The sequence below is a fragment of the Siphateles boraxobius genome, unplaced genomic scaffold, assembly GCF_051911475.1.
Source record: "Siphateles boraxobius isolate OS27281-9 unplaced genomic scaffold, OSU_SipBor_1 1, whole genome shotgun sequence".
Lineage (NCBI taxonomy): Eukaryota > Metazoa > Chordata > Actinopteri > Cypriniformes > Leuciscidae > Siphateles > Siphateles boraxobius.
In genome coordinates this window covers 29507135-29742013 of record NW_027508699.1, presented here as the reverse complement: position 1 = coordinate 29742013, position 234879 = coordinate 29507135, and the positions used below count along the sequence as shown (strand labels likewise).

Sequence of the window (234879 nt, the reverse complement as noted above, 5' to 3'; positions counted from 1 at the left end):
AATAACAGCAATTCACTGTGTGTAGTAGTAGACAAATGTGTCACAAGTGTTTGGCTGGAAAAAAATATTTTGGATAATGTATGATTAGGAGTATAGAGTATATAAGTAGACTACCATTTTTCAACATTACATTTCTAATTATATTACCATTGACAATTTAATGCTCACTTAAAGTTAATCTTTAAAGATTAATTACTGTTAAAAGTAATCATATACTGAATATCCATTTTTGATTCCTAAATTTACTTAATTTTAAATTACTTATTTTAGCTTTTAGTACTTTATTATTAATACAATAATATAATTTATACAAAATATGACATTATTTTAATGTTAGCCATTATCTATCAGTTATTTACCATGACATGAAAATAATTATCGGCTTATGAGTCTCGGTCAAAAATATTGTGCATACTTCGTAATAATTTGTGTTGATATTTAATGTAAATCTATTTTTATCTTTAATATTTTACCCATTCTTTCATTCAATGCCAAATTTGCCCTCACTCCAACTGACACAGCTTGATCGAGGCTCCACAGCTCACAAACTCAAAGCCAGGGTAGACAGGTTGTATGAATGTGGTCTGAACTCTGTGAAGGAGGGTCATTGAGTCATCAATGCTGTAAAAGGCTATTGTCCCGGCCCCATGGTCTAGATAAACCCCTATCTTTGACGAGCCAGGCTCTGAAATCTTACTGACAATCCTGTTGTGCCGGAAAGCATAACCTCTCCTGCAGCAGAACAAACTCCAGGATTTGTCATTGTGACCGAAGTGAGCTTCATTGCTTTCCCCTTTCCTGGCAATGTTTTTGTATGCGATGGCAATGTTTACTCCCATCCCACTCCATTCCACCTCCCAGTAGCTGCAGCCTGTCAGGGCCTCAGTGCCCAGCACCTGGCACCAGTAATCAAAGCGCTCCGGGTGGTCGGGACAGGATTGCTCTTGGGTCTGAACAGCCGCTTCTCTGTTCCCATTGGACAAACTAAGGTCCTTGTGGGCTGTTAAAGGATTTAGTTGCAGCGGGCAAGAATCTGAGAAATGATAGAGCATAAGAGATCAAAAATGTTTATTCATGGTGTATTATATTCAAATCATATATAAATACATATCAGATGAGAAGTTGAAGAACACTATGGGGCTTTCGCACTGGAGGAACCTTTTCATAGTTCCTAGAACTATTAGCAGAAGTACCCGGATGTCACCGTCTTCGCACCGCAGGAAGTTGGAATGATTTTAGTTCTAGGAACTCTTTTGGAGGAACTAAGGGCCTGTCCCAAGTGGTGCACTTCATGAGGACTTTCTGTCTTGTGGACTTAAATTGCGCGTGCTCGCTGAGTCTACGAGTCCGTAGGCCTTCCCATTCATCATTTTAACACTCTGAAGTGTGCTCAGCAGCGCCCCCTTTGTACCCTTGAAGCGTTCTTCCACGAAGCCCACATGGATGCAGGCTCCACACACTTTAACTACCCAGGAATCCTTGCGAAACAGCCAATCAGACAACGGATGGGCGGAGACTTTGCTCATGGACAATTGTTAACATGGCTGAGAAGAATATATTTAAGTGTAAGTATCATTACGGTTTTTATGACCTAGGTGTACATTTTACCAGTTATTACCTACAGTTTATACAAACATTATGGTCATGAACCAGTGGTTGATGTCTCTAACACAGGCTAATAATAGCGCGCTGAATAATACGATCGCATAATGATTCATTAAATAAATAGAACCAAATGTCAGGGATTTACTGAGTCATATGTAACAAAGAGCAGCATATTTTCCCCCTAGACCTGCAGCTCCTGTCCACAACAACAACCAGACCGTCTTCTTATTTCCGTCGTGACAATCGAGTCTGTCCCAAAAATACCTCAAAAAATATGCGCCCTCGTGGAATCATGCCAAGGGCCCTATAGGTCTGCACTACATGACGTCACCAAAGTGTGGACTCTGAGGAAGTCTACAAGTCCGGAGTGTGCCATTTGGGACAGGGCCTAATTTAGCTCCTACTTCAGAGTAGGGTCACCCACCAGCACTATAGGAACTAACCGTGACGTGAGTGAACGCGGATTGGCCGAACGTACGCCAAACACCAGCATACACCATTTAAAAAAAAATCTGTGTAAACACAGAGATTATAGTCTATCCGTTTACTCCAGAAACTACCTCAACGAACATGGAAAACATACATGGGCTTCTTGACCCTTACGCTGAGGAGAAAATTCAACGCAACTTTGAGGGGACCAAGCTAAACATATGATCATCTATTTCTGCTGAGCTAGCCACACTGGACATCAACCACACGGCATAAGTTACGCTTTTAACTTTTAATATACTGTCTACTTTCTATGTATAACAGTTCTATCTAATTACGTGTTATACATATCGTAAACTAATGAACATCCGTAAACTCGAGAATGCGAGCACTGTTTGCTCAGACTCAGTCGTCCTTAGCCCCTCAAAATAAAAGTCATAACAACAAGCGCGGCTTACGTCACTTCAGAGTTCCTACTGGCGGTGCAAATGCAACCAGAAAACGTTCCTGGGGGAACCAGCCTGGTGGTTAGATTACTAGAACTAAGATCCTAGACTAGAACTATCCAGTGTGAAAGCCCCTGGCCATCTACACTACCGTTGAAAAGTTTGGGGTCAGTGAGATGTTGTTGTTTTTTTAAAGAAATTAATACTTTTATTCAGCAGGGATATATTAAATTGATAAGAAATGACAGTAAAGCCTGTCTGCATTGTTACAAAACAATGTACAATTGTTGTATTCTATTTCAAATAAATGCTTTCTATTCATCAAAGCTTCCTGACTAAATGTATTATGATTTCTACATAAAATATATTTAAGCAGTAGCCTAGCCTTCGACTGTTTTTGGTAATAATCAGAAATATTTCAGGAGCACCAAATCAGCATATCAGAATGATTTCTGAAGGATCGTGTGACACTGAAGACTGGAGTAATGATGCTGCTTTAAATTGTAATAATATTTTACAATAGGCTATTACAGTTTTTTGAGCAAATGAATGCAGCCTTGGTGAGCTTAAGACTGACTTACGGTACAGGAACTCTGATCTAATTCTGGGCACTGTGCAGTGAAGGATCTTCATTGATCTAGCTGGAGACAAAATGGAAAGCATGTGCGCATCACAAGGAAACGATTTAACCAAAAAGGCTGAATTACAATTTGCAAATCAGTTAAACAGAAACTGCTTAGGCAGAAAGATCAACTTGGGGTGTTTTCCCCTTACCTGCTTGATAAATCCTGAGCCATTCCCCTTTAAAGACAACTTCAAGTTTCTTCTTTAAAGCAGATATTGCATTGTTCACCTTGCTAAAATCTGAGAGTGAAGCAACTGTGAAGGGTGGGTTAGGAAGGCCAGAAGAGAAGGAATGACAGTTCTGTAAAGAGAGAGAGAGAGAGAGAAGTATTAGTCAAATGGCATCTGAGCAATTTTGTTGTATATTTTTTAGTCAGCACTGGGTTCAGGCTTGCCTGAAGAACATGAACGTGATCTTCAGACTTCAGAATCATCTCAAGCTCATGATCCTTCTGTTTGAGCTCAGTGATTTCTTGCTCCAGTGTTTGCAGCATGCTCTCCGCAGCTATCTCTTGATCCCGGATCAGATCTCTGAATTTACACCTTCTCCTTTCAATAGACTGCAGCAACTCATTGAAGATCTGTTCACCATTTTCCATAGCAGCTTGTGCAGAGCTCTTTTAGGGCGCAAAAACATTTATCAAGTGATTTTTATTATTAAAATATATATATTGTATTTAATAATATTTATTTTAAAATAAACTATGATTATTATTATTAATAATAATACAAAGTAAAGATTTAATTAATACATTTTCAGGTTAATTGTTTTTGATTTAAAACATTTGAGGATTCATCTATTTCAAGGTAAAGCAGTTTTGGACATGTCTTACTTTCAGGGCATCCACAGCTTGTTTAAGCTCCAGCAGGTCCTTTTCTTTAGTGTGGATTTTGAGCTTGTATTTCTGTCGTGTCATGCCCAATTCTTTCTGTGAAGAAACAAGTGTTTTTATTGTAATATTCATGCTTTTTAACTATAATCATCATTATAATTAGAATGGAGGAGTGATGTTACAGATATATTATATGGGAATTTGTTAACGTTGCATATGTATAACTTCATATTTTATTTGATCTTTTAATATGAGGTACTCTTATAAACATTTGTAACAAACAAAATAGTGAATACACTTTATATGTGAGGACATATATCTAGAATATTCAAAGTAGCTGACCAAGCCAACAGATCAACCTCTCTCTATAGGGATATGTTTGCATAGCAGGTTGAAATTTAAATGTGAAGCAGGAAGTTTTTTTGTTATATTATCCTAACCTTATAACATTACACTTATTCACAGGTACTTTCATTGTTTTTGGCTGGAAACCTGAACTCAAGGGATAGCCTCAAAAACATCAGTTCAATGCCTACTTTCTCTCACATTTTGTCCCTGTTACTCTGTTGCATTAACTTTCCTGTACAATGAAAGCTGTTCTTATTGAGCTGGAGTGCACTTTGGAAAATGTGCATTGCCTCAGTGGAAAATGATTTTGGCTTCTAAAGACTTCTGAGTAATTTACTGTGTCTTCCATAGAGTTAAGAACCATGAAAAAGTATCTCAAAGAAAAACAAGAATGATGATTGTTATTTTTCTTTACCTGTTTCTTTGTGCTTTCCACAACTGCTGGTACTGTATCATGACCTTTGTGGTCCTCCATCACACACAAAGGACATATGCACTGTTGATCAGTTCGACAGTATATCTCCAAATATTTGCCATGATGAGGACAGATCTTCTCCTCCAGGTTGAGGTTCACAGAGGCTTCAATCAGCTTGTGTTTCTTCAAGGCAGGAGATTTGTTGTGTGCTTGAAGGTGATTTTGGCAGTAAGATGCCAAACATACCAAACAAGACTTCACAGCCTTTTGTTTGATACTTGTACAGAAATCACAGGTTACATCACCCTGCATGTAATTGCTACAAATCTCAGAGTTGCCAGGAAGTTCCAGTTTTTTCGGCTTGTCCACCATATCTGCCAGTATGGTATGGTTCAGAATAGGCCTGGGGCTAAATGTCTGAGCGCACTGGGGACAGCTGAAGACCCCCAAATGATCTTTTTTGTTCCAAAAATCATTAATGCATTCTATGCAGTACCTGTGCTTACATGGTAAAGCCACTGGATCTTTCAGCACATCCAGGCATATTGAACAACGAAACTCTTCTGTATTCCGGAGCTCTTCCATTTTGTTGTCTACTGTAGGGAAATGTTTGAAATGAAAAAGGGTCCGTCACTGAGAAGCAGTTCGCAGTTTTGCATGGAAGTTCCTGGGCCACACCCCTCAGTTCTTCCTATTTAGATAACAGATAGGCAAATGTGTGTGCCTATTGCACTCTACTTGTAATAAAAATGGTGCTGTGGCGAGGGACGGCCGAGGGACGTGAGAGGACGGCGCGAGGCCGGTGGTGCGATTGCTAATGAGCAACACCTGTATAGCACACCGGTCTCGCATCTCTCACGGAGGAGCGGAAGCATAAAGGGGGAGCGACGACATTAATGATCGAGAGAGGAACAGGCCTGATTTTAGTTGTTCTGTTTTTTGTATTTGTGTTTTATTTTAGCCAGCAGTCGTCCGCGAGGGGCTGCTGGCCGTTATGTTTATTTTGAGTAAGCCAGCAGTCGTCCGCGAGGGGCTGCTGGCGGTATTTTAGTTTGTTTATTTTATTTTAAATAAAGTTTGTTAAATGTTCTCCGGTTCCCGCCTCCTTCTTCCCTGAACATTGTTACACTGGTGCCGAAACCCGGGAAGAGGGAGGAACGCGCTGTCAGAGAGTCATCGCCGCTGTGTGGAATCCGCGGTGCCATCGAGCATGGTGCACGAGTCGCCGCCGCTCGCCGTGGGCCGGAGCCTGCTGCCATCCGCCGGGCAGGGGAGGAGCAGGGAGCGGGGGAGGAGCGGCCATGGACGCTCGAGGCGGTACACTGGAGTGAGTTGCCGGGGGGACGGCCGAGCTCGCTGCCGGCCGCCTGGGAGTTGGAGGGGCGGCTGCCGTCCGGGAGGGAGCGGGGGAGTCGCCGCCGCTCGCCGTGGGCCGGAGCCTGCTGCCGTCCACCAGCAAAGGGGAGGAGCAGGGAGCGGGGGACTCCTGCCGTCTGCCCTAGATCCCAAGGAGCCGTCGCCGTCCACCGGGCGGCGGAGGAGTGTCGAGCCGTCCATCGAGGGCTACCCAGCGTCATCGCCAGGCACCGCGGAGGAGATCGCCCAGCTGGTGGAGGACCATGATGGCAGAGCGTTGTGGGAACCGGACCATGTTTTTATTTTGTTTGTTTTTTCCCTCTCTCCCCTCTCTCGATCTGTCGCTCCTCATGCTTCCGTCTCCGTTTCCCTCGGCTTGTCGGTCCATACACCCCAGAGATCGCCGCCGCCGGGGGGGGGGAGTAGGCACAGGCTCGTGGGTGCCCCCCCGGCCTGTGAGGGGCGATGGGGGTATGTGGCGAGGGACGGCCGAGGGACGTGAGAGGACGGCGCGAGGCCGGTGGTGCGATTGCTAATGAGCAACACCTGTATAGCACACCGGTCTCGCATCTCTCACGGAGGAGCGGAAGCATAAAGGGGGAGCGACGACATTAATGATCGAGAGAGGAACAGGCCTGATTTTAGTTGTTCTGGTTTTTGTATTTGTGTTTTATTTTAGCCAGCAGTCGTCCGCGAGGGGCTGCTGGCCGTTATGTTTATTTTGAGTAAGCCAGCAGTCGTCCGCGAGGGGCTGCTGGCGGTATTTTAGTTTGTTTATTTTATTTTAAATAAAGTTTGTTAAATGTTCGCCGGTTCCCGCCTCCTTCTTCCCTGAACATTGTTACAGGTGCACTGTAAACTTTAAAGAAAAATATAAAATAAAATAAAGATACTTGAAGCACCATTTAGGGTTCTTTAGATTGCCACACTGGATAACCCCCCTGAACAAACTCTAAATCAGTGTTTCTCCACCAGGAAGCCTCAAGAGGACTTAAAATTATTCAAAAGACAAAACGTCAAAATATCAAGATATTTCTTCTTTTAATTTACCCCCATAACATTTTTCTTCTTTGCATAGCAGGATTCCTATGGCCTTGGAAAACTGGGATGCCTAGACCTGGAGAAATCATGTAAATGAATCAAAAATTTAAAAAGAAATTTAACTTTCTTTTTTTACATAAAGAATTCAAATTTTTGTTTTTCCAAGCTTTCAAATACTGGGTATAGATACAGATTATATTATAAAAAAGTATTCAAGTAAAAAAAGTGTAATGGGTGAAGTTGCTGCAATAAAGTGCATGACAAAGGATTATACAACAAAAACAGTCTGGGGTCCTTCATTTCAGAATCACACTCAGGACCTTCGGGTCCAAATGGGCCGGAAGGGTGGGATTCATATTTATTAAAAGAAAATCATCATCATTTTTTTTTTAAATAATATTTTTTCTTTTCTTTTTTGGTGTTTTGAGAATTTTATGATTTATAATTAATATTTATGCAATAAATATGACTCATTCCCCCCCAGTTTTCCCCCCATTGAATATAATAGAAAATTATTAAAAAATATAATTTAAAAAAAAAAAATTTTTTTAAAGCTGTATTTCATTTTAGAATCAAGCCTAGACCTCATGAAAGCAATTTTTGAAATGAGATGGATGCCATCTGGTGGACAAACTGAGCGTTTTAAAAATGCAAAACACATGAAATCTGAATTTATTAGTTTGTTTATGTATAAAAGTGTGTTGTGTGTGTGTGTGTGTGTGTGTGTGTGTGTGTGTGTGTGTGTGTGTGTGTGTGTGTGTGTGTGTGTGTGTGTGTGTGTGTGTGGATGTGTCTGTTTTGCACTCTTGATGTTTTATAGATTCACCCCTTCACTGTTGTGTGCTTTTTTCTGGATCGTGGCTGATTTGTAGATTGTACGCACAAAAAAACTCGGTATTTTCACATTTTTGCCAATTTGCCATTCATTTCCTATGCGGGTCCATTTGGACCCGAAGGTCCTGAGTGTGACAAATTTTTTTACAACCACTTAGATTGTTCAAATCCTGTCCCCAATTTTTTGGGGTGTTCATATACCAAGTACCAAAAAAGTCACCAAATTTCAGACCATTCGGATGAAGCTATGATTTAAAAAAAAAAAAAATTAAAAGCATCGGGACCATTTGGGCCGAAGGACCCAAGAGGGTTAAAAATAATTTAATTAGAAAAAGCAGGAGATTTCAAATGCAATAGTATAACAACCACATGAGGACGTAAACAAGACCGAACAAAGAACTGAACGAACTGAAGGCTTCAATACACATACTGAGTAATCAATGGAAAACAGAGAAGGTGCGTAAATTAGGAACTATGGAAACTAATCTACATTCACGTTGTCAGTCCAAATCCGATTATTTGCGTATGGTTTGTAATCTGATCTAAAATTATTGACGAGCGACCACATTGTGTATCGCAACTGTTTAGATCCAGGCAATGGCAATGACGTTGCGTTGGTAGGCATAAGCCAAACAACAACAACCACAACATGGAGGGTTTGCAGTACAGATGTTTCTTATTTACAACATGACAATGTGTAGCCATTGCACTAGACTATTATACATCTTCTGAGTCAGCAGCAGAAATATAGGAGGCTGGTATGAGCGACTTTATTCTGTGCTGTCATCTCCGCTATAGTTTCAAAACATGTCTCTGTTATAGTGTCATTTTCTGCCCGTCCGGCACTTTGCAACGACACATCCTTGTTTCTGCAGAGACTTTCAGCATGTTTCCTAACAACGGCTGACGTTTACGTTTCACGTGGCGTGAGAAAGTCACATAGACCATGCAAAATCCGATCGGAGCAGACAGACTGAAACTGATTTCCATAAATGCGATTTGAATACGATTTCAAACCAGAAACCACATGAATGTAGCTTGAAATGTGTGTATTTCATGTGATTTTTTGCCGTTCAAACTTGTTAAATTTCTATCGGATATGCACAAAAATCAGATTGAATCATTAATTGATTTGATTCATTCAAAATAGCTCAAACATTTACGAACAAAATAAGTATTTATGAGTGAGTCACTGAATCATTTAGTCATCTGATTTGGTCCAAAAATGCTGATTCATTTAGGAACCTGAAAAAACCTCACTGGAGACAGTTCATGTGTGTCTGTTTGTTTTATCAAAATTCTCCCATTTGTGTTTTTTACAGAGACCTATGAAATTGATTTCAGATCAAATACAGCAAATGGAGATTTTTCAATTGAAAATTCTTTACTCTTTCTGTATATCAACAGTTGTTTGATCTTTATTTCTTAATTTTAGGAGAAACACATCTGGGAAAGGTGATTCATACATTCAGCATACTGAACAATCCAAGTCTCATGAGCTGAGAAAAGCGACCTCTGAGCAATTAAATGTTCCTCTAGGTGAATGCACTGCACGTGAATGTTCTAGAATGTGATTCATTTGTTCAGGGGTGGAGAGCCAACAAATGTTCTTTTCACACATGAGTAAATGTAAACTGAGATTACGCTTGTTTCTTTATTGTGGTTTTTATTCAGAGCTTGGTTACACATTCACACAACACTGCGTGTGTGCCGTTCTCCTCTCAGCACAGAGAGAGACAGTGCTGCATGTTGTCTTTCACTTTTTTATAATACAATGAAAACATTCTCATTCAAGCATCGAGGACTGTGTAACAGTCTGTGACAGGCACATGCAGATCCCAGAGACTTACAGCACAGCAAACAAAATTTCATTTTCTTTCATTATCGTGAGGTGTCTGTGTAACTGATACTGTCTGCTTGTGTACAAAAAAACAGCAATGGTTTCTATAGAGATTTGACAAGAAAAATATTTGTAGCATTTGCATACTTTGCAAACCAAATATGCACATATAGCAATAATATCCCCTACATATGAATCCAGTACAACATGTTAATCAGAATAACAATATATTCAAGGTGTCTTCAAAGTTTAATGATATGTCCAAATATACATGTATATTTCCCTTTATCGTCAATGTGTCGAAGTTACATTTTAGGAATTCATTTTGTACGGCTCATTACACCATATGGACTTGACACATATACAACAAAAAGCAGTGTAATGTACTGAAACATATCAAGTATTAGATAACAGACATTAAGTGCAAACACAGTTTTTAACTGATGCTGATTAACCTGCATGAGCTGAAGGCTGTTATATTGTGGTGATTGGTGATTTGACATTCACTCATACAAACTCACAAAGCTATAATAGCTAATAAAAGAATCCTTCATGCAAAGCAACTTAAAGCACAAAGAAACAAAATAATAATAATAATTATTAATAATAATAAAAATATTAAATGTAACAAGTGATATATATATATATATATATATATATATAAAATCATTAATTTGTCTATTTGTTAAATTTTAAAAAATAGTTTTAACAACTTTTTTTGCCTACTGTACACATGATTGCTAAACAGGCATGACACAAAATATAGCTAACAGTGAATATAGTTTATGACCTTTCAGTTCAACACCATTACTCTCCAACCCACTTCTCTCTTTGCCTTTTAACTCTTTGCCGTCTTCTTGTATTAATTCTAGCTAAACCCCTTAAACAGTAACAAAAACCAGCCTGGCTGAGTAGATGAGATCAGCCAGATAAAGAATGAAGTTGAGAGCGCTGAGCACCGAGATGGCCAGCAGCTTGTCCCACGAGCACAGGCCGCTGCTGGAGCCACAGCTGTTGGGTCTGTGGCTTTGGCCTCCATGCTTATTGTCAAACTTGTATATGGGCCAGATGATGGTGGCGGACAGATACAAGCCCACAGCCAGGAGGGCATATGAAGAAAGGAAGCGGGCGAAGGAGAAGGGCAGGCAACCTGTGCACTCTCCTACGCACATCACGATGATGGCTGCCGAAAAGATGAAGCAGATGCAGTACACAGCCAGGCACCACTTGGTCGCCGCATTCTGGTCATACGATATCGGCTCGCTGATAAAGACGAATATAATGCAGGCGACGAAGGTCTCGCACACCTTTAGCAGCCCTGGTGCTGTGGCCATGTAGCCAGCCACCTCTCCCGGACGAGCCTTACTGAGACTCACCTCGCTTAAGTACGCGATGGTGGCGAGGCAAGAGAATACGGTAGATGCAATGCGGCAGTTGGTCATCTCATTGCGACCAGCAAAGCCTTTCAGGAAGTAAAGGGGGAATATAATCGAAGCGGAGAGACAGAGGAGGGAGGCGTAGCAGGCGAACGTGATCGGAAAGTTCTTCCATGAGACAGGGGCGCGGGTCTGGAGGCCAAACATTTCCACTAAGATTATAAGAAGAGTTCCAACAAAACTGAAACTCCAGCAGAACACGCACCAGTCACCCGTGCCGTGGCTTAGACCCGCTCCATAAAGAGCTACACTGAATGCTACACAGGCGAAAACCATGGCAGCCACACGGGCCCACAGGAGAGGTGAGGAACGCAACACCACTGCCATGACGAGCTCACAAAAAGACGATTTACAGGCCAATTAATGTCAACTGTGAGTAACAGGAAACAGGATTCTGTCTCTTCTTGGTTGTCTAGGAGAAAGGAAGAAAAAGTAATCAGTCAGTCGTAAGAAAAAAACGCACAATATGAACAAAACATCTAATAGATTTCTCGCAGATTAAAAGGGGGAGTTCACACAAAAATTACAAGAAGAGTTCCAACGAAACTGAAACTTCAGCAGAATCCCGTCATCTCTGCAACTCATGTCGTGAGTTGCTTTTTGTTCTTTGCTTTTTGTTCTTTGGAACAGAAAAATCATAGATATTTTGACTAATTCTATCCAGTCGGAAGATATCAAACATATTTGATATGTTGAGCTGGTTCTTGAACATTTTTGCATTTAGCAGAAATGTTCCAAAACAAGCTCAAAATCTAAATATCAAACGTTTATTTAAAGCCAATTTTAGAAAGCACATTGTTTTCGTTTGTCATGCGTCTCCTAGCAATAACAACCAGGCGCATATTTCTGTGACTTTGTGTATGATGCCAAGTTTGATGCCAAGTTTTCTAAAATCTGTTCAGATTATAAAAATAATGTGTTGTGTTCCTCATTCGGGTTTGCAACAACATGAGTTTTAGTAAATGATTACTTGAATTTTTGGATAACTTATAATTTTAATATCAAAGTTGAGTGAGGTTGTTTACTGAGTATAATCATTAGTTAATCTGTAATTACAATCATTTAATTTTGGTCACATGTTAACATTCCCCACAATGTGAAACTTGTAGAATAATAAGCCATGTATTCATGCAAATTAAATGGTCACATACTGAATAAATTTGGTGCCCTACAACAAAACGTCTCTGAGACTCTTTCGGGATTCCAGACTGGGAGTCAGTGAAATTATCTCACTAATGTATTCAAGCTATTTAGACAAACTCGGCACAAGCGAGACCTTTACTCAACCCTACAGTCCATCTGTCATCGACCTTGTGGGAGGAGCCAGATAGGCTAACAATCGGAGCATTGAGGCCCCCTCCCAGCCCTCCTACACAGTTCTGTAACAGCCAGGAATACCTCCTTCATCTTGTCGGAGAGGTTCAAGTAAACAATAGAGGCATGCATGTTTACATTTTCAGGGTTAAGTGGACAGAGGAGAACATAGTTAGAAAATAAGGGACAAAAAGTGATAAAGACGTTGTAAAAAAAAGCATAATGCCATGCAGATGCATTCAGAGCCACATATGGACAAACACCCGAGAGGTTTGAAAAAGCATGCCCTTTCACCTTACAACGACTCATATTTTAAACACAGGCGGGAATAGCTTAGCTGTGAGTCATTTATCCCTCGCTCCCTCCTTTTTTTCCCTCTCTGCCTCTCTTACGCTCTTTCTCTGCCTACTGTCAAATTTTCCAACTTGCTGATCTATTCCAGATGTTCTGCATCCCATCAAACTGCAAAATGAGAGGGATGTGCCTGGTGTTTTCCACTCAATTCCCCCAACCTCTCTTTCCTTACTTGCAGTTCTACCACACCCACCCTTCAGACCTTTTTCTCTTTTTATACTCCTTTCGTTCCCTTTTAGAATTGGTTACTACAGAAATAGAATAGTGAAATGAGAGTTTCTCCTTGCTTTAAACCTTCTCCTCAAAACCTATTTAACATGATGATATGGAATATGCTGCTGAATTCAATGCAATACACAATTATTCATGTTCTCCATCAGCAGCAGAAATTGCCTATGTCAAGGAAAAAAATCTGTAAGTAGATCAAAGGAAACACATATGAGAAAACAGGACATGGCTTGGAGTGCTTGACACAGACCTAGACAAGGGCACGCGGATGTCTGAGACATGCCATATATAACTCAATTTTCTCTCTTAATCTGGTTACAGTGCTGTTATTTGTCTGTACAGAAAAAACAAGCTCTCTACAGCCGTATTGGTGCAGAAAGAAGGGAAAAAAATGAATGTGCCAGCTGCTAAAATGTTTTCCAGTGGGAAAATTTACTTTTTGTATTAGAAACCATTTGGTCTAATGTAAAAGACCAGAATGGAAGGAAAAGTATTAGACTAAGGTCAAATGGAAAACATAAAATTAAATTAATTTTATGTAGGCTACTATGGAAGCAGTAAATCAAAACAAATTCTATCAAATAAACGCATCAATTGAATAAAATGGCTAAAAGTGACAGGACATGAAAATGACATTTAGCTAGAAATGAGATCACCATCATGCCAGACACGACAAGTGGGCGCGCCTCATCCCCACGTGCCGCACCCATTACAGGATATATGAATTTTACTTTAAAACTTTTAAAGGTCAGAATGTCAAGTAAGTAGCCTAAATATAGAAAAGTACATTTCTGTCTCCGTCATCAATTCAGAAGCAAGATTGACATATGCGAGCTCAACACGTGACGGGTGCTCGAGGAAATAGCCTAAAGGATTTTACATTTTACTTATTTTTATCTGACCAATTGATCGCTACGGATGCACACTACGCCACAATCAAAGTCTGAAGGAATAAAATAATGTATAATATAAAGCATTTTTATCGCCATCATCAGAATCCAGAACGCAAGTCGCCTAAAACGTAAAGTAAAGAAGTAAAGAATGTGGAATGTCAGTAGGCAAAAAGTAAACATAACGGTCCTGGATGATCGAAACGTCTGCTTTTAAAAAGATGAAAGTAAACTATCCTCAGCCTCTTTCTTACCCTTGTCCCGTTATCGTTCTCTCGAAGTGCACAGTCTGAAACAAGTAGGCGCGGTCTTGTATCTGACTTTTCAATCAGTGAGGACACTTTAACCCATGTTTATGAGGGATACCCCTCAACCCACCCCGAATCCGCCCATTACGCCAAATTAGGTAATTCTGTTCTCTCTTTCTCGCTCTCTCTCTCTCTTCTGCTCTTTCTTCAATCCTTAAATAAACTGCAAATGCTCCTCACAAAATTTTCTGAGCATGAGCATACGATTTACTTTCTCATTCATGTAGTAACTCAACTGAATTCAGCCAAAGAAAAATACTGTATTATTTACAGAGTATCGTCTTTTCTTGTTTCATTGACTAAACTTAACCAAACTAAACTTCTCCATCTTTCATATTCTATCCCAGCCGCCTGGAGGATAACAAGAAATCTCATCCGTCTGCTTAGTTTGTCAGGCAAAATGTACTAACTCTATTGCAGAGGTCTTCAACCCTGCTCCGACCTGGAGACGTATTGTCCTTCAATGTTTATTTCCAACCTTCTTCCACACATCTATCACTTTTAAGCAATCCTGAAGACCATGATTAGCTGGTTCAGGTCAGGTCTGGCCAGGTCTGCAGCAGTGGGTCTCCAGCAGCTGGGATAACATGAATGTTGTCATGCATAGCTATTAGGATCTGCTGCCTCCAAGACTAGTATATTTTGTTGTGAGACAGGACTATCCCACATCACAAAACATTAAAACATAACATTAAAAGAATGTGTGTATATAGAGAGTGGATAAGGTAAACCTAGGAGTTAGGTCGGTAAAGCATCTTTTACCTCCCATAAATTAAACTACAGTGCAAACTGACATACTGGTAAAACGCCTAAAAAAAACCTCTAAATGGCCCATATCCGGCCACTTCGTTGTGTATCTATTGTTATTCTACATTATCAAGCACTACACATCTTAAGTGAATGCTGGTCAGGAGATTTTCACAGAAATGTTAGCATATTTTTCTTTTCTTTTCTTTTTTAGGTCCATACAAGCTGGATGTAAGTGTTGCAATGTCACTTAAAGGGAAAGTTCACCAACAAATTAAAATTCTGCCATTATTTACTCACCCTTAAGTTGTTTTAAACCTGAACCATGATGTTCTTTCTTCTGTTGAACACAAAAGAGATATCTTGAAGAATGTTGGTAACCAAACAGTTGCCGGTCCCCATTGACTTCTAAAGAATAGAAGAAGAAGAAAATACTATGGAGGTCAGTGCATGGGGACCAGAAACTGTTTGGTTACCATCAATCCAACATTCTTCAAAATATCTTCTTTTGTGTTCAACTCAAGGTAGAATTAAATATAGCTTTGGAACAACCAAACTCTTGAGGGTGAGTAAATGGTGACATCATTTTCATTTTTGGGTGAACTATTCCTTAAACTGCAAGTTATTGAACTATAGCCCCTGTATTTTATATTGTCTTTAATGCATGCCATTTGTCACCCATGTTAAATAAAGATTTGTCAAGACAAAAGTAATTTAGTGGGCTTATCATGGATATTGATGATGAATATCACATTCTCAATTACAAATACTTTACCAACAAATGTCATAAACTAAATAAATGTCCCAAAAGGGTTTATAAGGAGGGTGACAATAGTGAAAAGAAGGGGTGTATACCCATTTCTGCAAATGTTTCTACAAAATGACTGTACATGTTATAAGACTGGTATGGGGTGTGTTGTAACTTTAATTCACAATCCAAACCATCATTCACATCCATAACCTAAAAATCCACAACCTTTAAAACCAATAGAAATACGTTGCTCTGGTAAAAAGTTCACACTAGAAGTTATCATGATATAACATCTACCTCTTGGTATTTATTTCTGTTGCTAGGATGCAGAGAGCATGTTACTATGGAAACCAGATGTTTGTTTGTGCTGTAATGTGGTTAGAGTGATGTGTGATTCGGAGCGCATGTCCGCTCGCTGAGAACTGCTGCAAAAAGCAGAAACAGTGATTCCCGTCTCTCTTAACCACTCCCTTCCTCACAAGATGCTATGTTAAAACACAGAAATATAGAGTGAGAAAATGTATACAGAGTGAGGATAAGAGATTATGAGAAAGGAAGAGCGCAGCTGAGTATTAAGATAAAAATAAAATGACGATTTCACACTCTCTTCTGATTCGATAATCATATTTATTTATGAAATTCTATATAGTTAGTTAGTTAGTTATTGTTTATTTGAGTGTCAAACACCTTTTATGGTGCCCAGCCCTCATGGGCTTATTAGACACAACAGCTTCACACATATCACCAAAATAGCCACGTGATATAAGACAAAATCTCCAACATAGTATAACTAAACCACAAAGATAAATACACATACAAATAGAGATGACATACGGGATATCATACAGGATACAGAATACTTTGCCGTAAACACCAGGCTTTTTCTATAAATTTTGCCAAAGCAAAAACATGATTATCAAACAGCCAGCACAAAATCTCCCCTTCATATTTCCAAAATATATCAGGATTTTTTAACTGAACTAATTCAAAAAGATAGTTCCTTAAATCATAGTATAAAGGGCAATAAAAAACAAAGTGAAATTCATCTTCCACAACCTTGAGATCACAGAATTCACATAAACGTAAATGTTCAGGTATACCCTTAAATCGACCCACTTCCACTGCCAGAGGTAAGGTACTAGTTCTCAATTGCGCACAGAGAGACCTCTGCCTTCTCTTTAAATTAAGGAAAATATAAGGTTCTGTTACAAAATCATTCTTAAACTGAACATAATTTCTGAGTTTTGGCTTCTTCTAATATATCTTGTTTCCAGTGATTTTCATATTTACTTAACAGTCTTTGTCTGACATCCTTTATATTACATTGAAGCTTATTGTAGTACCTTATATGCAAGTCAGACACAGAAAATATTGACAAAACTTCTCCACACCAGGGGTGATGATTTGCTCTGTCCCAGTTAAAAATTTTCTTCGTTAGCCTTTCCTCTGGCAGACTAACAAGACGGTTCCACAATCGCACCATTTCACACCTTTGTTTTACAATACATGGATCCCATCCTGCATCTCCATTCACAGCTACCTTCGCTGCATATTTATGTACCCCAAGAAAACATCTCAAAGCACGATTTTGAACAGAATTACAATCATAAACCTCTTCAAATCCCCAAACTCCTGCAGCATAAAACAAAACTGAGTCAACCAAAGATTTATATAGTTGTGTAAATGTCAAAAAACCAAGATCTGTACATAGTTTCATTTTACTCAACACAGAACCCAATGCCCTTCCAGCAGACTCTGCTGGAAACTTATACTCTATATAAGTTTGTAATTAAAAACACTATATAAATGTATCAGCAAAGGTTGTGATAAAGCACACAAAGATGAAGACTCAGGCAAACAGCGTTTAATAAACTCCAAATTAAAATCCAAGTAGTTAAGAACAGGTAATCAAAGAAAACAGAACCTCAACACAAACGAGACCAGACAAATGAGAACTGAAAAGACTGCAACTTAAATACATGGTAAATAATGGTAAAATGACAAACACCTGTACAGATCAAATGAATCACCATGACAACTGATAAGTGGCGGGAAAACGTACTCGGTTACTAACGTAACCTCGGTTCCCTGAGAGTAGGGAATGAATATTGCATAGCTATACGCAGTGGGAAAACACCTTTTCTCGAGAATATTGAAGCCATTATTTTAAATCGACTGAAGTGACAGCACCTGGGCCAAGCTTAATAGCACGGCAGGCTATGCAATACTCGTTCTCGACTCTCAGGGAACCAAGGTTATGTTAGTAACCGAGTAAATTCCCTTTCGAGAACGTTCACTTTGTATTGCGTAGCTATACGCAGGGGGAGCCCATTTTAAAATGCCTTGCTATTAGCTAGCGACTTCGCACTGAATCATTACCTGGGGCTAAGTAGCCCGAGGTCAAAAGTAAAGTTTGAAAGTCACAATTCACCCTAGGACCAGATAAAGTTCGGCCCTTTATTAAGGTATAATGTTGCAGAGAATCGGGGCCGAGGCCTTTAAATAGAAAATACCCGTGCCTGCAGACCAGGGATCTCTAGGTTATAGAATCTCACAATTGTGGACGATGAGGACCAGCCTGCCGCCTCAAAGATGTCTTCGATTGGTACACAACTTTACCAAGCCCATGAGGAGGCCGTGCCTCTAATGGAATTTACTCTAACACCTATGGGGCATTAAAGGCCCATGGAGGTGTAGGCTAGAGAGATAGCATCTACTATCCATCTAGAAAGTCTCTGTTTTGTGACCGACAGACCTGTAGTGTGGCCACCGAAACAGAGCTGTTCCGACTGTCTGAATGTGGCGGAGCGCTCCAGATAAATTCTGAGAGCCCTGACAGGGCAGACCAGATTCAAATTATTATCATCTTCCGACGGGGGAAGAGGCGATATCCCCTGGGCTCTGAACAGTGTTGAGAGCACCTTAGGAAGATAGCCGTGCCTCGGTCTGAGCACGACTCTGGAGTTGCCAGGCCCGAACTCAAGGCATGCAGCGCTTATGGAAAGCACTTGCAGGTCGCTTACTCTTTTGACCGACGCCAGCGCTAGCAGGAATGCAGTTTAGAGGAAACTACCAGACGTGGTATCCCGCCAGATCTGGAAGGAAGGTTTTCAAGACTAAATGAACCGCTCTCAGTTGGCAGTTGATATGTAGGCACTTCTCCATGCTCGACCAAAGGCCGTAGATTGGCCTCACCTCGCACAGTGCCCCCCAACCCAGGTTGGAGGTATCTGTTGAAACCACTTTCCTTCTCGAGACCAACCCAATGTCTACACATGTCTGGTACCAGTCGGTTCGCTTCCATGGGGTCAGGACTTTGATGAGCTGGCATTCTGTATTTCAGCCATCGCTGCAGGGGACGCATGTGCAGTAGGCCTAGTTGGAGTAATGAAGACGCTGAGGCCATAAGGCCCAAAACCCTCTGAAACGTTCTGAGCGGCCTGTGAGAGCCCGCTTTGAACGACGTCACTAGCTGCTGAATAGTAAGGGCGCAGTCTGGCGAGAGCCACGCTTTCATTTGTCTCGAGTCTATAATTGTTCCCAGGAAGACTGTATGCTGGCTGGGAAAGAGCGTGCTCTTTGCAAGATTGATCCTGAGACCCAGGCATTCTAGATGGCTGAGGAGCCAGGATCTGTGGGTTAGCAACTCGCTCTCCGATTGGGCTTGGACGAGCCAATCATGAAGGTAGTTCAGGATGCGCATTCCTGATGTGCTTTGCAGGCTTTTGGCGTCGTTGAACTTCAGCCGCTGGGCTGGGCTGAGAAGCCGGTGGTGCGGGCTTGGCTGGCTGAAGGGGCTGTGCGTTCTTGAAACGCCCTGAAGCCGAACTTGAAAGTGGTTCTGTCCGTGTCCTTGATCTCCGTAAGGTTCAGCCAGAGATGGCGCTCCAGCACAACCAAACTGGTCATACCTCTGCCGATCGCCTGGGCGGTGGTCTTGGTGGTGCACAGGGCCAAGTCAGTGGTGTGCAGGGCCAAGTCAGTGGCGCTGCGCAAGTCCCCCAAGGCCTCAGGGTCAGGGCCAGTCTCATCCATAGAGCAGAGGAGCTTGGTCTGAAACACTTGGAGGTTCTCTTACGAGAGGTTCTCTCGGGAAAGATTCATCTTCTCGAGATATTGAAACACTTGAAGGTTCTCTTACGAGAGGTTCTCACGGGAAAGATTCATCTTCTCGAGATATTGAAGCCAAAAAATTATCCTTAATTTTGTATTCATTGTCAACGCAGTGCAGCAGCTAGCAGACCTAGATCAGGCCATCTCGCGTGCTCATTGGCTGCCCTGCGGGCAACTGCTGCAGCCTACCAGTGAGCCCGGCGTGACGTCACGCCCAATGAAGGGCGCCCGCGCCTTCATAGCGTCACAGCCCGCCAGAATGGGCGTGGCTTAGCGTATAGAAGTAGGGGCTGTAGGCTGACTTCTCTGATTTTTTGTCTCTTCAGCGAGCTCTTCGTATCGCTGGATCTGAGAGAAGCCACCGCCGCCGTCGAACAAGCCAAACAGCCAGCTTAGGACAGCGCTGAGGAAGCCTGCCGTCTTCGCCACCTTCAGCCATCCGTGCGAGCTACGCTATCCGGCGACATATCCTTTTATCTCTGTATTCTGTGTTCTACACTTCCTAAAAGACCAGCGTGACGTCTTTTTCAAGATGTCTCGCACTTCCTATGGCTCGTGCAGAGCCACTCAGCGTTGGAGACCGCCCATCTGCACTCTCTGCCTGGGCCAGGAACACGCAGCCTCGCCCTCTTGATGAAGGATGTGAGCACTGCGAGGAACTTCCGATGTCGACCCTGCGGGGTCAAATCGAAGTCTTTAACCACAGCACCGTGCGGCTAGCTCTCTTTACGTTACAAGGGAGTTTCCCCGTCCTCGCGCCCCCGTTTCGCGCGTCATGCAGAGCCCTCTCGAGCTCTCTGCATGAACCGGACGGGCATCATCTGTGTCACATGTAGGTCCCGTGCCCACTACTAGTGCACGCGCCCTCATACAAACACTGTTCCCAGTTCTGCTCGACCAACGAGCATGCGGCTAGCTCTCTCTTTACGTTACAAGAGAGCTACCCCGCCCTCGCGTCGCCGTTCGCGCGTCATGCAGAGCCCTCTCGAGCTCTCTGCATGACCCGGACGGGCATCAACATACGCGACGTACTGGATGCGTGGTAGGAGCAGAATTTTTTTTACAGTTATTCTCGACCAACGAGCACGCGGCTATCTTTCTTTACGTTACAAGAGAGCTATGCCGCCCTCATGTCCCCGTTCGCGCGTCATGCAGAGCCCTCTCGAGCTCTCTGCATGACCCGGACGGGCATCATCTGTGTCACATGTAGGTCCCATGCCCACTACTTGTGCGCGAGCCCTGATACAAACACTGTTCCCAGTTCTGCTCGACCAACGAGCACGCGGCTAGCTCTCTTTACGTTACAAGAGAGCTACCCCGCCCTCGTGTCGCCGTTATAGCGCTCTGCATGACCTGGACGGGCATCAACATACGCGACGTACTGGATGCGTGGTAAGAGCAGACATTTTTATACAGTTCTGCTCGACCAACGAGCACGCGGCTAGCTCTCTTTGCGTTACAAGAGAGCTACCCCGCCCTCGCTTCCCCGTTCGCGCGTCATGCAGAGCCCTCTCGAGCTCTCTGCATGACCCGGACGGGCTTGCGCGCCGCCGTCGAAATGTCTCGCCCTGTCAGTCCCCTTAGATAAGGCTACTGCAGCGGTGTATTTGGCAGCCAACGAGCCGGTAATGCAACCCACTCGTCTGCACACATCCGCCGTTCTCGCGGCGACCCAGAGAAATCTCAAGTGAGTATAAGTCATCCTCAGACCTAGACATGGCTATGTTCCTAAAGTGATGGGCACTCCATTTAGAGCGCAAGTTATTTCGCTGTCAGCTCTGCCAGCATCTGACAGCGAAAGTGAGATGAATCTCCTCTGCCCTGTCAGGGCGCTGAGATTTTACATTACGCGCTCCGCCTCCTTCAGGCGTTCAGAACAGCTTTTTGTTTCGTTTGGTGGGCGCACCAAGGGTTTCGCCTTCTCGAAACAGAGCCCGTCCAGATGGATAGTGGACGCTATAGCAGCTGCTTACGCGTCAAAAGGTCTGCAATGCCCTCTGGGCATCAGGGCTCATTCCCAGAGAGGCGTGGCCTCGTCGTGGGCGTGGTCCAGTGGGATTTCTATCCATGACATATGTGTAGCGGCGGGCTGGAGCTCTCCGTCTACCTTTGTCAGGTATTATAACCTAGAAGTTCCTGCCTTGCAGGCTAAACTTTTGTCAGTTTGAAGGAGAGGTGTATTCTGCCCAGATCTTCCTGCTCAGATCACTCTCACGTGACTCAGCTCTCCTGGTTGAGCTGCACTAGTAGGGTATGTGCCATGTGCCTATACAGACCGGCGCGCTGCTCTGTATTCCCTATGTGTGCTTATGTACAAGTGATGGCCGCGTGGCTGGCCACCTTATTTTTTCCACTTATGGGGTTCCCCTGAAAGTTCGGGGTCTCATGGTGGATGCTTGGCGCGCACGGCGTTGACAAAGTGTTCCCGTAGCGTAAGCCGGGGAACCTCTCGTAAGAACCTCTCGTAAGAGAACGATACGGTTCTCTCTAGAGAGGGAACGAGTAGTGCTTAACCGGCCGTGCTCGCGCTACGAGCGACTTCGCTTCAGTCAACGAAAAACCAGAGAAGTCAGCCTACAGCGCCTACTTCTATTCGCTAAGCCACGGCCATTCTGGCGGGCTGTGATGCTATGAAGGCCCGGGCGCCCTTCATTGGGCGTGACGTCACGCCGGGCTCACTGGTAGGCTGCAGCAGTTGCCCGCAGGGCAGCCAATGAGCACGCGAGATGGCCTGCTCTAGGTCTGCTAGCTGCTGCACTGCGTTGACAATGAATACAAAATTAAGGATAATTTTTTGGCTTCAATATCTCGAGAAGATGAATCTTTCCCGTAGCGTAAGCTAAACTTACGCAATACTCGTTCCCTCTCTAGAGAGAACCGAGGTTACGTTAGTAACCGAGTATCGATTGCCCTGGTGTGCAAAGCCGATGCAGCCTGGCCAGGACGGTGTAAGTGCAACCGGTGAGGGCTGATGTCATTCTGCAGCGCTTGGATGGGTGGACCGCCTTTGTTCTACATCCGCTAGAGGTGGGTGGAAAGAAATGCATGGCCACCTCTTCCTCTAGGGGGGGCAACGTATTGTAGCCCTTCTCCTCAGCGCCGTCAATAGTTGAGAGCGTTGCGGAGGCTGATGACTTTAAGTGAGCCGAGTAAGGGGCACACCATGATTTGGTCAGCCCATCGTGTACCTCGGGGAAGCAGGGTGCTGGTCTTTAACGAGGTGTCTGCTGACGCACTCGCTGTGTCCGTCAGGCTCTGCATGAAGTGCATCCGGAACACGGCATTTGAAACAACGCCGTAGAAATTTGTTCTTTCGGCTTCTAGAGTGTCGCAACGGCGAACGCACAGAAGTAGCAGAAAAAGGATATAAAGGCTTCAGGGGATATAAAGGCTTCAGAAAAAGGATTCAGGGAAAGGCGGTGCGGAGTTATAAGGTGTCCGCTGATTCAGGTCGCTCGTTCTGCTGCAGTGGCTCATCGGCGGCGAAGGCTCGGAGATCAGCGAAGAAGTTGATTGCTGAAGGAAATTAAATCTGATTCTATGGCAAAATGGTCTGCTTATATAAGCATAAGGCACGCCCATTCTGGTGGGTTCTGACGCGCTCTGGGCGCGAAGCGACTCGACTGGTCAGCCGCCTCTCCATAGGTTTGTGCATTTGCAGCACAGCCAATTAGCAAGCTAGACGCTCTGCTCTGTGCTCCCTGTGCAGCTGCACTACGTTTTAAAATAATGGCTGCAATATTCTCGAAAAAAGGAGTTTTCCCACTTCGTATAGCTACGCAATACGAAGTGAACGTTCTTGAAAGGGAACTAGACAAAGGACATCAAGAAACTAATGAAAACAAACCTAAAAGTCCATGAAAATGAAACTTAGACCAAAATAACTGAATGTCTGTGACAATATATTATATTATATATTATTTTGTGTTTTTAATATAATTTGTATATAATTAAACATATGAAGGCCTGGGTTTACAGACAGGGCTTAGATTAAGCCAGGGTTAGGCCTTAGTTCAATTAAAGCATTTAAGTAGCTTTTATAAATGTGCCTTTTAAAACATTACTGGTGTGCATCTTGAGACAAAACAATATACTGACATATTTTAAGATATGTCAGTGCAAGTTGCTTTCAGTTAAAACAGCTCAAACATGCATTTTAGTCTAGGGCTAAGCTTAAGCCTTGTCTGTGAAACCGGGATAGTGTTTTCAAAAATGTTCAGGATTAGAGTGTTTAATCAGACTAAAAGATTTGTAAATTTGGAACAGAACAACCGACACTAAATGACACACAATAGCATATTTTAAATAAAATAATTTATTGACGGGGTTTTTCTGCTAAGTTATCAAAAAGTCATGTATTCATTCTTAATTATTTTAATTATTAATTTATTATTGCAAATAAATTAAACTGTAATGTCATTGTTTGTTTACCAAATAAAATACAAAGTATAGTGTTATAAATATACATATTATATATGTATATTAATAATATATAAATATATATTTTACGATGCTGATGACCGTTAATACGCATCATCACAGTCTGTGAAAAGGATCCATATGGGACCCTTACAGACCTTGCTAAAGGGAAGGGATTTTGGTGTTGTATGCTACCGCCTACTGGTGAGAACCAAACACGCACGGTGAAGTACGGTAACTAACCCATGACGTTTTAAACACACACACACACACACACACACACACACACACACACACACACACACACACACATATATATACATTTCTTTACATTGACTTTTGAGAGGGGTACTGGATCTTGAATGGAAATATTTTTCTTAAATTTGCAGGTTTACCTTAGGTCAGGTGTTCACCTGCGTCCGCGCGTGATGACTGCAATGGCAGTTTGAATGCAGGCGAGGGCGGCGTGTCATCATCACACACATCAACTGCAATTAAATCACACTACAATGTCAGGAAGTAACAAGCCGCCAGTGTCGTCAACATTCTGGAGGCGAGATACTAGTCTTCCTTATTTTTCGTTGAAGATTTCTCTGTGTCAGTCACTTTTAGTGTTAACAGACTTTGTTTCACCTGTGCCGTGTATGTCGGTTTAGCTTGTCCGGTTATGCAGTAGCTAGCCTAATGCAGGTGGACGGCTTTTACTAGTAGGCTATTTGCCTGGAAAGCACGAAAGGATTTTTTTCCATGTTGGAAAGGACTCCGCTGTGCAACTCAACGAGGGTGTTTTGAAACAGGTAGATTTATTGTTGTTATTTTGATATAGGCTACTTTCATGTTTTTAATTGCCAATCTCTTAAAAGGCAAATAGTCCGATTTTCTTAAATGATGGTTTTAAAACGTGTCCTGACGTTTGTCTCGTGTTTGTTGATTATTGGATGCGTTTTTTATTGCGCTGTTTTATATATATTGAAATACATTTGCTATGCCAGGATGGATTTTGTATAGATTTTGTGGATGTATGTGTGTGTGTGTGTGTGTGTGTGTGTATATATATATATATATATATATATATATATATATATATATATATATATATATATATATATACAAAAATACAATACATATATAATATATATACCTGTGCCTTTCTATGTTCCGAACATTTAGGAAAATATATCACTTTTACTTAAATGCTAACACCTAGTCAGATGCAACAGAAGGAAATAATCAACCAAATATAGAAAAATAGTAAAAAATAAATAAAAATATAAACAACTACTTAAATGCTGAAATTGAAAATATTTTGTCTATTATTAAATTAAAACTGTTTACTTTTTTTTGTGTCACAGTTTATGCTTATTTATAAACTGCTTACAGTTCCCACATTAGACAAGTTTGTACATGTATACACTGGTGGTCTGACTGCTGTTTCTTGCTCAAACTTACATTCTTTCTTCTCCAGATCCTTATCATGCTGTACTGTGCACTGCGGTATGCTGATTCATGTTTGTGTGTTTAAAGAATGAATGTCACCAACTGCAAGGGTACAAGCTGCCATGATGAAACGGTCCACACTCTGCAGATTTACCCCAGGTTGTCCATCAAACCTGGGCAAGGATGCATCCTCAGGGTCCCAAAAGAGGCAACAGTTGCAACTGTCATCAAGATGGCTCTCACCAGACTTAGCTTGGACACATCCAAACCTTACATCCTTGTGGAGGTCCAAGAGTACGGTGGAGAGGAGTGGGTCCTTCAAGCAAGCGATCTGCCTGTTCAAAGAGTCCTGCTCTGGCCTAGAAAAGCCCAAGATAAGCACCCTCAAAGTGATGGATACTATTTCGCCCTTCAAGAGGGATGCAAGGATGGATCCGTCCAGTATGAGGTTATGACGTCTGTACGGCGAGAAAAAGTAGCTCAGGGACTTGTGACTCGGGGTTTCGTTGCGCAGCAGCCTCAGGAATATGATGATTTATGTAACCTCCCTGAGCTGACAGAGGAGAGCATCTTGGAAACCCTACGACATCGCTTCCACAAGCAGAATATCTACACATTTGCGAGCAACATTCTTATCGCCGTCAACCCCTTCAAGTTTCTCCCCATCTACAATCCCAGATATGTCAAGATGTATGAGAACCACACGCTGGGCAAGCTTGAACCTCACATCTTTGCCATTGCGGATGCAGCCTTCCACACAATGCTGAACAAACAGGTTAACCAGTGCATCGTCATCTCTGGAGAGAGTGGTTCTGGTAAAACCCAAAGCACCAACTTCCTTATCCACTGCCTGACTGCCCTCAGCCAGAAGGGATATACTAGTGGAGTAGAACGAACTATCCTGGGGGCAGGCCCTGTGCTTGAGGTGAGTTCAGCTGTAGGTTTGAGGTTTATCACTGTTCATTTTCTACTTTGAAGTTAGCTAGTTGTAATAGGAAACCAAGAAAGGATGTAAGATGGGAAGTTATTTTAAGACTCTGATGTAATTGCTGTTTTACGAGTATTATGTCCGTTGGATTAATGAATGGTGGCTATTGTAGCCTTGTTCAGGGTTTAGCAATAAATAGTGTTTCTTCAACTATGGGCTTTTTTGCACTTCAAGAGACTTTGTCATTTCCACCACATTTCAAATGATGCATTGGGTTTAATAGAGTTTCTGTTGTGGAAATAACGGACATAAGTTGAGATCAGCTTCAAGTTCAGGCTGAGACCTGAGTAGGTTGAGTCTAAATACACGGGACAACTTTCTAAGCTATGTTGCTGGGCAATGTTGCCGCAAACGGGCAACCAGGTGAGACACAGGGCCCACTACCGATCTAAAGAAATTTGTTGCCTATTCTCAATGGGAAGTGCCCAAGCATCATTGCTCAAAAAAGTTCCCCCGTGTATCATCACCTTGAGGCTGAGACCAATAGAAGGTTGAGTCAAAATCTTGACATAGTCTGAGTCCATAACAAGACCAAGACCATGGAAATATCGTCTTGAACTCAGACTTCAGATGCTCCCCTATGTCTCGCTAATGCTCATTTCACAGCTAGCATTTTTTGTATCCTTTATACGCAATATTGAATAACATTTTCAGTGTCCAGGTCAGTTTTATTTTCGGTATTATATATATACTTTTATAGTATTATTATTAATATTTAGCTTTATTTTTTCAATGTTCCGTTTATATTTTACTTTAATTTTAGTTTACATTTTCTTTTGCCATTTTATTCTTTTATTTTTATTTCATATTTTATTTAAAAAATATTTCTATATAGCTTTAATTTATTTTTATTTCAGCTTTAGTTTTTAGTAATTAACCTTATTTATTTCAGGTATTTGTCAAGACAACATTTCTAATTTCTAATACAATTTTTAATAAAAATCTACCCCCAGGACAAAAAAGTGCCTGAAGTTGAAGAAGCACCCGAACAAATGGAATTAGATCCGCTACTTAGTTTTTTTTTCTTGTACACTCTGTATCTTGTCTTTAACTGTGGTTTCATGATTTATTATTAGGTTGCTATAATTATCTCTATATCTTGATGTACTGATAAAGAGTCTCTTTTGGGCGGAAATGATGACCTCTGTTCAGGAAATGGCTTGCCCTCTCGTATTTTCACGCTTTTAGCTGTTCATGTTGATGACTGTTAACCAGTGCAACTCTGAAAAGTTTGATACTGTCCTTAAATCAAATGCATAAAATTGTGTAAGAATGGTTTCCCCTTTCCTCCCTTAAGCATGGTCAAATAAGGATCTAGAAACCATTCGGCCATGCCACAAGCAAGGGGACTTTCACATCGCTTTCTCTGCATCTCCCAGGGAAAAGGGGACTCCGAACAGACCTCTGTCTCCTTGAGCACTTTAAATAGACACTGTAGATCATGAAACACAATGAGTCGCAGTTTAAGGGTTTCAACACACTCTGATATTTTTAGGTGTTACCATTGTTAATACATAAACAATGAAGTGAATTAACAACACTCTCAGGAGTTTGAGTTTTTCCACTGTTGTGGAAATGTGTTGATTACAAGTTTGGTATATCTCTGAACAGTCCACTTCCTACATTTCCTGTTCAGAATTTAGTATAAAGTGCAACTAATTTGCTAATGAAGTTCTACTGAGGGAATTGCTCATAATTCATGTGTTTTCTTTACCGTGGCCTGAAGTCCCCCATTCAACTTAGCTGTCAGTCACCCTTTGTCATGCACATGCACTGACCAACTGGGATTCTCAATCTGATCCAAAACCAGTCAAACAAGTTCTCTGTTTTTCTTAAAAGCTTTCTTTTATCAGCACGTCCACGCCCCTCTCAGTTCTGCAGTTTTGCTTACAAAGAAAGTAAATGGAGGAACAAGCGAACTTGTGTTATGACTTGGAGGTTTAAAATAGAATTTCTTATCAAGAGGGATGAAAAAAACATTAGGTTATATTTTTGTATTATGGCTAAAGGAAGCAGATTGAGACTTAAAAACATGGTAATATGTTGAAGTTGTGACCATTAATATTTGATGAGAATTAATATTTAAACAAATAGATTAGATGATTATTGGATCTCATAAATTATAAATAAAAGATCCACTTGAAATGAGTCATCGAAGTCCTTTTCTTCCCAGATTAGGTAACTTGATACACGAACGTTCAAAAGATCGATACTTTTGTTCAGCAAGGTTAGGGTTAAACTGATCAAAAGTTACAGTAAAGACATTTACAATGTTACAAAAATGTCAATTTTTTAATTATCTTTTCATCAAAGAATCCTGAAAGATTGTATCACACTATTTACAAAAATATTAAGAAATACCTTGATACCATGATATTGTTCCTGGTTGAGCATAATGCTAGCAAAGCAAGTTACATTTTCAGGGAATGCACATACTGATATTAAAGGTATGGTTCACCCAAAAATAAAAATTCTGTCATGGTTTACTCGCCCCAAGTTGTTCCAAAACTGAGTTTCTCTCTACTGTTGAACACAAAAGAAGATATTTTAAAGATTGTTGGTAACCCGACAGTTGATGGCACTCGCTGACATCCATCCATAGTAGGAAAAAATACTATGGAACTCAATGGGTGCCGCCAACTGTCGGGTTACCAACCATCTCTAAAGTGTAGTTTGTGTACAACACAAGAAAGTAACTCATACAGGTTTGAAACAACTTGAGGATGAGCAAATGATGACACAATTTTCATTTTTGGGTAAATTTATCCCTTTAAGTCCCTTTATTGTATATTAAAGGTCTTCCAACTGAATAAATTTACATCTATTGTAAAGATAAAAATAAAATAAAAACTGTGGTTGTGCTATGATACTTTTTGGTACTTTTAAATAAGAGTAGCTTGCTTCATGATGGGTTCTATGGTCTCTGCTTTTGGTTTTGTTTAATAAAAAACACCTAACCTGTCCCTGTACTCCACTTCACCACTTCACTAATTCATAGAGACCTTTGTGTATTGCCTTCACGTGGTGTGCCCCTCTAACAATATGCACATTGTTTGGCTGGTAGTGTTATTTACACATGTACTACTTTTGAACTATTATGCATCACCGCTAGAGACTCCACCTCCTTGGTAATTGTGTTTTATGTTTTGATTCAGACAGCATAGCCCTTGTATGATAATGGAATTGTATATCTCAACTCCACTGTAGAGAGTTCATCATTAAAAATCCATTACCAGCACATTTATTCCATTTAGGCATTCATACTTATTCTAAAATTCTAAATGCTATGAAATTGATTTGGTAGTCCTGTTTTATCAGCCCGTTTGTAAGAAAATAAGAAGAGATATGTCTGAAATAGAGCCAGATATAGGCTGGTGGAAATTTTGGGCAAGCCAAGCATCATTTTATTTATATATATTAACACATACATATTTAGCATTAGAATGTATTCCCATCTTAAACTTACTGCTGCAAGTTTGATCTACACTCAGACATGAATTATGTCTCAAATCATCAGACTTATTGAGGTGAGATTTGCTTTAAACTTTCTATGTGATCAGACTTAGACAGATAATCTTTGTAGATGAAAATCCAATAGACTTGCATTGAAGGATTAACCCAAGCCTTATGTAGTAATCAGACTCGAGCAAAGTATTAACCATGTAGAACACTCTAGCAACTCTTTAACAACATTCTAAAAAAGACTTACCAACTGCATTTCAATGTGATAGAAACCATGTGCAACTCTTTTGTAGGGACAAACTCCATATTACTTTTACTTCTTAAAATGTAAAAATCTGGGCTATATAGTGGTGGAAACGTACTGAACAGATGTTTGAGAAACAAAAATGGGTCACAGAAAACTGGGCCATCATATCTTGAGAGTAAAATTTGTTGCACTTGCACTGAATTTTTACTCTCACTTTCACTGAACTTTGACTGAGAGTCTATTTTTGCATTTCAGTTTTCAGTTTCATTTGATAGTTGTAAGAGGTGCCAATGCTCTGTTATAACATCTGAGGAGTGCGGTTGTGACCTTTGTCCATTTACTTCTCCAGTGTGAAAGGAATAAGAGAGAGCTCTGGGGGAAGAGAACTCCTAACAGCTGTTAAATATGTACTGCAGTGAATCTAGGCCTTGTTGTTCAGCTCTTAAAGAGATAGTTTACCCCCCCAGCCCAGCCCCCCCCCCCCCCCCCCCCCAAAAGATAACTTTCTGTCATCAATTACTTGCTCTCATGTAATTCCAAACCCAGATTTTTGATCATCTTTGAAACATTAAGATATTTTTTTATTGAAATCTGAGTTATGTCCCTCCATTGAAAGTCTATTCACCCAAAACTCTGACAAACGTTCATAAAGAGATAAATAAATCCATATGAATCAAGCGGTTTAATCCAAGTCTTTTAAAGAGACATGATCACTTTATAAACATTTTGAATCATCAGAGTTTTTGTTGAATGGACTTTAAATTGAAAAACAGAAATCTCTCACATTTCATTAAAAATATCTTCATGTGTGTTCCAAAGATTAACGAAAGTTTTGTGGGTTGTGAACAACATAAGGGTGAGTAAATGATTATAGATTTTTCCTTTTTGGGTGAACTAACTTTTCTGTTTCATGTGTAGAAGCCCTGGGTGTTGACAGAATACCAGAAAGAGTCTGCGTACGTCAACATGTCAAGACAGGCTCTGTCAGGCCATCGTATAAAACATATCATTTGACAGAAGTAACATCTTTTTCTATTCTCTCTATTCTGGTGTTTTATGACCAACTTTCCTCAGTATTTGTCTTCCTATACAATTTGAACATGGAAGTGGGACAAGGAAACTATTTGTTTAAAAACATGTTTACTACAGGATAAAGTCCTGAATGATAGTAATGTCACAGATCGTGTTGAAAGTATGCACATATTGAGAATCAATAGAGAGCAGTGTGAAAGCCTGTTGGTACATGTACACATGTCAGAGTCCTTTTACAGAATGTTTAGTTTTAAAAACTGCAGTGTGTAATGTGTTCCACCTTTAGCTGCACAAATAACATTATTAAATATGATTTCTCAAAAACGGCAACTTTCTGCAACAGTTCTGGAAAAAGGAGAGAAACCAAGATGTTCACTGATTAATGAATTTTGGTCTGTTATTCACACACAGCTATCATATAACTTCACAAGATTTATAAGGAATTGTTATTAGTAATCTTGAGTGCTTTTATGTTTTTTTGTTTGTTTCTTTGGGTCAATTTTCAGAGGTTGGCAGCCAGTCCACAACATGTTTTCATTGTATCGAAAAGAGTGGTTAAGAGAGTATTCAAACAAATTTGTTTTGTTCTACTCATACAAGTTTGAAATGACATGGCTGAATAAATGATGGCAAATTTTTCATTTTTGGATGAACTCTTAATTTTAACTGGAACAGGAGGAAGTATTTCAGCATGGGTAAAATTACACGTATATTAGCATTAGCTACATCAACAAATAGATCAAACTATAGGCCAATGTCCTCATTTGTTTGTGGTTCCTGTGGGTGATTTAAAAAGGAGTTCTGTGCTACCCACTACATTTTTTTCTATTAAATTCTTGTCATAGACAGATTATCTATGTCAACGTACTGTGTAGTTGAGCAACCAATAATAATGATAATTTAATGTCAGTAATGGATCAAGAGTAATCTGTCAGCATTCTTGAAGACCAGATATCAGTGGGGCTTTTTTAAAGTCTGAAATATTTTTCTGTTTCCTCAAACTATTTGCCTATCTGATGTATTTCTCTTTTGTCTCCTCAGGCCTTTGGCAATGCTAAAACGGCACACAACAACAACTCGAGCCGCTTTGGAAAGTTCATTCAAGTGAATTATCTGGAAAGTGGCATTGTGAGAGGGTGAGTCATCTGTGTACTTCTGCCTATCTTCTTCACACACCAGAACACCCACAGCTGAACATTATGACAAATGCATTTTATCTAATGAGGAAATGTTTATTTATTAATGTAAAATAAATGTTGAGCTGTGTTGCTTATTCTGTTAATTCAGGTTAAGATCCACCATATGACATTTTCTGATATCATTCCCCCTTTTCTCTACTCTCTTAAAAAAATTGACAGAAAGACAAAAAATGACATGCCAGAATTGATCTGAAATTTTTAATACTGTTTGCTCAATGTTTCAGGGCTGTGGTTGAGAAGTATTTACTAGAGAAATGCCGTCTAGTATCCAGAGGAAAAACTGAAAGGTAAAAAAAAAGAAGGAAAATCGCTATATCCATTTTACATTTGAATTAAAGGTGTCGGAGATGTGAAGAAATGTATCGCAAAAACATGAATTCCATGCCTGTTTGTTATTTAATCTGCAGGAATTACCATGTTTTTTACTATCTTTTGATTGGGGCCTCAGAAGAGGAGAGAGATGAGTTCAAGCTTCTGCGGCCTGAAGACTACCACTATATCGAACAAGTAACTCAGAACAGTCATCACAAAGAATCAGTGTTTCTTAAAGGGGTCCTATTATACCCTTTTACGAAAACTTGATTTAGTTTTTTGGGTGTACTAGAATGTTTTCATGCTTGATTGTTAAAAAAAATTACGCCCCTCCTTCCGAAATACAAAATGTGCTGTACTTGGTTAGCTGGCCCAGTGTGTTGTGATTGGCACTGTGTAGTGCATGTTCGGGAAATATCCCGGACTTCCACAACTGTGAATTCTGCTCTAGTTTAAATATTAAGGATATGGCGTGAATTTCAAAAACTAATTCAAGCCCGATTTAGTTGTTAACGAACAAGAGGATCGTGCAGAACGTATTTCATTCAAGTTAACAGGACGTTTCAGAGTGTTATGTTTTTTGTAATTTTCTTTTACATTATAGATACAATGTTATCCACCATTTAATCAGGATATTTGTCGGAAAACTAAGGTAATACAAAGAGTATTCAGTAAAAAAAACATGGTTAATCTTCCTGAGGGGCGGTAAACCGTTTTACAAATGCAAGGTCGTATAAAAGCTACAGAAAATAAGGTGTTCTCCATAAAATGTGCAGCGGATTTATAAATGTTGGGGTTACAATGTTCAGCAGCAGTGTTAAAAATAAATTTTGGCCACAGTTTGTCCGTCTTAAGATGGCCAAACAATGGGGTTTTGGAACCAGGGTGGAAAATAAGCGTCTCTTTGACATAGCAGCAACACTCTTTATCTTCTCTAGCGCTGCTCAACCAGTCCTCAGCCCCCTTTTTTTGTGTATTTCGTAGGCGCGGATTATTTAAATGAGTAACATTGTGACTTCATAAGATCCGGAAAAATCGCGTTGTAGTCAAAACGAGCCGTTCATTGTAGTTCTTGAAAAGCGATTTTTTTGTTAAATAAAATACCTCCCTTTAGATTGAACTTTGAGCTTTGTAACCTTGCAGATATTTTTTATGCTCTAAGAGCAACATTACACAATAGCTGAAGTTGAAAAAGTGGAAAAGCATAATAGGATAGCTTTAATAAAGCTGTTTCAGTTTTCAGTTTCAATTTGCATTCATGATGCTCTCAATTGTCTTCGGGGCAACAATGATATTAAATTGAGAGGAAATGGAGACCTCTTCTTGAGCTTGTCAGATTTTTGTCCTGAGAAAAGGACCATTTCTTTTCCTGAGAATGATCATTCTTCCAAGACTAAATTTTCTGGGCTGTCCTGTCCATCTTAATTGTATAGTTGTTTATTCATAAACTGTATGTCAACAATTGTCTGATGTTTTGTTTTTGTTTTTCATTATTTGTTCACTCTTCTATGTTTACACCTCGCAGGAAATACCGATTTTGGAGGATCAAGCAGAAATGAAACATGAATTCAGGAGACTTCATCAGGCCATGGAGATGGTCGGTTTTCTGCCTCCGACCAAAAAACAGTAAGTGAAAAATGTTTTCAAGTAAAATTATATTTAAAAAAAATATAAATATATATATTGGCTATGATAATGCTGTTTGTTGCTATAATGCTAACTCAGTCTGCAGCTTAAAGTACTATTCTCTTTTAAATAATTTTGGTAAGTCTTCTTAGCGATTACATTATAATGAATTATTATGTTTAATTACAAACATAATAATGTTTATTAACAGACATTTTATTTTTGGATTATGTGTGATCTATAATGTTAATTTAGCCCTGCTAAAACCATTACATTTACAATGAGCTGTACTCCAATAATTATCCATAAAAAGTAGATATCTATATAAATACAGAATACTTCCATGTAAATAAGATTTATGGTCTTTAATTAGGTTTGTCCTGGAAGGATTAAGTCACACTGCTGAAAATTTACCATCTGTATGCATGACTAGCAAATGAAGAATTCTGCTCTGGAACAAATCTGTGCTTGTCATGGAGAGTGAAAATACATCAAGACTTTCAATTTGCACTGTGTGCCTCTTTTGGCCATGACGTACAGAGTGCAATAGTGTTAGACTTGACAGATTTAGATCATTATGAACTGTCTTCCATGGAACAGCAATGTTTCAGTGTTAAATGTTCTGGCAACTATTAATTATTTACACAATGTTAGAAATGTAATTATTTGTTTGAAAATTTAATTATTTGAACAAAATACTAACTTATTAAATTATATTTAAGATGCATTCCCATGTGCCATATGATTTACAATGTTAAATTACCTACAATTACCAAAACGTTTCATGGTTAGATCATGTAGCTTAGAAATGTATTATTTGAGGCACCATCCAAAGAAAATAAATATATTTTGGATTTATTGTTGTTCAACGGTTGATGCTCTTTTTCAGGATATTCTCTGTGCTCTCTGCCATTCTGTACCTGGGAAATGTGACGTATGAGCCAAAAGATGTTGGCGAGTGTCTTAAAGTTGGGCCAGATCATGTCCTTTCAGCTGTCTCTGACCTTCTCAAGGTACCACTGGCTACTTTAATGTTCAATATAAATTATTCATAGGAGGCTGAAATTCTGTCCCTCCTACTGGTTATTGTGGTAAACTACACAGAAATAGAAATACTTTAAATGGTATAATGCTCAACAGTAAACCTCACTTCTCACAACCCAATTCTTTGGAAATGCTGTGCAGTGTCATTTGTTGATTAACTACTTGGCCACCACCACTGCATGGTGAACAAATACATCATTCAACCAGTTGTATCATTACTTTTAGAGGACTCTTAGTGGATTGGTCCATTTGGATTCTTCTGGATTGTCTTTCCAATTTTCCAATAGGAATCCTTTTCCCATTTTGCACTTGTTGAGTTGTTATTTGGCTATCATTTGAAGGATTACACACTCTGTGACAGATCATGTGACAAATTTCTGTCACAAATGTGTTCAAATGTGTCTTTACCATAATGTTTTCTTGGTTACTCTTTCTTTTCGATGGTCCACTTTAGACACTCTACCAAGTAACCGCAACTACATGTCAACTAATTCTTTTTGTAGTATTAGTAGATTGTTAGGGTTCGGATTAATAGAATAAGCTTTACATTTTAGTTGCAAAGTTACTTCTAGTCAGTAGAACGTCTGTTGGGGGAGCATCCAAATAAAGTTTACTTTGCAGATATTAAGCAGACAGTCTACTAGAATTCTAGTAAGAGTTAGTTGACAGGTAGTTGCAAAGTTACTTATAGTTAGTAGATTGTCTAAAGTGGACCGTTGATATAAAGTGTTATCTTTTGATTTTATATAATTGCTCTTAAATTACAGGTTAAAGTGGAGCTCCTTGTGGAAGCACTGACTACAAGGAAAGCAATGACTGCTAATGACACACTAATTCTGCCTTACAGCCTCAATGAGGTAACTTCATCTATAATGTGTTGGGTGGTAAAAATGATGACATTTTCTACTCTGTACCATTCATTCATTGACTAGTCATGTGTTAAATGTGCATATCAATCATACCCTATGTGTGAAGTCAGCTGTTTGAAGAGATCCCTTGTTGCTCTATACTCTCCATTTGTCTTTATTCATTTCTGTTCTCTAAGAATCTGCTGACCTCATGTTCAAACATTGTCATGTCTTTAGGCCATCACTGCCAGAGACTCTATGGCCAAGTCTCTGTACAGTGCCCTGTTTGACTGGATTGTCCTGCGAATCAACCATTCTCTACTCAACAAGAAAGATTTGGTGGAGTCTGTCCCGGTATGAATTCTGTCAAGATAATTTATTTATTTGAATATATAAAATTTGATATATTTGACTAATTTTGGCTGTTTACTACCTATTATATATAATTGTGTATATAAAATATATATATATATATATATATATACAAACAAATCAAACACACACACACACAAAATTCAATAGTATTACTATTAAAATATATTTTCTAGATCAATGTTTGAAATAAAATTAATCCAATCTTTAAATTTATATCGTGATTATTCTATATAATATACACTACCAGTCAAAAGTTTTGGATCGGTAAGATTTTTTATGTTTTCAAAAGAAGTCTCTTCTGCTCACCAAGGCTGCATTTATTTGATGAAAAATAAAAAATAAACTGTATTATTGTGAAATATTATCTATATGAATATATAGTAAAGTGTAATTTATTCCTGTGATCAAAGCTGAATTTTCATTTCTCCAGTCACATGATTCTTTAGAAATCATTCTAATGTGATGATTTGATAGTCAAGAAACATTTCTCATTATTATCAATGTTGAAAACAGTTATTTACACTGTTCAAAAGTTTGGGGTCAGTAAAATTTTTTTATTTAATTAATTGTATTTTAATTTGGGGGAAAGAAATAAAAGAAATCAATACTTTTATTCATCAAGGATGAATTAAATTGATCAAAAGGTAAAGACATTTCTAATGTTACAAAAGATTCTATTTCAATAAATGATGTTCTTTTGAACTTTCTATTAATTAAAGAATCCTGAAAAAAAATGTACTTTGTTTTCAACATTGATAATAATAATTAATATTTTTTGAGCATCACATCTGCATATTAGAATGATTTCTGAAGGATCATGTGACACTGAAGACTGGAGTAATGATGGCAAAAAAAATACATTTTAAAATAGGAAAATAGAAAACAGTTATTTTAAATTTTCTTAATATTTAACAATATTACATTTTTTTTGTATTTTTAATCAAATAAATGCAGCCTTGGTGAGCAGAAGAGACTTTTTTTTAAAAACATAAAAAAATCTTACCAACCAAAACTTTTGACTGGTACTGTATATTCTCTAATAGAATACAATTTACATATTTTGCTTTTTAATATATGTATTATTCAATATTATTATCATCATTATTATAAAATCTATTCAAAATGCAAGTCTAAATATCTGATTTAAATTGATCTAATCTTTCCTTTTTTTAAAAAATGTTTTTTGTGTTTTTAGATATACTTGACTTGATTCATGCAGCTAAAGTGGCAAACTGAAAGCATCTACTTTAAATCCTTTGAAATTGTATTTTACTACTATTATTATCGTATTTTCATTTTATTCTATTCCTCACAGTGCTTATCCATTGGTGTACTGGACATATTTGGATTTGAGGATTTCAAGATAAACAGCTTTGAACAGTTCTGCATTAATTATGCTAATGAGCAACTACAGTATTACTGCAATCAGCGCATATTTACCCTCGAACAAGTGAGTTATGACATCTGAGTTATATTTTGATGTCTCGTGTATTCATGGTAGACAGGAATGTCTGTAGCTTAGTGTGCATCTGCTCATGCTTGCATTTTGTTTTAGGAGGAGTACATGGCAGAGGGAATCACATGGCACACTGTTGACTACCCTGACAACATTGGCTGCATCAGTCTCTTTAGCAAGAAGCCTACCGGGCTGTTTTACCTGCTTGACGAGGAGAGCAAGTGAGTTCCATCCCATAAAGCAGTTTTTCTCAACTCTAGTTCTGGGGACCAACCTATCAGAATGTTTAGATGTCTCATTAATGCAAACTGATTTCAACTCAGCAGCTTCTTAGGGCCAGATTTACTAAACAGGACAAATTAACATGAGAGCACAATCTCATTAAAGCACCGATAGGAATAGAAAGTTCTGCTCATGATTTACTGACGATGCGCAAACTAAGAACACAGATGCAGCCGGATCATTTCCAAAATGATCAACGCAATATACCAAGAGCAGTGCAAATTAGCGTCTTTTTTGGACAGTAGATAATGGCGCAAATACCTGTAAACTGACTAGCGCAAACCTAAGTAAATCACCTTTTGTGATTCATTTAAAATCTCTCCTCCCATAAATTTTGTGTCTGATAGGGAAACTTCTACAAATGAATATGATCAATAAGGTCAGTCACAAAAATAACCCTGTCCTCGCCTGTTCAGTGCTAATTTTTAGAAAGATGTTATTAAATCTGGCCCTTAGTGTGTTACATAGGGAAGAATCTGTCTCATTCTGGGAGGTGTGTCCCGAGGACTTGAATTGAGAAACACTGCCATAAAGCAATGCATATGCATTGTAATATTTTTACATAAAATGTGATTGCCTTTAGTGCAAAGACAGTAGATTTGACTTTTTTACTACTTATATTAAACATTTTCAATCTAATTTTCAGCAATGGCTTTGTTTAAAATCATGATTCCTCTTAATAGATAGAGATACAGAAATATTGTATATTGTTAAAAGCATACGCACACTGTTGGAATTCACTACTTTGAATTGAATCTGGCAAGCTATTTAGAATGTATAATACAGTATGTAGATTAGTATGCATCTAATCGCTAATTTGGTTTTTAGTAGTCCATTCGTTATTATTCAGTGTTATGGCCTCTCTCTAGTTTTCCTCAAGCCACAGATAGCACTCTTCTAGAGAAGTTTAAGCAGCAGCACCAGGACAACGCGTTCTTTGTACAGACCCCAGTGCGGGAACCAGCCTTTGTCATTCGCCATTTTGCTGGCAAGGTCAAATACCAGATAAAGGTAAAGAAACAGACCCTGAAACTAAACTTTCCCTTTGCACAAACATTTGGAGTGTAGTTGTGTTACAAATGATGTGTCTATGGTGGGAAAACAGTACTGAGAAGCATTTGTGATGTTCCTGCCCTTTAGGACTTCAGAGAGAAGAACACAGACCACATGAGGCCAGATATTGTTGCGTTGCTTCGTAGTAGTGAGTGCAGTTACCTGCGCCAGCTGATCGGGGCTAATCCAGTGGCTGTGTTCAGATGGGGCATCCTCAGGGCCACGATACGCACACTGGCTGTGTTTAACGAGGCAGGACGCAGCTGGGCGGAAAAACATCCAGGTTACGATCTACTAATTCGTTTTTACTTACAGCTTCAAGAAGTGGATTATCATTGATTTAACATGTTAGTTTACCTATCAGATCAGATCAGACGCTACTCCAGACGTTCTCTTGGGGAAATGAGAAGACCCAGCACTCTGATAGGGAGTCTAAAGAGGTAAATGGACTGGATCAGTTCCTGTAGACTCTTGATGGAACAAAGGATTTATTCCAAATGAACGTGTTTGTTTTAAGTTTGCTCCATACAAATGACAGTTCAACTGCTTATAATTGCAACTCGATCTCTACAGCCAGAAGTCTTTGATTGACTTTTCCTTTGATCGTTCTGAAGAGGGTCCACTTGAAGCATTTGAGGACATTTTTGCAACATTTGAAAATAAGAAGTAAGTTCACCATCACTCAAGGAACTTACTGAGCTTGGGTTCTTTTCTATTTGATGATGATTTCCTTCTGTTTAAGAATCTAACTGAGGTTACTGCATGCATTTTCTGTGAAATGGGTGATTGAACTGACTAATTTCGGCTGTTTACTCCCTTTTGTTTTTATTTTATTGTGTTTTTACTATTTATCTGCTTTCTAAACTTCTTCTGATTTGGGGTTGGGGCAAATCAGGGAATTGCATGCCAAAGTTCTCCACTCCGTAAAGCAGTTTGGTGGTGAAGTACCTCACAAGCTCCATCTGTCCACAATTTCTGTGAGGAAGTCTCGTCTCTTCTCTCAGTGAGTGGGACACATGTTTTGTGACCATCTGTCTGTGGCGGTACTACTGCTCTCTGTTTCCGCTTGTTTCTTATTTTGTGCAATTTAATTGGGAAAAAATCAAATGGGATATTCTGCTCTGTTTTTTTCCCCAAATCTTAATTGTAATAAAATCTTAATTATGTTACTACTTTCTAGGAGGAACAGGCCAAACAGACACAAGCAGCTAATTCCTAAGGTAAATTCATGAACCAGTCCTTGTTGTTGTGGTTTTTGCTAAGGCTATTTTATAGAGTTTAATACTTGAATTCAGCAGAAATGCTTTTAAAGGGATAGTTCACGCAAAAAGGAAAATTCTGTCATCTACTCACCCTCAAGTTGTTCCAAAACTGCATGAATGTCGTCTGAAGACACTGAACACAAAATACATTTTGAAGATTAGAAGATATTTTGGTAACCAAACAGTTGACGGTAGCCATTGACTTCCATAGTATTTTTTTCTTCATACTATGGGAGTCAACGGGGCATTGGGCCTGTTTGGTTGCCCATATACTTCAAAATAACTACTTTTGTGTTCAACAGAAGAAAGAAACTCATAAAGTGTTGGAACAACTTGTGGGTGAGTAAATGATGACAAAATTTTCATTTTTAAGTGAAGTATCCCTTTAGATTTGATCAAAAGTGACTGTTAATATGTATACATTGTTACTAAAGTTTCTATGTCAAATAAATGTAACTTGTGTATCATGGTTTCCACAAAAACTTTTCAGTAATTGATCATGTTGTTAACGTAATAAGAAGTGAAAATGTAATAATAAATGTTTCTTGAGCACCAAATCAGTATATTAGAATTATTACTGAAGGATCATGTGACACTGAAGACTGGAGGGATGGCTGCTGAAACTTCAGCGTTGTCATCACGGAAATAAATTACAGTTTTAAAATGTATTAAAATAGAAAACATTTGATCACAAGTTTTGTGAAATCGTAATAAACAAATTAACTTCAGGTATATCCACAATTTGACTGGTAGTATACATTACAAAGGCACCTAAAATGTGTTTAGTGAAAAGAATATCAGAGACTTGGTCCAATGAGTAACCAGCAAGCAATGCCCTAGCAACCACACAGCAACATGCTAGCAAACTAGGCAGCTTCATAGCAACGCCCTGGTAACTACCCAGCATCCTAGCATCAAGGTGCCAAGTTGTACATGGGCGAGACCCACTTCAGAAAATGTAAAAATAAAATAAAACATAATTATTGTTCATTATATCTGTATTAGTTTACTTTATTATATTTTAAGATGTGAGCGATTGCATCAAATGTTATTCTTTTCTTTTGTTACTATACAGAATCTCATAGATTCACACTCTCTGAAATTCATCATGGCCCTCACGCAGCACAACCGAGCAACTAGGTCCCTGCTCCATCTGCACACCAAGAAGAAACCTCCAAGCATCAGCGCTCAGTTCCAGGTTCAGTATTATTATTATCTAAGTGTGGAAAGCATACGCTCCTTCATCATAGGGCTCAGGATCGGTTCGTTCCATTTCTGTGTGAAAGCCTTTTGTGGTAGTTGTAAATTAGATAAAAGGTTCAGACCCCAGAAGCTGTGGGGAGGTTTTGATATGATTTGCACGGCTTTAATGGATGCTGATGGACAAACCAATGAGTCACATGATTTCATATATTATACTGTCCAGGCATCTCTAAACAAGCTGTTGGAAACCCTGAGGAAAGCAGAACCGTTCTTTGTCCGCTGCATCAGATCAAATGGTGATAAGGTATGGTGGAGAGCTAGTGTATGTTTTTGGGATTAATCTATTATGTGTATTACTTAGGTGATGGCTCATCCTTCTTTTATATGCTGGTGAATGTGTTTACAGAGGGAAATGCACTTTGATGATGCTCTAGTCCTTCAGCAGCTGAGGTACACAGGCATGCTACAAACGGTTCGGATTAGGAGATCTGGCTATGGAGCCAAATTTACCTTCAAGGTAGTGTAACATGACTTTTTTAAATTAATATTTATCAATTAGGACTGTAAATTTAATGCAGATGTCTATGGGTAAATAATGAGGTAAATAACCCATTTAATCATACCCCCTGACCCATACATACATTTCCTAATATATAATAAATAAAAAAGAAAACAGAGGAATCCAGGTAAGATTAACAGACTCCTACAAAATGGATTGCTGTGGACTGTAATACGCATAGATAGATTTTTTAAAATGTCTATATAATGCTTTACTGGTCTGCAAAAACAAGGCACTTAATGTCATCCTCATTTGAAGACTTCTCAGCAGATATTGATATTTTTAGAGATTAATTTGAATACTTAATAAGTATGTCATACTTAATGTTTTATTTGATAAAATACTAGTATACTACAAATCCATTCATATATTTACTGACATATCGCTTGAGACTTTCTGATATAATTATAATTAAACTTTATTTGGAGTACTTCTTTATTGCACATTTCTTGATATTAAGCCTTAAAATGTGTTTAATATCACTATTAGTAAGGATAGTATGATCTCTGTATAATATCAGTCTTTAAATGCAAGACATTTAAAGTGTACCTAAAGAATACTTGCAATAGTTCCACTTTAGCACAATCAAATATACTTTAGTTGTCTAGAAATAGTGCTGAGGTCCAACTAAAGATATATAATGACAATGTATTTCAAATACATTTATTTTTCAGTAGGATAACCCTGCTATTAATATTAGTTCATATGAAAAAATACATTTGGTGGAAAATGAATGCGAATTGCTTTTATTATTTGCTTTATACAGACATGTCTAAAGGTTTCATCTTACATTGTCACCGCAGGAGTTTACAGATCAGTTCAGAGTACTGCTGCCAAAAGAAATATCTACACCTCAGGAAGATATCACCAACCTGCTGATGAAAATGGGACTTCCCAGCTCCAGTTTTCAGATTGGCCGAACCAAGGTTTATTTCAGTTTCACACTTCACTGAAGAAATATCCACAACCTGCATTTTGTCATTCAAATAAGTTTCCAACTTTCCATAATTGACCGCTCATCTGTGTGCACAGGTGTTTTTGAAAGAATCAGAGAGACAAATACTTCAGGATGCCCTTCATAAAGAAGTGATGCGGCGCATCATCATCCTTCAGAGATGGTTCCGTGCCTGTCTGATGAGGAAACAATACCTACAAGAGAGGAAAGGAATTATAACTATACAGGTACCATTCATTTGGTTGTCTAGGGACTTTACATAATCTTACATCACCTTGTCTGAAAACGATCAGGGGCCGTATTCACAAAGAATTTTATTTTACCACTAGGAGTACTCCTAAATCACACTAAAATATTTTAGCTAGGAGTTTTCTCTTAAAAGTTATTCACAGCGCCTTTCAGACCTACTCTTAGTAAGAAAAAATGAAAACTCCTAAACTAAGAGTGAGTCTTCGTTGCTATGGATGACGTCAATTCTCATGCACGAGGTTCCTCGCAATGATCAAGGTGATTGGTTGTTAGATGAAAGGGCCATCATGCGGAACATAACACAGAAGCAACAAATCATGGAATTACGACATCTAAATATGTCTGTGTCCTACACAAAATAATAATAGTAATGTCATCGAAATGCATATATAATGACATGTTTGTGCAGGCCCCAGTGAAGTGTAATTCTAAAAAGGCAGAGAGAGAGAAAAGTGGTGAATTAAATTAAATTAAATCAAGGTAGCCTAATACCCTAATGAAACCGCCACTTGCCTAATAATGAAAAACGACATTTGCATTAACACTTGCTTGGTTAATTAACATCCTATTAGTATGGAAGCTTGTTTCTGCCACTGAATAAAAATAAAATAATAATTGTGACTTTTTATCTCACAATTGCGAGATATAAAGTCGCAATTGTGAGATAAAAAGTCGCAATTACTTTTTTTATTTTTCATTCTGTGGCGGAAACAAGCTTCCATAGCCTAAATAGACTACTTAAAGCAAGGAAATGTTGCTCCTATTGAAGTAATGTAATAGTTGAATGACGGTGGATTATGAAATCGCCAAAACGGAAAAGAAAGCCCAACTGGACGCAGGATCAGTTACAGTTGCTGGCCCAGTTGGTGCTGAAAAAAATTAAACCATAATAAAAGGGAAATTCAGCACTGGGATATCAAGCAAAACTAAGCGTGAGACATGGGAGAGGATTTGTTTGCAGATCAATGCAGCATTCCCGCTTGTGTCGCGGACCCCGGACGACTACGAGAGGCGGTGGTATGCGCTACAATCCTTTGTGAATAGGTCTTAGTGAGTTAGGAGTCCTCTCGACTTCTTTTAAGCTGTCCCAGACTTAGGTGCTACTTTTAGGGCTAAAATGCTTCATGAATTACTCTTAGTGAAAAAAATTAGAAGTCCTATAGTTAGGAGTGACACGCCCATTATTTTTAGGAGTTGCTCCTAAATTCACCAGTTAGGAGCTACTTTTAGCCTCAAAATTCTTTGTGAATAAGGCCCCAGATCAACAATGCGTCTCAACAATTTGACATATGCCTTTTATTGTCAGCTGAAACCCTGTGACCTAGATATATTTATTTACTTGCTTCCTTTCACAAGTTTCAATTGATGTTTTAATGTTTTTGTTTTTTTTAGATAAATGAATACTTTATTCAGGAAGGGCATTTAGATAGGTCAAAAAATCTCTTTCAAATAAACGCTGTTCTTTTGAACTTTATATTAATCAGAGAATCATGAAAAAAATGCCTCACGGTTTCCACAATCTATTAAGGAGTTTTCAACATTGATAATAATAATAAACATTTCTTGATCACAAAATCTGCATATTTAGGGCCAGAGTACCTATGGTGTGAGGACCCTCTTGGAATTGCTCCATTTATTTCTATTGACTTCTGAAGGATCATGTGACATTGAAGACTAAAGTAATGGCTGCTGATTTATGGAGTAATCAGTTTTGCCATCACCGGATTAAATTACATTTTAAAATATATTGAAATAGAAAACAGTTTATTTTAAATTGTAATCATATTTCACAATAATCCTGTTTTTAGTGTATTTTATATCAAATAAATATAGCCTTGGTGAGCTTAAGTCACCAGACCTCTTTAACAGTAGTGAATGCATTTATAATTTACTATCTTTCTCTTCCTTGTAAACAGACCAAACATTTTTAAGATTTATCCTGCACTATTACACGGATGTTCAAACAACATATTCTCATTTTATGCAATGCTATTATACATTGTGGCTTAATTTATTATTATTGTGAACCATCCTGACTCGCAAAGGGTTTGTGAACTTGGTTGTGAAACCCTGCAAAAAATGATAATGTACCTGAGCAGAGTTTTCCTGTTTCATCCCACAGCGATCGTGGCGTTTTTTGCGTAAGACATACAGAGGCAGAGCAGCTACTGTGATCCAGGCTGCATGGCGAATGTCCAAGCAAAGAGCAGCGTTTTTGAAGGAGAGAGAAAAACTCAAAGCACAGATGTAAGTCCAAGTTACCATTGGGTGTTTATTACTTTAAGGTAAAACAATATTAGTCATTTTGGATTGTTTTTTCAGATCTCAAACAGAACTGGGCTATTTGAACAAGCCATGTCAGCCAAAACCACAGCCTCCACTGCCTGACGAATCTCGCACCCCTGAACGAAAGAAGGCAGAGGATTCGAGCCTGCGGTTAAACACCGAGACCAAGTCTAAGTTTACAATAGAACCTACTCCTAGAATCACAAAGCAACTCAGCATCATGGAGGACCAACCTGCTCTAGATGATAAAGGCAAGATTGGCAATAAAGAAAGACAACCATCACCTTCAGGCCTCCCTCGGCCTGTGTCGCTTCCACTGAACATGAGCGAAAGTGGTTCTGATGAGACTCAAAATGCTGTACACCTACAACGCCGCACCAAGACATCCAGGTTGAAGGAGAAGCCTGATAAATGGAAGGAGAGGAGCAGTGAAGCAGCACATTTGGAGAGCATCAGTGCTGAGATAGTACGACTTCAAACCCAGAGGAAATTGGGTTTATGGTAAGAGTTATATTTTGGTCTTTTTTCTTTTTAAGTAAAGACTAATTTTTATGTTGTTTTTCTTTACTACGCAACTCTCTGGAGTACTTCATTCTGATTGGTCAGTCTGTGGTCAAATATTTTTGTATAATAAGCATTATTATGAGCACTATATTATATGTTTGACTGTTGTAACTGAAAATATTATCAATATTTGTCTGTTTATCTCTTTTTAAAGCAGCCATGTTATACTTTTCAGGCAGTTGGTCATTATCTCAAATTTTTTACCCTGCCTGAGTTTATTTTGCGGTAATGCCTGGCTGGTAGTACATTATCCTTTATTTATTTGTTACCGTTTCTTATATGTTAGGAAATCTGGCATTTCTCAGTCCCTGGATAATATGTCCAGAATGAGTTCTTCAGAGTCAGACAGTTCCTCCTCGCCATCCAAAAATGAGGTACTGTTTAAAAACTAGTTATGGTCTTTGTTAAATATAAAATGTTATGCTATATGTTGACGCAAAAAAATCATATTTTTGCCCCCCAAAACTGACATATAATATTACAGTATATGGATATACTACCTTTCAAACGTTTGGGGTCAGTAAGATTTTTTTGAACTAAGAAATTACTACTTTTATTTAGTGAGGACACATTCAATTGATTAAAAGCGACAATAAAAGACATTCTATTCATCAGAGAATCCAGAAAAAAAGTATCATGTTTTCCACATTAATATTGAGCAGTACAAAGTTTGATAATTATAAGAAATCTTTATTGAGCAGTGTGGCGAGCAGGACGAGGCCGTGGGCTGTGAGAGATACGAGACCGGTAGGTCACGCAGGTGTTGCTCATCAGCAATCACGCCACTCGTCCTGCTCGCCACAAGCAGCAAATCGGCATATTAGAATTATTTCTGAAGGATCATCTGACGCTGGAGTAATGATGCTAAAAATTCAGCTTCGCCATCATGGGAATAAATGAAAATATATTAAAATGGAAAACAGTTATTTTAAATTAATATAAGATTTCACAATATTACTATTTTTACCGTATTTTTAATTGAATAAATGCAGCCTTGGTGAATGTAAGAGATGTTGAACCTTTAAAAAAAAATCTTACAGATCCCAACCGTTTAAATTAAGAGAATTTCATAGATACAGTGTTTATGGATAACTGGATTAGTAGGCACAGGTTACTGTTTTTTTTTCTTCCCCCACCTAAACCGGTTCACGTATCATAGGTTATGGTTCAAAGCCGTAAGCACCTAAAACACAAGCGCCGACTAGCACGTCCCCGCAGTGGACTGAAGTTGGATTTTTTGGATCTAAGCGACATGGAGTACTGGAGTTTTCCCCTTCCTCCCATAAGCCCCTCCACTCCCAACCAGTCTGGTATCCGCATGGTCATGGAGACTGTGGTAAAAGTCTGACCCAGTTACAAAGGGACCATAAGAGCTGCTGTGGGCCTTGCTTTTGCACGCAACAGCTAACATAAGAATCAACATTAGATACTGTATATGGGAAGCGCTTCAGAGAGTCTTTAGAAACCAGACTGATCCTATACTTGGATGTTTCTGACTGCAAGCTGGTTTCTGACCTTTTTTGTATCATTTGACACCGTTAACAAACACTGAGGCCGTCGCTAGTTGTGCTAATGAGTATATGTAGTAAATAGATATAAGAATAATGTTGTGGTTGTTAGGTTTCAGATATGTTTTAAATGTATCATTATATACGGGATTTAAATGTCTTTTCTAATACTAATTGGGTTTTATATAATATTATATGCTAGGATGTAATTATCATAATCACATTTCTTTTTTGTAACATTCACTTCCTCAAAATTTTCTCCAAGCTACAACAGCCCCAGTATCTGGTTTTGTGAGGTTTTAGTTTCTTATTTACTTTTTTACCACAGAGCATGATCTCACAATGGTGGATACTGTGGCTCTGAGGAGCTTTGCTAACTAATTTAACAATAATTGTCAGGTTTTATGCAGGTTATACTAGACAATTTTTATCCAGCAATCTGAAATATATCTAAAATTCTATAAAGGTAGCAAAAAAGGTCAAAATGGATTTTGGAATGCAGTGTGGGAGATTTAATGCTGGTGGTGGCACAAATAGGAGGAAATAACCTCAATCAATCTGCATTATTAGTGAACATTATGATTACAAAACATTCTTTGCTAAATATTTATCAGCTAAACTTGTTTTGCATCCGCTTGAATGTGGTCTTGCTTTTTCTTGAGCTGTCTGTGGTTGTTTTGCTGAAATGAATGCATGATGGGACTATGGGTAACAAAGTGACATGTTGTAAAATCTCATCATTAGTATGTGTAGGTTTGATAAGAGTGATTTTCAAAAGTTCAGGGTTTGGCTGAATGAACCACCTCGTTTTTTTCTGCAGTCTCATGCTAATCATTTTCAATCTCTAACATGTTTTGGTCTTTCAGATCCAGTCGCCTGTAGAAGCCGATGGGTGCTTAAGTATCACAAGGAGATCAAGTGAGGAAGCAATTGTAATGCCCAGCACACCAGAAAGGTGATTAGTCCTTTCCCATCAGCATCTTACTTTACTGAACTTTACTGTTCTAGATTTTACCTGAAATATCATTAATGTGATTTGGGTTTTTATCTGTTTTTAAAAATATTTTTTCATACATAAAAGTGCTTTCATGTCAATTTAATAAACATTTTCTGTTTATACCCTGTAGGCGGGGATTCCTAAAATATTTTAGGAGGCGTCTGACACCCCAGGATGGTAATACTACAATGGCGAAGACATTGGCAGAAAAAGAGGAGCTAGGTTGTATTATTCACCCAGACCTACTTCATTCTTTCATTCATTTATTGATGTATCTATTATTTCTATAATTATGTTAATAAATAAATTAATAAAGAACAGATTGTTTAAATAAATATTTTAATTGTTTAAATAAATATGTAAATAAATATATAAAATAAAAACAAGAAATGTTGAGAAAAAATGAGTACGTAGTAGAACAATTTTGAGTAAATTTTTCACTAACTCACCTCTTTTTCTCTCATTTACCTCTGTTTCTTTGGTCCAAAAGCCAGTGGCTCTCACTCGTATTCTCCACGTGCCAAGACCTCAGCCACTTATCCTGGACCCCGTCGTAACCCCACCATTAAAATCAGCCGAGCTACTCGTGTCCAGGAGCAGTGGAATGCTTCTCTGGACAGAGAAATCACTGATACTAATGAACTTCGCCACCTGGATGAGTTCTTGGGAAATCAGGTTTGTGTTGGTGTTTATATTCATCCGCTTTTGTAAAGGCATTTTTTTTTTACATCCTAAATTTAGATTTTTTAGAAATGCTTTCAGAAGTTCCTTTTTGTTTATAGTCATATCTTATCAACTTTGTACTTTTAAGCACGTAATCTGTTGGTTTAATGTTGAATTCAGATGAACGATCTAAGCACCCGCACAAAGGAACTCTCAGAGACAGAAAAAATCTTCTTTTTAGCCACCACACAGTTCAGAGACACCATCAAAAGCATGTACTCCATCTCAGTAAGTTTATCTGTGCTCATATTTTACCTTCCCCTTATCATAGTTTTACAGATACAGTAGATAATAAGCACTAAAAGTCTTCTTTTTTTTAAGCAAATGTTTGAAATGATCTGTTTCCTATTCCCAAAAGAATCCCAATATCGGCTATAAGGCCCTGATGTCAGGTTACCAAGCAAGGGTAGCCAATCTCGCAGGGCTGAAGAAAGTGTCTGAGGTGCCGCTGGTAATAAATCTTTTCCAGTCAGTTCTGGATGGGTTTATCAGGGGGGAAGTCAAACGACTGGAGGCAGAGCCTTGTAAGGTAAGAAGGTGTAAAGATTTCTACAAACACTTAACTGTGCTCAAATATATATTTTAAATATAAGGCAAGTCACCAGACCCTCGAGGAATCTGGGCCTGCAGAATTTCAATGAAGACTGATTCCCACTGTTTACAAAATATACCCAGTTGTATTTAAACCCGTTTACCCTATTAAAACCCATTTCACATAATTCTGCTAAAGTTCTAATGTTTTTGGAAAAAAAAGGTTTCTAATGCTCACCAAGGCTACTTTTATTGGATCTAACATAGAGTAAAAATTTAAATATTATTACAGTTAAACTATTTTAAAATTTTATTCCTCTGATAGCAAAGTTGAATTTTCAGTGGCTTTTACTCCAGTCTTCAATAGTTAAACGGTAGTGTTATAAAATGTGGACCAATCTGGCAGATTCCCAGTGGACCTAGTTATCAGTTATCCTTGAATTTATCCTAATTGCATGCCCCTCTTTCTATTTTTCAGGTTAAGGAAAGGAACAGAAGAAAATCTAAAAGAGATGCATATGTAAGTTATTTTCATGATATAGAGACTTTATATAGCTATATTTATAATGCATGATGTAAAATTACAAAACAACACTAATATTTTACTCTCTCTGTAAGCCTGACAGCCCACTTGGTCACTTATTTAGCACATACCAGGTGACCATTATGCAATCATGTGACCAGTGCAGCTCATACATATGGGGAATGGAAAAAGCCTTCATGTGCAGCTGTAAGTATCCACCATCCTTTTCCCTGACCAATCCAAATTGACAAGGATTCAGAGGTACTTTATGCTGCGCTTTCTGTTTCAGCTTGTAAAATGGTGTGTCACAAGAAGTGTCTGAGCAAGATAACAATAAATTGCACAGGTCAATGTGCCAGGAAGGTGAGCAGTATTACTGTATCACATACTATATATTCACAGGGAAAATTCTGCCATCTACACAACCTCACTAACATGAGTGTAGATAATCACAGTTCATTTGTTTCCATTCTTCAGAAAGAGGGTGAGCATACCCTCCACTTTGGTGTACCTATCTGCACCTTGGCCAGAACAGCTGACTCGGTGCCCTTTGTCATGGAGAAGATGCTGGTACATGTTGAAATGAATGGACTGTACACGGAGGGCATCTACCGCAAGTCCGGCTCGGCCTGCCGAGCCAAAGAGCTTCACCACATACTAGAGAAAGGTAATAGTGTGATTTGAATGGTCTTTAACCCCTCATTATCAGAAATTAGACGGTGCTTTTTCAAAGTAAAGGTTTTATGACCCTTGTCATGTACTTTACTGTTGGCAAATCTATTTTCATTTAATATAACTGCTTGACTTTTTTGCATTGAAGGTTTTTGGTTTTTCCCCTCAGATCCGCAGACTGTCTGTCTTGACAATTACCCCATCCACACCATCACTGGCCTGGTCAAACAGTGGTTACGGGAACTACCCGACCCACTTATGACATACAGCCTCTACAATGACTTCCTGTATGCTGCGGGTAGGTTTTTTATCGCATGCAACTTAAGGTATAAAGGCTAAACATTTATGCCACATATGTTAGAAAGAAATGCTTGTTTTTTTCACCCGTCTAGATTTGCCAGAATCATCCGAGCGGTTGCGTGCCATCTACCGAAAGTTAGATGAACTACCTCGCTCAAACTTCTCTACTCTCGAAAGGCTTATTTTTCATCTTGTGAAGTAATGAACGATTGCATATGACTGGGATGAATATATGACATCCTGTGCACTGCTTCACCTCTTGCCTAATTTCTTTTTGTATCCAGAGTGGCTAAAGAGGAAGCTCACAATCGAATGTCAGCTAATTCTCTATCGATTGTGTTTGCGCCCTGCATTCTACGCTGCCCAGATTCTTCTGACCCTCTCCTGAGTATGAAGGATATAAACAAGACCACTCTGTGAGAATCATTTTGGTTTATTTGCCTCCCTTGTTTATGATATGCTTGTTTGTTTGACTTGATTTATTGATTGGTTGATGGTCAAGATAGGATAAGGTTTACAAAAAATACATAAATAATGTGATTATCTAAGCAGCTAAATCGTTAATGTTATTATTCAAGCCAAACAACTTTCTTTGACTACATTCATCATATATGAACCCTATGGTTAACATTTATGTGCAGTTGTGTGGAGCTTCTGATTAATGAGCAAACAAGGTGCTATAATCAGAAAATGGAAGAAATTCAGCAGTTGGAAAATGCAGAAGCTTTCGCCATTAAACAACTCAACCTCAGGAGACAGAACACGGTAAGAAAAGCTTCACATGCTAGTTTGCAATTCACTACAATCCTAAAGATAAAAAATAAAAAAAGTAATTAGTACTTTAATTAGCAAGGACACAATTGGTCAAAAATGACCAATCAATAAATTGATGAAAATGTTACGTTACAAAATATTATTTTACAAATAAGTGCTGTTCTTTTAAACTTTCTATTCATCAAAGAATCCTGAAAACTGCATCATGGTTTCTACGAAATTATTAGTCAACATTGACAATAATAAGAAATGTTTCTTGAGCAACAAATCAACATATTAGAATGATTTCTGAAGGATCATGTGACACTGAAGACTGGAGTAATGATGATGAAAATTCAGCTTTGCCATTACAGGAATAAATTATGTTAAGATATATTCAAATAGAAAACCTTATTTTAAATAGTAATACGATTTCACAATACTTCTGTCTTTACTGTATTTTTGATTAAATCATTGCAGCCTTGGTGAGCATAAACATTTAAAAATCTTCCCAAATGGTAATGTACATAAGATATCACACTTTAAGAACAGTTGTGAAATAAGCATTATGGCATCAGCTTGATGACATAGAAACAACACTAATAAATCCTTATGGGTTTTCCAATTATTCTGAAATATGGAATATAGCAACACATTACACCTGTTCACCAACATACTGTACATGCTGCACCCCTACCATTAACCTTTAACTGGCATCTACACTTGATGCCAGGGAATGTATTTTGTAGTGGAAAGATATTTAATATTCTGATTAATTAAAAATTTTCATGAAATATTGGGCAATTAATACTTTCAGTACGTGGTGACAATTTATAAAAGTAATAAACCACTCAAGGCTCTGTTATTCTATATATGGTCTTAGCTGTGGGTGTTTCAAACACCCCATCACACATCGTGCCTAACTGTACTCATAATGGAGCAAAGCCTCATGTACCTTATTGCTTAAATGTATCTGTCATTTCTGGTCTAATATTTAGCCCCTTTGGTATAGCTGTTTGCAAAGTGCTTTTTGTGGCTCTTATTTTACATGATTTCATGATCTCACTTTCCATTTAGATATTTGAGCGGCCAAAATTAGATTTAGATGCCCCCTCAATGGAAAGAGCTGAGCTTGAAATTGAAAAGAACCTGCTGGAGAAAATCAAGTCCATTAAGAAAGAAAAGTGAGTTGAAAATGCATGTCTGACTTTTTATTGTTTAGTCAACAAATTTATATTGTCTTCTAACACAGTTTTAAATGTGCTTCGATCACAGTGAAGTTGTATCATTTCACTTTTGCATTTTGATTCTATGCTTTCAAACTTCTGTAACTTTCGTCCAGGGGCACAGAAAAAAAAGTTTGTTGATGTTAAAGGAAAACCATGTAACTTTTGCTCTCGGGGTCCCCCTACAGTTGGGAAACAGTATTGTCTTCTACTACTGTCGTAAAATCTGTCATGGTTACACCAGGGGATACACGTGCATTTGTTGACAAGCTGATACCATCTTTAGTTCTCGCGAGTTCTCACGTCTTGGGCAGACTGCCTGCGTTGCATGTGAAATGTCTTCCTCCCAGGTACATTGGCATATATTTCAGCATGTCATATGAATATAATTTCATGAGTTTTATTTTTTTCAAATGCCAAAAGATAGCGTAACTCACGTAACGTTTACAAGCCAGCGTCATTATAGTAGCCTATTGGCTGCTGTTTTACATAATGGATATGCTAATTCAATTCAATGTTTGTGTGGTAGGTAATAGCGATAGCATGCTAACCATCGTAAACTAGCATGTTAGCATTTAACGTTACTAGCTACCAGATTGATAATTCGCTACTCTACTAGCATTATTTGATTCATGAAGATAAATGGAGGACCAGATAGATTCTGTAACATAATCAGGCAGACAACAAATTTGAAAAAATAGAGATAGTATGCAAGCAATATATTTACTAGTCCAACAGCATGACGGCCAGGTCAGCATCGGTCGGGCACCCCTCCTCCTCCTTTAGTTCTCGCCAGCGAGTGAACGCTTGACCAGTATTGATCCTCATCCAGCCTTTTATTTTGTCACTCTCCCTTTTTCTCTTTCTAGTCTCCTCCGACAAAACCTTTGCCGCCTTTGTTTTAGTTGCTGCTTCGGCCATGACAACAACATACAGACGGCAAACAAACGCTAGTTGGGCTCTCACGTCAGAATTTGAGGAAGTGGGGGGTGGTGTGGGAAGTGAGGAATGCAGTAAAGCAGTCGAATTTTGTAGTTCTTTTTGTGCTCGGGTTACTACCCGAACCCCGAAGTTACATAGTGCCAGTAAAAGCGATACAGACACTGTCAGGCTATGGCAGACGTGTCATTCAACCTATTGTAAGTCGATGTACCAGTTCAAGGGTCTTGGAAATATATTATGGAGGTTGAATAACTACATAGTGTTGCTTAAAGAATTATAAGTCCCTCTAATTGTACAGTTCAAAACTCATTCTGTTTGTGGTTTAGGAACAATTTGGCCTTCAGACTGCCTGAGTTTGACCAGGATAGCTCTGATGCTGAGAACATGGACTCCGAATCATTGGTCAGCTCTGAGAGTCTACTAGAAGATCATTTTGTGAGTTTGGACTTGGAAGGTCAGTACTGAGGTACAGAAAATTTTAAATACATTATGCTTTGGATTCCCCGCATGTTCTGCGTGCAAGAGGCCTTGGATTCGCTGTTCTTGTGGTGAGCTGGTTATTGTGCTTGTTATTTAACCTGCTGTTTCTCTAACCACGGGTTTGCTCTGCTGCTTTTATATTAAATATAAGAATGTTGGTATATTTGGATATTACATGATATTTGCATTTTAGTCCCTTGTGGCTAATCCAAGGCATCTATTTCAGCAAACACTGCTTTGAAGGGCTCCAAGCCAGAGAATTCTGCTAAACCACCTGATCCAACACATGATCCCAAACCAGGGAGCAAACAGCCTGCTGAGGACCGCAACCAAAACCATTCCGCCTCACACCGAGATGAAGTCCAGTCCATGTGTGTCATCCAGAGCCAAGATATTTCAGAATCCCTTACCACCTCCTTTCCTGCAAGTAATCAGGGCAAGAGACGATTTTCAGACCTTGACATTCCTTTTATAGATGAGGACGTTTGACATTAATTAACACCAAAAGATCTATGCAAATATTTGTCTTTCCTGCAACTGTTCAAGCAACAATCAATTTCCTATTTCTGATCCTAAATCAAATGCTGGATTCATGCATGCTGTCCTAGAACACCTGTTGTATTCATAGAATACATTTGTTAAACCTAATGATTTTTTTAACTTTAAAGCCATTATTACTTTGTATCATGTTTTGCTTGGATTATTTAAACATTCCTTATAATCTTGGCAACATTTGTAGTTGGTTTATAATATTTTTTAATAGCTTTTTCTTTTTTGTATAATGCTAGTTTTTCTATGGACCACATTGGAGTTGAATGGGCCTTATATTATCCACAATTCATAGTTCTTTATTTTTATTGCAAACAAGGAACTGTAGAGAACTGTTATATTCTTTATTGGATTGTTCCATTAATTGTTTCCTGTGAAATATCTGTATGTGGTGTAAATAGTTCTAAATAACAGTGCTTTCCCAATTAAAACAAATCTGATGAGTCCCCTAATATGTGAATATTTTTATATTGTTGAAACATTCTTCTGCTGGTGTGGCATTAAAAAATGAGAAAAACTGCAGTTATCAATACCAGATTTAAAGAGGTTGTATCAGCAGTCAATTGACATTTATTTGTGAGAAAATGGTAGTATCATGACTGCAGCTTTTTTATACTGTTGTTAGGAAAGTATGGATATATTCTGCTCTAGTGAGGAGAAATGGTTACAACAGGTGTGTTAAAGTAAGTGAATGCTGCATATTGTTTTGCCGTTGTCATTTTATAAATCCAATAAAAAGTTCCAGCAAAAAAAATATTCCCAGAGTTTTTTGCCAGACAAAACCACGTCTGTTCATGAAGTAACACAATACAAACAACACAACACAACAGCAGTTTACAAGACAGGGATTCTTATTTGTTTTTGGTTCACTCGCACGGACGATGTACTCGGCCAATGAAATTGCAAAGAAAACCACTCCCGTGTAAAAGTGACTAATCAGAAACCAGCGTTGAAAAATATGGGCGGAACTAGAGAGCTGAGGACAGGAAGTCGCGTATCTTAGCGTGGATGCTAACGGTAAACTGTAATATTTAGCCACACCTCGCAGGTCTATCTCCCACAAACAAGAATGGATATAAGTTAACAATGACTGGAGAGAAAAAGAAGAAAAAGCGGCTGAACCGCAGCATTCTTCTAGCTAAGAAAATCACCATTAAAGATGGAGTCACTGTGAGTAAAAAATTTCTTTGTGGTAGTTAGCCATATGCTAGTCAGGACTAGCAAGCTAAACCAGTGTTTTTACAGTAACGTTATGAGCTGTAACAACTCCACACTTAGTGTCTTTACGATTGGTAACCTGGCAGACACTTTCTGGAGATTTAATCTGTTTTCTGATGCAAACTAGTAACTGTTATATCTGTACTATAAGGAGAAATAAACAGTAATATTTGAGAGACAATAGTGAAAACAACAAGCCAGCTGGCGACTAAGCAAACAAGATTTTTCATGTTTCATGAATTTTGACATCGAGTTTGTTATCTTATGTTTAAAACCTGAAAATGAAACCGAAAGCTTGAAAATAGGACAATGAATTAAGATAAATAAAAAGTATTTGTGGTGAGCGTCAGTGACAGAATTGGGTGTCCCGTCAGGATAGAAATTAACATGCTTTTTATGACATATGTTCTGTCCGACAGTTCACCTGACGTGTTCTTTATAAGAATGACGTGTTTTTGGTTGACCATGTCGTTTTGGTTGTGAACTTTAGAAAATAGTCGATTCGCACTTAAATGTCAAGACAGCTCCTAATGGGCTGTCAAATTTTGACTTCATGAATCAAGTAGTAACTTAGCCTATGTATTCACACATGGTATAATTTATCTGTTGTCTTTGCCATCATTGTCCTTTTAGGAAACACTTGTCAAGACGATTTCTTCAAATTCCTTACACTCAAAAATGTATTAAAAAAGACAGTAAGGCCAATGCGTAAGTTGGCATCAATGTGTTTTAAACTTCTGTTCACAAACATGAATGTAAATATAAAACGAAACTCCTGACATTACGTTCCCAAATGCAACAAACTATACATCTTTAAATCACAGCCTTTGATTTTATAATCACAATTCGATAAGAGACATCACTATTTAGTAAGTAATTATGCAGCCCCATTTGTTTATTTTAATGTTACGTTTAATTAATGATTAGCATTTAATAAACTCATGTTTGGGAAACTCTGGACTAATATTTAAGTGCAAATGAATGGTCCATTTGTACCAGGCTAAATTATATGCTTGCTCTGCAAGTAAATATTTTTAGTTTGACCTGTCCTCTGTATGAAAACATGACGCGTTTTTAAATTACAGTGTAAGAGAGGTTTACACGGTGCCATAACCAGGTTGTACATTACCAGAGGTTTCTAATCATTGACTTATTGTACAAGTGATTAGCTTGAGACTCCTGGAAATGAACTGAAAAAGGTTTAACTCTATAGCTTTATGAATCAACAGCAGCTCCTCAATATCACTATTTATATCTTGCACGTCTCAAATTTAATAAGAGCTTTTATGAATACATTACAGACTGTACAAAGAGAGATGTGTATGTTGACATTGTGTTAAATGTCTATTAACCTGCATAGTCCTTTCAGGCTTTGTTTGCACTGTTAACTGCTTGGGCACAGACCACGACTCTTTTTCTCCCCTCTTTCTAATGATCCGTAGCATTGTGTTCAATCTGCAGGCTGTTAAACTTATTTAGTGCGGGCTTTCTTGCATGCCATTAAATGACTTCCGCTTTTCGGCATATACAATTTTTAATAAGGGTTTGGCAAGGTAGTTTTGGCCGTTTAAGGGTTGTATTAGGGCCAGGCATCCATCTAATATTTGTTTAAGTGAAAGTTTTTGCAGTACACCAGATAAAGAACAAATAAATGTGAGCTAATAAGTCTGTCATTGTATGACCGTTGGACCCTGTTATTGCACACTATGACTTTGTTTATTTAATGGTTATAAAGCATATGTATTTTTTTTCTTAAAGCTATTTGCTCTGTCTTATGGTCTGTAATGTGTATCATGTTTTCTCTCATTGTCAAACCTTTCTCCTTATTGCTTCTTTATCCATGTTCTTCTACATTACTTCCTGTATTATGTTTGTTTGTAGTAACACTAACTCCTCCTTGTTTAGCCACAGGGGTTTGGAGAGCCCAGTGTCTATCATGCGGTGGTGGTTATCTTCCTGGAGTTTTTCGCCTGGGGACTGCTCACCACTCCCATGCTTACGGTAAACCAGTTTTGCTTCATCGCCCTCATTCACCGTTTCAGATCAGAGCAAATTACGAGCCATGAATATTTGCATTCATTCTCCCTTCCTTTTGTGTCCATAACAAGGAGTGACATTTCCCATTGCCCAGATCCGAGAAGCCTCGTACAAATTTATGAATAAATTAATCCTGATCAAATGAAGGGTAAAATGATGCATACTTATTTGATGAGGGATGCATTGTGTTGGCTGAGTATAATTGACAATGCGATATTAAAACAACATCAAACAGTGTCATGCTAAAAATGACCTTTTTATTTTGAAGGCTAACTGGAGGGTTTGTCAGGCCACAATGGTTATAAATGAAGCCGAACCTGTGATTTACTTTGTAACGTAGTGACAGTTGTTTTTATGCCAGCATGATACTGTTGTTGACACTGTATCCAGTACAGTCACAGCATGCTACTTTATCTATTGGCGCTTTTCCACTACACAGTACCAGCTCGGCTCGACTCGACTCGCCTTTGTTTGGTTTTCCACTGTGTAAAAGTTGTACCTGTACCTGCTTTCGGGTACTTTTTTTCGTACCACCTCCGGCGAGGTTCTAAGCGAGCTAAGGCGATACTAAAATGTGACGTGAAAACAATGCCGACTGCTGATTGGTCAGAGAGAATCGTCACTATTCACTGCGTCATCATTGCACGCGCCAGATGGAGTATCCAGAATAACCCCGCCTTTTTTAAATAGTTTAGCCAGAGATAGTTACTAAACTTACTACTATTATTATGGCAACTCGGAAGAATACGCCGTGGTCAAACGAGGAGGTGCAGACATTCCTTTGTTTGGTTGCCGAAGAGAGGATCCAGCGAGAGCTTGATGGGGCAACGAGGAACGAAAGGCGTCGCTATGACGACCGGGTACTATTTGTGGCGATACTTTCTGCAATGGAAAACGGAACGAAAAGCGAGCCGAGTCGAGGCGAGCCAAGGCGAGTCGAGTCGAGTCGAGCTGGTACTGGTAATGGAAAAGCGCCATATGGCTCTCACTGTAACTAATGTTTCCTTAAATTTACACTGCATGCAAAGTGGAATTGCTGTTTCCTTTTAATGAATAATGCATGAGTTGAAAGCAGTTTGGGTTGAACTCTTTCTGCAGGTCAGAAGCCCTTTAGAGAGAAATATGGCCCACTCAGGCCAAATCAATATATAGTTATTTATTTATATGTATATTTGGCATATATACACATCTGTTCAAAAGTTTGGGTTCTAAGTTTTTTTTAAACAAATGTTTATGAAAGAAGTCTCTTATGCTTACCAAAGCTAATTTATTTGACTAAAACGCAGCAAAACAGCTTTTATTTGAAGTACAAATCTTTTGTAACATAATAAATGTCTTTACTCAATTTTGATCAATGCAGTGCAGTCTTGCTGAATAAAAGTATTTAATCTTACTGACCCCAAAATTTTGAGTGGTACTTTGACCCATTCAAACTTACTGCTATTAAATTCAGGTATCAGGTATTCCAGCTTTGTTTACTTTGTTTCTAGGGATGTACTGTACAGTATATATGTTACCATATCAGTATCTGCAAATATTGGCATTGGCATCTGTCTGTGCTGCATTTGTTCAGCAGAATGAATTTAAACATTGTAAAATTTAAAATGGTCAAACAGAAAACAGAGCTGTGAACACAAGACTACTCTTATTGATCAATGAAGAATAATAATTACCTTAAATATTGACTAAACTAACTTTTTTGTCATTGGTTTAAATGGTATCCGTGACTGCAATGGCACATTAGAAAAGTACTAAACAGTATGCATCATTTTTATTGTACATTGTAATTCTTTGATGTCTGATTTCACACTGTTGATCAGTGCCAACACAATATATGGTAACACTTTAGTTTAGGGTCCAATTCTCATTATGAACTAGTTGCTTATATGCATGCATATTACTAGGATATTGGCTGTTTATTAGTTTATTATAAAGCACATATTAATGCCTTATTCTGGATGGCCATATTCGGCATCCCTTTCAATACCTAAACTTAACAACTAACTTACTATTGATAAGCAGTAATTAGGAATTTGAGGCAAAAGTTGTCACTAGTAGTTAGTTAATAGTGAGAATTGGATTTGGACCCTAATCTAAAGTGTGACCTAATATAGATTTATTGTATGAGCCTTGATATCGATTATCGGCCACAGCATATAAAAGACCAAATTGAAATCTGGATTTTTTTGTCTTTATTTAAACTTGGAAATAATGTTTTAGGATTTTGAAATATTTAAAACAATATTTTGTGACTATTAAAATGTATTATTAAATGTAATACTAAAATGTGGACACGTTCACTCAAACGGTTGTTTGTAATGGAAATAATGTAAAAGAAGTATTTTCTCTAGTGGTCAGTTTTTGAGGCTATATCATTGGCTTTTGGTAGTGGCTGTAATTTAAATAGTCCTGGATAAATTGCTTATTTATGTTTCCTTATTTCCCAATGTGGGAGGAGGATTTGCATTTAATTTGTGCTGTTGAGCCAGAGAGTCGCCTCAGTGCTCTTTGCTCTGGGCTTTTATTTGATTAGTAGCTGCTGAAACTGAAGCACTAATGACCCTAACAAACCTTTCCAGATGAACGCTGCACTGACAAGACTTATCGTCTCAGCTAGTGGCACCGTTTTGCTCTTTCAGACAGTGCAATCGAGCGCTGCTTCAGTGCGTCCTAAAATCTGAGTGTTCAGCTGAGTGTTCAAATTAATACAGCAGGTGAAATGTGTTCACATGCTTTGTTTTCATCTGTCAACAGAGCGTAGGTACAGTCTGTTCACAGCATTCATTCTAATGTTTAGAGTGGGGGCATTCTGAATGTAAAATCTCAGCTCTGGTCAACATGCTCCTTATTTTTCACAATTCACTTAAACGTTTCTCACAGGTGCATTATGAGATTGTTAGACTGTTTACATTTCCATGACAATAACAGTGACTGATAAAGAAGTAACAGTATCAGGTTTTGTTATTGTATGTCATTATGAATCCAACCTATATACGAGCAGAATGATTTTTGCAGGACAATATGCAAGAAATCCTATATAGCAAACAATGATCAATAACCAGTGTCATTTCCCTTTTCTAAAATATGTCCTAGCTGTGCAGTTATAGAAAATTAATAAATGTTTTGCAATATATATGTTTTTAACCTATCAGAATTGAACATACCACTGCATAGGCTAAGTAAGGCATATGCCCTCTTGGACTTCAGTCCTATATCTAATGTTGACTTCTTGGAACTGAAGACTTTCTTTGAATTTGTATACACGTCAATTAATTTGTTTCCCAGTCATAAGAGAACAGATTTCTTTTGTACACTTATGTAAAACTTTGACACTTGGATACAGTGTGTTTAATGATGAATCAAGCCGTGGGAATCATTGCTCCAGTTAGAGGTATGCACCTGCCTTCAACGGCAATGACTGATCTTGTGCTCAGCCTTAAATAGAAAGCAGATCAAATCTCAGAATACTCAAGTAACATTTGTGTTTGGATACAGCCTTGCCTTGTACTTGCCTTGTTATGGGTTGCTCAGTTCTTTGCACATTCAAAACTACATGTTTTGTACCCATGGCGATTATTTTGTAACCTCTAAAAAGTAAAGCAGCAAAAACAAATGACACTAGTTTATGTGGGAATAATAATGTAACATATATATGTGTGTGTGTGTGTGTGTGTGTGTGTGTGTGTGTGTGTGTGTGTGTGTGTGTGTGTGTGTGTGTGTGTGTGTGTGTGTGTGTGTGTGTGTGTGTGTGTGTGTGAAGATTTCAGATGCAAAAGCCTCTAAGTCCGTCTAACGTTTTTGTTTAATATTAACATTTTTATCAGGCTCCATATATTTATAGGTTTCTACCAAAGTACCAGCATTTCTGAATGGGCTGAGGCCTGGGATTTAGTGAGTTTGAAGTGAAAGTATTTGATGAACGAACGTACACTATGGGGGGGGAGCATTCACTCAATATTTCTCATTTTTGACAGAGGTGGCTTTTGCATTGGAGTTCTTCAGATATGTGTTTTATTGATTACTTGAAATCTGAAGTTTTAAATAAGAGACTATTAACGCATCTCTCTCTGTCTCTTATACTCACAAGAGATGGAAAAATCTTGAAATTAGTCTAAAGGTGCATTAAAAAATTGTGATGTTCTTTTGATGTTGCTTACTTTAAAATGCGATGAAATCAGTGGAAATATGTTTGACGTATCACCCAATCCTTATTGCCAAGTGTCGGCCAGTAGAAGTACTTCTTTAATGAGCTCTGCCATGGAGTAAATCTAGTGAATCATTAACCTAGTTATTCTGTACCCAATGTACAGCATACATTTTATGGTCAATCTGTTTTTTGTTTCAGGTGTTACATCAGACATTCCCCCAGCACACATTCCTGATGAATGGACTTATTCATGGTGTCAAGGTAGGACATTGGTTCCAGTCATTCACGTATACTCATGCTTTTCCACTTCTCCCTTTCTGATGGGACAAGAGATAAGAGTCATGATTAGAGCTAGCTACTCTTACATTGCTATGTTTATTTATGATAAACCCTGCTCATACAGTGATGCCCTTGAATGTGGTGAAGTGGGTACAGAATTTTCCATTTTCAACCTCACTGATAAACATGATTCTGCATTCCAACCGGACCCGGATGTTACTTAGAAATTTTAAGAACCAAACAGTTTGTTAGATCCGGTCAGGCTCGGGTTGCAGTTGTTTTTTGAAACTTTCAGATTAGATGTACCATTTAAGGAAGTCATGTGCATTTGTATTAACTCAGGGCCTACTGTCTTTCCTGAGTGCTCCATTAATCGGTGCTCTGTCAGATGTGTGGGGCCGGAAGTCCTTCCTGCTGCTCACTGTGTTCTTCACCTGTGCTCCCATCCCTCTCATGAAGATCAGCCCATGGTAAGCCTCCTGCATGAGTCTGTGTGTGTGCATGTATATGCATGTATAATATGTATATATATATATATATATATATATATATATATTTTTTTTTTTTTTTTTCATTATTTTGAACATTTTGAGAAGTAAAATTGCACCTCATGATTCTACTGAATTAAATTTTTGCCCTTTTTTTGTGAGCCTTTTTTTAATAGACTATTTTTATGAAATATTTAGTTTCTTATTTTTTCTTTTGATTTTGAGGTAAAAGAGCCTTTCTTTTAAAATATTAAAATATAGCATATTCCTTTGTGAGTGTTGTTTTAGTAATTTTGTTATGTTTATATTTTACTCTTTATTTTAGTAATTTTAGTACTTCAGCTTATTTCAGTTACTTTCTAAGGCAAAATTTTCAAAATCATTTAAGTTTTTCATCTAATATTTATATTTTATTCTATTTCAGGTTTATTTAAATTAATGGAAATTATTTTTAATATTTGCAGTTTTTGTTAACAAGAACACTGTTGTTAGCTTAACCCTACCGTGGCACAGTCACTGATTGAGTGTTTGATTGACAGACATAATGATTTGTTCATATTATCATCCTAATTTGATTTTTTATTTTAAACATTTCAAACTGTCTAAATGTTTCATTTTAGACTTAATCAGATTTTTTTTTTCTCGGATTCTTCTCATTCTCTTTGTCTGATCCTACAGGTGGTACTTTGCGGTGATCTCCATGTCTGGTGTGTTTGCGGTCACTTTCTCTGTGATCTTTGCATATGTGGCTGATATCACCCAGGAGCACGAAAGAAGCACAGCATATGGCCTGGTGAGCAGAGGAACATGACTCATGATTTTTTTATTTTTATGTTGTGCTGTAACCACTTCACAGCAACTGTATGTGCAAGAGCAACGCTGGATATTGGTTTCCTGTTATTTTGACAGCCGTCTGTGGTTTCCTTTTTGGTCCTGCAATGAAATGAAGGTGTTAATTGCATCAATGCAACGTTTTCCTTGTGATCAACACAGCTGATTGATTTTTATTTTTACTTTGCCCACAGGTGTCGGCCACTTTTGCAGCCAGTCTGGTGACAAGCCCAGCGATCGGAGCGTACCTGTCAGTGACGTATGGAGATACATTGGTGGTGATCCTTGCCACGGCCATTGCCCTGCTAGACATCTGTTTTATCCTGGTAGCGGTTCCTGAGTCCCTGCCTGAGAAGATGAGACCGGCCTCCTGGGGAGCCCCCATCTCCTGGGAGCAGGCAGACCCCTTTGCAGTGAGTCAATGATGTCTATGCAAGTACAGTCATGGGGATGCAATGATCCTTGTCTGTCACATGATAAGGTTGTTGGTACCTGACAAGGTTGAGATAATTGTTCAGATAACTGACTAATCAATTAGTTTTCATTTTAGTTGTTTCATTTTTGGTCGTGTTGCTTTAATAAATTATTCAATACATATACTGTACACTACCATTCAAAAGTTTGTGGTCAGTAATATTCTTATTTTTTTGAATACTTTTCAACAATGCATTAAATGTATCAAAAGTGACAGTCATTTCTAATGTTACGAAAGATTTCTATTTCAAAGAAATGTTGTTCTTTTGAACGTTTTATACAACAAATAATCCTCAAAAATGATCATGATATCCACAAAAATAAAGCAGTACAACTGTTTTCAACTGTGATGATGATGAGAAATGTTTCGTGAGCACCAAATCATCATATTAGAATGATTTCTAAAGGATCATGTGACACTGGAGACTGGAGTAATGATGCTGAAAATTCAGCTTTACCATCACACACATAAAATGTTTTAAAATATATTACAAATAGAAAACTGTTCATTTAAAATTGTAATAATTTGGTAATATTATCGTTTTATATATAATATATAATTATATATTAATTATATATATAATATATAATTATCGATATATATCGATTAAATAGACCATTAACAGACAACTTTTCCCAGCAGTGACCATAAGTTAGTTGTATTGCCAACGTGGTGCTTGATTTTAGCAGGTTTTACACACCGCGTAAGTCTTATCTAGTTTCCCATTAACCTCGTAGAATCCGAAATGAGCCCAGATGACCGCTTTCCAAGCTTTGGGTGCGTTTTTGATTACCCGTCTATCGCGGTCATCTCGCTCCGCCTCAGCCATCTTTATTGTTGTTATTATGCCCCCGGAAGTAATTGAAACTTCAAAACTTTATTGTCCAAGGCCAGAAAATAAACCGTGACATAATCGATTATGGCACTTTGCCGCATCAATGCTGAATCGTGCATTTCCCGCATTGCGATGCATCGCCGAATCGATTATTGTTAACACCTCTAGTGTATATATATATATGTTACATTTATATTATTTTTATTATTATTGTTACTATTATAACATATTTTATATTTTCCAATCTAAAACGTTTTTCGAAAATGTCGTTTTGCATGTTCCTACTCTGTTTGCCTTGTTGCCTCAAATCAGTACCATTGTGAATTCCATTTTAGGGAGAAAAAACCCCCCATGAGCAGGCATTTGAAGAAGATTGGCGAAGATGTCGTCTATCACTTATTAAATGAATCATGCTGCTGTGCTCCTGCCCACTCATTCTCTCTCAGTGTCTTCCCCCCTTTTTCTCATGCTCTCTCTTTTGTTCACAGTCCTTGCGTAAGGTGGGCCAGGACTCCACGGTTCTCCTGATCTGCATCACTGTCTTCCTGTCCTACCTGCCTGAGGCTGGACAGTATTCCAGTTTCTTCCTGTATCTCAGACAGGTACAGTGCACACCTTTATATCAATGACACAAAGACACATAACTGAAACTTCTTTTTATTTAGTGGCATGGTGGATCTCTGAGGTTGCTACTACTGCATGAATATGCTTTGGCAATTATGCAAACACTCAAACCTTGTTGCTTAAGCAAATGCCTAAAAAGTGAGTCACATAGCTGTCACATAGGCTCCCTCACCCTACAAGTAAACAGTTAGAAATAACTTGAGATAGTCATGTGATGTTTAACTCACTCAGCTTCTGCTGTAGTTAAAGGGCAGCCGTTTTGCGGAAGGCATTTTCCTCATATTTCAAAACAGATTTGTTTGATTGTGTGGATGCATGTACACAACGCTTAGATACATTATTGTAACACTTTCTTTTCTTCTACTGTCAGGTTGACAATTACTGGAAATTATGCAGGTCTAAATAAGGAAACAGCATGAACGACACTGTATGCTGTTGATGTTAATGGGTTTTATATTAATAAAATCAAAAGGTTATTTCACACCACTGTTTTTATCGTAACTAATATTATTAAAAACATTTTTGTTAATTGAAATAAAGATCAAATAAAATGTAAATATTAGATGAAAAATGTAAACAAATATAGAAATGCAAAATTTTCAACTAACTGAAATGTTTTAGTTGAAGTACTAAAATTACTAACTTGATAAAATAAAACCAAAAGCACAACAAAATTAAAATTAATTAAAAATTAAGCTAAAATTTAATTTTTGGGTAAAAATATAAGAATCTATTCAAATTATTAATAACTGATAATAGTATCTAAATAATACTGAAATAACGCTGTTGTTTCAGGCAATTAGATTCACTGGTCTGTCGGCCGCTAACTAAAAATCTTAATCGAAATATGTTCTTAAACTGCCCATTTTTAATTCCCAGGTCATTGGATTTACATCAGAAACAGTTGCTGCCTTTATTGCTGTGGTGGGAATCCTCTCCATCTTGGCTCAGGTTGGTTTCCAGGATTTTTTTCAATCTCTTCCATTGTGAGTTTGTACCGCCTGACTCTGAGCAGCACAGCGTGTGTTCATTCATACTAATCGGCTCACTGTGCGAGTGCATCAGGCTGGGGGTGTGCAATATGACCACAATCCAAATCATTGAGTAAAATCACTCAAAATTTTACACAAAATATACAATGCATAAAAAAGTTCTTTTTGCTTTACATAAGGTTTTTATATCATCAAAATTTGAGACCATTGAAATTAATTCTTGTCACCAATTTTTAATATCACAAAAAAATACTAGCCTACATAAATTGTATAAAGCAATCAAATGTATAAAAAACACTGCATATCTTCTATGTGTAAATTAAATATACATTTATTCTTATTAAAGTGAGACAAAAGTGATTCAGTCAAGAGCTTTGAGAGATTTTCTCTTTTGTTGATTAACATTAATGACACAGACGGCAGCATGTTTATTAGGCTGCTGTCACTTTAAGACCGAATGCATTTCTCCAATATACTGTTACACATGCGTTTTCGTTCTCAACTGTTTATGTTCACTTAAGACATAAATGAATGTTCACGAGGATACTTGCAAAAAGGGCATTTTGACACAAAAGTATGCTTGCGCTCATGAGTAGCTGCTTCGTGTGCGTGCGTCTCTCAGACAGCATGAACATATAGCTAAATGAGTTCCCTTTTGCTGCTTATTGCATTTCAACGGTTTAAAATCACTTTCTTTTAAACCGCAATGCTTAATGCATGGAAGCTATAAGCTTTCATCACCGCAATAGAGGCGATTTTCCAAAATATCTACTTTGTTGACAAATTTCTACCGGTTAATCATGTCTACTGTCAAGTCACCCACCCCTACACAAGCCAGTGAAGATTTGCAAAGTAATGATTTATGTCTTTGTGCAGACGGTTGTCCTGGGAATCCTGATGCGTTCCATAGGGAATAAGAACACTATCTTGTTAGGCCTTGGCTTTCAGATCCTACAGCTGGCCTGGTATGGCTTTGGCTCCCAGCCCTGGTGAGTTGATCATCTAGAAAGTAACCCACTAGAGGGCAGCAAAGTCTTAGTTAGACATGGTACATTTCCAGTTTGCATTGGGACTTTATACTTGAAATCAATTATTACAGTGTTTCATAAGCTATATTTATAGCACTTTACCTAGATATTTCACAGCTATTTACTATTCTGAAATATTTTTTGTTGTTGATAAATGGATGAAGAAAATCAATGTATTTCATTCAAGATGGCATGTCCTGCTTATGTGACATTTATCATGCCATTACAAGTCATTAAGTTATCTTTCTGTGTCTTTTGGCTAGAACTCAAACAAACATAACCTCTGCAGTGTGTGTTTTGGATCAGTGCATGTTCCTGAAAGTAGTTACACATGCACGTGAACTGAAACCGATTGAGAGTCTGTGTGTGTGAGAGTCTGATGGTTTATTTTTCCCTTAAGGATGATGTGGGCCGCTGGAGCTGTTGCCGCCATGTCCAGCATCACCTTCCCGGCAATCAGTGCCATAGTGTCCCGCAACGCAGACCCTGACCAACAAGGTGAGACACGTGCAGCCATACACAGAATAATTATATTATTTTTACAGTGAATATTTAATTCTGATGGGTCATTCACTGCATTCTCCAGTCAAAAACAAAGATGTGCTAGTTTCATGTTTCTGTATCACTATTTAGTCTCTTCTTATTAAAAAATCATATTAACTGGTTGATTTTTCATGCCTTATTTATGTATTTGGTAGCGTGTAAAAAACAGGATAATATATATTTGGCCTGTGCAGAACAAACCCCTTCAATTTACTTTTAACCCGATAATGACTCTCTGACCTTATTAATTTTTTGAACTGAATTTTAGTCGATACTAATAAGCTCATTAATTATTTTCATGTTATGGCCGATAGGGAAAACATATGGTGTATTAAATTGTTATATTATATTATTTTGTCTGAATAAATGTAAAATTATACACTACTAAAAATAATACAAAATATTTTAAATACATTAACAACTGCTCAAATGTTTGGGGTCGGTAAGATTTATTTAATATTTATGAAAGAAGCCTTTTATGCTCAACAAGACTGCATTTATTTGATCAAAACTACAGTAAAAACAGTAATATTGTGAAATTATTTTTATTTTAATATATTTATACAAGTTTTCTATTTTAATATAAAGTGTAACTTATTCCTGTTATGGCAAAGCTGAATTTTCAGCATAATTTCTCCAGTCTTCAGTGTCACATGATCCTTCAGATATCATTCTAATATGATGATTTGGTGCTCAAGAAACATTTCTCATTATTGTCAATGTTGAAAACAGTTGTGCTGCATAATAATTTTTTGGGAACAGTGATGCATTTGTTTCAGGATTCTTTGAAACAAAAGAACAACATTTATTTATAAAAAAAAATTTGTCTTTACTGTCAGTTTTGATCATTTTAATGTGTCCTTGCTGAATAAAAGTATTCATTTCTTTTTAATGGTAGTGTATTGTTACAATATAATATAGTAACCTGTTTGTTTTTTTGTTTTTGTTTTCAACATGTGATTGGGAAAATACAGTCTCATTCAGTATGTCTCTTTGTCTCTGTCAGGTGTGGTGCAGGGGATGATCACAGGAATTCGAGGACTATGTAACGGTCTGGGTCCTGCGCTCTACGGCTTCGTCTTTTACCTGTTTCACGTGGAGCTCAGTGAAATGGACCCCGCAGAGAGCCCAGAGAAGGGTGCCAAACCCAACATGGCCAACCCCACAGATGAGGTGAGTGGTGATAAGAAATAAGAAATCTCTCTCTATAACATAACATGCATGGACCCACAAATCTCTGTATATCATGCCTCTTCAGAGTGCCATCATCCCAGGCCCTCCTTTCCTGTTCGGAGCATGCTCGGTTTTGCTGTCCCTTCTGGTTGCTCTCTTCATCCCAGAGCACAATGGCCCCAACACGCGGCCCAGCAGCTATAAGAAGCACAACAATGGCGCGCAGAGCCACTTACACAGCTCGCAGGGCGGACCCTTTGAGGGCAAGGAGCCTCTACTGGAGGACAGCAGCGTATAACCCCACTGACGAGGGGGGCGGGCACGGACCCCAACCCCCTCACAATCACCACCCCAACCTGCCTAGGCGCACATGAGCAGTGCACCTTTTTACAGAAGATGACATCACCGCCCTCTCTTGCTCCCCTGCAGCTCGGAGGCAGAATGAGCTGTGGGAACTGGCGCACACATTACAAGTGCGTAACTGGGCCAACTGGGAGCTGACCTTGGCCTTGAGGAACAGGAAGTGGAGCAAAGGACATTTTGGCTTGAAGGAAATGCAAGCAGACAGCTGTGTGCTGATATGGACTTGGTGAAGGTTTTCCTCATTTTTACTGTTACACATTTTTTTGTGTGTTTTTTTTCTCTCTCTCTTTCAGAGTTTCAATTGTATAAATGTTCCTTGTCCAAAGACCTGGTAACCGTAACAATAGGGAACGTGTCTATCGTGACGTTACAGGCTAACTTTTGATGTGCTGCTTTCTACTGGTTCTTCTTGGTTTTGTACTTAACAGACTAAAAGACGCTTCTAGGGAAGAGTGTGTCGTCTTTCCGAACCCTCAAGGAAATGTAACCAAGAAATGTCAGAAAGAAGGTCATCAGCGTCATTTCTCACAGTCATTGCTGTTGAATCATGCTCCTTCAAACTATACTTTCTGTTCTTGTACATCAGATGAAATAGTTTGTACTTCCTCTTCCTTCCTCACAATAGGTGTGTCAGAATTCCTGCAGAGGGAGTAAAAGTTGCCTAAGTGACTTTATCACAATTACCAAACCCAGATGAAGACTACACTCTGAGAAGGGTCAAACGTATCACTCCTGTCGGAGCCTGCGCATATTTGATTTTCGTTTATCGTCTGCTTTGCCACCAGAACTCCCTGTGAACGTCAGCACTGCCATGTTACAACAGGCTTGCAGGGTTACAAGCTTACTGACCGCATACCTAGTTTTCATATTATCGCAAGCACTGATGTGGGTGGAATAGCTTAAATGTGATTGGATGAGCATTGCTAGATCCAGTGAATCTAATATCACACATGCTGCTACTGTAGGGTGTACAAGGTTACAAAGTTCTGTGGTATAATACTATACTCTTAACGTGGTGTTTCTATTAGAGCTAAGCTTTTTTGGGCACGCCATTGTAATTTTAGACCCCAAATTTTGTGGCAGATTTCCATTTGCGGTGGTTTTTTCTTGTTTTCTGGTGAGAAGCTCTGAATACTTTTATCAGATCTCAACATTAACGTTTGATTTTCCAGAGAAAACCTCAAGTGCATTCAGATCACTTTTTTTAAACTGATCTCTGGGTTTTGTTTGTTTGGTTTTAGGTGCCATACCTATGACTTTATTTCAGTCTTTGTGCATTTTTATTAATTTGTGATTCATTTTCTGGTATTTGTATGGTTTTCTTATTTTTATGTTACTATAAAAAAAATGATTTTCAAGTATGTTCCACAGGCTTAGTCATTGTAACTTGTTTTTAGCTAACTTTTGGACCATTTATGTTCTCTTACCGCATTGAAAACCATGTAAATGTTATTTAAAGAAGTTTTCCATTTTGCATTGAGCTGTATGACCAAACTTGAATGGTGGTATTTGTCATATTATTCTCACCTTTTTTCTGTACCTGCATAATAACTCCTTTCCACTAGCCACTAACTTGCAAAGAAATCTGGTGTTTGCCTCAGAAAAAAAGCCAATTAATGTGTGCCTAAAATGTGCTCTAAAAGAATAGAAACAGTATATGTGAATGGGGAACCGGCTGTAAATATTAGGAACTAATGAGAAACTATTTATTAAAAGTTTATTGATATTGAAGTCTTTGTTTTTTTCTTCTTCTTCTTCTTCAAAAAAAAAATATATATTATGTATGGGATTATTGTTGATTTTCTTGTAATGTTGTCGGCTAAAATTAAAAGATATTTCTTATAAATTCTTTAAGTCTCAGGACAAGCATTGTTCAGGGTTTAGCAAAATGGTGCAATTTTTTTAGGTATTTTTTATTAACTCTTGAATTCATTGGGGGCGGGGGATTTAGTCTAATACGTAGTCATTGCCTAAAAGTATTTTTTGCCGCGACAAATCAATCACTCCTTTACGCCGCCTTCACTGGCAGTTGAAATCAGCTCCGTAGTACGCAATACGCACCCAACGGACGTCGTACTACACAGTGAAAAGCGTCGGAAGCGGGTAGAACAAAAATGGCGGAGAGATTAGAATGGTTGATTTTGTCAGTTCTGTATGATCTCTCTGATGAGGGTTATAGAGATATTAATAGGAAGGCTGCTGCGTGAGGAAAGTTGCTCAGGACGTTGACATGTCAGGTCGGCTAAAAAATGTGATATAGTGGTATAATTTATTAGTTCGATGTCTGCCTTCAATTTAATTGTATTAACTGCCCTAATAACGTTAGCAAATCATGAAAATAAAAAAATGACATGACAACTTAACTTTTAATAAAATAAATAATGATTTTATAACGATAAAAATTCAGATTTGTTTATCAGTATCATAGCAACGCTAACTTCCGCTGGAATTGTCGGATAGGAACCGTCCGTAGATTTTCGCAAGAGTTCAATTTTTTGAACGCATCCGGATGACCAACGGACACGATTTTCTTCGCACCGCACTCGGTCGGACCCGTTTCGGACCCATTCGCATGCGGTCTGCGAATCTCCATAGGAAATGAATAACTTCCGGTCGTTTCGGAGCCGTATCGGAGCTGATTTCAACTGCCAGTGTGAAGGCGGCGTTACGACTGGCTGCCTGCACGTTCATTCACTGAGCTCGCGGCTGCTGCAACTTGCGCTCTCTTCACGACTCAACGTCCACGGACCGTTATTAATGTTTTATCAGACAATTACTACTCAGGATTTTCCTTCAGTATAATTTCTGGACAATCAGGGTCGGATTCGGGACAACAGCCTAGATTTCGGGACTGTCCCGAATTTTTCGGGACTTCTGGTCACCCTAATAGAGAAGAGGGTTTTTTTTTCTTCTCTGATTACTGCCTTCTGCTTTTGGTAACTCGTCGTATTTCTATGAAGACATGCCTTTATTACTTTGAAACAAACAATGCAATGTTAATCTGCTAGAGGGCAGCAGTGGGCAACATCGTATCCAACACTTACTGTGTCTTTAAAAACTGGAGGTGAGGTAGTTCATTTTGATTTTGTCACTACACGACAACCACAATATTCTCATAAGGTGTATTACGATTTAAGACATTTTATTCACAACAATGTATTGAATTGTCTTTCAGGTTCAGATGTGACTTGCAGTGCTGAGGACATTTGTGGGTTTACTCAATGGAAAAAGATATTTCGCTCTTAATCGCTCTGATTGGTTTTTGGTGACTGGTTTAAATGTCAGTTTTTGGACTTTGAAAAGGCAGTAGTTGGTTTAATGCTTGCTTACACCAACTGCAGCATGTGTCAGAAATGTTTATAACAAGGAGGTGGAATCACACATGAGAAGTGAGAAACACAAACAGTTTGAAGAGCTGAGTCAGTGTTTCAAAACGTAACACCAGGGGCCTGTTTCACACAGCTATTGTAGACCGGTCTATAGTGTTAGACAAGTCTAAAATTTGCTCATAGACTAGTCTAATGCAAGTTAGACTGTTTCACAAAAATAAAGACTGACTTAATTAAGACCAAAAAATTAACTTAGGTCTAAAACTCTGTTACCTTGGCAACCAGCAGTAACAATCAGTTACATTACAAACAGCCAAAAGAAAAGGGAAAATGGCTCAAAAAATGGTTTGCTGACGACGTTATGGAGAGCTATGGGAACTTGGGAAGCGAAAGGGTTTTTAGGGTTTTTAGGATTAATTAAACAATCAAAACCAGGCAATACAAATTCATATTAACAATACATACCTTCAATATCAAAACAATTTACAAATTTTGTAAACACAATAAATAAATAAATAAATAAATAAATAGAACATAAAATATCACAGATGTCTAATCAGTTATCAAATTGTGTATAATTTTGAAAACCTCCAAGGCTTGTCTTGTTTTTATATCTTTCAAAGCTTTCTTATAGAGTTAACTCCTTCATAAAAATAAAAAAAGGTCTTACCTTCATAAATCTACATAAACTGCTTAGCTAAAATAATTAAACTGTTATACATTAAAATGCCCATAAGTTTCAAGCATTATTTTTCACCATCATGATCAGGAAGTAACTCTCATAATACAATGAAACGGATCACTATATACAATTATATTACACAAAATCAATGTTTTAAAATGCTTATTGTACTGTTCCTTAATGTATCATTATAACATACGTATAAAGTTTTACGTTGCGTGTGTAATAAAAGCATGCCGTTTCGTGTCTAAGCAAATTACGCTTCAAAACGTTAGGTGGAGTTACTCGGTTTAGAACGTAAGCTCCGCCCCTCATTTCCGGTCCTGGCGCTGGTGTTAGAACGTAAGCTCCGCCCATTACTTCCGGTTCTGGCGCTGGGGTTCTGAAACTGGTGGTGCTGCGGGTCTGCAGCTGGATACTACTGTATATGGAGACAGGACGAGGCCGAGGGACGTGAGAGACCGGCGCTGCCGGTGGTGTGAATGAACGTCACCTGAGACGCAACATCTCGCATCTCTGGAAAAGAAAACAAAAAAGAAAAGATACAAAAACATGGTACAAGATGCCAAAAAAGAAATGTTTAAGAGGCCATTTTCCCTTTTCTTTTGGTTGTTTGTAATGTAACTGATTGTTACTGCTGATTGCCAAAGTAACATAGTCCCCTAAAATCCACTGGATCCGTCTACGGCGCGGAACGTCAGCGTCGCGGATGCCGGAGTTAATCGAGGCCATTATAGTCAATGCTCTTAAGTCCACCGCCTGCGGACGCAGCGCGTCTCAGAAGCGCCTCTCCGCAGAGAATAGGTAGCAGGTCTATTTTCGCCGCTTGCCGCGTCAAGCAGCACAGAGCACATTGTACCGGGCAGGAAGTCAGACACAGAACGGCATAGAGGATCCGGTAGATTTTCAAAATAAAACACCCTGTGGAGACCAACACTCCGCTGCTGAAACACGTCTGAGACGCTTCCAGTGGACTTTGACGCCGACTAGGGACGCATCAAAAACGTGCCGCTGACGTTCCGCGCTTCACACTGCACGCGTAACCAGCGCATATTTCTTTCGGCGCCCATAAGAGCATTCACACCGCATGCAGAGGCGGCGCGGCAGCGCGTAGCAGGAGCAGAGCAGGAGCAGCAGTGCCGCGATAGTTTCGGCGCCCAGTCTATTTTTGCCGCGCCGCTTACGCTGAAAAACTGACTGTGCATTGATCATGGCCAAAATAGCCTACACATCATTTTTACCCAAAAATCGCATTGATGATATCTATTGTGTTTTAAACAGTCAATCAAATGACCTTCATCAATTTAAAAAGAAAACAAATGTCCAAAAACAAACTTGTTGCCCAAACTACAAAAACAAAGATGAACCAAACTTTATATATAATATTTTAATTAATAAAATAAGCTTCTTGACAAGTCTTTTCTTGTAAATGTATTTTGAAAACGAAATAAAGCAATGCCAACTTACCCATTATAAAGTCTACTTTGTCTGTACACATGCCGCGGTTCAGCCGCTCGCGTCAAACGCTGCCAGTGTGAAAGCAAAATGCGCTTGTCCTGCTTTCGAAGGAGTCTATTTTTTTTGGTCTTAATTAAGTCAGTCTTTATTTTTGTGAAACAGTCTAACTTGCATTAGACTAGTCTATGAGCAAATTTTAGACTTGTCTAACACTATAGACACACTTGTCTAGCTTTGTGAAACCGGCCCCAGCTAGGCTACCACATGCCATATTAGACTCTTCTTGCACTTATTTAGCGCCTACGTCAGAAGTGGGTAACACTAACTATTTTACAATGTCCTTGTTACATATGTTACATGTACTTACCATAGTAATAACAGTAAATTATGCACAATTACATGCAACTAACCCTAAACCAAATCCCAATCCTACCCTAACTCTATAGTAAATACATGTTGTTAATTAATTTGACTCAGTTCTTACATGTATTATTACACTGTAACAATGACACCTCAAAATAAAGTGTAACCCAAAAGTGTTTTCTTTAATTTGACTTAAACCTCAATAAACGAGATTGCACAAACAAAAGTAAATTTAAGCGAGATTAGAAAGAAACCCCTGTGTGTCAGGGCTATTTGTTAACTTAAACATTTTCATTAATTAAAGTCCCCCTTATAATCAATAACCCCCCCCCCCCCCCCCAAAAAAAACTCATCTTTGATCACAAAAATTACATATTTATGTTTTTTCTTTTACAAAAATGAGGTTTTTTTCTTTAAAAAAATTCTTCATGCCTTTAAAATAACTTGAATGTTACTACACCCTTGACTCATTTAAATTATCCCTGCCTCCACTCACTCACAACTATGGCTGCGTTCCATTCCACTTTTGTGCGTTCCATTCGCGTGATTTTTCCCCCCAAACCACTTCAGCGGAAATCCCGCCCTGCAGCCGATTTCATTGGTTTAGGTTACAGTGACGGGTAGGTTTAGGGATCAGTGTTTGGTGTAGGCAATCAGTACAGTGATTGACATGACCAATGAAAACTTTAGAATCGGCTGCAGGGCGGGATTTCCACTGAAGTGGTTTGGGGGGGGAAATCACGCGTTCCATTCGACCCTAAGGCCCATGACACACTGGCTGCGTGGCGTGAGCATGACGTTTCTGTTGCGTGGCGGCTGCGTCGCGTTTTCTGTGTCTTTACACACCAGAAACGTGTCTGACGCGGCGGTGCTGACACGGATCACCCTTGTTCGACGTATGGGAGAGAGTTGTGTAAGCCCTATACTTCGTGTTAAGCATAAATATAAAGCCTATAAAGACACTGTCAGCAGTATTGACAGCAAAATAGACGTTATTTTGCTGTCAATACTGCTGACAGTGTCTTCATCAGTAGGCTTTATATGTATGCTTTCATTTTTTTATATGTATAATCCTTCATTATTGCAAAGGTTCCGCCAGTAGTGGGCACTCATGCAGCATAAGCAATGACGTAGGCTACATCCGAGTGAACGAGACAGAGGGAAGTTAGTGAGTGAAGGGCATAACAATTTTGGACTGGAACGCAGCCTAGTTCAGAGATCCAATCGTTGACGATCACACCTTCACATGATTGGTTACAAGGAAGTTTGTGACGTCAGAAACACCAGCAAACAACGATTTTGAGGGTGCTTTCACACCTGCCTCATTTAGTTTGTTGAATCGCACTAGAGTTCGTTGTCCCCCTTGGTGTGGTTCGTTTGGGCAGGTGTGAATGCAGAAATCGCACTCGGGTGCACACTAAAAGCGGGCCGAGACCTCCTCGAAGAGGTGATCTCTGTACGCTTTCAAACAAACTCTGGAGCAGTTCGTTTGTGGTGAGAACGTGATCTGACCTCGTACAGTCCCAACTGCCAAAGAACTGCGCATTTTTGGACTGAACCAGCTGCCGTAGTCAGCTGCGCTGTGCATAATAGGATGAGGATTAATGTTTGTAAGAGTTTGCACTTTTAGCATGGCAGCTCGTGGACAAACTTGGAGTTGTGAGGAGGTGGGGAGCCTCATAGAAATTTGGTCTGATGACCATATTTGGTCCCAACTTTCAAAACCTCACAAGAACAGAGTAATAACTTGCTAGAGACAGATCCGTTCAAGATAGTTCATTTACTCAGGGAACATCAACAGCCAGCAGTACACTTGATAACAGCCCAGGTGGATTACATCTGCACCAAACAGGTTCTTCTTTGCTACTTTTAAGCCAAAGTCGAACGGCATTATATTAGATTGCCCCCTACAGGTCAATGTACAAAAGCTCGCTCTAAAACAAACAGCGAGATCTTCGCTTTGTTTAGCAAACAGCTCTCCATAGTAAAAAGCGGCGTGTTGTCTGCCGGATTTGCCTCCTCTTTGTTTACTTCCTGGAGTTCTGTTGGAATTTTCTGACCAATCGCAGTGCAGTTATGGAAATAGATTCAAGACACATCTGGCCAACGAGTGATGTGGATGTTGTCACGTGACTGCATTTTGGTTCGTTTCATCAACTCATCAACTGATTCGGACCAGAGCAGTCAGTGTGGTGTGAAAAGGAACCAAAACGCCTGAAAAATTCTACAAAGTGTCATTTTTCGCCCTTGGTCCGGACCAAATGAACCGAACTACAGATGTGAAAGCACCCTGAGACTGTCTTTGGTTCACTGCAGATTTAAGAGAAAATACTCACCAATGATATTGACTTATGAATTTGCTTGTGGTTTGTCTTAAACTAAGCATATTAAAAACACCACATAGACATATAAACAACATTAAAAGCTTGATTTTCACCACAGGGGGACTTTAAAATAAACATTAAATTAAATAACGATTTCAAAAAACAAATTCTAGTTCATTTTGCAAAGGCAACATTTGTTATTTTCATTTAGTTTACTTGATGTAGCATACTAAAATAAATAAAAATGAAACTGAAGTAAAAATAATAACAATACAAATTACAAAATTAATAAAAACGGAAAATTAAACCTATAAAAACTATAATAGTATCTCAGTGATACTAAAACAACACTTTTTCTAAAATGCATAGTCATAATGTATTATACCTGTAAGCCTAATGTATGGTCTCTGCATTCACTGTAGCAGTACAGAAATGACATGGTGTCTAAGGTTTGTACAGTACAGATGATATAGTTGCTCATGACTGTTTTTCATAGCAGCCCTGGCACATGTAATCCTATTAGACCTATTAGAGTGCTGAGGGGTCAGTGAAACAGGGACGGGGTCAGAAACAGGATACATTCTGTTTTCAGAAGGAGGCTACTGTCAACTGGAGTGGCTCTGAATGAGAATAATAGGAAGGGTTAAGACATAGAACTGATAATATATCAGGCCCAGCATATATATTTAGATTAGATAGCAATGCATTGTGGAACCTTTGGGGTAAATCTTTGTTGAAATTCATTCCTGACAGACATGGGAGCCTGCCTGACTGCCTTCACCTCCTGTTCTGTTTCCTTTCCAGTTCTATAAGCAGATATGTATAGATTTCTGTCTTTTCCCCTTTGGTATAACTGTGCAGAAGTGAGCATTAACCCTCAGCGGGTGTGTATTCCGCTTAACAATAGAAGTCAGAGCGCATGGGACCTTGCTGTCGGGTCATATTTGTGTTGTGAATGCCAGCGTGATGTGTTGGGATATGTGCATGCAAGTGGATTGAACTGCACTGAATGAGTTCATTTGATCAGTTAGCCTGCTGAGTACACAAACAAATGATTAAATTCACCTGAATGGCTACATCTCTGGAACAGCAAACATTTTTACATAGGTGATGGGTGCTGCTGATATTTATGTGTTGTCCTTTTTAGCTTATAGCGGGCCCATTTCCTCCTGAGGTTTCTCTGTTTCTGTAATCGAATGATGGAAGGTGTAGAGTTAACATGGGTTGTCAACAGTTTCTCAGCATTCAGTGCTTTCTGGAGATAGCAGGAATACATTTCGTTTAAAAAGGTTAAATGTTAGAGGTTCGTAAAGGGCAGCTTATCTGAACTGAATTGAAGCAAAATGTTTCACACATCATATGAAATCACTCACGGCATGTATGGCATTTATGTAGATATAGAGGTATACAAATGTAGATGAACACATGTGTTTATTTATAATTTATAAATGTATATTTAAAATGTATTAGACTAAAAAACTATACAAAACCATTATTTAAAACAAAATTGTCCTGGACAATTAAAATTATTCCATATATAATAATATTGTAGAAAACTTATTTTTAAATGTTTTTGAATGAAGCCAAAGCGGCATTTATTTGATCAAAAATATAAAATGAAATATTACAATTTTAAAAAACTGTTTTAATATATTTTAAAATGTAATTTATTCTTATTCTTCTGTGTCATATGATCCTTCAGAAATCATTCCGAAATTCTGCTGATTTGGTGCTCACTTGGCTTCTTATCATCAAATTCGTTATATTTAAAATAGGCCAAATATTTCTGTGGTAGATTAATACAGTTATTTCCCAGGGATTTTTTGATTAATGGAAACAATAAGAACAGCATTAATAAAAAATGTATTCATTTCTTTTTTTTAAATATACTGACCTGAAACATTTCCACGGTAGTGTATGAACACGACCAGAATCGATCCCTGCTAAAGAAAATGATTTATTAATTTGGACGTTTAAATTACCTCCAACTACTTCACCATGTGACAATTTCTGCGAAGGAAGAATTTTGTCTCTCTTATTTTGAACAAGAGACAAAAAAAAAAAAAAACCATTAAGATCTGATGTCAGACATGAGAAGTTCTCAAACATATTTCAATAAGTAAAAAAATAAAATAAAAATCATTAACTTGATTCTTGATAATACTTCATGTTCTTGTTTAAATCCAAAACAACATGGAAGCCCAGCAAATTGAATAAAGCAATTAATAGGATGCATCCTGTGTTCTAATATGTGACCAGAGCAAAAAACATCCTGTCCTATTTTGTGTTCATTTTTAGCCCATCTTCAAAAGTGTCATGTTTTGTAAAAGTGTTATTTTCACTGGCCACTCCACCAATCCCTGGGTAAGAACACAAAACACAATCTTGAAATTTAAAAGCATGTTGTCATGGAGACCTTTGTACAGAAGCGATTAGTGAGCTGTAGCCATTTACTCCTTCCCATTCATGCTTATTTGTTCCTAATATGAATGTTTTTAAAACCGAAAAAGTAATTTGAGAGGAAATTACGGTATTAAATGAACTCAGGCTATTCTGATGGCAAATAGCACAAAACTGCCAACAACCGACAGTCCTTGTTGGGTCTTCAACTGGAATCATTCAGGACCATGGCAATCACATATTGGCTCTGGTGCATTATTTATCTATTTATTTATTTATTTTTACCACATAATTCAGTAGTCCCCTAAAAATAATCTGAGATAATGAAATATTATGAGTGGTCAGCAGATGCTGATCCCATTTAAGTTGTTCCAGCATTGTAAAATCTCTATACTATACATCAGATACATCATCAGGGCTGCTAGAGCGCAACAGTCGGGTTCCAGAAGTAAAAACTACAGTTGAAAAGTAAAAAGTACAGTTGAAACCATACATATATATATATATATATATATATATATATATATATATATATATATATATATATATATACACACATACATAAATGTCTTATTAGCAGCTATACGTAAACTGGCATATTGAAGCACTCCTGAAAATTCAAGAGGAAGTTGAGCATCTGCAACTAGTTAGACGCATGCATGAATATGAAATAGGGTAGACTTCAGCAGATGATTTTGTTAAACTAACACAATACAACAAGACAAATCAGACAGCTGACACGGCATTAAAAAGTGATCATAGTAAAAGTAAAAACATGTGATATTGCGTTAATAAAAACACAAACCAACACATTCTCACCTGTGAAAGGTTATCCCACTACTTCAGGAATTTTAATCTCGGCAGTTTCAAAACCAAAAGCTGCGCAATGTTGTGGCTTCATTGATTCTTACTGTGAGTAACGACACGCTGACCGTTGCAAGATGGCGCGCGGCGAATGAGGAATCTACATAGGCTATCTAGTCGAAACAAGCAAAATGCACCAAAAGATCTCTTTAGCTCACTCCCATGAAGCCATGCGAATGACGTAATCAAGTGGGTCTCCCTACCTACACTGGCAAAATATTTCAATGTATATGCATATTTTGAAATAAACTTAATTTTTATATGTATTTATCAACATTTTAAATGCATGGCTTTCTATTTCTTAGTATCTATTTCTATTGGATTAGTTCTTTCCCTCACTTAATCTGTTAAGTACAGAGTCTTGTGCCTTTGTTTTTTTGTCCTATTTTCTAATACTTTTTTGCTTCATACACATGATTTGTAATGTTATGATTCACCTAGCGGTTTGGCTTGGTTCATGCCTTATAATGCTTTAACAAAGACTTTTAAAAAATATACATGTTGGGCGCATCAGATGAATCATTTGGATTTCTGTCCATTATGTTTCCCTCTTAAAATAAAAATTCAAATGCTTCCATAAAAGAACCATTTTGGGTTCTCAAAGAACCTTTCAGTAAACAGTTCCTAAAAGAACCATGTTTTTCTTTGAACATTTTTAATAATCTAAAGGGCCTTTTTCTACTATAAAGAACCTAAAGATTCCATTCATGTTAAAGGTTCTTATCCAGTATAGATACCTTTATTTTTAAGATTGCATTACACACTTCTAAAAGCTTTTATGCATTTTAAATTGCAAAGGCTTTGGTGTCTTTTTTTCACTTCGAGTGGTTATGAAGACAGTTGTTTTCGCTCTGTGTACCTAACATTCAAGTGGTTACAAAGACAGTTGTTTTCTCTCCGTGTACCTGACATTTGGAAGGGTTTAACGTGGTGTTCCCACACATAATGGTGTCGGTTCTTAGAACAGAGGATGTAAACAGGTTGTAGGGCAAGAGGGATTGGGGATGTTATTGTGCCTCCTTCTCTCTCGCATGTTCATCAGGAAGGGAAGACATCAGTCAGAATACGCATTGTGCAATTTGTTTTAGGACATGGCCTTTGGCTGTGTACTCACAGAGATGGAAACAAGTCACTCTTCAATGCCAGAACATGATTAAATTAGTGTAATAGCAGATTCAAATGTAATAGGAATTCACATGGCCCCAAGGATTAATGATTGGTTTTCTGTATTGTTCTACAGGGAAATGGATGTGTTAAAGTTAAAGCTCCTTTAAGTTAAGCTCAACTGACAGCATTTGTGCCATAATGTTGATTTCCACAAAAAAAGAAAGAAAGAAAATTCATCCTGTGCCTCGTTTTCTCTTAAAGGGGTCATCGGATGCAAAATTCAATTTTATACGGTGTTTGCATATAAATGTGTCTTTGCAGTAAGTGGACACAACCACCAGACAATGAAAAAAATCTATTCACTCCTTTTTTTTAATCCTCAAAAGGCCTTGGATTTTCTGAGCAATATGATGTCATATTGCTCATGCTCCGCCCACGACCACTGACAGACTGTCCCGTATTAGCATATTTGTTCCCTCAGCCATTTGTATACTTTCTTCTGACCAGGTTGCCATGGCAGCACTTTACTGTCTTGTGTTGATGCCCCATGGAAGAGAGGGGTGGGTTGACAGTTGCTCATTATCATTTAAAGAGACATGCACCGAAACGGGTCGCTGTGAACAGAGCTGTTTTTGAGGAGGTAAACACGGTGTTGTTTTACACAACCATTGAGGAATTTTAACCAAAGTATGTTACAAACTTTACACGTAGACCCTAAAGAATCATACCAACTTGTGGAAAATGGGCATCCGATGACCCCTTTAAAAAAAAGCAATAAGGTTACGGCGAGGCACTTACAATGGAAGTAAATCGGGCCACTTTCTTGAGGACTTAAAAGCAAAGTTTATAATTTGTATAATCATAAACTGCTATTTTTCACACTAAACTTTTGTTAAAGTGACGATTGTTTATGTCTTGTGGCTATATGTTTGAAACTGATTATCTTATTGTTTACAGACTGGCCCCATTCACTTCCACTGTAAGTACCTCACTGTTTTTTTAAAAGTCAGCATGAAACGGAAGTTGCAATAAACTTTTCTTCTCTGTTGTGACGTATATCTGAGTGAAACGGCTTCTCGAACAAGAATTTTTTTTTACCGAAAAACAGTCATTGGAGACGAGAAGAGATGTCGCTGCAAGAGGGAGGAGAAGTAATTATGATTATGAGGGCGCATGAATTTAAAAATAAGATGTGCACGAATAAATCATTTATAATAAATACTGCAATATTCCATAAAAAACAAGAATTCTGAATTTTGATTTCATGGTGACTTTAAAGAAAAGGTGAGACTTTAATTGAAATGCCGCAAGGTTAACTACTCTACTTAACTGGAATATTCCTAAACTTATGTGAGCAGAATAATATTTTGTAGGCTACATCTTGTACAACACAGTCCTGTTTCTTACCAACAGTTCTTACTGTTGGCCAGGATGTGCATGTTTATTGACATAGTGTACACTGTTTTTCTATGGTGGTGATCTCCTTCCATCTTAGAGGCTAACAAGTTCAACTGAACTACACCCAAAGATTCCCTTTTTTCCCCCCAAATATTTTTCATAGGTCCTGGACAACATGGTTAAGCTAATACAGTTGTACTGCTACCTCCTCAATGAGCATAAAATAATGTTTTATTTCCAGTAAGGTCAAATAACACAAAACTAACAATTTTCCTAAGCCATTTGACTTTGCCTAAGGAAGATATGGATCAAACTGAGTAGATGGCAAATGTCAGCATCTTAACACCATCATCTTTTTTTCACCATCACCTATTCAACAAAACCGGGCATTATTAGCCTAATGCATGATATGAGTATTCACTTAGTATTCAAGTTTTCCTAAAATAGCTGTTGTCAATGCATAAGTAGAGATAGCAAAGCAGAAAGTGTGAGGCTGAAAATGCAAGCCAGTCTTTAAAGTATACGGTCTAAAACACTTAAAGGGATAGTTCACCCAAAAACTCACCCTCATGTTGTTCAAAATGAAACTTCAAATGAGTTTCTTTCTTCTGTTGAACACAAAAGAAGATAGTTTTTAAGAATTTTGGTAACCAGACAGTTGACGGCACCCATTGAAATCCATAATAGGAAAAAAAACACTATGGAAGTCAATGGGTGCCGTCAACTATCCAACAGAAGAAATAAACTTATAGGCTACAGGTTTGAAACAACATGTGAGTAAAGATGACAAATTTTTTCATTTTTGGGTGAACTATCCCTGTAAGAGTATTTTCCATTATCACAAAATAAACCCTGACAGGTAATCAGGACACTGACGTTTTTTTGTGATAATCCCCGGCTAGTTGTACATTATCTTGGTTACCAAATAAATAAGTGGACATGAAATATTGATCTGAGCTGAAATTATTTTATTAAGTGAGAGTAAAGAGATCGCAAAACATTCACGATCGCTAAATTCAATGAATTTAAATTACACAGTAGGCTAGCCTATATGGAGAGGTTGTAGGCTAGATTTAACTTACATTTGAAGTAGCTAAATATGGGAATGTATTATATGCATACATAGTATAAACTTTTTCTATGCTGTGCAAATAATTTCATGTCGATGCATTCTCTTGAAGATAATGTTTTTTTTATAATATGCAAAGTGCACACTCTAATATTTAGAGAGCGCGCTGTTACTCTCACTCCGTCGTTCCAGTCCACATTTCCCCTGTGCTCTATCTGCCTCTCTGGCAGGTCTTGTTTATTGGCGCAAAGACAGGAAAGGGGATCCTCGAGCGAGGGGATAAGTCAATGCACTAGCTACAACCAGCGTGAGGGACTAAATAAAAACACACATTTGTTCTTGCATTTTTATTCTCCTCTTTTTCTCCGCGAGAGTTTTAAAGACTAGTCAGTGACCTCTGCGGAACCAGCTTCACTTCGTTGTATTGATCTCTGAGGCGCTCGCCAGCAAAGCGACGTAGAAAGACTGCATGTGTGGAACATTTGTGCTTGGAAGTGTCGCGGAAACCTCAGCGTTCTGCAATGTTTTTGCAGACGCCCCCAGAAATGCTACGATTTACTAGGCTGTCAGTTTACAGACTATAATGAGGAGAAGTACGGAGAAACTACTGCGTGTAGTCCGATGAACCTTAAACGCACTACGGCAAAATCTCGCTTTCAGCAGGGACTTTGAAAAAGTACATAGCGTAGCCTACTGAAATCCGCCCATCACGAACCCTGGAAATCTTGAACATTTCGTGAGAGCACTATCTGCAACTTATGAGTCTGTAAAGCGTTTATTATAACTACAAGATCTTTCCTTTTGAAAAACAAATCGAAACATAGCAACAAAAAAGTCTCTCGTGCAGATTCTCAATTGATTATTTTGGCCTGCGCTCTGTGCGCAGCCATTCCTCTCCGTGCTTTAACAGTGTTTTTTCCTTTTTTCTCTCTCTCTCTCGCCAGACTCGGTTGGAGCAATCTGCGCAAGTGCTGGACAAATATGTGCAATCGATCGGAAGTGATTCGGCTGCTCTTCTAGATGATGCCGCCTGCATGCTTTATTCGTGTGGATTTTTTTTTACAGTAAATGAAAGTCGTCGCACGCGCTGTAATTAGCTTAGCGCTAGAGCCTTCAAATCAGCATCCGTCAGTGCGCGCGCGGAGCAGCAGCGCGAGCGGATTGAACACGTTGAACTTTCCTCTCCGCCCATTTTTTTTCTGAGGGGGGTGACAGAGGTCTTTTTTTTCTTTTCTTTTTAATTTTTATCTTCCAAAACAACACCGGACTATTAAAACAGATTTGTACCCGCACGAAGACAACTCGGAGGTGATTTTCGTACAGATTTTCGGCTTCCCTGGGGTCAAAATGCGGCTGCGGACTTTGATTGTTTTGGTTGCGTCTGTCTACACTATTTGCCACTGTCAACAAACAAATGGAGAAAGTAAGTTTAACTTAACGGTTTTGTTTTGTCTTCCACAAGAACACTGATTTAATATTTTAGGAGCCTTGTCTGCTTATGTTATTCTACAAAGTTATCGACCACTCAGAAAGAAAAAACGGGATCGTAGTTCTTGACCACTGTGACACATTTGGTAAAGCAGAGCCAGACATAAGGACATTGCAGGGCAAGGGACGAGTAAATCAAATGTTGCATCGTTTTGATTTCGATTAATCATTTCAGACTGGCTTTAATGACACGGTCGATTATACGGAGTGTGTGCCTTGAACCTAAAGCCAGATTATCGATCGTTTGAGGACAGCATTGATCTATATTCGTAGTGCGAACTGCTAGTAAGGCTCGGAAATGTTTTTCAAGTTCAGCCAGGCCCCTGTTTCATGCAGCCATTTGCAGCCTTGACAGAGTTGCAAGAGGATTTTAAACCCTAATCAGATAAATCGAGACCTATAGCGCCGTCTTTTTATTTATTGTTCAAAGAAATCATGAAACCTGACTGATACGATCTTTTTGAGTTTGGAAAGTGCATTACTTTGGCAGACAAGTTATACTAGATCTCTCACATGTCCTTTTAAAATTGAGCTTTCATCACAATAAAACTACTGTACATTGATATCACCAGGGCACACATTTTCTTTGCAATCTAGTCAGAAATGTTCTGTAAACACCGAGGCAGTCAATGCGGAACATCTGATCAATAAGTCTTCATTTATCACTTATTTTATGTCTTGATCAACTCAAGGCAGTGCAGTTATAAGACCTGTTACATGGATAAAATGTTTTTTAATGCAGAATAATAATGTAGTTTATCCGTATGCCTGATTATTTCTATTTGTACAGAGATACCTCAATGTATAGTAAATAGTTTAATACTTATTAAATGCTTCATATAGTTAATATGTAACTTTTGTATTAAAACTTTATATAAAACACCCAACTTAAAATGTATTACTAAACACATGCCATAAACATGCTGGTAATTGTTTTTTAATGAGGCAGTGCATTAGTGATCTAAATTGTTGTGTAATTAGGTACCACTTGTTGTTTTCTTTTTTAGTGCTCTTGGAAGACGTCCTGCAACAGCTAAATAAATATAAGCATGCTTTTGACACACTTGGCTGTGTTGCTCCTAACAAAACATTGGTTTATCTTCAGTTCACCCAACAAATGAGTTTTAACATATATTTCTTTGGAAAATTAAACATTACAGTAGTATTTTGGCATCATGTTTTTTTTTTGGGTGGGTGAAACCAAATGAAATACTCAAAGTTGCATTTCATTATAATAAGACTTTAAGGCTTTATTTGTTCAGGGTGTCCACGGGGTCTACAAAAGTTTTAAAAGTTGATAAATCAATTTAGAGAAAATGAAGGCCCTTAACAAGTATTAAAACGTCTTAAATGCCATTTTCCAAGGTATTAAATTTTGTATCATCTTTTCGTTATGCATATTTGTCCATAAAGTTTGCCTGAATTTAAACATTGCGTCGGCGAATAGTGGGGTTCTGCGTAGTTTATGGAATCCTGCTATAGATATGACGTCATCTGTTACGTCGCTTCATGACTGCTGCGTGATAGCGCATAGGGCCTATGTCCCGTACGCACGGTTGTTAAACAACATCGTTGACTAGTAGGGAAATTAAATATACGCAACAAGCTTAAGTTGTATCTTAAGGTTTTCTTTCAGTTGAAAACATTAAACAATATGTGTAAACAAAAAATGTAAAGAAGCATTTAAGATCAATCCGTACGAAAGGGGAAAAACGCTAATAAAACAGACCGTTCCACTTATAGTACAGAACGAAGGTATACACTCGAGTCAACATAATATTTATATTGTTTCACTTTCATGTTGAGAAAAACAATTATATTTGCCTGCTCGAGTAGAAAACGCGCTGCCGCTGACAGGCGTTGCAGGGACACAGTGACAGATAACAAAGTTTCTAACAGCACTTCGCGTTTTCTGTTAAGGACTGCTTCTTTGACCTAAACTTAAAGGAAGCATATGTGTCAATCATTTTGCTATCAGTTAAGTAATCATCTCGCTCACTCGCTGCAGTCGTCAATGAAGGGAAGGACAGCTGTCTTTCCTCATTCGACTGCTGTTTGGATTTCATGTGATTTCTCATTGTGGTGGTGATATTATCACTCGGTATCATTAATTAATTTGATTAAAAGTAATTCAGTTTTGTAATATCATTTAGTTAGATCTTTTTCATCCAATTAATTCCAAACTTCATGAGGCTGACGACGACATGTGATCAAATACAATCAACACGCTCCACAGCGCCAAACAGTGTATTTAATTAAAACTGCGATAAAGTGATTGGGATTAATCATGGATTCACAGCATTTACTGCCAGCAAAGCAACGTAGTAAAATTCGAATAGTATTTTATTTTTTCGAATAATAATTACAGATCGAATATTCGTATACTGACACTATGCTCTGGTGCATCAAATCAAGCGCTCAGTGGTAATCACAGGTAAACTGTCTGACCAGTCAGGTGTTTGTCATGAGAAGTGTACCACAAAAGAGATATGGTTTGCAGATAGGTATAAGAGTTGTTACAAATACGTCTTTTGAATATATTTTGTGAACTCATTGTCCCTTTAGCTCAGAGAGGTTTATTTTCCCTCTTCAATAAGTTTTGTCAATTGTTTTTTTTATTGGTCTAATTCTGGTTTCTCTTTCTAATAAACCTTGCATTGGGTCAGTCATTCAATTAATTATCCTGTGCTTCATTGTGCTTGTGCTTATTTTGTACTGATAAGGAGTTATCACAAGCTAAGACTGTTTAGTTGTGCTATCTTACAATCAGTATATAAATGTAAGGTGTCGCCGATGTAACGGTTAAAGCTTGAAGTGGCGATGAGGTCTTAAAATGTATGGAAGGGGTCTTGAAAAGGTCTTAAAAGGTATTAAATTTTATTCCATGATTCCTGTAAATACCCTGTTGTTGATTTGTGAGCAGTTTTAGTCCCCAAGCACATTTTTCTTATCTTGTTGCGCTGCGGATTTCTAAATATAGCCTTGGTTTGGATGAAATTTATGCATTCTAAGTTCTGCCAGTTTCCATTTTGGGACTCCGTTCCATGTGTCTGACGCTTAGACTACTGTATGTCAGAGCAGTACTACGTGTAAAAGCTATGCTGGGTTTTAGGTTAAGGTCTACAGAAGTTTGAAAAAAGCTAATAACAAACACTGGATGGAAAGTTACAAATGAACAGACTGTTGGTCCCTTTCTGTCAGCAATAATCTGATGTGGCTTTAATCAGCCTTTATATTCTTATTCCACTGTAAGCCTCTCTCAGAATATATATACCTTTTTGTACTGATATTAATTCCTGTTTATTTAAAATGTTGCTTGGCTAAATTTTCTGTATCAAAATAGGTAAGATCTGCATGCCTGGCTCAATCCCAGGTAATGTGGAAGGAACATATTTGAAGTGCGTTGCGTCTTTGTATTTTGCCACAACATAGTTTTTAGTAGTAGGTAAGTTAACACCTGAGGGTGCATGCTACCTTTTTATTAAAACTGAAAATGAAAGGATTGAGTAATATCATGAAACCAGTTTGTGCGGGATTTTAAGAGCAGATTGAACATAAACAAGTTGTGTAATTGTTTGCCCCCTTCTCGTTCCTCTCAGGCTTGTAGTGAACCACTGTAGGGAAGATTGAAACTATTTTGGGGCCTCAGTTCAACCCTGTCAGACTGGAAATCTGCTCAGAGCCCAGCTCATTTTGGAACATTTATTAATGCAAAGTTAAACATTTGATTTACATACAGTGGGGTTAAAATCTTTGATCATTTTTCTGATTTAAAATATCCCGTCCCGTCCCCCGTCCCCCCATTTCAAAATATAATCTGTGATTAAAAAAATGTATTAACAAGAATGTCTTTGAATGAATTTGGTTAGTGGTCCTTTTGCTGTAATGAGAGCAGCACACAAGCTGTGTGAATTCCCCAAATAAAAGCTGATGATCATGTTTTGATGTTTCACAGCTTGATTTGAGAATGATCCAAAGAGCATCTTGTACTTAAATGGAAACAAGAACATCTGAGCTTTTGTATATCACAAATATCACACATTTCTTTATTTGATTATTGACTTCGAAATAATGCAAAATTTAAATGATTTATTCAGTGTGTTAAAATTTTTCTCAGTTTAAAAGAAAACTTTGTTTACTTCCAGGTTTAAATTAGATTTTGAGTCCCAGATTTGATTATATATTATTAACAAATCCATTTTGTGTATTTTGCATTTTTTTAATGCTTAATTTCAATCTAAAAGGAATGCTCTTTCCTGTACTGGAGTGAAACAAATGCTAGCCTAAATTAAAAATATAATGTATAAATTCACTTATAGTTGGAAAATGCTGTCTGCAAAACGAGTCTTCTGTATTCCTGCTAGTCAGTCTGTTTGTAAGTTTTTATTTGAGCAAACTAATAGTACAGCTGTCACTCTTTTCTTCTGTCAGTCTTGTCTTTACAGACACGGAAAGCATATGACAACATAATTTATACCTCTACAGACTAGAATTCAAAACCGCTTGACTCAAACACCTGCCTGGTTACATTACTAATATCCAAAAACAGGTCATGCAATTTTGTAATTGCTATGTTCACATTGTTCAGCCTTGTGAATTCCTGGCTGACTTGACATGACCACTTCAGCTATGAGAAATCATTTCAGATGTATTTGCTGCACCCTGTAGCCACATCACTTCATGTGTTCTCAGTGTTTCCTGATTGCGTACACATTCAGTTTCTATTATGAATCCCCTTGTGATCGCCTCATTCAGTCTGTGCGAGCGACATTATAACCTTCCCCTTAAGAGCTGTTATTTGTTCTGTTTTGAAGTCTGTCATGGTTGTTCAGGTGGTTTTATTGTCTCACAAAGAGGTTACTTAGTAATGCACAGTTTTTTTTGCTATATCATTGTAATTGGTTTACGAATATTTGTAACAAGCCTGATTGTGGGTCACCCATTTAATCTTGTTTGAATTCTGGGCTTTTATCAATTTAGGCTCATTAGTTCTTTTAAAAAAAAAAAAAGGATATTTATGGGTAATTTGTAATGCAAAATGTTTCATATATCAAATTTAATGTAATTCCCAACCTTTGAGCAATTGAAATTTCACATGCAGCTTGTCTCACAAGTTTTAAAATAGATTCAGTTAGTTGCAGACTCAAATCGTAACTTATTCCTCTCATGCAAATTCTTGAGCAACAACTGTTAGACCCCTCTTTTCTCCGTATTTTAAGTGTATTGGAAGACTTACACAGTTGTTTAACGGTGGGAACTCTCCCAGTAATATTGTTTTTCTCACCCAGTATGAGGACACCACAGCAGCTGGTGTGCAGGTGCATCTTTAAATCATCCCATGTCTAGACTCTCTTCTCCTCTCGCTGTTATCGGTTGCCCGATATAATTCTCTGTGCTAAATTTATTTTCTGTAACTTGTTGCAGTATTTTTTGAGCAGGGTGGTGTCACTTTTATGTCCCCAACTTATACACGAATATTGCCTAAATATGCTGTAATATGCTTTAAAATAAAAAGAGATATGAAGGATGTTCCATAATTGTAGTCTGGCCTGTAGTTGTAATGAGATAAAATGTATATTAATGTGTAAGTTACTTTCTTAAAAAGCCAAATTGTTCAATTACAATTCGGTTTATTGGGTTAAATCCAAGAATAAAAACCAGTGAAACCTCAAAGAGGAAGTGGGACAAGAGGTGTGGAGACACGCCTAATTTTAAGACTTCTGCTTTTATATGGTCATACAGTTCCTTCCTGTGTCCTGGTTTAAATGTTTGCCATTGTTCGTCTTGTTTCAGAGTAAAGTGAATACTTTGTGTGGTTTGGCCTTTTGCCGCATTTAATATTTTTTCATTCAAGGACATTTGCATTATAAATCATTTGATTTATTTTAATCTCTTAATGGTGCCTGCTAAGGCAAACACGCTTATGCAGATTGAATGCAGATTTCAATCAATATGTCAAGTCTGAATTTACTTTTCAGGTCTGTAACAAAGCAGACTAGCTTTTCCGTTTGAACATTGCCATAAATCACTACCTCAGTTAAGTGCCTTTTCTTCTTTAAACATTTTCTTTTATTCTTGTCAAAACTTATTTTAAACCTAAATTTTACTTTAAATTGAACTTTAAACTTGTTAAAAGTTACGATCTAAGTGTTGATCTTTTTAAAAGGAAAACTGCTTTTACTTCTTATGTTATTTTAGGTGTTGTTAATAATTGTTTTATTTATTTAACACTTTTTAAAAACTTGTTCGCTATTTCTTGTTGCTTTGAGAATATAAATGTAATTGTATATAAATCTTTTTATTTAATGTAAAAGTATTAAGTAATTGAATTTTTGTCTTTAAAACAAATTTAATCTTGATTGTGGCTTTTTTCCACATAAAAAAATCAGTTAAACTGAAGCATCCATCTCTTAAATGATGCATGCTTGTTACTTGCATTACTCACTGTTTGATGTTCAGTGTTTAAGTTTAGCTAGAGCGTCATTCAGGGATTCACTGCATAAAATTAATGACTACACACAGTCAACCAGGACACGTCTCACTTAACTCTGCTGCCCTTCTTTTCATGTGCTTCAACGCTACTCTTTTCAAGTGCCAGGCACCCCATTTGTACATAGTGTATTAGGAGTGTGGTGCTAAAAATAAGTGTTAGTGTAGAGGTATTGCACATTATGTGTGTGTGAGATCTCGAGAGAGAGAGAGAGAGAGAGAGAGAGAGAGAGGGGAGAGAGAGAGAGAGAGAGAGAGAGAGAGAGAGAGAGAGAGAGAGAGAGAGAGAGAGAGAGAGAGAGAGAGAGAGAGAGAGAGAGAGAGAGAGAGAGAGAGAGAGAGAGAGAGAGAGAGAGAGAGAGAGAGAGAGAGAGAGAGAGAGAGAGAGAGAGAGAGAGAGAGAGAGAGAGAGAGAGAGAGAGAGAGAGAGAGAGAGAGAGAGGACACACAAGTCAGTAGGGTTATACTACGCATTTCAGCTTCCTCGTGCTCCAATACTTCCGGACTGCAATATTCATGAATCCCTGTGGTGGGGCCACTGTTATAACTAGTGTAAACAAGTAGCCAGCTCAAGGTATTTTTGACCTTTCCAATGCCTCATGCTTTGACTGCCCAGTGTTTGAAAGGTCTCAGTTATGCATAGGCTGACCGCACATCAGAGTTCATGTATGCGTGTAATTCGTGTAAACCATTGTGGAATCTTTAAAGTCCTGAGCAGTGGGGCCATTTTTCATTTAAAGGGGACCAGGGCACTAACAGGAAACAATAGTCTCTAATTAGTTATGTAACATTCTAGGAAGTGGAACTTATGTTTTCATGTTGTTGTAACCTCTATTTTATTGTGCAGTTGTGTTGTCTGTTAATTTTTGCATCGTTTTTTGTTTTGTTTTAATCTTTTAAAGAAACTCATAGTTTCATAGTCTTTCGAAGAAACTCTTTAATTTTAGTCTATTTTAATCTGACCACTTGATACAATTATTATTAGCTATCGATTGATCAATCGATCAATTAATCGGTAGGTTTTGTCTAAAACCAGTGGTTCTCAAACTGGGGTACGTGACATAGGTATGTGAACAAAATGCTGAGTTTTGCCGTTCGTTTCATTCTACCCTACCTTAAAATAACATTAAAACCGAGCATGTATTTCTAACAGGCAAAATAGCGTAAAAGGTGAAATACTTGACATCCAATCAAATTGCATCATCTTTTGCAGTCAAAACTGACAGCATCCACACAAGAAGTGTGCATATGATAGGTTGTGTGTAGAGTATGCTGCCTTAGCAGGTTGCACTACATTTCTGCCGTTCTTAACAATGTACCTTTTGTAAAAGTGGGAATTTAACACTTATTAGCATGAAGAACAAAGTCACAGGCTGTGCATGGAGATCTATTTTAAACTCGGTTTGATACAAAAACATACCTTTTTTATAAATTTGATAATATATTATATGAGCAAGAATGCAATTTTTCCCAAATATCCACATGACTGCAAATATGACATTGATTTCATACAACAGTTCAACAAACAAAAGGGTCATATTAAGTGATGTACATTTTAAACACAGTATTGTCAGTATAGTTTGCTCAATTTTGCAATTAAATAATAGTTCCAATGAAAGCCACAGCAGAACTGCAACACACTGTGGTGTTTCTGAAAGAATCTGCGGCTTTGAACGAATCATGAGAGTCAATGATTCAATGACCCATTCATAAATACAGCCACTTGCTTCGTTGCTTTAGTGAATAAATGTCTTACCACCACCTACTGGCGGTTTTAGTTAAATATTTAAACGTATCACTTTGTTTTTACCATCATTGCGTATTTCTCTATTGAACATCTTTTCATTTAAAACATTATTTATTTTATAAAGGCAATTTAAGGGGGTAGATATTGTCCCTTAATGGAAAAGGTGTGACTGCAGTCTAAGTGGAAAAGAGGGGGTTCGCAGAAGGATGTTAAATGCCTCGGGGTACGCCGCTCTAAAAAGTTTGGGGACCACTGCCTTAGACAAAGCATTTTTCATTCACCTGCGGCATCTCTCCAGCTGTACAGCTCAAGCACTAGTAAAGCAGCACTGGAATGTGAAAAGCTGCAGGAAGAGCTTTTATTATCTTTATTAACCATGTTATGTCATATGGAAGGTATCAGCTCAAAGGGAAAATTTAACAGTGTGACAGAAAACTTCATGTAGTTCTAATCATTTTTTATGGTTCTGTATATGATCTCCTTTACTGGTTTCTATATAATACATTTTTGCATTCCTTGTTTGTTTTTGATTGTTACGGTAAAAATCCTGTTAAATTGAATCCTAAGGTCATCATCTGTAAGCAATTTTTTTAGAACTTTTTCTGTAGATTTTCACTGGACCAATTAACATTTTGCGGTCCTTTTTGTCGTTGCAGTTTGCCCAAGTAAAGACATCAGAAATAATGTGACCAACCTACGGGTGCTGGAGAACTGCACCGTGATCGAAGGCCACTTAAAGATCCTGCTTATGTTCACGACTAAACCAGAGGATTTCCGTGGCCTGAGTTACCCTAAGTTGACAGTAGTGACGGACTACCTGCTCCTGTTCCGTGTCTATGGCCTGGAGAGCCTCAGCGACCTGTTTCCCAACCTCACGGTGGTTCGAGGCAATAATCTCTTCTTCAATTATGCACTCGTGCTGTTCGAGATGCTGCAGCTGAAGGAGATCGGCCTTCACAGTCTGATGAATATCACCCGGGGTGCCGTGCGCGTGGAGAAGAACCCTGACCTCTGCTACCTCTCCACCCTCGACTGGTCCATGATCCTTGACTCGGTGGAGGACAACTACATCGTGGCCAATAAGAATGATCGTGAGTGCGGAGACGTCTGCCCCGGCACGGTTCTGGGGAAAACCACCTGCCCCCTCACCACCATCAACGGGGACTTCAGCGAGCGCTGCTGGAACCAGAAGCATTGCCAGAAAAGTATGTAACCTTAAGTACTTTTTTAAAATAAAGTGTTTGCACTTTCAAACCATCATCCTACCCGTTTTCTCCTACCCCTTATTAGCAGATAATCGTTTCAAATCTTCGTTTGTACTGGCACATGAGGGTAAAAATATTTACATTACCATAGAGCAGTGTTTCCCAAACTTTTTTCAGTCGAGGCACCCTTTGAAAATTTTAAAAAATGTGTGGCACCCTACACTAGTGTTGTCATGATACTACTTTGATAATATACCTTGAAATGTATTGATTTTCAATACCACAGGGAATAACTGCCGTATATTGGCCTACTGTCATATAGATATTTTTTAATATTATCAATTTTTTTGTCCATCCATTTAAAGTCTAGGAAATCATTAATTTCTTCTCCAGAGATCACTTTACATGATGACATATTTAATTAAGGCTTTTATTCATAATTCAGAAAAACATTGCTCAATTACCATTGCAAATCTCACCAAAATGTTTGCTCACTCAGTGTAGGCATATTTGTGTTTTTATATTGGGCTAACTTTGTTATAATTGCACAAGATAGCTTGTTTTTAATATATTTTATAATGTAATAATTTCACAGTTAATCTCCAAATTAATGTATAAACAACATAAAGAAGTATATTTTAAATAATTGTTTAATGCCATCTTTTTTATGAATGAAGCCCAGTATCACTGATACCAATACTGCTACTGATGTCAGGAAATACACAGAAATTGAATGAAGTTATCAAACACTTTACAGTCTTCACTGCATAAATAATAAATTAAATATAGATGAATCCCTTATTAAAGCTACAAGCGTTCTTTAGTCAAGAGCAGTGAGTAATTTTCTCTGTTACCTGTTCTTTGATTCTGTTGTCACTGCTGCACTTGTTTATTTCACACGCGTCCCATCTTCTCACAACTCTAATTTAAGATTTTAACTAATTTAAGACTGCTCTCGTGAGGATACTCAACAAAACGGACATTTTGGCATAACTGTGAGTTATTATTCGTTCAAGCACGAAAGAGAAGTCGATTCTGGCACGCGATGCGCGTCGTCCTGTGTCAGCAGGACATTCACAGACAGCGCGTTCTCTTTTGTCTTTTCGCGGTTGCATGGTTTAAAAGCATTTGCATGAATAAGAACGTGATTATATAATGTAAGGCTAGCCAAAGGATGACAGAAAAAAACGGATGCTGCGTTAATTGTGTTTAAATATTTTTTAACGCGTTAAACTGAAAAACATTAATCGCACGCGTTACCGTTGACAGCAGCACGGACATAACCGATGTGTTTGTGAATATGCGGCAAGACGGACGTTGTGACAATGTTTCGTGTGTATTTGACCGTAAGCGCAACAAGCCATGAAAAAGAGGCAGCTTTATGTGTGGACGCTGGGAATGAAGCACGAGAATGAAATCATGCGGAAATCGCAATTCAACGAACGCAGAAAACGTATGATTTGCATTTTTTATTATGAATTTGTGTGCATTATTTGTTGTTATTAGACGCTTCCGACGATGCGAGATTGATGATACATTTATTTTTATTTTTTTTACACATTTTAGCAATTTTAAAATGTTTAATGGAGTTTTTACACGGCACCCCTGCTATCGCCAGAAGGCACCCCAGGGTGCCGCGGCACCCCGTTTGGGAAACACTGCCATAGAGTCTTGAGATGTTTTTTAGAAGTAAGTGGAAAGTTGTCAGGCCTGTGTGTGTGACAGACTGTGTTGGCAGTACTTTTGCTGGTTACTTTCAGCAATAGTGACGGCCAACACCAACCATGCTGGAAGCAACAAGTCAGGTGATCAGCTGCAGTTAAGTAAGCCAAGTTTCTGTGTCAAAGCATGAACCATGTTCCAGATTATGACGCAACTGCCCTGTTTGTGCAGTAGTTCGGGGTGTGGGTGGTGCTTTGTGTAGCTGTTTGTGTTTTTAACCTGACAGGATCAGTTGGAGTGCCCAGTCGCACATTATAATCTACACTGAGATGAGGCTGTCTGCAACAGTTTGGTCCATCCATTCAATTCGAAGTGCCGAAGAGAGTGAGTTTGAACATACGGAAGAACTTTGCATATTGGGGCAAAGCCCTTGAGCTTTCACAATTACGCAACACATAGGACACATCATGTAACTGTTCTTTGGACCAGGTATATGGTGTCATGTGTGTCTGAAGGCATGATCCTTTTCTGTTTGGCAGTGGTCTCTCTGCAGCCCCATTTTAAAAAGAAAACTCATTCCTCTCTCGCTGTGTTTGCTTAGGCAGGTGTGAGCAAGTTTTCAGGCAAAAATAGATACATAGATGTGGGCTATTTTGATTTACCAATCATTTAAACCACATTCTCAACTCATCAACTTTTCAATAACAGACAGCTCATTTTCGTAACTCTGCTTTATCTGTTTAGTGGAGTTGAGTGACTGACTGCCTGGAGGTGATTAATACAGGAGGAAGGATTGGCTGAAGTCCTTGTTAAGTACTTTGATAAAATCCTTGTCCGAGCTGCTTTGACTCATGTCTGCTGAGTTGCAGTTGGACAGTTGGGGATAGAGTTTTTTGGCCAAAAGCACAGATTAAAAAAGTATTATCTAATGATAGAATCAGTCCTGGCCTGCTGCTTGGTTAGTGGTGAAGGACTTGTGGTTAGGGGTCCAATATTGCTGAGAGTCTGCAGCAACATAAAACCACAGAGCACTAAAGAGCAAAGAGAGACTGGAAGATGAATGTTGTTTTCAAACAGCTTTGATTTGTGTATGTTGCACAGACCTCATAGTGTTTGTTGCGTGTACCACAGGAATTATCTTCTCCGCCTATAATGGATTGGATTATGAAGGTAGTGAATTCGTAAAGTCCCCTTTTCTTTCTTTTTCTTTGGTGTGGTTTTTGCCAGTAAATGTTGGAATGTGTAAAGTGAGTGTATTTTGTGCATCTTTATGAGAGGTTTTATTTTCTGCCATTTGGCACTTGACCTCAAGAGCTGTTGTAGCAGTGCCTTAAGACATCAGCAATTACATTATACATATCTTTTACATATACATTTTAACCTAAAATACTCTTGGGGAAAAAGCACTATGTTTTCAGTGCCTTAGCGACATAATACCAGATAAAACTGGGCCATTGACATCAGTCATGGTTGATCCGATCACAGGTGGTTGGCCGAGAGAGACATTTCTGTTTACTCTTGGCATTGGCATCACAGATATGTCTCTTGTGACCACTTGTAATCAGATTTCGTTGAGAGGAGAGCCTTTAGATTCATAGCTGCATACATCACTTACTATATCAGTATATTGCTGCATAAATAAAACATAGAAAGACACTGTTGCTCTAATATATTTTAAAAATATTTACATTAAAATACAGGCACAGTGTTTATAATTTTTAATCAAGCATTAGTATTATGGAATTCATTCATCTTATGCAGAAGTAAGCTATCTTCTGTGGCTGTGCGAGACTTACAATTCATTATAGGTAAAGGTAAAGTATAGGTAAATAACTAGAAGAATATTGATGAGCAGTAAACGGTAAAACTATTTGCACTACAAACTAAGCAGTGCATTTATCAATATGATAATAAATTAACATAATATAATGACAAATACCAGTTCCCAGTATCAAACAGACACAGGAAGCCTTGCACATTCAAGTTAAAAATACAAATACATTAATCAATTTAGAGGAGGATTTTATCCAAAACAACTGATCCGTCACAGTAATAATTTGCTTATTAGTCAATTATGTCACTGCATGGCATACAGCATAGTGAAGAAGATGTTTTGTGAGGTCTGTTTATGTGCAGGCTTTTCCTAATTTGGACTTTTTTTTTCTTTTTAAAACTGCATGTAACTGACAAAGGTTAATATATATTTAATACATGTATGTATATATGTATGTATGTATATATATATATATATATATATATATATATATATATATATATATATATAAAATGTATGTATATATATTTTGCTTAGTTGTTGATTGGCTGGTGAGGAGAATTTTTTGCGGAACTTGCTTCGGGGTTGCGAAAGCATTTTGAGTTTCTTTCACTCCAAAAGTGGTTTACTTACTTTAAGAGGTTTAATTCATTGTTTATTTCATAAAATGTTATTTCTGTATTTTATTTCGTCTTGGAATTTCTTAGTGTTAGCATTATCCAAAGCTTCATGAGGGCTTCTACAGTGTGCACAATGTATCGGTTTGACAATAAGTGTTAATCCATGTGAGATTAAACGGTTAGTAAGGTAAATTTTCCTTGCTCGTTAATCCCTCAACATGGAGGACCACACACAAACCTTCTCTCTCTCTCTCTCTCTCTCTCTCTCTCTCTCTCTCTCTCTCTCTCTCTCTCTCTCTCTCTCTCTCTCTCTCTCTCTCTCTCTCTCTCTCTCTCTCTCTCTCTCTCTCTCTCTCTCTCTCTCTCTCTCTCTCTCTCTCTCTCTCTCTCTCTCTCCATTCTTAATCATTTGCAGAGGTCCCTGTGTCTCCAATGCCTCTATATATAATATTGAATCACATTAAGAGCTTTTGTCTCACACACGACTGTCCAGCTGCTGGATTTCAGCAGGGATTCAAGCGTGTCCCTCGCCCTCAATCCTGATCCACGTGGAGGGAGTTGCAGAATTACATTGGTTAATTCTGCCTGTAGGTGATTAGCGGTGAGTGGTCGACTGCAGCCACTCACCCTTTCTTGTGTCTGATCCAGAGAAAGAGGAAAGTTACTGAGGACAGCCAGATCAGCAGGCCTCTTGCACAGCTGCCTATAAAAGAGGAGGAGGAGGAGAGAAAGAGATAGTGAGAAAAAAGAGACTGTGGTAACTGCATGGGGATGTGCTGCCAAAGTCTCTTTTGGAGATTTCCGTGGTTTTGTCGGCAGCCGTACAAAAGTGGTTTTGTTTCATATTTGGAATATTTTTGGAAGTGTTGGCACTGTTTTCTCCTGAGCAGCTTTGCTCAATGTTGGCTGTTGGAAACAGAAAAACAGATTTAAGTCTATCGCTGTTGAGGAATTAATTAAGTCTGAAGGCAGATGAGACCCTTTTTTAATGAATGTCGAATGCTCACTTATACCAACCTATCACACTAAACTGAATAACCAAGCATCATTGTGTTCACCTTGTGGGAAACTGAGGCATTAAATAGGCTAATAATAAGGGGCTTTCGCAATGGGTTATAGGTACCCCGTTATAGGAAGTAGCAACCAGGGCAGTCCCCCGAAAACTACATTTTCCCCTAGGGCCATTTTCCTGGTTGCATTCACACCAGTGACGTAAACCGACTGACGTTATTTAAGCACGACATTCAAAAGCGACAAAATCTACTATGACAACTTGCAATGCTACATATCATCGAGGCTGAGAAAAGAAGACAGAACAAAGACGACAGGTAATTGGCGTTAACATTAGCTTTCTGTATGGTCCATCTATCGCTGGTTTCCCATGTTCCTATAGAGTAAGTATAGGTAAACAGTGTTTACACAGCTTTTTAAAAATGGAGGGTCCCAATAGTTCTAGAACTATGAAAACATTCCTCTAGTCCAAAAGCACATTATGTAAACGGAAACCAGTGAAGAACGATGATGTACCTGAATGTTTTATTAAAGATGCTTGTGTAATTGTGTACAGTGCAAATGGGGAGAGCGTTGGATATTTGAGAACAGTTTCAGCCTGTTCTTCAAACCTGTGAAGTTCGCTGTCAGTGTAAAGTCCATGGTTTGTATCAGATCTGTTAGGGGAGCGCCGAGGCTTCTGTTCAGGCTGTCAGCCAGTGCTGAATATGCTGGGCTTCCCCCGGCACTGAATATTTTACACACATTTTAAAATGATCTTCGTTATCTGTCCTCAGAGGGGATTAGAGACACAGCTGGGATGGAGAAACATTAGTTTGACTGAGAGAATAAAAACACTACATGTAGCTAAATGTTTAAGTTTGTGGCTTAACGTCCACATCCCCAATGACAGATTGCATTTGGCTTAGAGAATTGGCTCATATTTGATTAGCTAGTACAGTATGTTTCTTTTTTTATTATTGAAATAATGAGCTTTGTGTAGCAACTCGTATCCGATTTGCAAGGCTCAGACTGGGTCATATAGTTAGTCTGTCTGCTTATTCACCCACTGCATGTGGAGGAAACTACTTTAGATGATGTGTAGCTAGTAGATTGGGAAGCTACAGTTTCAAAGTCATTAAAATTCTGTCTACCCTTTTAAAAAGTAGTTTACGACACTACAAGCTACTAACAAAGCTACAAGCTCAAAATAGCTCACTGTTCCCTAAATTAACTCTCCCTTAAGTAGCATCTAAAGTTATTAAAAGTACACAAAAGATCAAACATATGATTGACTATGAGATAAGGTAAAATTGTAAGGAATTTAGTGTAACGATTCCAGTTCCAATTCCTATTTACAATTCAAAACAATATTTTGTTAAAATATATATATTTTTTTATATTTAGATCATTTCTATAATAAATATATATATATATATATAAATTTTTTTGTGTTTTTTTTTTTGCAAAGGTGTGTTACACGTAAGAGACTTTTGAGACTTTTGCAGCTTAAATGCAATCCAATATTTGGCTAAACAATATTTTAAACAATAACACTGAACAGAACAAAACAAATGTCTCAAGTAAGTTGTAAATGGTATGGTTTTGATTCACTAAAAATAACCAGCTTGTAAGAGTCATTAGTTTAGGAATTGGTTGGACTACATGGTTTCACACTCAATATTTTTTAGTAGTGTTGTGGTGCCACTGAATAGCAGTACAGGAAACACTGTCTGAGTGTTTTAGTGTGGTTCTGCACACATCAAGGGAATAGCTAATGCATGTGTGGGACATTATTACATATCAAAACATCATTCTATTCTGGTATTATTTTTAAAAATGGAATTGGTTCTGAAGAAGAACATTTCAAATACATTTTAAATAGGCAAATATAATGTGCCTTCCTTCATGGTTGTTTAAGAAATTAAAATATACACACTAGAAGACACAGAAGAATTGTTGGCAAACATGTAACATGCTAGAGACATAATAATCACTGCAATAATGATCCAATCATAGACACTTAAGCATTTGCCTATTTAAATCCAAACAGTAACTTTTTTTGGCCAGGCAGTGTGTATTTATAGCATGAAAAAATAAAGATAAAGGCTAGAGAAAAATTTTGTAATGAAGTGGTTTTATTTTTAACACTCTTTATAAGTCTAGACCTTGATCCTTCCTGTATTTTTTCCATGTGAGATGACTCCAGATTCACACACGTCAGCAACCTTTGCGTCTCCATCCGTTTTAATCTCTTGAGAGCCCGTAAGGGTCAGTTTTGTCACCCGCTAGAAAATAACTCACCTATGCTTCTTTTATTTATTTGTGGATCTTATGTATAAACTTTTTGTTTCTCTGTGCAAGAAACATGAGTAATTCTGGGGTTAAAGTGTGTAAAGTGAACGAAGGGTTGTATCCTATAGGAAGGACGGTCTACAGCAGGAGGTTACACTATCGAGTTCCCCGTTTCCACCTCAGTTGCCTGACACTTCGGTACTACAGGATACACTGGCGCCAGTTCAATCTCAGCATGGAACAATAGCTGTTATCGAACTTCACAGAATGTTCATCCCAATTGTTTCCAGGCATTGTTAGGCTGCTTCCTACAGGGATGTTATGAATGGTCCCAGGGGCAGTGCTCCTAGACCCTCTGACCATCACCACCGCCACTATTAGACGGGAACCAAACCCTTTAGTGCGGCATGTCACTACGGGGGAGGATAAGATTGTTCTCTCCCAGAGTTCAAGGGAAGACCAAGTGTTAGGATCTGTACACATGGAATGTGCTTGAATTGAGAGAATGGCAAAATGGGACAGTGGGCAATTGATATAAACCAGTGTTTTCGAGACCCACAAGTGGGTCGCAAGACTATTTTGAGTGGGTCGCGGAGTGTGAAGGCAAAAAACATCAAATGTAATTTTATGCTTAAGTTTAAGTAAACATACTAAAATGACTAAATCTGAAATAAAATAAATGGAAAATACTAATAAAAAAGACTAAAGTACATAATTACTACAACTTAAACTATGATTAAAGAATAAATACTATAAAAGTATATAAATAATAATGAAATAACTGAACCACGATTTGCTGCTTTCTAGTCATTTTCAGTTGTTTTTTTGGGTGGAACATTCTTATTATAGCATTTGCTTGGACAAAGCTTTGTAGCGTAGGATGAATCAATATTGTTAATCTGTTTCACTAGAAGACATCAGAGACTTGAATATGTAAGTGATTTTTTTAATCATTTAGGAAAACATAGGAGATTAGCAAAAGAACTCAAATAAATTTTGATAAGCAGGGACTTAACTTAAATAAGCAGGGATGTGAAGACAAGGGATGAAGATAGCTGTATACCTTTGAGGAAGCAGTTTTCTCTTTAGTGTCTTTAATTTGGTAGTAAATTGATTAATATTTGAATGCTCAGTTGACACCATTTTAGGATTAAAGCATCTTTTCGCACAAAATGTAGAACTTCAGTGCAAGACGTTTTCAAAACTCTTCCGTAGCAAGTTCTCATTACACACCTTGTAGCCTCCTAAAACACGTGTGTTCATAAGCCCAGCCAGAGCCACTTCATTGTCTCTAAATTAATCGCTATTACTCTCTTCCTCTCTCACCCCTTGTTCTCTCTGTCATCACTGTCTGTTTAAACCACACACTTACTCTACACCTTCATCTGTAACCAATCTCATTCGCTCCATCTTTCTTTCTCTAGCATAGCCTTACTCAACAAAATGTTCTTCCTCTTGGTAAAATGTAGCTTATGGCCACCAAAGTGCTTTACATATTTGCCTCACATTCACCCATTCTAACACACATTCATACACCGACGGCGGTGTCAGCCATGCAAGGCGCCACCCAGCTCGTCGGGAGCAGTTGGGGTTAGGTGTCTTGCTCATGGACACCTCGACATTTGGTCAGGTGGAACCGGGGATTGAACCACCAACCTTTCGGTTTGTAGACAACCTACATGAACCATTGAGGCACTGCCACCCCCACAAAGTGCTTCCTTAAGCCTCTTTTTAAATAGCCCTTCTGTAATCAGGAAATTAATCATGCCATATTCAGCATTAACCCACTGTAATTATATGGGCTCTGCAGCATTTTGTGGATGGATGAAAGTATGCATTCTTCAGGTGCAGTTTTTTACCCTGATGAGCAGAAAGCCAAAAACTCATTTTTTAAGGGTTTATCTTCCCACTTATGAGGTCACTAATGGTGCATTTCCACTGCATGGTACGGCTCGGTACGGCACACTTTTGGTTTTTTTTCCAATGTGTAAAGTATCTAGTACTTTTTTTTAGCACCACCTCGGTTGAGGTTCCAAGCAAGCTGTACCGATACTAAAATGTGACGTGTAAACTGCAGATCACTGATTGGACCGAGAGAATCGTCTCTACCGGCATCATTGGATTTGCGACACGAGACGCCAAACCTGCCAGATTTAAATAGTCAGCAACAGCCACCGCAGTGTCATTTGTTCGCACTACTTTTTTAAACGTCTTGCTTTAAACGATCGTCGCACGCAACTTGAAAAAAGAAATGGCTGTATAATGGTATATAACTATAACGATCAGTCTATAATCCCACCCACTTTGAAGCGGTACTAAACTGCAGTGGAAAAGCAAACAGAGCCAAAGTAGGGCTGGGCGGTATATCGAGTTTGTACAATATATCGATATTTTTTATCCTCACGATATGGAATGAAGCAATACCGTTTATATTGATACAGTAGTTTGATACGAGCACATCTGAAAAATAGCGGAGGACGCAGTGTGAGCTCATGCAGTGAAAGTACATGGTAGCCTACAATTTGTCCTAAACATGACACAAGCTTATATTAAGCGCTTTAAAATAACTGGTAAGATATAGTTAACAAGTTTAAAGCAGCTTGCCCTTTCAGATGCTCTGACAGAAACTGTTGCTGACTGACAGATAAATACTTGCGCTGTTTAATGCGTTTGAGACGTGGTGCTTTCCTCAGTGCTTAACTTACATTTCACATGTATATTCTCCATCTGTAAATGTTAGAAAATCAAACAAATATGTCCATTTCACTGTCAGGAGAGGACGAGCTTCTGCAAGTGAATCTCCGCTAAAAGTCAAGCTTCCGTTATTGAGCGCCGCAGCGCGCATGCGCGCCAAACAGACGAGCACAATAGAATAGTAGCGCAATAATTCTGACTAAAATATATATAGGCTATTGCTAAAATATTTGTTGTTGGAGACAATAAATGTGCCATATGTGGAATTTTAAACCTACAAGTATATTTTTATGAAAGTGACCATTATAATGGGGTAATCAAATGCAGGCTAATATAATTAGTTTGTGCTTTTGTTTTTATTTTCATTTTTAGTTTAGCCTTAAGTCATTTTAAAAACAAAAGAAATATATTTGTTTTTAGTTTGTAATGTTACAATGTAATGTGATTTTAACCACCTTTTTGCACATAATATATTGCATAGCCTACATTACATTCACTATATTTGTTTCCATATCCTTCAATATCAACATTGTTTGGAAATCATTGAGCAGGATGTGAAATTTTTTTTTTTTTTGAATAAATACAGATTTTCTCTATCCACATAGAAAAACGTAGAAAGTACCGAGATATATATCGTATATCGCCATATAACCAAAAAATACCGAGATATGATTCTTTGGCCATATCGCCCAGCCCTAAGCCAAAGTAAAGCGAGCCGAGTTGAGTTGTGCCACACAGTGGAAAAGCGCCTTAAGATCCTTCAGCCACTTAAAAGAAACAATTATATGTCATTGCAAATTGTAAGTCCATGCTTATTGATTATAATTAGCTGATAACAGCCTGTTTATTGGATCTGGTTAACTTTTTTGAAGTTTCTCACTGGGCTGATTATCAAGGCTGTATACTCAAGTGGAGCCCCTCCTTTTGGGCTGAGACAAGTCCATCGAATGCCAAAGGCATTATTAACTCAGTCAAGACCCTTACTGCTCCTGGAATCCCAGACATCCAAAGCATTCATCATTTCATCTGTGTTTTTAACAGTTTTTGTTCAAAGCTCTTCTGTGAAGATGGCCAGGCTCTGTAGATGTTCTGCACATCTGTAGATCTGCTTTTATGATGACGAATAGTGTTTTAACTTAATCATGACAATCAGATTTGATTTGTGAAGCACCAAAGCATGAAATGTGAAACAAGATTGATCTCATTTTATCCTGGATATATTGGCAGTGTATTTGTTTTGTGCAGTCCTACGTAAGAGCTGGTGCTTGGAACATTTATAACTGAAGGATTTACTTTTTGGCTACAATCCTTTCTAGATTTCTGCTGGTTATTTTTAAGAGATCAAAGCCTGCAGAGAGAAATGTTTCTACACTGGGTGTGCAAACTGTCAGAGCATTGCTTGGAGTTGGCTGAAATTTCAAAACCTTAGGTTTAGTCAGTTTATAAATAATTAAATAATAAGCTGCTGTAACAAATTTAGCAATTGACTTGTTACTTTTTTGTGACGCCATCCAGTTTTTCCTAATTTTTATTTTATTATATATCTTATTTTATTTTAGTTGTATTATTTTAGGTCCCTGCTTCTTGTCTTACTAGGGATGGGCATTTTTTGAAAATAATATAGTATGCGAATTGTGCTCAAATATATTAGAATATTCGCTTAATTAATTGAAGTTTATTTCGAGCAAAAAATAAATATATATATATATGCTAACACAATATACATAGATATAGATATATACATATCTATACATATACATTACAAATAATAACTATACAAATACATATGTATATACACACATATATGTATATGTACATACCTAAGTATACATGCATATATACACATTACAATTATGATACACACACATTATTTATTACCCCCACACTAATTAATTATTTAATTAATTAAATGACGTTTAACGAGACAGACGTTATTTTTTAATCTTTACGTTTTTATCACCATATCTGAACAAGCTTATGGTTAGCAAATACAGACTTGCTTTATATCTTGACATTTTCTTTTGGTTGAAGACATTAACAAATGTGTAAAATCTACAGAAAAAAAGCATTTAAGCTAAAGCAGAGCAAATGAAAAATAATGCTAATAAAGCAGAGTATGCCAGTTATCGTGAAGAATGTACATGCACTCGAGTCTGCATATGGTTATCGTGTTTATATTGTTTCACATGTTCATGTTGAGAAAGATGTTGGAGGGACAAAGATAACTGTGCTAAGCGAGGTTTCCTACTGTACTTTGTGTTTTCTGTTCTTAAACTCATCTCCCTTGACGAAACTTATAGGAAGCTTAGAATTTTTTCCCCCCACAATGTCATTACGGGTAACTGTCCCGGCTTAAAATCTGATTACGACAAAAAAAATGTAAAAAATATAAATAAAAGTATTTAAAATCTACTTATAATATAATATCTACCTACAAATATACTGATAAATACTAAGCGTATTTACATTTTTATGACAGAAAGACTTTTGTCTCCAAATTATGATTATCATGTTTTTATATTAAAAAACTATCTATTTGATCTAAAAGATTACCTTAAAGTGATGATAGCTAAGCTGTAGTTTTCCATTGGTAGTTAAGTTAGTGCCTGATTATAAAATTTGTTTTGTCATTCCTGGATAACATGATGTCATTCTTAGATAACAAAAAACCTCTGTTAGCCAGGACATGTCATCCGTTATCCAGAATGACATATGCATAACAATCTAGTTTTTTAATTTACATCTGTAAACTTTTAGGCATAGTTATATTATTAACATTAACATTATTTGCATAATTGAATGTTTTTTGCCATATTTTTGCTGTCATTCATCTTGATTTCATATGATTCAATGAGTCACATGGGTCATTATCATTGAATTGAATTTTTTAAATCATTAACAACGTGTCTGTCTCTCTTACTTTGTTTCAAGTTTGAGTGTTGGAAAGAAAAATGATACTGAAGATAGTTTTTATGGTAATCCTTAAAAATATTGCAGAATGTCCTTCCATCTAACGGTATGTCATTCCAGCTAACAATGACACAGGAAATTAATTTAACCCATATTTGTGTGTTAGATTACACAATTCTGTTTTTTGTTGAGTTAAGGATAAAACAAGTATTATTTACCTTATTGGAAAACTTTTTAAAACTTTTTCCAGCTTTTTTTTAGCTTTTTTATCAGCAGCCAAAAATGAGCCCATGTCCATATAAAATCCCCAATTGATTATATTAATTGTGATTAAAATGTAGTTTTCCGAGCATTAATTGTTTGTTGAGCTCCAATAATGGATGTCAGTACATTTGTATATGCCAACAATGGTTGAAATATAATTAATTTAAAAATTCATTACGTTACCCAGGAATGACATTTTCGTGGGGAAAAAGATCTGATTCACCAAAAAAATGGTTAATTACATTCTCGAAATGTGTACAGGTCGTTGCATTATATACATAACACTGTAATAAGTATAGAAAGTCATAAAATGTGACATTTTTGCCACATTTTTTAATCCTTATCTGCCATTCACCCGGGTACAGCTGCACTTACCTGTGAATGCAGTGATGGACAACTGTATTACCTCATTTGACTGATGTTAGGATTTCATGTGATTTCATGGTGTGTTTTTTTTTTGATAACTCAGTTTAACCCGACAATGCTGCCACACGACATGGTGATCCATTTGATCAAAAGTAATTTCATTTTGTAAGGTAATTTGGCAAAACTATTTTTATCAACATAATTCCAAACTATGCTGTGCCTAGAGGCAGACGACGACATTCTGTGATCAAATACAATCAACTGGTTTACACGCTCCACAGCACCGACCAGTGCATTTAGTTATTACTGTGAGTTTACTTTTGCCTGCTTAGGATATCACTGCATTTATGGCCAGCAAAACAACATATTTGCAAAAAATTTAAATAGTATTTCTATTTTTCGAATAGTAATTACAGATCAAATATTTGAATATTCGTGCACACCTCTACTTCTGTCATGTCTTTAAAGACCAGGCTGGTCTGTCTCCTCCTCCATGTTTCTATCATTTATGTAATTTTCCAAATGCATAATCGGTTAGAGTGGGTCGTTTAATTCTGTGCTTCTAACAATTCAGTTTGAGGTAGATATTAGTAATCTACCCACTTTTTTGTGCTAATTCTGAGGGAAGTATACTGCTAGAAAATGCTGAATGCTATATATGCTATGTATTATGCTAAATATCATATAGCAATATATCTAATAAATGCTATATATTAGAGATATTCTGAAACCATACAATAACTTTGTGTGAGAAACAGACCAAAATTTTAGTCATTATTCACTGAAAATCTTGTGGATGCCAAGATTTTCATTGGATTAAATCACAAGAATTAAGTCAAAGCTAATGAATGACTTCAAAAGAATCAGAAAATGCTTTCCCTGGTCAGTTTTATGTAAGTATCTCTTAGGTAGTGGATAGATCTTTCTAATATTATCTCATAATTTTTGTCCATCCATTGAAATTCTAGGCAATCAATATTTTCAAGCTTCAAAAAGTACATGACACCATAACAGTAATCATTATGAATCGAGTGGTTTAATCCAAGTCTTCTGAAGAGACATGATCTCTTTATATTATGAACAGATTTTAATTTAGGCTTTATATTCGCATATAAACATTTATCAATTACCACATCAATTATCTCACATGAATGTTTGCTATCTCAATGCATTTGTTTACAGTGGGGTAATTTTGTCGCAATAGCACAAGGAAGCTTGATTTCAAACACTTGGCAAAATTGATTTAACAAAAGACAAGTAATAAAATAGAAACAAATAAACAAATTACTAATGATAGCACAGATAGGTTTATTAGGCTGCTGTCACTTTAAGAATGAATGCACAGATCTGCACAACTGTTTATATTCACTTTATTGTTCAAAGACAAAACCAACTGTGTTCACATGAATACTCACCAAGGCAGGCATCTTCACATAGTTTTGTGTGTAATGGACAATTTTAGTGCAAAAGGCCGGGAAAAAGAACTCAGCTTGGTAGTCGCAAGCTGTTTGAAAGGTGTCTTAATGTGTGTGCGCTTTGGGTGGGACCGCGAATGACTGAAGTCATGCAATCCCTCGCTGAAATACAGGCCCTATTCAACAGAAGTGAATGAAATGGGTGAGTGAGAGGAGGCGGGTATGTGTCAACACGCTGTTGGCATCGGTGTATCGATACTAGGGAAAATGAGCATTGAAACCATTTCAGTATCGATGCATATCGAAAAGTCTATATTTTTGACAACACTACTCTCAAGTATTCTTTACAGATCAACCCCAAACCAGAGACTAGTGTTTCAATCTACATTTATGTGGTACAGACCAAAAGGGAGATGGTGCTGTTGTTTCAGTAGCCTTAGGGGTGTGCTGTACAGACTGATCCTCAAGCTTCAGTTTGGGGTGTGGTAGTCATAGTTGATCTGACATTTCTCTCTGAGAGAGAGAGAGAGAGAGAGAGAGGAGAGAGGAGAGAGGAGAGAGAGAGAGAGAGAGAGAGGAGAGAGGAGAGAGAGAGAGAGAGAGAGAGAGAGAGAGAGAGAGAGAGAGAGAGAGAGAGAGAGAGAGAGAGAGAGGAGAGAGAGAGAGAGAGAGAGAGGAGAGAGAGAGAGAGAGAGAGAGAGAGAGAGAGAGAAAATACAGTCATTAAAAGGATAGTTCACCCAAAAATGACTATTCATTAATTTACTCACCCTCATGTCGTTCCAAACCTGTTACTTTCTTTCCTGCTGAACAGATAACATTATTATAATAGTTAACCATTAAAACATTTTTGTTACTTGAAATAAAATGAACATTAACTGAAATAAAAAAAATATACAAAAAAATCATAAACCTAATGTCGGCTAGTTGCAAATGCAGCATTTCTTATTTTTGTAACACAATGGGAGGAACACATTTCCTACATGTTTTTCTTATTTGCATGATGCCCCTGTGTTCATTCATCAACACACATACGGTTAATGTGACACTGTCTATGATCCTGGTTCGTCATGTTTAATTTGATATTCTGACTGTCATTGCAATACTCAAATCGGTGGCAATGAAAATAAAAACGTGAGCGAGTACGGTCGTGATGTTGGAGTGTTTTTCCTTCATTACGGGTGGCTGGCTGCCTAATGAAACTGTTTACAGCATCTGTCTCGGCTCTACTGCTAGTAGTTACTGTTTCACCGCCTGCAGTGTGTCACATAGCGCCGTCACCTCTCTGAAACCACAATTAACCCCAAAACATAGAGACTAATTATTAGCTGTCCGTCTAGCATCTCATTTGTTGTGTACTTCTCACAGGCCTCATCCAGTCATAGAACGAGCGCACATCTCTGGCGTGTTAAGCTGCCTGCAGAACTCTTGCACACACGCCTTATTGCCACACACATCCTCTTCAGTGAGCTCAATGAATGTGTAAGCACACATTAAAACAGCATCCTGTCAGGCTAAACTGGTTACAACGACCCAAATACACGTGATAAGACCAAGAGAACTGACTGACTGCCAGCTATTGAGCCAAATGTGCACTTTCTGACGCAGTTTCCCTCAGTATAAGATTTAGTTTTTTGATCCAAGCTTAAATGACAATTTGTTTGGGTCTCTTGAAACAGCCTAATGTTATAAATGGCTTGTTCCTCTCACCCATTTAAGAATCTTATTGAGTGAATCTTAGGTTATGTTCATTGTCAATTGACCTCACTGCATTTTTCATTTGTTTATTTCAGCAAGTGGCATCCTGTTATGATGTTTTAAAATAAAAGCTTATTTAATTTAATTTATTTTAATACTTTTGTTTTATTATGTTTTATTTATCAAGAAATGCTGGTTATTATTTCCAGTTGACAGCATGACACGGCATTCTAAAAACGCGGCGCTCAAGCTAAAATCGTTTCAATTTTTAATAAATGCGTCTTGATACCTTGCGTTTTTCCCTCCATTCTATGTTTACAATAATTTAAGACATAAACGACAATGTTTACGTGAATACTTGCCAAGACAGATATTTGAAATAATTCTGGGTGTATCTGACAGTTCATATCAGCATCGCAAAAACAATTATATTCCACAGCTGTAATATTTAGTGGCTGCACAGAAAGCTCCTAATGCTTTGTATAATGTCGAATTAGCAGTACAATCTAAAATGGCTCAGTAGAATGAGTTTGTTTAGACAAATATTTATAAAGTACAGTGTTTACAGGATTTATTGAAAGTTCTTTGTGTTCACTTTACTTTTTTTGTAGTAAGCTTAGTCTTAATTTGCATTCTCTTCATACTATATCCACATTATTCCTACGCCTCATGACGCTTTGTGCGAATTATGGGTGTAACTTTCGTTAAGCTGTAAACAATCAGTGAAAGACTAGCTCTATGGATGCAATAATATATATTTTTTAAACGGTGTACAATGACATTACGTTATTCTGCTCACCCTTCAACCATTGAATATTAAAATGACATTTAAAAGTGTAAACAAGGTACTTTCAACAGACCGTGAATAACCCCAAAAACATGAATCTTTCCACTGCAAAATTGGACGGTTAAATATCACTTTGGTAATATGTATTATGTAGCATACGTTACCTTAATAAAAAAATACAAAAATATTTACTTCAGCATTGCGTGATACTATTTCAAAGTGATTTCATTTTGATTGATAATAAATTGTATTTACCTGTGAAAAAAAACCTGGAAATAGAAGTATTTGGGGAGAAAAAAGAGAGAGACTCTTTGTGCATTCCAGTGAATTATTAATGGCATATATCGTAAATTAAATCGGGAGAACAGACCACAAATGTGCACTGTATGACCTTTTTTCATACTATTAAAGCGGAATGCAAAAGGAAAAAAGAAAATAATCATGAGGAAAAGAATGCAGTGACTGAAAAGAGCTCTTCCCATAGATATTCTTGTTATAACATGTCACGTTAAAATACCAAGTGTTACGTTATTCTCATGTTATTCTTCAATAAAACATGAAAGAAAACTGATAGCTCATGGAATCAAACTGATGGATAAGCTTTATTTGTAGGGGCAACCTTATGATTTGAAATGAAAACACAGTAAAATCGGCTGGAATACGGTGGATAAGAGATTAGGATTAGTGCATTCCAAATTACGGAATGTTGTAGTGTTTTGTTGATCTGGTGTGCATGCTTTTTGATTTTGTTTAGCTTACAATTCCTTAAGGCTTACAAAAGACTTTTTCATTTGTAAAAGAAGACCAAGAATGTGAGGCTGCCATTGTCAGGTTTGGGGTGATTAAACGAGTAAGGACTTAATGATGTATATCAATGGGCTTTTATTAATAAAACAAAATAACACAAAAAAACTGCCCAGAAGGGGGAAGACTTGACTTAAAACACGACTGGAAACATAAGACAGGTGAACAAACGTCGACAATCTGGCACAGGATTGCAAACACTGCAAACAAGGCAGGTAGCAAGGGAGGACAGGTGGGGCAGATGAACTGCCAAGCCAGTACTGGCAGAGCATTCCAGAAAGTCTTTAGGAGAGACCAGGGATGAACCAGGAGCTTGGGTGGAGCAAGCAGGGCAGGCAGCAAGGGCGGATCCGGCATCAAGGGTGGAACTGTCAGTACAGGCAGGGCAGGCATCAAGTGCGGAGCCGGCAGGGCAAGGCGTGGAAGAGGGGAACATTCAGTGTGGTGGAACTCTGTTTGGGCTGGGGGTTCAGGCTCCCTATGATGGAAAACATGATATACGAAATCCCAGAAGCCAAGATTCCCCAGCTTCCCAATCTCCTAAGAGGCTAATCGAGGCAGATCTTAAAAAAACTCATTGTAATCCACATGGTCCACCTCAATAAGGAAGTCACTGGTGAAGTCCCTCATGGCAGCCCCCTGCTGACAGATGTAACGACAATGTAAGTGCTGGATCAATAGCTGGCGGGGTGGAAAGTCCAGTGGTGGGAGATGGAAAAAGGAAGATGCCCATTCTCTGCTGAGTCCTCTCGTGGCCAGATTGTACTGATAGGTTTGGGGGTGATGAAAGGAGTGAGGACTTGATGCAGATTAATGGGCTTTTGTTAAAAATAAAACAAAAAACAAACAAAAACTACCTCTTGGGGTAAGACTTGAGACACACGATGGGAAACATAAGAAAAGTGAACATTCGAAGACGATCTGGCACAGGACTGCAAACACAAGGAGAATAAATAGGGAGCAAACAAGGGAGGACAGGTGGGGCAACTGAACCAATAATTAGGTAACAACATGGGTGGGGTCAGACAATAGACAGGAGAGAATATGGCACAAGGAAACACATGACAAGCCAAGTGCTCACACCAAACATGACTAAAACACAATGAGAACACTCATAAGCTCATAAGTTCACACAAAACATGACAGTGAAAAACACCAACCGCATGCTACACAGCACAAGACAAAATATGACATGAAAGCACACGGCCAATGTAATCATGAACTGCGTGCTACACAGAACACAACACACGTGGACAGAATAGCATACAGCCCAGTTAACTCGAAACCACACGCAGACACAACGAGACTGAGCCCATGAGAACGAGCGAAAGCTCATCCTGTGCACTCACAAAAAAATACCAACACTCGGAGCATGAATGTCCGAATTCCGACACAGAACCGAAACCAAACTAGACATGAGTGCCAGATTCCGAACACCTGCTCCGAACATGAAATAAGGAACACAGACAAGAGAGCGAACGGCTCGCACAAAGACAAGACAATACAGTGTCAGGGCTCTGTCACAAAACTGACAGAACCCTGACAGCATAGCAGTTTTTTAAATACATTAATAATTTAGCTAGATGTTAATGTTAATATGCAAATTCAAAACCTATGCGACCAAGGCGTCTTATGATATTAGAAATGTACCTCTTTGTATTAATTATGCTTTTAGTGCATTGTTGAAATATGCAAATTAAATGCAGCAATATACTTCAAAATGGATTGAATACATTTTTTTAGCTGTCACTGAAACAGGGTTATCAAGGGTATTCGTAGACTCTAGAATTGTTTAGCATTGATTTAGTAGGTAGTTGGCCCACTAAATCTCTCTAATGTGAAGCCGTGTAATGCTGAGCCAAAATCTCGGTCCTTTCTTAATAAAATGACTGTCCTTCTGGGATGTTTTTCTAGCTCTGCACAGTAACTTGGGAGCTCTGAGGGGCCATCAGGTGCTTCGTCACCTCGCTTACTTTAGGTCTCGGGAGTCTTCAATGTTAATTTTATATTCTTCTTGAGGGTGACAGCCTCAGAGGTCTACAGAGAGTTCATCTGATTTTATGGCTTGGTTTTGCCCTGTCATGCACTTTGAACTGTGACACCTCTTGTAGGCATGTGCCTTTCTAAATACAGCATGCATACTACACAAGTTTTTGAGAAAGAACTTGAGTTTAATTTGAATGTAAATGCTGTGAAAAATCTAATGTAAAAGATTTATTTTGTTTAATTTTTTAAATGATAGTTCATACTTTTTTCTTTCTTTTTTTACATTTCTGTCATTAAAATCATCCTCGTGATTTTAAATTTTTAAGTGAACTGCTGAAATGTTTTTACTGAATCATTATGCGGCACTGTGTTTTGATTGATAAAAAAGAAAATCAAATTAATCCTCACAAGTAACCGTATAACCAAAAAATGCTGGATGAAAGGCTCTGAACACTGGTGCATATGTAGTAGACCTATATTCTGTCTAGCAGTATTCACATTTTATTTATGACTTGCCCAGGGTCATCCAGACTTTTCTGTAATTCTTCTTCTCTGTGTTTTGATGAAGCATTTAAATCAGGGGCCTCTTTTTTCAGGGCAATGGCCCCTTATGCCTGGTTCAGATTACACGATTTTAGCCCGGTTTTGGCACGATCCGTTTGACGTAGGGTGTCGTGGGGATTCGTAAACGACAACGGCGTCTGCACGCAAGATTCGATCTTTTCATCTCGTATAGTGTCATAGAGGGCGACAACCGACGTCGCGTCTGTGATGCTTAACGATATGAAGGTAAATTAGCAAAAGTTAGCATTAACATTAGCACAACTCGAGAGCACGTAGATGTGAATTTGAGAACTTGTACAATAAATATTCGTACTTGTACGCGAACATTTACGCTCACAGCTCCGATGTGAAAACCTGTAAAATAAAAATGTGAACTTGAACGCTGAGATTTGCACTTGCAGACAATAGTCACAAACCTGTATTCTGAATTTGACAAGCAGTCACAAATGTGTAAAATGCCATTCACAAAGATACAACGACAGACACAAACTTGTAATACAAATTTTCACTTCTTCCAACATTCAAATTCGCAGTACAGCCTCAAATTGGCACTTGCAACTTCTCAAATCTGTCACTGCAAGTTCAAATTTCGCGCATTGGCTTTTGCTACTCTTTTCGTGAAAACTAAAAACTAACTTGTGCACTTGCAACTCAGTGGCGGCGAGAGAGGAAGGGGGGCGGGAGGGGGGGTGTTCAAAGGAGCCGTTTTATTGGTTAGCACCTAGCCAATAAAATGGGACTTCTGTTATTTGTGAAGATGTCACGAAACCCGTTTGTGATGGACTGTTATTAAAAGTAATAAATGATATTATCAAACTCAGTTAACAACACCATACTAATTAAGCATAGCCTTGTAGGCTACAGAAAAGCCAATGAGCCCAGAATATGACGAAAGAAAGCAAATATGTGTTAAGTGCAAATAAACCTGCTGCCTGCAGTTTTATTAATAATAACAAATTGTGTGTTTTTTTTTTTTATAACTGTTGGTCCATTAAGCCTCATGAAGCGTTTTCTTGGTTTTCTATGGGAGGGAAATGCTTAACGTACAATTAAACGCGTTGCGTTCATATTATGTGCAAATTACTTTTCTATGCTTTATTAGTAGGCATGGTGTTTCCTGAGTTGGACCTTTTCAAACCACTGTCTTTAATGCATTGTGCTCATATTCTGTGTTGATCTGCTTTTCTGTACATAGCCTATGCATTATTAGTATGGTGTTGTTTACTGAGTTTGATAATATCATTTATTTCTTTTAATATGAGTCTAATGCATTAAGCCATGTTAGCATTTCAGATCTTAATTTTTTTAATGCAACATTAAATATACAAAAGATTTGTACATGCATAGCCTATACACCTCACAACAACACCTTTAGCGTTTCAGATCATATTCAGATCGTCTCCGGGAAGCAGGTTTCGTGACATCATCACATATAACAGAAGTCCCATTTTATTGGCTAGGCGCCAACCAATAAAACGGCTCCTTTGAACACCCCCACTCCCGCCCCCCTTCCTCTCTCGCCGCCACTGAGTTGCAAGTGCACAAGTTAGTTTTGAATCTAAAAAATCGCGAAAAGAGTAGCAAAAGTCAAGGCGCGGAATTTGAAATTGCAGTGACAGATTTGAGAAGTTGCAAGTGCCTAATTGAGGTTGTAGGCCTACTGCGAGTGTGAATGTAAGAATACGTGCAAATATATTTTAGGCTACAAGTTAAGGCGGGCATACACTGTGCGATGTCTGTGCGATTTCAGCAAGGTATCTACTCACACTGAACGAGACTATCGCATGCGATATAAAGCCAAAGCTCAGGATTTATGTGCTCACACTATACGGTCCGAACGTCGAGCTGCGACTTGACTGCTCACACTATACGTGTGAAATATGTGCGATAAACCCCCGTGCTGGGTTGGTAGACGATATCATGTATCCAGAGATATAGTCAAAACAAGCATCAGTAATCAATATCAAGATGATTTAGCACTTCCAATTTATGTATTAAATTATTATTAGTATTACTGTATTAGGAAAGGCTAATTTTATTATTAAATTGATCTTCTATTATAATTAATTTGCCACGCAAAAATTTCACAGCACATCGCCGCAATGCGCTGTGAGGATAATAAAATATTACATAGAAGCTTACTCCTCGAGGAATAATAATAATATAATTATATGCCTATAATTCATTATAATCGACCTAAATGTTTTAGACAATTTTCAATGAGGATCCTCTTTGAAAATTGTCTAAAACATTTAGATCGATTAGGCTACAATGAATTATAGGCATATAATTATATTAACAGTCTATAATATGTCTGAACACTGCAATAATTAGTCATCAATGAAAATTAAAAACAGGTTTATTTCAAAAACATTGTTTAACAAATTAATATAAGAGACACGGTGCTACATCGCAGCTTGGAAGACGTGGGTATCCCTAATAACTGGACAAACTGGAGGTAAGCAACAGTAATTTGTAGCTAGTTTGAACTACAGAACTTGAAGAGTTCCCTCTTTTCGTTTTTTTTTCTGCAGATTGAAATGGTTAAAATCTGTTTTCACGCAGGCGCAGTGAGGGATAAAACACTGAGTTTAGGGCAATCGGTTCGTAGCTCTGCTTCAACTGTGCGATATAGTCACGAGGAGCGACCAAAATTTCTGACATGCCAGAAATTCATCCGACCATCCGATTGCCGATCGGGAGAGGTTAATCGCCTCTCGTTTCCCCTTGTATACTGCACGAACACTGCACGACAAACGACGCACGACAAAGCTGAAAATCGGCCCGACCTGAAAAAGAGTCGCACGAGTCAGAATTCGGCTCAAAATCGGACGAAATTCGCACAGTGTATGCCTGCCTTTAAGGTCTGTCATTGTATTTTTGTGAATGGCATTTTACAAATTTTTGACTGCTTGTCTGCAGCTTCAAATTCAGAATACAGGTTTGTGACTATTGTCTGCGAGTGCAAATCTTAGCTTTCAAGTTCAGATTTTTATTTTACAAGTTTTCACATTGAAGCTGTGAGTGTACATTTTACCGTACAAGTACGAATATTTATTGTACAAGTTCTCAAATTCACATCTACGTGTTCTCGAGTTTTGCTACCAATTTACCTTCATAAACGACATCACGATAAAAAGACTAGCATGTATAATTTTTTTTCGGTCCTCCACAACGAGTTCCGTCGAGTAAATGAGTGACTGTGTATGTGAGCGAGCGCGAGCGAGTGTGTGTGTGTGTGTGTTTGCGCGAGTGAGTGAGTGAATGAGCGAACGAGTGAGCATCTAGCCTACGATATTGATTGAAACCAACCATATTATGATTAAAAAATCACTGATTAAAATCACAAATCATTAGTTGTTAACAATTGTTGTAAATTATTTTAATGGATTTGTAGTCATGTATTTTAATTTTACTAGTCAGATGGACAATTAAACATTTACCTGAACTTTAGATTCAAGTTGACCAAATCTTCACATTTTAATTTTACTGCGTGATGTTAAGAATCAAATCACTGAGCATCTGAAATTAGTGAGGGTTCTCTAGTAAAGTGCAGATATAGTGTGTAATTGAGACATTTAAGATTATTTACAAGTCATTTGTATTGATACAAATATTTTTCTATTAATCTATTAGTCTGCATTTACCTATTTTGTATTTTAACCTATTAATTTACCTGTTTTGACATGCCACATTTTTCTCTCATGCTCGTTATCACTGTCAATTGCAATTTCGAAAGTGATTCCCACATGTATATATGTAGATGTCACTTCCGAAATTTTGCTGTGTGTAATTGGCCATCGTCCTCTTAGCAGCATGAAAAACAAATATTTTATTCAGTGGATTATTGCCTCGAAAGCATGCAAAGACGGCTCTCGTTACAATCTCTAAAAAGCTGTCACTCATCTCAGTTTGCAATCTCACAAAATTCCATTAAAATCAATAGTTGTCTACACTGCATAATTAATCTCTCACATACATAGTTTCTTTGTTTGTTAATGAGAGGATTCGCAAGCGTGCAGAACTCAGTACTGAATAGGGCTGTCACTTTACGTTCGAAAATCGATTGCACAATCGATCGGACCAACCAACACAAGTTTCGAAAACGAAAATAGGGAATCGATTTTAACTGCCTTTTTTTTTAACCAAAAATGTGTTTTAGGTAGACAGATTAATACAGTACACAGAACATGTAGGATGTTGGAAAATAACAATGTCTGTTCTGTTAACCAAATGCTTTTTAATATTTGCTATTACCTCAGTGCAAGTGAACAAGCGCGCAGTTATTTGTTGCTTAGTGACGTGTGTGTTCAAGCAAGCCAGAAATGCGCAGATTCTGCGCAATACGCTGCATTTAATATATCATGAGGACTCACGAGTTGCGTATTTGCGCTAAATCCACGCAGATTTGGCTCACACGAACTTCCCCAGCAAAGTGAGTAAACATAGAAACACGCCAAATTGACTCGTGATATGACAGCGTAACCCGCCAAAGTTCATTTTTATCCGAATTTGGCGGGTGTTAATTTCAATCCCTGTTTGTCATTGTGCAAAAAACTTCACGCCAATAAATCATCAGAAATATTTATAAGACTTGTGCGCGTCTCAAGCGCCCTCTTTACGTTCGTCCTAATGCCTGTTATAGTTGTCCGTGGATTTGCCAATATTTGGTGTTGAAAATGGAAACGTCTTTAGACATGGAAAAATCGATTTTACAATCGATTCAATGAACACATATGTCTCAAAAATCGAACAGGATTTTTTCACAAAAGTGACAGCCCTAGTACTGAATAACTCCAGCATTTTGAGTTTGTGAATGGATTCTGACTAAATTAAACACCTCTTATTGGCCAGTGCATTCAAGAGATCAACAAACATGACTTTGCTTGGCTACATTTCGCACCACTGCAAAACACATTGTAAATAGAAATGGTTATAGTTTGATCAAGGTTAGAGATAAACTCTGCAGGAAAGTGGACCTCGAGGGCTAGAGTTGAGGATAAATGATCTAATGTATCGTCCTAGGCTGTGTTTGTGTCATCCTGTGTTTGTTGTTTATTTGGCTTGACAGTGCAGTGCTGGCCAGGTCCATTGACCACCTATTAATGATATTATCTGAAATTGGCTGATGACTATGCCTGTATGGATGATTAACAGCCAAAGTGTTTGTTCCCTCTTTTGTAAGTTATATCTACAGTACAATTCTAGAACATTCACTGTTTTACTATATATATATATATATGTATATATATATATATATATATATATATATAGTAATATATAGACTAAATAACTCAATTCATATGGATTAATTTTACGATATCTTTATGAACTTTTTGAAGCGTCAAAGTGTTAGTTGCTTAGCTGTCAATGGAGGGACAGAAATCGCTCAGATTTCATTAAAAATGTCTTCATTTGTGTTCCAAAGATGATTGAAAGTCTTACAGGTTTAGAACAACATGAGGGTGGGTAAATAATGACAACATTTTTATTTTTGGGTGAATCATCCCTTTTAGAAGCACAACTCTTTTTAACATTGATAATGATAAGAAATAATAATGTTTCTTGAGCACCAAATCAGCATATTATAATAATTTCTGAAGGATTATGTGACACTAAAGACTGGAGTAATGGCTTTGCCATCACAGGAATAAATTACATTTTAAAATAGAAAACACAAAACGGTTATTTTAAATTGTCATATTATTTCACAATATCACAGTTCTACTGTGTTTTTTTAAATCAAATTAATGCAGCTTTGGTGCAAATAAGAGACTTCTTTTAAAAACACTTAAAAAAAAGTACTATACCAAACTATTTTTGGGTGAACTGTCCCTTAAAGGAGAGGTTACTGTTACTTTTCTAAGTACATACGATTTTCTTACTATAGTCTTTCATATCAAGGACTAGAATATAATAAATAAATTATAAGTGATAAGAAGACTTAATAAACAATACAACTTTTTTAATAAATACTTTTGACTTGGTAATCAGCAACCTAGAATACTCTAGCAACTGCGTGTTTTACATAGAATGTTTTACATGAACAACTCAGAGAATCTTTTCTGGAGAGAATTTTTTTCTTTGTATTGTCAGAAGCATCCAGGTCAATTTGCCAGTATATTGCCGTTGCAGCTACCCTGCTTTCCTCAGAGATCCCTGCTCTTTCCAAGAAATCCTTTCACCCATCTGTTGAATTATAGGGGCCCCCTTACTGTAGTGAAGTCCTCGAGATATGAACCTTGAAAATTGTCTGACAAGTGCACAAAGCGAAGTTTAATTTCATAAACTGCATGTACATGATGATAATATGAAAAGACTTGCCATTGAAAACGCATACAAAATACATGAGGGTTTGTGTGTGATTTGGTTTGCTTCTCTGAGGAGGAGTTGAATCCCATGGCATTTGACCCAGTTTAAAGACAAATAAATTCGAGAGATATTTGTTTTTGTTTTTTTTCTATAAAAGTTGTTAAGGTGTCTGTTTGTCTTGCTTTAATCTTTTCATGGGTGTTTATGGCCACAGCATTTTTTTGGGTCCTGGTTTACCCTACATTTCCTAACCGAATCTTTATAATGTGTCTTAGTGTGTATTTGTGGTGGCAAAGAGTAGATTGTGAGAGTGTTTGTCACTTGCCGACGTGTCAGACGTCGGCTGTCATAAAAACAATAGCTGAACTCTCTAGTTGTAACGTACTGCTCTGAGACATGAAGGTTGAGGATCCAAATGCAGTATTTATTGAACAGGGTAATCCAAAGAGTAATCCACAGAATAGGCAAGAAACATGAAACCAGGAAGAATGCTCGGAATTGCAGTTTAAAGGGCCGTACACACCGGGACGAATATCGGCGCGCGTTATTCGCCAGCGTTTTTCAATGCGTATTTTGTGTTCGCACCCAAGCGATTTTGGCTGACGATGAGCCGAGTGAACATGCAAATTCATTCCCTGACATTAGATGGCGCTTAATGTAAAACAGAAATAAAAGTTACAAGCCTATGTACATGAAAGACAATTAAGTGAAATGAAACTCTCCATAATGGCCCGTTTGCTCTGCAATACCACTCTATAACAGTTCTCTTTTATCAATAGTTTTGTCCAGCAAAAGTTCAGCAGCTCTACATTTATCTTGGCTGGCATCTTCCTCGTCTTCCTGGCAGTGTGTAGACGCTACTTGGCGTATATCTTCTTCGCCATTACGTATGTATGCTCTGCAAGACCGTTTTGTGTTTGAGGGCCCCCAAGTTGTGTTTTACTGTAACTTCAGAAGCTCCAGACAGGTGAGCAAAAGCGACAATCTCATTGGTCGGATAGTTTTTGACGCGGCACGTCAAACCAAAAAAACGAGCCCGAGGCTTTTTTTAAAAATGACGCTTTTACGCGTGGCGTTTTTCGCGTCGGTGTGCACACTCATATTGGCGCCCTTTGTTTAATCACGAGGCGTTAAACGTCGGCGAATATCGCACGCGAAATTCGTCCCGGTGTGAACAGGCCTTAACACTAAACAGCAGATTTGCAGATAATGAATGAGAAAACCAGGCTTATATGGGGTGAGCTAAACAAGATAATGAGACACAGGTGAATGTGATAATGGATGAAGAGTCCAGGCAGTGAGTAATGGGAAATGTAGTTTGTGAGGGAATGACAATAGTCTGATGTGCAGTGCCCTCTTGTGACTCTCAAGGGCACTCCAGCTGGTGACTGTTACACTAGTGCTGCCTTTTCCTGTGGTACAGTTGTGTGTTTATAGACTGAGCTGAACGTGATCTATGTCCAACAAGAGGACTCTGCTTTTGCTGGGGTCAGATTCTGTGTCTCGGCCCCAAAGGTAAATACTTGTTTCCTTTCACACACCTCTCGTCTCCTTAACACTCTTCCCTTTCTCTGTCTCTTTCTCACACACACAAGCTCTGCATATTCTAATGAAAGTTTATCTTCCCAACTCGGGTGTCCCGCATAGGTATAGCAGGTGGCGTTTCTGCTCATGCTGAACTTAAATGAACTACCGCTGAGCACAGGAACGCAGCTCACTGTTTCTGATAAATGAGTCACATGGGGCCACCCACCCCAATGTTGAAAAGTGACCCAGATCCTGCAGATTGACGCCTAGGACATGAATGAATGAAAACTAATGAGCAATGAATTATTCTGCCTGGTCACTCTCAGATCTGCACATGAAGAGAAGGAACTTAGTTTTTATATTGTGTGACAACTGACAAATTACATTTTTAGTAATAATTCAAATGGATTGTTAAATCAGTGTTTTGAAACTGACACATTTAATTGATTAAAGGATTGTAAAAAGAAAAGAAATAGTTAAATTGTATAGTGTGCGTGTGTGTGCGCCTGCGTGTGTGTGTGTGTGTGTGTGTGTGTGTGTGTGTGTGTGTGTGTGTTAATTTTATTTATTCCTGGGATGTTGAAGCTGAATTTTCAGGAGCCATTATTCCAGTCTTCAGTGTCACATGATCCTTCTGAAATCATTCTAATATGCTGATTTGGTGCTCCAGAAACATTGTATCAATGTTGAAAACAGGTGTTTTATATCGCTCTACAATTCAAAATGTGAAAATTGTTAATCATGATTTATGAAAGGAACAGCACAATTTTCAGTTAGCCACACACTTTATGTATCAAACATGCACCACTAATTGACAACAGCGCTCTGGACTGCAGGAGTTCCCAGCGTACTGCGGGTCTGTTAGTGGAGAGGAGCTGACATCTTTCCAGAGCAGAGGAACAAGTTTTTCTAACTCTTGTAGCTGTGTTTTCCCATCCCCTTGCCTTTCTGCCCAAGGTTGCAGACATGTGAGCAATAAAGGGTTAACTTACAGAGGCTCTGTCTCACAGACGGTACAGGACATTGAATGGCTACCTTCTACAGCCAGCAAACGCATTGGTTAAGGTTGAGGGTGGGTCTGCAGTTGAGGCTGTTAAATGGACTGGATTCTCCTGGATCAGGAGTCGCTGTGCACAACATTTGCTCATAACCACTGTCAACGGGAGAGCGAGGGAAAGGAGGGAGGGAGAGAAAACAAGGGCAGAGACGATAGGGTTTTTCAAAGAATAGATGATAATGAATTTTCACGGAAAGGCATTATAGTCAACAAGATTGTTTTTTGACACAATTGACACAATCTTGGTGGCTTGCCTGTTTTTTCCAACTTAGCACCTCCATGTTGTCACATGTGCGTACACAGTCATACACCCACGCTTCCCCTCCTTTTCACAGCAGGCGGTGAGGTGGCCCTCCCTGGATTGTCATGTATAAGGGACAGAGGGTAATGTTGTTTTGCTCTTGAGTTGGCTGACCTGGTGTCACCTGACACTTAAGTGAACAACAACAGCTATACACTTGCTGTACTTGCTATATACCATAATGTGTAATCTATGTGTGAAAGGCAGTACTGTTTTGCACCTTTTCAGTATTTGGAAAGATGTATTGAAGAGCTTAGTGGAAAAACTGAGAATTGTTTGGAACTTGCATATGAATCCATTTTAGCTGCTCGGATTACTGCCAGCACTCTCACTTTTCATGTCAACTTTTCCTCTGTTTTTGTTCTTCTTTTCTTGTATTTCTCTTCACGTTCTATTTCCCCAAAGCTCTACATAAATTTACTTTTTTTATCAGGCATTTTATGATCCCCGGGTTTGTCAGCGCTTGTCAGGAGTGTTTGGAAGCTTTAGTGAAGCCTCCAACCATTTTAGAAAGCTGAGTGTTGTTTGCCTAAATCACTGAACACTTGTCAGAGGTCAAAAGTCAGATGAATACTTAATTGTCATGCATAAGGCAGGTCTGGAGAATTCTAAGCCCTCATCTTGTTTTGTCGTTGTCATGGAAGTAGAGGTGTTTGTTGGCCTTTCTTTGGACTAAACCAACTACAGGATTGTGTTCGACTGAGCCAATATTCCATTAGGACACACGCACACATTTCCTCTGTGGCTTGTTCTTAGAACTCTGGGTGTCTTAATGCAAATCTTTATTATATCCTTTCCTTGTGCGCCGCTCTGATGCTGAGAGTTTGTGTGTGTGTACATTAGGGTTGTGCTGATACAATCATATATGGATTTCAATGATGTGATTCTAATTGTTTGGTTATATCTATTAATTTATTACAAAAATAAATTAAAATGCAATTCACACATTATCAAAAGTTAGTGGTTGAGAGATTTGTTTTAAGGGGTGGTCTATTATGATTTCACTTTTTTAACGTTAGTTAGTTAGTGTGTAATGTTGCTGTTTGAGCATAAACAACATCTGCAAAGTTACAACACTCAAAGTTCAAAGCAAAGGAAGATATTTGCTGTTAAAGAATTTTTTTTTTTTAAGGACTACAACAAACGGCTGATAGGGACTTCACAACATTCCTCCCGGATTAGTGACATCACTAACCCTAAAATTTACATAAACCCCGCCCCCCAGGAACTTATGTAAATTCCATGTTGAGAAGAGGAAGAGTTGTTGTAGTAGAGCACATTTGTGAGTCTGCTCTAGCTGTCGCATCCGTCTTTTCACATGCAATACAGTACGTAACACAAATGCAATAGCATGTCACTCTAGGCATCTTACAACAGTTCCCACACAAGCGATTTTATAGATTATCATGACAGAATATATGATAATCAAAGACTTGAAGATAGTTAACTCCACATCAGCAACATAAATTCATCAACTAACCATTCAGAAACATCCTGTTGCGTTCTACATGTTGTCACTTCTTGAGTCTCTCCATCATTGTCCGACTCCAGTTTAAATATAGAAGGCAGAACAGTTTCTGACATTTTAGTGCTTGTCTGAGAGACACACACACACACACACACACACACACACACACACACACACACACACACACACACACACACACACACACACACACACACACACACACACACACACACACACACAACAGCACACAACAGCACACAACAGCACACACCAGCACACACCAGCTCTTGAAGCTACGCCTGGAGCAGAAGCTCATTTGCATTTAAAGGGACATCCTCAAAAAGGGATAATTTTAAAATGCTGAAAAATTATCTGGGTATTTTTGAGCTAAAACTTAACATACACACTCTTATTTCACATATTGTAAAAAGGGTCATTATACCACTCCCTTTAATGTTTTTGAAATGTCTCTTATGCTCACCAAGGTTGCATTTATTTAATAAAAAATATAGTAAAAACATTAATATTGTGAATTATTATTACAATTTAAAATAACCGTTTTCTATTTTAATATATTTAAAAATGTAATTTATTCCTGTGATGCAAAGCTGAATTTTCAGCAGCATCACTCCAGTCTGCAGTGTAACATGAACCTTCAGAAAGCTCAAGAAACATTTCTTATTATTTTCGATGTTGAAAACAGTTGTGCTGCTGAATAATTTTAATTATAGATTTTTTTCACAATTTTTTGATGAATAAAAAGTTTAAAAGAACAAGTTATTTTTTTTAGTCTTTGAAATTTGAAATGCATTTCATTTGAAATATTTATTTGAAATATAAGCATGTTTTAAATTTCTGAATTAAAATGATCCTTAAGTACAATCTTCTTTTGTTATTTGTTAGAAATGGTTTAGTTCAGGTTGTAAAATGTCATATGGTATAGCTCCCCCCAAAACAATGGTATTCATGAATGAATAATTCATAATATTAAAAAAACAAAACTTTTTCACTCGAAAATAATGATAGCCAAGGTACTTTTTATTTGATGGATACACAAAGTCATTCAAAATTAAAATTTCATTACAAGTAATTTTTTTCATATTTTTTTTTTGTGTGAAGAAATATGTAAACACTGACTTGAGTGGGAGAGAAGAACTTGACTCTTGTCGAACAACTGGCAGCAGTGTGCTGCTCTGGGTACTGTGAGTTTATAGGGGTTTGTGTGCGTGTGTATGAGGGAAATAAAGAGCACATAAAAGGCAGAGGAATGTGGTTACACCATTTTAGGAGCTGCTTATCAGAGTAGGCCATTTTGTCATTGTTTTAATATTTACAATTGTAACCTAGTGTTACATCAAGTTAGGACATGACTGTAGAGTTGAGTTACTGAGAAAACACTTAAAGGCATATTACAACTGATGTACTGACAGCATCTGTCAATTTCCACAGAAAATAATCAGGCAATTAATTCTTCAGCTGAAAAAAGTTTGCATTTAGATTAGAAGTCTAACAAGTTTCAGTACCACTGTTTCCCAAGTATACACTTATTCTAAATAACAGTATAACAGTTTTACAAAAATAACAAATTTATTTTTTATCAACTTTCCACAAAACACTCCCCCATCTTCCATTGGTTGGACAAACTGATAGTTCCTCTCCAAGCTCATGGCAATAGTTAAGCCGGTGTTCTTGTGCGGGGCTGATCGGGGTGGTTAAACAAATTGATTGAATGTGTTGATAGTGCTTCAGTGTTTACACTTTTATGGAAAAATCTACCTACATATAACTTTCTTATAACTCTCACTGCAAAATAAGCTGGGATAAGAGTAAACATGACACACTTTAGCTTTAAACATTTACACATGTTATCATTGAGACTGATGTGGAAGAATCTGTGCAAAGTTAAATAAAACCTTTCAGCTCTATTAATAAATACCTGGTTATTTTCACATAAAATCCACAAAAAGATAACAGGAAGAGACATGAAGATGTATTTCATTTTTTATTAGTTTCACATGGCTAAACCCCACTCGCAGAAATCATATTGACCCACCTAGAAATGTAGTCCCACCTCATAAGGACGATTTAAAAAGAACAAAAAAATACATTGCACTGAATAATTTGTCCTTTTATATATTACAAATGTACATCGTTTGACATGTTTCCCTTTAAAGACTCTGGTTATGTTGCCTGCAAGTGCTCCATGTAAACGTGTCTTGTGTTCATTTTTACAAACTTATGGCATCAATCTTTTTTATGTTGTATTCAACAGCTGACAACAGATTTTGTCCACTAACATTAAATTATAATTGTAAACTAGGAATATTCCCTGAGAATGTGGAATTATTAATTTAAATGTGTATGCTTGAAGTCATAATTTAATCAACAACATTATTTATTATTATTATTATTATTATTACTGATAATAATCAATATTTTCATTTTGATACATGCATTTTTTATAATCCTATCAAATTAAATGCACAGCATTCTTATTTTTGCATCCTTTCTTTTGCATTACTTAAAGCGGAAAAAAGCATTAATATTAAAATTAATGTTTATTATTTATATATTTTTTTCCCTATAGAAATGAAGGGGTAAGTGTGGTAAACTGCATTTGCTTTCTTCATGCCATGCCCTCACTATATGAAAATATGTCACTGTCAACGAGAGGCATCTGTATTTTCCCTTAAAATAATTTCTCTAAATGTAAGCTTTCTCTCTCTCTCTCCACAGTGTGTCCATCCTCATGCAAGCACCATGCCTGCACTAAAGACAACCAGTGCTGCCACGACCAGTGCCTGGGCGGTTGCTTGGAGCCCAACTCGTCGCGCAAATGCGTGGCCTGCCGCAACTACATGCACAATAACATCTGCGTTGAAAAGTGCCCACCTGGTTTCTACACCTATAAGGGCTGGCGCTGCGTCAACTTCAGCTTTTGCCAGGAGCTCCACAACAAGTGCAAGCAGGGCAAAGTTGACTGCCACGAATACGTCATCCATGATGGTGCCTGCATCCCAGAGTGCCCTTCTGGGTACACTACTGTAAACTCCACTACGTAAGTAACCCACTACTTATATGCTCTCCACTCAATGAACAGGCACAAATACTATCTCACACATCCCCAAGTGTCCTAAAGGGTACTTCAAATGCTTCATGTGTGCGTCAGGACCCACATAAGCCAAATCTTGTGTGTTTGAAGTTTGATCCAAAGGATGCCTGGGTCATTAGACCACTCTGCCTCATTTAGTCTACGGACTGGATGAAATAAATTAGGCCGACTAGTCGCTTGGCTTATCCTCTTGTTTGTATTTACTGGTAAAAAAAAAAATGATTTTGATGCTTTGTATATACCACATATCGATTATGGCCGATAAATGGTCATTTTTGATGTTATTTGTTATCCATCTGATAAGATAATTAGGCCGATATATCAAAGCCAATAGATAATATATCAAAGCTGATAGATAATAGATTATTTACTATTTCATTGTGGCGGAAAGAGCGCGTCTTTGGAGTTAAGCCTTCATGACAAGCACACCACAGACAAGTTCTCTTGAGCATTCGCAATATTTTGTGCCGTTGTAATATATGATTAATCTAATATAGGATGCGTTTGGTTGAGTTAATGAACGATGCAGTAAAGCGCTTAATTGTACCGGTGATCATCTTTATGTTTAGCGTGCGCAGCTCAAACAGCAATGCACATTAATAACTATGATTGGGACTGTCATATACATGCCATTATAATGAGAATTCTATTGTAATAAAACGTGTGAATTCTCTGGGTTTAGTTGCCATGTTTCAGCGCGTTAGTGTGGGAATAGTGTGTCCAGAACATCTGGGTTACACGTTCTGACCAGCACAGTCAAGTTCGCTTGTGCATTCACGTCATTTTGTGCAGATATATGATAAGTCGTAATTATAAGTTTATGTTACATAAATATCTGATTAATCTCACATAGGTTGCGTTTAGTTGATTTAAACATCCTGCTAGAAAAATTCTTCAGTTTTCTGGTGCTCGTTCTCTTCAGCTTCAGCGCGATCAAACAGCAATGATTGGGACTGTCATGTCATTATAATTGTATAGACTATAGCAATAAAAAGTTATAAATTCTTTGGGTTCAGTTGCATTCTTCAGCAACCGTTGAGTTGATTAACCTTCTAGCAAAGCCATTCAGTTTAACGTTCATTCTCATCAGCTTTATCTGAAAAAGGTTAATAGATACAACTTTGGATCTTAAAGATTTCTTATAAAATGTTGAGCTCAACATTAACTAAGATTAATAAATGCTTTAGAAGTATTGTTCATTAATTGTTGGTTCATGCTAACTAATACTAACAAAATAAAACCTTATTATAAAGTGTTGCCATTTTTTAACAAAGAAAGCTGGCCATAGGAGTGTAAAATTAATTTGAAAAGTTAAGAAATCTTACAAACACGGGTTCAAACTAGGCTACGGTATTGTATACGTTTGATTTATGTTGAAGTGTTTGGGACATGGCTTTTAATTGTGAGCCTTTTGTTTATGTATTCAGGCTATCAAAGTATATAAAAATTTGAATTTATATTTATCGGCCAATATATCGTTACCGGCTTTCAAATGTAAAGAATTATCGGTTGTAGTATCGGCCAAAATCAAGGTTGTTCATATGAAGTGATTGGCTGTCCATCCTTGCTGACAAAAACGGCTTCATTCAGCCTGGTTTTCTTGTCTTAGCTGGTTTAAACTGGTCTAGCTGGTCATTAAACCTGAAAAGTACCCAAAATCCTTTTAAAACCAGCAGGCCAGACAAGTCTGACTAGGCTGAAGGCCCCGATACACTTGCAGTGAAGTTCTTTTCTGGTGGTCGCACTTTTCTTACAATAACAAAATAAACACAACAAAAATGACAGCGCAGAGAAAACAGCAATTAAGAAAGCTTCACATTCATGGAACAGGAACAATAAGTGAAGAAAAAGACTGATCTGGCTCAGAGTGATCAGGGCTGTACTGACCTCAATCGACTGTCTGAGCACACAAAGGGTCATTTAGTGAGTGTGTGTGTGTGTGTGTCAGAAAGGGAGCGTTGTATATTAATGAGAGGTAGTGTGTGAGTTTTAAAGCAGCACTGACCTAGTGTGAGGCTTGGCAGTGCTGTTTGTGCCCATTTAAAAAAGTCTGTGCAGAACGTGGACTACGACAGACTGCTCCTCTCTGTTTTACAGAGCTTTTCAGAATGCAGTTGGTATCGTTTGTTTGTTTGTAGTGGAAATTTACGATGACCCATGTCTCATAGCTTAATCTCTATGCAGAAGGATGGGTGATTGGTCACATGAATGTAGGGTTTTTTCTTTTCTTCAAAATGGTCAGTCTGATTTCCAGACATTGCTTTGGTCTAGCTGTGGTCAGACACTAGCAAAAACCCTTAAAGAACAGTGGAGCATGCAATCAAAATGAGATATTTAATACAAGATTTAAAAAATGTATCCAATTACTTAAACATGGCAAAATAATACCCTTGAGAAATGCATGTTAGCAACTATCTAGAGCTGTGATATGAAGAACAGCAGACAGGAAAAATTAAACGGCTGTTCAAGAGTTTCGGGTTGGTAAAAATGTTTAAAAAACTATTTTTGAAAGCAGTCTCTTATGCTCACAAAGGCTGCATTTATTTGATAAAAATACAGCAAAAAAAAAACTCTATTCGGTTTTAATTTTAAAATGTAATTTATCCCTATGATTGCAAAGCTGATTTTTTCTGTCACTTCTTTGCTGATTGAAGTAGTGAAAGATATATCTTACTGACCACAAACTTTTGAAACTTTCGGTGTATATGTCCCTTTTATTCTTTAAGAGTCCTCAAGAACAATATTGGGCACTGGTAAAACATTTACTATAATATTATGAAATATTAGTAGTTATGTATGTTGTTTGCAAAAAATATTATTTTTTCAATATATATATATATAATAGCTGTCAATTGAAAAGTATGCTTTTTCTCCATAGAGTGTGAAGTTACGGAATCTGCCCGAATTTATTAACTTTATCTCTCTCCCAAAAATGATAATTCTATCCTCACCCTTAGGTCTCTCCATACCCATACCCATATACTGTTTTATTCCTTTTCTCTATCTCTCTTACTCATGATACTCTTGCTTCCCCCTTGCCTGTATGACCCCTGGGCTGGGCAGTTTGGGTGCACTGTGGGAATTCAGACAGCAGACACACAAATCATAGAGGCTGGACAGACAACAGTGCAGTGGTCCAACCTCACACCCCGTGCTGCCGCCCTCGGTGACAGTCTCTGCACGTTAACCGCGTGCATTGAGATATCAGGAGTTTCGACATCCATGTCCTCATCGGCTTGTCTCTCTCTGTCTGTCAGATGCATAGACAGGGAGCGCCGTCTGGCTACTGACAGATAAACGACTCTGAGTTGAATCCTTGCCGCAGGGAGACACGACATACTGGACTCTCTGATATGTCTGCAATAAGGATTTCACCCACGCACCAGCTTTCCTTCAGATTAGCTGGATAAAGCGCAGCACATTCCGTCCTTTTTGGCCGCTACCAAAAAAGAGCAACAAGGTGCAAAACATAGCGAAAGCCCATAAAGGATATTACTTGAGCTTTGCCCGATCGGTGGTTTGTGCACATTCTTGACACGACTTCAGATCTGGTATTGTGTTGTGACACTAGTATGATTGTTAAGACTTTAAAAATCACTCCTCCATATCCTTTGTTTTGCTTGTGGATTCACACTTTATTAAAGCTGTCATACAAATATGCGTAGCAAACTTTCACAGGAAACTGTGCCGCAGAAAGCATCCTGCACAGAGGACAAAACGTTCCTCAGTCAGGCGCGACACTTCTACAAAAACAATCAGTGATTAAGTTGTGTCTCTGGCACGTCTGAGAGAATGTCTCATTCATCCTTGATTGTGCCTTCGGCCTGCCCTGCAAGGTCATCCGCGCCCCCGCTCCCACCGAAACAGCACTGGCACTTTGCGCAACAGGATTCATGTCCTTGACACAAACAATCAGTTATTGTCTTAATGCTACATATTTGCCTTGATGTCAAAGAGAATAGAAACGCTCCATCATATCTGCATTTCTTTGTGTCCATTTACACACGTACGGATGAATGACTTTTGTTTGTCGTGTGGCTTTGTGTACATGTGACTGTGTTCTGTGCCACAGGTTGAACTGCACCCCTTGCGCTGGCCTTTGTCCCAAAGTGTGCATGGGGCTGAAGACAGTAGACTCAGTCACTTCTGCTCAGGCTCTGAGAGGATGCACAGTGATCAACGGCAGTTTGGTCATCAACATCCGCGGAGGGAGTAAGAACAATACAATTTCTCCACTTTGAGCAGCATAGAAGGGAATCTTTAGTGTAGAGCTCTCTGGAATTCATGGTTCTGATTGGTTAATCAGTATTCTGCAAATGTTTTTATATAATGACGACTAAACTTTATAATTTGCTGTTGTCCATGGCAACCATTCTCCTATACTGTTAGATTCAGGTCCGCATCTGTGTTCTGATCACTGTGTACTATTGGTGCATTTACCTTCCACTTACATAATAATAATAATAATATTCTGATTATTATTAAGAAATATATGTATAATGTATATATACTCATAATTGACAGATTCATAAAAAAACATTAATTGGAATAGAACATAATAATAATAATTATACTCTTGAATAACTGACAAATTAATAATTAAACATTAAATATTATTATTATTCATTTTAATTAATATTTATTTGTCAGTCATTCAGGAGTATAATAATATAAAAAATAATTAGTAAAATAAATACCAATATCATAAATAACTCTATTTTGCATTGTGACTGCAATACCACCTTGGGTGTGTGTTCACTTCCAATAATTCAGTCCAATAATTCAATTTAATCAATAACAGAAACCTATAACTTTTTTACAGAGTAGCCTTATTGTAGTTCATTGTACAATTTAACAGTGTGCACTGTGCAGACTTTTTTAAAAGCGGATTTTAAATTTGCTCTTCTTTCCATCTCTCCCTGTTAGATAACATAGCCGCAGAGCTGGAAGCTAACCTGGGGCAGCTGGAGGAGATCACTGGCTACCTGACAGTGCGACACTCATATGCCCTAGTCTCTCTATCTTTCCTTCGCAAGCTCCGAATCATCCATGGAGAGACGCAGGAAGTCGGGTATGAGTCTTCTTCATAGGATGTCAAGGTTTTCCTTGGTTTTCCAAGGTTTTTTCCAAACTGTTGGCTTTATCCATTTGCATTGTCAGGTCTTGCTTGTCAACCATAATGATACCATGTCATCTTTCTATTTCTTTCTCTTCCTTTGTCCTTAATTGTCTGCTGTTTTATTTCCCATCAGGAATTATTCATTCTACGCTCTCGACAACCAGAACTTGCGTCAGCTGTGGGACTGGACCAAACACAACCTGTCCATCCAGCAAGGTCGCATGTTTTTCCATCATAACTCCAAACTCTGCATGTCAGAGATCCGGAAGATGGAGGAGGTTACTGGCACTAAGAACCGGCAAACAAAGAATGACATTGTCTCAAAGACCAATGGAGATCAAGCTTCATGTGAGGAGGACATAGCTTTGCATTTCATTTATGCTAATGTGCTCTTTTTTTTTTAATAAATCTGAATACATTGTTGGTGTTTGACCAGGTGAGAGCCAGGTTTTGAAGTTCACACAGATTCGCACACTTTCAGACAAGATCATAATTAAATGGGAACCATTCTGGCCGCCAGATTTTCGAGACCTTCTGGGATTCATGGTTTTATACAAAGAGGCGTAAGTGACTCAATTTTTTTTTTTAAATTGACCTAAAAGGTGCACTATGCAGGATTTCAAAATAAACAAAGTATCGACTCATACAAAAATAATGCCTGTCAACCTATAATTACTGAAGTGTGTGGTGGTGTTTGAGTCTACAGAGACACATTTTCTTCTTGAATTCCTGTGCTTGAGACATTTTTGGACTGCAACCTTTGGCCAGTGGGTGTGTCGCCACAGCCAATCATTTATCTATTAGCTTAACTGTTCTTTTATATATACCAAAAAAATGCCATTTATGCATGATAAATACAATATTTGTAAAAAAAAAAAGCTCATTGCTCATCTTCCCGCTGGTATTCGCTTGAGTCTGTTGGGCTGCATATGCAACTGACAAATCATGTCGTGGTAAAGGACTTGTGCTTCTGTCGTGCTCAAACGAGGGGCCAAGTTTGAATGTTGTGTTTAGAAACAGTAACTGAAAATCCTGTATGGTGCACCCATAATCAAGGTAGACAGCATATAATGTGTTGTGAATGAAATTGAGACTAACGGATAGAAGTACCATCCGAAATCCAGAGCATTTTGTCCTCTGGAAACAGCCTCGTTTTCATTTTCACCATTTTAACAATGGTTTCTAGCTCAGTGCAATGAAGTGATTTCTGTGTTAGTGTTTGATAACATTTCTCTCTGCTTCTCAAGGCCATATAAGAATGTAACTGAGTTCGATGGTCAGGATGCATGTGGCTCTAACAGCTGGGTCATAGCAGATGTGGACCCTCCACCTCGCGCCACAGAGGGAAAAGAACAGCAGGAGCCCGGCTACCTCATCCTCCCTCTGAAGCCGTGGACGCAGTATGCCATCATGGTCAAAACCCAGCTCTCCGCTTCTGATGAACACCAGGTCCACGGAGCAAAGAGCGAAATCATCTATGTCCGCACCAATTCTACCAGTAAGAGCTTCAGATGCGACTGATTAAATATACTGTCAAGGAAAATTAAACTTTTTGGGCAAACCTAGAAGAAATTTAGAAAGTTGGGATGACCAGTTTTTTGTATGCCCTTGTTCAGAATTTACCATTTTAAGACCTTTCACTTTACAGCATTTGCATTCATGATCTCTTTTCCAAGCCTGTTTAAAACTAAATGTAGTCATTTCTCTAGTCTTTTCTGTAAGTCGATTTCAGTAGCAGTGTTAATCTTGCAGCCTCGGTATGGGAAAGGAATAAAAGAGGTCAAAGGCTGGTAAAATAGGCCGCTGGTGACTTTCAGTAGTGTGAAATCATTTAGCAGTGTGCACATCATGCCAGGCTGTGATTTAGGAGAAAAAATAAATGTGGTTTGCTTTCAGTGCTGCTAGGTGTCTGTCTAATTTCCTTTTGAGCTTGTTTTGTCTTTCCTTCCTGATAAACCACATAACCATTCACTAAGCTAAAAAACATTGTTTCGGCAGCTGGTTGGCAAGAGCTGAAAGCAGCTTTTGTCCGTCTGGTTTGGCAAACCGTTGGGGTCGCACACTGTGACATCGATGCTGCCCCTCTTCTTCATTTTTAGGAGGAAGCTGTCGTTATTCTTCTTGTCTCATCGGTGACCTAGTCTGACAATGTGGTCTAACCAGAATTGAGTTTTGTTAAGAGTCTACTGTTCTACTAGTCTACCTTTTTGGCTTTGTTCTTATTTAAAATCATTCTTGTTTTTTCCATTTACTAATGGGTGAGTTTTTTGTTGTTGTTGTTTTTCAGAACCTTCCGTGCCCCTGGACCCCATATCCTCGTCAAATTCCTCATCTCAGATCATTCTGAAGTGGAAGCCCCCTAACGATCCAAACGGAAACATCACACACTACTTAGTCTTCTGCCAGCAGCAACCAGAGGCTAGCGAGCTCTACAAGTTTGATTACTGTCAGAAAGGTTAGAAAACATACATGAACATATGTATATAAAACATACACACTACCGTTCAAAAGTTTGGGGTTGGTAAGAATCTGAATTTTATCTATAAAAAGATAGCAGAACCAAATCGAAGCCTTGTGTTTCTGTTGTTCAGGAATGAAGCTACCCACCAGAGCCCCCACACAAGTGGACAATGAAGAGGAACAGAAGTGGAACCAAACCGAGGACCAGGGCCAAGATAGCCGCTGCTGCGCTTGCCCCAAAACGGAGAAACAGCTGAAGAAAGAGGCAGAGGAGTCAGAGTACCGCAAAACATTTGAGAACTACCTCCATAATGAAGTCTTTGAGCTCAGGTAAATACCACGGTTCCTCATTTAACTAGCGTAGATTAGAACTGCAAACGCTAATCATATAATCAGTAATGAAAATAAAATTATTATGAAAAAAATATACATTTTTACTATTTTTGCGCTCAAATATAGCATATATTATATAGCATATCATTTTCCTTACATAATATATAGCATACATATAAACATAATATGTATATATTACATATACTATTTAATGTATAGACAAAATATAGCATGCATTATATAGACTTTCATATGTATGAAATACACAGCTCACTTTATATAAACTTTTTAATAATAATGGCAATATATAGCTTAGATACATTTTAGAGACTTTCTTGTATAAACGGTATATTGCATATATTATATAATGCAATTTTCATATATAGACAATATATAGCGTACATTATTGACATGTTTTCATTATTATATATCATGTATTATATAAACTTATGCAAACTGTTTTTATATAGTTTGAAGGAGAGCATTGTGCAAGATGTGAAATATCTAATTTGATATATGAAATAATCAGCAGATTGATCAATTATCAAAATAGTTCCCCCTACTATCAAAATAGTGTAAAGGGCTCAGAAACAGATATTTTTCTATTCAAATACTCCTGAGATGCAGCTGTCACAATCTTCAGCTGACATGACTGGAAATTCTCAAGTTGTTCATGTTGTTATGGTGTTCATCTGTTTTCTCCAGAGTTCTAAGCTCAGGGTTGACCATCTTAGTAGTGGTCAGACCGCTTTCCCTCGCCGGGTTGTTTTTGACTCCACATGTTTTTGTTAGGTGCGTTTCCACCTTCTATTTGTATCTTTGGCCTTCAGAAGCTCACAGCTGGCTCCAAAGATCTCGTTCCACTCTTAAACACACATGTACACTCCCACGTACTCACAAACTTTCTCTCATGCCTTGTACAGGCATAGGTTTAGTGTAATCTTTGTTTTGGGTTGAAGATGTTGTCTGGTCTGTGGTAGGGATGGACAATGTTGACAAGGAAAACCACATTGCATTCAGTGGAAGTGCAGACTCTTACACAGGTGGTTTGTCTCGCTACCCTTCATTTTACTACATATAATGTTTGAGTTTTGCAGATGGTCTGCACGTTTTATTCACAGCGACTTTTACAGACTATAAAAAGTATTCGATTTGTTTTATTTAGACATTAAAATATGTTTTTACTTGAGATGATTTTATCCTCGGACATGCTTTGGCTCTTAGAACACACCAAAAGTGCTAAATCCTCCTGTCCTGAGCTCTTATAAATGAGGAAATAACTGAAGGCTCTGTTGCTCTGGTAGTGGTTTACCACTAGAATAGTTAAAACCAACCACATGAAATGCTCCTTTGCTCCCTCTAGTGGTGATGCTTGTAATGAGCCCAATGAACTGGAATTTTTAGTATAGAGTCTGCCTGCAACCTTCAAGACTTCAAGTTACTCCCACTTCAAGTTACGCCCCTTCAAGTTACGCCCACTTCAAGTTACGCCCACTTCACGTTTGAACATACTGAACATCATAAACTGAACATACTAGAGTTCTTAGCTGTTCAAGAACGAAAATGCAATTTTTGGTATAGAGTAAAGCAAACTGCAATCTGCATTAGTGTCAAGGGTACTGATAATGTACTGCAAGAAACCATATTGCAATGTATTGTTTTATCAATTATTCGTCCCACCTCATCTAGAGGGTTAAGCAAGCACTAATATATCCTTTAGGAATTGGGCTTTATTTCGTTTCTTTTTTTTCAAATTTTTTTGTATTAATTGTAAACATCTTTTAATGTCTTGTTGTAATGCCTGATTTGCTGATGAGATTTTTTTTTTTACTGATATACACAGCACTAATGAACAGCTAAATGCCCCGCTGACAAACAAATCTTATGATACTTTTGAGACAAATGAACAACAAGAACACCCACAACAAAATCTACACAAGGCAACACAGTGAGGGTTTATGCAAACCCAATCTAATATGTTCTGGTACAAATATTGTCTGTTCTGGGCTACTGCTGCAGCATTACATCCAATAGAAAATCAGATATCAGTAAGTGCCCACAGCCACATTAAAACAGTAGAATCTAATCCTTGTAGTCCTCTGTCCACATCCCCTGTAGGTTTCACAGTCTTTGTAGAGAGAATTGCATTGAATGCAACAGGAGATTAGATGCAGAGTTCTGCAGGTCCTTCTATGCTCCTCTGAAAATGTGTTTTCAGTTTATCACACGTGTTGACAAAAGAAGAGACGGTTCATATGTAAAACATGTTCAGATTTTTATTTTTTTAATACGAAATTTTCTGATAGCAGTGTTTCCTCCGTATTCATTTTAGTAGTGGTGTGCCACCACAGCAAGAAAAATGTCAAATTAAAAGAAACTCTTATTGTCTAAAACAAAGTATCAGTCTATTGTAGAAGTAATTATATTATGATGATTAAAATAATTCTGGCTCTAGAACCTCGACTTGAATCATAACTTAACTTCTCTTTACATGTTTCTACGTACACAGGCCATCAAGACAGCGCAGATCTCTGGTGGGCATTGCCAATAGGACCTCCTCTCGTCTTTTCACTACGCCCTCCTCATTGCCCAATGGCTCTGCCACTCGTAGCCCAGAGGAGGAAGCAGAGGCCAATAAGATTTCACTGATTGTTCATGCCAAAGAGTCAACAGTCATCTCCAGTCTGCGCCATTTCACCAGCTACCAGATAGAAATCCATGCCTGTAACCATGAGAATGACCCCGCTCGCTGCAGTATGGCGGCCTACGTCAGTGCCCGCACCATGCCCGAAGGTGTGGGATTGTAATTTTATCATGCATTATTTCATAAAGTATAGCTATTTTTTATGGCTATATCCCCTATTGACATCTGTTTGTTTCTGTTTTTGTACAGAAAAAGCTGATGACATTGTGGGTCTGATAATCTATGAGGTGTCTGAGTACTCTGTACACATCAAGTGGATGGAGCCTAAGGCCCCTAACGGCATGATTATTCTCTATGAAGTCCATTACAAGAGACTGGGAGATACAGAGGTGAGTTGTTACACAAGATGGAGACTGAAGCCATCACTCTGTTCCTATTAACACTGGCTGCACTTTTAAACTGATTTTTATCAATCCTGTTGAAATCTCCAAATAAACAAGCTATTTTAGCATAATTACATCAGCTGTGTATTTCTGTAACCATAGAGAAATCCAGCAAGAGACAGTAGTAATGTTCCTAATACTGTTTTTAAAAAAGCCTCGGATAAACAAGTGATGATTATATTTAATAATTGTTGTAAGCAAAGCAAAACATGATGGTTTTGCACTTAGTGGCACATGCACCTGTTTCGGTTAATGGATTTGAAACACTGTTGTAATTGTTTACACAGACCTATGGCAGTTTCATTAAAGTCTGATGAGTAATATACCTGGCATTAACATACGACCTGTATCCGGATCAGGGTGGGAAATTAGCACCCGCCACCAGCCTGGTACTTTTTCAAAGAAGCGGGTGACTTTGCCTTGTATACCAGCCAGAGTGGCGGGTGAATTGTAAAACATATTTTTATTGGTTACTACTTAAAACATTCCTTGTAACGGATTGGACATCTTTTGTCAAAGAATGCTGTTGCTAAGTAAAAATAATGCACTTTTGTCGAGTAACTAATTTGATTGGTTTTCAGCGCTGTGCGTCACGGACACAGCGCACGGACACGGCACTGAACGGACCGTGACACATAGGCTATATCTGAGCTGAGGTACAGATGAAAGGAAAATTAAAAAAATGTGGTGACATATACCCGGTGTTAAGAGGCCCGCCGCGGAGTCAGCAGTATATGAATGTACAAACTGTTGAGGGTGAAGTAAATAAAAAGTGAAGGTACTTTTCGAACAAGTGGCGCATTGATGACGAAGGGAAAACGAGGGAATGGTTAGCCTACCTTCCCGTCGAACAGTCCATGCACTGTACTTACTGCGAACCTATGCGTCGTCCGAAAATGCAAACAATTTGTTCGTTAGAGGAACAACTAACCTTAAAATAGAGTCAATAATGAATATGACCAATTCTATTCAGAAACGTCCATGCGATCGGCAAAAAGGGCAGATCTTTTCGGAACTACGTTTGGATGTGCAAGTAAATTACTAACTTGAAGTTGTGTTATGTGATGGCTAGATAGCTATAGTTTTTTTAGTTTAGCGATAGTTTTAGCAGAGGATAGGAGCCGATACCGTGGGTGCTCTGGAGCTCTATTACGTGTCAGTTAAACTTTTCATCTCCAATCCTATCTGTATTTGTGAGAAGTGGTGCTGTCCTGAGTTGAAAGATAGCCTACTTTACGGCTTTATTATCGAGTTAACCCTCTGGGGTCGACAAAAGCGCTGGCGCGTTTTGCTGGATTTTTTTCAAATAGCAGCAAAATACATTTAAATACTCCATCATTTATGGTCATACAACCTTAACTAATATTAAAAAATAAACTGTAAAATAACCATGCATAAAATTCTCTCAAAAATAAAAACATGTACATACATGTTGCTCACATATTATGGTAGCCCTGTTTGTGCTGAATAGTGCAAAAATAGTTTTTTTTGTTTTTTTAAAAGGGCGTGCGCCCGTAAGCATCCACGGAGGAAAACATAAATTGGCTCCTGAGTGCAGCATAACTCATATTGTTAAATGGATAAAACGAATTACATATTTGTAATGGACATCAATGTTATCAAAGTCACAGTTCTCATTCATAAATTTGAATTCCAGAAGAAGCGGCTGGTAAAAAATACAAGTGGCTGGTAAAATTGGGCATCCACCAGCCACTGTGGCTGGTGGGCAAAAAAGTTAATTTCCCACCTTGATCCGGATGTTGTCCACATACACATTGAAAAGACAAATGTTATCCGATCAGCCTGTCCAGGTTCGCAGGTAGTCAAGGATGCATTGTGATCGGATCTCAGTGTAATGTAAACGCAATCCAGCCATCGTGTCTGCATTCACAGGTGGACGTCACACAAAACCCCGCCCACTGTCATTATTCCCCCTCCTTTCTCCAGGAATTGCTGCACGTAGCTGTGTGGTTTTGCGATAGTCGAGTGCAGTACATTGCAAATATACTGGAATGTTTGCCTTCGCACCCGAAAGTTGCAGAACCATTAATTTTCTGCAAAGAACGAGCATTTTTCCCAGCACAACTGGCAACGTTCTCGGGACCCATACGTTTTTCTGTACCGTTTCCATTATGGCACATCCAGATTATTAGTACTGGTGGCCTCTTCATCCTCCTCATTTTGTGAGATTTGTAAAATGTCCCCCGACTGAAAACTGATTTAAAAGAAAACCCACCACTTCAGGTCGACTTTGCACCAGAGCCATCCTTTTTTTTCTCTTTTCTTTTTTTTCCCACGGGAATGCGAGATCCGATCTGTTATCCAGATTCAGAAGTCACTTGATGTGGACAGGTGTAAACGCACCGTGTCCTGATTGGCTTATGATCCGATCTGCTTGATCAGATCACGGTGATCGCATGTTAATGCCAAGTGTAAACGCAGCCTTAGAGTGAGATGGACTTTAAAAACATGATAAAAACAGAGCCTTTGCCACTGGATAATGGGTGGCTTGAGTCCGATGTGCACTGCAATATGGGTTATCTACCTAACTGCATGCCTTTATGTCTTAGGAGCTGCACCACTGCGTATCCAGGAAGAATTATATTGCAGACGGAGGCTGCAAGCTGAGAGTGGTGCACCCTGGGAACTATACGGTGCGGATTAGAGCAACCTCCCTGGCAGGCAATGGATCCTGGACAGAGCCAACACACTTCTATGTTCAAGACCTGCGTAAGATGGCTTGTCCATAATGCCTATGAATATTATATCTTCAGATATTAAATTATACATGAGACCCACATAACTGAAATTTGAATAGGTTTGTCTTTGTACATGTGGAAAAAAGACTAAATATTAACACAGTCATACTATTGACACAATTTTATTGAGCAACTTTCAAAGTTTCAACCTCTTAGTCTTCATTAGGGAAAAATGGTCAAAATGTTACAGTTGTTCAATATGGAAGATATCATCAGTAGGTTTTTGTTTTTTTTACTACTAAAAATTGGTTTTGTTTTACTTTGTTATTTGTTTACTTACAATATATTAATTTGAAAAAAAATATTCCTTGGCATATAAGGCTTCCTATTAATATCAGTATATAGATAATATTTTTGATTTAATCTTGCAAATATTATTTGCTCCATTGTGTACTGCACCTGCACACAACTTGGTTTGGAAGTGAAGATATATATATATTTTCATTGCGTCTATGTGAACAGGTGTGGACCCATCCAACATGCTGAAGATTGTGATTGGTCCGGTGATCTGTGTCTTTTTACTACTTGTGATGGGAAGTGTGGGCTTTTTCATGTTCAAGAAAAAGTAAGTGTCTTGTATTGTGATTGTCATGAAAACTGTAGGAAAGTGGTTTTTTTTAGGTAGGTAATGAATTAATTTAATTTTGTGTGTTCTTCTGACCAGGCAAACAGAAGGTCCAACTGGGCGACTTTATACCTCCCCAAATCCAGAGTATTTCAGCCCAGATGAGGGTGAGCAATTTTCCTTTCCCTCTGCGTGTGACCTCTGGCAGCAAATGCTGGGGTTGATGCACATATAATTTTAATTTTATTTTTAATAGAAGAGTTGATCACATTAACCATCGTTTTAGGCAGATTATCACATTTTAAAATGACTTTATCTTTTGCTTGAGATCTTTTCCATTTCAAAAATGACACTGTCTGTTGTGTTTGTGCAGTATATGAGCCAGACGAGTGGGAGGTGCCACGTGAAAAGATTAATCTATTGCGAGAGTTAGGCCAGGGATCTTTCGGCATGGTGTATGAGGGCATCGGAAAGGACATAGTTAAAGGCGAGCCACAGACCTGTGTTGCGGTGAAGACGGTTAACGAGTCGGCCAGCCTCAGAGAGAGGATTGAGTTCCTCAACGAAGCATCCGTGATGAAGGCATTCAGCTGCCATCATGTGGTAAGACAATGTCTCTTGCATGTTTTGTAGTCTTGTTTTAGTTTTGTTTATATACTGTTTATTATTATTTTTAATAGTTTTCATAAAAATTGTAGTAAATTTGTTTAAGTTAGTTACCTAGGCAACTTTTTTAATCGAATAATTATGATTTTTAATGTTTTTGAAAGACATCTCTTATGCTCACCAATGCTGCGTTTATTTGATCAAAAATACAGTAAAACAGTAATACTGTGAAATGTTATTACAATTTAAAATAAGAGTTTTCGATTTGAATATATTTTAAAATGTGATTTATTTCTGTGATATGAAAACTGAATTTTCAGCATCATTACTCCAGTCTTTAGTCACATGATCCTTCAGAAATCATTCTGATGTTCTGATTTGTGTGCTCAATCATTATCAGATATTATTTATTATTATTGGTGCTCAAATATTGATAATGGTCCGTCCTTATTATTGTCAGTGTTGAAAAGTTTTGCTGCTTAATATTTTTGTGGAAACCGAGGAATACATGTGCTTTTTCAGGTTTTATTTAAATTACTGAAAATGATTTAATAGTCTTAGGTTTAGGTTTAGTTAACAATAACACTGGTTGGACTTTGACATAGTCTGATATGTACAGTAACTGACGTGATTTTGTGGGTTAGGTGAGGCTGCTGGGGGTGGTGTCTAAAGGCCAGCCCACTCTAGTGGTGATGGAGCTCATGACACATGGAGATCTGAAGAGTTTCCTGCGTTCTCTCAGACCTGACTCAGAGGTAACAAATAATACCAGAAGTGTTACTATCAGACTTGCTAGAGCTTTTAGATATGTTTTAAGGAGGTAAAATATTAGATTAGTTAATATTACACATTACAATCCCCCAAAAAAGGACTGACTTTTACTGTGTAGTTTGATTACGTTGTTACAGAATAACCCAGGTCGACCTCCTCCAACGCTGAAAGAGATGATTCAAATGGCCGCAGAGATAGCAGATGGCATGGCTTACCTGAACGCCAAGAAGTTTGTGCACCGTGACCTTGCTGCCAGGAACTGCATGGTGGCCGAAGACCTGACCGTAAAAATTGGAGGTACGTAATGTGATAGGGGAATATTTATTTAAAGTTTAAAGGGATAGTTCACCCAAAAATGAAAATAAGCCCATGATTTACTCACCCTCAAGTCATCCTAGGTGTATACAATCGGAGTTATGTTAAAAAAAAAGTCATCCTAGGTGTATACAATCGGAGTTATGTTAAAAAAATGTCCTGGCTCTTCCAAGCTTTATAATGGCAGTGAATGGCCGTTTCTGTTTTGAAGTCCATAAAAGTGCATCTATTCATCATAAAAGTGCTCCACACGGCTCCAGGGGTTAATAAAGGCCTTCTGAAGCGAAACCATGCGTTTGTGCAAGAAGAATATCAATATTTAACACGTTACAAATTAAAATTCTAGCTTCCGGCCATACGCAGTCCACTTATGCCTAAAGCGCAACTTGAGACGTCAGAAGTAGCGTAGTAACTATAAAGTAGCGTCAGAAGTAGCGTAAATATCAGCATTACTCACATAAGTTTCCCTTTAGACTTAAAGGGTTAGTTCATCCAAAAATGAAAATAATGTCATTAATGACTCACCCTCATGTCGCTCCAAGCCCGTAAGACCTCCGTTCATCTTCAGAATACAGTTTAAAATATTTTAGATTTAGTCTGAGAGCTTTCTGTCCCTCCATTGAAAGTGTATGTACGGTATACTGTCCTTGTCCAGAAAGGAAATAAAGACATCATCAAAGTAGTCCATGTGACATCAGTGGGTTAGTTAGAATGTTTTGAAGCATCGGAAATACATTTTGGTCCAAAAATAACAAAAACTAGGACTTTATTCAGCATTGTATTGTCTTACGGTTCTGTTGGGGATCCGCGTTCAGTGACACTGCTGACGTAAGACGCTGCTGAAGTGTGTCTTGTGCGCCCGAGCTTCGTTTACAGTCTGAGGGAGACGCACGCTGGAAACAAAACAATCTTCACAAACATGTCTAAGGATTTCCACACAGAGGAACACTTGCATTTTTTTGCCCAGCCATATTTATTTGAACCCGAATACACGGACGCACCAGATACACGTCAGCAGCGTCTTACGTCAGCAGCGTCACTGCGGACTCGTGAACGCGGATCCCCAACAGAACCGTAAGACAATACAATGCTGAATAAAGTCTTAGTTTTTGTTATTTTTGGACCAAAATGTATTTCCGATGCTTCAAAAAAGTAGTCACATGGACTACTTTGATGATGTCTTTATTTCCTTTCTGGACAAGGACAGTATACCGTACATACATTTTCAATGGAGGGACAGAAAGCTCTCGGACTAAATCTAAAATATCTTAAACTGTGTTTTGAAGATGAACGGAGGTCTTAAGGGCTTGGAACGACATGAGGGTGAGTCATTCATGACATCATTTTCATTTTTGGGTGAACTAACCCTTTAAGTGGAATCCATATGATCGTTTGACCGGAAGCTAATTATTTTACTTTGTAACATGTTAAATAGATATATTTTTCTTACACAAACGCATGGCTTCGCTTCAGAAGGCCTTTATTAACCCCTGGAGCCATGTGGAGCACTTTTATGGACTTAAAAACAGAAACGGACAATCACTGCCATTATAAAGCTTGGAAGAGCCAGGACATTTTTTTTATGTAACTCCAAAGGTATTCGTCTGAAAGAAGAATGTCATATTCACCTAGGATGACTTGAGGGTGAGTAAATCATGGGCTAATTTTCATTTTTGGGTGAACTATCCCTTTAAGGAGGTCCTGTCTCTATAATTCCTTTGCAACGGCCTGAGCGATCCTATGTCCCAACATAACTTGCACAGTCTCAGGAGTCAGTATGCTAGTAAGTAGATTAAATAAGCAGTATGATGTAAATGTTCACGTTGGTGGCCAAAAGGTCCTTCTGAAATTGCATTAAACTCTGAGTAGGTACAACATTTGATGAGAAACAATCTTTTCGTGATTTTTAAAGACAGTATGGTCTTTTATAGTTATAGTATGGTCTATATAGCATGGCCTAACAGGATATTAAAGTGGACATCAGATGTGCACTTCTAATCTCACCGAAATGAGTAGGTCATCTAGGTACTTTACACCTAATGTTTTATGAATTCAGACAAACTATTCTTTTCACATACTGTAGTAGGGAAGTATGCATATTCGGATGTAGGGATAATACCAATACCAAACTATTAATGTTAAATATTCAAAATTGTCTCTCAAAGGTTGATTTGCCCAGTATAGAGTTACAAATTATTAAATTAAAATGCATTTGAATAGCTCACATTTAAAGAAAAAGATAATTTAATAATTTAATCTTAATAATGTATAATCTTGTACTAATTTTTCCTTTATTTTAAGTGAACCTGTGACAAGTAGATATAGATGACTCTAAATGCATTTTCTGTCTACTGTCCATAAGAATAAACACAAGGCAAACACTCTGAACTGATTAACCGGGCCCCACAATTATTATTCCTGTCTAAATACCTTGTTAAAATGTATTTTTTCATAATAGGTGTCACTTTAGATGCTTCGTTTTCATGTGGATGAAAAAACTGTGTATATAATTATGTCCATTTATGATAAATGTTTCACTGTCCAGGTGGAACTAGTCTTGGGTCTAATATGCAAGTTTCTGAAATAAAATAACTGCACAAAGCAAGTCAAATATTCTAGCTATGCCACACAAAAGTGCCAAAATGAGACGCTGAATGCAAACTCATAATGAAAAAGGAGTTAAAAGTGTGGATGAAGCACAGGATGTGTTGTAGTATGTCTCGCACGTGGATTATGTCATCTGTATTTTAAGCGCTTTCTAATGGTGTTATTTTGTCTTGTGTTGACTGCTGTCAGATTTTGGCATGACAAGAGACATTTATGAGACGGATTACTACAGAAAGGGTGGGAAGGGCCTGCTTCCTGTGAGATGGATGGCCCCTGAGTCGCTGAAGGATGGAGTCTTCACCGCTCATTCAGACTGCTGGTGAGTCGACCATGTGCACACACACACACACACACAAACAACCATACAAAGACGTGTCATTGTTGTAGGACAATCCTTAGGGTATGTTTTAGTCACTAATGACCCATGTTGTGCTTGTCAAGGTCGTTCGGTGTGGTGTTATGGGAGATCAGTACTCTGGCTGAGCAGCCCTACCAGGGGCTGTCCAATGAACAAGTCCTTAAGTTTGTGATGGAGGGAGGATACCTGGACAGGCCCGACAACTGCGCAGACAGATTGTGAGTGTATTACTGAAAAATTGCCCGTGTTAACATCTCAAAGTTGGTGTTTATTGCAATACAAACCTTAGCCTACTATATCTAGGCTCATAATGGATTTTTTTTTTCTGCTGGTCAGTCAGACCAGTAGTTATAGTAGTCTACTTGCCCTGCCAATATTTTCACCTGCATATCACGAAAGAATTATATTTTTATATTATTATTTTAAGCTATGCATTTTTTCTGTATTTGCTAGAAATATTCGTATTTTTCTATAAATTCTTTTCAACATTTTGTTTATAATTATGTTTTATAATCTTTTTTTTTCTTACTAGAAGACAATTAGTAACAAACTTGAAATGTATAGCTATAATGTATCTCCATAAATTGACTTAGAAACTGTTACTGGAATTTTTAAGTTATAGCAAATGAATCCTAGTATAAGAATTGTATCAAGTTATTTTAGTGCCTTTTAGATCATTTAAGATTAACACTTATTTATTGAAAGGTGAAGAACCACCATCATGCTTTCCTTGTCAAACGCCAGTGACTGTTAAACATATTTTACTGGACTGCACTGTTTTTTATGTAAATAGACAATGTTTTAATTCATAGATGTGTGTAGCTGATATGTGTCACCTGAATGTATTTTAGACATATTCTCTTATATTAATCTTAAATGTCTTATATAGTTTTTTGTTAATTGTATGACTTTTATTTCACTTTGATCTCACCATGAAGATAGCCTTGCTGCTGATATGGCTTTACATTTAACATAAATGTAGTGGAATGTTAACAAAATCAGTCTTTAACTGACATGTCTCCTGTTTCCTGATCTTCCAGGCATAACCTGATGCAGATGAGCTGGCATTACAATCCCAAAATGAGGCCCAGCTTCCAGGAGATCATCGAGATGCTCCGGGAGGATCTGCATCCCTCGTTTCAGGAGGTCTCCTTCTTCTACAGTGAAGAGAACAAGCCGCCTGAGACGGAAGAGTTTGATATGGACCTGGAGAACATGGAGAGCATCCCGCTGGACCCTTCCTCGTACTCTCAGAGAGAGTGCTGTCTAGATGGGGACGAGGGCTCATCCGTGGGCCTTCGAGGGAGTTATGAGGAGCATGTGCCATATACGCATATGAATGGCAGCAAGAAAAATGGACGCATCTTATCCCTACCCCGATCTAACCCTTCCTAATATTATTAACCCCATCAAGCTATATTCACATTTTTTTCATCATTTTATAGATTCACTTTTATTGAGCTCTATATCAGAAGCCCTTCAGAAAGGAATCTCAGGACATTCGTTTTCTTCTTTACTGCCTCAGTATGATGATGATACAGGGTGCGGGCTTTTTAGTATTTAAAGAAGAAAATACACATTAACTGCTTCTTTTCTGTTTTTTTGTTTTGTTTTTTGTTTTATATATATATATATATATTGCCAGGTTTCAAGGACTGGTCAAATGGAACAAACTGTGAAATTAACCTCAGACAACCAGAAGGCTGCTTTAAACCTTACATCTCCTCAGACTCTCTCCTCATCCACCAACTCTCTCCAGAAAAAGACAAAATACAGATGGAAAAAAAAAGTGACCTTACTCTGTTTGTGGCCTATGTCACGAGAACATGGAGTTGTGTCTGAATCTGTACTCTTTTGGCTTTGGTGGCAAACCTGTTGAATTTGGGAACTGTAGGATGACATTTAGCGTCCTTCCAAGAACAAACTGTCTACAGGTACAAGACGCTTTTCTACCTGCTACTCAGTATTCCAGACTACACAGAGAGAATGAACAGATTTTTGGACTCTATTTTTTTATTTATTTGCTTGCCTGTGCTCTTTTTCTCTTTTTCCCCCCGGTGTTCACACATTTACAGCTGAAGGATATTTAAACTGTTTTCAGGACTTTTGACTAAAGAGTTCCTTAGATTGACCAATAGTTGCTGCTTTGATATATTTTAGTGGGTATAGATGATGATAAAAGTATATATAAATATATTATTGATGTTTTTGTACATAGTTGATATGTCGTCATTCGAGGTATTGCCGGTTGTAGAAATGTTTTTACATGTTTGTCTCGAATCTTTATTTTTTCTAATCCGAAAATTATACTAATCATCCTGGACCTCTGATCAGCCAGCAGCTCCGAGATGCACAGGAGCATCTACTAGACGCCTTTGGCTTCAGATGTCAAATCTTGATATCAATGGAAATAACTGCTGTAAATAAAGCAGTGAGGTGCATTCAAGAAGAGCGAATAGATGTGTTTCTGTCATGTTTTTCTTGCAAGTAATTGTGTGAACTTATGAGTGGTTGTGAGAAAGCACAGGGTATAGATAGAGGATCATTTTATCAAAAGAAGTGTTTTACATCAAATTTGCACAATTTGTGCGATAACTAAACTGTGAAGAGACATGTGACAAAAATTTAAGATCATGATAAAATTCATCCCACAAACAGGAAGTTGTCTTTTATTTATATTTAATATAAATCTATCTTTTCAAGTTTAACAATATCAGCCTAATTGGGATTCTTCAGTCACTGATAAATAATATATAGAAAAAATAAATATACAAATAAAATCATTGGATAGAGGTGCAGAATAGAGGTCCACCCTATTTCACAAAAATCCACCTTCAACTTAAGTCATGTTTGACTTGACCACTAGGTATGCTAATTGGAATGCGTTTTTTTTACTTCTGTAAGAGCAAAGCTCTTTTTACTTTATTTTTTACTAACGTTGCTTATCTAATATGAAGATCTTTACACAGTATATATTTTCAATCTTTTTAAATATAGTCCTACATTTTCTTTAAACCATCCAGTATTAAAATAACTTCTTTCCTGTTCTAATGTCTCCTTCAACTTTTAAGGCTCCTCAGATTTTTATACGGGATTAATTTCTCCTTTTCTTGTTCTCCACATTATTGTGTCTCCTCCTCACACTCCTGCACCTGACAGGATAGCGGATCGGGCTCCACGTGTCCCGAATTCTTGGGGCTGACAATTCCTCTTCACCCCAGTCTATTACTTCGTCCCAAAGTCCCATGACATCCAGTAGTCGTCGTCGGTCCATGAGAAGGAGACAAAGTTTTCGCCGTGGTGGAGGGACATTTCACCAGCCGCCCTCAGGTCTGTCTGGCGTAGCCTACTTCAATCTCCTCTTCGCCACTATCGTGCCTGTCCCAGGCGCCAAGATAATGCCAAGAGACGGCAGATTTCGGATAGAGGGTTGACATCTTCACAGGAAGACTCGGAACTGAGGCGCTTTTTGCTGCTACGCTAATAACGCTATCCATTGCTAGCTTTACTACTTGACAACTGCATGTATCAAGAGGAAATATGAGCGGTCTAACCAGAGCAGGTTCTGTGGAATACAGTGTCGACTGTCACTGTGCCATAATATGGACAGCAAAGTTCCATTTTCTTTGAAAAGTGGAATGCAAAGTCATTCAAGCGGAATTCATTGGGAGTTATTTTATATTATATTATTTGAGGCTACTTGGCCTCACCTCAAACATGTTCAATTTCCTTTATTTCGATTTATTTCTATTTTCTCCCCTTTATCCCAATCCACTCATTTTACTGTCTTGTTTACATCAGGAAATCTAAATCTAGTAGGTGAGGCAGGGCTATCGTGAATTAAAACTCAAATCTAAAAAAACGTCATTACTTTAAATAAAATAGCCTAGACGTTAACTAAAATATAAATAAATAACTTATTTCATTCAGTTTCGCCTGATGTACTAAAATAACTTACAATAAACTGAAATAAAAACTAGACATTAAAAAATAAATAATAAATAAATTAAAAACACAACAAAATTACTAATTCATAAAACGAATTTAATATAAAAAAAGAATTCAAAATATGAGTAAAAATTATAACAGAATTACAGTTATACAAAAATAACATTAGTGTGAACTGTGAAGAAAAGCATAGGAAGAAAAGGAGGAGTGCTGCTTGATGTGTGAACAAACCCCGCCGCCTTCTGTTCTGTTCCCGTCATGCCTCGAGCGAAGCAACGCTGAAGTGTTTGCGTGCCTGCGCGCGCGCGAGTGTGTGTATGAGGACACAACCATCGTTCCGTATATGTGTGCACTGCACTTGTTGTTACCGGTGTGGTGGATGCTTAAGAAAAGAAACTGTGTCGAAAAAAGAAGATAAGATCGGAAAGAAAAGAACCTGTCCCGAAAAAAAGTGGATAGGATATTATGTGATGTTTCTTTAAAAATGGTAAGTAGAAAATGTTGTTGCTAAAGTTTGCGCGAGCCTCTTTGTGTTTAAAGTTTGTCATCGAGGCCTCGTGTTATTTAATTGGCGTTTGTGGTTTATAGTATACAGATAATGTATTCTCATTTCTAAATCATATTTTTTTTACTTTGTTTAGAGATAACCGACGTCTTTTAAGGGCTACTTTTAGATTTTTTCCGTGGCCTATCATTCATTTATCTTTGCGGCGTGTGGCGTAACTTATACCAGTACAGTAGCTGCTAGCAGGAAAAGTTTCGCCGTGATTTCACTTTAGGATTAAGAATGGTATCTCTTCTCAAATAACCACCACCATGTGTTTTTTTGTTTTGTTTTGCTTTTTGTGTGTGTGTTTTTTAGCAGAACATTGTTGTGCGAGTAGATGTGGTCAATGAAACCATGTCATGTTTTCTGATCTGTTGATTACTCTGTTTACACTTGTCCTCTGGTCTGATGATGAGTAATGAAGGATGGGTTATCTGTGTGACCATTACATTCCTCGAAATCTGTCTCTTGATTAATGCCTCATTCGCTCATGATACTAGTTTTACCAGTGTCATATCTGTAGCTGAGTGAGGTTGGTTTGTGGTCCTTGGAATTTGTGTCTGTGAGATAATCAGACTTTTTCTCCCCTGCGTTCTAGATAATTTTACTTAATCCAGCAGTGACTAGAATCTTTTTCAGTTTCACTAATAACATATCATTCCTCATACTGGTATCTGTTCAATCAGTCACTAGTCCTTATTCATTACCTTCTGGTAATAATTATAATTTAGTAATACTGCCTGGGTTGTGTCGCTTAACTATTATTTGCAACATCAAAAAATAAAAAAAATTAATGCTATTTTTTCTATGGGAATTTGTGGTTCAGATGTCAACTATTCGTTTCCGACTAGTATGTTTTCCATTTGTTCATGGTACCAATTTGAATTACTCCGTTAAGTACTTTAGCTACTTGTAACTATTCAACTAGTTACTATATTTTGGTTTTCCTGCAGTAAATATTTAGACACTGGTATCTCTTTAGACACGTGTGTTCCAGTTGTTTGTAGTAAAGTTTAAACTTTTTTTTCTTATAGGGACATTTTAATTTAACTATAAAGTCAGCATTGATATAGCCTACCGTTGATATACTAATATAGTTTTTATTAAAGTGTGTTTGATATTTTAGTGCATCAAGTTAAACTAAATGAAAAGATGAACTAAAGGAGAATTATTGCCTTTGAGTAACAAAATGTTTTTTTATGGTTTTAGTTAACTATAATAACCCTGACTAGTCATGACAAAGTAAAAAGAAGAAAAAAAAAGTAATCTCATAAATAAGTAATAGTATCTAATAAATCACCAGAAAATCAGGAATAGATACTATTATTATGATCTTAAATAACTACTATTATGATCGTTTGTAGAAGAAAAAAGTACTAGTATTGAACGAGCTTGTGTCTGAATTAATACAACCCGTCACTCATACTGGTATCTAACTGATAATTAAAATGAATAAATAAGAAATGAAGTACATATATTTACAACTTAGTATGTTACAGCTTAATAAACCTACAGTTTTCAATATAATATGTTAATATCAAACTGCTACTCGGTCAGTCTGTCCTTTTACTCTAATCAAGAGCCCAACAAATTCAGCTGAGACAAACTAGAATCTCAAAAAAAAACTTGTCTTAGACTAGCAGTAAAGGTCAGCATCTTTTAAGGTTATGTGTAATCTGTAGCTTATCTGTTTTTGTGTGTGCGTGAAACAGAGACTTTCTGTATTTTATCTGGCCTGTTGATGTGTGAGAGGGGGAGGTTGGCTTCATGGTCATACTCATAGGCAGTTTGCAAGCCAGGCATTTCTCACACAGTAACAGAACTAGTAAATCAGTTACAGCACGTGTAAACAAGAAATTCTCACATTTTGCAGCTGTTGAATCCATTATCACACCATGAAAACTAGACCGAATATCAATGTAACCAATGCCCTACCGCTGTTTTAGTTCAAAACGGTGGTTTTAGTTTATAAGATAGCCTAAACAATGATGGTGGAGGTGTCAAATTTCATGTGTCTTAAACTAAATGTAAAGGAAGGAGGGCGTTTGTTGTTTCTACTCTGCTGCAGACTGGAGCAGCCTGCTTTTCTTGTTTGACCGATAAGCATAAACCTAGCCTCATTTCGCTTGGCTATATTCATAAATCATCTCCATCCAGCGGATGATTCAGGGGAGGTGGAGCCTTGCAGCAGAAGTTATCATTCAGCTGGAATAGTACTGTAATGAAACCACTTGCAGGAAAAGGCAATTACATAACTGCCGAGGACAGGTCTGGGTATTATTTTAGTGCGACTCGGCTCATGCAATGATCCTTCTTGGTCCCCCAGCAATTTGAAGTGCAAAGTCAGTGCCTTTAACCGCCATTCATCAAGTGCAGCTGAATCTGGGTATGAAATGTGCATCCTAGTCCGTATCCTTCTCCTCATAATGAAACACTATGTGTTTATGGGCAGGTTTGCTCTTCTCGTTTGCCTGTCTTTTATTTAGCCTTCATGCACTTTACACATGCTAGTCTTTATGAATGAATGTACTGTTTGAATAGCAGCACACGCATTGTCTGAGTGCTATTAAGCATTGTTAGTGTGCTCACTAGGTGTATCATGCCTTTCTTGAGGATTGAGCTGTTTGCCATTGTAACAGCTGAGTGCTGTACAACTGTAGCCGTATCAAATTCATAAGTTGAACAATGTGATTGTTTTATATATTAAAACAGTTTCTCCCATCACAACGTAATATGACAAAAATAAAATTATAAGGTAGTTCACATAAAATTGCAACACAAAAGAAGATATTGAAGAATGTCTTTTTTTCTTCATACTGTGAAATTCAGTGGAGGCCAGTGTAGTGTGTGTGTGTATATATGTCTTGTGTCGTTTCTGTTTTTTCTTCGCTATTTTCAGAATTACGCCTTTGATCAGTTGACATGCCATCACATGGTGTCCTGCACTGTCATCCAATACTTCATCTAAAACTATTTTAAGCAGCATTTTTCTAATTATTATTAATTAACTTGCCATTTTTATGACCATTATAATAATTAACAAACTACATGGAATTTGAAAAGTCACATACCGTATGCGAAATTTTGAAATTTTTATGATTTCAAATGATTAGACATCCTTTTTTTATTAATATTTAATTAAACCATAGAAATGGAAAACACAGGAGAAAAATAGGCCCTAGGAAACTGATATTTTTGATGAATAGAAAGTTCAAAATAACAATTCATTTGAAATAGAAATCTTTTGTAACATGATAAATATCTTCACTGTCACTTTTGACCAATGTTTAATGTGTCCTTGCATAATAAAAGTATTAATTTAATAATACTTTATTAAAAGTGTTAATTTCTATCAAAACACAAAATAAAACTTATTGACCCCAAACTTTTGAAAGAAAGTGTTAAGTGATTAATTATATATGATTATATATAAAAATACATTTGTAAAATTTGTAAGTTTGTGTTAAAAAAAAGTTAGCCTGTTTACTGTAGTCATGTCTTCTGCTCTTTAACCTTGTCTGACAAGAGCTTAGGAATGTGACAAACTAAAACCAGTTTGCGGTTTCAGAGAAGAAACAGATTTGTTTCATTATCCTGTTTTCCCAGGAGTGAACTGGAGCCTTACATTAGCACGCCCCTTCTCTTTCCTGTGTCAAGAATTGCCTCTGTGTTGACTGTTGATGCTTTGCATTTGGCAAGACACTTTTATCCAAAGCGACTTACATTGGATTCAATATATAGATTTTATTACATTATATCAGTTTATCATCTTACAGTATAATTTTATGCATTCCCTTGATCAGTCCATCACTTGTCTTCAGCATGTGCGTGTCCTGGAGTCAAACCAAAACAGATCATACCTGTATGTTTACCAGAAGTGTAACCAGAGTGAATCATGTCAGATACACCTCTGTAACCTTTACCTGCACTGCGAGTCACGCAAAGAGCATTAAGGTTTTTTTTAGTTTTTTTTTTTTTACCATAAATGGATTTTAAAGCAAAATGTGTGGAAGAGGGCTATTCATTCATTTGATCTTTGATCTCAGTTCTTATGTTGTGTATATAGATCAGTTTAAATGACCAATGTCTTGTATAATGAATAATGGTCTCAAATTATTTTTATCAGTTTTAATGACATGACAAATTAGTGCCCTACTCGATGCCACTTAAACGAACATTTAAGGTTAATTGCAGTTTATAAAAACTGACAAATGCTGCCAATTACCACAGAAAATAGTTTCCACTTGTCCCTTAGTTTGGAAAAAAATGGTAATGCATTTACATCTTTTCAGCTAAATGTACACATGTAAACCCTGGAAACCCAGTAACTACTAGGCCTACATTGTGTAAGGATACCAGGAAGAAACTTTTTTGATGCATCTACATTTGTATTTTATCCACAATGTTCCTTTAAATTACAGACCCAAAGCTAACTCTCTGCTTCTATGCTCAGGTCTGACAGAGACTATTCATCCTGCATTTGGCTGTATCTGCTCCATGACTTACCTGGCAGACATGACCCTCTCACAGCAAAGATAAACCTGCATCCTCCTCTGGTTATCACTACGGCCACAGGTCAGTGCTCTGCCATCCTGGACAGGAACTGTAGAAACAACAGCAGCTTTCTTGTGAAGCAGCAACATTGACTTATATATGTATGTGTGTTTATATAATTATATATATATATTATTTATTTATTTAAACAGTTTATACTTTTATTCAGCAAGGACACATTAAATTGATCAAAAGTGACTGATACGACATTAAAGAATCCAAAATAAGTATCACAGTTTCGACAAAAAATATTATGCAGCATAATAAGAAATGCTTTTGAGCACCAAATCATCATATTAGAATGATTTCTGAAGGATCTTGTGACACTGAAGACTGGGGTAATGGCTGCTGAAAATTCAGCTTTGCCATCAAAGTTGCCACAAAAATTCCACTGTTGATACCAATAGCGGATTATTAAGAGTGATATCTGCCGTTGCCGATAACCATAGCTTGATTTTAAGGAAAACAAATCTCAGCCAAATAAAGCTGTAAACTATACAGGGAACCCTCTCATTTGCTGCTTTGCGATAATATTAGAGGTTAAAATTAACAACAGAGCCCAAACTATTATATTCAACTGCTATTTATTTTCAGATATAATAATTACACTCAAATAAAATATTAAAATGTTTGTATACAACTCAAAGCACATAAAGTTGCTTTCATAAATGCTTGTCTTCATGACAAATTTCTTCAAGCGTACATGTGTAATTAATAGTAAACTCCTCTCTAGTGTTTTTTATTTATATCTAACTAACAAACTGAACATTGGATAACTTTCCTCAGGTAAATGCAACCTTAAGTGACATTGTTCACAAGCTGTTTTATTAACATCTTTCTGTCATTGAAACATGGATTGAGCGATAACATGAGACATGATACATTTCGGTATGTTGTACTGTATCTTTCAATATACCTGTTCATGCATCTATATCATGTTTTATGCTATAACCTGTATTAAAGTGGAAGAAAAGACTCGCTGGCAACAGTGATCGGTCACGTCACATTTAAAACAATCAAAACCCCATTTATTGTTTGAATTTTATGATAAAATGTACAGAATTTGAAAGCTGAGACAGCGCAGCGCTCTTTACAATTATTGGATGGCTATGCGCGCTACAAGTTTGGTATAAAGAAAAACTGCGGACCTGGCAACCCTGGCTTGAACTACGAGTCAAATAGAGCCTGCTTTAACTTTGCTATTTTTTAACTATTTATTGTTGTGTGTAACTTAGACAGCCTTAAATTCAATACAAGACACTTTCTTCACACACACACAGTAATGAGTTGCTGTCTGACACGTTTTTTAGCCCCCTTTTGATGGACCGTAATTGGCCTTGATCATCGGCTGTTTTTAAACAATACCGATTATTGGCTGATACATCGGTGTAGCCCTAATATTACTGTTCCCTTATCGAGTCGGTCTCTCGACATTACGTATGGGGAAATCCATTTTCCTCGAATCATGAAGTCTGATAGAATAACTCTTTTGCTTGCAAATAGCCAATGACAGTCCCGCCATCACCTGATTGGCTGACACTGCTCAATATAGGTGACGGCGGGCGCCAAAAACCTCAGAATCTTTTTTCTTCACTCGAGTCTGTTTCACCGTTTGATTTACGCATTCAGAGCGGAGTAAAATTAGGAGTTTTTATCCCCTCTCGCGTTCCGGTGGATTCTACTATGTCTCTTTGTCGCACGTGTGGTGGACCCATCGAATTCCCGGATGCACACAAACATTGTGTGCTGTGCCTGGGTCGGGACCACGCTGAGGCGGCACTTGAGGGATCGGGATGTCCCGCCTGTGAGGAGCTTCCCATCAAGATCCTTCGTGCAAGGCTGGCCGTTACACGTAACGACGACCTTGTGTCTCCTGCCTCTCCCCAGTCTGCCGCCGTCGAGCCGCGGACCGGGAGACAGCAGAGACCTCCATCCGCGGGTTCTGTTGAGGCGCTGTCGTCGGCCCAAGGCCCACGCCATCCTCACGTGGCAGAGCCCGTGACTTACTCTGAGGCCTCTTACCGCCCTCCTCAGGAAGCGCGGGAAATGGTCTCGTTTGGATACGACGATGACGACGCCATGTCCACCAATGCCTCCGACCCCGGAGCATGGTCCGAGTCTCCGTCTGAAGGCGCCCCCGCCTCTTTGGATGCGGAGCTAATGGCCATTCTCTCAGAGGCGGTGGCAGATATGGAGCTGGAGTGGACGGCTCCCAAGGAGCTGCCGTCGAAAAGATGGATGGACGGTTCCTTCCTCGGCGCGGGCCGTCAAGCTGAAGCCCCGCGGAGACCCGCCCCCTTTTTCTCTGAGGTCCACGAGGAGCTCACCAGATCATGGCGCTCCCCTTACTCAGCCCGAGCCCATGCACAAGGTACCCAGCTGCTGACTACAGTGGAAGGAGCTGAGAAATTAGGGTACGCTCGGTTGCCTCCCGTCGAGGATGCCATCGCGGCTCATCTGGCGTCTTCTCCTGGCTGGAAGACCGCCCAACTGCCTTCCAGACCATGTCGCGCTACTGCCCACATGGCTGAGAAGGCTTACACTTCTGCGGGACATGCAGCATCTGCCCTCCATACGATGGCAATCCTGCAGGTTTTCCAGACGCGACTCCTAGGGTCCCTGGATGAGGGAAGCCCGGACCCTGAGTTGCTCAGGAAACTGCGCACGGCGGCAGATCTCGCTCTGGCGGCGTCTAAGAAGGTCGCTCAGGGAATCGGACGCAATATGGGCAGTCTTGTGGCCCTGCATCGCCATCTGTGGCTAACGCTGTCGGGGATGCGCGATACTGACAAAAGGCAGTTCCTGGACGCTCCGGTAAGCCCCACGGGCCTTTTCGGTGTTGCGGTGGAGTCGTTATCCGACAAGTACGCAGAGACCGTCAAGCAGTCTAGAATGATGCCGCATCTGCTGCCGAAACGGTCTCAAGCCCCCCCGGCGGCGAGATCCAGATCTTCCTCTGCACAGCGCCCAGCGGGACCTACCAGACGCGCGCCCCCGAGCGCGGCAGAACGTCACGAGCCAGAGCCCCCCTTCCGCCAGAGGCAGTTCAGGAAGCAGCCCCGCTTCGGTGCGAAGCCGGCCTCTAGTAGCCAAGGACGCCCGGCGGGCAAAAAGGAGCGGCATTCCTGATGCGTGTGTCGGGGAGGAGGGAGCGCGGGACGTGTTCGTCGGACCCGCTGCAAAGAGGGCGTGTTCCCGCCCAGAGTTCGACGAGAATGTGTTGATTTTGAAACCGCTGTGTTCTGTTTCAATAAACAAAGTGCATTACATGTCTCAGCAAAAGAGCTTTCCTCCTCCCAACACTATTACCCGCGCCATAAGCAAAACCTCTCCCCCGGGAGACGTTTCGCAGAGCGGAAGCTCGGGGAAACCCGAGAAGGTGGTTATTTATGTCCCCGCGCTAAGAGCCGCGGACGAGCCATCTGCCCTCAATATAGCGGCCAATGCTTCCCAGGTGGCTGGCGCCCAGCCCCCGCCGCAGCATTCATTAAAGCCCCCCCTATCGAGTCACCTGAGTGCGTGGTCAACATTACCGACGGCTTCAGTGTGGGTGTTAAACACGATAAAACGCGGCTATACGCTCCAATTCGCTCGCAGACCACCCCGCTTCGGCGGTGTGATTTTGACAGAGGTGTCAGAACAGAGCGCCCCATTACTTCGGGAAGAAATCTCCTCTCTCCTGGCCAAACAAGCAGTAGAGATAGTTCCCGAAGAGCGAAAAAACTCCGGTTTCTACAGCCGTTATTTTCTTGTACCAAAGAAGGACGGAGGTATGCGCCCTATTTTGGATCTGAGATTACTGAACAAAGCGCTCGCGAAACGCGCGTTCAAAATGTTAACAGTGAAGCAGATCCTCGCGCACATTCAGCCCGACGATTACTTCCTTGCAGTGGATCTAAAGGATGCATACTTCCATATTCAGATAGCCCCGCATCACAGGCGCTTCCTTCGGTTTGCTTTCGAGGGTGTGGCATACCAGTTCAAAGTGCTGCCTTTCGGGCTGGCCCTGGCACCCCGTGTGTTTACAATGTGCATGAATGCAGCGCTTGCTCCCCTGAAGCTCAGTGGAATGCGCATTCTGAACTATCTCGACGACTGGTTAGTCATCGCGCGTTCGAAGAGTGTCCTTGTGGAACACAGACACAGACTCCTCGCTCACCTGACGGATTTGGGACTGTCTGTGAACATGCAGAAGAGCGCGCTTCAACCGTGCCAGTCCATCACATTCCTCGGTATGGTGCTGGACTCGCGCACTATGATCGCGAAGCTATCAGAGGCGAGAATCCAGTCGATTCAGAGAGTGTTAGCCCTATTCGTTCAAGGCAGAGCCATCCCCTTAAAAACGTTTCAGAGGCTACTCGGTCTAATGGCAGCTGCAGCTTCCGTCTGCAGACTGGGCTTATTACACATGAGACCGCTTCAGCACTGGTTACAGGGGCGCGTACAGCCGCGGGCATGGAGAGCGGGAACGGAACGCCTTGTTATAACGCGTTCATGTCTGGAGACTCTAGCACCGTGGTTCGGCACGACCATGTTCGAGCAGGGAGCTGCTTTGGGCAGAGTGGTCAGACGCGTAGTGGTCACTACGGATGCGTCGCTGTCAGGCTGGGGAGCCCTTTGCGATGGCAGACCGGCATTCGGTACGTGGACAGGAGATCGGACGCGCTGGCATATAAACTGCTTGGAGATGGAAGCGGTTCATCTAGCGCTGCGTGGGTTCCTCCCATTTGTGAAAGACCGTCATGTTCTCATCAGAACGGACAACACGGCAGTGGTGGCGTACATAAATCGCCAGGGAGGTTTACGTTCGCGATCCCTGCAGGGGCTAGCGAGGCGGCTATTATTATGGACGGACAAAGTACTACTGTCGATTCGAGCAGTACATGTGCCGGGCAGTTTGAATTGCGGCGCGGACATGCTGTCCAGGGACGGCATTGTGCACGGGGAGTGGAGGCTTCATCCGCAGACGGTAAACATGATCTGGAATCTGTTTGGCAAAGCGGAGATCGATCTCTTCGCATCGCAGGAGAACGCCCACTGCCCGCTGTTCTTTGCATTGACGGCGGCCCCTCTAAAGGGAGACGCACTGTCGAGCCGCTGGCCGAAGGGGCGGAAGTATGCTTTTCCTCCGATCAAGTTAATGCCGCTGGTGCTGCAAAAGATCAGGGAGGAGAGATGTGCGTTGGTTCTGGTAGCGCCGAGATGGCCCAACCAGCCGTGGTTCCCGGAGCTAGTGAACATGGCGCTTTTTCCCCCGTGGCGGATACCGCCGAGAAGAGACCTCCTATCTCAGGCGAGGGGGACCATATGGCACCCCAACCCGGAGCTGTGGGACCTGCACGTGTGGCAGATCAACACGGAGTATCACAGCGGGTACTACAGACAATAGCAGAGGCTAGAGCCCCTTCAACGAGGCGCTTATACGCTCTAAAGTGGAGGGTGTTTGCTAACTGGTGTGTTGACAAAAAGGAGGACCCCAGGAATTGCGATATCGCCATTATTTTGACCTTCCTACAGGAGCGTCTGGATGCTGGCAGTTCGCCATCTACACTGAAAGTTTACGTGGCCGCTATTGCTGCTTGTCGTGATGTAGATGGCCATTCAGTGGGGAAACACATTTTGATAACGGGTTTCCTCCGGGGAGCGAGGCGGCTTTTCCCCCCCCCGCCCTCGTCAGGTGCCGGTGTGGGACCTGTCGTTAGTGCTTAGTGCGCTGTCTGACCCGCCTTTCGAACCAGCTGAGTCTAGTGACATCAAAGTTCTCTCATTCAAGACGGCGTTTTTGCTCGCGCTAGCCTGCGGTAAGCGAGTGGGGGACTTACAGGCTCTGTCAGTGAACAGTGCATGTATGCAGTTTGGACCGGAAGATTGCATGGTCAGACTTTTACCCAAGCGCGGATACTCGCCTAAAGTGCTCTCAACTCCATTCAGAGCCCAGGTGATTACAATTCCAGCATTTTGCCCCGATGTGGCCAGTATTTCAGAGTCTCAGAAGGATGCTTTGTGCCCCGTGCGTGCCCTTCGTGCTTATGTGAACAGAACTAGCCATTTTCGAACTTCAGAGCAGCTCTTCGTCTGCTTCGCGGGTGCCAAGAAAGGCGGCGCGCTGTCGAAACAGAGGCTATCGCACTGGATAGTGGAGGCTGTGCGACTGGCTTATACTTCTCGGGGAGCTGTTTGCCCTATAGGAGTGCACGCCCACTCCACTAGGAGTTTGGCGTCATCATGGGCGTGGGCGAGAGGTATGTCTATCCAGGACATTTGCTTCGCGGCAGGCTGGTCGTCGCGTAATACGTTTGCGAGATTCTATAACTTGAATATTCCTTCATTCACACCGCATGTACTGTCAGTACAGGGAGAGAAAGCTGAGCTGTCATTGGACTAGGCTAGACATGCCCCTAGTGGCGCACACTCTAGCCGCGGTTCCGACTAAGCGTGAGTTATTAGCAATATAAAGCTATCTATTCTCTATGTTGTGTCCTTATTATTATGCCCGCATTCATAAGCCGGCAGTGTATTCCTAAGCACCAATCACATTGCTGCAATTCCCCACTCATTCAGTTCAGTGTTGCTTAACTGTGTGGGAGGGGCCACGTTGGTGCGGTTGCCGACTTGGCTCTGTGCCAAGAGGTGGTTTCGACCAGGTCCGGTGGCGGTTCCTGAGCTGTATAGGGATTAGCGCTTGTGCTATCTTCAGCTTGTTCTAGCTGGGCGGGGTTTTTCCCACGCGGCGGGGGTTTTATTGTTCCCCATACGTAATGTCGAGAGACCGACTCGATAAGGGAACGTCTCTGGTTACTCACGTAACCGTAGTTCCCTGAGAGGAGGGAACGAGACATTACGTAACCTGCCGTGTGGGAAGGGGCTCACAGTTCTTACTCTCGTTCAGCTAAGATTCTGAGGTTTTTGGCGCCCGCCGTCACCTATATTGAGCAGTGTCAGCCAATCAGGTGATGGCGGGACTGCCATTGGCTATTTGCAAGCAAAAGAGTTATTCTATCAGACTTCATGATTCGAGGAAAATGGATTTCCCCATACGTAATGTCTCGTTCCCTCCTCTCAGGGAACTACGGTTACGTGAGTAACCAGAGACGTTTTTATACAGTATTTTTGAACAAATAAATGTAGCCATGGTGAAAATAAGAGACTCTCTTTTTTAAAAAAAATCTTGAACTGCTCTAAACTTATGAACTGTAGCAAAGTGCTGATCAACCTGGTCATTGGCATGTTCATGAAACCTGTTTATTTTTATGATTCCATTTGGTGGCACAAAAATGACATGCTTAACCCTTTAAAAAAATATTTCTGTCGAATTAATCGTTTAGCCATTGCAGGTTTATTAAGACAAAACTGGGTGTCTAACAGTGTTTCTTGACTGTTTTAATTGTCTTCTGGTTGTCTTATAGTTTTTCAGAACATAAGATGGAAGAAATCGATTCTGTGAGAGTCAAGTCTTTGCCGGAAGATTCAAATGTCCTGTCCACATACTCTGCTGACTCCATCAATATTGACGGTTGGCTATTTAACCCGTTTAGTGACTATAGCCATTAAACTTGTTTTCATCACAGGTCTTGTTTGTTGATGTTGATGGGAAGTGTATATTTACTCCTCTTCTACACAGATGGTCGTTATAATGCGCTGCGTGAAGATCTGGAAGCAGATGCTCGGGATTTTGAAGCTCCCACCTGGAGTTTAGCTGTTGACCAGCATTATTTAAAAAACTATTCCAAAGATGCCATTAAAAGACAGGACGTAATACACGGTAAGGGGTGTGATAACTTGTTTTGTTACTTTTTTTTTGTCTCGTAGAAATTTTATGTGAGCAATACAAAAAAAGTCTGTTACTGTTTTTATGACAGAGCTGATTCAGACTGAAATAAACCATGTGCGGACGCTAAAGCTGGTTTTGGGCGTATACGTGCGAGAACTCCGTGAGACCCTGCAAATGGATGAGACTCGATTGGAAAGGCTCTTTCCACAGGTGGATAACCTGCTGCTGGTGCACCAGCTTTTCCTCAACCGCCTTAAACAGCGAAGAGTCGATTCCATGGAGGCAGGCAGTACCCAGAATTACTGCATCCACAGTATTGGAGACATCCTCATCGCACAGGTATCTTTATCATATATGTGCTGTAGGATGTGCATAGATATGTTAGATGCCCTGACAGGCAAGTTTATACTTGAGGCTTAATAGCTAGTTATATGACAAAGACCGATTTCTATAGCTGCATGCTTTGGATATCCAAACTGTCAGTTATATCCAGTGTCCTTTATATGATCTTTGAATCCACATTCCCCAGAGCTGAGCTAAGCAGCAGGTGCTTCTATAAATGAATGGAATTATTTTTTTAACATTAAATTAGGATGCCATAAAGTGGCATTTTTTAAATATAGGCCATGCACATTTCTCAAGCCAAAGATTGATTGTTTTGCTTGAACTTAAAAAAAAGGTATTTTGACACTTTAGTGGAATATGTCTATAGTTAATGTGATGAACTACATCGCTAGCACACTTCATGCATCCACTAAAACCATCTTGACATGAGTTAAGTGATTTTATAGCAAGTAGCCAATTAAGTGAATTAAGTTATTTATTAAGTTGTCTTTATTAAGAATTAAGTGGCCAATTAAGTGAATTAAGTTCCAGAAAAGTGAATTAAGTTGTAAAATGTTTCATATCATTCTAATACATTAGAAGAAAGAAAACAGTTATTGTAAATTGTAATAATATTTCACAATATTAGTATTTGTATTGTACTTTTGATCAAATAAATGCAACATATAGTGAGCATTAGAGACTTCTTTTAAAAACATTAAAATAATCTTACAGACAGCAAACTTTTGAATGGTAGTGTGTATGATTAAATGAAGCTGTGTTCATATTTCGTCTTCTTAACAGTGCTTAAACCTTTAGGAGTGTCAATATCCTGAATATTTCTTTAACTTCTGGTATTGTTATGAAAATCTTTTGCGTTTATCTTAGGTGCTCTCTGATCTGCATGTTTGTTTGTGTGTGTAGTTCTCAGGTGAAATGAGAGACAGACTGCAATACTGCTATGGAGTATTCTGCAGTCACCACACCGATGCAGTCAACTTCTCTAAAGAATTAATGCAAAACAAGAAGTTTCTGACTTTAATAAGAGTAAGACCTGACCTTTTGTTCTCAAGTAAAAAAAATTAAAAAAAATTGTTGAAATTGTGTTTTATATAATAATATTTTACGAAATGTTATTTAATGAATCATTTCACTTTTTTTGATCATAATTTACTTTTCTGTCCTCAGAAAATATATCAGTTGTCCATTATACGAAGATTAGGAATACCAGAGATTATTCTCCTCATAACGCAGCGCATTACAAAGTATCCAGTTCTGTTTGAACGTGTCATTAAATACACTGAAGGTACGTTTACTTTCTGTTCAAAAGTTTGAGGTCAGTAAGATTATTTTTTATTGTTCATTCCAGAAGTTTCTTATGGTAACCAAGGCTGCATTTATTTGATCGTAAAATCAGTTCTATTGTGAAATGATATTGCATTTTAAAATATTTTCTATTTTAATATATTTTAAAATGTAATTTATTCCTGTGATAGCAAAGCTGAATTTCCAGCATCATTACTCCAGTCTTCAGTGTCACATAATCCATTTCTTATGTTATTATTATGTTGAATAGAAAGTTAAAAAAATTTGTTTTTTTTTTACTGATTTCAAACTTTTATGGAAATGTGTATATATGAATGTTGAAATAATTGTAAATGAAATGTAGCTGAAACATAAAAGTTTAGTTTTAGTTTGGTTCTTTTACAGATACAAGGTACAGCTGTGTAGTTTTTTATAGTGTAAAAAGTGAAAAGTACTTAATTTGCAGTACATCAGAGTTAATCTTTTAATGTCACTTTTGCATGGCAGATTAAACGGTGTTTGCAGAAATACAGTTTTCATTTAACATTAATAATGGATATTGTGTCTGACCAGACACAACATATATACAAGTATGTCCTTAAGTCACTTTCATTGAGGTTGTATGATTTTTCATCCTTTTGACAGTTGACTCAGAGGAACACAAGAACTTGGTACAGGGTCTAGACTTGCTGAAAGAGACCATATCACAAGTGAATACTCATGTTGACGAGTTTGAGAAAGCGACAAGGCTAAGAGACTTGAGCATTAAGCTGGAGCCCAAGTCCCAGGTCAAGATGACCCATGGGCGAGTGTTCCGCAGAGAGGACATGGTACAGGGCAAGAGGAAGCTACTTCACGAGGGAATGCTCAACTGGAGGTTAACTTCTAACAAAAGCAAAGGTTCATTGTATCATTTACATATCTAATATAATCATGCCTGGACTTAAACTAAAACAGTATGGTTCTGATGCTATAAGCCATTATATTTAATTTTTTTATGTAATTTTGCTTCACTTTGATCATTTGATAGGTTACAGACATTTCAGTATTTTCTCTCTTATTCCTTTAGATGTCCTTGTCTTGCTGTTGTCAGATGTTTTGCTGCTGTTACTGGAGAAAGATCAGAAACTTACCTTTGCCTCTCTGGTGAGCAGAATGTAATCATTTGCATTTTATGTATAACATACAGTAGGCTTGCTGCGATAGTCTGTTACCGGTGTTAGACGGTGTTCAGCCGTACATGATCACATTACTTGCCCACCGTGTCACCGCACCACTGTCGTTTTGCTTTTTTATAGAAATAAAAACCATCTGCCTATAGACAGAGTACACGCGTGATCGCAAATTCAAAATCGAAAGTGAAAAGTAAAGCCCCCCACCCCCCGGTGTTATTGGTAGTATCGGACATCCCTTGCATACAGTCCAATCCAATCCATTTTATTTATATAGCACATTTTAAAAAACAAAGGTTTACAAAGTGCTGAACAGGAAATAAAACATAAAAACACAAACGCATAGATACACATAAAACAACAAGACTACACAGCTCTCATGCTGGGTTAAAAGCCAGGGAATACAAGTGGGTTTTAAAGGTGCATTGTGTAATATTTCTGACAGAAATGCAATATAAGTTATAAGTTATATCCATAACTATGTTTTCAGTGGTGAATAAAGACCTTGTATAATGAACCGTTATGTTTTTATTACCTTAGAATGAGACATTTATATCTCCATAACCGCGGCCACCCCCTTCTATGGAGGTCGACATATTGTCTTGTCATGTTTCTACCGTAGCCCTAAACGGACAAACGCGTTCCGTTACTATGTTGCTCTACGTGCAAGGAAGCAAGCTTAGTTCAGCGAATAAAACACTGACACAATGATGAACAAGTAACAATAATATTCACAATAACATAGTTTTACTGAATAATTAAGTAAACTTAATTTCTTGATTTATCCTTGTAAAGAAACCTCATTGCTGAACTGGCTACTCTCTGCTGTCTCTAAGTTAAACCACTAGATGGCGCTAAAAATCACACACTGCACCTTTAAGACGGGATTTAAAACATTCAAGGGTCGGGGCCAATTTGACCTGTGGATGTAGCTTATTGCACAGTTTAAGGGCTGCTGCTGAAAAAGCACGGTCAACCCTGTTTTTTAACCTGTTTTTTGGAGTGACCAGCCCAAGTCGGTCAGTAGACCTAAGTGACCGTGGGGGGTGTAGACTTGTAAGAGGTCTGAGATATAGTGAGGTGCCAACCCATTCAGTGACTTAAAAACAAACTTAAAAACAAACAATAAGATCTTAAAATGTATTTTCAAAAGGACCGGGAGCCAGTGGAGCGAGGCCAGCACTGGTGTAATGTGTTCATGCTTGCAAGTTCCGGTTAAAAGACGAGCGGCCGAGATTTGTACCAACTGTAAGCGTGAGAGAGAGGTTTGGTTAACGCCAATGTAAAGTGCATTACAGTAGTCTAGACGAGTTGAGATAAAAGCATGAATCACATATTCAAAGTGCTTACAAGATAAAACAGGTTTGATTTTAGATAAAAGCCTCAGGTGATGATAACTGGATTTAACAACATTATTTATCTGTTTATCAAGTTTAAAACCAATGTCTATTTTTACACCCAGATTTGTCTCTACGGGTTTCACATCACATATTGTTGCAGGTAGCCCAGGTCAACAGAAAGGATATCACTGGCCCGACTGGGTCCAAACACAATGATCTCAGTTTTATCTTCATTTAGATTTAAAAAGTTAGAAGTCAGGTAACGGCTAATTTTACAGTCCTGTTTCCCATGTACATACTATGTACTTATTATAGTAATTACAATAACTGGGTAATAACTAGGTACTTACCCTGAACCTACCCCTAAACCTACCCTTAACCCATGTACTTACATTATATATATATATACCTTACCTCACCTTATATACCCAGTACTTTCTAGGTAAGTACACTGTAAGTACTGTACTGTAAAATGAAGCGTTTCCAGAAGCCATCCAGGCCTTAATATCTTTTAAACACTCTAGTAGAGGTACGAGGGAGTTTTCACCTCTTTTGAGGGGCAGATATATTTGGGAGTCGTCCGCATAATAGTGGTAGGAGATGCCATGCTTTCTAATTATGCTTCCTAGGGGGAGGAGATATAGGGAAAAGAGAAGTGGTCCCAAGAATGAGCACTGTGGAACACCACAAAGAAGGGGGGCAGTAGATGAACCAAAGTCCCCAAGATTTACTGAAAAACATCTCCCAGACAAATAGGACTTAAACCACTGCAAAGCAGTGTCCCTGATACCAACACAGTGCTCTAGACGTGAGATGCAGTTTCAGTGCCATGAAGGGCTTTAAAACCAGATTGCAAAATCTCAAAAATACCATGTTCATCTAAAAAAGACTGCAGCTGGAGGAGTACAGTCTTCTCTAAAATATTTGAGATAAAAGGAAGCTTCGAGATAGGTCTGTAGTTGGATAAAACCGAGGAATCTAGATTTCTTTTTTTTTATCAGGGGTTCCACAACTGCTTCTTTGAAATATGTCGGCACGACACCTGCTGCCACACTACTATTTATGATTTTTTGGACATTCGGGCCAATTGTCTCCCAGGCTTAATTAAAGAAGCGAGGGGGCACAGTGTCAGTGGGAAAATATGAGGATTTTAGTTGGGTGACTATTTTAGTGCGATTTGAGAGTGGCACAGGCTCAAACTGGTTGAGGACAGTTGAGCAAGTGCTAACTATGGAAGGGTCAAAAAGCAGGGGGTGATATATGGGCTCTGATAGTGACAACCTTGCCTAAAAAGAAGATTAGAAATTTTTACAGACTACAAACGAAGCTTCCAGGCAGGAGGATTGTGGAGAGTTTAATAAATAATCAATAGTTTTAAAAAGGACACAAGGTTTATTAACATTTTGGAAGATAATGTCAGAAAAATATCTAGTTTTTTCGGCTTTGGCAATTTTCTGATATTTTTTTCAAGCTGTCTTTAAGGACTTCATATGATACATGGAGCTTGTCCTTTTTCCACCTGCGCTCAGCTCTCCTGCACACTCGCCTGGCCTCACGGGTGGTGTCATTGAGACATGGCTCAGATTTAGATCTGAGACACCTAACTTTTTGCGGTGCAACCGTATTAAGAAAGTTTAATGATAACAGTTGGCGTTATCATTAAATATCCGCATGTTCTCTGCCCCTGTAGGATGGTAAGCCTGCAGTGATTTCACTGCTGAAGCTCATTGTGCGTGAAGTGGCTCATGACGAGAAGGCCATGTTTCTGATCTCCGCATCCTCGGACACTCCTGAGATGTATGAGTTTCACACCTCCTCCGGAGAGGAGCGCAACACCTGGCGAGACAAAATCTGGAAGGCCGTGGAAAAGTATGTTTCATAAACATTGATGTTTAAAAAAATTTTTTTTTTTATACACTACCCTTCAAAAGTTTGTTGGTAATTTTTTTTAATGTTTTTAAAGAAGTCTCATTCTCACCAAAGCTGCATTTATTTGATCAAAAATGCAGTAAAAACAGTAATACTGTGCAATTACAGTAACATTGTGAAATAACAGTAACATTACTTACAATAGACATGTATTATTATTATCAATGATAAAAATATTTTTGGAGAAACGGCGATTAATTTTTTTCAGAATTCTTTGATGAATGTATTAAGGTTTGTTAAAAATTGTTCAGAATAGTGAAATCTAAGAAATGTATAAAATTTTGTCTGGGTTTTTTTGTAAAAAATGTAACATTGTTTCTCTGATTATTTTTCAGCTGTCCAGAAGATGAGGAAGAGGAGCCAGAAGAACTGTCTGTGAGGATCCGGGACTTTCAAAGTAACATGCATATTTCTGTATCACAATCTATGATCAGTCTTCCTTCCTCTACTGTAAAATGAATTGATGTCACATTTAACGTATTGGCTTTTCTTTTTCAATGCTGTTTTCTGAGTAGGGAAGCTTTTTATGCGGGATGCATTGATAGAGCAGAACCTTACAGAAAAGCTGAGGTTATTCACCGGCATTGCAGCCTATGTGACAGGTGTTACTGACATCTCGCCAAGTGAGCGCCATCTGCTGCGTTGGAATGCAACAGACCCCCTGCAGGGGGAACAACTTCTCGCCAGAGCCTTAAAAGATGGTGAGACTTGCACTGCGCAGCAGAAAGGGGTATTCATGCTTCTATTCAGATTGACATCTTATGGTATTTCTCTGCAAAATAGAGAGTAAGCTTGGCTTACCTTTTATTTACATTTCAAGGGATAAGCCTTCTTAGGTGCTGTTGTACTGTATTTTTGAATAGTCACATTTTAAGAACATTTTTTTAGGTTAAAGTTGAATACTAAAGCATGGTGGATTGTAATCTATGTTTATAATCTTTCTTCAGTGGAGATTTTACAAACCTTGCTGGTAACAAGTGAGCAGGGCCAAACTCCTCCTGGTGAGGGGATGGATCTGGTGCCACTACCCAAGAGACCTGATGCTTTCAGAGGCTTTGAGAGCGATACCTACTTGCTACCTGGAAGTAAGAGAAATATTCTTTATTTCATGACATTAATGTAATGGTTACATATTCATTGCCATTGACCGATGGACTGGTTGTTTGTAGATGGTATTGCGAGTTTAGTGGAAAGATCGAGGGACAGAAGTCAGTGTTCCAACCCTGAGCTCAGAGAGCTTTATTCTAATGAGAACCTGGAGCTGTCGGTGAGCTGACACTAAAGTATCACGCTTGTTATTTTTTTGGAGAACTACTGGTATAAACCAAAATGTATGTTCTTGCTTTTGACCCATTAGGCAAATGAGGAGATGACTCTAGAGAGCTGGAGTGCGTATCTGTCAGTCTTCTTCCCTAAAGCAGAGGTGAGATATAGTATTCTTTGTGTCTTTGTGTGTTTGGAATAAAGAAGACTCAAAACTTTGGATGATTGACAATGTGATGATAACTGTAAAGCGGCCTATATACTATCTCTGATAAACCACAGACTGAAAGTCATTCATTTACAAAGAGAGAATTCTGGGAGCAGCACTGAGCTCTAACCATATGGACTCATCTATTGACCCTTCATTCATTTTAGTATGGTGAACAAGTGGATGGTGCTTTCAAAGTAATTAGAAAGTTCTTTGCGAAATGCAACAATCGAATGCGAATGTCGGAGACAGTTTAAGGTTGAATGATGTTGTCACTCCCTAAAACACCTAAATACAGTCCTATTTATCCAAACCTGCCTCACTGTTCAAATTTTATATGAAATTTGACCAGGTCAGATTTCACGTTTTTTTCGCCCCTCATTTTTCTCATATTCTTTTGTGTAGTCAACTTACTTTAAACATATGTTAATTTCATTGATCATATACTGTTTTTATCTCCACAGCTTTATGAAATTGTAACTAAATTGTCTCAGAAACTTTACAGCCTTCAGGTAATCCAAACTCTAAATGTGCATTTCATGCTTCTCTCATAATTGTCCAATGATTCATTACCTGTTGCCTATGATAGTTTTAGATCAAAGATTCATCTGTGCTGATCTGGATCTACACTGACAAATCTTATGTTTCCTTATCCATTCCCTTCCTTTCTCAGTCCATCGTCCAGCAGCAAGAGAGCCACATCGAGGTGCAACGTGCCACTATTGAGGAGCTGATGTCCAGACCCAGGGGCAACACACTCCTGGAGAAGGAAAAGCATCGGAACCTGGTAAAGCAGCGTGAGGAGCTGATCAACTTCCAGCGGCTCCAGAATCAGCACCAACAGGAGCAGCTGCAGTGGGAGCAGAAAAGAGACAGAGAGAGGGAGCAGGCAGAGATCAGGGAGAAGGAGCTGAGGGAGAGAGAACTGGAATGCAGCAGACAGGAAAAAAAGCTGGCGGAAGACAATCAGGAACTGGCCAGGGGCAGAGCGCAATACCAGGAGGATCTGGAGCGGCTTCGAGACTCTACACGTAATGTGGAGAGGGAGAAAGAAAAGCTGGAGCAGTTGGAGAAGAAGTTCAAGAAGTATGAGAAGAATGAAAACATACCCAAAATTGCCATCTTTCCCCTGGAGAATGAGCAGATACAGGTTTGGGCAATATTATATTATATTATATCTGAGAAAAATGTACTGATCTTCTAATGCCACTCATATTTCATACTCCACATTAGTGAACATGCATGAGTGCACATGTAAAATGTGCTAATAATGTGCTTCAATACTATTTTAGAAGTTTGTATATTGAATATATGTGCCTTTTGTAAATCAGAAAAGGTGTGCATGCATAAAGTTTCCTTTTTCTCTCTAGTTACCTCCTCCACCCTACCCCATATTGAATGTGCTTAATCCCAGCCTTGAAGAGAGGCCTCCCCTGGTACCGCCACGCAGGGAGAGCATCACAGCCCTTCCTGTGAAAGCAGAAGTGCCAATCCACCTCATTAGTACCACCAACCAATTCCACAAAGCCGGCTCTGTCCAACAGAAGATCCCCACCAAGCTGGCCGCCCAACCTAAAGGCAGGGAGAAGCACAGCAAGCACAGGAACTCCCACCAGCGCACCAACAGTGCAGGTAAGAACTGCTTTATGACCTCCATCATGTGAGTTGATGCCGTTTCTGGGCTGTGGTGTAGAGGTATCAGTAAGTTTTAGATGATTTTGAACTTGAACATCTTCTCACACTTTCAGCTGGCATTGAGGTGTCTCAGTTACTTCCCATCAAAGTTACAGGAAATGAAGGAGGCAGTTTAAGAGCCATGAGATCCAACAGTCCTCACCAACTCCGTCCAGGTGAAACTTCTTTATTCTGTCTCGCCTCACGTACAGCTTCTTTCTTTCTTAGGATTTGTCAGTGGTTAAAATGTTTACATTTTCTTTGTTCAATGGGATAATTTTACTCCAAACCTGTTTGTTTTTACCTCATATTCTAACACTTCTTTGTACTATGTGTATCTTCATATTGCTTACTTGCAGCACTGTTATAGTCATTTAAACCATTCATAGTTGTGTTTCTGCATTAGTAAATCTATTTCTGTGCTGTTTCTGCAGATATGTTTATGCCACCCGAGAAGTTATCTAGCTGTGTGACCTCTCATTCAGGAAATGCCATCAGGAGGCACAACACCACTCAGAGCACACACAGTACTCAGCCAGGACAACGTAAACCCAAAGACAATGCAGTTGCAGAAGACATTTATTTCTTTTAATGTCCCCGTGTGATCTGTGGGACTACAACATGAATGCAGAGGTTTTTTTCCTCTCTAACATGACCTGCACTGACTCAAATGCATTTTTCAAAGAAATGAAACCATGCAGATTTTAGTCTTAATCATGATTTCTGTTTTTACTCTTATTTTTACCTTTAATTGGGGGGAGAAAATATTTGGGAGGAATCATTCCTGGCAGTACTAAGAGTTTTATGGCTCTTACATGAACCATTTTTCCTAAACAGTCTCTGTGTCCTGACAATCACAGTATCCTGTTCAGTTCTGCATTCCAGAGTCTTTGTCTTAACAATTTGCCATTCCTGTAAATGGCTGTTTTTAGTTATTTATTGTGATTTTATTTCAGGGATGTTTGGCCCCACAAGCGTTACACTGCAAAAGTCTTCGTGTTCTTCCTGGACTTTTTATAGGATTTATGTAATCAAGAGCTTCTCAGCTGTGACATTTTAAAAAAGTAGACCTATTTAATGTGTGGAAGTTTTGTTTTAAAATGTAAATTTCCTTTTTTAATTTTCTGTCCATTTCCTGCACAGATCAAAGAATATTTTACATTGTTTTGCCTGGAAAATAATGTTGTATTTGAGCAAATATTTTGTATTGTTTTAGAAAAAAAATAGCCTTGTTTTTCTTTATGACGGGGGATATGTTCTTAACTATACCGCCTCTTATTTCTTTTTAGTTCTGTCTCAATCATTTATACTAGGGATGCACCGATACCGATACCAGTATCGGTATCGGGCCCGATACCAAGCTCATGTACTTGTACTCGTACTCGTAAAAATACCCCGATACCAAAGACCGATACCTCACGTATATCCTTAGCTTATATTTCTTAATTCTTATGAGCACTCTTCCTGCAGTTATAGTGTTGCTAGATTTAATAGTACACTCTAATATTTCACTTTACACTTTCGGCTGTGATTACATTGTTACTCAGTGTTATGTTAAACATTTGTTCTGTGATTTCTTTGGCACTTTATGACAAATTTGATTGTCTTGTTGTCTGTGATTTCTTTAGAACTTTGACAACTTTGTGACAGGCAGGTAAAAATTACATTCATTATGTCCTTGGTTTTGCCCTTTGGAGGTTATTGGACACTGTGAAATTTGGGCTTTGAAAATTTGTGATAAGCACAATAAGAATGATTTATTTTTTTAAGTTTATTTAAGTTGTTGAAAATAAAGATGCTGATTTGTTCATTAGTCTCATTGTGTTGTTCTTAGAAAATTGCCACATAAAACGAGAAAACCCCCCAGTACAACAGGCATCGGTATCGGTATCGGCGAGTACCAGGAAAAAAATATCGGTACTCGTACTCGACCCTTAAAAAGTGGTATCGGTGCATCCCTAATTTATACTGTACATAACTAGATCATGGCACAATTTTGTTGATTTAATTGAGAAAATACAGACTTTCTTCATTAGAAACCATACATTTGTAAATAGTGCAGAGCAAATACAGCTTTTTTTGTTCTCTCAATGAGAAACTGTTGCACTTAAGTGCTTGCAATTTGCTCAGTAAAATGAACAAACATAAAACCTGTGTGTTTAGTTTTATTTCACATTGTTTGTTATTCAAAAGAAAAACTAGGGACCGTCAGCAACGCTAAATTCACTCACTTCATGTCCTAGAAATTGATCACAAAAAGAATCTGTTAGAATGAATTATTAAATAGTTGTCCCAAATGACGCACTATACACTATGTATTTATGCACTATGTACTCAACTGTGTAGTGTATGAACTTTATCATTCTGACAAAACCTTATAAAGTTCATACACTACACAGTTGAGTACATAGTGCATAAATACATTGTGTATAGTGCAGATTTGAATGTTACGGTTTAGACAAAGCTGTGTTTAGTCGAATGAACATGTAAGGTAAGAAGTAATCTACCAGAGACAAAGTACCTAGTACTTTGGGAACAAATTAAAAATTATAAAACATTTTTTATTTGTGATGGAAACCATGTCTAATCTTCAAAAATATCAGAGACTTTTGTCAATAAATCTGGGGCTTAAGAACATCACGTGTTGTCATCTCGAATATGACATGGCTTAATTAAATGCAGCCCAAGCTAAAATAATGCATTACTCCACTATTAGGCCCAGTTCTACTGATAATTTAAAGCATGGGTAAAAAATTTTTTAATAAGAATGCACTGTTTTTGGTTTACAGATGGCAAAGAGATCCAGATTTCCTAAAATGAGTACTACAAAATTTGCACATTTTTTAATAGATTGTTCAAATAATAGCATTCTAGTAGGACATCCAATAACCACAATATTAAGAGTATTATAGGCTATGCATTGTATTGGGTTCATACTGTAAATTGTGAAAAGAACACCATGACCATTCATGAATGAAAGAAAAACTAAGGACTGAAATTCTTCATCATTTTAGTCTTCTAAAATTTCTTTAAAAAAGGAGGGAAAAAAAGCTCGACAACCTTTGACATGAAGTGCCTTGTTTTTTTGTGCGTGTTCATTATGCAATTTGGCCTTTAGCTCACTGCGGCTCATTTCATGCACAATAGTTTAAGTTTAATGCTTTTTCCCCAGCTTGGTCATAGAGTTCAACGTTAGCCTGGAGTTACAATTTATACAATGATACTATTACACTTTACCAAATACTTTTTGATATGGGAGGAAAATGTCAAGGCAAGAACCCATGAATAGTATTTTACAACACATTCTTGCCAGTAATCACGAAGTATTTTGCAAGTGCTCTCACATTAAAACACCACAATACAAAGTTTATAACATAATCCATTATTCCTTTAATATACGCACTCTTCAACAACTTTTCAAAATCTGACTTTTACAGCATATCTTGATTTATTAATACTGCAGGAGTATTAATAAATGGACAGAACTTGATTACAACTTGTCCAAGTTATACCCAAGTCAAAAAGATTTCAATGAGACCACAGCGCAACATAAACTTCTTAAATAAACTCGATGTAACTTCAGATTGTAAAATCATACACAAAGACATAGTGCTTTACACTGCAAAAACAACTTTTTAAAAAAAGGTAACATGAATTCAAAATTCCTACGGTAAAACAGGACTGTCACTCAACAGATGGGCAGGAAAGTATCCTTAAAGACTGCACTTGCTTTAAAAATGCACTTCAGTTTTTATTTAAAGACCTCAAACATCCCTTCCATCAAGTAAACAGCAAATTCTAAATACATACTTTTAAATAAGCCATGAGCATATGAATATGATCAATATCAATGCAACTAAAGTTAAAGTCACATTCCAAAGTTTTTGTTAAATTATGTGGCCATGTATAACAGTGCTGCTCTTAATTATACAGCATAGCGTAATACAAACGATTAACCATCTCAATCCACAGCATTCGCATCTCAGAACTAAGGAAAACTAATAAATCATTATTCCCAACGCCTTTGGTTCATTCAGTCCTTATTAGCACCGTATTTTAAAGAATGTGATACTTCAGCGCTGTTGTGACAAGAACCTGTCACTAATGCATTATCAACTGGAAGCCAAATAGAATTTTTTCTTTTTTTTTCTTTTTTGAGCTGTCTTGAATTTTCTGGACATTTGTTTTAAAATGTCTAGCTGCACTTTGTTTCATTTACTGAAAGACTGTTTTTACAGTCTATTTACAAACGAAAGGAAGAGAGAGAACAAAATGAACACACAGAGTTGAAATCCTTGTGACGAAGATTAAAGCAGTCCCTTCGACGCCCTGCCAATACCATCAAACGTAAACTTGACACAAGTTGGATGAAGCACAGCAGGTGTTGTCTCCTCATGTTTTTCTGTTCAAAAAGACTGTACAATTTCAAAAGCTTAAAACAAGTGCACTGAGATGTTCATACTGCTCAAGTCTATTACATATATGGTCGGATATATAACTGACTTCAAAAAATTTAAAAGAAATTAGCATCCTTCCAGTCTTTTGTTTTTATTAAGTAGATGCATCTGTAAGATGCGGAACTTGCACTTGGGCTGGTGGAGGAGGGTCCTCACTCTGATTGGTCGTTTCAGAGTCTGGCGGCTCCGGATTGGACTGGGGTTCATCTGTGGACGGTCCTGGGATTTGAGTACAGTTTATTTGTTCCATTACAATTGGAGGAGGCTGTGGAAGAAAGGAGAGAAAGTTTTATTTAATTTTGATTCATAAATTTATATATGCACACTACATAAATGTTTGAGCCCAGTAAGATTTTTTTGAAAGAAATCATTGAGATTCATCAAGGACACATACAATTTTTCAAAACTAGAAATCAAGACATTTATAATGTTAAAATATTTCTATTTCACATAAATTATTAACTTTCTATTCATCAAAGATTTCCACAAATATATGAAGCAGCACAACAATTTTCAATATTGATAATAAATGTTAATTGAGCAGCAAATCAGCATATTAGAATGATTTCTGAAGGATCATATGACACTGAAGACTGGAGTAATGATGCTGAAAATTCAAAAATAATAAAATACATTTATTTTAAGTTGTGATGTTTACTGTTTTTGATCAAAAAAATGCAGCGTTGGTGAGCATAATAGACTTACTGGAATTTAAAGCAGAAGAAAAATGTTAGAATCGCTTCACTGAGAAGTGAGAATGAGAAAATGGTTTCTGATTTATGACGTAGTGAAGGAGCAAACACTCGATGACAAGATGACAAGGATCAGATTCTTCTCTACATCATACAGAAAATCACCATAGATCAACCAATCTCCAATCATAATCACTGTTAGCTAAAGAGCTGAGGAAATGAAACATAAGCCCTCTTCCGGTACACAGATCTCTTACCAGACCTAAAGGAGAGATCCAGTGTTTGTCAACCCATAGTGACTAGTGAGTGGTTTTAACTCTTGTATATCAGTCTGTAGCACAGCATTTCCTGTTACTGCGGTTTAGAAGAGGGACAAATTTGGATTTAATAAATTCAGTCAAACAGGCATTTGTCTAAAGCCTTCAAAATCCCTGTAAAATCTTTTATACAGAAGGTAGAGTTTCCATTCAGGATCTCTGCCACAGACGTTTCTAAACATCTTTAGACAAATGCCTATGAAATTAAAGAATGTAAATGGCTGATTGTGTGATAACAGGTTGGTTCACCCAAAAATGAAAACTCTCATGTTGTTCCAAACCTGTGAAAACAAATGAAGATATCTTTAAATGAAATCTGAGAGATTTCTGTTCCACACGCGAGAACCAATGAGGTTTGTTCTTTTGAGGTCGAGCTTCCATTTACCATATTTGAGTGAATGTTTGCTGATCAATGTCTAAATTAAATCTATTCGTCATATCAAGTAATTGAGTCTCTTCAGAAGACTTCAATTAAACCACACAGTTCATATGGATTTATGTTACGATCTCTTTTTCAACTTTGTGAAGTGTCAATTTTTTAGGATGATGAGACTTTCAATAGAGCGCAAGGTCAGGTTCCGGAAGTAAAAACTCCATTCATTCCCATAGGGAAATAGTTTTTTAACGATAACTAATAAACCTTTTAAAAACAGACCTACTGTGAGCTACGAGGATGTTAATCTGTGGTTTTTGCTTCTGTTGAAGCCGTCAGCCCGCATTATTTCAGCGTATTTTAAAAATAATCATATTTAACATTTCTAATTAAAAACAACATTACCCATGATGATGTGCAGAAAATTGCACCAATCCGTGAGTCGAAAAAATCTTAATGTGCCAAAATGGCTCTCAAAATACTTAAATGTTTGTATATATATGCATATTTTGCAATAAACTTTAAATATATTGTTTTTAAATATGTAAACTGCATTTGCACATGATAAGTTTTATATTTCTCAATTTTTAATTCGATTATGCTGTTCGCAATGATTCATTGGATTGTAGTTCTTTTTCTCACTATAGCCGTTAAGTACACATTCTTGTACCTTTGTTATTTTGTCCGATTTAAAAAAAAAAAAATTTTTTGCTTCAAATCAAAGTTTATAATGTTATGATTCATGATTTGCTTTTTTTAAATCCCTATGGGATGCATGAATGGAAAAAATAATTCCCGAACCAGCGCTGCTGGGAACTAATGCACTCTATGGAGGGAAAGTTTATGGGTTTGGAACGACATGAGAGTGAGTAATTGATGACAAAATCTTCATTTTTGGGTGAACTGCCCCTTTAAGAACAATTAAACATATTATACATGGAAATGTTTTAATCTTAAGGTACAGGTTGACACCGAACCCCTCCTTTAATCAAAAGAAGACACCCACAGTGAAAATGAGAGCAAATAAGAGCGGAACAAAAAACACGTGGGTGGTTTTACTCAACTGTAATTCTAGTAACTGTACATAACCCTAGAACTTTTCCGATCGAAGAAGGCACTCATATCAAACTGGTATTCACCACAAATCCACTTCCTGTCCAGAACAAAGGCAACTCCTTGCGCCACAGTGCCACCGCAAGGCTGGTGAGAAGTGTGCAAGGCACCAGGTATAAGAGGGCAGGCTGACCCATCTGCATCAGAGCCAGAGCCACAAATGTGATGAGAAGACCAAAGCCGTAGCCTAAACAAACAGAGATCATATTCACAATCCTTCAATGATAAGCACCATGTACTGTACATGCTTAAAAAGATACCAAATAACTCAACTAAAGCATGAGAGTAGAAATATTGCTCTATAGAATGTCAGTGTATTACCACATTAAACATATCTGAATTTAAAAGGTTACCAGTGTCTTACCAATAGTGCAGGCCAGAAAGTATATTCGAGAAGTCTGCATGAGAATGTCAAATCTGTGACAATACGCTACAAGCAAACCTGAGGAAACAAAATGAAAAGGAAGATCAAATTATCAAAAAAGGCTAAAAGGAAGAAAGGAAAAACAGAAGGATGTTGAGGCAGAGTTTGATTTCAATAACTTTTCTTAAAAAACAAAGAAATCAGATACAAGCATTGTATATTTGAAGATTTTCTAAATCTTTAATAACATATTTTTATCAGGCTTGACATGCAGAGGCAGATGGCCAAGTTTGCCTAATATTTTCTCTTTCTTTTACTGAAACAACCAAAAATATTAATCCAACAATCAAAAATATTAATCCGAAATGGAAACAAAAATAAAAAGTCAAATTCGATTTGGAGGGCGAAACCATTCACCGCAGTGAAGTTTAGACAGTCAAACATGTCAGCAGTGTGGACACTTTACCGTGACTAGAAAGGATGCTAAAGTAGCATTATGTAAATTTAGTTTGGCTAACAATTACGAGAGGCGACTCATTGCACAGAGATTTCCCACAACTAGTTTAATTTATCACCTGAAAAAAACGACACAATATTAGCTTACCAAGTTCAATGACCTTTTTGGCTAAAATGAAAACTTTAATTTCAGTTTTGGTTAAAACAAAAAATCACCATATCTTTCCACGAACTCTGGAAATCTGTTCATCATGCAGCGGATGCAACAACAGTAATGATGTTACCTGGTACCAAGATATCCCCGAAGCCCAGGAGAGAGAAGGGCCGGTCACACAGGACCAGAGGAGACGAATTTAACCTGGGCACTTTCAACACCATGGGAAGCTAATGAAGACAAAGATGCCCAAATTGACACCACAAAACAATACAAAAATGTATCCAAAAAAACAACAACCCCTTCCTACCTTTTCATGAGTAGAGGAATCAGAGGGACCAGCCGCCACCTCAACCATGATACTTTCCCCACTCTGCATGGAACAATAAACAATTAAATGCTAAAGAATATATTTTTTTATTTTGCATCAATTTTAAAAAACGAAACTGAGAAGAGCATTGTACCTCAGTAAAGAGTGGTGTTATGAAAACAAAAAAGACATCATACACGAACAGCACGACCAGCAGCAGAGTGCAGGCCTACAATGACAAGAAAAATCAGTGAAGGGGGTGGATTGGAATCCACTGCTGGTTCAATGTATATGTAATGATTGATTATAATTGAGGTATTAATCAATATTTTTCCTTCTAAATATCAAATGGGTAGAATGACTTCTCTAGAGATTTTACTTTGTAATAAAAGTTACCAGTGTGATTACTGAAATGTTCTTTTCATGTATTCTTTAATGTCAGTATTTGCTATCTGAATGCAGTAACAGTGCTTGCTTATTCAGCCCGGATTCCAGAAATAAAATAGGGACTTGTTTTGTGTTTGAGAAAGGTCTTCAACGTGTTAAAACGTATAGGGATCTATAGTTTAAGAGACCATTTCTCAGTTAAAGCCTATATTTTCCATTTAGACTAAAGTGTAGCTATCCTTGAGAGAAAGAACGCATTATCTTGATGTTTTGAGATGACTCTCCTGTTAATAGTTAGAGCCTGACCAAATCCAACATCGGAAAAGATGTTTGTCGGTGTGTGTGTGTGTGTGTGTTAGTCTTTTTGGTTACAGGTTAAGGAACCACTGGCATTATTGGAGATTGACTGAGTTGTTGTTCTGGACATGCTGGCGGCCAACAACCCAAATCTGCGACCTGGAAGGTCATGACGTGCCTAACTTCAGGGTCCGAGTGTCAGCTGCATAATCCATGGAGATATGCTTCAGTCTATCTGTGTATGTGTGGAAAATTACTCTATTTATCTATTTCTTAGCCCATGAGAACCATTCAACCTGTAAGCAATGACGTATCTTAGACCTTGGAAATGGTATAACTGCTGTGATCTTTGTAACTGTAAGGGAGACGGCCTACGAACTCCTGTGTGAGTATTGAAGCTGTCTTCTGCTGATGAAACTGCAAACTATCTTCAGTAAAACGTTTCTTTAATTTATTATAATTCTGACTCTGGGTCTTCATTCTTCATATCTGGTTCTGGGTCTTTGACTGTAAATCCCCTTACAGTAGGAAATGCGTCACCTCCACACGCTAAGGTAATCGTCAGCATCCACCAGCATTTTAAACTCACCTTGAAAGTAGGCAACCTGATTGTTTTCAGCATGTAGAGACAGAAAGCGATGCCTAACGCATCCTGAAGTATCCACGCCCACCTAGGGAACATGATTTTTCATCAGATACCACCCGTAATAGTGCTGAAAGTGTCAAGAATCTCAAGACCTAAAGTGGTTTTCAATATTCTTACTGGTCTTCGTTGCGGAAAACTCCCCAAGTGACGCTGACTCCTATACAGAAGGCTGAAAGGATCAGCATGCGCACCTGTGGCCGCTTGTGGCAATATGGCAAGTTATTCTCAGGTATCCTGTCAACACACAAAGCATCTCCTTCAATACAAATCCAAAAGGAAAGAATCTTATCTTGTCTTTCTCATGCACATCTCTGACCTGCATTTCCCAAATGGTAGTCTTCGGACAAAAGGCCAAAGACAGCTATACAGACCGACGGCAGATGCCAGACAGAACGTTGCTATAGTCATATACACTGTGCGAAAAATGCAGAGGAATAAATCAAATCATCAAGTTCAACCGAAGTACACACAGTTTGTTGAATAACGGTAATACTTAAATGACTTATTTACCCAATTGATCATAGAAGAAATATAAAAGCACCAGCATAGAGCAGCACATGACCACAAACACACAAATCATGATGGGGGTGACGTCAACGATCTCCTCGTCTTGTTTCTCGGCACCGTCGTCCCTTTTGTGCTTCATGTAACGTCTGCCGGCACACAGATGTGGGTTTAGTTGATTAAACTCTTATTTATCCAGCAACCTGTGCCTCAAGGGCTCACAATGTTACAAGGGCACAATTCATACTTTTTAATGTCCCTGCTTCCAGCCCAATATCCTCCGACAGCCACTGTGCCCACTGCCATCAGGAAGATGAGCACCATGTTGTAGTCGACCGCCGATTCATTGGGCGCATACATGGCCACCTGTCGTTTCTCCCCAAACGTCTACAAACAGAAATAAAAGAGAAATAAATGCCTTCGAAACTTTTAGTGCCTTTGTGATTTGAACATGATGTGTGTTGAAGTGATTTTGATTGGGCAATTTCAGTCCAAATACAAACTGCTCTTATGAAAAATTACCTTACTGATGTCCAGCATGTCTTTATAGCTTAGCAAGGCCACTGGGATGTCTATCTCCTCATACTGGGACTTGTTGCCTGAGGGTGGAGTCTGTAAAGGATGTCAAACAAACTTATTGTGACTCCTGTGAAAATAATTTAATGACATGAATGGTGTTATAGTCTTACTAGTCTATCTTTGCTGACGATCAGTAGTCCCTTGGCACCATTGATCTGGGCCAATCGGACTTTTTCATAGAAAGTGCAATTTCCTCTCATCACCATTGGGATGCTGTTTGGGAAGCCACCCTCGGGTACATCAGAGGGGGAGCACAGGACAGAGGGGGTGAGATCGTAAGTCTGCAGCCGTGTCTGAAAAAACAATAAAGGATGAATGAGTGCCAGTATTGTGATGATAAAATGTATACTGCAGTTTCAGATACAGCAAGGGTTTCTGTTGGGAATGAGGCCTTTTATCATTAAATCATTATAATCTGAATCTGTGTCTGTCTGTGTGTGTGTGTGTGTGTGTGTGTGTGTGTGTGTGTGTGTGTGTGTGTGTGTGTGTGTGTGTGTGTGTGTGTGTGTGTGTGTGTGTGTGTGTGTGTGTAAAAATGTAAATTGCTACTAACTGCTTTACTGAGGTCCTGAGGTAGTCGAGCCCACTGAGAGTTGAAGAATATGCAGTAATCTTTGCCTTTACTGTTCCCCTGATCGCTGAAATGTGCCATGCCATATTCACCTAAAACCTGTGAATCAGAATGGATACAGTTCAGGTTATTGGTTGGGTTTGTGCATTTCCTCCTTGAAGGAAAAACTGACCATAGAAAAGAAATGTGTAAAAGTCTGACGGTGACATGAGAGGTGACATGAACTTGCATAAAGCATTTTTTTAACCCTTATAAAATCATTCATATATATGTATTCTAATTACAAGTTTGATTTTCAAATAAATTGCAGGACCACATTTAGAAATTGTGTTGCTTTTGCTTTAGTGTTACTGAGATGTTATTAATTTTCTTAATACATTACATCATTCAGGAATTTGTTACTGTAAAATGGACTGATAATAACACATGTGGTATGATAAAAGGCCACATGATGAGTTACAAATCATCATAAATAGCCTTTTCAGCAACTGGACAATAATTGCATGTAGACAGAGCTCATTGTGACCCACACAAACACAATACACCATCACGTTAACACATGACACTAAAATAATTCTAATAACATTAAATGGAATAAACATAATACTCCAATGGGCATAACTAGTAAGAAAAATAATAATACTATATATATATATATATAAATTAAAATGTATACATATAACGGTTCGTTATTGTAACAAAAAAAATGTATCTCAGGCAATTCATACTTTTTACATCTAATTTAATATAATTTTGGTAAGGTGTGAGGTAACTTACGGTTTACCAACTAAACCGGGGTTTTGATGTAACAGTTAGCATGTTTATATTCGTCTTCTGGAAAATGACTGACATTTCCAGTGTACAAGTCTCACTGTTTGCAAAATAAACAATCAATTTAAAACAAAGGTTTTCCATTATTGATGATCCAGCAAAAACAACAGTTTGTCGCTCGTTTGATCAGTGTTGTAGATTTGTTTAGCAGTAGCAGTGTCATGTCAACAGGAGTGCGAGAAGACTCGGCCGCGCGGGCCCCAAACGTGCACGAGCACATCCCTACCGACGTCCACCGAAAGCTAATCGTATTATAGCAGGTAGCCAGTAACCATCGGCAAACAAATTAAACAAACTGGGTACAATCCTTTTGAGAAACCCACCAAAAAGCAAACAGATTATGTTGTGTCATCTTGCGTCTCACCTGTTTGAAAAAAAGAGCTGTCCAAAGGAGACTTGACAAAAATCTCATGATGCCAAAATGTTGTTGTCGTCTCCCCCATCTGCACTGCCCTCCGCAGACTCAACTATCAGCTGTTTAAACATATCCCGCCCATATTTTGCAGTACGTTACCGATTGGCTAACTCATCTACTTCCAAGCGTCCACTATTGGTCTATTGGCTTTCACTCTAGTCAATCAAGTTTTGGTCCCGCCTTCACTTCATAAATGCCAAAAATGTGTCATTCCTTGGAAGCATTGTTTCCTACGGTTTATGTTAATGCATTTAGTTGTACTCACTTAAACCTAGGCTGCAAAATACATATAGACATTTTTCAATAACAAATTCGTTATTTTTTTTGTTTGACAGTTTCAAAAAGTATGTGCCACTGCCACATGTTGGCTAAGCTAAGGAAATGGCTTCATATAGGCTACTTCGCCCGGCCTAAAATTTCCATTTGCGCTGGATATTGCATTTTCACACATTGAACTTCAAACTCGTGGTCTCGTGCATCGACGTCACTTTTTTGTTCATTCTTGAAGTTAAATTTTCCTTTGTCTATATAGATTATATTCACTGTTTGGACTGTCGCCTTGAACTTGAGCACGGCCTTTGTTTTTGTTCCTTGATTTTGTTGTTTTCTTTTATTTTAATGATCTACATGTTTACGTTATCATATTTTATCATAGTATTATATGTTAAAGTTTATTACAATGTTTGTTTGAATGAATGAATGAACGAACGAATGAATTAATGAAAAACAATTTTTACTAAAGGATCAAAGAAAAAAGTAGATTAATGCTGGTCTCCCACTACACGCAAACCCTGCTGCATACATAAAGTCAAGAGAATTTCCAGAGCAATTATGGTTAATAGAGTGTATTAGAGAGAGAGAGAGAGCGAGTGTGTGTGTGTGTGTGTGTGTGTGTGTGTGTATATATATATATATACACACCCTTTTATGTGTGTTATGAGTCTGTTGTGGTAACACTGACAAAGGAACAGTGCAAAACAAGCCCAACAATATAGGTTTTAACTTATCAGTGTGCTAACACCTGGCAGACTCTTAATAACAGGTACAAGTTGACATCATCCTGCGGTGGAGTCTCGATGATGTCACTGAACAAGCCACGCCTCTCTAGAGTGCAGCAACCGGAAAATACCCATTGGCTGAGGAATGCGACGACGTTAAGGTATGTAAAAAAACAAACTCTCGGCGTTTACTTATTCTATAATAGTGTTCTAGGTAGAATTGTTAATATTATAGAGAAAATCGTATTCATTTATTCCGTAATGTGTTTCGTATGTCAACGAATACGTAGCTTGCCGGTGTTTGCTGATCGTTTCTTTTACAAGATAGCTAGATGGCTACTGGAATAAGTCAGTGCTTTATTAGATATTTTGTGGATTATCGTAATATACTTATTTCGTATTTGTTTTATGACTTCATTAACCACATTAAAATTAATTTTTTGACCGTGAAACTAACCTCTGCACTAAAATAAATGGTTGTTGTAGTTGTCTTTACCTATTAAGCCATTAATTAAGGCTTGAAACATGTCTTAAAGCATAGCTGAGATAGATTTAACGGGGATGTAATTTTAGTGCGAGTTTGTACTGCACTACAGTGCTGAGATATTCGCTGTTAAAGGGCAATGATAAAGAAAGAAAGGAAGGTTAAAAAAACTGGCAACCCTAGTGTATGACTGTAGGTAATGAGAATGACGTATGTAAGAATATAATGTCCACACTCTGTACATGGAACTTCTCATTCCCATGTCAGTTTAAAATCCAACATCCTGTGAGGGCAAGAGTAAATACCGAAGCATGTGCACTCTTCAGAACAGTTACAAACCATGTATAGTCATTGTCAGTAAACTGGTCTAGTGGTATGATGAAGTCAAATCAATGCAACTAAACTAGTCCTAACAAGCACTATTTCTGGTCATTTTCTAACAGATTAATTTGAAGTCAGTAAATCATGGCTGGCTTCAGGCAGGAGGATGTGGAGCTGTGCTATGAAATGGGAGAGGAGTTAGGAAGGTAAGAGATGCCATTTCTCTTCTTAAAACTCTGTAAAACTAGTTTAACCTGACTTAAAATGGTCTCACACATAGAGGATAATACAAAGATCTATAATTATGAAAGCTTTTTGATGAGATATAAGGTAAAATGAATACATTGATTTGCAAAGGCAACGTAGTGTTTGTGCTTATCAGTGCAGTATAAAAACAAACAGTCATGAGAATCCTGCAATTTAAAAATCCCCAGCACAGTGACTTAATCATCTGCAAACACTGCCTTTCTTCCTATATATGGACGTGAAGGTTTCTGTTCTGTGCTGCTGCAGCATGACATCACTGCTTTACAATGCATATGCTCGCTCACTGAGCATGGACACAGCTGTAGTGCAAATGAGACTAGAGATGGGCCAGAGAAGAGCTGTCAGAGTACTTTAACCACACAACATTTTATAGTTCTCATTGGTTGCATTATGCAGCATTTGTACCATTTTACCAATTTACTACAGTTTGGTTTTGTGGAATGTACAGTTGTAATATAAATTATTCAACACTCAGTGCAAATCAGGTTTATTGGCAAAGTGTACAGTCTTTCAGTTGTTTGCAATTAACAAATCAAACAAAAGTAATTGAAACAGTTCAACACAACAAATATTTCCAGTGGTTTCCCCAAATTCAACTGGAAATGCAACATTTGATGACTTCTGCAGTCTCAAAATTATTCAACCCCTTCATGGCATGCATCTTTATTACTTAGTGGAGCACCCTTTTTCTGTTATGACCTGCTGCAAATGAGATGTATAACCAGACACCAGCTTATGGCAGCTATTCTGAGGAATCTTAGCCATAAGCAATGGCCTCCAGTTCAGTAATATTCTTGGGTTTGCGCAACCGTCGTCTTCAAATCCCACCAAATATTTTCTATAGGGTTCAAGTCATGTGACTGATGGCCACTGTAGAATCTTCCAGGACTTCTTCTGTAACCAAGCCTTGGTGGAATTTGATGTATGCTTGGGAGGTATGAGATATGCCTGTTGAAAGTTTCAATGACGCCCAAGCTTCGACGGCATGACGTTTTCTAGGATTTCCTGATACTTCAATGAATCCATCTTGCCTTCCACACGCTGCAGGTTCCCAGTGCCAGAGGATGCAAAGCAGCCCCAGAGCACCACCGAGCCCCACCACCATGCATGCTTAACTCTAGACATAGTGTTCTTTTCAGCATATGCTTCATTCTTCTTCCTCCAGACATACTGCCGATTAATAGGGCCAAAAAGTTCTAGTTTTGTTTCATCGCTCCATATAACAGAATACCAAAACTTCTGTGGCTTATTTATATGATTTTGAGCAAATTGGAGCCGACTTTTCTTGTGCTTTTGGGTCAGTAGTGGTGTACGTCTTGGCGTTTTGGCATGCATTTAGTATGTGCCTTACTGAGCAGCTGAAACCTCTTGTCAGAAATCTGGTTACAGCCGTTGATAGCTTCCTTTTTCTGCCCCATCCAGGTAGTGTAACCACTTTTCCTTTAACTTTAAACTTGCAAACTATACTTCCAACGCTTTCTCTAGGAACATTTAGTACCTTCGCTATCTTTTTGTATCGCGTTCCTTGTTTGTGAAGGGCGATGATATCTTCTCTTAACTTTTTATGCCATATTTATAACATGCATTCAAATGTGACACTCAACAAACTGAGCCAGTTCAGATATTTCATATGTTCTAGCTCAAGCACACTTGGTGCAACTAATGAAGCCCTTGATTAGTCGCATAAGGTGTGCTTAAGACAACACCTGTTTTGCAGATTTGTGCCTTTTGTGAGGGATTTCATTCAGGGGGTTTAATAATTTTGAATTATTGCAGAAGTCATTAAAAGTTGCATTTTCAATTCAATTTGGGGAAACCACATGAAACATTTGTGTTATTTTAATGACTTTTGTTTGATTTTTCATTGCAAACAGCTGAAACTCTGTGAATTGTCAATAAACCTGATTTGCAATGGGAGTTGAATAACTTGGATAACAAATGTATGAATTTTCGTTCAGTGCAGTGCTTTTTTTGCACACATTTCATATACATATCATCTATACGCAAAATATGTCCTTATTTTCTGTAAAATTTTAATTATAAAAACATCATCATGATCACTGTTTCCTCTTTTAATTTCTTTTTTCTCTTTGTGTCGTTGTAACACGTTTTATAGTGGACAGTTTGCCATTGTGCGTAAATGTAAAGAAAAGAGCACCGGAACAGAATATGCCGCCAAATTTATCAAGAAGAGACGGCTGTCATCCAGTCGACGAGGTGTGAGCCGAGAGGAGATCGAACGAGAGGTGAACATCCTCCGAGAGATTCAGCACAGTAACATTATTACCCTCCACGACATCTTTGAGAACAAGACCGACGTGATCCTGATCCTTGAGCTGGTGTCTGGAGGGGAGCTGTTTGACTTCCTGGCTGAGAAGGAGTCGCTTACCGAGGAGGAGGCCACGCAGTTCCTCAAGCAGATCCTGGATGGAGTCTACTACCTACACTCTAAACGCATAGCACACTTTGACTTGAAGGTGAGCACTAGTATGTTTTGTTTTAATATTTTCTATTGATTAATGTAGATGGCGGATCAATCAAAATGTTTTTTCAAAAAGGGTGAAATATGTCTCATTAACATGGAAAAATGTACTACAAAAGTTTTGAATGCACTTTGTTTTCAGCCTGAAAACATAATGCTGCTGGATAAAAATGTGCCGAACCCCAGAATCAAACTGATAGATTTTGGAATTGCACATCAGATTAAGGATGGAAACGAATTTAAAAACATCTTCGGAACTCCTGAGTTTGTTGGTGGGAACCTAAGTTTGTTATAACATTGAATTATATCTTTACTTATTATAAGTGTATTTGGAATCCTAATTTAATTTGCCATATCTTTTGTCATTTGTAGCACCAGAAATTGTGAATTATGAGCCCCTTGGCCTGGAGGCAGACATGTGGTGAGTCATAAACATCAACATCAAAATGCGCACAAATTCTAAACAATGTTCATTAAAAAAACACATTCGCTCATTTGAGTCAGGCAATTTTTTATTTGATAAGACGGCATGCGCTTAATGCTGATATAAACACATTTACTGTATAAATGCGCAACAAAAAAACTAAAATGACTTTGCTAACTAACATGACAACAGTGGATGTGATTGGATAGCTGGACCAGCGGATCAGTTTCATTGCACGGCATTTCAATGTTGTTTTAGTTATTCTGTCTTCAAAATGATTTGGTATAATGACCTCCCAGAAGTGCATCCGAACGCAAGATAACATGACAGCATTTATTGCGTTTCGTCTGTGTGTTCTGAGGCGCAAGACATGTATGATGTAGGATAAAAGGGAGACAGTGGCTTCCCTGATTGCAGCAACTTCCATTTTTATCACATATATTTGCGGCAGGAAGTGACAATTTTGTTCTCTTGGGGCTTTATTTGTAAATTTTTTATAGATATACCAATTTTATTAAATTTGCAACTTTGGTTGGAAACGTAGCTAATAATGTATATAAAATATTATTTCGGTTGTGAATACATAATATTCACTTGCTAATTTTTGCTTGTAATTAATTGGTTTTCTTGTGATTTTCTTTGCTGCAGGAGCATTGGAGTTATCACATATATACTGTAAGTAATTATCAAGGAATTGGCTTGTTTGGCTGCATTGATTTCATGATTTTTCCACACCCAGATGATACCGTTGTTCTTTGCTTAACAAATATTAATGCATTATTAATGCTCTTTAGCTTGAGTGGCGCTTCTCCGTTTCTTGGCGAGACCAAACAAGAAACACTTACTAACATTTCAGCTGTCAACTATGACTTTGATGAAGAGTACTTCAGCAACACAAGTGAGCTCGCCAAGGACTTCATTCGCCGACTGCTGGTCAAGGATCCTAAGTTAGTATAATCCAGTGTTATTACTAAAACTATTAGAAATTATATAATAAAATAAAATATATAAATATAAGATAAAAAACTTCAAATAATTAAAGTGTTTATGTAAAAAATTACTAAAACTAAATAAATAAAGATTGATGGAAAATTAATAAAATGACAAAGCACATTAATATTTAACAATCACATAAAATTAAAATGAGAACTGAAAATGCTCATTCAAAATGTTAGTAAATTCTATGAATAATGCATAAACAATACTAAAATAACACTGGTATACGTTTCATTGTTTAATATGTCAACTGTTTATTAATAATTAATTCAATATTTGCTTTTAACATTTAGGAAGCGAATGACAATCGAGGACAGTCTCCAACACCCCTGGATCAAGGTTCGAATATTTCTCTTTCCCTCACTTTTGAGTTGTCACCATTTGTTCTTTACTTGACTTGCTCTCATCCCATCGTCCCCTACAGGTGATTAAAAGGCGTAACGTTCGACCTGAAGAGAGCGAGCGCAAGCCGGAGCGCAGGCGTCTGAAGACCACCCGTCTGAAGGAGTACACTATCAAATCCCACTCCAGCATGCCTCCTAACAACACCTACATCAATTTCGAGCGCTTCTCTCAGGTCATGGAGGAGATAGCCTCAGCTGAGGATTGCCTACGGGAGCTGGAGAAGAACCAGCGCTCCTGCGGGGAGGATGTGGCTGCTCTGCTCTCCATCTATGAGGAGAAGGAAAGCTGGTACAAGGAGGAGAATGAAAGCATTGCTGCGGATGTCAATCAGATCAAACAGGAGCTGCAGAAAACACAAACCCTGCGCAGACAGAGCCAGGAGGAGACCCGAGCCGCCATGCTGTCCGCCAATTCCCTCAAGCGCAAGTTTGGTCGGTTGGAGAACCGCTATGAAGTGCTAGCTGAGCAGATGGTCTCTGAGGTGCGCTGGGTGGAGGAGCTGGTGCGCTCAATTTCAGCTGAAAATGACACGCACAGCAACAGCATGGCTTAAGCTGCTCTGTTTGCTTTCAGAACGCAACAACTATCTAATGTCTTTGCTTGGTATGTGCAGGGCAAATATAGAGCATTAAACTTAGCAATAAGCTTCATGTAAGCCTGTAGGGTTCATGTTACTCTTAGAACATAAGAGCAACCAGTGCAAAATTGTATTTTACATAAAGGCTGAGTGAGGGTGTGCATGCTTTAAGAATGTCCTGTGCAACACAGTATTATTTTGTGATGCCGGTCTGTTGCAGCTAAAGCAAACATTTAGCATTTTCACTCGCCACCTCACAACTATACATGCTGGATCGGTCGATAAAAAGTATTTATTTACGACTTGAGTATCAGTTACAGCACTCAAAGCAAAGCATATTAATGTATATTGGGAGTAATGCACTACACAGTCCTCTATGAGGAATTGAATAATCTCAAGATTGCTTTTGCAGTTGCTTTTGTTGTGCTGCATGTCTGCTTTTCCTATGCAAATCAAATTCTAAGTTTATGACAAATGGAATGACTTCTAAACATATAAAAGTCCTAAATGCTGTCTTTAATGAGCTGTACCAACTTGGTAAGCTGCTTATCTATAAATAGGATTTAATAGGATAATTCACTCAAAAAGGAAAAATCATTTATTCTCCAAACCTGTATTTCTTTCTTTCTTCTGTGGAACACAAAAGATATTTTGAAAAATGTCTTTGTGTTTATTTTTAGTCTGTACAATTAAAGTCAAAGTTGTTTTGGACCACATTAACTTTCATTGAATGTGCTGAAATATTTTTAAAAACAAACTCTTCCACAGAGGAAAGAAAGTCATACAGGTTTGGAACAACGTAATGATGACAGAATTTTTATTTTTGTGTGAACTATCCCGTTATTCATTTTCTTTTGCATAAAACACTTCAAACATTCAATTTTTTTGTATGACATTCCATATGCAAATGAGCATCATTATCTCTTACAGGAAATGGTTGTGGCCATTTGTAGTTAAGTCATAACAATAATCTTATCTGTTTGATTAAAGTACTGTGCCCATTTTTATGTTTTATTTACGAAAAATTTATACATATATATATATATCAGAAAAGTCCATTCAAATAAAAAAATTGAAGATGAATACCGTTACAGTGTCTTTATTATGTGTGTGTGTGGGCTGAGGAGTGCACTGGGAAGCCAAGTGTAGCGTTTTATAAATCTGAGTATTTGTCATATACGCTTTATCTTAATTTTCAACATGTCTAGGGATGTTGAAAGTCCCAGAGTTTTAACTAAACAGGATCTTTCCATCTCCATTGTAAGATAGTCTTGTTTTGTTAAACACCCAGATAAACATTTGGATTTTTTGGGTTCTTGTAGATGCCACTGTTTACTTTGAAATTTCAAACCACAGGGCATCTGAATATTCTGAGAACCCTTAGCTTCCCATGATATGTGTTGAAAGAAATCAACAGCATGTCTTTCTTTGGCTCTGGCATCAACATGTGCTTTTTAGGATATTTCTTATTTTTAATAATTTATTCTGTCACCAAGTTAATTGAAATATATAAATGAAAATATAATGTAATTTTTTGCTCACTTTCAAGTCATTTCAAACAAGAATGTCTTTTGCTGTAAATGAGTGAAAATGTGGACTTATGGTTTAAAGGATTTGAAATGATTTTGAACGATGTTATTTACTCTAAGAATATTATATTTAAAGGACGTTTCGACTGTTTTGTCAAAAAAAGAAAAAGTCATTGGGGTCCAGAAAACATTTTCAAAAGACATTATGTTTTTGTTTGACAGAAGAAAGAAAGTCATACAGGTTTGAAACAACAGTACAGTGAGTGAGGAAATGCTGAGAGAATATTCATTTTAGGGTGTGTGAACTATACTCTTTAGTGCGTTTTGGTCAGTCTATGTCACCATTTTCATCTCATACCGATTAAGGCATGATGTGGCTTTACAGTGATTTAAGAACCACAATGCCATTGAGCACATGGAAGAAATGTCTCCAGGGAAATACTGGATTTTTTTTTAAACAGCGATGTGTAATTATTCCTCAGAGCACTGATAAGGTCCTTAAAATAACAATGTAGATATCCTGAAGTAGCTTGCACTCACATCCAGAGCTCTAGACTCGCAGCCCAGCCTGAACAAAACGCAGCTGGTTCAACCCTGATTCCACATAAACTTCCCTCACTGTCACACCAGACAGTAGAAGGTCAGTGTAGTCTGTGTCCTTCATGATCTTTCTCAGGATGGCCAGATCCAACTTTACCCAGAACACCTGTAACTGGATCATGGCTCTCCTCACGTTGTGGTCCATGGTCTCTCTGATCGTCATTGTGGTTTGGGCTACCTGGCCTCCCTTGGCTAGCCTTGCACAATGCAGAGCAGCACATCGGGCCTTAATTGAAAAGATCGAGGGAGCTAAAGTGATGAAGGAAAAAGACCAAGATGTCTTGAAATCTGCACTGCAACTGAGCTCTAAAAAACAGACCAGACTACAAGAAGAGCTGGAAAGTATTCTAGAGAGCCAGAGGGAAACCAACGCATCTCTAACCGAGACTCTGCAACTGCAAGTGAGTATCAAAAAGTGATAAATGTGTTTTAAAATGTCTGTGCTGATGCTTGGTACAGTAGGCCTATGTATATCAGTGTACGGTGGTGTTACCATCTGCATCATGGTATCACTACACAGCATTGTGAAAGGATAATAGGAACTGATTAAGTGTCCCAATGATTAATTAATTTTTTAAAATTTTTTATTAAGATTGTAATACTGATTTTATTGGATTTTTTGTTTCTATTTTAGATGATCCTAAAGGAAAATGTAACAGCTTTGGAAAATCAAAGACACAGGCTCCACAGTGAACGTGCAAGACTTTTTTCAGAGCTGGCTCAACAAGAGGGTTAGGAGAACCTAATATGGGAATATTTCTTAAAATGATAAAGTTGGAGCAGCCAAAGGCGTCTGCATGTTTTTACATGAGAGCATAATTAAGTTTTGAGATAAGGAGTATATGTGTGTGTGTGTGTGTGTGTGTGTGTATATATATATATATATATATATATATATATATATATATATATATATATATATATATATATATAGGAGTAGCTCAAACCACACTTCTTAAATTGTTGTAAATAAATCACTTAATCATGCAATTTGATCTATTACAGATCTATACAGATGGTGTTCTACAGATCTATAATCTGTAGAACACCAGTGACGCATATTAAGTCCTCGCATGAAATTATCAAATTATTTATCAAATTGCTAAAAGATGAAGAGAGAGTGCAAACTCACCATGTGCTTTTCAAAACAGCCTCACCTCCAATTAGCATTTGACCCAGAAAGAAGTTGGCAAGGATGTTGCATTTTTTCAAAGTAGTGGTTTTTATAAATTGTAACAACAGTGACATGAAATTGAGGGACAGCTATTCCCTGTAAATTATTTATAATATTTAGTTAATACTTTAGTTTTTTAAGTAGTCCACTAAATAAATGTACTACTTTCCTTTGTATTATGACATTTAAAGGGGGAGAAAAATATATTTTTTTAACTCAAAATATCTCACTAAACCACGACTCCTGACCAGAGGGAAAAGCCAATTTCATGGTACTGACGGTGGTGTTCTACAATATATTCAAAAACTTGTTTGCAATATAACTGTTTTACATATGTTTTATTAACAATAAAACACTTAAATTACAACAAAAAATATTTGGTGTAATTATCTTACACTTTTAAGTGTTTTTTCCTGGTGGTTAAGGCCGGGACATGAAAGCCACCATTTTCGTATAATGACCCATAACGCTGATAACATTTAGGCCTACATGTTTTATATGCATGAACATATGCGAGTTTCCTTTAATGTTGATCATGGCGATATAAGCATAATTTGCAACATTTCCCATTAGAATAGAACAGGTAGGCCTAAAAAATTTATGAAAACGTGTTTGTTGTTTTGCTTCGTGCAGCTCTTATTGAGACTCTATGGGTCAATCTGACCAGTGAATCGCATCATTTGGATTCGTGTGACGCTTTACGGGATGCCGCAAACAGCCAGCAAGTAGCAGCAGAGAGTCAGATGAAAGCCTGTGAATACAAAACAACTTACCTTGTCAAACTAATGTGAGTGATTATAATCCACCCGTATACACACAAGACGTATATTCTACAGTGCACTGTTTCATTTATTTCTTTATCTATTTTGCAGAGAGAACTGCAAGGTTAATGGGTGAGACCGAAGACTTCCAAAACAACCGAAGAAAACTGCCACAGACCAACGAGCACAAACGTCTTTCGATTAAATATAGCTTCTTAGCTTATAAATATATGGAAAGTGCTTTAAAGTATTACTGAAACAATCTCCTTTATTACGAGTCATTCTGAGATATGTACTTTTGTTAGTTGTTTCGTTTGTTTTTATTTATGTCTTCAAAATAGGTGGGTTTATATAATGGGCTTATTATATTAAGTATGTAATATAATATGTAACGTTAATTCAAAATTCGATTAAATGCAGTATTTATTAAAATAATTATTTTATTGTGATTATTTAATAATTAACTATTAAAATGAGGTGAATTGAATAATGAATGCAATTGTTCCTATATTGTTTTAATATTAATATATGTTCAACTTGAAAAACATGAAAACACTCAGAAAAAGGGAAGAAAAGAAAAAAAGATGGTGCTTTTAACCATAGATATCATATAGAGATGATGTCTATGCTTTTAACTGTTCAAACCATCCATGGTTCAAACCAACTTCCTGATCACGTGATCACGATCAAGCACTTCGTAAACAGCTGAAAATCTAACAAGTAAGTTCTCTAATACAAATCTCTCATATGAGCGCATACATTTTATATTACAATTTCTTAATTTAGCTATTTTGAAACCGTTAACAAATGATTTTAGGATACTAATATGACATACGCTGGCTGATCGTGTTTACATTGGTTTTCCATGGAGCTGCTAATGCTAATACACTGCGCTCCTAGTCAACACGTCTGATGTGCTTAAGATAACTTACTTTCTTTTATGTTGCATTTTATGCGTATATCGTCGTATCTGCCATCTTACGATTTTTATACGGTTGATTTTGCTTATGTTGTTTTTTTTTTAGCTAAAGTAATTCGGTTATGTCAGTTCCAGTATTTCAACAAACCCAGATGATTACATGAACTAACAGCGGTTTTAAAGGCGTTATTTCTCAATATGATCAGCGTTAAGTTTAGTATACTCTGTGATGCAATTTCTGGTAATGTCTTATTATTTATTTGGTAGTTATAATGTAGCCTGCTTATTAAGTCATGCATATTATGTATTTACAGTAGGGCTAAACGATTATGGGGAAAATGTCATATTGTCCGGGGGCATACATCTCCGGAAGAATTCTTTTAAAATAACCCCTTAAACCATGACTTCTGGCAAGTTTTGTTGATAGAAATGGACATTTTGAGACAAACAAATATTACACACCATCAATAGATTCAATTAATGATTATTGCAGCATGTACCTTGAACTGGTCACAAACAGAAACCTTCATTTTATAAATTTAGACAGGATTATTCATGTTTTTCTTCTGTGTTAATTTTCAGCTATATGGTAGAAATTGATTGGGGAAAAATTATGGTCTCTCCCTTGAGATCTCTTTCCTCCCTCACATGCACTGATCTTTTTTTCTGTAACACACTTTAACACTTATATACATCATGTAACCAGTACTTTCATTTCCTTTATCCTGTGGACATTTTGAACCTTAAAATCCAAATGAAACTTTTCATTAGTTTAAAAGGCGACTAGCTTACATAGCCTAGAGTTCAAGAAGTCTTATGCTCATCTAGACAGCATTTATTTAATCAAAAATACAGAAAAAACAGTAGGCTAATATTGTGAAATATTATTACATGATGTTCTTTTAAAAACGTTATTAATCAAAGAATCTTTAAAAAAAAGTCCGCTTTCTCCTTTCCACAAAAGCTTGCTCTCCCGTGGCGTCTGTCGTTGCTATGCAACCATGAACAGAGGCGCGCTTGGAAACATAGGCTGCGTTTACACTTGGCATTAATATGCGATCACCGTGATCCGATCAAGCAGATCGGATCATTAGACAATCAGGACATTGTGCGTTTATATTTGTTCACATTAAGTAGCCTATGTATCTGGATAACCGATCGAATTCCTGTTTCCTGCATAAATTAGGTCTGTGGCACGACAGTAAGAGTAAAGATGATACAAATTAAACAATGTCCCAATTGCTTTCACTCACTCACTTTACTTTCAATCTCCAGTAATTAGATCAAATTAATTTTTTTGAACGAAGGAATACTTCCAGAGTTGATCATATAAAAATAACTGGGTTGATCATGTTAAAGTCACATCGATCATCTGGTTTTAAGCTTATAGCGTGCAATGACTATATTGACAGAAATGGGAGATTGATAAACATGCTGAAACAATAAAAACATTCAACATTTAAACATAAAAAAAGTCCGATTATTCCTCTGGCAAAGCAGCGTGCAGCTCTTCATTAAGATCATGACTGACTGTACAGGCGATCGCCTCGTTCAGATAATGTTGCAAAATTAAAATAAAAAATGACACACATAGTATAATGTAAGTCTAAATAAACTGTTTTAAAGTTTGACGTTTATTGTAAGGTTCAAATAAGTTTCATTTCTTGTCTAAACTGCGTCTTGCCATTATTTTCTGATAGCCACGCGGGGAGACTGGGCGGGGATTTAAATTACGTCCACCTGTGAATGCAGACACGATGGCTGGATTGCGTTTACATTACACTGAGATCCGATCACAATGCGTCCTCGACTACCTCAGGATAACATTCCGATCAGAAGTGCGTTTACACTTGTCTTTTCAATGTGTATGTGGACAACATCCGGATACAGGTCGCATGTTAATGTCAAGTGTAAACGCAGCCATAGACATCATATAGAGCTAGACGCCCTCTAGAAGCCATCTCATTGGAACTCAGTTGAGACAGTTGAAGCCCATTTTTAGCGATTTTTGAGCACTTCCGTTCCTGACGCGCAGACTTAAACCGACTCAAACTAAGCTTGATGACGTGAGCAACCTGTCTGACAGACGTCAATCTTCTAGTAGCTGTGCGTGAAAATTGCCAACGTTAATCACTTCATATGTATTCACTTACCACATACCGAATTATTTCCAATTCCCCAAAAACGTTGTATTTATTTTGTCCCGTTGCTTTCATGGACTCATTATCTATGGGCTTCTCCCTTGACGGGACGTCCCCCCGATTGCCTGCGAGCTTCTCCTCCTGTCTATACGGTAACGTTAATGTCTCTATTGTGCGACATAAAGTCGCGTGGTTATGACGCAATCGTTAGCCTGTTTTTAACAAAAACGGCTTCTACTGGGCCATAACGTACGATACAAAGTAATGGAGCCTTTTATACATTTTCGTGTTTATTTAGAAATAAATAATGGACAAATTAAGTCTTTGGAGGCCTCAGATGTGAAGTTATTCGCTGTCAAAGTGACGCCAAAATGAATGGGAGTCAATGGAATGCTAACAGCAGGTGAAGTTCTGCTACAATGGCGGCTCCCGCGAGGCTTCAACTTCCCGCTGATGGATTACCCCCTTGCCTATTGGCCGCTGTGGCGCAAGAAATGCGGCCGCCATCTTAAACCGGTCATACTCCTATTTGCGTTGCATAGCAGCAGTAGATGCCAGAGCAGTGTGCAGCATATTCCTGCTCAAATCGGCGGACTGTCACTCGGGGATTACTTTTCACAAGTAACATTTAACATTACTGTACTATTGATAGGGCGTCTATCTATATGATGTCTATGCTTGGAAAAATGAGCGCGCCGCGTCGCTTCTATTAGGGACTTTAAGCAACAGCTGCTGATGGAACGGCAACGGCAGCCGGAAGTAAACGGTTAACTGCCGTAGTTAAATAACGCAACAATCACTAAGCAACAGTGACGAGTAAGGCGTAGGGGATAATTTAATCATTTGACAAAATACAAATAAAGAACGTGATTTTAAAAAGCAGGAGAGGGTTGCTTTGGTCATTTAATGATATACATAAACAATTACAATGCCACATACTATAAAACATAACATTAACTTTCTTAATCTTTCACGTAGTAGCGACTACGGCAAATCAGCTATTCTCCCGTAGTAGACGGTTACAGTAGAACGTCGTGAAGTAGCAGTTAAGTCGCGCATGCGCAATAGATCGCCAGAACGCCGTTGCCGTTGCACCAGAGGCTGTAACTTAAAGCCTGTTTTATGCTTCTGCGTCAAATCAACGGCGTACCCCCGCAGACCCCTCTGTGTCTCCGCGAACCCCTCCGCCGTAGCTCGACGTGCACCTCCAAAAAATTGTGGCCGTTTCTCAATATGCGTTCTTGTCTGTACTTGTGTTCTTGTGGACTTGTGAAACGTCATCAGTCGCTGCCCAAGTACTGTCTCAATACACAAGTTTGCATTTTTGCAAGAACGGTTAAAAATCCCGGAAGTGTTCTTGACACGCCCATTTTACCGAGGATGCATCGGTTGGTAACTTGTGTGAACTTGACGGCAGAAATATCCCAGCATTCATTTCGGCATTCAAGGAAGGAGCGGGGAGCAGAAAGGCAGAACAACAGTACGTCGTTTTTCTACAATTTCGTATGCTATTTCATCACTAAATTCACTTCTGAGAACATTTGATGCGAGAAATCTACTGTGTAGATTTCAAATATTGCCATTTTTACGAAAATTTATGGCGAATCGAAAATATGCTCAAACCTTTTCGGTAGTGAAGAATCTCCATAAGCGCACGGGGGTGTAGCTAGCGAGCCAACCGGCCAGTCATGCTAAAAACCTGGCAGTTATCATCAACAATTCTTGTTATGTTTGGGTACTGAAGACGGAGCTGTGCGGGGGTATTGCGCAATACCAGCAAGACCACATCGCCTCAAACTGTCAGCAGCGTTCTGTGTGCTCGTCACCTTGTAAGTTCATTCTTCCAAGAACAACTAGCAAGAGCGTTCTCCCCAAGAACACAAGTCCGTTCTTTGCATTCTTGGTTTTGAGAAACGGCCACTAACTACGCGTCGAGGCGACGCAGACCACAAGGGCTGTGATTGGTCAGATGCACCGTGATGCAACTTAACCTGATGCAGAACCATAAAACGGCCACGCCGCCGTAGGAGTGACGGCGTAGCTATGCCGTGGAGTTGACGCAGAAGCATAATGGGGCCTTAAGGCCATTTTTTTCTAGCGGAAACTCCGGCCAAAATATCGCCATATACTGTATAACAGAGCAGAGGTAGATTTTTTCTGGCCATCAGTTCATTGTCCGTCTGCTCAGCGTCCATCTTCACCTGTTCTCCGTTCACACCGGAGAAACTCACGATGTGACCATAAGCGCCACAGCCTAAACCGAAACTGAATGGTCTTCTTTTTATTAGCAGTGTAGAAAATGGGCAAACAACTCTCAGAGAGAATGGGTTGTCATGTCCTCACATGCCTTTATCTATTTCATAAAATCGCTGCATTTTGCGTCATATAAGGATAGGCTTGACATCGCGATTACGATATGATTAATCATGCAGCACTAATTTACAGTAAAAGGTCTTTGTGTACCATGTTTATTGGTGAACTCTTAGTTGCTATGTGTCAGTTGCTAAACATCTGGCAAGTTGGATATATGCCCATGACACTTTTAACAACTAACATGAGTAACAGACCTCACTTTGTGTTTCTTTGCATCCCAGCATAATGAGACCAACCTTGGTGGTACCGATGTGCTGAGACATCAATGGTTGCAGGAATGAGTTCGACAGACTTGTCTTCACACCACAGAAGAAATCCTCGCAGGACGTGTCGCACCATTTCTGAAGATTCTGCTAAACTTAACAAACCTGTTTCAAGCGACAAAGCTTCCATCTTGCATGGTAAAGAAACCACAGTATCTCAAGGTCTGAAAACTCCAGAATCATGTGGACAAAGAACGACCAAGAGGAAAAAGGAGAAACCTCAAAAAGCAAACCAAAGTGCTCCTCCTGACTCATCAGCTTGTTTACAAAATTCAACACATGAACTAATTGGTATAAATGGACTGGTGTCTTCAAAGTCACATAAACCTGAGCCAACGTTGCCTCAAAAATGTACTACCCCCAAATGCCCATCAAAGACTTCAAAAATATCTCACAAGGAAAGGAAAAAGAAATGTGTTCAACCCAATGAGAAAGAAGTAGCTGCTACCAAAGCTTGTGCAGATGGACTGGACAATTCTGTACACAATTCATTCCCAGAACAACACTTAAGCTCTCCAAAAACAAAAGGGACACGTTATCGGCACTCTAAAAAAACTCAAAACCATCAATCCCCTTCTGATGTTTCTACAGGGCTTCACACATGTACTACATTATCTCCTCGTCGTCACAAGGAGTTATCCTTTAGCCACACTAATGATGATTGTACTTCCAGACCACGCACCCCAAAACGGAGCTGTGTCCAGTCCAGCCCTCTCTTAAGCTCCACACCAAAATCAGACCTCCACCCCCTGTCTCCAAAAAGAGCTGAGAATAGTTGCACATCTCAAAGTCATCAGAAAGTCAATGTGTCTAGTCTAATAAAGGTTTTTATGAAAGCCATTATAGCATTATTGAACTGTTGTACGAAATGCCTGGCTTAACTATTTTTCATGTGGTATTCTTATTAGTCAACACCTCCGGAGGCTGCACCATCAAGACAGGTCAGACCTCAGAGAATCGCGGCAGCAGGAAGGCCAAGAGGTCGCAAGAAAAAGAATGTGCAGGAACAGCCAAGTGCCTCTCCACCAGTGAAACGCTGCAGGAAGAGTCCAATGTCTCTTGTAAAATCTACTGAGGGAGAGCCATCCTTTGAGACCCAACCTCCAAGTAGACCTTGCATTGAAACCCAGGAGCCAGAGCCACTGAAATCGGGTATACATAATTTTTGGGTCCTTATAAAAATGTAATATAATGTAGTCTGTTTATGTATTTACAGGCATGGTCAGAATTAATGGCACACCTGGTAAATATGATCAAAACTGTCTGTAAGAAATAAATCTGCAGCGTTTATCCTTTTGATCTTTAATTCAAAAAATTGCCAAAAATCTAACCTTTCATTGAAGTAAAAGAATTGAAAGAAGGGGGGGAAATCACATTACGAAATAAATGTTTTTCTCCAAAACACGTCGGCCACAATTATTGGTACCCCTAGAATTTTTTACGAGTAAAATATCCCTGAAGTATATTCCCATTAATGTTTACCTTTTTTTTTTAGCACACCAGGGTGACTAGGAACATGAAACTGTATAGCTATGACTTCTTGTTTCACAGGAGTTTAAATATGAGGAAACACAAAGGCCAAATTCCCTTATTCATCCATCACAATGAGTAAAACCAAAGAATATAGTTTTGATGTGCATCAAAAGATTGTTGAGCATCACAAAATAGAAAGTGGCTGTAAGAAAATAGCTAAAGAATTCATCCCCATTTTGACCATCAGGGCAATAACTAAGAAGTTACAATCAACTAAAGATGTTATGAATCTGCCAGGAAGAGGACGTGTATTGCCTTAAAGCACGGTGAGGAGGAGAGTTTGAGTGGCCAGAGACTCTTCAAGGATCACAGATGGAGAATTGCAGAGATTACTTGAGTTTTGGGGTCAGAAGGCCTATTTAAAAAAAAATCAAACAACCCCTACATCACCACATGTTGTTTGGGAGGGTTTCAAGAAAAATCATCCTCGCTCGTCCAAAAACAAACTCCAGCATATTCAGTTGTCAGAATGACTGGAACTTTAAACGGCACAGGCTTCTGTGGTCAGATGAAACTAAAAAAATAGCTTTTTGGCAGCAAACACGCTATATGGGTTTGGTGCACACAAGGATAAAAAGTACCCCATGTGTACAATTTAATGTACCGTTGGATCTTTAATGTTGTGGGCATATTTTTCTGCTGGAGGTCCTGGACTTCTTGTTCAGATACATGGCATCGTGGATTCTAACAAATATCAACAATTAAAAAATCAAAACCTGACTGCTTCTGCTAGAAATCTTATAATGGGCCATGTTTGGATCTTCCATTTGGACAACGATCCAAAACAAATATCAAAATCAACACAAAAATGTGTTACAGAGCACAAAATGAAGCTTCTGCCATGACCGTCCCAGTTCCCTGACCTGATGAGTTGAGTGAACTGAAGAGGAGAAGCACCAACATGGATCTGGGAATCTACAGGATCTGGAGAGATTCTGAATGGAGGAATGGTCAGGTGTTCTCCAAACTCATCAGACATTATAGGAGAAAACTCAGAGCTGTTATCTTAAAAAAAGGAGATTGCAAAAAGTTTTTAATAAAAGGGTTCCAATAATTGTGGCCAACGTGTTTTGGAGAAAAACATTTATTTCATAATGTGATTTCCCCTTCACTTTCAATTCTTTTACTTCAATGAAAGGTTAGATTTTTGGCAATTTTTTGAATGAAAGATCAAAAGCATAAACGATGCAGATTTATTTTTTACAGCCAGTTTCGATCATATTTACCAGGGGTGCCATTAATTCTGACCATGACTGTACATCTAGTACATTATATCACTTTTAATGTTAATAGGTGTAAACAGAGCCTCAGATATATGATTGTGTTGTCATTTTCTTCTGAAATCAGCCATTATAATGATATAATGTCGTGTCATGTACCTAGCAGATCAAACCATGTCCTCTGACCTCTCCATCGAGCTGAGCCTGCAGGAGGAGCCTCATCCTCTTAACCACTCTGTCTTCTTGCTGGAGGAGGAGGAAGAGGAGCAGGAGGATGATGAAGAGGAGCTGCCCAGCTTTTTGCAGCAGGACAATAAAAGTGAGCGCAGTCCCTTGTGTAATGTGTATATGAATTTTTTTGGCCAATGCTTTGATATATTTGGACAATGATATTTGATTTCCAGAGCCTTTGTCAATCTCAGAGGGACTTTGCGTGTGGTGCAAACTGAGAAAATATCCCTACTGGCCAGCAGTGGTAAGTACAACATATGATTTTGAGCAGTTTTGTAACTCTTGATTTTAGACTGTAGTTGATGACTTGTGTTTTCCTCTGTGCCACAGGTTAAAAGTGTGAATCACAAGAGCAAAAAAGCCAGCATTATATTTATTGATGGTTTTCTAATCGACCAAAAGAGAATTAGAAAAGGGTAAGAATTCATCAGTATCTCAAATTCACTTATTTTTGGTATGTATAGTAAATTATTCCTTTTTGTTTATTTGTAGGTTTTCTGTACCCCAGCGAAATCTAAAACGTTTTGACTGTGAAGAACATGAAAAATTGGTGGTAAAGTAACATCTCTTTGACTGTTTGCAATATTATTTTGCTTTTTCAAAGTGCATACTCACTATTTTATTATATTTCTGCCATCAGAAGGCATTGTTACATTTTTTTTATTACATTTTTTGTTTTTTTACATTTTTATTGACATGGTTGGCATTTTCTTTTTAATATCTCTTTTAGGACCTAGCAAAAGTGAGGTATGGCAGTGCTATTACCTGGTCTCTGGAACTTATATCGGACTATAGGATCCGCATTGGTATTTATCTTAAGTACTCAAGTACATTTAAACATTTAATAAAAACAATATGTAGCAAAATCAAATGTGTGAATATAGTAATATTTATCCGAATGTGCAGACTTTTCAACTAAATGCCCTAATGTTGTGTAGCGAACACAAATAAACCGGAGCATGTATGTGCCTTATTGTACATGAAATATCAATCATTATTGATTGATTTTGCATGTTGAATTTGCACTCCTGACAGAAATTAAGAAATCACTGTCACTGTAATTTCATCAACAATCCCACATAGCGGTCAAATATCGAAACTAGAGTCCTAAATCTTTCTAATAATACATAGTTTGTCAAGATTAAATAAGGTTATGGTAATAGTGAAAGATTAAAGAAAAGTGAAATTCAAATATTAAATTCTGATGTTTTCTGGCAGGATGTGGATCCTTCTCTGGCTCTTTCATCGAATATTGTGCCGCTGACATCAGTAGGTTTCCTTTCATTATATATTTTTATACGCTCATCTAAAATGTTTGTAATTTGATGTTAATTTTTTTTAATTTAAGATTTAAGACACTTTGTCATTAGATTCAATTCATTGAAATTTAGTTAGTAAAACAATGATTAGCACAAATAAAAGAGATAACATGCATAATGCACAGTGAGGTAGATAAATATTTTAATAATGAATAAAATTAAAGTATCTGTGCATTAATATTACATTATTAACCTAAATAATAAATGCATGGGAAATTTTAACAAATTATTTTCATATTAAATATAAATGTTGCCGTTTAAAAGGAAAGTACCAATACTTCCTTTTAGATGAATTAACATGGTATTTGTAGTACTCCACGTTTTGTGGTAATAACTTGAACAATTAATCAGTCAATTGACTGATAATTTTATTGATTATTGACTAAAAATTGAAAATAATTGTCAACCAGGTTAAAACCTCATTATGAATCAGGTCAGCCTCCTTCACCAGTGCTGGTTTAACAGAAATGTTCCTTTGATCTGATGATCCCAGGTTGCCCAGTGCGGAGGAAGTACTCTGAGAAGAAATCTGTACTGACCTTCCCCAGTCAGGAGATACTGGGCGAAGAGTGTGACAACTCTGATAATAACACAGAGGACATCGTTGTGGAAGAGCAGGATGAGCTTCACTCCAAGAAAGTGCTGCCCGACCGATCCAAGGCTGCACGGAACCGCGCCAATGAGTTGTTGGTTGACTTTATCATCAGACAAAAAGTCGAAAACCGCTTACTGGTACGATTTTTGTTGATATATTCATAAATATATTTATATTGATGTTTTTCGACAATGTCATGTATGCACACAAGTGACACAACTAACCCTTCTGTCTGGTGCACACAGGCAGTCATCAGCGGTCGTGAGACATCTAAATGGATGCAAGCCCTCCAGAAGCCTTCTCGCCCAGTGGTTGATGTCTATCTGGAAGATGAGGAGCAGGTTGATAGGGTGTACCGCTACCTGAATAAAGTCTGCGATAGCGCCCCTCAAATAAACACCTGCCTAGAAAACATCCAGGTGGACCGGATCCGGCTGATTCTGGATGTGCTCCTGCCTGAGGTAATCGCCTTAAAGGGATAGTTCACCCAAAAATTAAAATTCTGTCAACTCAAAAGAAGATAATTTGAAGAATGTCAGAAACCAAACAGTTGATGGGCCCCATTGACTTCCATAGTATTTTTTTTATTTTCATACTATGCAGGTCAATGGGGTCCATCAACTGTTTGGGTTTTGACATTCTTCAAAATATCTTCTTTTGTGTTCTGCAGAAGACAGAAATGCATTTAGGTTTGGAACAACATGAGGGTGAGTAAATTATGACAATATTAATTTTTGGGTGAACCCTTTAATTTATACGACCTTTTAAATGTTTGGGATTGGTTCAATTTTTGGTTCAATTGGTTCAAGTTTTTAGCTTCACTTTTGATAAATTGAATGCATCCTTGTTTAATAAACGTATTAATTACCAAAAAAAAAAAAAAAAACTCACTGCCCCCAAACTTTTGAATGGTAGTGTATAATATTTTTAGCTGACCATGTTCCGGCATCATTCATAGCCATGTTTCAGGGACCGTTTTGCTTTCTAGGCCATTATCCATGCCATTGCTGGAGTCCACAAGCTTTCCCTGGAGAAGGCAGAGGAGAAGTATCGCAGAGGGCCGTGCTTTAGTAACAGGTAGAGTATTTTTGAACTGATTTGAAAAACTGCATCTTGCATCTGTTGAACTGTTTTTCTTTCACTGCATTTTAGAGAAAGACAGGAGTTTGACATGATGATTGAACAGCAGATGAAGCTCAAGGAAATCACACAGCGCCATAGACAGTGACATCTCCTGTTTCAAAGAAACAGTAACTTTTATGAGCTTAATTTATACCATTTATTCCCAGGAATATTTTCTTAAAATATTTTGACAGCATTAATCATAGTATATAGGAAATTAATGATTTTCATGGCAAACAATTATGGCTTTAACTAAAAGCTAAAAATGTTATTATTAATTTTTTATTGTCAGATCTCTGAGACTTTGTGAGCTGAATGGTGAATCTCTGACATCTTGATGAAAATCAACAAAATACAGTGCTTTTAATGTGTGCAGTGTGTGTAATAAATTAATACTCTGTACTTAAGTACAACATTTTAAAAACAATGTGGTTATTGTATTCCTCAGTTTAACTAAAACTGATTTTGTGGCTACTTGTTTAGAAAATGCTTAACTGTGTGTGCAAGGGACGTTTGTAACTTTGAACAATATCAAGCTGCTTTTACAATCAACACAATTGATGTCTCTAAAATGTTGCCTTTTAGCCATTTTACAATTCACAATAAGATTGCCATGCATAGAGGCTTTTTCTACATCTGTGTGCGAAAAGATGCCAAAGAAGTTGCATTTTAATGCAACTTAGTTCTGGTCTAATGTATATAAAGATTTTATACAGGACTTGATTGTTTATCAATAAATCTTTATTTTTCATCACACATTATAGACTCTGTATTTTTGTAAACATTTATGTCATTCAAAGAGTTCCTTTATATTTAAACAGTGTTATGTTTTTAATTTTTATACTTTGTACATTATGTGCCAACTTCCACAACTTGTGGCTGCACAGCAAAATCATACCTCATTCTTCACATTCTACCCTTCCAGTCGGTCTGTTTATAATAAATCCAATACACAAGATCAGAATTTAGTTATAGATGTTATACAAAACTTTACCTTACAATCGGATTGAATGGAATGAAATCAAAGTTAAGTCCACCATGAAACTTTGAGGTATAAGAAGAAGGTCCCCATGAATGTCCACAGAGGCTATTTGTAGAATGGCCACACACTGAAGTCATGGCACTTTGAAAGGAAGCTGACTCAGATATTGTGTGACAGAATATGACTGGTTGTGGAAAGACGAGCCTAAGGTTGTTTGAGAGCGTTGATCTGTGCACAGATTTTGAGCGCAGGGCCCAGTTTCATGTTCATAGCGCTCATGAGGTGGTCCTCTGTAAGCAACAACAGAGCCTGTCCATCAATCTCCTGTGACCGGAACTCTGCTGCAATATCATGGCACCCTTAGAACAAGTGGAGGAGATGTAAAGATGAGCATATGATTCTAAAGATAATATAAAAATCGATTACATTAGATCCTCAATGTAGCGGAAATCATATATTGACATTACTAGTAAGTCACAGTTTAAAAGTGAAGTACGTGACTTTTTCAATAAATATATGTATATATATATATATATATATATATATAAACAAGGAGGCGTGTTTTTCTAAGTATTATTATCATTCTTTTTTCAATCGTTTGGGGCTTTTTGGGGCCCTTAAAACCCCTTGGCCATCAGGGCCGGGTCAAAGCTGGTACACGGGCGTGGCAGGAATGCAGTCCAAAAACTTGGTTAATACTTGCATGTACATGTATCGTGTAACAAGGTATCATGTAACAAGTCGCACTGTATATATACGTCACATGATAAGGACAACATGGCAAAAGTAGTACAGTACATCCATATTACATTAATTCTACTGTATATACAGGTGAAACTTTATTGATGTCATGTAATATTCTACTTTTCTGAGATTTTGAATTAGGGGTTTCATAAGCTGTAAGCAGTAATCATCAAAATTATAACTTTTTCACGATATTCTAATTTTTCGAGTTTCACCTCAAAACTACATTCAAAAGAAATGTTTTTATTCATTAAATACCGCCTAGTGGAACAGAAGGTGTACTGCGCTTCTGAGAGCTGTGCAGCTACCTGGCAAAGAGCTGATGAAGGAGCACACTTGCTCCACACTCCACTGTGAGGGACATGAGTCAAGGACACAGTCAGAGCTGCTGCAGCTCTCCAGTCTGCTCTGTTCTCTTTCTCTGTCTTGCTCTTTCTCTCTTTCGGCCTGCAAACGCAGCCTTGTTGTCATCGGCCCTGGCGAATCCTCCTCCTCTCTCTCAATCCACATTGAATTGGACACCCTCTGGTTGTCATTGGAACGATGGGAATCTTGCAGCTTCTGAGGAGATAATTTGATGTATTGGGTCAGTCCCACTTATTAATTATGGTCAAACAATGGGTTGCATAGCTTGGTTAAAAGCTTATTTGTTTATTTTCACTGACCTGCTTGAGGTAGTGTTCCCTACACCTAGCATGTATACGACTAGGTGGTCTCCCCCGCCTGCCCATGGGTCTGTGGAGCCAACGGACAACTTTTTCTGGCCTCAACAGGTTTAGACGTTTTTTACAGCTTACGTTGAATCTGTAAGATAAACAAAACTGCTTGTACTGCAGTATACAGTTTTATGAACACATTGACTTAATCCTAAATGTGCAAGTTTATAATCCTTAATGTGTTTTCATCATACAAAATGAACATCTTACAAAAATGCAACCATTTCAAGTGAGCGTGTATGCTCCTCTATTCATACTTTTATTCAGCAAGGATGCAATAAATTGATCAAAAGTAAAAGTAAAGACTTTTACTTCTACAAGAGAAACAACTATTTAAAATGAATGAACTTTCTATTTATCAAAAAATCCCCCAAAAGAAATGTATCACAGTTTCCACAAAAATATAAAGCAGCTATTTTCAGCATTGATAATAATAGGAAATGTTACTTGGGCAGCAAATCAGCATATTAAAATGATTTCTGAAGGAGCACATGACACTGAAGACTGGAGTAATGATGCTGAAAATTAAGCTTTTGCCATCACAGGAATAAATGACATTTTAAAATATACTGAAATAATTGTAATAATAATATTTCACAATATTACGTTTTTTACAGTTGTTTTTTTTTATCAAATAAATGCAACCTCTGTGAGCATAAGAGACTATTTTACTTTAAAAAAACATTAAAATATTTGTACAATTTTAACAAAGTTAAATATAGAAGTTTAAAGGGTTAGAACAGGAATAACCAATCCTGTTCCTGAAGGTCTACCTTTCTGTAAAGTTCATCTCCAACCCTGATCAAACACAACTGAACCAGCTAATTAAGATCTTCAGGAGCACTGGATAAGTACAGACAGGTGTGTTGGATCAGAGTTGCAGTAGATCTGGATCTGGTTTGAAAAAGAAAATGAAAGAGACACAAAAAGTGGCTATCCATAAGGCTCTTTACCTTCTGACACATGTCATGGAGCAGAAGCGTTTGGATCTGAGGAAGGTACGAGCGAAGCCTCTCTTCCCACAGAACTCGCATTCGAGTACGTCAGGTAGGTTTTCAACTGTCTGTTCTGAAAGCAGAAGAGATCCTGCCAGAAACGCTCATATTGACTCAATGCATAAATAAGAAATGTGCTAATGAGCCCACCATCCTCAGCGAGTGTGTTATCAATGTCGGAATCAGTGGAGTTTTCCGGATTGTCCGCATCCATAAGGCAGTCATCCCGGGCTGATTGTTCATCCTCTCTATCTTCTGGCAGTGTGGCCTGCAGGTTCATCTCTAAGGAAGCACGTCTCACCTGATGAAAAAGACCAGCACATCAATACTGGATATACCAAACATTTTTTGAGATGCCTTCTGTGGTTTCGACTTCTGAAAGTGCGGAGCACTTTGCGAAGGTTCCCAAAGGGGACTTTTTTAACTGGTTGATCTGTACGTTTAGCCGCAGACCCTCACCAGCCATCTTACTCTCTGCTCTCAGGGAACGAGAGATCTTTGAGCTTCACGGCTCCATTAGAGAACCATAAGAGAACCATGGGCTTCATTAGGGCTTCATGGCAGCTGAGAATTGCTACGTCGTCAACCAGTGGACATACCGGGAACGGCTCCAGGCCCTCTCGGATGACGAAGCCCTCAATGAGGTGTGTGAGGATGTGAGGTCTAACGATGGCCTGTGAGGGCCGACCCTCAGGGTTCCCTGGAAGGCTGGCTGGGGGAAGCCTGCTGGTGCTTCTTACCGCAGAGGAGAGGAGGGGAGGGGGGGAACTGTTGGGATATGTGGGGTCCTCCGGTGACCGAATCACAGATCTGCTCGATGGAATGCACGGTTGGTCCGGATCGGCTATGGACAGAGCAGAGGTCAGGTTAGAGATCTGCAGAAGGGTGGGAGGACCACATTGCCAATCTTTGATATGGGTTCAAAGTACCTGTACAGTTTTCTGGTTGAGCTGTTACATCATCAGAGCTTCTCTGTGACTCGTCTGGTGGGGACAGTGGTGGCGGGGTGGACGCTCTGATATAATGAGGACACACGTGTTCTACATCCTTCAGTAAATTCATGCTTCCACACTCCTTCAACAATGGCATCGCCTGCCAAATTTTAGAATAAGCATAAGGTTTAAATTATTTATGTGTGTGTGTGTGTGTGTGTGTGTGTGTGTGTGTGTGTGTGTGTGTGTGTGTGTGTGTGTGTGTGTGTGTGTGTGTGTGTGTGTGTGTGTGTGTGTGTGTGTGTGTGTGTGTTACAGAGTAAATGTAACAGAGTAAAAACAGAGTAAAATGAATGAATATGACATGACAAAATATTGACTAAATTCAAACTAAGTAGTATGATGGAATATATATATATATATATATATATATATATATATATATATATATATAATTTTTTTTTTTTTTTTTTTTTTTAAAGGACATTTTCATTGAAAGACAACAACCACGACTACAACAAACTGTAAAAACTGGTTCTGGAGAATAAGAAGTTGCTCTTTTCCATTCAACAATACACAACCGTTCAGATGTTTGGGGTTGGTAAGATTTTTTCAAAAGAAGTCTCTTCTGCTCACCATGTTCAAAAGAAAAGCATTTTTTTGACAGAAACCGAAACATTATAAATATTTTTACTGTCACTTTTGATCAATTTAATGCATCCTTGGTGAATAAAATAATTAATTTCTTTTAAAGCAAAATCTTACTGACCCTTCATGTTTGAACTATAGTGTAGCCTCAAAGAAAACCCCAAAAGCACCATTAACATCATAAATGTAGATTTATGGTAACCATATTGAGTATTCTGTAACCATACCCTTTTTGTGAGGAACAGACTTGTCGTAAGTAATTTTCATTTCATTAATTCATGCTTGCCCAAATTCAAGTCACTGGTCGCATTCGGCTTTTGTTTTATGGAAAAGAGCACCCTGGACAATCCTTGGATAAATAACTCCCTTTATGTTCTACAGCAAAAAGCAAATATGATTTCAAATAAAATAATTGTGAGTAAATGATGACAGAAATTTAATTTCTGGGTGAACTATTCCATATGCTGGTTTTCCAGTTTAGCCGTATTATAGATCAAACAAGACTAACCGAGGGTGCTCCTGTTTGTGTAGCAGGTTGCAACTTTAAGTCCACTGCCACTGTCTGTGGTGGAGGTAAATTCTGAAAAGGCAACTGAACTACAGCTTCAGCAGCTGGGTGCTCCTCTTCAGACACCATGTGGTCAGACTGGACAGCTACGGTCTGAACTGAGCGTAAAGAGAGTCTCTGCGGCTGGACCAGCCTAGGCAGACCCATGGTGAGAGGAGGGGGGCAGGCCAGAGGTGAATGCTGGGAGACCGGCTCTAGCACTGGGCCCAGATGAAGGGGTGGAGGGTCAGGGAGCGCTGCAGGAGGAACTGTGGACATAGACACAACTGCTGGTTGATTCACAGAGGAGGGCACTGAGAGGAACTCTGTGTGCTGTGATTGGACAGTGGCTGTAGTGGGAGTGGTATGGGTCTGCAGGGCAAGGGGTGAAGGAGAGCTGTCCTGCGCTGTGACACGCAGTGCAATGGGCTGGACCTGTCTGTGAGCGGAGGAGCTCTGCTGGATGATGAGCTGGTGTGGCGTCAGCCTCTGGCTGGAAGGGCAGTGCAGCTGGTGTCTGACCAGCGTATGAGACTGGACTGGTGTGAACGTTGCTGCGGTAGAGACAGTCATTAGAAGCAAACACAAAGTATTCAGTATGAACAGTTCTAAGATGTTTGAAAAGAAAAATAGGTTATAGCAGTGGATCTCAACCTTTTTGACCATTTTTATTTACAGAAACTAGAAGTGGCAATGTTAAACTAATTAAATGAACTAATTATAAGTAATTATAATAAAAATAATTAAATCCAAGAACTCAAGAAGTTTAAATAAGTAAATGCTCTTTGGTGTTCAAACTCTTTATGACCGATGAATTTATATGATTTTCCAGCTGTTCATGGTTTTTAAATTATATTTTACTTACAAATATCAATTTCCCATTATCTCCAACCAATAAAATATCTTGGCTTTTGGTCAAGGCTCTTGGTCGTTGACTAAAAATCACTTTTAGTCAACGACTTAATAACCACATACAACCTGGATTTTATGTTGCTAAATGAAACTTGGCTAGAAGAAAGTTGCAGTGCAACAGTCCTCAATGAAACAGCCCCTCCTAACTTTACTTTTATGAGTGTCTGCAGAGCTGTTAGAAGAGGCGGAGGTTTAGCTGCTCTTTATAAAGATGTCTATCAATGTAAGCAAATATCATTTGGGAATTACCCGTCTTTCGAATATCTGGGTATTGTGTTAAAAGGTGCTCCACGCATTTTACTTATCATTGTTTACAGGCCTCCAAAATACTCTCCAGCTTTTGCTGAGAACTTAACAGAACTGTTATCAACAATTTCCTCGGAGTTTGACTGCTTTGCCATTGCTGGAGATTTTAACATTCACATAGATAATGCAGAAAACAATATGGCAAAAGAAATCAAAACTGTTTTAAAAACTTTTGATCTGACTCAGCATGTACATGGACCCACACATAATCGTGGACACACTCTAGATTTACTTATCAGTAAGGGTCTAAACATTTCATCAATTGTTATTAAGGATGTAGCACTGTCTGATCATTTTTGTATTTTCTTTGATATATTGATCTCTCCTGCCATTGAAGCTAGATCTGTGTCTGTCAAGAAGAGATGCTTAAATGAGAACACTAGTGTACTATTTATGAAGACTATGTCTTTAACACCAAGCATATCTGCTGACTCTGTTGATTTTCTCCTTGATTCTTTTAACTCAAAAGTTAAGAGTGTAATTGATGATATTGCTCCTGTGAAAGTCAGGAAGAAGAGTGGCAGACAAAAAGCACCTTGGAGAAACTCAACAGCAGTGCAAAATATGAAAAGACAATGCAGAAAAGCAGAGCGCATGTGGCGGAAGACAAAACTTGTAGTCCATTATAACATCTACAAAGACAGCATCCATGCTTTCAATAAGGAACTAAGCAAAGCTAGACAGACTTTTTTCTCGAATATTATAAACAGCAATATAAACAACACGCGCACTCTTTTTGCTACTGTAGAGAGACTGACAAACCCCCCAAGCCAGATTCCCAGTGAAATGCTCTCAGTGAGAAAGTGCAGTGAGTTTGCTTCTTTCTTCTCTGAGAAAATCAATAATATCAGAAAGGTGATCAGCTCATCCTTGAGTTGCGCTGGTGTCAGGCAGATCAGACAACAGCACGAGAAAGTAGCCACTATGTCTGATTTCGAAGAAATTGATGGCAAAATTTTGGAAGAAACCGTACAGCAACTAAAAACATCAACCTGCGCCCTTGATGCACTTCCCACATCTTTTTTCAAAAATGTGTTACACAGCTTAGAAGCAGATCTCCTAGAAGTGGTAAATGCCTCACTTCTCTCTGGGAGTTTTCCGACCTCCCTGAAAACTGCTGTTGTCAAGCCCCTCCTGAAAAAGAGCAATCTGGATAGGACCATATTAAACAACTATAGACCGATCTCAAATCTTCCTTTCATAGGCAAGATCATTGAAAAAGTTGTCTTCAATCAGCTGAACAAACTCTTAAGCTCGAATGGATACTTTGACCATTTTCAATCTGGTTTCCGACCGCACCACAGTACAGAGACCGCGCTCATAAAGATAATAAATGATATTCGCTTAAATACTGATACAGGCAAATTATCAGTGCTGGTACTACTCGACCTCAGTGCTGCATTTGACACTGTCGATCACAAAATACTTCTTGACAGGCTGGAAAACTGGGTCGGGCTTTCTGGGATAGTCCTAAAATGGTTCAGGTCATACTTAGGAGGCAGAGGTTATTATGTGAGTATAGGAGACCATAAGTCTGAGTGGACATCCATGACATGCGGAGTCCCTCAAGGCTCAATTCTTGCGCCACTCCTATTCAACCTGTACATGCTCCCAATGAGCCAAATAATGAGAAAGAACCAAATCGCTTACCATAGCTATGCAGACGACACACAGCTCTACTTAGCCCTATCGCCTAACGATTACAGCCCCATTAACTCCCTTTGCCAATGCATTGATGAAGTAAACAATTGGATGTGCCAAAACTTTCTTCAGTTAAACAAAGACAAAACTGAAGTCATTGCGTTTGGAAACAAAGATGAAGTTCTCAAGGTGAACGCATACCTTCAGTCTAGGGGTCAAACAACTAAAAATCAAGTCAGGAATCTGGGTGTGTCTCTGGAGTCAGACCTTAGTTTCAGTAGTCATGTCAAAGCAATAACTAAATCAGCATATTATCACCTGAAAAATATTGCAAGAATTAGATGCTTTGTTTCCAGTCAAGACTTAGAAAAACTTGTGCATGCTTTCATCACCAGTAGGGTGGATTATTGTAATGGACTCCTCACTGGCCTTCCCAAAAAGACCATAAGACAGTTGCAGCTCATACAGAACGCTGCTGCTAGGATTCTGAGCAGAACCAGAAAATACGAACACATCACACCAGTCCTCAGGTCTTTACACTGGCTGCCAGTTACATTTAGGATTGATTTTAAAGTATTATTACTGGTATATAAATCATTCAATGGCCTAGGACCTCAATACATTGCAGATATGCTCAGTGAATATAAACCCGACAGATCACTCAGATCATTAGGATCACATCGGCTAGAAATACCAAGGGTTCACTCTAAGCATGGCGAGTCTGCTTTTAGCTACTATGCCAGCCGCAGCTGGAACCAGCTTCCAGAAGAGATCAGATGTGCTCCTACAGTAGTCACATTCAAATCCAGACTCAAAACACATCTGTTTAGCTGTGCATTTACTGAATGAGCACTGTGCCACTGTTCGTCCGACTGTTTGCACTGTATTTTATTTTATGTTTTAATTATTCTGATTTCTGTATTTTATCTTTTATTCTAAACTGTTTTAATTATTCTGATTTCTTTTGATTATTTTAATTTCTTCTATGTAAAGCACTTTGAATTACCATTGTGTATGAAATGTGCTATATAAATAAACTTGCCTTGCCTTGCCTTGCCTTGCCTTGGCATAACCAGAAAAAAATATTTATAATAGAAATTTCCTTAACATTTCCTTAAGTTTTTATTCATTTCCCATCACTTTTCCAGGTCTAGAAATATCTAGCTTTTTCAAGACTGTGGGACTGTTGTTTCATAAATAAAAAATGATATTTTTTAATAGTATTTTAAAGCTTGTTTCATCTTAATTTAAATAATTTTAAGCCATCTTGTGCGCCCCCTGGAAGTGTGTTGAGGCTCCCTGATGGGTCCCAGCCCCCAGGTTGAGAAACATAAATATTGAACAACATGAAATTATTTTAGATCTTTTGCAATTAAAATGATTCAGCTTTCTTCAGAATCCAATACTTGATACATTTCCTTTATTCTGCATTAAAAACTATGAACATAATGGAGATGGAAATGTGATCTTGTAACTTACAAGGAGGAATGTGTGGTTGGGCTGATGGTGGCTGAGTGACATCGGTCAATATGGACTCACTTCTAGAAGCTTCTACCAGGTTCTGGGACAACTGTGTGGATTTCAGTGGGAAAATAGACATCTTGGGAGGGGGACACACCAGCGTCTGACCTTGAAGAGAAGACTTGATCTGGAAGTTCTGGGGAGTAGCAAGAGGTCCAGGGAGATGTGTGCGGAGAGCCAAGCTTTGAACCTTGCAGAAGACAACACATATTGAATGAATATGGAGCATCATTGATCATTTTATTGCAACACGGTCGGACATATATATATATATATATATATATATATATATATATATATATATATATATATATATATATATATATATAATTAACAGGATACAGGATTTCAAATAGCTTTAACACTGTTCAGTTAAATTATGAACTTAAAAAAATCAGCAAATTTGTATTCATCATCATTACATCACATTTACATTACATTTATTACATAGATATAACTGAATTACTTTGATTATTAATTAATTCAAACTGCAACAACAATCTATTTGAAAGAATTCTGAAGTGTGTAAAATATAATTTAATCGTTTTCATTGTACTCGGTCTCACCTGTGATGATGCTGAATGAGAGGACATTGAACTCACAACAGTCAGATCAGGTTGAACGGCAGCTACAGTGGCAGCAGGAGTAAGAATCAGCTACAGATTTAGAAACAATGACGCAGCAATGGGAAGAAAGAAGAAGAAGCCGAATCAAGTCAAGTCAGTGGAAACTTGAGAACACCAATGAACTCGAAGAACACAATGCTTTTAGTGAATAGTTGCTTACCATCTGAGTGCGCAGATACATTTGGGCCTGGCTACCTGTGGGAGAGCTGTTTCCTAGAAGCATGGCCTGCTGGGATATGGCCCCCCCTGTGCTATTGGAGCTAGTGACCTGGATGCGACCTATTGGCTGAGTCACAAGAGAGGTTGGCATGGTGATCTAGAGGAAGAGAGGTGTTTTCCTGTATGATTCATCTTCGATCAAAAGCTTAAATGTTTGGATAAAAACAGTGTTTTCTGATCTTATTATCTTTTTAAAAAGATTTATTTTATATTTTCCCTAAATCAAATTTCCATACAGTTTTAATGGGGCATTTTTTCCTGGCATAATGTCTAAATGAGAGCATGTGGTCCATATATATAAAAAAAAAAGTCGATCTGTAAAAAAGCTAAAATAAAGTTTTTATACTAAAGAACGAAAGCACTTACTGATGTTTGAGACACACTAGCAAGCTGAGTTACATTCCCATTGGAAGATGTAGGGGAGGAGTTGGGCTGCTTGCCATTAGTCTGTGCAGCCTGATAAGAAGTAGCAGGAACAAATTCTTAATCTCCTATATATTAATTATATTATATTATATATTCTCATACCTGCTCTGTAGTGGTCAGGATTTGTTGATGCTGCTGTTGTAGTGCAGCTGTCTGTAGTAGGATATGTTGTTGTTGGGCAGCATACATCTGTTGCAGGTATTGAGCTGTCATGCTCTGTGGTCTGTGTAACGTCTGCTGGATTACCTAGCAAAACACCACATCATAAGCTTCACACGGCACTGGAGGGAATCATCTATTGCCAAAGTTTTTTACTCACAACCACAACAAAGAGTAAGCATCTAAAGATTAGGTCAGCCTCAAAGCAATGTTCAGAATTTGAATATTTAAAGGCTGTTGCTATTCTTTTAAGATACATTAGCATTGTGTGATATCATTTGTTCAATATGCTACTGGTTGATACCAGTTGGGGCTTACCTGGACCGCCTGCCTGTCTGAAGAGATGTTTCCCAGAGGAATGGAGTTGGGCTGGGTGCCCGTGGGAGTGTTGGATCTGGGTGTAGAGCTCACTGATGCGGCACTGCTGGAGGCTACTGTTACACAGCCGTCCCCCTCCATCTCTTCCTGACTCTGTTTTTCTGTGTCACCCATCAGAGTGATTTGTTAACAACTGGAAAATGACAAAAACGTAAAATCAGCCACTATCAGGGTTTTTTTTTGGGGGGGTGGGGGTGGGGGCCAGAAATATTGGAAAAAAAATGTAGAGAGTATCTTGTATTCTGTAATCCACTTCTGTTCTTTAACTGCATGGTTTGCTGGATATAATTGAATGAGGTTGATTTAATTTAAAAACATGCAATTACAATATATTGCATTAGCAAATTTGAGAAAAAAATATTTTAAACAATTTATCCTGTCACATTTTTCGGTATATAACTAAAGATAAATGTTTACAAACATTGTCGAAATTAAGTCTCTTTTAGCAAAGAGTTACTAAAAATAAACCGACATTAGCATTTAATTTTTTTCCCGAAATGCTCTAAAATGATTTTTGTATATACTGCTTTTTATTTACTTTGCATAGAAAGTGTAACAACTATAAGTCTGAATCTTGTTATTAAAAATTATAAAGAAAACTAAAATTAAAGAAAATAAACTTCATTGGATAAAAAAGTAATTACATTACAGTAATCAGTATTTATAATAAAGGCAGAATTCAAATTAAAGCTCTTAAGGTTATATATACCGTAGCTTTTCAGACATAAAAGCCCAGTAATAAAACATGACATAATAAATAAATATATTGTAAAATGTAGCCTATGCTGAATGTAATTGCTTCAAGCAAATAACTAGCAACGTTCTTTGGCTTCTAAAACCAGACAAAAATTACCAAAAGACCATAAAACACCAATGGTTACAGAACCGAGAACACGACAAAACGACAAAAAGCTGTTACATTTTTTCAAGATAATAATGTCATAGCTGATCAACGCTGATTGACTCTTCAAGTGAATTCTAGTGTTATGTTTTCATTCAGCAACATTACTTTATAAAGAATTCCCAATCCAAACAATCATAAACCAATAAATATTCTGAAAATTACAGTGATGAGCACACTTTGATCCACAACAATATATCATGATGAGTACTTGCACAAACATGGCCTTTTAGAGTTATAGCACGCCTCACATTTATTACACATTATAAGACATTTGTAAATTTACAAGTTTAGCAAATTCTTAGAATGCCATTAAAAAGATATAATTAGATATAATTAAAATAAACAATTATTTAAATTAAAATAATTAAGCTGTATAGTAATTCATACAATTTCATACATTCATTTGTATTTTATAGTATTATTGAAAACGTTTTTCTTTTATTTATTATTTGATAGGCTTAGACATCTTATCAGTTTAATTTATAAAACTATATTAAGAAAAGTAGCATAAATTATTTGCAGCTTTACATCTGTATTTAACAAAATGGGAGTTTATATGAACAATAATCTGCATAAAATACTATTTTAATTGAACAAAATAGGAATGTATATTTTGTTAAAAATCTGACGTTTATAAATGCAACATGCTGATTGGTCGATTTCTACAAGCAAAATGTCGCTTCTTTTCTTGACATGCACTTTTAGTTTTTAAAATTAAAAAGGTTTAATTTTATTCCTCTGTCAGATTAGAGTAGGCTATCTGTACAGTTCGGTCTCAGTCAGACTGTTACAATATTTTTTTGGGAATTATTATTAGGCTATTAAATGAAAACAATGAATAGGTGAATTTGTGCTATATTGTGCACGCGCTCTCTCAATGTTTGTGTAAACGTCATTCGATCCTTTTAAGTAAATTGTTGTCTATAGTGTTTATTATTAACAGTTTATCTGTGACTGGTCGAGTGGCAGGCGCATATATCTGTGACTGGTCGAGTGGCAGCTGCCACGCAAAGATTTTACCCCTACAGTAAACTACAGAATATGTCATGACTCATGACGTAGACGATAAAGAATTGCCTTGAAATGACATTGAATTTGAATTTCACAGACATTCTAAACCTTTTTAATCCCTAAAGATCTGTCAATAAAGCCAGTGATTCAATCTCCTTCTGTAGCCTACTACCATAATCAGTAATAATAATAATAACAAAACAAATTTTTTACAACGAGCTACGAGCATTTTACAATGCAGATTAACGGATTTTAAATAACTAAATTATAAATAGGCAATTAGCTTTACCAAACCATACAAAAGCCAAGAGTTGTCACGGTGTCGTGAAATTCTTATTTCAATATCCACTAGTGAATATAATCCGTTTAAATACAAAGGTAGGTTATCAAGTTTTTTGATAATATTTTGACAATGTTATGACAGTCTAACATTAAATAGCTAGGCCTATAATAGGCGCATAACAGAAGTAAAATCATTTAATAAGATGAAGCGCCGGAACAATTAACAGTGAGTTTTTGCAGTAAAATGAAATAACATCTATTTTTGCTTGTTTCATTCGTCACTTCCATACGAGGACATGCAAAGAATTTGACTCAACTTAAACAACTCGCATGTTATGCGTTATTAAATCTAGGCTAAACAATTTTAGAGTAGCCTACACAGCATTTTAACTTTAGGGAATCACCTGTTTATCACAATCATCTGAAAAACAGACTGGTGTCGCTTACGAAATGCGTTGTAGATTATTTCGACAGGTCGAATGTTTTAGGCTACCTATTTATCTGTCATTCTAACTGCTGCTTCCAGTGACACGGAGAAACGCCCACCTTTCCAGCCCTGTGGGACACTGAGGTTTGTTTTAAAAAACGATTTGATGGGAATCATTTTCAGTAAATGATTTTATTATTAAGACTTTAAGTCTCCATCTTTGGGGAATCATGCGATCATGACGCGTTTCTCCCATGCAATGTTGAAGGCGCATGAGTTGATGAGTGTTACCTGCCAGAGATGGATCTGAGAGGTGAGCGCGCGCTGCTGTGCTGTCACGGCCTCAGTCATGTTCTAATGCGACAGCGCGCTCCAAGATGGAGATAAAAACAAAACGCTACAGAAGCTGAGACATTTCTGAGCCAGCAGCACCACTTGCTGTGTAGGAGGACTTCGTGCAGCGCTGCTCTCACCATGACTTTCTCATCATTGGCCCTATGTGTTATCAGGGCCTATAAATATTGTAGCCTAATGATGATATTACATTTTTATTACCATTTTGGCAGTTTACAATAAGTTCTCAATTGTTGACAGTATATTCAGCATTAACTAACATGAACAAACGATGAGCAATATATTTTTACAGTATTTATTAACAGTTGAAAAAAATCATAAACTGATGTTAACAGATAGGCCTACAACCTTTCATCTTAAAAGTTTAATAATATTGAACTTTCAAATGTATTGTCTAAACTAATGTAGTTAACTAATGTTAACAAATGTTAACAGTTTTAAAGTGTTATTAGTAAATATTTTTAATTCAATATTTAAAAAAAAAACTGCTAATAGGCTATAGGCTATACTTTTACAAAATTGTTTGACTTCCCAATGCAGTCTTTAAACCTGCCCATTATAACACATATTTTGGTTAATGAGTACCATTATAAAAAAGTAATTCATGATGGCTCTTTATGAGAATTCTACCAGTTTGCCATTGTAAACATTTATAAATGTGTTTTACTTTCATTTAAATTACAGTAGCTAGCCTATGAGCCACTGGTTCTGTATAGCCTGGAAATGCATATTTTTTATAACATAGTCATGCTACAACTTTCATAAGCAATTTAAGGGAAAGAACGCACCAGATAAGGAATTACTGGTTTTCATACCCAAGTAACTCGGATTGATTGCATGCAGCCGCCCGCAGGCCTATATGTTTAATAGTAAGTTTACATGTTTTAAACTTTGTTTAAAACCCCTTAAGTGTCACTGGCCCATTTAATGGCCCATAGCCATTAAATATTTAAAACAGTAATATCCTATACTAAACCTAAACTAATCATATTCAGTGACTGATTTTCATAAAATAAATTACAGAGGAGCCGTAATTTATCAATTTGCAACAATAATATTTTCATACTCCTAATGCTGCGTTCACACCGGATGTCACGTACAAGGACACGGAAGCAAAGATGCAAGTAACTATTTATTGAACACTCAAGGTCAGAATAACAAGACAACTGGTAACGCAGGGACAAGATGATCAGGCGTCCGGTTGAAGAATGGTGAGGTGATGAGTGATGAGTGGTGAGTGGTGATGTAATCCAATGCCGGGGAAATCCAGTGAACAAAGACAGGAACAGGACATGAACGGAAATGCCGACAGGACCAGGACCAACACACACGAGGGACATCACACAACGATCTGACAAAGAGATGAGAATGCAGTGAGATTAAATAGGCGCGTGAATGGGCTGCAGCTGGTGAGTAGAGTAGGATCAGCTGGAGCGCTGATTAACTGAATGAAGTGGCAACGCCCACTCGCACACACCCACACAGATAACAACAGAAACACGAGACAAGAAGGAAACAGTGAATTCATAAACCGTGACAGTACCCCTCCTCCTAGGAACGCCTCCTGGCGTTCCCAGACTCCCTTACCTGTCGATTGTAATCATCAATAAGGGAGTGATCCAGGATGTCTCTAGCAGGTACCCAACTTCTCTCCTCCGGACCGTAACCTTCCCAGTTCACCAAGTACTGGAATCCGCGTCCCCTCCGCCTAGAGTCCAGAATACGATTGACCGAATAAGTGGGTTCCCCTTCTACGAGTCGCGGCAGGGGAGGAACCGGGACTGGAGGGATAATGCGAGAATGAAAGACGGGCTTAATCTTGGATACATGAAAGACGGAATGAATCCTCCTGTATACTGGAGGCAAGTTGAGGCGGACTGCCACCGGACTAATGATTCTGGCGACAGTAAACGGGCCAATGAATTTGGGAGCAAGTTTATTAGAAACGGAGCGAAGAGGAATGTTCTTAGTAGAAAGCCACACTTTTTGACCAACGACGTATACGGGAGGCTTTGACCGGTGGCGATCGGCCTTAGCCTTGGTGCACGCCCCCACCTGGAGTAGAGTCTCACGGGCTCTAGTCCAAGTGCAGTGACACATCTGGACAAAGGCGTGGGCGGAGGGGACCGCGACTTCGGATTCCCGACTGGCAAAAATTGGTGGCTGGTACCCTATACTTCACTCAAACAGAGACAGACCCGTGGATGACACTGGTAACGTATTGTGGGCGTACTCCACCATGGACAGTTGTTGGCTCCATGAGGAAGGACTCTTGGAAACCAAACATCGCAACAGCCTTTCCAAATCCTGGTTGGCTCTCTCGGTTTGACCATTGCTCTGGGGGTGGAACCCTGAGGACAGACTAACAGTCGCTCCCAGTAACCTACAAAACTCTCGCCAAAATTTGGACACAAACTGGAGTCCCCTGTCGGAGACCACGTCTGTCGGGAGGCCATGTATACGAAAGTTGTGATCTATGACTGTCAACGCTGTCTCCTTAGCTGAGGGTAATTTGGGTAAGGGAATAAAGTGAGCCACCTTCGAGAACCGGTCCACCACAGTTAAAACGACTGTGTTACCCTGAGAGGGTGGGAGGGCTGTAATAAAATCTAGAGCGATATGGGACCAGGGTCTCGAAGGGACAGGCAGCGGTTGAAGTAACCCATCTGGGGGTCAATTGGAGGTCTTACCAGTGGCACAAACCTAGCAAGCCAAAACAAAACTGTGAATGTCACGAGCCATAAGTGGCCACCAGAACGGTTGCTTGACTAAAAAACTAGTTCGGTTAACTCCTGGATGACAAGCCACATTGGAACAATGACCCCACTGAATGACGTCAGACCGTAAACCCTCCGGCACAAATAAACGATTCGGCGGGCACCCGGGCGGAGGCGTTACCCCTTCTAAGGCCGTTATGACCCTCGATTCGACCTCCCACACAAGAGTGGAGACAACTAGAGTCTCAGGCAAAATAAACTCGGGAGTAGACGGGCGTTCGGAACGATCAAAAATGCGTGACAAAGAATCGGGTTTGATGTTCTTAGAACCCGGGCGGTACGAGAGAGTAAAATCAAAACGTCCGAAAAAAAGTGCCCACCGAGCCTGCCTGGAGTTCAATCTTTTAGCGGTTCTAATATATTCCAAATTCTAATGGTCGGTCCAGACGATAAAAGGTACCCCCGACCCTTCTAACCAGTGACGCCATTCCTCCAACGCTAACTTGACTGCCAACAACTCTCTGTTACCAATGTCATAATTGCGTTCGGCCGGGGATAAACGATGAGACAAAAACGCGCATGGATGAACCCTGTCGTCTGTGGGAGAACGCTGAGATATCACTGCACCTACCCCCACCTCTGACGCGTCGACCTCCACCACGAACTGACGTGATGTATCAGGGGTAATGAGGATGGGGCCGAAACAATGCGGTCCTTCAGTTTGGCAAACGCTGCCTCAGCAGCGTCTGACCACCTGAACGCAGTTCTGGGGGAGGTCAAAGCGGTCAGAGGCGTGAAATACTGATTTCTCATCCTGTTTGAGTTCCATGAGCATCCGAGCCGCCTCTCTCCCGGCGACCGCTCTGTCGAAAACTCTTTTCATCTCGGCGGAGAGTGTCTGGAACGAGGCGCAGCATGGATCTTGGTTCTCCCACACCGCCGTTCCCCAAAGTGCCGCTCTCCCAGTCAATAAGATGAGCACAAATGCCACTTTGGCTCCTTCATGAAGAAAAGTTCGGGGCTGCAGAGAAAAGTGCATTGAGCAACGAGTGAGAAATGCTCGACAAAAATTGGGCTCACCATCATAGGTCCGCAGAACTGGTAGGCGGGGCTCTGACTGGGGCACATCTTCGGGTGGGATGTGAGGAACGGCCGGTGTGGATGGCGCAGTGGGAACTCGTAGCTTTTGTATTTGCTGGGTGAGCTCGGACACCTGCGTCACCAGCGCTTGAACGGCGCGTGCCGTCTCGTTCAAGTTTTTCTCTTGATTGTCCATGCGCTGAATGCTAGAGTGAACGAAGTCCTCCAACGGTGTAGAATCGCTTGCTGCTTCTATTGTAGGTCAGATCGTTCTGTCACGTACAAGGACACGGAAGCAAAGATGCAAGTAACTCTATTTATTGAACACTCAAGGTAAGAATAACAAGACAACTGGTAACGCAGGGACAAGATGATCAGGCGTCCGGTTGAAGAATGTTGAGGTGATGAGTGGTGAGTGGTGATGTAATCCAATGCCGGGGAAATCCAGTGAACAAAGACAGGAACAGGACAAGAACGGAAACGCCGACAGGACCAGGACCAACACATACGAGGGACATCACACAACGATCTGACAAAGAGATGAGAATGCAGTGAGATTAAATAGGCGCGTGAATGGGCTGCAGCTGGTGAGTAGAGTAGGATCAGCTGGAGCGCTGATTAACTGAATGAAGTGGCAACGCCCACTCGCACACACCCACACAGATAACAACAGAAACACGAGACAAGAAGGAAACAGTGAATTCATAAACCGTGACACCGGACGCGAATAGCGCGATAAGGCGTGTTCAGACCTTTATTTTGAAATAGCGATGAACATGAAAAATCATGAAAGAATGGCAGAAACCTAAGTTTGTTTTCATGCCAAGAGTTCAAAAGATAAAATCCATTCAATTTTTTTTTTTAGAAAAAAAGGTCTGAAGACGTTTTAAATATAAAGTAAAAAAAAAATAGATTCACCATTTGTGATGTGGCAGCGAGCTATAACGCATGTGTTCTTTTTATGTTTTGAACCCTAAAACAGGCAACGTGACTCACGAGACACATCGTTTTTATTGTCTTTTTTGGGGCCCCAAAAAGACAATAAAAACGATGTGTCTCGTGAGTCACGTTGCCTGTTTTAGGGTACGGTTTTTTCATCAAATCCGTTTAACACTTAGGACAGCCTGGTCTGTCTTGAGTATGCTGGTCACATAATTTGCTTCAAATTATTTTGTGATCAATTAGTCAGCCTGACCTAAATCCAACATGGCTGCCAGTGGTGCAGAACATTCAGATAAGTAAATATATATTAAACTTACTTTTCTTCTGAAAAAAAAGAAAAGAATACTGCTAACATTAATTCTGTGAACATTGTCTCAAGGTGCTGAAGGAGAAAATTAAGTAATATGTTGTTCATGTTGTTATTTAGCACGTTTTGAAATGTATGTGACTCCTGAGTGAGTTGCCTGTTTAGGGTATAAAAAAGGGATTAAACTATCTCTATTTAAAATGCACTTTTCAAACTTAAATGATTGTAATTCAAGAATGCTTTGGAATATAGACCTAAGTTTGGTCTTGTTTTAAAGAAAACAGTCAGTTTTGTGATTATAAGTGAAAGCACTTAAAAAATGAAAGTATGAAAAAGTTATGGAAGTTTAAACTTACAGTAAATCAAATATACTGTACTTAATATTTTTTATTTTTTATACAATACGTATTTTACAAAATATTTTTTAATTTAAAAATTCCTATAAAATCAAAGCCATATATAACCAAGTTGTGTTCCAAATTTGAAGTTGATATCACAAAAACTGAAGTTCCCATGAGATTTTGTTTAGGCATAATACTAAAAATAGCCACCGGGTGACTTACATTCCATTGAATTTAATTGTATGCATTCTGCCACAACAAATTAATAAATTTCTGTCCAAGTATCACTTCTGTCACAAAATATGGAACCTTGAGACTCATACCTTTCTGACAATATGTGTTTTGTCAAGATTAGAAAAGGTTTTGATCATAAATGAAACATGACGATGCCCAAAAGGGGAGGAGTCTGATAAAATAATTTTGAGTACCGTTTCTATGGTAACCCAACGTCCAATTTCAAAATGGGTTTCACAGGCTGAATCTTGAGTTTGTAAGCTTTCGAATGATATATCATTTGTCAGCATCAGATCAGGGGAAGTATGGGATATAATTGTTTACATGCAGTGGCAGTAACAGTTAACAGATTAATGATTTGGTACTTTTTTTAAACCCTAATCAGGCAATAGGAGACATAAACTCGTAAAATCCAAAACATATCAAATTTTAAAAACAATATTTTGGATATCTTTTATTTAAGTCCAGATGATATAAAAAATGACATGAAATTATTTTTTGCTTAGCATTTTCCACTCTTGCCTGTTTAAGGGATAAGAGGTTGAATTCATATCAAAATCTGCCAAACTTCCCATACTACTTCTGAATGATATCTACTTCATATATTTTATGAAAATTGTGGAAATAATGGTTCGGATCACTCAAACCACATATGGAAATGGAGGCGCCCTTATATGGGCAGTAATGGAGTCTGGTTGTCACCAAGTTGAAATGTTTGGTACTGCGGCCAAACAAAATCTTACTAAAAGCTAATTTTTTTAAATATCAACCTTAAATTTGAAACACAGCTTGTTCAGATTTTAGGCTTTGATTTTCTTGCAGTTTTAGACTCCAACATGTCGTGAGCTTAGAATTATACAGTTCTATCTCCGTTTAGGGTAGTTCTGAGAAATTGAGCATCAAAGTTTTTACATCCCTGCTGTTTTGTGAGATGGAACCTTTTTATTTTATTAATAACTACTAACAAATTTTTTTTTTTTTTACAAAAATAACACCACACAGGCATTCATAAACACCCAATGGATAAGATTATGTCAAAAACTCAATTTCGACCAAAAGTGGAGATAGAACCGTATAATTCTAAGCTCACGATGTTTTGAAAATATATTAGGCTCCGCCCACTTTCAGCACCCTGCTGCGGTCCACGCTGTTGCACCTGTCTTGCAAGCAGTCTAACTTTATGAACTCTGATAAAAAATCCTCTGCCAGCTACTGTGCAAACTACTATCAGCTGTTTGATGTGGAGTTGTATTACTACTACAATGTCCCTTATATTGTCAAATACAGCATGATTCATCTCTGCCAACCATCTTCACATAATACTTTCACATTATCTGATCCAGACCGTCGGCAAAAGTCAATTTAAACATCGCAAAATGACTGCCTGTGGACGTTATAGGTAGAAATGATTATATTTCTGTTTTTATTCACACAATAAATATTTAAACTAGTTTTAATGAAAATTCATGTAGTTTTAGAAAAAGTCAGGGAGCAGCAAGGTTTTGTGATTTATTTAGACAAAGTTATTTACTATGCAAATTTCAAAACGGTCAAAATGATGCCTTGTTCGTTCTAGTGTTAAAGATAATTACCATAAGTTTAAATGTTGCGGTTAAAATGACTGCTGGTGCCCGTTCTAGTGTTAAAAGTGCATGAAAAGGGAACTCAATTTTCTCCCCATGTTAGGTCAAGAAAACGCTGGAAAAAGTAACAATACACAGTTTTAGTTAAACGTTCAATGCAGTCAAATGCACTTTGTCAAAATCATGCCTCGTTCCAAACAGAGTCAAATGAACCAGCAGCAGCAACTGGTCCGGCAACTCCAGCATCCCCTGAATCAGCCCCTGCGCTCCCACATGAAGAAGAAGGTGAGCAGCTATTAGTATTTGTTTAATGGCAACACATTAATGTCTGAAAGTGATACACATAATATAAGAGGCATCTGTGGAAAAGATTGGCTATAGGAAATGACTTAAACATATGAGAATGATAGTCAAAATACCATAAAAGCGCATGATTTTATGTAAATTAATATGAAAAAAGTCTCATCTGTGTTGGGGGCAAAATTGTTAGTTTTTTTGACAATAACATTCAAGATGACTGGAAAATTAGCAAATGCAACTAAAAAGAATGATGACTGCAGAAGTCAAAGAAATGAGTAAAAAGTCTTAAAAAGTAAGATTTACCCCACCTCAAAAACCATTTGCCTCCGTTGTTTTTGTTTTTTTGTTGTTTTTTTTCTTTTGCTTTTACAAAATGGTACTCAAACCATTCAAGTAATATGTACTTGGGTTTTCTGAGTAAAGAAGGCATAGCATGCAAACAGTACAGATTACTAAATTGTTTTAAGTAAGTTCAACTAATTATTCGACATTAAGTAAAGTTAACTAAAAAGTGTTAGTTAGAACAACTGTTCGGTTTTACAGTGTTGTTTAAAGGGACCTGAGCTGTCAGAACGATAAATAATTTATAAAACATAATGAAAAATAGAAATCAGAAAACTTAGGATTTGTTTGAACGTCAGAACTTGTTCTCCTCACACTACACTCGCACACAGTCACAAACTCTCACACTCACAGATGCACACACTCACGAACTGTTCTGTTTTGTTTTTTGTAAAAGATGTTATAATCTTTAAAAAAATGTTTGACTTTATTTGACAAGCAAATGCATACAAAAGGCAAGTCTCGCGCATCGATAATAATAATAGCAATAATAATAATTATAACAGAAGATAATATCTCTAAAAAAACAAATACAATGGATTGACCACCTCC

The 234879-nt window shown here is 38.3% G+C and overlaps 10 protein-coding genes across 32 annotated transcripts; 6 read left to right on the top strand and 4 right to left on the bottom strand.

Annotated features, from left to right (window-relative positions):
* Positions 1–367: 367 nt before the first annotated feature.
* ftr66 (finTRIM family, member 66) lies at positions 368–5324 on the bottom strand. Its single transcript, XM_077232385.1, has 6 exons — positions 4701–5324; positions 3938–4033; positions 3500–3721; positions 3255–3405; positions 3062–3121; positions 368–1033 (listed from the first exon to the last, which is right to left on the bottom strand). The coding sequence occupies exons 1-6, from the start codon at positions 5283–5285 to the stop codon at positions 504–506; spliced, it is 1644 nt and encodes a 547-aa protein (XP_077088500.1). The 5' UTR covers positions 5286–5324; the 3' UTR covers positions 368–503.
* A 5157-nt stretch (positions 5325–10481) lies between these two features.
* myadmb (myeloid associated differentiation marker b) lies at positions 10482–14361 on the bottom strand. Its single transcript, XM_077232378.1, has 2 exons — positions 14248–14361; positions 10482–11619 (listed from the first exon to the last, which is right to left on the bottom strand). The coding sequence occupies exon 2, from the start codon at positions 11532–11534 to the stop codon at positions 10653–10655; it is 882 nt and encodes a 293-aa protein (XP_077088493.1). The 5' UTR covers positions 11535–11619; positions 14248–14361; the 3' UTR covers positions 10482–10652.
* A 10471-nt stretch (positions 14362–24832) lies between these two features.
* On the top strand, positions 24833–56728 carry LOC143740239 (myosin IXb). Of its 8 annotated transcripts, none has more exons than XM_077232302.1 (42): positions 24833–25128; positions 25797–26693; positions 32539–32633; positions 32921–32983; positions 33104–33203; positions 34534–34634; positions 35524–35647; positions 36446–36535; positions 36764–36880; positions 38217–38351; positions 38457–38578; positions 39509–39650; positions 39780–39975; positions 40057–40132; positions 40266–40358; positions 40588–40695; positions 40873–40912; positions 42030–42152; positions 42381–42461; positions 42564–42674; positions 43520–43642; positions 43749–43898; positions 46043–46167; positions 46243–46707; positions 47057–47144; positions 47930–48106; positions 49145–49233; positions 49406–49497; positions 49766–49950; positions 50119–50226; positions 50357–50527; positions 51008–51049; positions 51148–51259; positions 51342–51415; positions 51530–51719; positions 51894–52022; positions 52117–52222; positions 52309–52440; positions 52666–52789; positions 53855–53961; positions 55272–55399; positions 55652–56728. In XM_077232302.1, the coding sequence occupies exons 2-42, from the start codon at positions 25857–25859 to the stop codon at positions 55912–55914; spliced, it is 5934 nt and encodes a 1977-aa protein (XP_077088417.1). In that variant the 5' UTR covers positions 24833–25128; positions 25797–25856; the 3' UTR covers positions 55915–56728. The 8 variants fall into 8 exon arrangements, with proteins under 8 accessions (XP_077088417.1, XP_077088445.1, XP_077088426.1 ...); XM_077232330.1 differs by having other exon boundaries at positions 55272–55411; XM_077232311.1 differs by lacking the exon at positions 40588–40695.
* Positions 56729–56925: 197 nt separating this feature from the next.
* On the top strand, positions 56926–72738 carry slc71a1-2 (solute carrier family 71 member 1-2). Of its 2 annotated transcripts, none has more exons than XM_077232289.1 (12): positions 56926–57144; positions 59098–59193; positions 63575–63637; positions 63998–64125; positions 64822–64936; positions 65169–65387; positions 66773–66886; positions 67788–67859; positions 68777–68889; positions 69329–69426; positions 70478–70644; positions 70730–72738. In XM_077232289.1, the coding sequence occupies exons 1-12, from the start codon at positions 57061–57063 to the stop codon at positions 70940–70942; spliced, it is 1482 nt and encodes a 493-aa protein (XP_077088404.1). In that variant the 5' UTR covers positions 56926–57060; the 3' UTR covers positions 70943–72738. The 2 variants fall into 2 exon arrangements, with proteins under 2 accessions (XP_077088404.1, XP_077088411.1); XM_077232296.1 differs by having other exon boundaries at positions 56939–57144; positions 59104–59193.
* Positions 72739–86243: 13505 nt separating this feature from the next.
* Positions 86244–153171, top strand: insra (insulin receptor a). 2 transcript variants are annotated; one of them, XM_077232514.1, is made up of 22 exons: positions 86244–86763; positions 86946–87424; positions 96382–96930; positions 131161–131482; positions 135609–135748; positions 136463–136607; positions 136789–137003; positions 137092–137218; positions 137903–138153; positions 138943–139110; positions 139247–139445; positions 141958–142241; positions 142342–142481; positions 145106–145265; positions 145757–145859; positions 145959–146026; positions 146233–146462; positions 147110–147220; positions 147374–147533; positions 150348–150477; positions 150600–150734; positions 151557–153171. In XM_077232514.1, exons 2-22 carry the CDS (start codon positions 87349–87351, stop codon positions 151909–151911), a joined length of 4068 nt encoding a protein of 1355 aa, XP_077088629.1. In that variant the 5' UTR covers positions 86244–86763; positions 86946–87348; the 3' UTR covers positions 151912–153171. The 2 variants fall into 2 exon arrangements, with proteins under 2 accessions (XP_077088629.1, XP_077088635.1); XM_077232520.1 differs by having other exon boundaries at positions 86283–86737.
* A 1537-nt stretch (positions 153172–154708) lies between these two features.
* Positions 154709–178701, top strand: arhgef18a (rho/rac guanine nucleotide exchange factor (GEF) 18a). 2 transcript variants are annotated; one of them, XM_077232521.1, is made up of 20 exons: positions 154709–154951; positions 159465–159586; positions 166972–167078; positions 167187–167327; positions 167425–167675; positions 168585–168707; positions 168849–168966; positions 169611–169865; positions 170035–170111; positions 173168–173346; positions 173742–173803; positions 173922–174107; positions 174354–174491; positions 174576–174673; positions 174764–174829; positions 175342–175389; positions 175551–176027; positions 176248–176509; positions 176626–176727; positions 176986–178701. In XM_077232521.1, the coding sequence occupies exons 3-20, from the start codon at positions 166988–166990 to the stop codon at positions 177141–177143; spliced, it is 2832 nt and encodes a 943-aa protein (XP_077088636.1). In that variant the 5' UTR covers positions 154709–154951; positions 159465–159586; positions 166972–166987; the 3' UTR covers positions 177144–178701. The 2 variants fall into 2 exon arrangements, with proteins under 2 accessions (XP_077088636.1, XP_077088637.1); XM_077232522.1 differs by having other exon boundaries at positions 154714–154951; positions 177037–177282.
* A 1216-nt stretch (positions 178702–179917) lies between these two features.
* sppl2 (signal peptide peptidase-like 2) lies at positions 179918–189099 on the bottom strand. 2 transcript variants are annotated; one of them, XR_013204834.1, is made up of 15 exons: positions 188967–189099; positions 187754–187870; positions 187311–187493; positions 187144–187233; positions 186869–187008; positions 186628–186770; positions 186434–186530; positions 186235–186351; positions 186061–186142; positions 184942–185016; positions 184788–184850; positions 184608–184707; positions 183868–183945; positions 183455–183690; positions 179918–181273 (listed from the first exon to the last, which is right to left on the bottom strand). XR_013204834.1 is itself a non-coding variant. In XM_077232530.1 (15 exons), the coding sequence occupies exons 1-15, from the start codon at positions 189012–189014 to the stop codon at positions 181103–181105; spliced, it is 1665 nt and encodes a 554-aa protein (XP_077088645.1). In that variant the 5' UTR covers positions 189015–189096; the 3' UTR covers positions 179918–181102. The 2 variants fall into 2 exon arrangements, 1 of the variants encoding a protein (XP_077088645.1); XM_077232530.1 differs by having other exon boundaries at positions 183530–183690; positions 188967–189096.
* Positions 189100–190084: 985 nt separating this feature from the next.
* On the top strand, positions 190085–196565 carry dapk3 (death-associated protein kinase 3). Of its 3 annotated transcripts, none has more exons than XM_077232263.1 (9): positions 190085–190176; positions 190943–191026; positions 193204–193564; positions 193712–193841; positions 193942–193990; positions 194642–194668; positions 194788–194940; positions 195283–195328; positions 195414–196565. In XM_077232263.1, the coding sequence occupies exons 2-9, from the start codon at positions 190965–190967 to the stop codon at positions 195945–195947; spliced, it is 1362 nt and encodes a 453-aa protein (XP_077088378.1). In that variant the 5' UTR covers positions 190085–190176; positions 190943–190964; the 3' UTR covers positions 195948–196565. The 3 variants fall into 3 exon arrangements, with proteins under 3 accessions (XP_077088378.1, XP_077088398.1, XP_077088389.1); XM_077232274.1 differs by having other exon boundaries at positions 190111–190180; XM_077232283.1 differs by lacking the exon at positions 194788–194940 and having other exon boundaries at positions 190105–190176.
* A 3374-nt stretch (positions 196566–199939) lies between these two features.
* LOC143740182 (uncharacterized) lies at positions 199940–212507 on the top strand. Of its 4 annotated transcripts, none has more exons than XM_077232242.1 (14): positions 199940–200061; positions 200147–200755; positions 205690–206555; positions 206640–206883; positions 208648–208803; positions 208889–208959; positions 209046–209131; positions 209208–209268; positions 209446–209521; positions 209934–209984; positions 210528–210766; positions 210875–211090; positions 211618–211706; positions 211782–212507. In XM_077232242.1, the coding sequence occupies exons 3-14, from the start codon at positions 205734–205736 to the stop codon at positions 211855–211857; spliced, it is 2187 nt and encodes a 728-aa protein (XP_077088357.1). In that variant the 5' UTR covers positions 199940–200061; positions 200147–200755; positions 205690–205733; the 3' UTR covers positions 211858–212507. The 4 variants fall into 4 exon arrangements, with proteins under 4 accessions (XP_077088357.1, XP_077088349.1, XP_077088344.1 ...); XM_077232234.1 differs by lacking the exon at positions 199940–200061 and having other exon boundaries at positions 200663–200755; positions 211782–211879; positions 212044–212507; XM_077232229.1 differs by lacking the exon at positions 199940–200061 and having other exon boundaries at positions 200663–200755; positions 211782–211886; positions 212044–212175.
* Positions 212475–226546, bottom strand: phc3 (polyhomeotic homolog 3 (Drosophila)). 7 transcript variants are annotated; one of them, XM_077232200.1, is made up of 15 exons: positions 226419–226546; positions 223444–223636; positions 223069–223212; positions 222907–222996; positions 222482–222637; positions 222262–222351; positions 221654–221885; positions 217277–217869; positions 216118–216280; positions 215788–216032; positions 215339–215489; positions 215147–215261; positions 214143–214281; positions 213786–214038; positions 212475–213092 (listed from the first exon to the last, which is right to left on the bottom strand). In XM_077232200.1, exons 2-15 carry the CDS (start codon positions 223615–223617, stop codon positions 212938–212940), a joined length of 2700 nt encoding a protein of 899 aa, XP_077088315.1. In that variant the 5' UTR covers positions 223618–223636; positions 226419–226546; the 3' UTR covers positions 212475–212937. The 7 variants fall into 7 exon arrangements, with proteins under 7 accessions (XP_077088315.1, XP_077088335.1, XP_077088320.1 ...); XM_077232220.1 differs by having other exon boundaries at positions 215929–216032; positions 226419–226501; XM_077232205.1 differs by having other exon boundaries at positions 222482–222607; positions 226419–226488.
* Positions 226547–234879: the final 8333 nt, after the last annotated feature.

Coding starts and splice junctions, on each gene's coding strand:
- sppl2 (XM_077232530.1), bottom strand. CDS start 189,014: ATGAGATTTTTGTCAAGTCTCCTTTGGACAGCTCTTTTTTTCAAACAG. Junction 187,234..187,310: donor TCGTCAGCAAAGATAGACTA/GTAAGACTATAA, acceptor CATCCTTTACAG/ACTCCACCCTCAGGCAACAA. Junction 185,017..186,060: donor TCAGGTTGCCTACTTTCAAG/GTGAGTTTAAAA, acceptor TTGTCATTGTAG/GCCTGCACTCTGCTGCTGGT.
- slc71a1-2 (XM_077232289.1), top strand. CDS start 57,061: ATGACTGGAGAGAAAAAGAAGAAAAAGCGGCTGAACCGCAGCATTCTT. Junction 64,937..65,168: donor GAAGCACAGCATATGGCCTG/GTGAGCAGAGGA, acceptor CTTTGCCCACAG/GTGTCGGCCACTTTTGCAGC. Junction 70,645..70,729: donor TGGCCAACCCCACAGATGAG/GTGAGTGGTGAT, acceptor ATGCCTCTTCAG/AGTGCCATCATCCCAGGCCC.
- phc3 (XM_077232200.1), bottom strand. CDS start 223,617: ATGGGTGACACAGAAAAACAGAGTCAGGAAGAGATGGAGGGGGACGGC. Junction 215,262..215,338: donor TAACACACTCGCTGAGGATG/GTGGGCTCATTA, acceptor TTCTGCTTTCAG/AACAGACAGTTGAAAACCTA. Junction 213,093..213,785: donor CTTCATCAGCTCTTTGCCAG/GTAGCTGCACAG, acceptor ACTTGTTCTAAG/GGTGCCATGATATTGCAGCA.
- dapk3 (XM_077232263.1), top strand. CDS start 190,965: ATGGCTGGCTTCAGGCAGGAGGATGTGGAGCTGTGCTATGAAATGGGA. Junction 191,027..193,203: donor ATGGGAGAGGAGTTAGGAAG/GTAAGAGATGCC, acceptor CACGTTTTATAG/TGGACAGTTTGCCATTGTGC. Junction 194,941..195,282: donor CTGCTGGTCAAGGATCCTAA/GTTAGTATAATC, acceptor TTTAACATTTAG/GAAGCGAATGACAATCGAGG.
- LOC143740239 (XM_077232302.1), top strand. CDS start 25,857: ATGAATGTCACCAACTGCAAGGGTACAAGCTGCCATGATGAAACGGTC. Junction 36,536..36,763: donor TGCCTTACAGCCTCAATGAG/GTAACTTCATCT, acceptor TCATGTCTTTAG/GCCATCACTGCCAGAGACTC. Junction 46,708..47,056: donor CAGAGGAAATTGGGTTTATG/GTAAGAGTTATA, acceptor CTTATATGTTAG/GAAATCTGGCATTTCTCAGT.
- LOC143740182 (XM_077232242.1), top strand. CDS start 205,734: ATGGTTGCAGGAATGAGTTCGACAGACTTGTCTTCACACCACAGAAGA. Junction 208,804..208,888: donor TTTGCAGCAGGACAATAAAA/GTGAGCGCAGTC, acceptor TTTGATTTCCAG/AGCCTTTGTCAATCTCAGAG. Junction 209,985..210,527: donor ATATTGTGCCGCTGACATCA/GTAGGTTTCCTT, acceptor TGATGATCCCAG/GTTGCCCAGTGCGGAGGAAG.
- ftr66 (XM_077232385.1), bottom strand. CDS start 5,285: ATGGAAGAGCTCCGGAATACAGAAGAGTTTCGTTGTTCAATATGCCTG. Junction 3,722..3,937: donor AAGCTGTGGATGCCCTGAAA/GTAAGACATGTC, acceptor GCGCCCTAAAAG/AGCTCTGCACAAGCTGCTAT. Junction 3,122..3,254: donor GCTCAGGATTTATCAAGCAG/GTAAGGGGAAAA, acceptor TTTTGTCTCCAG/CTAGATCAATGAAGATCCTT.
- myadmb (XM_077232378.1), bottom strand. CDS start 11,534: ATGGCAGTGGTGTTGCGTTCCTCACCTCTCCTGTGGGCCCGTGTGGCT.
- arhgef18a (XM_077232521.1), top strand. CDS start 166,988: ATGGAAGAAATCGATTCTGTGAGAGTCAAGTCTTTGCCGGAAGATTCA. Junction 175,390..175,550: donor AGAAACTTTACAGCCTTCAG/GTAATCCAAACT, acceptor TTCCTTTCTCAG/TCCATCGTCCAGCAGCAAGA. Junction 176,728..176,985: donor TCCTCACCAACTCCGTCCAG/GTGAAACTTCTT, acceptor CTGTTTCTGCAG/ATATGTTTATGCCACCCGAG.
- insra (XM_077232514.1), top strand. CDS start 87,349: ATGCGGCTGCGGACTTTGATTGTTTTGGTTGCGTCTGTCTACACTATT. Junction 96,931..131,160: donor CCAGAAGCATTGCCAGAAAA/GTATGTAACCTT, acceptor CTCTCTCCACAG/TGTGTCCATCCTCATGCAAG. Junction 145,266..145,756: donor CTTCTATGTTCAAGACCTGC/GTAAGATGGCTT, acceptor CTATGTGAACAG/GTGTGGACCCATCCAACATG.